Here is a 249,182-nt window from a genome sequence, read left to right as displayed (position 1 = left end):
AAAATAGAAAAGAATACATCGCAACTGAAGCTGTAAATGTCAATGTCCAGGAAAGCGATTATGTTTGATGCGTATGATAATGTAATAAAATCATTTAGTTTATGCAATAAAGTGTATCAGTTTTTGGTAAGATCATAACGAGAGTCTGTGCGGAAAGAGAAGAGTCGTGGAATGTAAGGAGCTCAAGACATCCCACGACACTTCTCTTTGCGCACAGACTCTACCTACAACTTCAAACTTCGTTAACTGTTAAAAATCTGTTCTCGTTTTTCAGTTTCAATCTCCATTGATGATATTTTTATTCGTCGCTTGGGATATAAAGTAATTTTTGTCAATAGTAGTTTTGTATGTATCGCCTGCGAATTTTTTTATAAATCTGTGAAAATTACTGAGCTCTTGTGCTCAAATTGTGAGTGACAGTCAAGCTGCAGGTTAGTATGAGACTGATGGAAGTATTCTCTTAAACTTGTAATTTCATGTTGCTCTTCCAACTTGCTTCCAACAACGGGTATATTAATGGATATCTGGCTTTTAACAAACTTTGTAACAAGAACATCACTTTTGTCGGCCATGCATTCAGCTATATGGCGGTTTTCTTAACTATATGCAGAAATGTAGTACACATAGCACACAGAACATATTTAGTAGTAGTAAATATTTCACAGGCACAGTTTTTATAGAAGTGCGTAATATCTGGACAGTATATCTTTTTAGGCATCCGCAAGACTTGCAAGAACGTTTTGCGGCTGAACCGCGCGTCGCTGCGCAAGATGTCGGCGTTTGGCGTGTTTGAACTCGACGCAGCGTTCCCGCTGCGGCTGCTCAGCGGACTCGTGGTTTACACCGTCGTACTGCTGCAGTTTGCCTTCTTCTCGTCTTAGAAACGGTGTCCAAAGATAAGAAGAAGTGTCTGTTTTATTATGGAAACAAAAACTTTGTATATTATTGCACTTCTGAATTTTGAACCACTCAAATTAAGGGTTTAACCTTAGAATGAGAAATAATAAGCTGAAAACTCGTTCATTATGTCGTTTTAAATGTGTCCTTAAAAGACGCAGAAAATCTTGTGTCCATGTATAAAATCGGTATTTCGCGAATATCAAAATTTCTATGGCTCCAATGACGTTTATATCTTTTTACAATTACTAGTAAAAAAACTAATTTCTGTGATCTTTTGACGCGCACACGAGATTTTCTAGGCATATGACGTCTGGACAAACTTGCACGAATGAATATAAACTATAAGTCTAATATTACTTTCGTAAAATTAAATAGGTAAGCATTATATGAAGAAAATTGTAAAAAAATTAGATCCATCAAATAAATATGTATGTAAAAAATGCAAATCTCTCAACGCCCAGTGTTCTACTGCAAAATGAATAAATAAATAAATAATAAGTTTACTGCCATATTGTTACATAATAATAATTAGTTAACTAACAAGACGTGCTACCGAATGATGTGCCACATGTTGATTTTTAATTATTTTTTAAATAAACTATACGAGTAGTAGTACAATTAAGTTAATAATTTTAATGAGGTGTTAGTCATATTTAGTTTTTTCATTTACATTTACTAGTGTAATTTTAATTTAATTTACTTGATAGGTATATATTATTACTTCTTTTTATTTTGTTTATTTTATATGTAAACGGCTAGTAATTTAAATATATGGGGCTTTGCTCGGAAAACATATAAAAACTCATAAATGCGCGTTTTTCCAGAGATAAAACCTAGCTAGATCGATTTATCGCCCCCGTAAACCCCCATATAGCAAACTTTACCGAAATCGTTAGACCCGTTTGGCGAGATTCCCCAAATATATATATAAATAAACAAGAATTGCTCGTTTAAAGGTATTAGGTTAGATAGATACTATGCGGCTAAATTATTAAAAACATGTATGGATACTCCTACAGCTTTAAAATAAATTAATTAACTTTTAGGTTCCTCTGAACAAATTATGCATAGCACAAATATCACAAGTATACATTTTCCACTTTACGTTATTGATTGACATTAAGCAAATGGCTTCACGGCAGTTGGCATACAATTATATTATGTATCAATGATGAGACATTTTCATTGAGGATTGCACCATAAAGTAAAAAAAAACACAAAAAGTGAAGTACAAGCTTTTTAAGCAAGCAAGTTTATAAGTAGGTACCAATATTAACCTAAAATTAGTAAAATCTTTAACAATTGTATGAAGGACCAAATAATCAATATTAAAAATTCTATCCTTATTAAACTCTATATTGCAGACAATTTCCTTTCAATATAATTTATTATTACCTAAAGGTCTATATTCATTAAGCCTCTAATACGTGAATTCTTAAAAAGGGGTCATAATTACTCGTAAGGTTAATTGAGTTCCATTTATGACATCTACGTACGTTTTCTTTTAATATGATTAGCAACTTAATATCACTTTGCCGCGTCCCACGTTCCACCTCTTCATAAGTAATAGGTAAGTATACGAGTAAAAAGCTTCAAGGAGATTACACGTCCAGCAAATTCAACTGAAATGATGAGTGATCAATTCGTCAAGTGCAAAATAAACATAAACAGAAGAGTGCAAACTGAGTACCTGATAAACAATATACTTGATCAAGATTTCCAAGCTATGTTGTTTCCTCTAAACTTTGTACAATCTTGCCTTTTGATGTCTAGTTTCAGTATCATTAACAATTTCATCACTCCTGACAACCATGTGTCGTTTTACATAAAGTCGATAATCGGCTGTAGTGCTATTACATCGAGCCACGTCTTTCGTTTTTTGTACTATCACGAGGCCACTAGGACTTTCGGCACTGAAGTGGTTACTGTATTGCTTTATTTCGATTTCATATATTTCACTTTAATCTCAATCTTTACCCATGCCGTCAATTCATTCCAGAGAAGCTATGTCGTTGAGCTTATTATCAAATTGCAACATGTGCTTGACTGTATTAAGGCTGACAAAAGAGATTTTTTTTATAAACTCAAGATCCAAAATTGGCTCACTGTATTGTTTGTTGTTAGTATGCACATTTTTCATTGGATTTCGGCTTGCTATGATATTAGTATTCTTGATTTGCTGGTCAGTTTTTCTTTGACAGTACCACTGATAATTTTTGACATGCAAGTAGTTCACGTTACTCGATACGTTGTAATGATAAAAAACGAGTTGATCGCTTGGATCCATAAAATGGAAGAATATAAGAGAATACACGATAAACATGAAGAAGAAGTAAATTATGAGGTTTCGGAAAGCGATATGTTTAATGCATATACTGATATACTTAATGCATTTCGTTTAAGCAACAAAGTGTATCAGTTTTCGGTAAGTTTTAGGTATTTTTTTTAATATCGTAAATGGATGTGTGATGCATATAATGCTGTAGTCTATAAAGTCTATCAGTTTTCAATAAGTAGAAGCATATTATGTTAGGTATGTGAAATTATATTTAAAGTAAGAATTAGAAATTAGAAAAATACATTGTTAATTTTACGTCCTCAGAAGTATAATCATTATTGCAGATTACGATCTTTGGGTTCCAAACATTTATGCATATTTTAATTAATTTGCAATATGTGCTAGAGCTTGAAAAAGTGAACCCTGGAGAAACCATTGTAAGTACCTACTTGAAAAAATCCGCACTGGCGTGGCGTGGCGTACATTATTTATATTTTGTATTATAAGTTGAAGTTAGTCTAAGATTCGTTTTCATTTTACAGTTTGAGAATAACTGGACCAGAAGTTCCATCGTGCTCTGGAATATCAAGAATTTTATATATTTGGTAACATTGAGCATTGCCTGTGAAAATTTCTATAGAAATATAAAACTCGCTGAAAGTTCCTGTGCACAGATTTTAAGCAATAATGTACCTACAGGTAAGTACATAGTGCGTATGAGCAAAAGATAATTCTGAAATTTTAATCTCTAAAAACTAAACTGGAATTTTAACTAGTAAATATACAAGTAGGTCGAAAACTTAATAACTTAATTAGAAAGCAGAATATATAAAACTAGGCAAAACGTTTGCGTCAATTTCTCAGAGATGCGTAAGACTTGCAAGAACGTGTTGCGGCTGAACCGCGCGTCGCTGCGCAAGATGTCGGCGTTCGGCGTGTTTGAACTCGACGCAGCGTTCCCGCTGCGGCTGCTCAGCGTGCTCGTGACCTATACCGTGGTGCTGCTGCAGTTCGCCTTCTTGACGTCCTAGAAACGCAACTATTTCGAGTTGACAATAGGTACCTCTAATAAATTTTACAGCTAATTCTTAAGTCACACGGCTCGATTCGGGAAATGAATTACTGCCCTATTCGAACTTTAATATACGTCAATAAACCCGTCGAATGCCTTGTCCCGGATACGTCACAGACAATTTGAACTTTAATTTACAATTTCAAGGTTATTAATTCAATACCAAATCTTTGACACGGGCGTTCGAGGGGTTAATAGATCTAGAAACGATATGGATTTGATGTGTCAGGGTCAAAAGTGACGTTTTTGTTTGAAGAAATGTCACATTTGACACTGACATATCTAATCCATATCTTTTCTAGATCTATTAACTGACGTATCATAAAGTTCGAATTGGGCCGCTAGAGACTCACTACATATCAAATAGTAAAGATATGTGACGTTCCATTGCAAAAGGTACCTTATGGCGGCTAGCGCCGCGATTCGGGAAATGAATTAGAGGTTCACTAGATATGAAATAGTGAAGATATGTGACGTTCCACGGAAAAAGGTACCTTATGGAGGCTGGCGCTTACGTCACATAGCGCCGCAATAATATTGGAGCGGCATTAATAATAGCATAAGCCCCAACCGCCATTAGGTACCTTTACCCGTGGGACGTCACATACCTTTACTATATCGTATCTAGTTAATCTCTATATCATTTCCCAAATCGCGCCGTTAGGTAACTCACCTTTACCCTTTGGGCTCATTCTTCATATGTTCTAACCTAAAAATTGTATCTAGTTATATGAACTACGTTCCAGTCAAATTTAATTAATATATAAGTAGTAATATATAAATTAACCATGAAACTTACAAACATGAAATTGAAGCCTTAGGTTTATCCAAAGACCTCATTTCGCTCGATTAGTTATTAGACTGATACTGTAAAAAAATGGTTGTAAAATATTCCAGAAAAGCGACAGATACGTGATGCTATTTTTTTAACACTTCTGATAAAGCTTAAGAAGCCTATATTTGGCATGATAACGTCTGATAACTACTTAAGGATGACTCACGCTAGACCGGACCGGGCCCGGGCCGAGGCGTCCGACATGTAATTTTCTATGACGGCTGATCGGTGATCACGCGGTGCGTTCCATAGAAAACGAAGCGCCGGAAGCTCCGGCCAGGCCCCGGCCCGGTCTAGCGTGAACTTTAAGCTTAGCATTAAATTTAACGGTATATAATATACAGATTTCTGCAGGTTATTGAAAAAGTTGTCATACGTTGTGTCACGTTACTCTCAATGTAGCTATTGGTGGTTTTATAAGGCCTAACAAATTACCGTGTTGGGTCATAAGTATAATCATCATTCTCTTGCCCTTGTCCCATTCACTTGGATCATAAGTGTAGTGTGAAATAAAAATACTTCTGTAACTGTCAAAGTATTTTATTACGCTTCTAAAGCTTCTATCTTCTTTAAATTGGCTGAGTCGTCCAAGGCCTTTTCTTTCTTCGTCCGGAGGTCCAAGTGAATTTCTTCTATGCTTCTCGATCTGGTTTCTGGGATGACCAGGAGCACATAAACTGAGCTGATGATGCAGACGAATCCGAAGAAATAGAAGGCTATGTGGATGCCCACAATACTGGCTAGAGGCTTGAAGAACAGCATTTGGAGGAAGTCGGCTACAGAAGCTGTGGCCATGGTTGTGGCCATAATTGTACCTCGATACTGGAAAAAAAAGTTAGGTGTAACGCTGATGGTACAGCTGGTACATATTGTGGCTTCAACTTTCAAACTCTCCAGCTTGAAAGTTGAAGTCCTTCGACTTAAGTGTAAATGAGTAAGGCACTTAAGTAAAAAATATCATCTGATATACCTAGACTTTTTTTTTTCGGTGATCAAAACAACCAGACACTTGCAGGCCTATGTAATTATAGGCCTATGTAAGTATATCATTTGTTGTACAATAATCATACCTATCCAGATAAGATCTGACAACCTGTGATGATATTTGTGATTTAAGGTAACGTTCTGATGGTTACAGCTACAATACTGTTGCGACATTACTGCTGTAGCAATGATGCCAGCGCTATCTCTGTCAATTCCCCTAATAAAATAAAAGTCAGTTCTATTCTATTCTATTCTAAAAAGAAAGTAAGAGCAGTTACCTTAAATGAGAATATTTCGCTAGTGAGTATAACAGACACGGGCTGCAAGCCAGCAGCGTCGCAGAAGATACACAGGCACAGCGTGAAGATTGGCAGCCAGTCGGGCGCGAAGAATCCCAACTGCTTCGCTAGGAAGTAGGTCGCGAGGCCGCACATGCTGAGACCGGATACGAGCGATGTGGAGAAGAGGAGAGGCTGTGAACAATAGTTTATTTTAGTTATTTGTTAACGGTCGAATCAAATTGAAGATTATTTAGGGATGTAATTTTATAAGTAATAAATAAGTCTTTAGGAACTTAAGCAGACTTCTTTAGGAACTTAGGAGATTAGAACTATGAGGGTGTCGCGTCGTGCCGCTCCTATGCTAGGCATACAGGAGAGGATCATCACAGGCCTTTGCGTCTATTGCAGACGATTTATGCATTGCTGTTTAGACAACGGGTTTGGTGACTTTGGAGGCCGATGCGTGAGCGGCACGACCTCCCACATTTTACACACAGTGGGTAAATATGTGAGTATACCTACTACCTACACAGAAGTTGTAAGATACTTATAAATAAATGGTCAAATCACAATAGAGACAGATAAAATTCGATCTAAGTATTGATAGGTCCATAACTTACCTTTCTTCCAGTCTTCTCCACAATGCTTGAAGCCAGGGCTGATCCAGCAACCTGCACAGCACCCAGCATCATCGCCTGCTGGTTGGGCGTCAGCTGCAGCCCGGAGCCCTGCGAGGCCATGTTGAAGATGTCTCCCGCGAAGTTCAGCACCGGTATTGCACCGCACACCTCGCGGGACAGGGTTGCTACCATCGCTATGCGGAATGCGCGGAAGAGGATCTTGTCTGATACTGTAAAAGAATATTGCCGTTTGAGGTATAAATCTCATGCTTTTTATGAATGAACACGCAGTAAGCTCAGAGAACGGAGTTTTTAAAATTTCGTAGCGCCTTTTTTTCTCACAATACGGTTGCCAAAAATTTATTAGCAATCTTGAGGCCATTCTCTAGGAAATTCAGCGATTCTAATTCTGAGTTTTTGACTTTCGCTCAATAGAAAAAAAAAAAACAAACATAGGTCTAAAATGCACTTTAAAAAATAATAATATTTTTTGCACTAAAACTAAAATTAAATTTCTAGAAATGAGCAATATTATGCTTGATCTCAGCAATTACTTTTTTATTATTAAAACACAAGAAATTAAAATTTAAAAACAATGTATCCGCGGTTCCGAACACGCATATCCATCTCGATCACGCTTACGCTCAGTGAAAGTGAGAGAAGAACACGAACCTACTGGCCCTTAAGATAATCGTCCTAGTGTTATACATAGTATGTAATAGTTCTAAAACCTACTGCTTGCAATTTAGATTGAAGATGCTAATAATATCTCCCGTTAACCACGAATGTTGTGCAGTCGCCATCAGAGATATCGGAGCGGCCGAGGTGTTCAAAAATATCCAAACACGCACTCTAACGCTTTGACAATAGAGGCGTGTTCAGATATTCGTGAGTGCCTTGGCTGCACCGATATATCTGATGGCCACTGTGAGTGAAGGGTTTGAAATATCGGTATGTATTTTAAGTTACGCGATATTATCTGTTTACATAGTTTTATTTATTGTCTTGATTCTATTATGTCTTCTTAGTTCATAATATTTGTTTTACAAAAAAAACCTGAATCAAGAAATATTTTATCATACACATTAGACATTACACAATTACGACTGTATCAACAATCATAAACTAGTAAAATCTTGTAACAATACTGTCTAGTTTGAATTCAGATAATAAACAGGATGTAATAACTTGTAACTAAGGTAAATATAGATAAAAATACGTTTTATTTGCACCACCTGCCAAGTGATGTATGTTTTTCAGTACATTTCAATATTTTGCAAAGTAGGTACATATGATTATTCCTTCGTAGGTATAACGTCACAGGCTCTGTTCTAATAAAGAATTCTAATAAATTTTAAATTAATATGTGTTTCATAGAGAATGCATTAAAAAGTATCATCAGCAAAAAATAAGCATTTACTAAAGCAATCAAATTGTTTCCTTATAATTTTATTATATGTATTATTCTGCATTCCAGAATGCCTAGCAAACTATGTATTAATATATTTCGTAATATTAAAACTATTTACAAAAAAAATAAAATACAATTTATGAAAGATCTACACAACTACGAGTAGGTAGGTACCTACGCAAATATAAAGGAAAATAGAGATACATAGCAAAGTAAGTAGATGTCCAAACGATTGACTAAATAAAAACAATAACAATAGGTGACAGATAATATTAAATTACGCTCTCAAATTGAGGAGGAATTAAAATGAGGTGTCCAGCACTTACTTTCTATAGAAAGTACCGTAAGCCTCGGCCCAAACTCGGCTGTTCTAGCGTGATAGTCGTCAAACTGTATCTGTACTAAATTGCAACCCCATTGCACCGCTTTAGGAATAAATTAAAGCGGACTTGAAAATAGAAAGCATAAGGCACTCACAGACTGCTTTAAGCACGAAGTTGCTGCTCTTCTCGTCCTTGGTCTGTTCGTCCTTGATCACCTGAAGCTCTCGACGAACTTCTGTGTCTTCTTCGCTTCTGCAGCGCAGCCATGCCAGCACCCTTTTTGCTTCCTGTTGATTCAGATAGGTAGGTATATCAATCAAATCAATTATTTTCAGACAACTAAGGCCCATAGATTACCTTACAAATTAACATGTATACAATACTAAAAACCTTAATAGTTCTTCTTCGTGGTCGTGACCTCATGTCTGACGTGTCATGTCTATGGGTTATTCTTCCTACCACTGCTCTCCAGGCCTCTCGATCTTCAGCCATCTGCATCGTTGCCCTGGGGCGAAGTCTGGTTAATATTTTGGAGCACATCTGACCATCTACTGGGTGCACGCCCTCTACTCCTTCGTCCGTCGACACCTTAATAGTACTAAAAAGTCATGTTCGTGACCCAGTTTTCTGTTGCGGCGTTACCTGCTCTGGTGTATTAAGAAGTGAGTGTGCTGACTTCTGGAGGTAAATAGGGTTCGAAGGTTCTGGGGCGAATTGCAGGAGACACCCTAACATTTTCCAGGTGAGGGTCGCTCCTGCTATCAAACCTGTGCTAAGAGCCGGTGGCACCAAACCGTCTCTTACCGTAAAACGATTCTTATTTTTTATTGTATTTTACTAGATAGTGGTTCAAATTTAAGTAACATGATTTACGCATACTTCATTGCGTATGAGTTAAGCGTATACGCAGTGAAGCTAAATGAAAGTGTATTAAAAGCAATACTATACCTCCTCCTTCCCACTTCGTACTAAGAATGAAGGGGATTCGGGCATCATCATGAAGAGCACCAAGTGTATGGTGGGCAGGGACAGACAGACCCACAGGATGGTGTGGTAGCTGAGGTAGTCTCCAATCACGTAGAGGAACAGGTTCCCTGTGGTGTGGAACAATATCACCTGGGGAAGATACATCATCGTTAGAAAGTATTCTGTTGGCGGTGTAGTAAAACATGACTTACGCTAGAACGCCTCGTGTCCGGGCCGAGGCAACCGACACTTCATTTTCTATGACAGGTGACTGGCGATTAAGTGTCGGATGCCTCGCCCGGACCCAGGTCGTTCTAACGTAAGTCATCCTTTACCCCTTACTGCATATAATAAAAAAATCTTCTTCTTCTTCTTCGGCGTGTGTTCGCCCACCGTTGGGCATACGCCTCTCCAATCTCTCTCCATTTTGAGCGGTTGTTGGTCTCGCTTATCCAGACTGGTCTTGCAGTTTCCTTAATAGCATCGGACCAACGGGCAATAATAAAAAATATTCATTTAAATTTGAACATTAACAGCTGTCAATAGAGTTGAATATCAAATCCGCCATATATGGCTTCGTATGCGGTAAACGGTTAATCCTATAAGGATTGACTCATCACATTATTAATTCTGAAAACGGGACTTTATCGCGTATATTAAATTTTAAAACTCGCGAGGTCTACGGCTCAAAGAGCCACTAGTACTCACTAAGTTATTGGGTGTTCAAATACTTGTTTATTGGCTGTTCAAATACTTGTGAAATTACCAAAGTTCCCAGCACTCCTCGGATGCTGTCTTCACTGATCTCCTTAGTATAGAGCGGGCAGGTGACGTAAGCCCCAGCCATTGTCACACCGACCGCCGCCCGCGCTAAGATGAAGGCCCATGTGCTCAGTGACGACAGTTTTATAATCCAACAGACCTGTAAGAAGAAAGGGATCGTTAGCAAAATATGAAGGGATTAGATAATTTATCATTGAGGGATTCTTAAATACCAAGCAAAAAACCAAGGGACTAGGCTGCCTTTCCACTGTGGCGGAGATGAGAGGAGACGTGTAGGAAATAACCAAAAAGCATTGGTTGTAATCCAGCGGAGCGAAGAAGAGAACTAATGCTACAAGTTGATTCCCGCAAGTATCCTTATTCCGTTCATCTCCACTTTAGTAGAAAAGGCAGCCTTGGAGAATTTAAAATTGAATTACTTCACAACGACCCTTTAACTTCTATGGGAATCTCTTGACATGTGTATGATGGAAGCGGTTATTGATGGATGCATTTAACCAGCGCTCGGGAAACGGGGATACTATCTCGCTATCACGTCAATAAGGGGAGAGAAGGTAACTGAATCTAGAAGGCTGTGAGTAGGCATGATCCAAAATTTTTAACATGATTCAATCCTAACGCAAGACCACTATTCCACGCATTAGAAGTCGTGGATGGGAAAGTTAGAACGAAAAGATGAATGGGTCATGTATGCTAAACTCGTTCCCGTCTTTCCTGTAGACATCACAAAGTTAAGTTAATTATACAGCCGTTAATAGGGAATATTACGCGAAACTCTGCGTAGGGGGCGCCACTATCACAATCCATCACAATCTGGGGGTCTACCGCGAAACAAGGAAATCTAAATTTAGTTATCTTACCTCTCTAGACTATCACTCTTGCGAATATGCAAGAGCGATAAAGAGGCAGATAACTAAATTTAAATTTTATTGTTAACAAACCGCCTTGATGCATAAATGTGTGTGTGATGTAAATGTGTGATGTTGATGTGTAAATGTGTGTTGACTGTGAAAACTTATCAAAAAACAAAAGTATATATGTAATACAAAAATAAGTACTTACAGCGCCCATAGCTGACATGAAGATGAGGGTCAGTTTCCTTCCGATACGATCACACAAAAACGCCATGACGAAGTCAAACACTACACACACTAAGTATGACACTGCTGCCATCCATGATACCTGTAACAACATAGTAATAACATACCTAGTCAGTAGGAAATCATTAAATGTAGAGTATGTGCGGAAAGAGAAGAGTCGTGGTATGTATGTAAGGGAGCCCATACATTTCACGACTCTTCTCTTTCCGCACAGACTCTATAAATAAAGCTTTTCAATAAACATAAATTAAAATACTTTTCAAAGTAATTTTACATTGACAAGAATGTTGCGCTGTGCTTTTTTTTTAATATTTGGCTTCCTGTTAACCTTTTCGACACCGTGTCAAACACAAAAGCTGTTACTCGGACGCCACGTCACCGAAGTATCAAAACTGTGTTGCTCTGTGGCCTGTGACGGATTAATCTGTCTTTGGCGTTCGACCTACGGTGCGGATATATCGGTCATTGGCGTCCAAAAGGTTAGTCATTTGTGAGCTCTAGTCAGACTTCTATAGTTATTCTAGTTCGATGGTGCCAACCTCAGTGTCCGTGAGTGGGGTTTCTGTAGGAGAGTCCTTCGACTGTAGCAGTAGAGTCATAGGTGACATCCAACCGATGGCGGCACCGTACACGAACACGGGCAGGTTTACTGTAAAAAAAAACAAAATATAATGAGACAATCTTTCACAAATTTAAACGACTTGGTCCAACAGTTAGCTCAATAAGGGTTGTGTTGTGGGTACATACTATACCTCCCGCATCGGCCGCATCGAATAATGGTGCATATTATGACAGTTTCTTCAAGTTTGCAAATATTGAACTCATATTACAAAAAATATTAATGTAGGGCCAAAATACTGAGAGGAACTTATCGAGAACGTTTGTGTGGAAAAATTACTAATGTTTCCTCTTAATGCTTACTTTACAATAACAGTATTGTTGGTTTTGTTTTTAACTAGTTCTACTTACGAAGATGATAATAAATTATTCTAGGTAGGTAGGTTACATTATTCTATTAAAAAAAAAAATTTTTTCTGACTTTCCTAATATAATAAGATTTACACTTCCTTTCGCAAGCTACCGTCTACTTCTATTATTAATGAACGTTCTATTATCTTTTTCAATAACTTAATTGGTCCAGTACTTTTGGAGAAAATGGGCTGTGACAGACGGACTGACAGACGCACGAGTGATCCTATAATGGTTCCGTTTTTTCCTTTTGAGGTACGGAACCCTAATAACAATAGGATATTTTTAAATTTTATATTTAGTGGTATTTTAGTTTTAGTCCCTTAAGTTTTAAGGTTTAGTTTTAATGTATTCATTTTATCTTCCTTCCTTATTGTTTGTGTGGATTATGAATTTCTATCTCGTATTTACACAAGTGTGAGTTGGGAAAAAGTATACATATTTGACGTATCCGTTTTATAATATCTGTCCGGCTGAGTCCTTCGATCTGTATTATATTATATCTGTTTGATAATAAAATTATACCTATAAACTGGATTCAGTTTTTGGAAATTTTTCCATGTGGGTTACGAGGTCTACGGCTCACAGAGACACTATTAAAATGTTTATGGCCACTTGCACCACTAACCTAGTGTCAAATTGTACTGGTAACCATGGTAACTCCAGGTTTAACCGGTTAACCCCGGGCTAGTGGGATGGTGCAAGTGGCGCTTAGAGGTATTGAGTTTACATACTCTTGTATTCGCGTACGCATATGACTACAATATTTTGCAGTTGGTTCAATAAAAACAACGGTTTGAACTGTTGATTTAATATGTATCAATAAAAACAGATGATTTTATTGATTGCAAATGTATGTTGGTCTTTTTAAGTGATGGCAATCAATTTTAATGAACGCGTGTATTTGATTTAAACCTGACATTATTCTATTTGGCCTTCGCCATATATGTTGCGTATTTTCACTTTTCAGTAGTACTAATTATTACTACAAGGAGTACCTACTCTTTGACAACAAACTTTAAAAGTCATCTAATACCACCGAAGTAAAAAAAGTTGAAAAAAAATATTTTGAATTCAATTAATTGAATATTTACACGGCGCTGTCATATTATATCACTAATATCTGGGAGACCGAGCTTTGCTTGGAAAACATATAAAAACTCAAAAATGCGCGTTTTTCCAGAGATAAGACCTAGCTAGATCGATTTATCGCCCCCGAAAACCTCCATATAGCAAATTTCATCGAAATCGTTAGAGCTGTTTCCGAGATCCCCGAGAATTGCTCGTTTAAAGGTATTAGATAGGATATGCCATAATTATCTAAGCTGTTTGTGGCGACAGTATCTCAGGGCCAAATAGAATCTTGCGAGGCTTTACAATCAGCTTCTATTGATATAAACAATGCACAAATAGTGTGCGCACTCTAATAAATGAAGACATATCTACCTATTGGAGTTACTTATGAAACTGAAAAATACGTTAAGGTAAACGTATCAGTGCTCGACATGCTAATGCCCAATAGATGGCACCCTGCTGTCACCTCTATTGACAATGACTTAAGTTTCAAGATGACTTGTACAGGGACCGCGTCGAGCACCAGTACCTTTACCTTATTATTTAGTAGAGCATTAATATCCAAGCATTAATTACTAAATTAAAATGTAAAAAAATCGATACTTACTTAATATAGCACATATTATTTGATTAACTTTACTTCCTTCACCAAAAAACATATAATACTTCTTCATTTTAAATGCCTTTTAACTAAAACTGCGTTTGCACAACAGTATATAACTTTAAAAAAAAAAACTATGTAAACGAGTTGACTTAAAATCTTTTATGTAAGAATATTGTTTAAGTCTCGTATTATGTGCACTCTATCGCCTGCCCCCGCCGGTGCCCATCTTATTACTGAACCTGAATCGTTTCGTACATTTATTGCTATATATAGCTAATAGTTGGCAAACAATATATTACACGGTAACATTCAGCGATAATTATTTGACAACAATATAAATAAAATTTAATATCCGCGTTGCGATATCACCTTTTATTTTAGAAACGAGTGAGCGGAGGCAAGCACGCGCTAATTTCAATGCGATTTTAGCGTATACGACTGATTGATGCTACCTACCTATATGTTTTGTACCTATAGGTACGTAGGTACTCGATTAGGGTATCGGAATCGGAACTGGCTATTTAACCAAATATCAATCCGATTCGTCAGTATTCGTCTCTTATTAAATTAAAAAAATAAAAATTATTAAAAGGGTAGATTATGAGTGACTGTTTGTTTTATTCTGAGATGTTATGCATTTTTGGTTTATGTATTAATGTAAAATAATTTATTTCAATTATAGTTTTATTGTTATTTCCCATCATACATAAAAGTTCTTCTGCGCAAATACGTACCTATGACCCTTACATAATATATATGTCACACCTGGGACATCTTAGCTCTGTCCCAATGATATAATATTTTTACCCCACTTCTTAAATGTGAAAGTGAATGGTTATTTTTATCTAATTTGCCTGCTAATTGTACTTGTTAGTCGCCTAGTTCCGCAATATCCGCAGACTTAGGTTCAATCCTAGAATCTCTTACAATCCTAATATAAGTTCCTGTGATTAGTAATATCGTAACGTTATAGGTTATTACTCTCAGTTTTTAAGTCTATAAAGATTTTGTGCTATATTGTCTCAAATTAGACTAGTGTATCTACTCAGCTACATACCCTACTGGTATCTACTCTTACTCTAATCCAGGTGCGTAAGTAAAAAAACCCCAAAATTGACAAATGTAATCAATCATTATACTATAGAATATTATATTGGACACGTTGATGTGGGCACTTTACGTATTGGATAGTCGATTAGTCAAGTAATGAGGTTGTCAATATTACTAATAGGTGTTCTCTGTCTAATACTCGCAATAAATATGTATGTAGCTATGTTTTCACCACACCAGCTCGTAAAGGCTCTCTTTATACTACAAAAACTGATGAGAAAGTTGCATGTTATCCACAAGAGAGACAAAGTGATTTTGTGCAAATTAAGCATGTCGTTTTAAAATAAGAGCGTACTTTCGATTGTATGGGAGCGATACGGAGGGTTATATCTTGGAATGTGGATGTTTTCTATGTATTTATTTATCTATATCTAACTATTATATATAAATATATACCGTCGCCTTGTACCCATAAAACAAGCTTTATTGAGCTTACTATGGGGTTAGATCGGTTTATGTAAGATTGTCTCATATGTAATACCTAGTTATTTATGTGTACGAAATATCACTTGAGATTTACCAATCGCTTATCGGTAAAGAAAACATCGCGAGGAAACCGGACTAGGGAAACTAGGCCTTATCCTTCCCTTCTGAGTTGGACGGTCAGATGGCAGTCGCTTTCGTAAAAACTTGTGCCCATGTCACGTACCCAAGGCTCCCTAAATGAGTCGTGGAAAATTCCGGGACAGCGCTAGAAGGATGATGATGAGTCTCAAACAACAATACATACAGCCTGCCGGCCACTACGTGGGCTTTAAACGCAGGGTTAGATTTTACTCACAAAACTGAGCTAGGTTCTTTTATTATTGCACTAAAGCAAAAAAGTCGATGTTTTCCCATAGAAAATCTGATCAGCCAAAATGTATGATATAGTCAATATTTTTTCCTTCATAAGTAGCTCAGTTTTGCGAGAAAAATTGAACCCTAAAAGCTCATAGTGGAAGGTACATTGCATATTGTGATACCTTTTACGTGGGCTTTAAAAACTTCTTTCTTGAAAAATAATGTAGGTTACAGGAAGGAATTAAAAACATTTCCATTCATCGTGACGCAAATGGTATTTCCCATTGTATGTCTACGGTTTGCATAGTTATTCCAATGTATTTGTTTTTGTCTCTAGTCTTGTGACAATTTCGGTAAGTCAATTAAAACTAAATCAAACAACGAGTGTCAAGGAAGATCAAAAGTTACATCATTTTCAGGGGATTATGAACTGTCACGATCGTGATTTTATCATGAGATTCACTGGTGTCGGAGAACGTGTAAAATTATACGTAATTATTTTTTTATGTATGAATAGTCTAAGATACGATAAGGTACATCTTCCCTCATATACCGGGTGTGGCCTGTAACATGAGCAAAAAATTTAACTGTAGGCTGTACTCCTCATACTGACCAACATTTGTTCAGCGACTTTTAAAAATAACTTGTGGTTTGATTTTTAATACACTTTAAAGTTTATTTTAAGACGCAATGTATTGCGTATTTTGTTATGTTTAAGGCGTGATAAGCAACGTCAATCACAATGATATAGCGTGGCGATGGCGTCCATTGAAGACAATATTTATTTTGTATGAAAAATAGGGAGTCTAAATACTTCATAATTTTTAAAAGTTGTTGAACAAAAGTGTCACCGTTTGAGGAGTACAATCTACGTTTTAATTATTTGCTCATGTTACAGGCCACACCCGGTATATGCTACTTGATTTAAGAGTTACACGAACCCTCCAAAAAGTCGCTTTCATACAATCAAAGTAATGCTCTCATTTTAAAACGACATTCGAAAATCACATGAAATTTGACATGAACATTCAAATAACATACTTGTTATAAATAAATAAATATTATAGGACAATTTTACACAGTACGACCTAGTCCCACAGTAAGCTCAATAAGGCTTGTGTTGTGGGTACCAGACGACGATATAAATAATATACACGTAGGTATATATAAATATTCATATATTGATATTGATATACATAGAAAACATCCATAACTCAGGAACAAATATTTGTGTTAAACACACAAATGAATGCCCTTACCAGGATTCGAACCCGGGACCTCCTGCTTCGTAGGCAGGGTCACTACCGACAAGTTAGGAGGCCGTTAAACATATTTATTATTTTATTTTGACGAAACCTGAGGTGGATGAGCTTTCTGTATTATGATTATATATGTCAGGTAGGTACTAGTTTTCGTTGCTAGAAATTATAGTAATACAAAGAAGTTAGAGCACTTGCTTGCTTGAAGTTTTACACTCAAAACAACTTCTACTAACTCTATTTTCTATGGGAGTGGCTTTTTGACTCTTAACGGTGGTCTGTTGGACCTTTTAGTGCATTAAGGCTTACTCATTTTGAGTAAACAGTGTGAGCAGTGGTCCCAATTAAGATCTAATAAAATGTTGATTTCACGTAGGTATATATCTCTCAGTCATGTTTAGGTCTGTCGTCAACTAGTCCTGACTCGCACGCTTCGTTCACCTACACCTTACACACACACAGACTCACACTCACCTATACTCACACACACACACACTGACATACACACCCTTGCAAGCACAACCTTGTCACCCACTCTCACACATTAAGTTTACACACAGTTTTTAAGTTAGGTCACAGAATAAAATTTATTTAATAACAGTACTAGGTACAGTCGCCATCAGATATATCGGAGCGGCCAAGGTGCTCACAAATATCGGAACACGCCTCTATTGTCAGGGCGTTAGAGCGCGTGTTCAGATATTGTGAACACCTTGGCCGCTCCGATATATCTGATGGCGACTGTACAGAAGACTCACTCTCTAACAAAACGCGTCTGTTACTATTAGCACAGATATGGCCGCTAGGTGGCGACAGTGCCACGCGCGGCTTATGGATTTCCCCAAAATTGGGCGGAACGGATGTACTTTTAGCTACCTGTAGCAAAGCGACGAAATCGCGGAGTGAGCCACGCCTGGTTAGGTTTAGATTTTCCATGTCCCAACACTGTTGCATACTCTTTTTGGTAAGTCCCAAGATGTATCTTGAGCCTGTAGGCTCAGCCTTAGTTTGGGGCTTACCGGACACCTTTTGTGCATACTACCTACTGTATTCTTAGTTATTCTCGATCTTATTCTTATTCATGTCCCATTATGGAAATGGCTCATAAATAACACTTAAAACATGTTTACTAAATTTAATTGTATAAGACCAGGGTTTTAGTTGATTCACCCAAAGAACAGATGAGGGTAAAAACTCAACGGATCTCCTACTGCAAGATAAGCTCAGTCATATTATATACCTAGGTTTATAAATAGGTAACGTAAATCATCCTGAATACGATTGTCACTTGTCTAGGCCTCAAGAAAGAGGAATATGGGCAATATTACAGGTAAGGGTGTAATTTCAATTGAAACACAATATATAATTGTTTTAATTTAATAATCGCTTGTTATTTAAACAGTAGGTAAAACTTGAGCGTATACAGAGTATTAATTAGATAAGCATTTTAGTAGAACCACTAATTGTTACAATTTTACAGTAAACAACATTAACTTCACGAACAAACACAGCTATGGCAGTGTTAATTATTATTATTTAAAGTCTTTGCACATTCAAAATATATTAGGCTGGTTCGAAAGTATTATTGTTCCAAAATAAAGAAATAATTTTCTTAAAATAGTAACAGATAATAGGGTCAACGATTTATTTACGATTTTAAAATTAGCAAACTCCTTTATCAAAGAAAAAAAAATTTTTTTCTTGCGGTCAACTGAACTATACATATGGTGGAGGTGCTGGGATGCCTTCATTTTTAGTTTACGGAATATTTTTTTCATTTGTTTCTTGATAAAACTGTTGTGGTAAGTTTGTAGTACGTATTATTCTTACAAATTAGGTATCTTATCTTGATATCCACTTCTGTCTTCAATGGTTTTCCATAAAATTAATAAAATGTGTGTAAAAGTAGTTTTTTTTTAAATGCAGCGATAAAGTAATTTATAAATAAAATAAATAATTGTTAAAGAATTCACTAAATATTTACAAAACCTTAAACTACGATTAGATAATAAATAGAAAAATAAATTAAACAGTCCAAACTCAGTTCTTAATATTACGTTCACTTAAAAGATAAAAACTGATAATTTGAAAATGTAAATCTTTTTTAAATATGTATACCTACGTCAAAATTACGCAGGCGTTAGTGGGGCATGCGCTGAATATTTTTGTACTTATTTATTTTATATTGAAATCTAAAGATATTAAACACGATAAAATGGAAGACGAATTTTATTGAGTTGGTCGTTATTAAGTTAAGCTTATTAAAAAGTCACATGTATAAATATAATTGAATCCTCTTTCCGAACAGAAGAATTGTTTTCACTACACCAGCTCGTAAAAGCTATCATTATTCTTGAAAAACTAATGAGACAATTGCGTTTTATCCATAAGAGTTGCAAAGAAAATTGACTGAGAATTGATGCTAATTTTGAGTTGATCAGTTTGATGGTTTTAAATAATATAAATATATAAGAGCGTTCATTTGGATTTGATTAGTAATGTTTAACAGTAATTATTTTCCTCTCGTTGGTGTGGTGAAAAAATTGTCTTTCACTCGGTAGCAAAGTTCTGTTCAACCGTCATGGTTTCAATTTAAAACCCTCGAAACGTTCAACTCTCCATTTTTCGAAAAAAATTGTTTAATCCTCGTACTTTGAAACCCTCGCAACGCTCAAGATTCCATTTTTCGAACCACTCGCTACGCTCGTAGTTAAATTTGGGAACCTTTCGCTTGCTCGAGTATCACTATTAGCACGAGAAGTTCAACAACAACTTTGCCCCCTTCTAAAAACAATCATAATTGCTTTATTCTAATTCTAATTAGGAATGAGTTTCGGTTTCAATCTAGAAACATGCAACTTTTAAGCTTAACCGAATAAACATTTTACACCCTTGGTTAGAAAAAATACTTCTTATACTGAACATAGTCTTCCACCAAAGGTATGATTTTACTTAAATAAGTTGGCACTAATGTAAAATGGATTCCAGTGACGATATGGATTGGAAGAAATGTCGATATGACTGGTGATTCGATTTCGATAGATTCTATCGATAAAGGTAGTTCTTCGGCTCCTCGGCGATAGGTTCGCTGCACGTGCCCAGGTATTTTAATGACACCAAACTCCTGAAATATATTTAAGATTGTGTTTAATTTTTTTTTGAAATTATATACCTATATATATTTTAAACGTCACTGATTATGTTGACCGTAGCCGTCGACGAATTTTTTTAATTTAACTAACATGGTCTAAGGAAATCGCCTTTAAGAGTCACAAGAATTACCTCTTATCTTAGCGCTCTTATCTTAAAACGACATGTTATGTCTGGCCACGTTTCACGTTATTTCTTTCTTCGATTGTATGACGGCGGTTACGTTCTTGTGATTCTTAAGTTTTAGATGGTTTCAGGAAAACAGGTCATTATTCGACATCTATCCGATTTTGGTCGCACTTTTAAAAATTGATAGGCATACTTCTACATTTACACCTATGTCATAAACACATTGGCGTAGAGGCGTTCATTTCGACATTGCTATAACTACCAGAATAGCATAAATTCAAAGCATACCTAGACCGGCAATTCTCCATCTCAAGGAAGCACTTGTTGGAGTAAGTCTTGTCATCAGTGCCGCACACGGGATCATACTCTGGCGGGCACACTCGCGCACAGCCGGAGTACTGGAAGCGGGCCAGGCAGCGTTTCAGCGGCACCACGAAGACGTGCTTGCTGTGGATAGAGGTTGCTGGTAAGTTATGTGGTCCTGGTATCACACTTGTTTACAACCAAGCCTAGCCAAAATGACAATCGTACATCGACAAATGCCAAATGAAAAGTAAAATTGTTTCGGGATGACGGATGCTTTAAAAAGTCAAGTGACTATTTCCATGCATTATTTCAATTGCTATTGGCGTTTTCTATCAATTGTCGTCTTGGCTAAGCCTCCTGGCACTTGTTTACAACCAGCACTCTTTGTGCCACACGCCCAAGCCACAAATTCCTTGGTCATATAGGAAAGCCCCACATGCAAATTGTCTTTGTAACCATTAAAGCACTCTAGTTAAACTTTTCCAATAGTACATTATTGTCGAGGTTCGGAAGTAGCTACTTGCAGGCTGAGGATTCGTTTTAAACGGACGACCTTGGGAGTCCGTTTAATTGAATCCGAAGCCAGCAAGTAGCCTTCCAGCCGAGTCATATATAGTGCTTTTCTCAAAAATGGTGCAAGAAATATAAATATCATAGAAATATTTTACAAAAGCAACGTTCTTACGTATATATTTTCACAGAAAAAAGTAGAAACAATTGAAAAAATTAGCTTTGCCGCCTTTTTATTTTTTTAATAAAAAAATAGAAGTGTATTTTTCTGCCTAAAATACGCCAACCTATTTGAGACAGCTAAATAGTCGCGGTACTAATCATCTGTTTGGCTGTTTAATGGGCCTGTGCCTTCATTTGATATGGCCATTTCAACTTTTAAAAAGTTTGGAACTCGACAAATAATGGAATTTGTATGCAACATTGCAGTCCCAAAATCGAGACTGCAATGTTTTTAACTTTTTAATTTTTGACTGACCATAAACTACGCGCTTCGCGACGTATTTTTTAAACGGCAAAGTCGACTTTGCCGTCCATTTTTGAGAAATAGTACATTATTGTCGAGGCTCGGAAGTAGCTACTTGCAGGCTGAGGATTCGTTTTAAACGGACGACCTTGGGAGTCCGTTTAATTGAATCCGAAGCCAGCAAGTAGCCTTCCAGCCGAGTCATATATAGTGCTTTTCTCAAAAATGGTGGAAGAAATATAAATATCATAGAAATATTTTACAAAAGCAACGTTGTTACGTATATATTTTCACAGAAGAAAGCCCTTGCCGCCTTTTTATTTTTTTAATAAAAAAATAGAAGTGTATTTTTCTGCCGAAAATACGCCAACCTATTTGAGACAACTAAATAGTCGCGGCACTAATCATCTGTTTGGCTGTTCAAAGGGCCTGTGCCTTCAATTGATATGGCCATTTCAACTTTTAAAAAGTTTGGAACTCGACAAATAATGGAATTTGTATGCGACATTGCAGTCCCAAAATCGAGACTGCAATGTTTTTAACTTTTTAATTTTTGACTGACCATAAACTAAGCGCTTCGCGACCTATTTTTTAGACGGCAAAGTCGGATTTGCCGTCCATTTTTGAGAAAAGTTTATTTACTGATCTTTTTATTCAAGTACCAGGACTTCATAAGTCATTAAGATACTGACCCGCAGTTCTCCTTCTTCATGATACACTCGTTCTTGTAGAAGCGGTTATCGGAGCCGCAGACGAACGCCGGTGTGTCGGGACAGGATTCGTGGCAGAGCGCGGTGGTGCGGCAGTGCGAGGCCGACACGGTTACCACATGCTGGCCGCAGGTGAGGCGGCGGAGCTCACATTCCGACCTGGAAAATTGTAAAGATATGGAGTTGGACTATGGAGTTCAAAGACACTAGTGTCGTCTATTAATTTAAGTGTTGCTCTGGAGGCTCTGGCCTCTCGTTCACGCCGCTGTTTTGCTTCAAGAATAGATTGCGTATTTTGATACACATATATAAAATGGATACGCGCTATTATAAATATGGCGGAGGTGCAGGGGAAGTAAATATCGGATATAACTAAATCCGCCAGCTAAAGCATATCTAGGTACAGTCAACTGTAAAAATATGGGTGTAGCCAACTTATTCAAAAATATGCCCAATAGTTCTTAATTCGCTGACATAAGAGCTATGGGACATATTTTTGAGATGATTTGTGCACCCATATTTTTACAGTTGTACATCAATTGCCCATCAAGTTTTACATCAAGTAGGTAGATAGATATTCATGGTCACTGCCCAAAGTGCCAAACTCATGCAAACTTAACGTAGACGGTCTTTAGTCTCTTGGTGAGTGGTACCTTTTAGTTTAGGCGATATGTGCTATTAAATGGGACCAAGAGCAACAAACCGGACAAGTGCGAGTAGGACTCGCCCACCGAGGGTTCCGTACTTTATAGTATTTGTTCAACAATCTTTGTTGTTATAGCGGCAACAGAAATATATCATCTGTGAAATTTCAACTATCACGGTTCATGAGATACAGCCTGGTGACAGACAGACAGACTGACAGTGGAGTGTTAGTAATAGGGTCCCGTTTTTACCCTTTGCGTACGGAACCCTAAAAACGAGTCTTACTTGTAAACGTTTCCGTCGGATCCACAGACAGGCTGCTCCACGGCGTTGTCACAGCTCTCCGGGCAGTCAATCTCGAGTCGCGGCAGCAACGTGCAGTTACCGAAGTGTGCCAGCTGAACTCCTTTGCTGCGGAAATATTTAAAAAATATGGTAACAATTTTGTAAAATCAATTACTGTGTTACTTAATTTTAGTCGGGGGCAACGTGTAAGCAAACGTTTGAACTTATTGTTAAACTGTAAGACCGGGCACTTGAATGTCCATTTTACTGTTGCTGCAGCGATAAAGTTCTCCCCCCTACAGGAGGGCACTTTATCTCTGCACGCGCGTGTATACGTCGCGAGCTTGATCAGTAAAGGCTGGACAGTCGTTACTCCTAGACGAAGATCCTCGAATTGGATCGAAATAATAATAATTTTAATAGATTTGGACAGTTAATTTAGTAATATTTTATGTGATCCCCGCGCTGTCAGGCGTGGCTCACTCCGCGATTTCGTCGCGTCGCAGCAAGTAGCTACAAGTACATCCATCCCACACCAATTTTGGTGGCTAGCCATAAGCCGCGCGTGGCGCTTGCGCCACCTAGGGGTCATATCTGTCCTAATCGTAACAGACGCGTTTTGTTAGAGAGTGAATCTTCTGTACCTAGTACTATTATTTATTCTGTGGCGCTGTGTAAAAGTAACACTTGTAAGCACTTACAGGCAAGTGGCGACCTTGAGGTGGCAAGGGTTGGCGTAGACGTTGGCGTCAGTACCGCATACGGGGTCAGACTCGCTGGGGCACTTGACCTTCAGGCATTTGTTCATCTTCGCTCGGCATTTATCCATGTCCACCTTCTTCACTATCTTCCTGTTGCTCACTCTGTGGAATTGGGATAAATGATTTTAATGTATACTAGCGACCCGCCCCGGCTTCGCACGGGGTAACAATACACCTAAATCTTTCTCAAAAATCACTCTATTGATAGGTGAAAACCGCATGAAAATCCGTTCAGTAGTTTTTGAGTTTATCGCGAACAAACACAAACAGACAGACGCGGCGGGGGATTTGTTTTATAAGGTGTAGTGAAGAATTATTGCTATGAAATGTGTGGAGGCCTTGCCGGCTTAGCCAAGGCGACAATCGCTATCGTTACAACGAAACGCTTTGTGACTCTTCTATATTAGTGCGACAGTGACAGTTGCGTATCGATCGCTATGGAGCGTAAGCGATTGGCATGTTGACTACGGGACCTGTCTCGCTTTAATTTCTCACCGGCACTTTTTTTTCACCCAACGCATTTTTTTCGTTGTCTATGCAGAATAATTACGTAATTAAGAACGTCACGCTGTTAATAAATAAATAACGTCTACATTTTGTGCGCTATATCTACTCATTTTGTTTTCTCTTGTCACATTATTTGTGTTAATTTATGAAGAGTAATAAAAGTGAGTAAATACATCTGTTCTCTGTTGACTTTTTATCTCATCTAAACTAGTCTAAACTACCTGTTTACAAAGCCCGCTGGGCTAGCACATGATTGGCGTGACAGTATCTCGCCGCGAGATAGACTACCCGTCCCTCTTTAATTAATATAGTCAGAAAAAGACGGGTAGGTAGTCTATCTCGCGGCGAGATACTGTCGCGCCAGTCATATGCTAGGCCTACTGCTCAGTCGCTCTCTGCTTGTATCTATTTATAAGTTTGATGTCAGTTAGGTCTAAAGTCAAAATAATTAGAGTCTGAGCGGAAAGAGAAGAGTCGTGAATCCGTGCGAGTCGTGAGTATGGGATCCAATACATTTTACGACTCTTCTCTTTCCGCACATAGGTACTCTAGATTATGCCAATATTTTCAGATGATGTAGGCTGTACAGTTTTCGAGTAAGTATGCTTTTTTGCACTGTTGTTATTATTACTAATCAACATCAAAAATATTTTAGCAAAAAACCGGGCAAGTGCGAGTCGGACTCGCGCACGAAGGGTTCCGTACCATAATGCAAAAAACGGCAAAAAAAAAACGGTCACCAATCCAAGTACTGACCCCGCCCGACGTTGCTTAACTTCGGTCAAAAATCACGTTTGTTGTATGGGAGCCCCACTTAAATCTTTATTTTATTCTGTTTTTAGTATTTGTTGTTATAGCGGCAACAGAAATACATCATCTGTGAAAATTTCAACTGTCTAGCTATCACGGTTCGTGAGATACAGCCTGGTGCCATACGGACGGACGGACGGACAGACGGACGGACGGACCGACAGCGGAGTCTTAGTAATAGGGTCCCGTTTTACCCTTTGGGTACGGAACCCTAAAAATCATTGCAAATCGTTGCAAATAAAGCTAAGAAGCCGATATTTGGCACGATAACATTTGAGTACATACAGATACATAGAACAGGGCATAGAATAGAGTTAGACCAAGAAAAGTCTGCACGATTTTGATGCAAGTGTTATTTTAAACGTCAAACTTCTATGAAATTATGAAAAAAATAACAGTTGCCCTGCGTGAGCTATCAAAATCGCTGCAGACTTCTCTTGGTCTAACTCTAGAATACAAAGATAGATTATTAAGGTCTACCATACGCGTCGCGTCCCCGTCAAAGTAGACCTTTTGTGGAATGCCCACAGCTACCAGTAGGCCAAGCACATGATTGGCGCGACAGTATCTCGCCGCGAGATAGACTACCCGTCATTTTCTACCTATGTTAATAAAAGAGGGACGGGTAGTCTATCTCGCCGCGAGATACTGTCGCGCCAATCATGTGCTAGCCCGGCAATGCCCACAGCTACCAGGCAACCAGAACTCACCCGCAGTTAAGCATCTTCATCTCGCACTCGTTCCTATACACGTTCTCGTCGGAGCCGCACACAAGCTTCTCCTTCTGACCCGAGCAGTCGGTGGCGCAGGCTTCGCCGCCCGACGTACGCTCCTGTGACACGCAGAACGCCATCGGCACTTCGAACACGTGCTTTCTGGAATAAGGCAATTAGAATATTTAGAATAGAGTATTTGACTGTTAGCGGATGGTGCTGGGCCTAAAATACGGCGTTGCGTGAATAAGAGATTTCCTTTGGCAGGATTGGTCCTTAGGACCCAAGGATGGATTTAAGAAGTGGAGCCACCGAGATTTTTGATGTAAATTTTTAGGGGGGGGGGGGGGGGCTCTCAACTTGATCTTGATATCTATATCTTTTAAGCTACTAGGCTAAGTTTGGTATCGTTTTCGTATAAATCGGGGATGCCGAATTCATTTCTGATATCATAATGACACCATTCCGAAGTAAAAACACATAAAATATGAAAATAATACTTTTTTTTTAATTCCTCTTCACGCTTAAACCGCTAAACCAATTTAGTTAAAATTTGGTACAGAGATAGTTTGAGTTCCAGGGAATAACATAGCCTACTTTAAATCTCAAAAATCATCCTTTAAGGGTGTGAAAAGGGAGGTGGAAATTTGTATGGGGATTCAATAACCGCTGAACCGATTTGGATACAATTTGGTATAGAGATATTTTGAGTCCCGGGGAAGAACATAGGATAGTTTTTATTCAAAAAAATCTCTTAAAAGTGAAAAGGAAGGTGTAAGATTGTATGGGGAATCAATAACGCCTGAACCGATTGAGATGAAATCTAAATAAAATGATACTAAACTTGACATAGAACCTAAACTCAAACAATTATTAACATCAGACGTCGCCGACGCTTAAAACCGCCCCACCCCCCACCTGCATCAAAAATACGGGCTCCACTTCTTAAATCCATCCTTGGGTCCTAAGGACCAATCCTGCCAAAGGAAATCTCTTGTTCATGCAACGCAGTGGTTGACCTTTTTATGCTCTGAGCACACTCAACTATGTATTTAAAATGAATTATTTTTCACCACACCAGCTCGGAAAGGCTTACTTTGCACTTCAAAAACAGATAGCAAATTTGCACTTTGCTATCAGTAATTCACATGTGAGGCAAAGTAATCAAATGCAAGAGTTGTTTTCTTATGTTTGCTGGTAGATTTGACTTTTAAATGATGACTTTGGATGATAAATATTTAATAACATTCATTTGAATTTGATTTGGTTTGATTTTGTTTGATATTTTACATTTAATATTTGCTTCGGGTTGGTGTGGTGAAAAATTTTGTGTTTCACACGGGGGCAAAATTTGTTTAACCCTCGTGCTTTAAAACCCTCGCAACGCTCAAGATTCCATTTTTCGAACCACTCGCTACGCTCATGGTTCAATTTTGGAATCTTTCGCTTGCTCGGGTATCAATATTAGCACGAGTGGTTAAACAACAACTTTGCCCCCTTGTGAAACAAATAACTACTACACCAACGTAGACAGCAGTTATTTTTACACACAATTTCTATTTTAAAACCCGTATAAAACTATAAAGAGTAGATAATTTGATAGTGACGTCACATGCTATAGTGTTTCATATAAATTCCATGGTAGCAAAATCGTTTTGATAGTTCGAAAAAAGAAACTGATTTGACTAGTAGTCAAATACCCAATTGCATTAAGTCGTCTTCATTCAGCAAGCGAAAGCCAAATCGAGTTTTTGTTATTAGATAAGTAGCATATCGGAAACAGATCTAATAACTAAAACTCGAATTGGCCTGTCTATATCAGGGATCGCCGCAGTATCACACAGTATAGTCGTTCGATTCGTAACTGGCCCCGAACGGCAAATCCTTTGTGTATTGTTAGGTAAAACGGCGCGTGCTTCTACCTCCTGCATCGGTCACTTTAACCGGTTATTGAATTACAACTACTATTGCAATAAGATTCGAAATGAACAAATGGAAAAATAATTTGCCTATTCTTGTGTGGTCCCTCTACCACAATTCTGTGGTAGAGGGACCAAGTAAAAAATTACTGAGTGCCGGCGAGTCGAGCGCTACAGAACCAGTCTAAAATGTGTCATCTAGATGTTAGCAAAGGCGCGTTATCGGAGAGCGCACCTACACCTACACTGCTTTTTTAGCGTTGGTCTAGCTCGCGCTCAGGTGCCAATTAGAATTTATACGACCCTTTTTTTGCAGATAATGGCACGTGCGGTTTTACTTAACAATAGACAAAGAATTAGCCGTTCTGGGCCAGTTACGAATCGAACGACTATATCAGGCTATCAGAAATAATGAGTTGGGTACTTACCCACAGTTAGTGGCCTTCATTCTGCAAGCGTTGGCGTATAGTTTGCCATCGGAGCCGCAGGTCGGTCGCGCGACGCGCCAGCACGACTCGCGGCAGTGTCGCGTCGTTTGACAGTGTTTCTTGCTCGTTCGCACAACTCCTTGTCTGTGGACATAATGAATTAAGATATGTAATGGTGTATTAAAATATTTGACTAACAAAAAGGAAAATTTTAAATCAATTTTAACTTCCTGGTCGAGCAACTTCTACCGTGAATCGGCCCCAAGGCAGTAATTTATCCACTTTTTTATGTGCTCTTACTTCTTATTGGAAGTAGCTTTTATATGTCCTGAAGTTATAAAAAAAAGGATAGAAAACTTAAATTAACCCTGATTATCAGTCCTTAACTAGGAATCGCTGAATGTTTCTCTCATTCATGCAATAGAATAAAGTAGGTACCTTCTCGTGCCGTCCATATTCAACTAATCTACTGGACAACAATTAATCACCAAACCATGTACGTATTTTAAGAAACTAAAGTTACTCGACAGTAACACTGCTCATTAAAAAAATCTTCACAACAATTTCCCGTGTTAACATCAGTATCACCTATAAAAGTCCAGAGAAAGCTTTAAAAATATCTGTTGTTAGTTAACACAACTTTGACGACCGGTCTGGCCTAGTGGGTAGTGACCCTGCCTATGAAGCCGATGGTCCCGGGTTCGAATCCTGGTAAGGGCATTTATTTGTATGATGATACAGATATTTGTTCCTGAGTCATGGTTGTTTTCTATGTATTTATATATTATATATATCGTTGTCTGAGTACCCACAACACAAGCCTTCTTGAGCTTACCGTGGGGCTTAGTCAATTTGTGTAAAAATGTCCTATAAAAAAAAAAAAAAAAGAATACTTTAAGTTAGCACATAAGAACGACTTAATGTACAAAAGGCGAACTCTACCACTCAACCTACCACGCAAAGCAAGAAAGATTGTAGGCGGTGCATTTACTTTCGCAATTATTTTCATCCATAATAATGATAATAAATTACTTGCACCTGACGTCATTAATTTCTTCATGGTAATTGTATCCGTCTCGCAAATCCCATAAACCAGCAATATTTCTAGACGCTTCCTTTCACGGTTAATCCTTTTCGCTTCAATAAACACCGACATTTTCAACCTTATTACACTAGTTTTAAGGACTTGTTGTGGTCGACGAGGCATGTACATTACATTAATTCGCACTCCATTAAATGTAAAAATTGTTTAAGTTACGCTGCCACTTACGGTTGTTAAATCATAACTCACAATGATTCGCTTGGGTAAGTTAGTCTGATACGGATAATGTGTTCTTTTAATGATCTGCAATCGTATGATTGTTATTATTACGGTGCTCAGTATGTATCTAGAAAAACGGAAATATCTCAGTCAAGCTAGCATAGGAATAAGGCGATAAATTGGCTTATTCCTATGCTAGCTAGGGTAAAATTTCACAAGCAATTTCGGTTCAATTTTGACCTAACAGTAAATAAATTTAACATTATCAAACTGCACAACGGGACTTAATCGCGTATTTAAGTTTTAAGATTTACCTCCGACGTTTCGAGGACGGCGTTGTCCCCGTGGTCTCGGAGAAGACGGGCTTAAGTTGACATCAACATCTTCTAGCCGCGCGAGTTTTTCGAACTACCCGCACTTGGTCTTGTTTATCAGTTTGAACGTTTTGCACACTAGGGATGTCACTCTGTCGACACACAACACTAACGATATTCGATTTATCGACTGTCGATATTCGTTTCCGCTTACATTTACTAATGACTGGATTCCATGTGGATGAGATCTTAAAACCATCGTCCCGATTAAAATTGCAATGTTTCCCCCTCCGTCCCGTTGTGCAGTTTGATAATGTTTAATAATCGTGAAAGTTTAAATCAGTGTTTAGTAAATAAATTTGATCTACTGTTTTGCGTGTCTATTAATTTTTCTAATGAAGTCCTCTTCAAAGTACGTTATTATGAATTTATTTAAATAATACCTTCTTATCTCTTTCAAGAATGTAAATTTGGCAATCCCTCAGCTAGATTATACGAGATTTAAGCGATCGAAATCCATTTAGTATCTATTTGTTTAACTATCAACAGTTACCTCTGTAGTACCTACCAAACTTGTCACACTTAGAAGTACACCTTCAGCTAGGCTAGGCAATCATATCCTGCTCTCAGATCAGCAGTTTCAACGAACAATTGTGTGTACTTGTACATTCCCAGCTACATATGGTTTCATCCAATGGCGTTCAGAAGAAGACAATGGAACAGTTCCATGATCTGAGCAGGCAATCAGAACTCACCCGCACGTCAGCAGTTTCATCTGACAAGTGCTCTTGTACACATTTCCGTCAGAGCCGCAGATGGGCCCGTCCAGTGGAGCTTGGGAGCAGTCAACGGGACAGTTCTCGCGATGCGCGCTGATGTTGTTGCAGGCGCCTAAATGAGACAGGCCGGTGCCAACCCTGGAAGATAGAGAGAGACGGATACAAAAATAATGTTCATTTGCATTTCTGGCTTCTTACTTCTACCGACTGTATATTAAAACAGCTTTTAAAAGATAAGAAACTTATATTGTTCGTTTCAACTAAAATTAAAATTACATGATGGTCAAATTGCTATGGGATGACAGACGTTTTCCAAGTGTTGTCACATTCAAATTAAATGAATAATGTGGCCAGCTTAAGACCTACTTTTCTATACAAACTGTGTGTTAAAAATGAACTTATGTTTAATATTATTGAACACCGACCATATTGTATTTTGATGTCAAGACCCATAGTTATCAGGGATCAAGAGTCAGTCTATCCTACTGTTAACTTAAAAATCAGCATTTAGCCCGCTCTGGGCTTTTTAAATGCTTTTTGTAATGTTACCGCAACTTTATTCCCAGGTGGACGTATCAATTAAAGGCCTAATCTTCCTCAAATTTCTATGGTACTGTAATCAACGCCATGGATAGAAGTTGACTGAGAAGTTATCAACGTTTAGGAAATAATCGAAGAGAAAGAGAGACCCGCCCACTACTATTCTAATGATCTGCCGTGTACTGATCAGTTACTGATAATTAGATCAGTAACTGATCTAATGATCGGAAAACGAAGTATGTAGATCGTCGTCGTATCTCCTGATCGATCATACCGCCAATGTTTCTCTTTTCTGGATTTACATTAAATTAGGGAAATTTAATCAAAAATGAACAAGTCCAGAAATAAGGAGCCCAAACACAGCCCCTTGCAAGTCCCTTGCCGACTAGGTACAATCGCTTGCGCTCGCGGTGTTCCAGTTAAGAAAACATTGCCTTAATCCTTACTACCTGCTACCTGCAAGGCGTTCAAACGAGTATCGCCCTAAGGGTGGTATCGCGAGTGCAGGCGATTGTACTTAAGGTGTTGTTAGAAGTGTAAGATGATGATAACTAGTACCTGCATATCTCCACCTGTAGCATGCACCGATTGAGGTAGGTTCTTCCATCAGTGCCGCACACCGGGTCCCGTTCGGACGTGCAGCGGTGGTCACACTTGGACCCTTGGGCGCGGGAGCAGGACCCTTGTTCCGGAGCTAGTCGGACACCTGAAAATGTTTTAGGTTAAGGTTATAATTATGTCTGATCAACATTGTGTTGGTATCGCTGGGGCGATGCTGTTGAAGCGAACTTGCGCGATCTCCATGCCAATAACTGGCGGGAGATGGAACAGGATCGCGACAACTGGCGTGTACATACTCGTGTCGGAGACCAAGACTCATTTTAGGTCGCTGCGCCATTAAGTAAGATAAGATAAGGTAACATCGTGTTGTCAAGTGCTTTTAATGGAGATCAAGACACACAATTCTCTACTAGTCTCTCGCGTCAAATAATGGTCTAGTCTAGACAGTTCATTTTTATATGGAGTAGCTGTCACATAAAATTTTTGTAGACATTTATTGGAAGTTAAGCACAGTCATTTATTTAGAGATTTTAATTTTTTTTATTACCTCACACAAAAGAGACTTGAAACTGTCATATGGATCATACTTCGATGCAACAGGTATAATTTTTCCCCTTGAATGTTCAGATGTTAGCTCATTTCGCTCAAGCCAGCTAGTGCTTCCACTAATTATAAATCAGTACTTAGCTTGGTTCCTTCAGAATATTAAAATAATAATGTAATAAATATTTTATTGTAAACTAGCGACCCTCGGCTTCACATGGGTTACACAAAACCTTAACAAATTGTACACCTAAACCTTCCCCAAAAATCACTCTATTGGTAAGTGAAAATCGCGTGAAAATCCATTCAGTACTTTTTGAGTTTATCCCGAATATACAATCACACCGTCAGACGCGGCGCGGAGGACATTCTTTTTTAAGTTGTGGTGATACGAGTATGAATAACAATGCCTCAGGCTAATTTAGGTTTAGACTTAGGCTCAGTTACACCAACCACATTTAACAGACTGATTAACAGCAGTGGAGTATGAAATTTCTCTTACAAATAAATTTTGCGAATGCTTTAACGGTGACAGACGGTTTGGTGCAACCGACCCATGATCAATTGTTTAATCGATTAAATGTTTTCACATACTGTGAGATATGATTACAGTACACAAGTTTGTATAGGTACCTAGGATCACAAATTAGCGAGAGTCCTTAAATTCTTCGGCCACACAGTCAGGAAGGCACGGACACGCTAGAAAGGCGCATTATTACCGGGAGTGTCAGATTTCGCTCCAGGCAACGATGCAGATGGCCGAAGATCGAGAGGCCTGGAAAGCAGTGGTAGGAAGAATAACCCATAGGAGTCACGTCCCTCAGACATGAGGTCACGACCAAGAAGAAGAAGAAGACATATGAAACACCGAGCTAACAAATTATAAATGAGCTGACCTTTCCCACAAGTCTTCTTCCGCATCTCGCAGAGCGAAGGGTAGATGTATCCATCGGTGGCACACACTGGCTCTCCTTGCAGCGCGGGCCCGCAGATCCGTGGGCATGACGCGTCGCGGGCGGCATCAATCCACGATGCCGCTGTAAACAAAAAAAAAGACAATTGTAAGTAGAGTGAATTAAGCTTGATTCCTGTAGTAAGAGTGGGGAGACACTCCTGACTTCGGGCAAACTCGGCTCCGTTCGGCTCAGCATTACTCCGAGAATATCCCTTTGCATGCACGACCACAGATAAGATAATGACTTGAATTTTGACAACCCTAAATAGCCGAAAGGCATAGTGCCATAAGGGATATCATGATTCGACCCTGAATCGCTGTCAAACTTCGGTTTTGTAGGAAGTGTCCTTTCTGTACGATAGTACTATTATGTATTTATTCTGTGGTAATAATTCCAACAAGTTCTAGTTTCCTATAACTGATTGAGGCTTGTAAAGTTTTAAGGACAATATGAAACTAAATAAAAAACCGGCGAAGTGCGAGTCTGACTCGCACACGAAGGGTTCCGTACCATTATCTATAAAAACGGTCACCCATCCAAGTACTGACCCCGCCCGACGTTGCTAAACTTCGGTCAAAAATCACGTTTGTTGTATGGGAGCCCCACTTAAATCTTTATTTTATTCTGTTTTTAGTATTTGTTGTTATAGCGGCAACAAAAATACATCATCTGTGAAAATTTCATCTATTCTATCACAGATCACGAGATACAGCCTGGTGACGGACGGACGGACAGCGGAGTCTTAGTAATAGGGCCCCGTTTTACCCTTTGGGTACGGAACCCTAAAAAAACCGTAGCTGTAGCCGGCTTAATGTTTTTCAAACGTTTGGCTTGTACAATCTCGACACTCGTTTAGATTTGGTTACTTTCAGTACCTATCACAAGTAACAAATATCTACCTATAAAACCCCTACCTATAGTTTATTGTCATGCAGGTGTGAACCGATCAAAAGCAGCGACAAGTAATAGTCACATTAGTGACCTATCAGCGAATGTGGGTCACATCCCAATTGCGCTTGATCTTGGTCGCATTGTTGCACCGCGGTGCAGTCGGGTCACAGGTCACGTGCCTATGAGTTATACGAGTAGCTGTCATTTAACACAAGCGGCTTATGGTGTACTGTAAATAAATAATAAATTGCCATATTTACGGTCTCCTGGGTAACCAAACATGCGTTTTTTGTGGTAGTTACCTACATAGATACAAGCTCTTTCCATAACGGACCTTTGTTAAGCATGTTAGTAGAACGTGGTACAACATTGCTTGTAACAAACTGTGCTCATATTATCCCTAGGCTGATGGGACTGAATACCAACAAGAAATAAAAATAAATAAAATAAAATAAATAAAGCGTTTATTCTCAAGCTTACTTACAACTAAATACGTATGCATTCTTCTGCCAAACCACAGAGCGGTTTGTTGGCAGACGAGGCTCCTATAAGTTTATGTAAGTATTAAGTAGGTTATATGTAACTTAAATAATGGTTGATCCATCCTTTTATTTAGCGACCCCCTGTTATTACCTCTGTGTCTCTGTTAAGATGGAGATGATAATTTAGAATATTGTGGAATTAGGACGATATGGTTTTATGTTTTATGACCTAACATGGTCAAATTGGTAAACAATTTCCCGATACATTCGTCACAAAACGATGATTGAAATTTATTTATTATTTTATTAAGGTTATCAATGTTATCACACAGGCACCAGTGTGCCGGCCGCCTAAGGATTGAAGTTTCTTACTGCCCTAGCCACTAATGGACTTCCCTCGTCGAGGTCGCGTGCGGTGGACCCGGACAATCTGAGCGGATAACGTCCTTAATCCTTATGAAGTTTTGAACACTGTACCCTATTGTCCATGTCCAGGCGCTAATGCATGCTTACTTTGTGCGTACGAGTAGATACCGTAAAACGGGGTGAGTAGGTTTCGCGGGGAGAGGTGGGTTATGAATGGGGAGAGAAGGTTGGAGAGGGGGGTGAGTAGGGATTTTATGGCTACTGCTACAAAAATTATGTATTCCAATTTAAAATGGAGCTATAGTAATACGCATAATAAAAAAAAACGATCCAACAATCTTCCAAAATCACCTTTGTATGAAAACCCCTCTCACCCCAAATACGAGGCACTACGGGGTGAGGTGGGTTTTCCTCTTTATCGTCAAAGTTATGAAATGGAACTCTTCTTCTTCTTCTTTATATTTAAGAGCTGTGCTCTTGTCGGTGGAGCAATCTCCAACTCGTCCGGTCCTCTGCCAACTCCTTAACCGAAATGGAACTACTCAAAATAAAATACAAACGTCCGGAACACTTATTATATATGTCACCGTTAAATTGTAAAAAGCGTTAGTTTATAATCTAACTAGGGAGATTGTAAACTGTCGAAATATTGTGTACCATAACATACTGCTTACAATTTAACGCTTTATTTTTTGGTAGATTATAATCTATCGAAGTGAAACCGTCATATTGTGAACTGGCGTACGAAGGAACGCGCCTCGAACGCTGATTGGTTGAACGTCGTGAGCCGCGCGCCGCCATATTTTAGTGTTAATAAATACATAGATCTGTTGTCGAATGTAAACAGTGTTTTGATTACTTTAAATTGATTTCGTGTTGGAAATTACTAAATACCAACTTTAAAATTAGTTACATGATATGTTGCAGAACTAAAATTAATCTCTGATTAACCAAAGAAGTGCAGTTTAAATGATAATAAAGAGGGGAAATATTGCTGCGTTTCTGATTTTTTATTTTACGTATTGTTACGTTTATGAGTCCATATAGTCTTGTTGTAGCGGTGGTGGCCAAGTGGAAATGACGTCCGACTTACAATCTGGAGGTCGGGGGTTCAAATCCTGGCTCGTACGAATGAGTTTTTCAGATTTTATGTACGAGTACTAAATATCATTTGATATTTACCACTAGCTTTTCGGTGAAGGAAAACATCGCGAGGAAATGGTAGGTATATGTTAAGTCACCAATCCGCATTGGGCTAGCGTGGGGACTATAGCCATAAGAGGAGGCCTGTGCCCCGCAGTGGGACGTTTATTCATCATCCTTCGTAGGCTAGGTGATTTATATTATGAATATAAGTAAAAGTAAAATATAAAAACACTTACAAAACAATAAAAAATACATATAATCACATTATAAAAACCTAAGCTAGGATGCCGCCAGCAGCGGGGCAAGGCCCAAACTGCCGGTGGTCAGGGCTGCAGAGAGAGGAACCGGCGGACTATCCGCGCCGTGTCCAAGATCACCGCCTTCTGAATCTGACCCTTGATCCAACCACCTAGTGAGGGTCTCTCAAGATTTTCGTCGAGACTCTTCGCTATTAGACCGTTCACTGAAATTATTATTTGTAGCTCGGTTTTAATACTCTCGGGTCTTTCGAGCTCGGTCATTTATAAGGTGTGCGTGGGGATATAGATCCAACACGTAGAGGCCATTTGGAGAGGTTTGATGTCATGTAGAACGCCTGCTGAAACCCATTCACGGGTACATCAATAGATACCCTTGAACCGGTTTCAGCAGGCATTTGAAGCTATTGTAGAGAATATGGACATAGTACTGGTCTATGGTTTAAGGTTGGGTGGAAAAAAGACTGGGCTATTGCAAAGGAGGCCGGACACCTGCCATAACATTGCTCGCACAAGTTATCGAGGCAGGGGATGACTCGCCACTCGTTAGATGGAAACCTGATGCGCCGTCGTAAAGACGGCCAGGCGCAACACCGGCGTGAGTGGCTCAGGGGTGTCGTGAGGTGTGCTGCGCTTTTCCGAAGTTACTCGGGGCGTTATGCCCTTTAGCACTTCCACCCCTGGAGCATATAGCTCTGACGACTCCCCTCTGGACGGCTAATGAAGGCAAGCCAGAGCTGAGAGTCCTGGTTCTGGGTCCCCTTGAGGTCCACTCCGACCGACGAAGACACGCCGGAGACGGAGACCCTGACCGACTCTCTTATTATTATTGTATAATTTTTTCGTTTCACGAGAAATTGACGTTTCTGATTTTATTATTTTGTTACTATTTTTTCTTACATAGTGTCAGAATTATAGATTCTCTACTTAATAATAAATACATACTTGATAACACAATATTTGAAGCGTATTTGATTTATATGACTGATACCCGTGTTTGATTCTTAACTCTATGGACACAGAACAGCCTACCGTAAGACCGACCAATCAGCGCACGAGGTGCGTTTCGTCGTGTGTCGGTTCACAATTTTACGGTTTCTCGTCGATAGATTATAATCTACCGAAAAACAATCCGTAAAATTGTAATCACTAAGTTACGGTACACAATCTTTCGACAGTTTACAATCTCGCTAGGTAGATTATAATCTAACGACTTTTACAATTTTACGGTGACATATACACCATTCAGTTTTCATATGTAAAAATAAAATGTTATCGAGGTTTGAATTTCAGTTTACGGTACGTTATTTTAGCGCACTTTATAATCTTTTCCTTGTATTTTGTGGAATATAAAGGTCCAATATATATAGATTAATTGTGATGGATAGAATATAACTACCATATGACCCCGAAGAGCATTTTGAGTTTTTTTGCCACCAATTATTCGTGTGTCCGTGTGTCCTACCGTCTACATCGCAAAAACCTGTGTCAGAAAGTTGAGTGTGTCTAATTAAACTAATTACTGACTTGGCAGCGACAAAGTGAGGCAACGCCACGCCATAAACGTCTCATTTTGAAAATAATTTGACGCATTACTCTGCTTTCCCGTGCGCCAAATCGGCTTAGTCTTGGCGTACAGTCGATGTCAAAGTTATTTTTAGGTAAAGGTCGATGCAAAAGTTTAAACATATCCTTAACTTCGACTGTACATAAACTATGTTTACACGTAGCTTGTCCTTTTTAGTGCCCCGTACAAAATCTTATTCACGGAGCACATATAGGATTACCTACTACGGTCTTGCTAATCGATTAAATGCGTTTTTACTCAGTAACCGCTTGACATTCCTAATATTTGGAAAAGTTATAGCAACACAGTGAATACGAGCAAGTCACTGAAACCGCTTATTTCTAAAAGTTTTGCATATCTGTCTCTCTCCCTAAGACCTTATGATAAGAAGTTTATTATTATTGTACCCTTCGGCTAGCAACAACGGACCAAAATAAATAGCCCGCCTCTTTCATAGACTAATGGAAGATCGTCGTCACAGCCGCGGCCAGCGAGATAAAATGTGCGCAGATAACAGTAGGCGGGGGGTCAACTGTATGGAACTGTAAATAGGATCATTTTATTTTATTTTATTAGGGTTCCGTACCCAAAGGGTAAAAACGGGACCCTATTATTAAGACTCCACTGTCCGGGGGGTCAACTGTATGGAACTGTAAATAGGATCATTTTATTTTATTTTATTAGGGTTCCGTACCCAAAGGGTAAAAACGGGACCCTATTATTAAGACTCCACTGTCCGTCTGTCTGTCACCAGGCTGTATCTCATGAACCGTGATAGCTGACAGTTGAAATTTTGTATTTCTGTTGCCGCTATAATAACAACAAATACTAAACAGTACGGAACCCTCGGTGGGCGAGTCCGACTCGCACTTGTCCGGTTTTTATCTATACGGTGTGTTATGGGTGACATTTTTTAGTTGATAGAAGTTAAATATTTTGCGACTGTACCATTTACTATTGAATTGAGTAACTTTTGTTATGGGAGCAACCCTGAAATCGTAATTTTAGGTGTCCTATGCGAAATTGCTATGCTAAATATTGTCATGTCGATATCAACTTTACACAAATACCTTCCTACGCTTTAGATTCACCTTTAAAATACACTTTAGAACTGTTTTGGAGACTTCATTGTTTAATCATAAAATTCCACTACAACTGGATAGTTTAAATAGTCATCTGCACGCATAATCTATGGATTATTCAGCTGTGTTCCACCATCCACTGGCTTGTCTTGTATCTAGATGTTATCTTAGGTCTCAGATTATCGTTGATACCCAACCCAGTGATAAAACAACCGCTAAATGAGGCCTATTCCGTTTTTAACAATGTGATATGGCTTTCGTCTCATTTTGATACGACCTTTGTTCAAGTCGTCAGCCATCTCACGCGCACCAAGTGCGAATGAAATGTCTTAAGTAGCAATGTGCTAAAGAGAATTTTCAATGTTTGCCCAATTCACATGAAGTGTTCTCGGTATTCTTTTCTTCACGATTATCGCCAAACCTTCTTGCAGTTAGTTTCGATATCTATGGTCTATGATTTAAGACGATCGTCAAGATCACATCAAAACCATATCAAGGTGTTAAATGTGAATTGGTCTCAATGCCTTTAAAAACCGAAGACACTTTTAGTTTCGCTGTAGCTCGAAGACAGGCTGTATATCTTGCGAGATAAAATTACTCTGTTGCGAGGCTCAAAATAGGTTGAGACGCTAAATAAATAGCACAGAACTATTCGGAGAAACTAAGCGCAGACGATTCACTTCGTACAATGGGAAGGTTTGGTCTAGTAATTTCGGACTGCGAAAAATAGAAATATAACAGTTTTCTTATTTATACGCTTTTAAAGGCATCTTGTGACAGTTTTTTGTAAAATATCTCTAAATAAGTGAAATTAGTTCTAATTTAATTCACAAGATTTGAAACACTTAACTATATTTATAAAATTAAGCGCAGTGAAGCTAAATAAAAGTGTGTTTTAACAAAATTTTATCGAAACAAACAGAGTAAGCTTATTTAAACCGTTTATAAAGTAAAGTGAACTCTCTGTTGTTATTTATTTTTCTGCCGGCAATTTATCGCCTAGTTCGCTGGGTTTGATGTGGAAGATATACTGTTTCTTAGAACCTATTGAATTTATATTAGGACTACAGCTCATCCTTTTATGTTTTATATAAGTTCTTTTTATACCACTTAATGGGCTAAACACACTTGTGCTTACATTTTTAATAACAATATGCTAATCGATCTAGTTCCATAGTAATCTCAATTAGGCTTGTGTTGTGGGTACTTACTTGATATAGGGTAATTCGTCAATAACTGGCCACTGTTTAGTAACTGGCCACCCTAAACTAAAAATGAATTCTCATCGCCTATACCTAAACAGAATTCATTTTAGTATAAGGTGGCTAGTTATTGAAGGGTGTGCAGTTATTGAAACCTTATACTAAAATGATTTCTGTTTATAGGTGAATAGAATTCATTATTAGTTTAGGGTGGCCATTTATTAGCCGGTGGCCAGTGATTGAGGATTTACCCTACTATATATAAATTATAAGTCAATACTCAAATCAAACTCAGATATATTGTAATTAAGTGTAACTCAGTACAAGTGTCCATGATAAACACACAAACAAAATTCCCTGACTTCGCTTTCGCTCGGCCAATTTGTCTGGTTGGTCTATGGGCCCGATTCGGATTTTGAAATAGACATCTATTAGACATCTTTTAGACATCACCAAGATACGATAACGATATGTTTAAGATCTAACCTGTCAAATTTGACATTTGCGCGATTCTGGAGATACTCTTGAACGATTTCCACAGGATATGACTTAGAGATCCAATTCACATCTAATAGATATCTTACTCTATCTAACGTAAAAGTGACATTGGTTGCCCGAATTGCGCTGCAAAAGAGAACTAGTTGATATCTAAACTGTAACGTATCTAGAATGGATCAAGTACGTGTCGTCTCTTGTGAATATCTTGAAGTTCGAATATGGCAGTATCTCTCGCAGTAATCACTAATCAAAATCTATACAGCCTTGAGTAAATATCTCGGGAAAACTGCAGTTATTACATAGATATAGGATTTTCTATAGAAGGGCCAAACGCGTGCGCCCGTACCAGATCATACGAAATGCGACGAAATTAAAAACACGTTTTAACATTCCTGACTACATACCAAACACAACCTACGTAATTTGGTCGGGTTCGTTGTTACCCACCAGGAACCGGTGAGCAAGAACAATACTACCGTTTTAACGTGGAACTTTTTAAAAGTACGCAGATATGAATGTGAGATTATGACACGGACAAATAATAATAGCCCTTTTTTAGGGTTCCGTACCCAAAGGGTAAAAACGGGACCCTATTACTAAGACTCCGCTGTCTGTCCGTCCGTCCGACCGTCTGTCACTAGGCTGTCTCTCTCATGAACCGTGATAGCTAGGCAGTTGAAATTTTCACAGATGATGTATTTCTGTTTCCGCTATAACAACAAATACTAAAAAGTACGGAACCCTCGGTGGGCGAGTCCGACTCGCACTTGTCTGGTTTTTTTCTGCTACTCTTGCTGAAAGTTCCATAAGACCATCCCGTGCTGTCATTTCCCCCCCCACGTCTTATCCAGCAGATCCTCTATTCATGAGCTTTAACGATTGCAAATTGCAACACGTAGTTAGACTTAATTGACATGTTGGCACATGTGACACGTCTAAAGAAAGCGAAAACGTCGAGTGCACTTGACTGCGATTTCTATACAAGGGAAAGCAACGATTGGTTAATGTAAACATGGTGATTTAAAAGGCTTCTGGACGTGAGTTTAATTTCACTCTTACTTTTTTAAATGAGTGAGGAAAAGATGGTATGGTTTTGTGGAAGAATGTATATAGGTATGTAGTCTTTAAATTAATCGCACTTTACAGCCGAAAAAACGATTTTTGACATTAAGATGTCGTGAGTTGCTCCTCGATGGTCAAATTAGTAACTACCTACATTTACTAACTCTTACATTACTTAATAGATTTGTTTATGTCTTAAGTTGACCGGTTACCTTTATATTATGTCCTGTTGTTCATAATATAATTATTAACACCTTCGCTGCGGCAATTAATTAGTTAACAACGCAATTAAGCATAACTACATGCATAGAGTTGATGCGCGATGCGAACATGTTTTCTTGCACACCTGCAAGTCCAGCAGCAGTGTTACATGCGCACCCCTTTTTTGAAGAAATACTGATTTCCTGTTTTCACCCTACAGCTTGCCTTATGGTTTTCTCTGCTTATAGTATTTAACACATAATAGCATATTATGCATCGGTTATATCGGATGCAGAACTATTTTGTACGTGCCGCACGCGCCGGGTCGGCGACCTGGTCATTGTCGGCGAAAATGGTAATTTACGCCATTGAGTCTGCAATTGTTTGCTTAGTGTTGGCATTAACATGGTACGGGGACGACACGGATACGGTTACACGCTTGTAGCACGTTCCCGGCTGCATAGAATAAAGGCTTGTGCATACCCGCTGCGTGTGCGTGACGTGCACGTGCGCGTGCGGCGTTATAGCATACAAATCCTTATGAGGGACGACACACCGCTTGCGTGACGTGTGCGTGTGCGGCTCCAACATTTTAGCGCACGCGCACGTGCACGTCACGCACACGCAAGCCGGTGTGCACAGGCCTTTAAGTAGAATAGAAATAATTTATTCATAAGCACAAACACAGAAGAAAAAATATACCAAACAGAAAAACATAGGCAGGAGAAAGTGCCACGAAATGGTCTTATATCAGTATGATGCTGGCTACTTCCAGCGCTGATCTTCCGATGTGACTGCGCTGATTTTCCGATGTGAAATCCAATGTGTATACACATAGGATCTCGTAGTCCTCTTTGGCAAATTAATCCACGACGCAGACAATTATCTTTTGAGCTTATCATTTTTTGTTACCAAATGTGTAAGGAAATCTGGTAACAAAAGAGGAATGTTTCTTAGAAACTTTTTGGGACATTTTGGGAAATATGGTGGAAGTAGTTCAGCTTCATGTACCACCATACCAATACCAGCATACCAATTATTAAAGAAATCTAATAAGATGTGATCGAAATGTACAAACTTTTTGAGAATTGCTCTTTTGCAAAACATGACAGTCATGAGAGTTTCCGACTCGGAGCAAAAATTAGGTATTATCTGGGCTTCCTCCTAAGATTATAGGTACATGATGATGATGGCAAAGCAGCATACGGCCTGACTACTTAATTAACACTGGGTAGAACGTCCTGATCGTAATATTGATTTTAGTAAATACTTGACACTTGAGGCGTGTTCTGAGACGCAATTGCAGGTTCAGAGAGCGAGCCGCATTTTGCCGACCCCTGGCCGAGCAGCAGTTTCGTATCGTTGTCGTCACGTCCCCGTACACTCTAAAACCCGCCCCATTTAATTCAAAGGATATTTGTTCATGTAACATGAGCCCTTATTGTCACACGTACAAAGGCTACAGTCCGGTGCAAGGGAATTGTTAGGATAGACAATCAGATTGTGCTGGACTGAAATGTTCCGGGTTGCTTTTGCGAACGCACCGGCCGTGTCCGTTGCTCATAGTGTAAGCGAATCGGACTCTCGATCGAACTAGTAAAACTGAGGGCCGACTATGAAACACTTCGTTCGCTCGTTTTTATGTTTGGGCCAATTTTTAAGTATTTTATTGTAGTATTTTCGATAAAATTTGGTGGATGGGTTATATAGAGTTCCCTATTCCGTAGAATATAAACGCCATTTCACCATACGTCCTAAAAAAACTTCCTCCGGGATACGAAAACGTATGGAAGTTTCGTTACCTACTTCGTGTATATTCTTTATATTGAAATTATACTTTAAAGATGGCATTGCTACACTGTCTGGCCACTTCGAACATCTAACATCAAAACGATATTTGAATCATATTAATCATATATCAGTTAGCTGTCATTCGCGCGGGAGTCTCGCTCGCGCTAATACATGTACGGATAAGTCCCAGAGAAATGAACGCGCAAACGACAGCTGATTGATATGATTCCAGTATAATTCAAATCAATCAATCAATCAATATAGTTCAAATTGGCCTGTGTGTAATTGCTAATGCCATGCAGCGTTAGCATGGTCCGATGCTACATACTTTCGTAAGGTAATATTTGCTACCGATTTGCTAATATGTCAGGTCATAAGTTTAAATAGGGTATTTGACTGTATTTAAAATAAATTATTTAACACCATGCATGAAATAAAGCACCAGAAGATTAATAGAAAAATATAGACAGCAGTTACTTTTACACAGAATTTATCTTTTAAAACCCATGTAAAACTATAAAGAGTTTGATTGTGACGTCACATGCTAGTGTTTCATATTATAAATTCCATAGTACTATGGAATTTCTATGAAACACTGGCTAAATCGTTTTGACAGTTAGAAAAAGAATCTGATTTGACTAGTAGTCAAATAGCCTATTTTTAACAAGCTTTTATTAGGTCGACCTGTATGTAACTAACATGTAATGGAATCTAAGGTAACTAATTTAAACATCTTCCAAGGATCGTAGCGTCATGAAAATTGGCAGCTGTATGTAGTTCTGATGACAATACAATAATATGGTACTGTCGAATTGATCTGATGATGGAGACAGGAGGTGGCCATAGGAACTCCGTGATGAAACAACGCAACCTCATTGTGTTTGGGGTTTTTAGAATTGTCTCGATGAGTATTAGTTGTCTGTCGAAAGAAAAGTACAGTCAGCGATAAAAGCTTGTACCAAAAATGAAATTCTTGCCAAAAACTTATTTATACTGGTTACCTTATAATTTGACTCAGTGACACTATTCTATTTACTGTTCTGTTATAGACAAAGGTAACATAATTCTATGCGTGTCTTTGATGAATTCGGTTTAGATTTGTGTTGCTATTGACTAAGATGGCGGTACTAGTGCTCGACATACTAATGCCCAATAGACACCCTGCTGTCACCTCTATTGACAATGACTTAAGTTTCAAGATGACATGTACTGGGACCGCGTCGAGCACCAGTACGACCACCTTAGTAGGTACAGGTAAAACCTGTCATTGTGTTCGATGTTCCTAAGGATAAAAATAATAAAGGATTAAGGAGGTATTAGTTTTCGTTGCTACAAATTTTAATACAAAAAAATTGGGATTTAAAATTTTACAAACAAAACTTATAGTAGCTTTATATTCTTTGCATAGCAACGAAAACTAACTTAGTAACAAGAATTTTCATCTTGCGCTGCCTCTCCAAGGTTAGCATTCAACTGGCCTTACGGGCAATAAGAATGGGGCATGAATGGGGCTAGTACAGCGGTGTGACTCCCCTACAACGCGATTGGTTGATGAGTTCGCATCACGCGCGCGATTGGTCGCAACTAGGTGCGTTAGACTGCACGATTGGCTCAAATTCGTGAGTGACACCGCTGAAGTAGTACCATTTTTAGTGCCCGTAGGCCCGTCCTGAGATATACGTCAATGGTTCCCTGTCGGTTACTGGTGCCACAACGTTACCATATATACATGGTGTGTCTGACCATGGGGCTTTAAATCCAGGGCTTGATTTTACTCGCTAAACTGAGCTACTTTTACTATGGGACCAACCCTAAAATCAGAAAAAAATTTTGGCTTTTCCATAGAAAACGTCGACATCTGATCAGCCAAAATGTATGAAAAAGTAAAAAAATTTCGGAGATTTCGGAGTTGGTGCCATAGTAAAAGTAGCTCAGTTTACCGAGTAGAATTGAGCCCTGGATTTAAAGCCCCATGGTCAGTAACACACAGTATAATTCCTTTGTTTTAAGCGTAAGGCTGCGAGTTGTTGATTTTCCTAAATTTAATTATTTCTATCGTGGTCACCGCGCTAAATATTCATAGGGTCGCGCCGGTCCGGCATACAAATGCGTTATCTCCCCATTATCTTAATTCGTTGTCCTGCCCATGTATCATTTGACGGTCCGGCATTACAAACAGTGGTTAAGGAAGCGTTACACTGAATGGGAAATGGGTTGAGTACGAAAATAATGCAAGAAAAGAGTTTCTAGAAAGATAGTTCCCGTTCAGCGATTATTATTATTACTCAATGTTCTTAACTGTTCTGTTGTCTTGTGTTGTGTCTGTTCTTGACGACTGTTTCATTTAACATGTACGTCTCTCATTGGCGTCTATTTTAAGTGTCATAAAAATCGAAAGTAACTGTAAAATCTTTTGGCAATAAACGTGCGGAAAAAAATACCGAGAACATTTTAATGGGAGCTTTGTAATATTTGAAAATTCTCTCCTCCTTTTATGATTATAAAAGGAGTACTAGATATATTCACGCTACAAAAATAATTACCGCGATTCAAACCCAGGGCTACCAGGTCCGCTGTCAGGATTTTTACCAAGTACAAAATATACTACACTATATAAAAATACTGCAAATATTTTTATAGTGAAATAAAGATATATTGAAAAGATATATTATATTCTTATATTACAGCATGCTGTAGGTTCATTTTTATCACATAATTTTGTAATATTTGTTTAATGAAGTAAACGTAATACTCAAAATAATAAATAAAGCCAATTTTTCAACAAACAAATACTTACCTATGCCGCCCTATGGCATTTGCTAGAGTTCTATCTGAGTTATGTTATATAACACACTTCGAGAGTCCCGCCTACTCCAAAGTGTGTTCACAGCCTAACGGCTCGGCCACGACTTTGCGCGGCCGGCGACGGCGGCGGCGGCAACCATAGGTTGGAGCGAGACACAGGGATCTTAATGTCTGTAGAAATAGGCCTGTTTACAATCTGTTTTATTTGAATGGCTGTTTAGATGTGGGCAGTGAAGCAGTGATAAAACAGTGACATAGACAATCTAGAACGTCTGGTAAAGTTATGCGAATTATGCTCGGGATTTCTGAGTATTTTGGAATACAGTCACGTAAGTACCGACGCTTGGAGTTGGCACTTTCTACTGCCTCCTTAGAGCATTTAGTAACTGGAGACGTCATGGCTGTCATTTTCTGTACAAAACAGTCTGCCGATTTTTGTGGGGGAGGGGACGTCCAATGTACTTATTGCTATTTCTACATGATTTGTACGTTAACGTACAAATAGCTATGTCAATCCATACAAAAGTTTGCACAATTGTGCAAGATTTTCGGCAGAGGGGTAAGCTCTTAAAGGCGACTCCAGTTATTAAGTGCTCTAAGACTGAGTCTTATGGGTTTAGATTCGTATACCCTGACAAGATTTTATTTGGTTTTCGTCATGTTGCGGATTTTAGTGGTAGGTACCTACGGTTGAAGATTTAAATTTGTGACCCATTTCGTACCTACCTTGTCACAGTGACAATCGATATGAAAGCCGCTAAAGACCTCATACTATTGTCATTGTGACAAGGTACAAAATGGGTTCGAAATTTAAAAAAAAAGTCATTGAAATTATTTGAGATCGAATGTCACCAAAGTAAACAAGAAAAAAAGATTCAGTAATTATATGTAGTAGTAGTAGTAGTAGTAAAACACTTTATTGTACATGTTATCAAAACAAAACAAGAAAAATAACATTCGTCATTGGTACAAAGGCGAACTTATCCCTTTAAGGGATCTCTTCCAGTTAACCTTATCGTTAATTATAAATGATTTTACCACAAAAATGCCAAAAAGAGCGTCAACCATGCTGTTAAATTTGACCCACATAACAGATAGGACAATATGTAGGTCGTAAGATCCCTACTTTTCTCATAATTTCACATAGCCAATTCACAACAACATTCTGACGACTCAAATATATTAAACATATACAAAGTAGAAAATCTACGGAATGTACCAGGGCATGATGAATTCGAAGGAGCATCATAACCAGATACTTGCGATTAACCTCGGGACCCACTTAGTGACAACAAAGCCATCTCATACACGCCCGCTGTACATATTTCTGCGTTTTATATCCTTCTCGTCGAGGGCCTAATTTGATCTGGCATATCTATCGTATAACCTCCAACGGAAGGAAGTAGGTACTCCGACGAGTATTATTGAGACGGCCGAGCTTGAGCGAGGACTGACGACATTCACAAGTATATTTTCGAAAAAAAGAAATATTGCAAAGGTGTACACACTGTTTCAATGATTCATTCAAATGCTCTTTGACTGAATCAATTTGCAAACAGTTACAAATTTTATAGATGCGACTCAATTCATTTGATTTTACGACAACCGAGGGAAAACAGATGAAACAATAAGTCTTTTCAAATTGACGGCTTTCTACTGTTTACATTTTCCAAGTGGCTTTGATAAGTAAGGCGGTGGAAAGCTGCAGATGCATTTAAGGTAAATTCACAACACTGTGTTAACAATTCTATTGCATATTGTTTGGTACTATCAAATTAAAACATTGAAGGTGCGAGGTTTTCGCCTGACCTTTAGATCATGCAAGACAGCTATAATAACACTACCACAATTTTCCAACACATTTGCCTTTTGCCTACCATAACATTGTCTCACATGACACATGACAAAACTTGTTTTCCTAATATACTAACTGTCTATATATAATTATAATAAGGATAATTCAGCCTATACATATAGTTCCCACGGTATGTACAGTCAAGTGTAAAAATATGGGTGCACTCATCAAACTTAAAAATATGTCTCATAGCTCTTATGCCAGCGAATTAAGAACTATGGGACATATTTTTGAGTAAGTTGTATGCACCCATATTTTTATACTAATTAGGGTTCCGTACCCAAAGGGTAAAACGGGACCCTATTACTAAGACTCCGCTGTCCGTCCGTCTGTCCGTCCGTCCGTCCGTCCGTCCGTCTGTCTGTCACCAGGCTCCAATTTCACCACGGTGACAGGTGCGACAATTGTAAAACATCACTGTTGCTGACGTCACAGGCATCCATGGGCTACGGTTACCGCTTACCATCGGGCGGGCCGTATACCTGTTTGCCACCATCATTGTTTTATTAAAAAAAAACTTTATTATATCGGAAAAAAAGAGATATTTCTCTTGCTAAGTTTATGACAATTGTCACAAGAAACACTACAATTGTCACGAAATTCCGACATATAACTCATTACCTGTCAAGAATTACCTACAATTCTTCTAAATCTTGACAATTGTCAGAAACTTCGCAAAAGAAATATCTGTTTTTTTCCGATATAATAAAGTTTTTTTAAATAATACAATGATGGTGGCGAACAGGAATACGGCCCGCCCGATGGTAAGTGGTAACCGTAGCCCATGGATGCCTGTGACGTCAGCAACAGTGATTTTACAATTGTCGCACCTGTCACCGTGGTGAAATTGGGGCCAGGCTGTATCTCACGAACCGTGATAGCTAGACAGTTGAAATTTTCACAGATGATGTATTTCTGTTGCCGCTATAACAACAAATACTAAAAAGTACGGAACCCTCGGTGGGCGAGTCCGACTCGCACTTGTCCGGTTTTTTTTACTTCATGGTCAATGAGCTAAGCTTTTTTCTTGACTACTGATTCAGCAGCAACAACTCCGTTAGCTCTAATATCCTATTTATCCTGTCACTTAGATTGTCAATTTACTTATTGACTCTTGGAAGGCGTAAAACTGCATAACGTTACCGAGTACCGTTCGACCCAGATTCGATTCCCGGTAGAGACAATTTTAAGTTAACACCGCCTGGAGCTAATGTATGTTGAACAGGGTTAAAACATAACTGTATTAATCTTCGAGGAAGGATTAAGCTGCTCGTATGATATTACTATACTCCACAATATCAGGTTGGGGAGATGAGCGAATGAACTGGTTAAAATTTGTATGAAAAAAAAAATAGTACAAGATAATAAATCGAATTAAAATTAATGATTTCCAACCGAAAAAAAACCAAGTGCGATTCGAAATCGCCCACTGAGGGTTCCGTACTTTTTAGTATTTGTTGTTAGCGGTAACAGAAATACATCATCTGTGAAAATTTCAACTGTCTAGCTATCACAGTTCTTGAGATACAGCCTGGTGATAGACAGACAGACGGACAGACGGATAGAGGAATCTTAGTAATAGGGTCTTGTTTTTACTCTTTGGGTACGGAACCCTAAAAAAGTAAATTAGGTACTTGGTATCAAAATTAAGATATTGGTAATCTATCGTCAACACGTATAATAAATTCAGAGACTTCAGAGTGAGTATCCATATCCGATTGCTCAAATAAATCAATGACTAATGGCCGTTATTAGCCGCCAAGTATCCGTTCTCATCGTTTTACAGAACCAATCAGCGGCTTCCAGGAAGTCCAGAATAGCCACCATTTTAATTTGCTGGGTCGTTATTGCATACTTAACGCTAGCGGTGTTTGATAAAGTGGTTTTGCGAAAAAAGAAATCCTATAAGACCTAATTATAAAGGCCTTATAAGTAGGTAAGTTCTTTTCGACGAGGGTGGCAACAAGTTACAAAAAACCGGCCAAGTGCGAGTCGGACTCGCGCACGAAGGGTTCCGTACCATTACGCAAAAAACGGCAAAAAAATCACGTTTGCTCCAGCTCCATTTAAATATTTGTTATATTCTGTTTTTAGTATTTGTTGTTATAGTGGCAACAGAAATACATCATCTGTGAAAATGTTAACTGCTTAGCTATCCGGTTCTCAATTTACAGCCTGGTGACAGGCAGAGAGACAGATAGACGGAAGAACGGACGGTCAGACGGACAGCGGAGTCTTAATAATAGGGTCCCATTTTACCCTTTGGGTACGGAACCCTAAAAATGGCTTCAGCGGTATGCAGGTCTTTAACTATTTGACCGCCGAAGACGTCTACTGACGCGCGCGGCTATACACCCCAATATCAACTTTCGCGCATTGCGACAAGCTTACGAGTATAAGGGTTAAAAGATTCAGAACGCCATATTTTTAGAGGAACAATTTTTATTTCGGTATCAGGGCAAGAAATTGGCCATACAGAATTTCCATTTGCCTATTAGTCATTCCTCTAAATGTAAGTATTTTAGATACCTGCAAATTAGTTAGCTACTGTACATTTTATTGCACAGTTAACAACAACTAATCAATTCTAACAAGCAGAAACTTAAGATCCAACGGGAGTGGTCATTTCTCCATACAAACGTACTCCTCGTTTTCCTCCGTGGTTTTTGAAGCTAGAGCAATGATTTTTTCAACACAGATTAATATTGTCAATATCTGTGTCGGACCGTTTTGCTTTTTTTGATATTTTTGTTTTTTAAGGCGCTAGAGCCCTTCAAAAATGGCCAAAATGGCCTAATTGACTATGCCGCAATGAGAGGCGTGGCATTAAAAACTGATATCAATTAGCCAAAAAAGCAAAACGGTCCGACACAGATAATTTCATAATCATTTAGATTTCCAAATTTGGTTACGATTGGTTAAGTTTTGGAGGAGGAAACAGAGGAGTACGAAACCTCGATTTTTGAGATTTTTACGCAGGATTTTCGCCTTGTCCTTATCGCACTACTTTTAGGTGCCGCTTCCGTTAGCGAGACGGGTATATTTACCTAAAATATTTAAAACTCAGCTCCTATTTCGTCTTAATGAGTTGTGTTAATTTATTACAGAGTTCCTATGACCAACTTCCGCCTTTGTAATCTGCCTAACGTTAATGCTATTAACTATATGTACAATTAGGTATACTTGAAAAATATTATCCAGACTGTTTTTTTCGTAGAAAACCTACTACTTTATACTTTTAAGACCGCCTGTTGTTGACCTCTGCTTGTATTTCTGTATCCTTTTGTATTGTCTTCTTTTATTGAGGTGTGCAATAATGAGCATTTGTATTGTATTGTATTGTATTGTACTTTTTCAAAATCGGTTACAAAATTTAGCATACTCGTATGTAACCCGCGACAAAAACGAATCGATTGACACCTTTTTCACGAAAATCCGCTCAGTATAGTATTGACGCTACGGTGGAACAGACTACTATACATTCATAAACTATTTACTCGAGGAAAATTGGTTGTCAATTTCTGCTTACTATATAATACGTATGTTGCTGCCCCTTATAATAAAAGCTTTCAACGAAAATAATTAAACTTTCACTTATATTACAAGTTTATGACACAAGAAAACCTCTGTACCTAACTCTTTACATAAATATGCGTCATATTATGGTTAAAAATACATTTGCTAACATAGCCTTTAACTCTTAAGGGCCACTTGAACCATCCCACTAACACGGGCTTAAGCGGTTAAACCGTTAACCCAGTGTCAAATTGTACTGGTAACCATAGTAACTCCAGGTTTAACCGGTTAACCCGGGTTAGTGGAATGGTGCAAGTGGCGCTAAGTGATATTAAAGCGCGAAGTGTGTAACCGACTATATTTCAAAATATGACACCCGGATCACATCGTTCGACGAATAAAATATTTATGGGAAACATAAAATATGATTTGAACTCGTTCTGTCATCGGCCACACATCGTATATAACACAACAGAGCAAATGTTCTCGTATTAGAAAGTTGTAATTTCAGCTTTCTAGCACGGATTCACGATTTATGGCGACGCCTAGGAGATTATCCTATGAGGTATGTCGTGAGCCGAAAAGATGAACAGAATGTTTACAGTAGGTATATACTACCAGTAGTATACTACTAGTAGTAGTAGTAGTAGTAGTATACTGGTAGTAGGTATACCGTGGACATTCGGTTCATCTTTCGGTTTATAAATAAAAAAATATTCCACAATCCATCCACAGTAAGCACAATGAAGCTAGTGTGGGGATAAAGATATAATTATATGATAGACAGTAGGGCTAATATGGTCGGCTCTTTATCATTTGTCACCATGCCTGTCGCGTTCTAACAAATATGTAAGTGCGACGGCCACGCATGGCATGACAGGTGATAAAAATGCGACCATGATACCGCTGCTGATGTAGATAAATACTTAGATACATTTACGAATAAATATTTGTGATGGATGCACAAATAAATGCCCTTACGAGGAAGTGTGCTTCGTCGCAGGGACTTAAATACCGACCAGCCTAGGAGCCCTAGGTCGTTAAATTTTTTATGAGAAATTTACTCGTATTAAAGCTCTGTTAAGGTGACTGAATCCACAGTAACGCTTAAGTTGCTGTCTTTACTAGAATGCAATAATTAGAACGTTCAATCAGGATGTAGTGCATAATTTATTTCCATCGTATTTTCTCGGAAACGTTCGTATTTGTCATGCTACTTCAGTTAACCTCAGTACTTTTTGGACCGAGACTGACTGAAATAGCAACGTTTGTACGTTTCCGTGAAGATACGATGGAAAATAATTAGGTATACACTAAATCTGTAAATTAATTTATCAAGAAAACTGACAGTGGTATTGCACATTTCCCGCAGCCTTCGGTCGCTAACTTTACATAACAGGTACAATCTCTCTCACTGTTCGAATGCCGCAAAAATATCTGACACGCTCTTGTGGCTCTACAAATAAGATTGTGTCAGATATTTCTGCGGCCTTTGTTGTATAACATATTATTGCAGGTGACTGTACTTCCAAAGAGTAAAAGTATGGGAACTTCCTATAAATATGAACTGTCATAGGAACCATCATTCGACGCGAGAGTTATAATTAAGACATTACGTTCTGATTGCCACACACACACTAGCGTGGTCTTAAATTAACATTAATTAAGCTTAAGATTAATCACCTAGACATTAATAAACTAGATCACCAATGTGCCCAATATATGCAAATCGATTTATTAGACTTATTTAGAGCATTCTAATAGGAAGAATAAATTATGCTTATTTAATAAGATAAGTTCAGTAATACTTTCACTGTTACAGATTAGAATAACCGTTCTTTAAGGCTTAAACGGTGTGAGAACTGAGAACACATTTTCAAGTGCCATAAGATCATTTTTATCTAAAATTTCAACAGAAATTCTTATAGAAAGGTCTTCATTACCCAAATGGAAAGCCACATATTGCCAATACAGAGTTGCAAAGCATTACCTATATAGGTACTTCCGTATACATATACATTTATAAAACTTAGCAAACTTTAGTAAAATTTCGCCCCTTTCTAACAAACATAAATGTCACCATCTCTCTGCTTTGCCTTAAGGTTGACTGGTAGAGAATGCCTTATGGGGTTTATGGCATTAAGTCCGCCTTTTGTACTGTAAGATTTTCCTTTCTACATTAAAGGTTAATAAAATGACGAATAAGCACTCCTACGAAAGATAGAAAGAAACCCAGTTATAATAAGTTTTCGACGTAAACTTATTTGCAGACATAGGATTCTATGGGCCAGAATTTATTAACAGCTAAGGAGTTCCTATATCGATAAACTGAATTATCGATACTTTTTCTAATACTAGTGACCGCCTCCAGTTTCGTTTGTAAATGTATATTATTTGTAGTATTATTTCGGGGTTGATGATAAAATTTACACAAAGCCTATTTTATATGACCGCTAGATTAAAAAAAATTACGATAAGTGAAGTTTCAAAAATCCCTTTAAAATAAAGAAAATGGAAATTTGGTTATTATTTTGTTCATGTTAATACTTTGAATAATAATTTATTTTTACAAACAAAACTTGGAGCGATCGATATATAGTACATAAGAGAAACCTCGATAATTGAGTTTATCGATATAGGAACTCCTTAGCTGTCAATAAATTCTGCCCCATAGAATCCTATGTCTGCTTATTTGTAACAAGATTCAAGTATTTATTAAGTTTTAGGCGAGTATTAATCTTATTAATATTACGTTTTACCATACATCCCATACAACTTATTATAATTTACTTAATTAAGTAAGTACTCATGTCTGGAGTGAGCTTAGAAATAAATAAGTTTAAAATAACCTTATTTATTTCTTATGGGAAGCGAAACTACATATACAACGTAAATAAACTCATTTACCTACTGTTAAGTGGATCAACGTTTTTTGTCCTCGTGTGGCATTAAACACCAATTTTCATATTACTTAGTCAATGACAGTAAACCGGTAGGCGAAAAAATACCTTCAAATGATGCAAAAAGCACTGCGCTATGTGTGGAGGAATCGTGTTAGTGGTTCCATATAGTCAGCTGAAGGGCATTTTGCGAAAAAGTATATAGAATAGAATATAATAGAATAGATTTATTCGTAAGCACAAACAAAAAAAAAAGAAAACATAAAATAAGATTAAAGTGCCACGAAATGGCCCCATCTCAGCATGTTGCTGGTGGCTTCCAGCGCTGATCTTCCGATGAGACCATCAAGTGAGAAGAATCACGGGAGGTAACAGACAAGAAGAAAATGACATAGAAATAACATACAGTAAACAAATTGTCAAATAAGAAAAAAAAAATAGAAAATAACAAAAGTTACACAGCAAGAAGTTACAACATAACGACTATTTACAACTAAGATTATTTAATATATAAAACAAACATCGTGCTCGCAATCGCTGTATCGATCCGGTCCGACCATATCTTGGCTGAGCATTACAGCTGCATATACTCCTAGCGCCAATGGTGGCTACACTAACTAAACCATCATATTTTTTTTAAAGTTGATAGACTTTTTGGGTTCTTTCTACTTAGAATCAAGGGGACTTTCGATTTAGAAAGGAAAAATGTGTTCGTAAACAAAAATACATTTGCGACGCGCTTTCACATACATTTTGTATGAACGGTTACAAAACTATTTTATATACTCGTACTTGCTTACCTAATTAAATAAGCATTTTCCGACTAATCGGCCAACCGAGCGCCGATTAGTCGGCTAGTCGGCCAAATCAATAGTTGGTACATCACTAGCATTGTGTGTTTCTTCGTTGACATGATCTTCTCGTCCCAGAGTGACACAAGCATACGTCACAATAACATTGCCACTTTATACAGGGTGAAATCGGGGTCGTGTAGCAAGAAAGAAAAATAAGACTTGCCACTTAATTAGGAACACAACACTGTAGATTAGAGTGCATTAATTATCTTCGGTTTTACACTTATCTAACTATCACTTAAATAACACTTATCTTCGGTTTTACATTCAGTGTAAAAGCAATTGAAAAGTTTAAAATTAATTTAAAGACTTTATTAAAATTATTTACAATCACTGGGACGGAAACTCCACAAAACTTTTAACAAATACGATCACAACTTAAACATACTTCAGGAGCTGCTCAAAGTATGATCCGTTTTGCTGTCGACACAATTCGGCTCGTCGTCTTATGTTATCTTTTAATCTGCCGAGAGCAAAGTGATTCATTTTCACACTTTCAAATGCTCGAATAACTCGCTGACAAAGCTCTTCAATGGTACAGAAATCTTTTGATTCCGCCCCAGAAAAAAAAATCCAAGGGCGTCAGGTCGGGACTACGAGGAGGCCATGCCACGGGTCCGCCGCCGCCGCGGCCAATCCAACTTCCCGGGAACTGTTCATCGAGGTAATTGCGCACTGTGTTTAAAATGAGCAGGAGCACCATCGTGTTGATAGTGTAAGCTATGGAGGTAATGTTCCGGCACTTCTCGCGGTAATTCAGGCACCACTTGTCTCAACATATCAATGGATAACGTTGGTGAAATAAATCCCGAGCAATGGTAGCACGACGTGCTTGGTAATAAAACATTACCATGTCAGACCGCTCAACATTTGAAAACGGATATGCCGCGGGCATTTTTCTGCTTAATTATCTTTAGAATTGCCAGAATTAATGAACTCAATGTACAATCTTGGAATGATTTTATTTATTTTAAAGTTTTGACTTTGTCATAACAGTGACGGTTGACATTTCTTACTCATCTAATCAGTTGTTTATTACATAGGTTTTAACATGAATTGTAAGGTGACCATAATTTGCGTTTTTAACTGGGATACTTAAATTGTTGATTAATTAATGAATGGCAGCAATTATTTAAAAAATAACTTTATACCTAACATCGCGTTAATTTACCGAGTTAAGTACAATAGGTTTGAATCACGACCCCGATTTCGCCCTGTATAGCGCTATTGCATATTATTCGCTGTCGCATGATGACGTAGGCTTGTGTCAGTCACGTGGTCGGAAGAGACTACCAGGCGGAGTATATTATTATACCATGGCTAAGCGTCTGATTGCCTTGTGTGGCCCGAAAAAAATGTGGGCCGACGGCGCTAAGCAGACAGGCTGATACATCGTGATAGTTTTATTATTACATTTATTTATACACACTTTTACTTAGTTTCACACTATGATTATGTAGTTTATGTGACTGCTACATAATATAATACAAGCCTTACATATTGAGCTTACTGTGGGACTAGGTCGATCTGTGTAAAATTATTCTATAATATTTATTTATTTATTTTATAATATAATACACTAATATACCTATGAGTGTGGGTTTACGAGTATGAAACGAGCTGAAAGCTAAAAACAACACACGAGTGTTTTTATGCTTAGTTTTGTACAACTGTATACATAACTACATACACTGCTTTATCTACACACATATTAAAAGCTCTATATGATGTATTCTGGGACTGGATGTTACAACCACTATGGCGGCATCGGCATTTGATCACACACTCAATAAAACGTCATCTCGACTGATAATAGAATTGGGGTCAAATCATTTTTTTTATTTTCGGAAATTTGTTTGAATGTAATTATTAAATAAATATCAACGTTATTATTACGAAATAGTTATATTTTCAGAGATAAATTTGTTCTAATAATTTATTTTCATGTTAGTTGTAATTCGCGGATTTTGAACGCATCATAGAAGCATTATGTGAGTAGATAAATAAAATAAGAGCATATAAAAACAAGCACTCTGTACCTTGATATGGGTACCGCTAAACGCGCAAAAAACCGAGTTTAGTGTAACACGGCGGACGTGCGGCGTATGGCTCACGAATTTGAATGGGTGCCAGTTTCCACACTGATGACTGACAAATAATATACCTTATTGTAAAGACATAAGATCTATCTGTGGTTAGTTGTATTGTTTGTACTGCCATATATAATAACAACAATAGAAAACTTTTCACCGCCTTTGCTTACTCATGTTTAGCTTGTTATATGTTTTTTTCTATGGTATGGGTAACTTTATTTAAAGTTGTATACTTAACTACTATACTTTTTTTTATTTGAACGCGTTTATGTTATTTTTAATCAGAATCACGAGTTCTTCCGATACTCGTAGAAGAGTAAAAAAGTAGAATGTGTCAGCCCCGACGCACTACACACGAAAGTCGATTCTAAATAGGAGGAAACCTCAAAAGCGCCCCCCTTTTTTGAAATTTATCACGCCTGTTTCAAATTTCATTTAAATTTAGCTTATAGATTTTGAATTAAAAGGACGAATTGTTAGTAATACACATAAGTCAACAGCTATATAATTTTTTACTATTGTTACTGTTTTACTAGGTACAGAACCCTAAAAATGGCCAAAAATAGGACGTTGGTGAAAAGTAAAAATGGTGAATTAAAAACAAAATACTGTTCTCCTATTTCTTAAGTCCAAAAGCGTATAGGAGTAAAAGCGCTAATAAGTGTCAATCAGTGCCATTTGTGCAGCGGGGATTACCCTGCACATGGCCGCCTTCTTAACTCGGCCAATTAGTTGCCCGACTACTGCCAATCCATTCATTAACCGTATCGTGTTAGGCCACGGACTGGATGCAGGCGACAGGCGGCGCGGTAAGCGGGGCGGCCGCTGCCTGTCATCTTACAGATTCATTTCAGTCTTAATATTTTGATTGAGTCGTTTGTACAGTTACATACACTACTCTACACACATAATTATTAAAACTCCATTTCATGTGACAGTCCCCACTCTGGCCCAATGCGGATTGGGGACTTTATATACACCTAGGAATTTCTTCGCGGATGTATGCAGGTTTGCTCACGATGTTTTCCTTCACCGAAAAGCTAGTGTTAAATATCAAATGATTTTCCGTACATAAGTTCCGAAAAACTCATTGGTACGAGCCAGCGTGGGGACTATAGCCTTAACCCTCTCGTGCTTGAGAGGAGGCCTGTGCCCAGCAGTGGGACGTAGGTATATAGGCTAAATTATTTACTTATTTTATTTATTTATTTATTATCATTGTCACAGATGAGAAATTAGCTGTAACTTACTGTTCAACACTTACACTCGGGAGCAAAAAAATCGACTCAAGTCGCATATTTTAGTTATTGTCGGGTTTTTCGAAAACGGTCAATATTTTAGTAAAACTGAGATTGCAATATTATTGTTTATTTATTAAGCTATCAAAAACATCCCACCCACCAACACAACACCCAAAAACATTACACCCGTAAAATCGGTTAGGTAATTTTCAGGTAATTGTTATTTTTGTAGAAAATGAGATTTTACCTGCTTTGATTACGCACGAGTTGAGCCCCTTTGAGAGCCATAAAAACCGATTTAACCGGTTATTTCTTATCAGTCGCTTATCAGAAGTTGACCTGTGCATATCTCACGCAATTATTCACTGGAATCACCTGGATAAAATGGACACCACAGAAACTGAAGCCAGCCAAGTCATCGTCTTGCTGAATCAAGGCCTTAAGCAGCCTGAAGTTGCTGAACAGCTGAATTTAAATCAGTCTGCTGTCTCCAGAGTCTACCAAAAGTTCACATGGACTGGAAGGCTTGCTAAGAAACCTGTATCTGGCCGTCCCAGGTGCACATCGAGGAGAGAGGACCACTTCATTGTTGCGGTCAGTCTGCGTGATCGACACTGTACCGGCGTTAACATTCAGCAGCAGCGAATGCAGGACCGAGAGCAACCAGTGAGCTCTTGGACAGTTCGGCGAAGGCAATAATTTGCGGTTTTAAACACATTATAGCGTATTTTTGATATGTGTAGATACAATCTTTTTATGTGTTTGCCAAAAATATTTCCGCCCTATTAAATTTTATGAGTTGGCTTACAAAAGAGGAGCCTACTATTCACTCTGTTTGAATTTATAGGTGTTTGTAACAGAAAGTTAAAGAAAATGTAAACCAATTATTTTGAGTAATAACCAGGCAAATACAACTAACACTATACAATTAAACTTGATTGCCTGTTGACATGAAGCTGTGAAAACATATTATTATCAGCACTTCTGGTGTACCGTGAATAAATTAGCATTTATTGTGGAGCCATTCATTAAAACACTATCACGGAATAAATATATGCGACATCCGACATGAATAAATGATGTGTTAATTTGTAAAGAATCGGTCAAGTGGGAAAATTGTCGTTTGTCAGGGTTCTGATACTAAAAAGAACAATACAATAGGGTATTTACTGTATCTAAAATAAATTATTTTACTCCATGCAAGAAATAAAGCACCAGAAGATTAATAGAGAAACATAGACAGCAGTTATTTTTAGACACAATATCTATCACTCTATCTATGTATATGAGTATGTATTTGTCTATATAAGTAGGTGTATCGTCGCCTGGCACCCATGGTGCAGGCTTTGCTTGGTTTGGGGCTGGGTTGATCTGTGTAAGATGTCCCCTAATATTTATTTTATTTATTTATTTATTTTAAAACCCGTATAAAACTATAAAGAGTAGGTAATTTGATCGTGACGTCACATGCTAGTGTTTCATATAAATTCCATAGTAGCAAATCGTTTTGACAGTTCGAAAATAGTAACTGATTTGACTAGTAGTGGAAAATCTTACACGGATCAACGTTGTCCCAAAATAAGCACAGCATGTACAATTGCCATCAGATATATCGGAGCGTCCAAAATGCTCACAATTCTCAGAAGTATCTGAACACGCCTCTATTGTTAAGGCATTAGAGTGCACGTTCAGATATTTTTGAGCACCTCGGCCGCTCCGATATATATATAAAAAAAAAAATATTCAGATGAAATAAACCCTATTATACAGATTGTTTTCTTCTGCCAAACTGCAGGACTCTCTATCTGATCGTGACTGTACCTAATATGGGCATAGTCTTTAGTTTTCAAACTGAGCTAGTTGGAGATCCTATTTAATTGATATTGTTTTAAAAACCACAAACCGGCGGAGGCGCCAAAAAAGGGTTCATAACGCTTTTTTGCTGTTTTTCTATTATCATCTCTATGGCCCTGGGCAGTAGATACATAATGAACTGTACTTTCTATTTTATGTAGGTAATTCCTTACTATTTTTTTATTTGGCACATTGTTAGGGAATTTACAAGCGAAGTCAGTATTTATTGCACGCATTAGTAGGATTCGTAAATTCATTTAAGTTATTACCAAGAATCCATAAAATCGGGAAATCTATAAGACCTAATAATAAACGCAATTACCTAGTTTTATTATCTAGTTAATCGCAGATATAAACAACAGCATACATAAAAGAACTAACGTATAGAAGGGTCACTATTTGACAAAAGCGATGCTTGATAGTTCACGGCCATAAATAAATGACATTTATTGCGTTTCCGGGGAAACTAAAAAAAAAAAAAGAAAAAATATTGATTACCACAATAAATATAACCTTAAACATAGTTTAAAATAATTACGCAAAATTAAGAGCTGCGCTAACTAGTCCTTACATAGCTTGGTGTCACGGTATGAACCACATGGAACACTCCGCGACGCTCGATAAAAAAATAACATGAAAACATGTCTAATTAAAATTAAACCCAAGTCGCAAGTTTCACGCGGCACGCCATTATCTTTTGTTTCTATTTGATTTCCTGGCTTTACGAGGGGGCGGCTTGAGGTTAAATATGGTTATCTATCTATCTATCTAATCTATCTAATACCTTTAAACGAGCAATTCTTGATATTGTCTTCGGTTACCGCGATAGTTACTCATGAAATAAAACTATTGAAACGTTTAGCTTTACTTGAAAATAGTTGTAGTGTAGAACTAGCCTTATGAACCAATTTTGCATGTATCTGGCCTTAAAATGTATAGTTCATGATGATTCATTATTTTGTAAGTGGGTAGTTTTTGCGCAGTACAGTTTTTCCTCAGTCACCCGTTGACCACGAACGCTGTAGAGGGTTCGAAACGTCGGGATGTAGTATGTATTCAATATACGCGATATAATCCGTTTCATTAGTTTTATTTCATGAGCAATTCTTGGTTATCTATCTATATATCTAATACTATCTAATACCTTTAAACGAGCAATTCTTGTTTATTTATATATATATTTCTGGGACCTCGGAAACAGCTCTAACGATTTCGATGAAATTTGCTATATTGTGGATTTTCGGGGGCGATAAATCCCAACAAACAATTAGGCGACACTTAGCACTTATTTTATCACCTAAAGACATATAACGGCTGTAGAATAGCTATATACTCTAAGCTTACAGGCTCTGGTGACATCAAGGTCTTTAAGAGGTCCATGTATAGCTTTAAGATCCACAGTAGCCGTTTTGGCCGCTATAATGGATCTTAAGCCGCCAGTGTTATAGCTCAAAGTGAATTCTACCACCTTAACATCTAAATGAGTAATAAGCAGCTGCAATTTTCACTTGAGGTTCTAAACTGGCGATAAAAACTCTTTTATAGCTCCGTTACTCGCAATCGCTTCTTAACTCTCTTGTCTCACTTACAGTCGAAAAGAGAAGTTATGAGTCACTTTTATAGATCATGTAGTCGCAGACGGGCGTTATTCAATACCTTAGTACATCTTATAGTGTTATTAGAGTCTTACTTACAACCTAAGCCTGTAGCGCCATGTTAATATGACCGATGAATCAATAAGCAAAACAAAAACTGTTAATTAGAACGTAAATACTTAATAAAAATCGATACTTTTACTCAATATAGACATAATGTTAGTATTGTTGTATTTAAAACCGGACTTCACGTATATTGTGTAATTTTGCGAAAATTAAATACGGTGGACCACAATTTAAAAAATATTATATTCAGATAAATATGCAAAGGATCAGAGGCCCTTTAAAATTTTGTTAGTAATACATATAGTTATTGACAGTGTAATTAATTTCGCCATCATAAATCCGCAGATAACACCGGCATCAGTGAACTAAAATAATTATTTGCTTTTATTTATCCGCCATTACATTTCACTTCAAGCTGTCACAGTGCAAGCTTACAAATAATAATACAAAATGGAAACATCTGCAACCAAAGCAGGCAGGGCTAAGGAAAAAATGTGCAATTACCTTCTTGAGTGTTACAAATATTGACTTTAAATGCTAATATACCATCTAAAGCTGAAAGTATCATCTATATAGCTCTACACTACTACTCAAACAGTTAGTAGTCGCTTATTTGGCACCCTTTTAAATCCTAAGTTGTTAATCAACGCTATTACAGCACTACTTTAGCGCTCTTCTACTACAACAGTTTGTAGTCACCTATATGCAACCCATATAGCTCCTAAAGAATTAATTAACACTATTGTAGCTCCACTATACCGCTCTTATGTCTCTTTTTTATCCGCTAACCCTACTGTAGCACTGTTATAAATCTTATGGTGATAAAATTTGTGCCCAATCCGGGGTTAAAACGGGGTTATAGCCGGCTATAACTCCTATTTTTAGAGCACTAACTACACCTAAAGAGTAAATAGGCGCTTATATAAATCTCTTCTAACCCTTAAATTTAGCGCCTAATGTTAGTTGGGATCGATCTAGCTAGGTCTTATCTCTGGGAAAATTCGCATTTTTGAGTTTTTATACGTTTTCCGAGCAAAGCTCGGTCTCCCAGATATTTCCTCACTATATGCCGCTTTAAGGCGACTTGTGATAAAACGTCACGGTACCCTACAGCAAATAGGTGTTAAATCAAACAGTGCATTACCATAATTAATCAACGTTGTCACGTTAACGGTTATTGACAGCGCGCGCGCCATCGATCATTGATCCATAGATCATTAGCGCGATAAAGATCGAGAGACGCTGCTTACTGTTATCGTCATTTGTTTTTGTCCGTTTTTAACAAATTGGATAAAAGTTACCAAAGTGACCTAAAAAGTTAAGTTCTTTTGTGTGAATATTTTTTTTTAATTCTGTTATTTTGTTAGAACGGGCAAAGCTTCTGCACAGAATTTAAAATAACAAAGTGTCAAAGTGTTAGCATAAACAGATTTCTATGAAAATGTGAATGTGAAACTGAATAATCAGTTTATTGTGGCACTGCTGCACTTTATCACACCAAAATCTGTGCAGAGCTAGTTTGAACAAAGTATATAAACAGTCTTATCATATTTTGGACTAAATATATACGTAGTCCACTGATGTCTGCCAGTCACTTGCAATAATATGTTACTCTTCGAATGCCGCAAAAATATGTGACACGCTGTTGTGGCTCTACAAATAAGATCGTGTCAGATATTTTTACGGCCTTCGTTGTGTAACATATTATTGCAGGTGACTGTACCTAGTGGTAAAGACTAGAGACTGGTTTGAATTGAAACGTGGGTCATTTGAATTTCTGGTTCAAGTTCAATCTGATATTTAGTTTAAAATTAAGGAATGACGTATAGAAGATAAGGTGCAAAAGCGCATTGTACTTCCATATACTCACGCGCACTAACACCTTAACCGAGTTACCATTGAGGCTGGCGCCCACTTCTCACTTAATTCACACAACTAACCGGTCCCGATTAATATTTTTAATGAGCGACAACCGGAGCGGGGAAAAAAAGTTGATAAGTGTGAGCATTCGCGCCTCGAGGGTTTCATACTGTAATGGCTACAGCTCTACTACAATTAAATTGAGTTTCGTGATAGTTTTGCCAGACTTTGATCAATAGAAAAAGATGAAATTTGGAAGGCGGAACACATTACTCGTAGCCAATGCTCGTAGCTCGTATGGCCAATGGAGCAGAAAAAAAATAAAATTTGCGCCTTTTTTACTGCCTAATTGAGTTCACATGCAGACTATGGTGGTTTATGAGGTGACTTTGTAGATAAACATAAAAACACTATCATTGAATATCAACTCCATCACAAACTCGAAGGCAAATTCAAAAACAAATGAAGTGGTGATTTGGTAGACTTCAAATATGCTTTAAGTATATATGATACATTAATCACCTTAATGATGTGAATGTGATAAAATAGAATCGAAAATACATTTTTTGTGATTTGTATAAATTGATAAAATAAATGTTATGACTTCAATTAATATCAAAAAAATATATGTCATCAGCTTGATTATTGAATCATTATTGCAACATTGAAATATTTAAGGAGAAAGTATGATTGTCACTGTCTCATTAAGAGATACATTTTTAACTACAGCTATCGAACTTTTTATTTGGAAGCAAAAAATGAATGGGTTATTGCTATTAATGAATCAGTTATTCTTTTAAGTAGATCGTTAAGTTAATAGGAGATAGTAAGGTGATATGATGCTAAAGTATGTACCTGCTATATTTTCTATTGCCGGTTAAATACATTTCTATAATTTTTAGATTTTAGCTCTTCTGGATTTATGGGTTTTACTTAAAGTTGTACACTACACTTTTTTTCAGATTTGGTAATATTAATCTTATCTCTATTTCTTTTTACAGTTTTTAACACTTACCAATGATAACGAAGCCTGCTGACACTATAAAATTTGCCGCGAAAGCCATATTGGGTGTCACTTGTCAATTAAATAAAGTATCACTGTATATTTCGTTCACTTATTCGATTCACTGTCGCTGCGGCGACTCAGTCGTCCATGTTGGAGTCTGGAACAAAGAAATGTTTTATTAGTCTACATCAGCTTTAATAAAAACTAAATATGGCACATAATAGATTGAGGAGGATTCCATGATTTTGTCTACCGTTTGTCCCGTACAAACGCAAATTTTCTGAAGATTTGCAGGTATAACAGTTTCTTTTTCTATGACAAATGGTCAAAAATATGCACAGAAAAATAATCGCCTGCTTTAAATGCCGAAAAAAAGTCGCTACACAGGAAATAAAATGCGTTTGTACGGGACAGCCCGTAGAATGCTCCTTGATCGTTATTGGTACAGCAGAAACGTCTGCAATTGATACCACAAAGCTTAGGAATAAATGAAAAGTGAAAAGAATTCACTGTCTCGGGCGATACTTGAACTCGCGACTCTGGATCTAGTCCATCGCTCTGCCAACTGAGCTCCCGAGACTTCACTTGATGACAGCGAATATTCCTCCAGCGTATCACTCATAGGCGCCTCCTTAAGGCGCATATGAGACATGTTGAACACACACAGACATAGCGGTAATACTTATAACACCCCTCTTTTAGCGTCGGGAAAAAACGATTTTTTATGCTCCTGCGCAACTAAAGTGAATAAGTTTAGTGATCCTAAAGGCTGACTTTCAAATAGCGATGCATTATTCTAACCGCGTGCTCCACCGATTATCGATTCCGGAGATGCGCAAAGTTTTTTTCAAAATGCACTAACGACTACGTGAATACGCATCTTTAACGGGCATAAAGGTGTCAGAAATTACGCAAAATTGAAACCTAGCACTTGGGATTAGACTTCGAAATCATTGTGGAAAATACATTCCCTGCGACTTAATAAAGGCTTAACGAGCCGATTTGGTGCCAATCGATTTTAATCTTTATTTTGAATGGATTAAAGGTTATAAAACTTCTGTCAACGCCAAGAAAACGCTTGAGTGATGCTAACCGTTTTAGATTTATTGTTTAAGTAGTTTTCTTTATGGTTTTATGTAAAGGGCTTTGTTTCGAATGGCCTCTGGTTATAAATATTACAATTGTCGTATTACTTACCTGTTTGAAGTATCACAACTTTTGTAAGTACTTATCAATAAAAAAAATACTTTTCATACAAGATTATTGTCAGCATGACACGGGTAAGTAATATAAGACATAAGAACGTATACTATAATATTCATATTATATACGCTCATATTGTATAAGTTTGTTTTGTATACCGTTCAAGGTGTATAACGAACGTTATATATAACATCAAAATATATATTTTTGTTAAGTATAACGCTATTTAAGTATAATATCATTGTATATAACGATCATTATGTATAAAGTTCATAATATCTCTGATTTATAATGTATATTACTCAATACATCTGACACCAAAATGCATAATGCTCATATTGTATAACCTAACCTACTTTTCTGGCAGCAGTTTGTTTTCTGTAGGGGTCGCAGTTCTAACCTAACCTAATCCTGCTTTTCTGGAAATAGAAATAGAAATTTATTTGCTAGAAATGCGGTAGGTACAGAAATTTGGTGTTAACATGCAATTTTGCGAGTTCAGCACATTTCTGGCAGCAGTTTGTTTTCTGTAGGGGTCGCAGTTCTAAACTAACCTAACCTATTTTTCTGGCAGCAGTTTGTTTTCTGTACAGGTTGCAGTTCTAACCTAACCTAACCTACTTTTCTGGCAGCAGTTTGTTTTCTGTAGAGGTCGCAGTTCTAACCTAACCTAACCTACTTTTCTGGCAGCAGTTTGTTTTCTGTAGAGGTCGCAGTTCTAACCTAACCTAACCTACTTTTCTGGTAGCAGTTTGTTTTCTGTAGGGGTCGCAGTTCTAACCTAACCTAACCTACTTTTCTGGCAGCAGTTTGTTTTCTGTAGGGCTCGCAGTTATAACCTAACCTACTTTTCTGCTAACAGCTCCTAACAGCTTGTGTTGTATAGGGGTAGGAGTTACCCATATAACCATTCCAGTCGCAGAATCACAAAGTGGTAACTAAATGTCAGATGTGTCGTAACAGAGTCCACACAATGTGTCTAGAATTGTTTCGAAACAAAGTGTCGTCGCCGTGTCTACACTTTTCCGTAACAAGGTGTCGACACATTTGTGTGCACTTTGCGTGCGGTTTGCGACTAAATCTGACAGCAAATTTGTGACAGCAAATGTCAATATAAAATACCTCTTGAAAACCAAGGTTTGTCAAACTACTATTGGTGTCTCGTGTGCTCGTAATTCTAGTAAGTCATCATGGGCAATGCAAATGATAATAATCGACCGAAACCATATAAACACCCAACACCCGTCAACCTTTTACAGAAAAGTTTTTAAAGAAATTCAATAAGCTACATAGGTCAGGCAACGAATGCTCCAAAAGTTGTAGAGGGAAATGCTCGGAACACAATTTTTGACTCCGTAACTCGGTTTGAAAAGTTAGGAGGTGAACATATCAAAAGTCCCCGGCCGTAGCCCTTGAGCGGGGGAGAGAGAGGGGGCTTTGAAGGTCCCATTTTCCCGTTTTTCGATTATATCTCGGAAACTATGCATCTCAGCGACATGGCCACTTATACAAAATGAAAGTTAATTTAATTTGTTACAAGTTTATTCAGTCAATTTTTTCGAAATGTTGAATAGTTTTTGAGATATCCGCTCTTGAAAGTTTATTTAGGGCTCTCAATTTTATCTTGATATATCTATATCAGTGAAGGTGCTAGGCCGTGTTTGGTATCGTTTTCGTATAAATCTGGGGTGCTGAATCCATTTAAGATATCACATTGACACCATTCCACAAAATAAAAATAAATCTTTTTAGGGTTCCGTACCTCAAAAGGAAAAAACGGAACCCTTATAGGATCACTCGTGCGTCTGTATGTATGTCCGTCTGAATACACAAAATAGTTCTTTACCTATAGATGACAGGAAAACCTATTAGAAATGTGCAGTCAAGCGCGAGTCGGACTTAATGTACGGAACCCTTAATACGCGAGTCCGACTCGCACTTGGCCGGTTTTTTTGAAACTCTTCTTAACGCTTAACCGCTGAACCGATTTCGTTGAAATTTGGTATAGAAATAGTTTGCGTCCCGGAACAGGACATAGGATATAGATCTTATAACCAAAATCATCTTTTGAAGGTGTGAAAAGTGGCGTGGAAATTTGTACGGGAAATCAATAACCGCTGAACCGATTTATATGAAATTTGGGATGGTCTACATCTTTGATTTAGTTAAAAATGATGAAAAAACATGACTTCAAACCTAAACTTAAACAGTATTAACTTCAAGAAGTCAATTCTGAATTCCCCCCTACACCTCATTTCACACCTTTAAAGGATGATTTTTGAGATAACTTATTATATCCTGTCTCGGGACTCAAAATATATGTGTACCAAATTTAAATTAAAACTGTTCAGCAGTTTAAGCGTGAAGAGGAGTTTAAAAGAAAGTATTTTAATAAGTTTATATGTTTTTACTTCGGAATGGTGTCAATGTGATACCTTAACTAAATTTGGTACTGCGAATTTATACGAAAACGATACCAAACATGGCCTCGTAGCTTTACTGTTGTAGAAGTCAAAATAAAATTGAGAGCCCTAAATTCTTATTACTTGGTCAAACTTGTGTAGAAGGAAAAGGTAAAATAAAAGTCTTCGGCAGGAATATAAGACACAAATATATATTTTTTTGCGTTACTATTTCATTCATCAAATATAAACATACCTTGATTATACTATTCTAGTGAGATCCTCATAGATAAACAAAAACATTTACTTAAAAAATTACAAGGTCGAAATGTCACGGAACTTATGAGAGTAATATGTGAAAAATATAAACTTTTATGACAAAAAAAATCTGGACACAATTTAAGAATCACCCAATTGCGTCGAGGAATCATCTGTATTTTTGCTTGTTTCATTACCTCCTCGCTTCTTTTTTGTCCTTTGTATTCTGTAGCAATTTGTTAGATCTGAAAATAAAGATAACTTGCGTCGTCACGGATGTCGATTTATAGGTTTTAGGGAGTGCAGAATTCGAAAACGATGATCGTATTATAATCCAAGATGGCGGCTACGTATTTTGTCATAAAAGTGGAATCCAAAATAGTCATCATTTTCGAAATCTGCGCCCCCTAAAACCTATAAAACGACATCCATGACGACTTTTATAACATAGTGCATGGCCGCCATCTTGGAATCCAAAATAGTCATCATTTTCGAAATCTGCGCCCCCTAAAACCTATAAAACGATATTCATGACGACTTTTATGACATAGTGCATTGCCGCCATTTTTAAATTGAAAATGTTATCATTTTCGAAATCTGCGCCCACCAAAACCTATAAAACGACACCCATGACGACTTTTATGACATAGTGCATGGCCGCCATTTTGGATTTCAAAATGGTCATCATTTTCTAAATCGGGGCCCCCTAAAACCTATAAAACGACATCCATGACGACTTTTATGACATAGTGCATGGCCGCCATCTTGGAATCCAAAATGGTTATCATTTTCGAAATCTGCGCCCCCTAAAACCTATAAAACGACACCCATGACGACTTTTATGGCATAGTGCATGGCCGCCATTTTGGATTCCAAAATGGTCATCATTTTAAAAATTGAGGCCCCCTAAAACGTATAAAACGACATCCATGACGACTTTTATGACACAGTGCATGGCCGCCATTTCGGATTCCAAAATGGTCATTATTTTCGAAATCGGCACTCCCTAAAACCTATATATCGACACCCATCTCGACTTTTATGACAAAGTGTTTTGCTACCAAGACATTTCTATTATTTTTACGTACAAAAATGGCCCCCTGTCAACTTTCAATCGAGATTTAATCGATAATTTATTCGATTAATATTCAGATTAATTCAATTTCAATCTATGTTAGGTCGACTAAACTAATCGCGATTAAAATTTGAGAATTAACTTTTTTTATTCCATTAATTAGTCGAATAAACAGTTAATCGATTAATGCCCATCTCTGACCACGGCATTTTTACACTTTGAGAATATCTGAAAACAAATCAACACAAGGAGCCATTTTGCAAATCCAGTAACATACCAGTAACTTTGTTATTACTTTTGACAGCGCGTGTCATGTGTCAACACAGAGTCGACACAAAGTCGAAACATTGCAACTACTTTGTGACTGCAATATTTCTCAGCCTTAAACCATATTTATACATCATAATTAACAAGTTTCGTAGTATGTAAAGCGTTATTTCTGTTATTTAAGTATAGTATACGCATCGAAGTACTAAAAATGCTTCAAATAATATAGTTATGAACACAGGCACTGAGAAGTAAACAATTTCATTTCCGGCTAAACTAAAACAATGTGGTGGCGCGTTGATTATATTACACTTAGTTTATCAAATCACTCGAGCAGTTTAATTCCCCATAATAATTTAAGTCATATTGTAATATAAATGCAAACAATATATAATTACGTCTTGTAATCCGTTTTAGAGATGGCGTATTAATGTCACTTATTTTTATTTAAGTATTTTTCCATCTGACAGTTTCCATTTGACAGGAACAAAATGAACGAATGAACGAATGATTTTGGCATAAAGTAGTCGCAAACCCGAAACAATGTGTGCACACGGCGACCACACTTTATGTCACTTTGTGTCATGTGTTGACCCTTCCCCATTTCTGGTAACTGTGTCGACACGGCGACGACTCTGCGACTGGAATTGTGACCGAAACAGACGGTGTCGACACAAGATGTGTCAACACCGCGTCGTAACGGCGACTGGAAATGGTTGTATGGGCACACAATGTGTCTAGAATTGTTTCGAAACAAAGTGTCGTCGCCGTGTCTACACTTTTCCGTAACAAGGTGTCGACACATTTGTGTGCACTTTGCGTGCGGTTTGCGACTAAATCTGACAGCAAATTTGTGACAGCAAATGTCAATATAAAATACCTCTTGAAAACCAAGGTTTGTCAAACTACTATTAGTGTCTAGTGTGCTCGTAATTCTAGTAAGTCATCATGGGCAATGCAAATGATAATAATCGACCGAAACCATATACAGGGTGAAATTTAATTCACTGGCCAAATTGAAACACCCGAAAAAACTCGAAAAAATATTAAACACGTGTTTTTTCTTTTAATACCGCTCAGTACATTTTTTTCGAAATAACTCATCATCAAGTTGTCCTAAAAACCTCGTACGTTATGGTGAACCGACAACTACCCACTACACCCGCTTCTCTCTTATCAGTTAAGGTCATTGACACCCCGCCCCTCCCGCTGTTTGCAATCGCGTCACCAATTATGAACCCTATTGCAGCGAGATAAGACGCTTACCTACATAAGTTGCTAATTTTTCCTTCATACTTTAACGGGCTTAGAGCCGTCAAAATGCAAAGGCAACCCATTTTTAATCTAAAATATTATTTCTGACTAATGATTATTAACAAAACGTCCGTGGCTTAAAAACAATGAGTAAAAACTAGGTCAGGAATCTTTGCATTCAGGCGTATTTAAAAAATTGAATCATCTTATGTACTTACATTTGATTAAAAGTCGACGCAATTAACGAAAGTCCCACGAGATGGTACTCTTGGATTCAATCCTTGTCTGCGAAGGCGTGGAACTGATTCCATTTCGTATAATCTTTGTGCACCACGTAAACACTCACCACTTAATAAATAACACCGTACCATTTCCTAATATTCCCGGTTCGAAAACATTTTTTTAAACCTTAGTACGCGCGCGATTATTATTTTAAGGTTGGCGAGTGACGAGTGACTAATCATTTATGCTTACCGTTATGTTTACCGCTAGCGCGGAATGGTTTAGACTACCCTCGAAATTGATAAACCTGCCTACCATCGCCAACACTAACTAGGTGGACCCTATTGCAACGATTATAAGGTTTAGTGAAGGTCAGATAAGGGTTTTGCTGATGTTGTTGTTAAAACCTACTATTAGGTTTGTTTACATTTGTGGTAATAGGGTGACCACGACTCGTGGAAAGTATTTAAAAATTGAAAAATGAAAATGAAAAAAAATGTACTCTTTTTTTTTCGCTAAATAGATTCCTTAAGTGTAACCTAGTGCCTGGAATGAATATGGCCAGTGATTTAAATTTCACCCTGTATAAACACCCAACACCCGTCAACCTTTTACAGAAAAGTTTTTAAAGAAATTCAATAAGCTACTTAGGTCAGGCAACGAATGCTCCAAAAGTTGTAGAGGGAAATGCTCGGAACACAATTTTTGACTCTGTAACTCGGTTTGAAAAGTTAGGAGGTGAACATATCAAAAGTCCCCGGCCGTAGCTCTTGAGCGGGGGAGAGAGAGGGGGCTTTGAAGGTCCCATTTTCCCGTTTTTCGATTATATTTCGGAAACTATGCATCTCAGCGACATGGCCACTTATACAAAATGAAAGTTAATTTAATTGGTTACAAGTTTATTCAGTCAATTTTTTCGATATGTTAAATAGTTTTTGAGATATCCGCTCTTGAAAGTTTATTTAGGGCTCTCAATTTTATCTTGATATATCTATATCAGTGAAGGTGCTAGGCCGTGTTTGGTATCGTTTTCGTATAAATCTGGGGTGCTGAATCCATTTAAGATATCACATTGACACCATTCCACAAAATAAAAATAAATCTTTTTAGGGTTATTCTGAATACACAAAATAGTTCTTTACCTATAGATGACAGGAAAACCTATTAGAAATGTGCAGTCAAGCGCGAGTCGGACTTAATGTACGGAACCCTTAATACGCGAGTCCGACTCGCACTTGGCCGGTTTTTTTGAAACTCTTCTTGACGCTTAACCGCTGAACCGATTTCGTTGAAATTTGGTATAGAAATAGTTTGCGTCCCGGAACAGAACATAGGATAGATCTTATAACCAAAATCATCTTTTGAAGGTGTGAAAAGTGGCGTGGAAATTTGTACGGGAAATCAATAACCGCTGAACCGATTTATATGAAATTTGGGATGGTCTACATCTTTGATTTAGTTAAAAATGATGAAAAAACATGACTTCAAACCTAAACTTAAACAGTATTAACTTCAAGAAGTCAATTCTGAATTCCCCCCTACACCTCATTTCACACCTTTAAAGGATGATTTTTGAGATAACTTATTATATCCTGTTTCGGGACTCAAAATATATGTGTACCAAATTTAAATTAAAACTGTTCAGCAGTTTAAGCGTGAAGAGGAGTTTAAAAGAAAGTATTTTAATAAGTTTATATGTTTTTACTTCGGAATGGTGTCAATGTGATACCTTAACTAAATTTGGTACTGCGAATTTATACGAAAACGATACCAAACATGGCCTCGTAGCTTTACTGTTGTAGAAGTCAAAATAAAATTGAGAGCCCTAAATTCTTATTACTTGGCCAAACTTGTGTAGAAGGAAAAGGTAAAATAAAAGTCTTCGGCAGGAATATAAGACACAAATATTTTTTTTTTTTGCGTTATTATTTCATTCATCAAATATAAACATACCTTGATTATACTATTCTAGTGAGATACTCATAGATAAACAAAAACATTTACTTAAAAAATTACAAGGCCGAAATGTCACGGAACTTGTGAGAGTAATATGTGAAAAATAAAAACTTTTATGACAAAAAAAATCTGGACACAATTTAAGAATCACCCAATTGCGTCGAGGAATCATCTGTATTTTTGCTTGTTTCATTACCTCCTCGCTTCTTTTTTGTCCTTTGTATTCTGTAGCAATTTGTTAGATCTGAAAATAAAGATAACTTGCGTCGTCACGGATGTCGATTTCTAGGTTTTAGGGAGTGCAGAATTCGAAAACGATGATCATTTTATAATCCAAGATGGCGGCTACGTATTTTGTCATAAAAGTGGAATCCAAAATAGTCATCATTTTCGAAATCTGCGCCCCCTAAAACCTATAAAACGATATCCATGACGACTTTTATGACATAGTGCATTGCCGCCATTTTGAAATTGAAAATGTTATCATTTTCGAAATCTGCGCCCCCTAAAACCTATAAAACGACATCCATGACGACTTTTATGACATAGTGCATGGCCGCCATCTTGGAATCCAAAATAGTCATCATTTTCGAAATCTGCGCCCCCTAAAACCTATAAAACGATATCCATGACGACTTTTATGACATAGTGCATTGCCGCCATTTTTAAATTGAAAATCTTATCATTTTCGAAATCTGCGCCCCCCAAAACCTATAAAACGACACCCATGACGACTTTTATGACATAGTGCATGGCCGCCATTTTGGATTCCAAAATGGTCATCATTTTCGAAAGCGGGGCCCCCTAAAACCTATAAAACGACATACATGACGAATTTTATGACATAGTGCATGGCCGCCATCTTGGAATCCAAAATGGTCATCATTTTCGAAATCTGCGCCCCCTAAAACCTATAAAACGACACCCATGACGACTTTTATGACATAGTGCATGGCCGCCATTTTGGAATCCAAAATGGTTATCATTTTCTAAATCTGCGCCCCCAAAACCTATAAAACGACACCCATGACGACTTTTATGACATAGTGCATGGCCGCCATTTTGGATTTCAAAATGGTCATCATTTTCTAAATCGGGGCCCCCTAAAACCTATAAAACGACATCCATGACGACTTTTATGACATAGTGCATGGCCGCCATCTTGGAATCCAAAATGGTCATCATTTTCGAAATCTGCGCCCCCTAAAACCTATAAAACGACACCCATGACGACTTTTATGGCATAGTGCATGGCCGCCATTTTGGATTCCAAAATGGTCATCATTTTCAAAATTGGGGCCCCCTAAAACGTATAAAACGACATCCATGACGAGTTTTATGACACAGTGCATGGCCGCCATTTCGGATTCCAAAATGGTCATTATTTTCGAAATCGGCACTCCCTAAAACCTATATATCGACACCCATCTCGACTTTTATGACAAAGTGTTTTGCTACCATCTGCATGCAAGACATTTCTATTATTTTTACGTACAAAAATGGCCCCCTGTCAACTTTCAATCGAGATTTAATCGATAATTTATTCGATTAATATTCAGATTAATTCAATTTCAATCTATGTTAGGTCGACTAAACTAATCGCGATTAAAATTTGAGAATCAACTTTTTTTATTCCATTAATTAGTCGAATAAACAGTTAATCGATTAATGCCCATCTCTGACCACGGCATTTTTACACTTTGAGAATATCTGAAAACAAATCAACACAAGGAGCCATTTTGCAAATCCAGTAACATACCAGTAACTTTGTTATTACTTTTGACAGCGCGTGTCATGTGTCAACACAGAGTCGACACAAAGTCGAAACATTGCAACTACTTTGTGACTGCAATATTTCTCAGCCTTAAACCATATTTATACATCATAATTAACAAGTTTCGTAGTATGTAAAGCGTTATTTCTGTTATTTAAGTATAGTATACGCATCGAAGTACTAAAAATGCTTCAAATAATATAGTTATGAACACAGGCACTGAGAAGTAAACAATTTCATTTCCGGCTAAACTAAAACAATGTGGTGGCGCGTTGATTATATTACACTTAGTTTATCAAATCACTCGAGCAGTTTAATTCCCCATAATAATTTAAGTCCTATTGTAATATAAATGCAAACAATATATAATTACGTCTTGTAATCCGTTTTAGAGATGGCGTATTAATGTCACTTATTTTTATTTAAGTATTTTTCCATCTGACAGTTTCCATTTGACAGGAACAAAATGAACGAATGAACGAATGATTTTGGCATAAAGTAGTCGCAAACCCGAAACAATGTGTGCACACGGCGACCACACTTTATGTCACTTTGTGTCATGTGTCGACCCTTCCCCATTTCTGGTAACTGTGTCGACACGGCGACGACTCTGCGACTGGAATTGTGACCGAAACAGACGGTGTCGACACAAGATGTGTCAACACCGCGTCGTAACGGCGACTGGAAATGGTTGTATGGGTATAACCTATACAGTATATCATACGCTATTATATTTTATAATCATTATACTAAAAGATAGTATATAGTATGATCGATATACGTTATGTATGTTATATAAACTGAATTTAGAGTATTTGAGTGTTATATAAAAAATCATTATACAAAATGAGTATTATGTTAATTGACCGTTATTCCTAATAAAAATATTGTTTTTGATGTTATAGCAAACGTTCATTATATCTTGTGAATGTTATTAATATGAAATTATATATTATGTAGTTATATCTCGTGGGACGCACCCGCATGACACAAGGGCCAACTTTAACTTTTATAAGATTTTTATAGTTTGTCAAAGGATCGTCTCATTTCCAACATAGACAGAGAGAATTACACTCTCTTTGTTTTACACTAGTACTAGCACCCAAAAGAAAAGTATGAGTATAGTTTTTTTTTGTTCTTATTTACTGACAATTTGGTTTGACCAGGTACAATTACTTTATTATTAATTTATTTACCTACATACTTTCGTTATTAACTTTAGCTTTTATGAAAACTAGTCATGACTTTCAGTTATGTAGGTACATGTTTTCCCCCTTTTCTTGTAATTTAACTATGTACAAACTTAAAATATAGGTGTAGCAATTCACAAAATACACAAATCCAAATAATATAGTAAGACCGCCAAACAGATTATATGTCGTGACAAAACTTCAGATAATGACATTTTAAAAACTAGTAGTCTACGGTACTAAAAAGTTTATAATTACAAACTCAGACTCAGAAAAATATGTATCAATAAAAAATCTAGTCTAATCTAATATCACAACATTCCCACGCTTCTCCGTTTACGCGCGATAAGCTGATTTGATTGAATGATTTTACCCGTTGATTGATTTTTTATCCTACAAGTAATAAATAGGTGTAAAACTTTCTAGCAATTTGCAATATAAAATGCCCATTAAACTTTCGCCCGTTTGAAGCTTTTATTCATCTACTTTTTGTACTAATTTTAATGAACGCCTGTCTATGATCTGCCAAAATTTTTTATTTTAATCCAAATAATAACAATGCTTCATAACAATGAATTTAGTCAGAATGCTCTTTAAGGTGGCAAATTATAACTCAGCTTTAAAGTTATTGTACATTAGCGACAAACAGATAACATTTGACATTGAAAAAATGCGAATTTATCATTTTTATTTGCTCTAAACAAAACTTTCGGAAACCGACTCCACTGTAAAATAAATAAGTATGGGCCTGACATTAGAACGACATTAGAAAATGTTAATACAGTGTGTGTCTTTCATAACGACATTGGTTTTAAGTAACGATAGTTTAAAGTGCTGTTAACAGTTTTATCAAAAAAATATAGCGATTACCTTTTATTATTAAGAGTAATTAATTTTTAAAAAATTCTCGAGCAGCAATGTAATGCAAATATTTATTTGACGTTTCAGAGAGGAAGAGCTAGTTTCGTTTCCATTTAAATTCGATCAAAACATTAAAGTAACTCGGAACTGTTGCCGACGTTAACTTATTTACTGAATTATCCACTAGAAAACACTGCAATTTAAAACATACGCGGTTTTGACCACACTAGCACAACAAATTTACATCAACAAATCTTTCTGTGTCTTAGCCACCACATTTATGAATCGCAATATTCACTAAACTGATATCAAAAATCACTGCACATATATTTATTATCACTTCTTATAAATCACATTACCTAGTTCAAACATGCTTATTAAATTTATTAGGAATGTCTGTGTTGATCAACAAACTCGATGTTAACTTGACACTTCAACCCAATCAATCTGAAGTTGTCAATCGGGACTTAAACGAAAGGATTATCTGATTCCGCCTTCTTAGTTAACACAAAGTTACCTACTTACATCAATCTTTGACTGCACTGGCTGGTATGACAGGATGCAGGTTGGTTGACGTAAATTTAGGTGACTTTTTTCATGAAATTGTCATGTCATAATTTTCTTGCCAAAATGCCACGACCATCGTCTTATACCTCGCAAGAATTAGCGGATATGATTCTAATGTATGGCGAAGCTATGCAAGATGCTAGACTAGCGTTAATCGAACTTTGACCAAGAAACACTTGCGAAGTTTCTCCTCAAGCAACTTTTGTGAGTGAGAAAGAGAGGAGAAACTTCGCAAAGTGTTTCGCGATAACAGGGCGGTTAAGTCCTTTTCTTACGAACAAGGTCACTTGTCATGATTTTTGACGGTCTTGTCAATTAAAAGTGTCACCGACATGTACGATGTAGGTAATTGTAATAGGTGTCAGGATGTCACTAAGAGCGAAATTTCAATGAAATCACATGTCAATTGTTAAGTTTAATAAAATTTATTACTGATTCATTGCGTGCCCAATTAATTTGTATGAACATTTTTATTTTTTATTTTTTAACTAAATATGCTAATTTCAGTTCATTAGGACTTATACTTTCAGCCCTTAAAATTAGTGTCGTTATGAAAGACACACACTGTATATGTCTAAAACTAGATATCGATACGTATGGTCGGATCGGTCAGTGTCGTTTCTGTTTGAAGAAACGTCACTTTTGACACTACATATCCCATTCATATCGTATCGAGATCTATAGTCTGAATCTTTAGGTATTTAAAAAAGAGTAAACAAATGTAATGTAATGTTTTCATCTACCCTCAACTGGCTTAAGAAGCCATTTGAGGGTAGATGAAAACATTACATGATCAAATAACGTAGGTTAAAGTCAGGTCGTTCAGTGACAGATCCAGGTGGTTTTGTATTTGGTTGGTTAATCAATAAATGTTATAACTACCCGAAATTATTTGTTTACTTTTATTTAAGTACCTAAATATACAGCGTATAATTTTAGAAGTTTATGAAAATTAGAATCAGGTCGTGTATTATGTCTCATAGAACTTGGCCTATTTCTCACATTTACTCGTATGTCTAGAGAGGGAACGGTGAGATAGGTAACAACTATCACAAGTATTCCCTGACTAAAGCTAGCATAGTTAGCCAAAGTCTAGACAAGACGGTGTGTGTGAAAGGCAGGTAAAAGGGAAACCGGGGGAAAGCTGAGATTGTTGTCTTAATTCCGCGCGAATACCTGCGAATTTATGCGCGCCGGGTAGCGGTATTTTGTTTTAAGGAGTATAAGTTAAGTGTTTTGGCGTGGCTTGATGATTTAGTCGTTCAAAGTACAGAGTTTCGAATTAACGAGAGTCGATCGTTAATTCGAAACTCAAGGGACTTTTAAAATATTACATTTATTTGTGTGATGAACACTAATATTTGTTCCTGAGTCATGGTTGTTTTCTATGTATATAAGTATGTATTTATCTATACAAGTATGTATATCGTCGCCTAGTACCCATAGTACAAGCCTTGCTTAGTTTGGGGCTAGGTTTGATCTGTGTAAGATGTCCCCAATATTTATTTATTTAATTTTATTTATTTATTACGAATTATCGAGAGTTTGAAATATCAAATGGTTCGAAATTTTTGAGATAAAAATTATGAAAGTTCGAATTATTGAGTAATAATCAATTATGATTTATTAACTGCTTTTTTTTAACTATATCAAAAGGTTAGATTAGAGTTACAGATACCTACATATTTACATGCACATAGGTAGGTACATAATGTGAATTAATTATTAGTCTTTCGGAAGAAGTCATATTAGTTTGCTTTAAAACACATTGCCGAGACTGATTAATAACTTAACTTTTTATCAGAAATACCTATTGCTTGAAATGCTTTGACAATAACAAACGCTCGTGCAAAGATGAACTTGAACTTGTCTCAGAATGCAGGGTACGTACCTCTGCAATCCGATAACTTTGAATTGTCGAGTGACTCGAGTGTTTGACGCCTATGAGTTCGAATTAACGCGTCGTTTTGTTACTTGGCGATAATTATTTTGTTCGAATTACCAAGTGCCTAAAAATGTATTGATTTTTTTTCGAAATATAAAGAGATTTTCTAGGGAACACGTGATAACTTCGAATTATCGCGGGTTTGAATTAACGAGAGCCGAATGTATTCAGAAATGATCTTAGACATTACTGCAGGCACATTACTGTTGCGGTGTCATTGTTACTGCCGATTTATCTGTCAATTTCCTTGATAAAATGAGTGACGGAATGAACGTCATAATCCCGGCAGTAATGCGGCGGCGAACGTCATTTAATAGTTTACGACGTGTACAGTAATGCAGGGGGCCTACCGCGAAAACCAAAATTCTCAAATTGCGGGGACCTTTCTCTTTTACTCCAATGAAGGTTTAATTAGAGTGACAGATAAGGATGCCCGAAATTTGTGAACTTCGATTTTCGCGGTTACAGCCCAGATGCAGTTGACAACTGTAAATTTCCTTGATAAAATAAGTGACGGATTGTACGAGTACGTTTAATCGTGACAGTAATGCATCAACAACATAGTTGTGTCAAGGAAATTGACAGTGGAATCCGACGTGACAGTCATTTAAAAATATGTTGCGGTCGTGTCTAATTGCCACAACCCATTACTTTACATTAGCTAGATAATCGTACATCGTATATGGAGTAGCGGTATAGACTGTATTCTTACCTAGGTACTTTTATTTAGCTTCACTGCGTATATTTGTATATACCGGGTGTGGCCTGTAATAAGAGCAAAAAATTAAACTGTAGGCTGTACTCCTCATACTGACCAACATTTGTTCAGCTTACCAGTTCAACTTTTAAAAATAATTTGTGGTTTGATTTTTAATACATTTCAAAGTTTATTCTAAGACGCAATGTATTGCGAATTTTGTTATGTTTAAGGCGTGACAAGCAACGTCAATCACAACGATATGGCGTGGCGATGGCGTCCATTGAAGATAATATTTATTTTGTATGAAAAATAGGGACTCTAAATACTTCATAATTTTTAAAAGTTGTTGAACAAAAGTGTCACCGTTTGAGGAGTACAATCTATGTTTTAATTATTTGCTCGTGTTATAGGCCACACCCGGTATACCAATAGGATGTGTGCTTCAAATCTTGTAAATTAAATATGAACTACTTCATGGTATCATTTAGCGTGCTGCTGTAATCCCTATCACAATGCAATAATATGCTAACATGGAGCTGATCTGATGCAGTTTAAAGGCACAGAAGTACTTTTAATTATACCTCGATGGAAAAACACGAAAACATCGAGTTTAGGCTCGTTAGAAGTACTTAATTGACATGCGAATGAGAAGAAGTACAGTTAGCAATAAAAGTGTGTGTCAGAAAAACTTTTTTAGACAGTAACTTTTTCGATTTAAATGTAATACTTAGTTTCATTTTGGACGCGAAAATTAAATCAGGCTATATGAAATATTCACGTTTTAAGTTCTCGCTGATGTTGCATAAATATGGTATGAAACTAAAAAACCGGACAAGTGCGAGTCGGACTCGCCCACCGAGGGTTCCGTACTTTTTAGTATTTGTTGTTATAGCGGCAACAGAAATACATCATCTGTGAAAATTTCAACTGTCTAGCTATCACGGTTCGTGAGATACAGCCTGGTGACAGACGGACGGACGAACGGACGGACGGACAGCGGAGTCTTAGTAATAGGTGTCCCGTTTTACCCTTTGGGTACGGAACCCTAAAAACGTATATACCAACATAATACTAGTCAAAGCACAGGGTAAACGTGCAAATAAAGTGACCGCAGCGCAGAACGCAACGGGTAAACCGTTTATTGCGCCGCAGTTACTCCACCGCAGACCGCTTCGAGCGGTAAAGGATTAGAATGGGTACAGTTACCCTAGTCGGGTCAGTAGAGGCTTGCCCGACTGCGGAAGAGGGGTTATGTTTTTTAAGCGTATGTATAGTATAATTCATTGGCACGCCCTACAGTGTATATGTATCGGCAGGAAAATTGAAGTGAATGATTACACACACAGCTACATAGAGTACTAATAGCAAAAACAGTATTTAATGATAATATTGATAATGAATGAGTGAATGTGACTCAAGCACACGCGGACGAGATAAAGCTAAAAAAACGGGTAAGTGCGAGTCTGATCCGCCAACCGAGGTTTCCGTACAAATTGAACTCTTTTTATTTTTAGTATTTGTTGTTATAACGGCAACAGAAATACATCATCTGTGAAAATTTCAACTGTCTGGCTATTACGGTTCATGAGATACAGCCTGGTGACAGACAGACGGACAATGGAGTCTTAGTAATATGGTCCCGTTTTCATACGTTTCATATTATTTCAGCTTGTAGTTTTAAAATGAGCGCGTAACTTAACCTCGTAAGACCCACCATATAAAGTTTCCGAATTTATAATTTGAACCTTATTCAATAAGTAAATTAGAACGAATTTCATTTGTTTTAAAACTCAATGAAACAAAAGAAATGCTACCTACTTTACTTGGTTCATGAAAGGTTCAAATTACATTGCACGAATAAATAAATATGTACATTGTAATGTACATATATCTTTATTTCGCTTTAAAATGTGGTACAAAAGATGTTATAAAAAGTTTGAGGCATTATCAATGAAAAGGGACCTTATTGTCGATGGCGCTTACGCCGCACAGCTTCGCGTGGCATTGTATTTAAAGTTGGTCAAGCAGATCTTGTCAGTAGAAAAAGCCGGCAAATTTGAAAAATGTAGGCGCGAAGGGATATCGTCATAGAAAATTTGAATTTGTCTACTGACAAGATTTGCTTGACCATCTATAATCGGAGCTTCATTAATAATGGCGTAAGCGCCATCGACAATAAGGTCCCTTTTCATAGATAACGTCACATATATCGTTATAATTATTTCTTCTTATCTCAGGAGGTTAAATTGCATGGCGGCGGCTAAGTTCGTGGGACCCTTAACATACGCTAGTAGAATTCTTCGAAACTTAGTCGAAAGTTGGAATGTTGGACCAGTAATGTCAAAACTTGACGAGACATTTGGCCTGACATTCAAAGTAACGGGACCATACAAAACTCAGACGGTTATCTGGATGAGATCGCTCTTTTGTGATAAGCCGGCATGTTGTTTACCTAGTTTATAAGCTTTATGTAACTTGTTATTTTTAATATTCGAACGTGCACTAACATCAAACCGATATTTGGGCGTCTCGCTCGCACTAATACTTGTGCGGATAAGTCTGAGGGAAATGAACGCGCACAATATGGCTAAAGCTTGAAACCTCGCAAAATATGGCTAAAGCTTGAAAATATTCCCTTCAAACTTTTTATATCCATGTCACAGAAAAAAACAAATATAAAAATACACCGTGTCCCGTTTATCATTCTCATACATCGCCAAAACCAAATTTAGTTCTTCTGACCGTGAGAAATCTTAATATAAATCTTATTAAGCCTTAGATGTGTGTGCTTTTTTGCTAGTTTTGCCGTTCGAAAGACCAAAATACCGAGACCTCCAGATCCATAAAAATAATGCAACATATGAGACAACATACTGGTTGTCTAGCCTTCGAATAACTGGTAGGTAGGTAGCCAAAGCTCAGCATTGTCTATGCGTCCCATAGACCAGACTATGGTAATTGTTTTGTTTTCACTGACCTTCTTGGAAACTTTCATCTAAAGCCTGTTGCTTTATGCTTGCCTGGTAGTTTGTTTTACGGGGTGATAAATCAGCGGAATAAATGTGAGGCTTCAAGTGCCTTTATTGATAAATCTTCAGAGGCATATTCTGATATTTCTGATTGTAACAATAACAACAGGTTATGAATTTGATTTCTTCAGCCAGAAACGTCACTTTAGACACTGACAGATCATATTCATAATAAATCCAAATCGAGTTCATAACCTGTGTTTACAATCAGAATACGGCCCCAGGTTGCTTTCAGATGGTTAGGAGGAGAATGGGAGATCTCGGTGGGAGAGTTGAGCCATTGTTCAAAATAAAATAAATAGATCGACCTAGCTCCAAACTAAGCAAGGGTTTTAAAAATTAATATATTAATATATATAAATTTGAATAATATATTTATTTACATACAATATATATACAGTGGTACTACTAAACGAAATTAATAACTAGCTTAAATCTAAAATAGGCCCTTGAGGCATTGTACCAAGGATGCTGGCGGCATTTCCTCGCTGTATCGCAATGCTGATACGGTGTGCGAGGTAGCCGCCAGCTCTTCGGTCACCAGTTACGTTAACCAGACGCTTCGCGATTTCTGCGAACAACTTATGCGCGCTGGGACCCCATGGACCTAGAGTTTCAACACCAAATGGTACAAAATGGTACTCTCTACCGAGGCTCTTATATTAATAAATAAATTATAAATTTTATATTAATATATATTAATTTTATGATGTATATATGTACAGGAAAGTCGCATTTTAACCTAAATTTATCATACTAAAAAAGTTTTTGACCCGTATTTACTCCGTATAAACAAATTAATAAGCCTTGAATAACAGTTGAAAATTAACCTTTAAAACTCCATTAATTGTATGGTGTATAAGTTAAGTACAGGATAGTCGCATAACCTTAAAATACTAAAAAAGTTTTTGACCCGCGTTTACTCCGTATAAACAAATTAATAAGCCTTGAATAACAGTTGGAATCTTCCTCATGCTTTTAAAGTAGGTCACATAACTCTGTCTTGCAGATAATTCATTCAAAATCCCTTTGACGATTCGAGCGAAAGCACAACCGTTACATATATGTAACCCTCCATCTGGCGCACCGTTATTCTTGAGTCATCCTTGGCAGATCAGCTGTCAAAACTAAGCATAACCACTTATTATCATGATTGCAGAAAAAAGTCAATTGTGACCGTGATGGTTGACTTTCTGTGACCTATTTAGAGACCAATTGTGCTGATTTGGTTCTGCATTTAAGCGGTGTGGCCATGGCGGGGCAAATAAAAATGTAGACAAAAACAAAAGTAGGTATTCAAGTAGTTATAATTATACACTCATGGGCAAATTAATTACCTAAGCCGTATATTTACAATTTTTATTTATATGGGGACTTTTATGTTATCTCTACTCATAAACACGAGCTCTTTCGATCCTAATAGGAGAAAACAGGTGTTTAAATTTCCATTGTTTTTCCTTCCATTTCGTTACCGTTATACAGTCTATGAAAAATGGTACCGGAACGGAAAAAATCTTGGGACACTTATCTTGGGCCACGTTTTCTCTCCTAGTACGAGTATTTAGGATCGAAATAACTCAAAAATTATTAAATAAATATGCTCCATTTGCTCTTCTGTTTTTCGAGTTGAGACTGCTCAAGGTTCAAAATTATAGTTTATTTCGGTTGCTCGCATTCAAAGTCAACTTCGCAGCATTGCTCAAAAAAACTATTATTAAAAAATACTAAATACATTTTGATAAGCGCGGAATACAACCCAAACAGATTTAACTTTGTATTCAGCATCTTCAATCGGTGATTGTCCATCTTCGTTGACCTTTGACCTCACGACGTGTCACCAGGGCACCAGACAAAAGAGGTCACGTCGAGACCTTGAGATGGGCGTGACCTGCGACCCGGACAGTAAAGCACGAGGAAAGTAGACTTTCTCGCGGCCTCTGTGCGCCTGGTACATTGGATGCCGTGTGCATGTTTTGGATTTCACGGGCCTATAAATCCCGGTCTTTTGATAGGCTTGCGTGGGGATATAAATATATAATCTTATTACCTCTTTATTTATTTTTCATCTTAAGTTAGGTTGATTATAACATGAATATAAAAGTAAAATACAAAAGCACATAAAAAACAATAAAAGATACATATAAACACATTATAAAAAACCTAACCTAGGGTGCCGCCGGCAGCGGGGCAGGTCCCAAGCTGCCGGTGGTCAGGGCCGCAGAGTGAGGAATCGACGTACTATACGCGCCGTGTCCAAAATTACCGCCTTCTGCATCTGACCCTTGATCCAACCACCCAGCGAGAGTCTCTCTAGGTGTTGGTGGAGACTCTTCGCTATGAAACCGTTCGCTGATCTTATTATTATTACAATAGATTGTAATAATAATAAGAATAATGATGTGACTTAGATAGAAGTCACATCATTATCAAAATATAATCTACATGAGAAATTAAATCCTTTTACAAATGAATTAACCTAATTAGGGTAAAAGATGCCATTTCCTGTAATAATTTTAAAACAATTTCGGTCTAACAATCATATGGTCATTAAGCTAGGTGTAGACTGGCAATGGTCAAAAGTTTTTTTAATGGTCAAAATAAAGCATGATTATATCCGTTATTTTCAGTAATTGATTTATAACCGAATTCAAAATTCCAAAAGGACCTCCTTCTATTCATTTACAAAAAAAAGTCACATTTGATGAAAACCAGAATGGAACACCTCAACCGCACGTATTTCTTTTCATGTTTGGTGAGATGTCATCTTCGTTAGGTTTAGTCAGTAAGTTAGGTTTTTAAGTAACATTCTTATCAAGGTCGAGTTCTGATGATGAATTCCTTAAGGAATAGAACTCCTCAAAACTTAACTGCATACTTTATAGACATGTTTTTTTTTTAAATCAAAAACTACGCATTTGATGTCAAGTTTTTTCTATTAAAGAGTATCTATCACTCACCACTTCACCAGTTATCATTAAACACAGAATCGCACTATATATTAGTCTTTACCATAATCATACCTCATTTTTCTCTGAGCCCCGTTTTTGCCGCATCGCAAAAACGGTTCATTGTCGACCAATTTGTCAGATTTCCGAAACATATTAAATAAGCGACGCTTAGTGGGTAACGGTGAAGTTTTTGCGATAAGTTTTTGAGAAAGAACTTGTTTCAGTGCGAGATAGTGAATGGGTGATCGACGGGAAGATTAGTGCTACTATTGTGGTTAAAACTGCAGTTCAAGATTAGTTGTGAGGTAATGAAGCCTAATTTAGATTAATTATAAGTAGTATAGTAATACCAAACCAACCAAGTATAGACTAATTCTAAAACTATGGTCCACACCTAAGCCAATATATTCTAGTTCGTTTTGGTCCATAGTTGACAGATTTTAGAGTATAGTTGGGTGGTGTTACGGTATGCCACGTAATGCAACTATACTTATCTAGCTGAACTGATCCACTAATTTGACCGTACTCCTGCTCAGCTGTACCGTACGTAAGTTAGCCGCGACAAATTTTAAGCGTATTATTTAAAACGGAATTTAGGTATATTTTTGACGTTGTTTATGCCGTTTTAAACAGAAAAACTATCAAGGAAAGAATTAACTAATTAAAACCTATAATGACAAAGTTTAACTTAATATCTAATACTTAGCAAGTTTTACGGTATCAACTAACACACCACGTGTCATGTTTTATGCAAACACTCGTATCACTAACGTGAAGAAAGTCCCATCGTTCTATTAACTAGATCCTTAAGGCTCTTTAGTCTCGCGACACTCAATGAATTTGCATAGCAAGTGCATTATGTGCAAGCGCACTGTTTGCCAACATGCGGGTCATGTGGGTATTCCCGATAATGTGTCATTCGATACTCTTTGTAAGCTTTGGTCTCTGTGCGACTTGTTCCTCATCATGAGGGTCATGACCTATTAGTTCGTAAGTTATCCGTAGTTTTTCCCTTGATAGTGTTTGAAAGTTTCTTGAATATTTTTGTGGGTGTCGTGAATCTAGTATTCTGTCTAGAACATACGACTCATTTATCTTTACTTTCCCACTGTTCCTGTATATTCCTAACAACAGGAGGTTAGATGGTCGTCGTTGTCATTTGTCGATATAAGACTTTTACATACAATACACAGTTCCCAAATGTCTATCACTTTTGTTTCTTTTTGTGTTTAAATACTTTAAATGATAAACATTTTATGGTTATTATTATTTGTAATCCAAAAATTCACCATCATTTCGTCTCTTAATTTCCTCTATTTTGTTAAATCATTTGTTGTTTGTATCAATTTATTAAATATTTCTCGATAACAACAGGTATTTTATCACCGTAAATATGTGGGTGTACTTTTATAAATTTCTTCACATAAAGAACATATTAGCAGCTTCTGCGGCCGTCACAAATACCTACTCGCAATACGTCCGCTTGTCATAAGCTGTAAAATGTAAGCAATTAATAATTATCCTTATCATTAGTCTACCGTTAGCTAACGGTCGCCGTTAAGTAGGTTTCCTTCAAACTGTAAAAAAATATTAACTGACAATATATTTAAGTACTTTGTTATACTATAGCCGCGTTTTCACTTAGAGCTTAGTGCTCTGAACAGTTCTGAGCGAGTAATCGTTCGTTCGTTCGGTAAATGGAAACATTTGATGAAAACGCGGATTTACATGGTAAGTAGTTGTTACGAGTACAACTATAGTATCACGAGTTATTTGATGGAGATCGAGTCAGTTCTGTGAATATGATTCTAGCAATAGTCCTATAATATCGACAACTAAGTTTAACTAGTCGTGGTAATTTTCTCTCTAGATGTACCTAAATAGGTAAAATAAATCTAGGTAAATCTAGGTAGGTAGGTAGGTAGGTAGGTAGGTAGGTAGGTAAATCTCTAAATAGAGATTTTTCATTAGGCCCAAAACATTATGCGCGTCTTAGCATGGCTCCAGCTTAGTACACACACGCACACGCGATGCATCAGCTGTTTGTAATATAAAAAAAACACATGTGACATATACGTTGCGTCCCCGTAATAGTGGAGTAAACGAAGCAAGATGTTGTATGGAGACCCATGCATTAATTCCTCAGTCGATGAAATTTTGCTTGGTTATTGTATAGTATGAGCCGAAACTAACATATGAAATATCCAAAAAAAAAAACACTCCTAAGTTAGGTTTTTATACGTAAAAATACAAATCTGTTTATATATTGAACCGAGTAATTCCTCCGTCCAAAATTATTTTACCAAATAAGTTATTTGTATCAGCATGTGATACTAGAAAAAAATCAAAAACTTTTGTCAAACATGAGAATATTTTTTTATGATAATTCCTTTTTTTGGTGCTCATTTTCATCGGAAAATTGCTCTGTCAATTTTTTCTTCTTATATGATCTTAGAATATAATTTAGCGTAGAGGGTAAGAAAATCCAAAAAAAATGCATACCCAAATTTATGTATTTTAGAACTATTAAAAACTGAGAGTGGAAAATTTCTCAGCCTGATTTCTTTTTAAATATATACTGAGTGGTCACGTATACACTTAAATCCAAAATATCCAAAAGAAATATCATCCAGGACACCGAAATTTTGGAAGCGAAGATAAATCCATCCCGCGGTTACGCAATAATGTACCGTCTTCCTTTAGCAGTTTAGTGCAGATTAGCGTCCTTGTGCTTCTAGTACGACCCGACCGCGTGACCCGCAGCCTGCACTTAATGGCTCCTCTACACGATGGGCCAGCGCCGGCCACTCCAAGGGACGCAGCCATGCGGTAGAATGAGATAGCAATATCACTTGCTCCCTCTAACGCTTAAATGCGTCCCTTGGAGTGGCCGGCGCTGGCCCATCGTGTAGAGCTGTAGAGGAGCCATAAGAAGGGAGTTGTCGTTGTCACTAGTGTGTGATTCTTTACACTACATTTAGTGATTTTTTGCGTTTTCTTTGTACCGAATAATATAATTATATTAACGTAGTTTCATATAACTTTGATTAGAATAATATCACGCTAAAGACGTTAATACAACCGACATCAAATACACTACTAAACCACTACGACCAGTTTTGACATTGACAATGTCAAAACTGGTCGTAGCCGTACTAGAATTTTACAAAAAAAATATTGCAGCAGTGGCAACATTGTAGTAAGTATTTTTGGTCTTGAATTACGTTTTTTAGTATAGAAAAGCAGCAAGCCGCCACCGCCGGGTAGTATAGGGCGAGGCGCGGCGCGCGCGCGGGCGGCGGCCGGTACCGCTCACGCACCCCGCTTGTACTCCGCTCCCTACACACTGTTCCCGTTATGTTTCGTTTTTAATGCGCTCGTTATTTTTTTGGATGTTTTTATAGATGAATGGAAAGAAAACTGTGAACTTAATTCAATAAATAAAATGGATAGAGAAATTTTCCACAGCGAGTAAAAAGGCAATTTCTGAAAATAGTATAGTTACATGGTAATTTTTTTGGATTTTCATTTTGTAGGTATAAAACGGCAATAAGCTGGCATTCCAGTGAAAAAATTAGACTGAGCAATTTTCCGGTCCAAGACACACCAAAAAATTATATTTTATTAATATTGGTATTTCTGCTGGGATATTTTTTTGGATATTTCATATATTGTTGCAATACGTTACATGAATATGTCCGGTGAAGAAAGTTTGAACGGAGCATTTTTCTGTAAAAAGATATTAACGATTTGAGACTTTAGGTATTTACTTTAATTCTATTATTATTATTCTTTGGATATTTATACAATACTTATTATTTATTGATACTTTATCATACTGTAAAGTTTTTTCTGGCTGAGGAATTACTGCGGGGTCCACTACCTTTATTTACTACATTATAACGTCATGTAGGATCTTTGTGATATGCAGACCACGTTATCAGTGGTGAAATTTTATTGAAATGCAAAGGGTTGTCACTCACTCCCCCACCGTGCGGGTAAAATTCCGCAAGGTATTGGGTAAAAGTACGCATGTGGGGTAATTGTTGGCATCAAGTAAATTTTAATAGAATTGACAATAAAATAAATTTTGACGAATATTTATGAAATTGTCCGATTCCTAGAGATATACCTAGTGATCTACGTGAGTTTGGGTAGAGTTTAATCCGTAAGTGGCGTATTCAGATTACAAAAATGTGATAACAACATAAATTAAGCGCAGCGCAGCTTATGCTGCTACCTACCATTACCTATTCTATCTTAATATGCCTCTCTCTGTAATCTTACCAAGAGATGAAATGTGCTGTCAGACACTTACCTGAAACATTCATACAAATATTATTAGTAATTGTCAATTTTAGGTACTTGTAACTTAGGTACGGCCTGATTCGAATTTTAAGATACCTACATCAAATATTACGAATACATAATATCTAATCCATATCGTATCTAGTCGTAATATTTGACGTATCTTAAAGTTCGAATCGGGCCGTTAGTATGAGCACTGTATTGGTGAAATGTGACGATAATGTACTGTATGTGCGGGACACGCTCATTAAGCAACTGTGCTCGCAGGGTGGCCAGTAATGCGTATTTGATGAGACACGGATAATAGTTTTAAAATTGGTTAAAATTGCTTTTGCTACTTTATTGCTTTCTTTGAAATTTTGACAAATGAATGAAGAAATTTAATAAAATATGGAAGAATAATTTATAATAAGACTTTGTATTTTGTATCCAGATGTATAATGGACACAAACAACATTTTACACGTAAAAAAATCATATCCAAGTTTATTTAAGTACGTGGATTCCGAGCCTAAAACCATCAGTAAAACTTACAGCTTATGCGTCTACAATATTCGAAAGGAAGCTGGAGCTAATTTATTTTGGCGGTCTTTATCTTTTTGAACTTCAGTAAATCTATTGAACTGGCTGAAAATCGGGCAAGCCGGTGGGAATCGAACTCTATGCACGCTCCGACACTGATGTTAAATGTTCCAAAAAAACCCTTATTATATTTTAATATGGCCAGGGACTGTCTCATTTCAAACAGAGGCAGAGATATTCATACTGTCTTTGGCTTACGCTAGTACTATAGCATCCAACAGAACGTATCCCTTTGTTTTGGGTGCTAGTACTAGCGTAAAGCTCTGTTTTCCTAGGATAGCGGTGCCGTCATATAGCGGCCGTCTCCATACTAAATAATACGGCTAAATATGGATGTTGTAGTATTTGTATGGAGACGGCCGCTATATGACGGCACCGCTATCCTAGGAAACCAGAGCATAAGACAACGAAGCTCGATTATAGATTTTTTTGTTCTTATTTACTGACAAATTGGGTTTGCCAGACTATATATGTATATCAAAATGCCATGTTGCGTATCTGTCACTGCACCAAGCAAGCATGACGCACTAACAAACAAGATTTGTATCATAACCGTTGAATACGGCCACACAAGTCATCGTATTTAAATACCCGCCTCATAATAGCAGCGTAATTGCGGCGGCAAGCTCAACGAAGCTCACCGGCTGATGGCAGCCATGAATGGGGTACTTGTGGCGAAAAAAAGCACAAAAGCAACGAGTCAGCAGTGGCTTTCATTTTGTTTGAGACAAACGGGCGGCGAGAATGGAGAGCAAGTCGGTCAAACACTTTTTGTTGAGGTTATGCGATTTTCTAGTGGACTTCACAAAATAAATAGAGTTTAATGGCTAATTTTCTTACCGGACCCTTACAGGTACTTATGTTTCAAGCTCTTCCTTTTAAATGCTGTATGATTAAAGCCGTATTGTAATGTACCCAAAATGGTTAACTTTCGTATTGTCGACAGCAAACACGCCAGTTTTCCCGAACGTATTTGACACAAATATATTTCATGCGGTCAAACTCTATTCAAAAATACTGGCATTCATTCGTTCCACATTTTATTCAACTCGAATTTCCCGGATTACCCTTCCTAATGCTCCTCCGCCACAGCCACACTATGCTTCTCGCGCTGCCGCGATGTTGCCCTCTCTGGCCACACACTGCTCTACTCGCGCATTTAATAGCGATACTCCGCACTAGGTGTCCTAAGACTAGTGCCAAAAAACCGACAAAGTAGGGAGCGGTGGGCATGACAAGGAGCATGGCGTGTAACGGTTCCTACACTACGTCTCTGCCTACTTTCTTCGCTATTTCCCATGCCGCTCGACGAGTGTCTGGCAGGCGTATAGGTATTATTTTCTTCGATTAAGGATTGCTCGCCACCCGACCAGCCCGTGTGTCTCCGTGCATAGACACGTGTTATTAAAGCAAATCAGACGTCCGTCAGGCGCTAACGATTGTTTTGACAGCTCATTGTTAAATGACGGGTGAAAGTGACGGCTGGTTAACTTTCGATTTCGATTGCTAAGATATGAGGCCCGTTTGACGCGCGTGAGGTTGTTGGCTTTTTGACAGATCGGTTAAATGTCAATGCCCGAATGATAATCAGAGTCCATCTAAGTTAACTTTTCATAGTTTGACATTATTGTTGACATTGTCACACTACATCATTGTAAATTCTACGCAGAGTTAGCTTGACCCGACTCTAAACAATTAAAACGATATTATTCCTTAAAAGAGATTATATTAGAGCTAATTTGCAATGGCTTACTAACACTAAGAAGTTATCTAAATGTGTATAATCTAAAAATATAAAATAATTTAATAATTTTAAAATATGCAAACCACTTTACAATCACTTGGGTATTTGAGTGCCTGATTAGACGGACGATACTTTGTAATAAAATAACGTAGGTTGATAAGTTTGAGCTCGTTACAAACGCAGCGTTGATTATTCGAAAAAAGTTGAATAAGTACAGTCAATATTAAAAATCAATTACGAAAATGTTATATACCTATTTATATTTTTATTAAATCGACGAACGAGGATTTATGGAATCGTATTTTTTTAACAAACGAGTTTGTTAAAGATGGATGAAAAACCAAGGTGAATAATAAATGAACTACGATTAAGATAAAACCTAGTCATCTTAAAATAAACAAAACATCTGAACATAACCCGTAATCAAGCTGCTCAATGAAGCCATTTAAGAAATTGCTAGATAGTTTATTTTTAAAAAGCATCAGAGCTACCGTAACATTAAGGTGGCATTAACGGCATTTAATGCCTGCGCCAAATTACATGTGTTTAAGGGCTATCACTGGTCGTACGAGACGAAAAATTTAGGGTTACGTGGGACCAACGGGCGTGAACCTTAACCACCGTAACTCAACTTATACACCGTGAATTTATTGAATTCCGTTAACTTCGGGGTATGGTTAAGTACGTTTAAGAGAACTAAATGGCATAGTTAATTTTAAAAAGATTTTTTTTTCTTTTTTTTTAAGAAAAAAATTTAGTTTAAAAAGTAATTAAATGTAGCATATAGCGTTGTTGTAACACGGGCATTACATTTAACTCAACCAAACAATTGAAATTTGTGACATATCAAAGTCATTTCGAACATCGATCGACCGAGATTGTACTTAAGTTTAGTAGCAAATGTATGAACTCATTCTAAACACTAATCAATATGTAAACCGGCCCTAAGGCAAGTGTACACGCTTGTAGAGGCCTTATAGGAAAAAAATAAATTGTGATTATCTCAGAAATGGAGTTAATTAGAATATCGGTGTCTTTGAGAAAGTTACTTGATTTAAGCTCAGGAATGCACCCTTGAAATTAACGGAAATCAAAAAAAACACGGTGTATAACTACTGTAACTCCGAGAATGACGGTAGATCAAAAGCGGATCTAAATTATGGTGAAAATTAAAACAACCATCAGTTCTACAGAACTTTTTCGTCTATATGTATCCTTTAAATACATTTACTAAATAAATTTTTGGCTTTACGATGTAGTAGCGACTTTTTCTTTGTTTCGGAGTTGAAATGAAAGATTGTTTAAATTAGGTATGAGTCTCTGAGGTCATGAGTTCAAATGATTATAAGCTTAAGTCGAGTTATTTTTTGGTGATTTACGCGGTACAGTCAACGGTACAACTTACTCAAAAATATGTCCCATAGTTCTTAATTCACTGACATAAGAGTTATGGGACATTTTTTTGAAATGATTTGTACACCCATATTTTTACCGTTGACTGTACCTACCCAAAAACACGTTGACTATTTTTTTTACTGCGGCGTACTGTTGATAATTTTAACAAACGTTTGCGTTTGCGTATCAAACCTAAATGAAAGAAAATATTTTAAAGATATATTTTGTGTTAGTTAAATGATAGCAGTTTTAATTTTAATTACATTTCGGAAAATACGTAAAAGAGGAAAATTTTGTGAACGCAAAGGGCAGACCGGCGGTGTAGAGTCTATTAGCCATAATTTAAAGTTTGTATTAATACTTTTGTGTGTCTTGCACGGAACCCCGCCACAGTCCCCATCATTATCGGGCCCAGACAACGGTTATGCAATTATTATCGAAGAACAGTCCCGATGCGCGGCGACATGCGATGTGCGCTTCGGTGCGTGCGCGCAGAAATATTCACAATGCCTACAGAGGGCTAGCTATTAATGAGTGATTCGTATAAAATTATAGTTATTATGACTTAAATAATACATACGATTGAATCTATTTTTTAAAGGATTGCAAATGGCCAATGGGCTATTTTATTTAAAGTTGTCCCCTACACTTTTTTTTTCAAATTTGGGATTTTTTACGTTATTTCTACCCAGAATCATGAGCTCTTTTGATCCTAATAGGAGAAAAAAAGTGTCCCAAAATTTCCATACATTTTTCGATCTTTCCATTCCGTGACCGCCTACAAAGTCTATGAAAAATGGTAACGGAATGGAAATAAAAACCTTGGGACACTTTTTTTCTCCTATTAGGATAGAAAGAGCTCGTGATTCTGAGTAGAAATAACATAAAATTTCACAAATTAAATAAAAGTGTAGGTGACAACTTTAAATAAAATGGCCCCAATACTTGACAGATGGCGCTAGCATAGGATAGCCTGGCAGTCCTAAGAAAAGTGTCAAATTCTTGTTTTTCTTTTTGGCGAATTTTATAGCCGGGATAATACAGACACCATAAATTAAGTAACAATAAAACACATAAACAAAAACTGGCAAATTAAAAGAAAAAAAAAAGATTCCTCTTTTTCAAAGGCTATGAGCAACATAAAACTTAACTAGCTAAATAATTTCGCATTCATAACAAACAACTAAATAGTACATATAAAGCAAAGTCGTTCATATGCATTTTCTCATTCAGACAAAGTCATACCCGAAAGTTACCACATTTTTAAAGTAAAATAAACGCAAGCGGTTTTTCCACACCACATTCCTTTGGCCAAAAATGGCGGCTGCGGAAAAAAGTAGTTTAATGACAGGGCAGCATAAAAAATTAAAAAAGTAAAACCACAGACAATGAGAGGAAGGAAGGACAATGATAGAGGCAGACCGTAGAACATTTTTGTACTTTTTTTCAACCAAGTAATGAGAACTGAGAATTGTTTTAAAGTTGCTGTAGAGGCAACGTAGGCCAGTGGTAAACGGTTGAGTAGATATTTTATTTTGTATTTTAATTAAGGTAAAGTTCATTTACACTGTCCCATTAAGGGGCCCACTGATTAACAGTCCGCCGGACGGTATCGGCCTGTCAGTTGTTCGGAACTGTCAAAATTTTGTTCTAACTGACAGGCCGATACCGTCCGGCGGACTGTTAATCAGTGGGCTCCTTTAGTCGGCACCTTCACAGTTCACAGCTCTGTTACCTGCAACTATGTACAGTCGCTATCAGATATATCGGAGCGGCCAAGGTGTTCACAATATCTGAACACGCGCTCTAATGCCCTGACAATAGAGGCGTGTTCCGATATTTGTGAGCACCTTGGCCGCTCCGATATATCTGATGGCGACTGTACTTTCGTTATCTTTGATACACATTTAAATAAGTTATCGGTCAGTCAAAAATGTTCCCCAAAATTCGCTTAATAATGTGGTATTGTGGATATTAATTATTACATCGTGGATTATTAGTGTGTGGTATGTGGTATGTTGATAAATAAGTCTATTTACAGTACATCTGGTGCTACTTTATCGCACTAGTGCGATAATTAGCACATTGCGTAACTATGTCAGTTAAAACACCTGTCAGTTAAAAACACTCCCTTCGGTCGTGTTTTACTGTATCGCCACTCGTTGCGAATTTCCTATTTTACGCACTTGTATCGTAATGTACTATTAAAGTAGACTATCACTACTGTCATATAACACTGAAATGAGGTTGTGATACAGTTTTAATGTGTTATATAAAAATACTCATGGGTCACAATTTTCTTTGGCTCTATGAGGTAAAAGCGATTGAATTAACTTTTTTTTATTTGTCAAGAAATATCTAGGTCTACATATACAAGTACTGCAGTGCCACAATTAAGTTTTATCGCCAGAATAAGAATTAAGCATAAGCACCAGGTTTACGGCCGCACAATTACGCGAGCAGTAAATAAGCTGACCGAAATAGCCTAGACTAGTCTCAGGTCTCGTGGCACAACGTATAAGCGTAAGCGAGCGAGCGAGCAAACTTCTATGGAATTATAAATAAATAAAATAAATAAATAAATATTATAGGACATTCTTACACAGATTGACCAAGTCCCACGGTAAGCTCAAGAAGGCTTGTGTTGTGGGTACTCAGACAACGATATATATAATAAATATAAATACTTAAATGCATAGAAAACAACCATGACTCAGGAACAAATATCGGTGTCATCACACAAATAAATGCCCTTACTGGGATTCGAACCCAGGACCATCGGCTTCACAGGCAGGGTCACTGCCCACTAGGCCAGACCGGTCTTCATATTATGACGTTTGAAATAACACTTGCACTGCGTGGGCTATCTAAATCGCTGCAGACTGTTCTTGGTGTAACTCTAGCCGCGTAAGCGAAGACTTGATCTCTTTTCCTTTAGTATATGACAGAAGAGGGTTGGTCTTTTTTCTTTTAGTATATGACATCTATTTCAGTTTGTAACCATACTTTCTTAGAGTCGAACCAAGAAAAGTCTGCAGCGGATTTGATAGCCCACGCAGTGTAAGTGTTATTTATACGTCATAATTTCATAGAAGTTTGACGTTTAAAATGACACTTGCACTGCGTGGGCTATCAAAATCGTTGCAGACTTTTCACGGTCTGACTCTAAAAGCTATCCCATAGTTAGATAGATAGAATACTCTTTAATGGCACATCTCAGTAAAAAGATACAAAAGAAAAAAAACCGGGCAAGTGCGAGTCGGACTCGCGCACGAAGGGTTCCGTACCATAATGCAAAAAAAAAAAAAACGAAAAAAAAGCAAAAAAAAAACGGTCACCCATCCAAGTACTGACCACTCCCGACGTTGCTTAACTTTGGTCAAAAATCACGTTTGTTGTATGGGAGCCCCATTTAAATCTTTATTTTATTCTGTTTTTAGTATTTGTTGTTATAGCGGCAACAGAAATACATCATCTGTGAAAATTTCAACTGTCTAGCTATCACGGTTCGTGAGATACAGCCTGGTGACAGACGGACGGACGGACGGACGGACGGACGGACGGACGGACAGCGAAGTCTTAGTAATAGGGTCCCGTTTTACCCTTTGGGTACGGAACCCTAAAAACAATTGATTAAATGTAGAGGCAGACAACAGGCGGTCTTATCGCTAAAGAGCATAGTTCTAATGATTTAAAAAAGTAATTCATGAAAATTATCTTCTTATTTGGTGTACCTAAATAAACCAGCCGCCACCGCTCCTACTTTAGACCGATTGTTACGGTGTTGGTCTTAAACTCAAGCGCATCAATCAAACAATAAAAATAGAGGAATCAGTGTAAATTGCGATCGATCTGCTGCGCGTGATCAGCGATCAAGTGTAGGCGACGCGCGAATTTCACAGACCTGTTTTATTTACCTTTCTTCAAGCCCATTGCATTAACAATATGATATTTTTTTACCAATTAAATTTGAGATTTTTGAGGACCGTAAAACTAGCCAACTTTGCCATATTTTTTGATAAATAACTACCTACTTTCTTGCCTCCTCTTCTGGATTTGACTATGAATATAAATAGTCAAATCCAATTTTACTTTTTGAAATTATAAATAGCCCGTAAGGTGACAGTTTTTATTACTTTTTATAAGCAAATACCTAACTAAAATGAAGAAAAAAAAAATGATAGCATTTACGACATTTTTTATTGAGGTTTTATGGGACATATTTAGAGATTGCCTTTATCTTATCAACGGCTTGACGCCGGGATGTCCCGAAGGCTTACATCGCCTTCGTGCAATAACACCTTTTACGAGCAAATTTTATGAATTTTAAACTACTTACCTAGGATCTATATCTGAATCCCTAATGTCTTTTCTGCTATCTTTGCATTCCCTAATATTGTTTGTCATAATGATCAGTTGTCCAAACACTAAAAAGTCTAAAAACCCTAATTTTGTTTTCCCTATTATTGATTACTTATCCTAATGTTATTAAGCAAATTTTCTTTTTTGCGAGGGTCCCAGTTCTAAACCTAACCTAACCCACTTTTGTGGCAGCAAGTTCTAAAACCTAACCATTTTTCAGAACCTTACATTATGGAAAATAATCGTTAGGGCATGTGCCCATTAGGACAAACCAGTTAGGGCAAGTGACTTTAGGACAAACGTTGTTAGGGATTCAGAATGACACCCCTTACCTACAAGTTACCTACTGTATTTCCTATTCTTTCAAACTTTTGCTAAGTTTAAAATTGGAATAGCTCATCCGACATTCTCCCTAGTTGTGACGTCACGTTCGCCTCAAAACGCAGACAATGCGACAACTATTTCATTACGAGTAGTTCCAATAACTCTGCATTTTACCCTCCATTATATCCTGAACCATGACAAGTCTTTTCTAATATTACGTCGGTATAAGTCGGGGGATCTATTTATGGTGGTTGTGGGTAAATGCCTTCGGGATATTGAAAAACGTTTTGAAGTGACGGCATTCTTATGGGGGTATATTACGTCGGTTAATATTGCTTGCGTTTGTGCGTTTAAATATGTGTGATATATGAGTTCATTCTAATACAAGATCCTGTGAAAATATAATTTTATTACCGCTTTTGCACATTTGGATATAAATAAAATATTCTTCGAGACTTCGGATCAGCAAAAGATGATATCTAGGTATAGTTACGATTTATGTCGATAAGTTATTTTAGCTACATTATGATTGTATGGAAACTTCAGTTTAGCATAATTATTTTTCTTTTGAATTACCGAAAATGAGACATTGGAAATTGGCTTTAGTGGAAAGTTATTTAAATTTATTTATTTCATAATATGAAATTGCAATATAAATTATTTTACACTAATCTATACGAATTTGCATTATGATGTGATGTTATTTTTTTTTAACTTAACTTTTATGAAGTATATAGGTACTTATACCTTATAAGGAGTGGAGGCTTAGTAAAAGTGAGTAAACACCTCGGCGTTTGTGTGCCATACCTCGGTATTGATGCAAATAATATTCAATAAACTGGTGGGCCTGGAGACATCAAGTTATGAATACAGGGTGAAATCTGAATCGTGATTATAAATAACAAGGTATGATGAAAAATTGAAAGAGAAAGTAATCAAGTATTTGCTATTATTATTATAAAACCTGGAATAAGACCGCCTACCTGTACCTAGTTTCTCAAAAGGCCAGTTTCTGAAAAACGGACGTAAAATTTCAGTAAATTACAAGTTCTAAAATTGTCTCTAAAGGTGCGTCCAAATCTAGCCAATGGGCCAAATGGACCAAAAACAAGCGCGAGAGTTAATATCGACGGTGGAAAGGAAAAACCCTTGAAGCGACACTTGGTCAAAGTCGTTCTGTTTTTAAGTTTGCGAACATTTCGGGTGATCCACGGACCAGATTAGATTAGAAGCGCTTTAAGGTGACAAGATTGTAAGTAATGATCTCATCAAAGCGATCACTGAATTCATTTCCAGAAGCGTCCAAGACCGTACTAATATGTGCCCGCACAATGCAGTTGCAAATCTGTCTATTAACCCACAATGGAGTGCAGCTAAGCGGCAATAAGGACACAATTCAATGGTAATTCAGCAAAAATGGCGGATGGTCTTTATCCGATCCGATTCAAAACCAGATGGAGTCGGAGAAAGTACGAGCTTTTTTACAGGACGTCGGGCGACTTGCCAGATTGAAGTAGCAACGTTCTTAGACAGATTTAGATACTAATATATTTCTTCTACATTTATTCAGTTTAAGGGTCAAACAGATCACTGTGTTATGTCTTTCCTGTAGACATACACAAGAGTTAAGGGCTATAAAGGTTAATTTTCTTATTTAACCCTTATCCACGTGAAAAGGTCCTCCTTTTATTTAGAGAACTATGATAAAATCATTGCTTACATGCCCACAAGCTGTTAACTATTGCCCACAGGAGAGAAAAATGTACTGTTCGCGATAACACACTAGTTTTCTCTCCTGTGGGCAATAGTTAACAGCTTGTGGGCATGTAAGTAATGATTTTATCATAGTTCTTTAAATAAAAGAAGGACCTTTTCACGTGGATAAGGGTTAAATAAGAAAATTAACTTTTATAGCCCTTAACTCTAGTGTATGTCTACAGGAAAGACATAACACAGTGATCTGTTTGACCCTTAAAGCTATCCTCGTGAGGTGTACAGCTCACAGAGCAACTACATAGTTTATTAAGATTTTTAAGAGTTTTAACAAATAAATAATTTGGAATTTGGAATTCTGGTTCTGCTGAATAAGGGCATATTACTTATGGATTTTTAACCGACTTCCAAATCCCAAAGGAGGAGGTTATCAATTCGGTTGTATGTTTTTATTTTTATTTTTTATATTTGTTCTCTCCATATCTCCGTTATTACTAAACCGATTTTCAAAAAACTTTTTTTGATTGTATGTATATGCATACAGCTTGGTCCCGTTTTTGTCAAAATCCAGTTCTGATGATGGGATCCATGAGGAATCGACGGAACTCCTCAAATCTTAAAGGCACACATATAGTGATTTTTGTGTTTTTTTCAACAAATCAAGCATATACATTCAAAAACGTGACATTTGATGAAGTGGAACTGCTGATGATGATCAGAACGGAACTCTTCAACGACGCATAGTTCACGTTTGGCGATTTGTCCTCTTCGTTATGTTTGTTAAGCAAGATAAGTTTTTAAGCCACATTTTTGTCAAGCTCGAGTTCTGATGTAGGGATCCATGAGGAATCGAGGGAACTCCTCAAATCTTAAAGGCATGCGTATAGAGATTTTTGTATTTTCATCAGAAAATCAAGCATTTTCATTAAAAACTGTCGCATTTGATGAAGTGGAACTGCAGATGATGACCAGAACAGAACTCTTCAACGACGCATAGTACACGTTTGGTGGTTTCGAATTTCGATTTTGACTTGGACTGCGACCCGGACTCGGACCCAGAACCGGACTCATACCCGGATCCGGTTCGGACCCGGACCCGCACCTGGACTCGGACACGGATTCGGACCCGGATCCGGACTCGGTCCCGGACTCGGACCCGGACTCGGACCCGGACTCGGAACCGGACTCGGACCCGGAATGGGACCCGGACTCGGACCCGGATTTGAACCCGGACTCGGAATCGGAACCGAACTCGGACCCGGACTCGGACCCGGACTAGACACGGCCTCGGACCCGGACTCGGAACCGGAACCGGACTCGGACCCGGACTGGGACCCGGGGTCTCGGACCCGGACTCGGACCCGGATTTGGGCCTGACTAGGAACCGAACTCGGACCCGGACCCGGACTCGGACACGGACTCGGACTCGGACCCGGACTCGGACTAGGACCCGGACTCGGACTCGGACCCGGACTCAGACCCGGACCTTGAGCCGGAAAACCACTATGATACCTTAACTAAATAAACCACTATGATTACCTACCATAAAATGTAGGTATAAAGTATGATGATGTCAATCTTACTAGCCCCACCCCCTCAAACCCCCGTACACCGCATGCGCCGTTAAGTGAGTTAGGTTAGGTTTGAATTGCGATCCTTACAGAACCGAACAAGGGTTAGGTTAGGTTAGAACTGCGAGCCTTACAGAAACGAAATGCTACTTGAAAAGTGGGTTTGATTAGGTTCGAACTGCGATCCTCACAGAACCGAACTGCTATCAGAGGAGTGGATTGGGTTAGGCTAGAACTACGACCCTTACAGAAGCGAAATGCTAGTAGAAAAGTGGGTGGTTTTACCTCCTTTTCTACATAGTGCACCATCTACAATAATCTTTCACCGGCCCCCATCATAGAAGTCAGTTTTTTTTTCTTAAAATTTATGTTGTTTTACACAGATTGACCTAGTTCCACGGTAAAAGGTTAGTAAGGTTTGTATTGTGAATACTAGACGACTAAATACTAAGACACAGAAAACTTCCATAACTCAGGAACAAATATCTGTGATAAACAAACAAATAAGCCCTTGTCAGGATTCGAACCTGTCTCCTTCTTCGTAGGCAAGGTTACTACCGACCAATGCTGTCAAAATAACAAAAGTTACTAGAAAGTGCATGTTCTAGGCCAATGTATGTAAGTATAGTGGGTTTGTTTTAAATTCAGTTTCCATCCATGTTTGAACTAGATCTAGTATCCTTGCTAAAACTACTGTTTTTTCCGCATACTTGTATGTACGAGTAGTTACCTATGTAGTGTGTAGGTATAAAGGAAAATAAAGACTAAAACTAAAACCACTATGTGTATGCCTATAACATTTGAGGAGTTCTCTCAATTCCTCGTGGATACCATCATTAAAACTGGATTTATATAAAAATGGGACCAATCTGTAAATATGTAGTTATATACTTACTTTCAAACAAAAAAAATATTTTTATAATCGGTTGAGAAATGACGGAGTTCAGAGATAGAAAACAAAAAAAAAACTAAAAACTATAACCTCCTCCTTTTGGAATTTTGAAGTCGTTAAAAAAATCTTAGGCTAGTCAAAGTAACGTGCAAAGAACAAATGCGTGCAATTTTTCAACTCCAAAAGGGACTGGCCGTGGGCGCGCGCGCACTGGAGTGCGATTTAGCGCTCCGATAGGTTCGTACTTGAATTCAATTGCCCGGGGTCAATGACCGCGGTGCACCCAGCTAGTTGCGTTTAATTGGTGCAATGTTTTGTGACAGTGACACTTTTTGGAATCTTGTGCGGTAATAGTACCTCTATTGTATGGAAAATAATTGGTATTCAAAGTTTTTTTTGAGATATTTTATTTTTATTTTGGACAGGTTTAGAAAAATATTTATTTATTTATCGTATGGCGTACTTTACATGTCACTGCAGTATAAAATTTAAATTTAAAACTAGAAAATAAAATGTTTTTAATTAAAAAATATAATGTGGTTACATTAATCGGACGTCTCACGAGAAGAGCTTTTTTCATTGAGTGCTGTGCTGGAAATTATTCAAATGTTTCTTTTTTTACCTTTATTAATATGAAAAAAAAAACAACGGGTTGCACTCCGGGAGTGCCGACAGAAGTGAAAACTCAATGACTAGTCCAAAATGTCTGCAGCACTATGTACCTATAATTGACCCATCCTCCTTTCTATTGAAAAACTTTAGTTCCGAAATTGCTGGCCAGTGAGCTTAAATTTGTAGCGTTAATTGTTTAAAATTCGAATAGAAATTGTAAAGTTACCTTGCAGACCTCGCATCTAAATATATTTGGTCATGATATTTTGAGTTTTATTCACCAGTACTAGAGTTCACTTATATTAGCGATTTTATCAAGATGTAGTTTTATTGAATTATATTGGAGTGATATAAAGTTACAATGTAACTGTGAGATCCTCGTATTTCAGCCCGTACAAGATTAGAACATTGAGCTTTATTGCTTAATATAAAAGTCTAGTTTTAAATAATTGACCTGGTTATGATACGTTATGACCTTATGACTAAAGTTCTTTGGTGAATAACATTGTCCGTCACACATAACATAAAGTCACGCAAGCGCCCTGCGCCGCCTACATGAAACAGCAGGCTCAGGCATACATTTTCGCCGTGCGGTAGAAAGAGAGGAGAGACGCCTTACGCGTTACGCCTTACACTGTCTCGAGTTTATCATTTTTTCCCCACCTCAAAAAGTGCTCAGCGCCGCTAAAGAAGTTTTCACTTCAAAAAATACAGTAGCTGACGTTCATTGATCCGATCCTATTAAGACATAATGGAAAAGAAAAACTAAAATCATTATTCTAATCTTTAGGACCGTTAATTACAATGAATTTATGAATGTCAAAGGTTCGCGATTTCGGGGTTGGTATCATAGTAAAAGTTGCTCAGTATAATCCCAAAATCTCCCTGGCAACGGGAATGCAGTTATTTTTAGCCACTGTGTATATTTCACCTCCAAGTTTATGGTACGTAACTAATAGGTACACGTCTTGGCGCCAGCATTAGCGCGTATTAATCTCATCTATAAAGTTTAGATTATCTTCGGGAAATGTACATTTTAATGCACGCCTTTATACGTCTCGTAAAAATTACGATAACTTTAATGTTGTACAGGTTAAGATGGTGTCGGTAATGCTATGAGAGTCGTTCATACTTGCAAAAACTGTGCGAACATAGGGGAGGTACATCAAATATAAGTTATTTGTTTTACAAGGGGTTGTTTAGTTTTTGTGCTTATATTGATAAATGAGTAAACGAAAAATTCCAAAATTGAAGTCGATTCTCAAGAAAACTGGAATCTTGAGTGTTTAGAGGTAAATATCATACCTTGTGTCATAAGGGTCAAATAATTCATGAGATTACAATATATTTAAGATTACTTAGCATAAAAAAAATTCAAAAAATTGATAGACCCTATATGGCCCCGATATGAGCCCTACTGGATTACAGCACTTTAAGTAATTTCAAAATTATTAATTAAACTTTTTTTTGCATCCGGATGAGTGTATAATATTATACGGCCCTATTAGGTATGACATCAATACAATTTTTAATCTAAGCCAACTCGCACTTGGCCAATATTTAAATAAACCTATTCTATTACATCTAATAGATTAGTAAACACTACTGACAAAGGGCCCTACCGAACTGGGTCAAGACTGTGTGCTTTTGGGCCACGTGTGGGGTCACAATACGTTAAAAACGTGATCACTCCATTAAAAAAACCATTGTACTTTAAATCTTTTGCCTACACACATAAGGTTGAATTTTAAATGAGTTTTCGTATGTAGTTATGGTAGATGTGTAGGGTGACAATGTTTGACGATCAATTTGTACATGTGTTTTAGTAGAGAGCGAAATTGTAAATATGGAGGATCGAGGTGCAGAATAGCAATTTTATTGCAGTAGAAATCTTAGTTTGTGTTTTGTGAAAAATTTCAAACTTGTAAGAATCATATACATATAGGTAAGTAGTAGAGTTGAACCAAGAGAAGTCTGCAACGATTTTGATAGCACACGCAGTGCAAGTGTTATTTTAAACGTTCAATTTCTATGAAATTATGACGTAAATAACACTTGCACTTCGTGTTCTATCAAAATCGTTGCAGACATCTCTTGGTCTAACTCTATAAAACTACTTACAGATTTATAAAAATCGGATGTCACTTTGAAGGGGCCAAATTTTATTTACATTTATACTTATGTAATATATGTATACAACACAAATTTATCAATTGATGCATGATCAATTTATAATATGATAAATTGATCATGCACTTCCTAAGCTATTTAGTAAAAGGAAAAAATAAAACTAATCACATTGAGATCGTCCACGATTTTTCGAATCCGATCCGGATGTAACCTACCCTCTGTCCTCCCTTGTTCTGTTTACGCCTAAAGGTTGACTGGTAGAGAATGCCTTATGGCATTAAGTTCGCCTTTTTACGTTTGTATTTCTTATGTGAAATAAAGATTTAAAAAATAAAAAACCTTAACCTAACTATGGAGGTTAAAAACCTAATAAGTCACGTAAACGTTTGCAGACACATAAAAGCATAAAACAACAGTTACCTGTTAAATCACGTATTTAGTTTAAACTGGCGATGTTAAATCAATAAGGCTGTAAAAGTACAGGTAACATCAAAATTAGCATAGTTTCGTGGAGACTAAGGTCACTTTTCACAATATAACTCACGCTAGACCGGGCCGAGGCGTCCGACATGACTGTCATTTTTTATGACGGCTGATCGGTGATCACGTAGTGCTTTCCGTAGAAAAAGAAGCGCCGGAAGCTCCGGCCACACCCCGGCCCGGTCTAGCGTGAGTCACCCTTAAAGATAGTGGCTAGTTTCTGCTGAGGTGTTCTATAGATAAATCAACTTTAAAACCATGATAAACTAGCGGACGTGTGAGCTGTACAGCTCGCGAATTCCGTTCCGCCATTTCGAAAAAATTCCAACAACAGATTCGACAAAATTTGACGCGGCGATGTGATTGGTTCTTTGTTTCGTACTTTGTCTTTTTTACAATTATGATAATAAGTCTACCATATTTTTGCAAGAGGCATTTTCTCATAAATAATATCAGGTTTAACATACTGACGGTTAGAATCCGATGCCGACTGTACGAAAGTCAATATGTTTCTTAGTTTAAGAGTTGCAACGGAATATGAAACGTGTGCCCCATAATAGTCTTTGTCTAATTTGATTTTATTGTTTAGAAGTATTATTTACGGTTTACTGTTTGATGGCGGATGACTGACTGTTCGAAAAATATCAAGTATTTTTTAAAGTGTATAATATAATCAAACTCACGATCGGTTGATATCGTTCTGAAGCGGCGAACTTGAATATTGCCAAATCTATAGACATTTTTCAAAGTCCATCGCATGGTCGTATCATTCTGTTTAGTACGAGTTATCACAGATACATAACACCTATACATAAAACAAAGCTAGCAAAGACAAGGTACATGTAGATTATTACAAACCCATTTTGAGCTTTTTGAAATATGGAAGGGAATTTCAATGGATATGTCCATCTCTCTCGTTCTTGTTATGGCAAAGACACAGAAAAACTGTATTCGACATGAAGCCACTACGGTGAAGATGGATCTTAATGAGTAATGAATGAACAGAGACAATAACCAGTCTTCTTGATATATTCACAATGCAAGCTCTGCTCCAATCCGACCAATGTTTTTGTAATCTCCTGTAACGCATAGTTAATATGGATCTGAAGATCAAGTTATACTAGACGAGCAACCAGCTGTTACGGAACGTCTTCTCAAGTAGCAGTACTATCGTTAACACTAACTGAACTTAAACTTTATTGCAACGATATAAAACCTACCAATGATCAGCCAATTGTGTTGCTGTTATTAACAGTAGCATTAATTTACCATCGATGAACCGTAAGTCTTAGCAATAAGGTTCAAGTACGAACTATCAGTTAACAGTAAGGATGGCTTTGTTTTACTTCGGGCAGTGACCTCGCGCAAAAAGTGGTCGGTTTTTACTGCAATTAATCGGTGAAATTGATCGATGAAAAACTGTCAAATTGAAGATGATACTTAAAGTTCAATTGTCGGGTTGGGTACTTGGTAGGTTGCAGTATATAGAGTAGGGCATGTCGATAGAGGTAGTATTTCGATAATTTATATCTCAGGATTTCAAAATTTCGGTACATGGATCAAAAACTTATGTAGTCTGAGGTTGAGGTTATGCGACTTTCCTGTAGACGTCATAAAATAAATGGAGTTTAAAGGCAAATGTTCTTGCCTGACCCTTACAGGCATGTTCCAACCTCCTACTTCTTAAAAGCTGTATATTTAAAGCTTCAGTAAAATGTACCTAAAAAGTTAACTTATGTATTGTCGACAGGAAAGACGCCAGGTACTTACCCCTACAGCTGTTTATCGGCACGTTTCTCGCGATAAGTGGGTTTGATTGGTTCTGGATAAAACCGACTATAGAGAGTACTGGAATGCACATGAATAAACTAACTTGTGAAACCAACGAACTAGATAACTATATTTAATAAATCGGACTAGAGCTCAAAAATCACCCCAACTCTACCTGTGCCGCGACTTAATTGTGTCAAATATTGTAATGCCGCGCAAGATTTTGACATATATAATTTGATTTTAGTCAATCAAAACTTTTAGTTACCAATCACAACTTTTTTATAATAGCGGGAATTGTGTATTATTATTTAAAGTTTCGGGTGTATGGAGAAGGGATTACGATTAGGGAATGCGAATATTAACCGATTTTTCCATACAATTAAAAACCGGTTTGTATACCCTAATAAGACTAATAACGATCAGTGATGCATGTCAGATTAAGTCATAGATGTCAGTAAATTGAGGTAGTTATGGTACCAGGCGCACGATCGTGAGCCATTAAATATAGGTTCCGGAACCTATATTTAGTTAGTCGTATGGGTGACGCCAACCTGTCAAGTTGTCAAAATCGTTGGATCAAATTTTAGTTTTGTCAAGTATGAACGTCACACGTCTACATAAATAAAAGGTCATTGGATTAAGTGTCAAACATGAGGACCATTTTGAAGTTTGAATACAAAAATCTAAGTGCTGCGTCTATATAAATTTCATCGGTGTGTAAAACCATTTCGTAAATAACACAGCACCTCAGGAAAATATAATCGCCTAGATCAGGCAATAAAACTTTTAATTCAAAGCAATATCCAATAAGCATGATTACATTAGATCGCATATAAAAAGTCAATCCATTCGTGCATTCGCTCCGTCTACACCAAAAAAAGTTCCCAAATACACACGCCCAAAAAACGCGTGAAAGTGTCAATACTCACTGCTAATAACTGTCACTTTCGATCAGTCCGATTGGGACCAATAACCATTTAAATTAAATCTTAACGAGCCAATGTGAGCAATTACGGGTCATTTGACCCCAATAGTGGGATTAGGGTCATTGTATACCCAGTGCCCGTGTATCTAAGGTGGCTGGTGCTTACACCAATGAATGATGAATGAATGAATAGCGATTTTTATACAATCAGTATCTGAAAGTGAATTTGAAAGTTTCTAAAATAATTTAACTTTGAATAGGTTTTGTTGCCAACTTACTTTAAGACGATTTTAACAATAAAAGCTCATATAAAAGCGATAATACTTATTTAATTTTATCCTTTGAGAAGTCGGATTTGTTAGGGTTCCATACCCAAAGGGTAAAAACGGGACCCTATTACTTAAGACTCCGCTGTCCGTCTGTCTGTCTGTCTATCTATCTGTCACCAGGCCGTATCTCATGAACCGTGATGTTGAACTTCTTTTTAAGTTAAAAATTTTAGTTATGTTATAGAGATTGGAAGTAGGTAACATACTTATATATATTTTTTTCATTATAGGTACAGTAAGAAGAAGACGGCGGAGATTTGTGTGATTTATACTAAAGAATAGGTTAGGTTAGTAACTAACTTGCTTTCTAACTGTTAGAAAGCAGCAGTTACTACAAAAAGAAATCTTTCATTACCTATAACAGAATACAAGGACTTAAAAAATACGATTAAAAAGTATAAAAAATCTAGGACTGTACAAGCTACAAGTCTGTCCAACTGATCTATAATTTCCGCAACGCCCTGTTTATGTTATTGCAGACGGTACAGTTAATAGGAAAGTGTAATCGCATAAATAACAATTTACAATATTAATAACAACTTGTAAATCATATCGAGATGGAATTAATAATGGAGTAAAGTCGCTGCCACACTGATTTGCGACGCGATCATTAAGGTGCCGTTTGGATTCAGAACACCAGCATTGCTGCAGCATTACTGCAGCGCGACATTACTCCCGACTACATTACTGTCGTAATTGTCAAAATCGACGTCGATACCCGATACGCGTTTGCGCAGGAAAGGAGTCGGCAGTAATGTCGCCCATGTAGGAGTCTGAACGTGTGGGGAACGTTCGTTTTTGAGCGATCTCCAGATTTTTATAAAAATAAATTTTGTTATTAGGTATATAGAAATTTAGATTCCGGTGCATCACGCAAATATAAATCAACACGTGACGTTCCGAAAAATATAGGTACTACCTACTTAAATTAGATTTTTTTGCAATCACAAATGTAGCAATCCTAATCAAGCAAACCCCAAATTTTTTTTAATGTATACTTAAATCATTTAAAATGGAGCGATTCCATCGTGGTTGTGTGGCATGGCGGTCGCTTCGCTATGTGATCGCTTGTAACTCGGTATTATCGTCAATGTGTTAACGCCCTAATATAACAACAGTTGTGATTATGTTACTATCACTGGTATCGGTCGCGCACCGTTACGTGGATCATGGATCATGTTACTAAGCTAAACAGCTTTGTGCTCTTACAAAATACTGCCTTCTTCTCGCGCTAGCGAAGATTAAGAAGATTAAGACTAAAACATGTTTAAACTTCAGATAAAAAAAAAGCTCACTGTCCATATCATTAAATTGAATTAGTTTACCTATAGCTCATCCATTACCAAATGACTAGTCATCCGTTTGATTCTCTGACACAGTTCGGATTGAATCCAGCCATGATATCTATTGTGGCTCTGTCTCATAACCTTATTCTGGCGAAAGGTGATCTAAGCATATTATACTCGTCTCTCTGACAGGTCTGATTGGTGCTAACCAAAATTGATAAAAGGGGAGTTTCCATGTTTGACCCGACGAACTAGAAAAACTATACCGGGTGTGGCCTGTAATATGAGCAAAAACTTTAACCTGTAGGCTGTACTCCTCATACTGACCAACATTTGTTCAGCGACTTTTAAAAATATCTTGTGGTTTGATTTTTAATACACTTTAAAGTTTATTCTAAGACGCAATGTATTGCGAATTTTGTTATGATTAAGGCGTGACAAGCAACGTCAATTACAATGATATGGCGTGGCGATGGCGTCCATTGAAGATAATATTTATTTTGTATGAAAAATACTTCTAGGGAGTCTAAATACTTCATAATTTTTTAAAGTTGTTGATCAAAAGTGTCACCGTTTGAGGAGTACAATCTATGTTTTAATTATTTTCTCGTGTTACAGGCCACACCCGGTAGAAGCCTGACTAGGTCGTAAAAATGACCCCACATGTATTGTGCCGCGAGCGACTCGAGTACGTACGTACTGAGTGCAAATTGACAACATCATATATTGTAATGCCGCGCAAGATGTTTGACAAATCAAATAAGTAATTTTATATTAGAATATCAAAACTTTTAGTGACCAATCACATTTTTTTAATAGCGGAAAATTGTGCAGAAGGTATAATTGTCGGATATCAGACATGTAGACCGTTTTATCAAGTTAAAAATATAGGTACTATTTAATAATAGTTTTTAATCAACTTTAGCCAGTAAATATTCGAGACCACTGGGACAATGTTGTTGGAATAATATTAAAACTAAATTATACACGATTAAGTCCCGTTTTCGTTAATAATAATCTGTTATCACATCACTAAAGCCCATAATTTATTGTGTGTAATCTAAACCACGTTAAAGCATGTAAAAAAAAAAAATCCTCCCTTATTTTCGCATGCAAGAAATTAGTTTTCGCTGCACGTCATATTGTGCCCCGCTGCGCTGTTAGCACAGAGCAATAACATCGTATTAGCATAATTGAAATAACATTATGGAAATTAGGAGTGACTTGATTCATTAATTTGCTGCACAGTCGCCATCAAATATATCGGAGCGTCCAAGGTGCTCATAAATATCGGGACACGCCTCTATCATCAAGGCGTTAGTGCGTGTCCAGATATTACTGGTCATCTCGGCCGCTCTTAAATACCTAATGGCGACTGCACCTACGATTTCTGTTAGATATCTTAATCCCATCTGTACAGGAAGTTAAAATTCACCGCCTCTGCCAAGACTTGAACTTGCGACCTACCGGAACACCGGTCCGACGCTGCTACCAACTGAGCTACGGAGGATTACCAGTAGCGTGCGAATCTATCCTGCACGCCATTTTTCCTTTAAAAAAAAACCGGACAAGTACAAATTGGACTCGTCCACTGAGGGTTCCGTGCTTTTTAGTATTTGTTGTTATAGCGGTAACGGAAATACATCATCTGTGAAAATTTCAAGTGTCTATCACGGTTCATGAGATACAGCCTGGTGACATACAGACGGACGGACAGACGGACAGACGGACAGCGGAGTCTTAGTAATAGTATGAAATGGTACGGAACCCTAAAAAGATCCTTTGGCCAAATCTTTCGGTCACAATAATAAAATGTGTGTGCTGTAGACAAAATTTATGGCCCAAAACCCAAAAGCGACTTAATTATGACATAACTTAAAATATTAAATTAATTTGCTATTTTTGCCATTTCTTCGGATCGTTTAGATGGAAGCGATTATCTTCTACAAGTTTATTCATTAGTTATAAATAAGTAGTTATCTTGAGCCGGCAGTCGACTCATGAATTAAACAAGAATATCAGACGCACAATCACAATCATGCTCGTGAAATTTTCGCTTAGAATATTCTAGCATTCATGTGTAAAAAAAATACTAGACCATATGCACATACTGCGAATCAGATAAAACAGGAAAATTATGAAACAGTGTAAGCAATAGCAAACAGAACAGAGGCTTTAATTTGCTACTAGTTGGATGGCCAAAACTTATTGCTATCCAATTGTGTAGAGCAAGAATCTTATGGCAAATTAGGTATCACTTTGCAAATATGTTATCTTATATTCTGATGTTTTGTTAGGCGAATGACTTAATTTAATATTAATGTGTTTGATTAAAAAAATATATATATATTGGCCTACTTTGGTGTCCCACTGCTGGGCAAAGGCCTCTCCTCGTTTTGAATGGAGTGATGACAGGGTCGAGTGGAGATTTCAAAAATTATTGTAAAAAAAAAAATTTGTCAAGACAAAATTTAGGCAAAAAAAAAAATACTTTTTTGCGGAGTTTCGGGGCGTCAAAAACATAGGTACTAAAAAGAAATACTTAGAACAAATCGATAATTATGGAAAAAAAAATCATGATTGAGAACGATAGATGATACTATGAGTAAGAAAATCCAAAAAGAAAGTTCTGATATAAATGTTTTTGTACAATAAAACATAGAAATAACCCCATCACATGTCACTCGTCAAGTTCCTGAATTATGATTTGTTTTTAAATGTAAAGACAAATTAATCTAATTAAATTCCATAGTCGTTAATCACAGTGGCCATAAAAGTTCCATGCAATTTGTTAGGTTATTAGCCGGATGTTTTAAATGAGATTTGTATTAATACTTAACTGTAACTATAATAAACGCAGTAACTGACAGTACTGATGTATGTATTGAGGTCGTTTTGGTATTAACTTAACTAGTTTCCAACTTACTTTTAATCCATATAAACTTTCTTGCACAGGTATTCAAGACTGAAATAACTAGATTGCTGTTAATCTTGATCTTGTATCTATAACTCGTTAAAAAATGGTCATGCAGTTGATGCAGATAAAATGTAACATAACCTAGATTATCTTGAAGACCTAGGTTTAATCCCAATTCTAAATCTCCTAATAACCTAAAAAAATATATACATAAAAATTTAACCAAAAACTTACTCAAAACTGTTCCAAAAACACAGGCCTCCGAAAAACCACAGCACACGAAAAAAAATTTCGAAGTTCGAAATTCGAACGCAAGATCGACCGCGCGTTGTACGGGCGTGCGATTTCAACGGCGGTTTTAGAGCCACTGGCCGCGCACCCACCAGCCCGGCTAATATATCTCTCATACAAGTTTCTTTCGTCTTTCACTGGTGCAGCCGCGGTACCAATGTCTCCTCGATGAGCCATTTCACCTAATCGTAAATCTTTGCGGGCATTCGGCACCTGTCGGCTACCATTTTCTGGGTTAATGAGGAGCCCGAGTGCCCGCTGTTTTCTAAGCGTTTTCGAATTGACGCTTTGACGCGCTATGGGTGCCGAGTGCCGACCAAGATGTTTGACACCTTGCTGGTAGGATCTTTAGAGTGTGTGCGAGGTTAGGTTGCTGGTGGGTTTGCAGAGTTTCTGCGTTTTATGTGATCCTAGTACTAGTATGTGCTTTTCGCGTTTTTTTAATATGCGCTTCGAACAGAATTATGACATCAACTTAATGTAGGTAATAGGTATGTAACTTTATTCTAAGAAAAAAACCGAAATTGTGGTGGTAAACCACAAGTAAATAAATAATGCAGATTTCGTAATTTGACAAAAATGGAACACCAATTAATTAATAAACAATTTAACGTTACATTGTTTGTGGTAAAAGCAATAAGATACTCACAAAGGCCTTTTTCTAGACTATTCTAGAGCATCAAAATGTGCTATGTATTGCTAATAAAACGAAGTATATAATAGCATACTTGACAGACCCCATATCCCGGTCATCGTACTATTTCTAATATACGAGTATATTCCTAAGGCGTGTCCTCCTCCAAGTCTAAACACATATATATGAGTTTGGTTAACTTTAATTGAATGAAAGTTAACCAAACAGTTGAACCGCCCGCCGCGAAATTGGATGAAGTTTCCACTGAATAGTTCGCAAAGCTCGATTAGTTTCTGTTGCCCCGGCCCGTTGTTTTGATTTCGGTGTACGTAGTAGCTTTGTGTTTCTATTGAGTTACATGAAAGCTGTGAATTGTTGGAGAGAAGAGAAACCTACTGAGGACCATAGAGAATAGATGAGGCAAAATGATAGGTAAGGAGAGGAAAACTACGAGCAAGCGGACCTAAAGAACCTGGCCGAGTACCACGACAACTGGCGCATTCTCCACCGACAAGAGTGCTCTTGTCATGATACCTATGAAACGATTACAGGTAAATTACCTATTAATTATTGGGCCGATTTATATTTTGTGGTCGATATTTTTTTTATAAAATTCACTGTATCGGGCGAGGCTCGCAGCCGCGACTCTGATGGATCAATCACTCTGACTGAACATCTGAGGTTGTACATTATTATGTAATTTATTTGAAAGTAAACATTAAATGCCGTATTAGCAAACATAGCGGAAAGGATACCTACAACAAGTCCACTTTCGCTCTTCTCTTAATTTTAATGGTTTTACGAATACTCGTCAATGTAAAAGTGGTAAGACCACAACAAAGTTGTTTTGTGAAGACATAGAGTTTGAAGCATGTACACGGCAGTTTATAGACGGTAAATATTACATTGTATTGATAATTGTCTGCGAACGAGCTCGCTGTCACCGCGCCCTCGGAGTCGCCGGTGTCGCCGGCGCAACTGACGAGCGCAGCAGCACCTCGCAAACTTGGTACGTCTCATGGTATAATAATATACTCCGCCTGGTACTCCATTCCCGTCTTTTCTAAGTCACCTAACTGACACGGGCCTACGTCATCATGCGACAGCGCTATATGATAATATGCGATAGCGCTATATATAGCGGCCATGTTGTTGTGACGTAGGCCCGTGTCACTCTGGGAATGGAAGACCATGTTTTATTAGACTATGGTACGTCTGTCTTATACGAGTGCCCAATGCGACATAATTTGCGCCCCAGAAAAAAGATTATATTATAAGCTTTACTTAGTTAAAATATTATGTACCTAGACTTAAGACTACGAGTACCTACTTAGATTTAATTTATCAAATATCAAATATCAACATTTATTCAGCAAATAGGCTACAAGGGCACTTTTACACGTCAACATTGAATTTACATACAAGCAAAAATAATAACAAGACATTAACAATTTTATAAAATACAACTAACAATTCAAACTAACGTATTACAATACTTAGAGATGTATATGGTCTCTTAATGTCGAATTACATAAAAAATACAGATACAAAAGACAAAAAAAAATCTATAATATTTAGAGGTGTAAATGTCTCTAGGTGTCAAAACTATAAGATTATATAGTTTATCAAATTATCCTTAGAGATGTATAGGGTCTCCAAGAGTCAATATCCTGTATAATTAACACATTCATTAAGAGAAAAGAAGCATACGAGAGCAGAATGAGGCGTCTCACTGTAATTAATTAATAAAAATAAAGTTACTAAGTATAATAGCTCGTGTAAGCTTAAACAGACCAGTCTCCACAAACAGCACCCGTTCACGAGTATGACGCGTATCTCAGCCATCGCTCATTTAAAATATACAATTTCAAACTAACATGGTCACTTAAATTATGATATTTATGGTCATCTGTGTGTGACCCTGCTAAGGATCCTGACCGACTAACGAGATGAACCGAGGTTTGATCACCACACACATATTTAAAGGTTAAAATCGGGATATTTATGAGAATAGTCACCTTGCATGGTGTGCGAATCCCATCGTTGCATTTTGGAGATGGTAGACGCTAACGGACATCACGAGTCGTGGTCCACGACTCAATCTGCTTGCGATGTGCGGGGCGAATACCAAGGCATCACGCCACTTGCGTTAGTAATACCACCCACACACCCACACCACAAAAGTAGAAGACTGCGCTGCTGCAAAAACGCTGGTAAATTGAAAAATAACAAATATGCGAACTTGGTAGCGTACCATTTTGTTCCGGTCGCTATTGAAACGGCCAAGCCTTGGGTGTGCGGAGGCCAAAATACTCATAGGAACTTTGAGGCGGCGTTTGAGGGATAGGGGCTGCAACTACCGTTATAGCTCTTCTCCATACAAACATAGTCCCCATTTTCGTTCCTGGATATGGACATTATGGAAAATATTCAATTTAATGCTTATTTAATCATCTCTGGTTAGTACTTAGGCAATGCAAGACGATGTTTATTGCTGATCAATATACGTTCTACAAGTGACATGTTGTTATTGTGAAAGTCAATAAGAATTTAATTTATTGCAGTTTAATTTATAAATTGAAAAGCCAGTTCTGTCGATAATCCATCGTTTCAAACTACTTTTCAGTCGTGTGTTCATAATGTTACCGATTGCAAAAGAAGTATTTGTAGAAAATATGGAGACTCGAAAGATATCCAGATCCTTAATCCTATTTTTTACCATAGCCCAAATTTTTACCGGTTTCAATTTTGGCTTTGTAAAACAAATGAATAATTATAAAATGGCCGCCTTTTACTTTTCAATAATAACAGGAATAATCATGTCCGGGTTTTTAGCATGTTCTGTGCTTGTTCAAAAATTATGGGTCATTTATGCTGTTCAATATTTTGTGACTTTCCTCATTTTGGTGGCGAGTAGATACACGGTGTACGAATTTATGTTAGATTCGAAGTTGGTGAAGATAGAGTTGCATCAGATATTTTTCGTGGAAAACTTAGGCAAGATTATATGGATATGCAGTTTTTTAACGTTCTTCTTCAAGTTTATAATCGGCGCTATATATCAGTGGATTACTACAGGTGCAAACCAAGGCCTGGACATATTTCAGCTATTATTACTGATACCGACATTGGCTTTAGATATTATACCGATAGTCATGTTTTTGGTTTTTTATCACATTTACGTGAAACTGAAGCATCTAGGTCTGAGGTTCAGAGACAACCATATTGATCTACTTGAAGTACAAGCGATATATAAGGCAGTTCTGGATTTACTGGACAAAATTAGATCAACAACTGATAGTCTGGTACGTCACACATCAACGTAGGTATATTCCGAACTTTCCAACATTAATGCTGAAGGTACCCTCGCCCACTGTTATTTGACAGTTCGTAAACCTTATTACAAAAGACATAAGGTCCACCGATGGACAGTTAAGAGTCTTGCTGTTTGTACTGCAATGTACGATTATATACCTACCACAGACAAGACATTCTCCAGACTAAGCATAGTAGCTCTACCCCCTCTGCCACAAATACGGTAGTTTTACTCCATTTTCGAGTCGAAAGTGTCTTTGTGTGACGTCCGTGTCGGACCAATCACGGCACGGGACCTCGCTCACCTCGTCCCCCGCACTCTCGTATTTTTGGCAGCATCGGTTTCATGAAATAATTGCTATAAACTCCGTCTAGGGGATTCCTAGTCTATGATATCTACACACATAACCTAGCGATTTTATTTTCAGATAGTATTGGGATTTGTTACCGACTGTCAAAAATGGGTTGCTACTACCTGGCTCGTTCTGAAAAGACTAAAAGAAGAGGAGGTTTGTCAGTAAAATCATTTTTATTTTTAACAAGCTTTTATTAGGTCGACCTGTATGTAACTAACTATGTAATGGAATCTAAGGTAACTAATTTAACCATCTTCCAAGGATCGTAGCGTCATGAAAATTGGCAGCTGTATGTAGTTCTGATGACAATACAATAATATGGTACTGTCGAACTGATCTGATGATGGAGACAGGAGGTGGCCATAGGAACTCCGTGATGAAACAACGCAACCTAATTGTGTTAGGGGTTTTTAGAATTGTCTCGTCTGTCTCGATGAGTATTAGTTGTCTGTCGTAAGAAAAGTACAGTCAGCGATAAAAGCTTGTACCAAAAATTATTTTTTTGCCAAAAAACAAATATATTTATAAGGACGTCCCAAGCATTTTGCCACGGCTCATAGCCTGGGGTCCGCTTGACAACTAACCCCAAGAATTGGCGTAGGCACATTCGTTTTTACGAAAGTGACTACCATCTGACCTTCCAACCCAGAGGGTAAACTAGGTCTTGTTGGGATTAGTCCGATTTCCTCACGATGTTTTCCTTTACCGAAAAGCGACTGGTAAATATCAAATGATATTTCGTAGGTACATAAGTTCCGAAAAACTCATTGGTCCGAGCTGGGGTTTGAATCCGCGACCTCCGGATTGAACGTTGCACTCTCTTATTACCACTAGGCCACCAGCGCCTTTTGTAAATTTATAAACCGATCATTATAAATAAATAAATAAATAAATAAATAAATATTATAGGGACATTCTTACACAAATTGACTAAGTCCCACGGTAAGCTCAAGAAAGCTTGTGTTGTGGGTACTCAGACAACGATATATATAATATAATTATAAATACTTAAATACATAGAAAATAACCATGACTCAGGAACAAATATCTGTATCATCATACAAATAAATGCCCTTACCAGGATTCGAACCCGGGACCATCGGCTTCATAGGCAGGGTCACTACCCACTAGGCCAGACCGGTCGTCAAACGACAATTTATTATCATTGAATAGTTATTTGTTTTACAAGGGGACAAGTTATTTACTTTTTACCTCCTCGTTTTAAGATTCGGAAAATGGAAACTTTAGCATTGCGAAGGTTCCAAGGCTCGATGGTTAAAGAAACTTTGCTACCTACCGAGTGAAACACAAAATTTTAGTTAAGTGATGGAAGAAGGAGTATTAATTTTTAGGTGACTCGAAGAGCCGAAATTAGGTACACCTTTAAAGAGCTTCGGCTTTATAGTCGTGGTTTTCGCGGCCCTTGCTATAGGTACGATTTTTTTTATTAGCCTATGTGTGTGTTCACTGCTGGGCAAAGGCCTCCCCTCTCCCTTTCCAGTCCTCCCTGTGCTGAGCAAGATCCCGCCAATCCCGCTGGAATGCATCCAAGTCATCCCGCTATATCTTTCTCTGCCACTGCCACGACTACTCCAGGGATGCCAGCTAGTGGCTAGCTGCCACGAAATTTTTACAGTAGGTAATTTATTTTGTGTAGTCATGGACGGCCCTCTGCTGCAGCTATGCGTACGCGCTGCACCTCACGGTCCAAATGTGCGTGCCGGCCGTGTGTGCGGAGCTGATGCAAGCACAAGCGGACGCGGTCAGCATGCTTGTCCATGAACGGCTTCTGGTTGAACAGGGTTAGTATCATCCTTGCAACTTCCAACCAATGGGCTGTGTTTTCACTCGTTGGTAGAGTTAGACCAGAAAAAGTCTGCAGCGATTTTGATAACCCATGCAGTGCAACTGTTATTTACTGCTAAGTATTTCGCGGTAGACCCGTTTGTGTAATTAAGCTTCTGGACGCCAATGACCGATATATCCGCACCGCAGGTTCAACGCCAAAGACTGATTAATCGGTCACAGACTACAGAGCAACATAGACCTACGTGCATATGCATAAAGTTCAATTTCAGTTTTGACACTTCGGTGACGTGGCGTCCGCGTGACAGTTTTTGTGTTTGACACGGCGTCGAAAAGGTTAAATATATGTTATACGTCATAATTTCATAGAAGTTTGACGTTTAAAATAACACTTGCACTGCGTGGGCTATCAAAACCGCTGCAGACTTTTCTTGGTCTAACTCTAAGTTCAGTGGGTCTCCGGTGGATTCCCTTTTTGGGCATTCGTGGTAAATTTGTAGTGCGACGTGCGACCAAGATTTATAATAATCCCGTACGAATAATTTAAATCATCCTTTCAGTACTGTCCGTGCGGTGCCATTACCTGTTCAAAAATTCCCGTGACCAGGTGGTTTTTTAATAGGAATTATTATTTAGTTGAATCCCTATGATTGTTTTATTATTATTTTATTTATTTATTATTATTAACACACAGTACAGAACATTTAATTGAACAGGTCCCTGCAAAACTGTATTTACAGTTTGCCTGCAGGTAAGAGTCTCTACATACACATGTATTTAAGTGAGTACTAATTTTAAATTATTATTAAATCAAGCGAGTTGTTTAGCGAGTTGTCAACAAAATTACTTTGTTAAGTATGCCTAAATATCCACTTTATTTTTTGCATAGCACGATAAGTCGGTAACTAACATTGTCATCATCTTCCTCGCGTTGTCCCGGCATTTATTTTCGCCACTGCTCATGGGAGTGGGTAAGTAAAATTATACTTATATTAATTATTTCATATTGATTCAGATGGGAACACACACTTCAATCTAACACGGTTGGTGCGCTACATACGCGCGCGTCCTCCACTCCGTAAAGCCTGGCGATTGCTGTCGCCTGGTCTGAAGCTACCCCTCGCCATGATGTCCATGTGCACCACCACGCTGATCGTCGTCATACAATCCACCCATCTTTACGACTAGCTAGTCAATAGGCCTGATGACAAATTATGAAATCCTTTTTATTATTGTCGGTATACTTGTATTGGTTCCGAAAAACACAATATTTCAGCTATACTCATAAAATTTAACATAAATAATTGCATTTTATTATAGCTAGTTTAAACCTCGCGCGAAAACGCTTGCACGCCATTTGTGACGTAATCAATTAGTTGGTGGTAGGGTGATAGAGTTTGTTTACATACTTACAGTTACGAATTTCCCTTGAATCCGAATGATATTGTTAATTCAGCACCATATATTACAATTAGGGATGATAAATACATTACAAAAATGTATCACAATAACTCATTTTACACAAAAACTCTCACACGGTTGCAATTTAAGATGAATTATTTAGATACATGTAAATTTTGAGTGAAAATTACCGAGCGCCGGTTTCACTTTTTAATTTTTCATTTTTTCTAGTTACGACAGCCAACGTGGCATTGATAGTTCCATTCAGCCAAATAATTAAAAAAGATTGTTGGTGAAATATCGTATTATTTAGCATTTTATTTAGATAATAACAAATAGATATCTACTTTATGTCGTGTAATAATATTTTTTGGACGTAATAAATGTTTAGTGGCGATATAATACTTTTTTTGCACCTTTGAACTCTTTGGTGAGGACGTATGGATTTCGGTTAACGAGGTTGTCTATGTTGCTCTAAGAAATATGTTATGGATTGATGACGTCACTGCTTAGAACGCTTCTGATTGGCGTTTCAGTAAAAATGGCCGATTGGAGAATTGTGCACTTTTATTTTATTGAATATATTAAATAATCCTTCAGTTTATACTGAGATTGGGCCATTTTTTAGAATCATTATATTAACATATAGAATAGAATAGAATAGAATATCGTTTATTGCACCATGGTAAAAACAAGTTGTTACAAAATAATGGTATCTCATGGACTCGGAGTAAATATCTATGGAGCGGCCATTAACAGGCGTTCCCCTCTGCAAAAAGATCGCGGCCGCCGGTCAAGGAGGTTATATAAAACTAGTTGCCACACGTCATACGCCATTCAGCAAACGTCAGTCTAAGCGGAATGATAGGAGCCGAAAATGCCGAATTGCAGCGTTTTCTCGTGCAAAATGAGATCGGAAACGTCTAGTCTACAAAAAGAACACGTTTCTTATCATATGTAAGTACTATTACATCTAAATATTATCAAATAGTGCATTAACTTTGCAAATAACTAAAAAACATTGTCAATCTGACAGTGATACCAGTGATATGATATTAGATCTATTTTAGGGTAATTCTAAAGAAGACTTTCTAAATATTAATTAGGTACGAGTAGAATTTCTAATAGGAAATATTATGCGAAACTCTGCGTAGGGGGCGCGACTACCACAATCCATCACAATCTGGGGGTCCGCCGCGGAACATGAAAATTTAAATTTCGTTATCTAACCTCTCTATCACTATTGCATATTTGAGCGATAAAGAGAAAAGAGAAAATTTGCTAGCTAGCTTAGTGCTACACTCTGGCGGCTGAACATTGCAGTAATATGCCCTATTTGCGTTGCTTTTTGTTATAATTATAATTTATGTAACACATTATTTTTATATAACACCTTAGTTTCATATCAACCTAATCTATTTAATCAAATAAATAGATCTATAAGAATAAAGAAAAGGGGGACGGGGGATCAAAAAGTAGTCGAAAACATCTCGCGTGATTTGTGCACAACCCCTAAATAACGTAAAATTACCGATAGACTCTTTTTTTTTATTTAATTAATTTTTCCTTTAGTTTCTACATATAGCTGGTCAAGCAGATCTTGTCAGTAGAAAAAGGCGGCAAATTTGAAAAATGTAGGCGGGAAGGGATATCGTCCCATAGAAAATTTGAATTTCGCGCCTTTTTTACTGACAAGATTTGCTTGACCAGCTATATATTTTTATTTAACATGTCAAATATTTTATTAATTTAAGGTATTTACGGCTGTCACTTTCCATAAATAGGCACTTTTAATTTATTACTCTGGTATCACCGTACCAATATTCGTGATGGGACACCATAAAAACCAATATCGGTAAAATCGATATAAACAATGAATAATATACAGATGGTCATGATGCCTAGCGAACACCAGCCATATCGTACAAACCTCAAGGAGTGATATTCCTAGGCAGATGATGATCTGCCTAGTCACCACCAGCCATATCGTGCTAACTTCAAGGTGTGATATTCCTAAGCAGATCGTGAAACGATTCGATGTCATGATCTGACTAGTGACCACCAGCCATACCGTTCAAACCTCAACATTTAGGCATATGGAATAAGTAGGATGTCCTAATTTTAGCAAATGATAACCATTGAAATGGCTTGACAGCCTACTTATAGTACGTGTTTGGGTAGCGTATGATTTTAGTACCTACCTAGTACCTACGCATTCTGCTCCAAATGCCACATAGAATGCAGCACTAGCCGTGGCAAAAAATGCAAAAGGCAGATTATTAAATGGCGGCGTTTCATGATATGCCTAGGAATATCTCGATATGCCCGATTCTACGATCTACCGCCGATATATATACTAATTATCCCCTACTCAATATCCCTTAAATGACATCCTATGGCCGCGTTCCATCTCTGTCATCAGATCTGCATGCTCGATAGTATATTGCATTGCTTTCAGAAGTAAACCAACATGTAAAATATTAACTAATGAACTGATAATAAAAAATCATTCTATATCAGCTTGCAAGATTCGCCCTAAACAAATTGACAAACTATTAGAAATAACATCTAAATCATCATAAGTTAGTAAAATGCTGGTACAAAGACTTGATATTGTATTATTATTATAATTGATAAAATCAGAAATTAAAATTCATTGTCAATTTTATCGACAATATTATCGGCGCGTCCCTCGCACTATCTAGGTTTACTTAGAACTGACGCCATCTCGTTCACGGACAGGGTTGTCTGTGTTTGTTCTTGTACTTGTGTGAATATAGTTTTTGCTAGTGTTTGATAATTTTGTCGTGTGCGTGTGTAGCGACGCCTGCTAAAAATGCATTAGTGTTAACATTATTTGTGTGCGTTACCTCGTCCCCCGCGCCAAAAACGACAGAATTTTTCAGATAGAAATTAGTGCGCGTCTCTACTCCATAGATATTTACTCCGAGCTCATGGACCCTAATAGGGTATGGCAAACATTTCCTTAATATAAGTAGGTACATATTAAGAACAAATAAAAACTACAAACTAGCTTTATAATTTTAGGAGATCAAAACTTACTTATTTACTATTAACTAACTTATTTAACAAAACTGTCAGTGAGAAAATCGGTTACTGAATAATATGCTTTTTCAGCAAGGAACGATTTCAACTTCTTTGTATACGAAGTGTCACTTTCTTCTGATTTTAAATAATTTGGGAGGTGATTATAATATTTTACTGCCGCATAATGAGGGCTTTTGCGGCATATTTCTAATTTTGGCTGGGGTAATTCAAGTTTGTATTTTTGTCTTTTATTCTGTATCTCTTTGAACAAATGTATGTTTTTTCTTACATATATGCATAACTCCAAGATGTAAAGGCACGGAAGAGTGAGTATGCCGTGTTTGATGAAATAAGGTTTGCAGCTATCCCAATTTCGGATTCCGACTAGCACACGAACGCATTTTTTTTGCATGACAAACAAGTCATGCACATGTTGAACACTATAGCTCTCTCAATCGAGATTTAGGCAAATAAGTAGTAAACGTACTTACAATTTACTTGAAATACTGTTCTGTTCGATTGATAGTGCCACTATTACCGTCTTAATCATGGGAGAGGAGCCTTAATTATGAAATACTGTAAATTTTATTGTAACTATGCTTTTAGACATTAGGCTCCCTCACATTAATTAAGTTGGAGAAGGAAGGTAATGGTATAGTAATTTGAATAAAAGAAATGGAATTAACACTTACTCTTATATTTGGCAAACCTTTTTACAACACCTTTAATTCAAGACAATTTCACTTTAACTCGATTATCACATAGATTATCACTCTTCGACCACTAGTGATGAACTGCCCTGGTTGGCGCAATGGCGGGTTTTTATATTGACAATCAACTGTCAGAAAGGGCGCCAACCGGAAGTTCATCACTAGTCGCAACATTTTAATCATGAACAATTTTCAACAGATATTGCAAGAAGTATATTATTTGACAATTTGATTTATAAATGGTCGCTTAATAATATTACAGACTGTTAAAAGTGAACTTCCATTATTGGCGCCAATAAGAACTGTCAACAATCAGAAATGGCGCCAGCCGGAAGTTCGGCTTTAAGTGAGATATCAACCAGTGGTTTCCAAATAAACATTTTAATCTAAACTGGTACACAGCAAAGTCACATTAAATAATCATGTAATTATACAGTTGTTAACACACATCTGTGCTGTTCCCCCATGTTAAAATTCCATATCTGAACCATGAATTAGCGAAGGCATAGTAGGCGGCTAGTGCAGTACTGAAGTTAGTGGTTTTGCGAAGCGTAAAGAGTCCATACAAAAACTGTGATATCTTGGTTTTAGTGTTTGATATATGTGTTTTCCAGTTCATATGGTTATCGAGAGTAATACCTAAGAGTTTGAAATTATCTACTTCTTAAATTTCTGTGTTATTAAGCGATAATTTTAATTGTAATGGAGTTCTTTGGTAAGGATAAAATTGAATCAATTTGGTTTTGTTTGAATTTATTGCTAGATGTTTCAATACCTATGTTTGCTATATGTTTCTTTGAAACCATTATTTCCATGATTCTTTGTTACTTGCAACAGGCCTATTATTTCACTCTAAATAAAGATTATCCAGTGATGGTCACGATCCACAGTAATTACATAACGACCGGAGAAAGAAAGAAGGAGGCAACCGTTTTTCACGCCGCAAAGCCTGGCAATTTCTACCGCCTGGTCTGAAGCTACCCCTCGCCATTGGGCATCTAAAGCTACCTAACGAATCTAACCTACCTATTGACTAAGAGTGACTACCGTGAAAACATTACACTTTTGGGAAAAAAAGCGGTCAGGACTTACACGTGTAAAGGGGCCCACTGATTAACAGTCCGCCGGACGGTATCGGCCTGTCAGTTAGAACAAAATTTTGACAGTTCCGAACAACTGACAGGCCGATACCGTCCGGCGGACTGTTAATCAGTGGGCCCCTTAATAAAATTTAGTAGTATGAAAATAAATGAAAGGGTAAAACATAGAGTTATGGGGAAAAATATAAATTGGGGAAAAATGCGACTGGAACTTTCGCCACGCGAAACAAACTATTTTGGGGAGTAAATCGAACTTAATCCTTTTAAGTTTGTTTCATTTGTGAAGTTTAATGTTTATCTTTATATATAAAGTTTATTACTCCCTTATATTGTAATGCTTAGATAGGTATTACATTTGTTTGTTGTGTTGATGTTTTCTCTGTAGCTGGTGTGATATGGTGTTAATATTTGTGACACTAGTTTTGGATCTCGTGCTAGTTCTTAAGCCATAATATACATATGTTATGTACCTATGTTTCTCATGATATTGTACGATATAATGTGTTAATAATTATCAAATTGTGTAAAAATATTTTCTATAATGTTAATGCAGAAAATATGAATGGAAAAGCGTTTACTCGCGGTCGTCCACTTTCGTCCTTAGCATGAAGAGATAACAGACAGACATACAACTAGACTAGTGTTACTTTCGCATTCATAATATTAAAATATTAGTAGGGATAATAAAAAGTCAAGTCTGTTTGGAAAGAGAAGAGTCATGGAATGTATGGGACCCAATACCTACATTCCACGACTCTTCTCTTTCCGAACAGACTCAGATTATTGATATGTGGCTAAAGAAAGAAAATTCAAGCTTGTAAGTCTTAATATAAGCTTCTATCTACCTACCTAAAGCAATACGTGTACCTCGGGTGTCCCCAGACACACACTTATATCGGTAAAAATACAGTCAGCGACAATACCCAGTGTCTAAAATGAAATTTTAGACTATAAATTATTCTAGAATTCTCATTTCTATCCCATCATTGACGTAATATAAAGTTTTATTAATATTGTAAATATGTAGGTACATTAATACACGTTTAATTACCTAATATGAAAGACATGAACATTTAAGTACAATATAACAAAACTTATACAAACTATTATTAAAATTATGTATAAACTAAATAAATTAAAACTAAAACTAATAAAATAAATAAATAAAACTTACCCACCTACCTTAGGTCCCCCAGATCTGTCCCTTGTGGAAGGGTGCCCATAAGGCTGGCTACATTCCCACGCTGAATAGCTATGCCTATTCTTTGGCCTAGGAATGAGCCAGCCCTAGGGTCACCCGTGGTTTCCAATAGTCTTTTTTTTAGGCCCTTAAAAAGATTGTGAGCGTCACGACACCACGGCCCCAGGGTCTCTACCGCGAACGCCGCAAATATGTGGTTGTTTGTAAGACCAGCATATTTGCGGCGTTTTAGGGTTTCAGCCGCTGCCGCCGCGTCCCCAGCTCTCTGAGACGTGGCGACTAGATGGGACGGCGCTAGGGTGTCTACACATGTGGCATCCCATCATTTATAATCATCAATTATAATCTGTATAGATTTAGATTGATAGCGACATCTAGTGGCAGGTAATGGTAACTCCAAGCACACAACAGTTCCACACCGTGTACTAAATTCATTCTATACCCTAGCAGAGCGTTTCGCCTCGCAAACAACTTGGTACTATTGGTAGTGTCATTATTACTTGATAGATGGCGTGGCTCCTAGATTTTTTTAAATTCATACAAACACTACAGTGGAGTACAAACCATCAGCATATACTTTTCCTAAAATACACTCTCTACTTACTGTTGTGGCAACTACAACATAATTTATCAATTATGTAGGAGTGCAAAATATAATATATCTGTTTTGCGCTTACGGCCTGATTTTAATATTAATACACGTCAAAAATTAGTCCTGTTTACGATGTGGATCGGATCCATATCGTATCTAGATCTACTTTTTGATGTACCTATATTAAAATTAGAATCAGGCCGTTAAGCGTCAGCTTCACGAAATAGTAATCACTAATTGATTAGTTGTGGCTTTCCGTCAGAGAAGGATCCTTATGCTTCATCTGCAATATTTTATTATTTTACTATTGCACTTGTAGCATAATGACCCTTCTGTGCTAGAAAGCCGCAGTTGTTTTAATTGAGTTTTTGGTTAATAAGAATTATAAAAACATGTCTTCTATGTAATTAACTGGTTTGGTTTGACATAAATAATAGTACATTGTGCAACGTGGGGGGTAAGTGAAATATTCTTACCCCCGGAGTTACACACAATGTTTTTCATCACACTTGCGAAGAAAAAACTAAATATTAAGCGAAATCATTCTTAAATACGGTGACATTTCAATCATTCGTCCGCTATATTGTCTTGTTTTGGCAGATTAGGATTCGAAGCCATAGACCCATATGTGTAAAAACTGGCTATTAAATTAATCAAATTAAGTAAATATTTTAAAACATAAGTGAATTAAAACATAATTTACAAACGTCAGTATTTTCAAAGTGAAACTCATTTAAACCTACTTGGTTTGTATGAATTAGTGACATAATAAAAAAAACTATAATTCTGGTAATATTTAGATTTTTTAAAGCAAAATTAGAAAGAAAATAAGTTTTAAACGATTCTAATACTACGCACTACGCCGCCAAACCCGAAGTAAGTAACTACAAGTCATAAAATGTAACAATTCACATAAAACTGCGCGTATCATCAAGTTTCATTAATTTCCAATCAAATCTACGTACGTACGTTCTCCACACACACTGATAATGTTAATGATGTCTTTACAACCATGGTCACTAACTTAGTAGTAGCATTTCTTTTATTTTTCGGAAAAACTGCACTCAGTGATGTTGAAAGGAGGAAAGGGGTGTATTTTGAGTATATTCCGCCCAAGTCGGTACCAGGAGATGAGAAACGGGGGAAACCTGCGTTGAGAATGGGAAGTCAAGAGAGCAATGAAGATGATAATATAAAGTCGATGCTGGAAGAGAACTATAGGTTTAAGAGCGATCATATAGCCACAAGATTTAAAATTGCTACGGAGAAGATAGAGGAAGGTAAGAAACGCTTTTAATACAGTTGCTCAAAAAGTGATACTTTACATGGCTGTTTAGCGCTCGCAATATTTGTTTTTGACTGTCAGTGACTCATGGTACAGCTACAGATGTTCATAATCTTTAATAGAAAAAAATCGACTTCACAAAACAGTTTGTAATGATATTTACCTAAACTATGTACAAGCATAGGCATATTGCATCTCATAACAATCACAATAATTAGCTTTAAAAAGCCTCGTTTCAGTTCCATTTTGGTCTTCATGAGCAGTTCCATTTCACAAAATAACATTGTCTAAGGGCAATGTTTTTATGAGTTGAGCGGTCTACTTTGCTTTCGGTAATAATACCCTTCAACGCTACCACGAATTGGCATTTGATATACCGATATGTTAGCGATTGCGTGAACTCTATCGCATTCCCTGTCTATCGCACCACGTAGCACGGTCGCGTTTTTATCCCTTGTCACCATGCCTGTCACGTTCTAACAAGTATGTAAGTGCGAAAGGGACGCGCATAGTGATAGACGATAAAAATGGAACCGTGCTGCGCCCACAGTACACTAACGTAAACCTCAAGTGTCAACTAGTCATGTTTTCAGAGACCCTAACCAACAACGATGGTGACATGTCGTGGGTGTTCCGCACGTTCGCCGTGCGGCGCATCGTCGGCGGCATGGAAACCAGTATTAGCATGTACCCGTACAACGTGGCCATATCCCGCACCGGACGTCATTGGTGTGGCGGGTCTATCATCGACGAGCAGTGGGTGCTTACGGCCGGACACTGCTTTGAATCGTGAGTATATCTGTCTCGTTCCAACTATATGCGGCATGGAGCCCAGCATCAGGACATGCCCGTACAACGTGGCCATATCCCGCACCGGACGTCATTGGTGTGGCGGGTCTATAATCGACGAGCAGTGGGTGCTTACGGCCGGACACTGCTTTGAGTCGTGAGTATATCTGTCTCGTTCCAACGATATGCGGCATGGAGCCCAGCATCAGGACATGCCCGTACAACGTGGCCATATCCCGTGGCCGTCATTGGTGTGGTCGTGAGTACAGACCAGACCCCCCTGGGGGCCATTGCGACGCGCCATATCATTTGTTTCCTTCTAATATCCTGGATTTACGCCCTCTTTAAAACACGTAATGTTTTTTACTTACAGAGCACACGACAATGACAAGAAGAAACTGGCCGTGTTCATAGTACGCGCAGGGAGCTCTTTTCATAATAGGGGAGGATACCAGGCTAGAGTCAACAGAGTGAGTGCTTTGAGAAATTTTGAACTTCAATTAAATCCAGCGTTAAAATGAAATCGATCGGCAAAAAGGACTAAGGGATCATCCATTAATTACGTCACACGAATTTCTAGGTTTTTTTACCCCTCCCCCCCTCCTTGTCACACTTGGTCACATTTTGCAAATCCCTCCCCACCTGGTGTGACGTCACATTTTAGGCAATTTTGTTTTCAACGAAATCGGCAATAGAAATTCGGCATAATTTTTTTAATGAATAAATTTTTTTGGTAAAAGAAATATTAGTAATTCTAATTTTATAACACAGAACCAATTAGGAACGAAAGTTACTTCGAAAAACTCATTATTTAACTGTACAGCGAATAAAAAAATATAAATTAATTTTCGGTTACTGATGAAGTTAAAGTGATGTCACAATGTTTGTGACTCCCCCCTCCCCCATGTCACAACATGTCACATTTTCTTGACCCCTCCCTCCCCCTAAACGTGTGACGTATTTAATGGATGACCCCTAACGACTTGTCGCAAAAATTCTATAGGTAGGTAATTATTAAAAAACCGGCCAAATGCGAGTTGGACTCGCGTTCCTAGGGTTCCGTACATTACCCAATTTTAAAAACAATGTATTTTTGACATGTGAATCGCGAGTGCCTTCAAAAAACCCGTAGGGGTCGGATCAAAAACTAAGTAATTAGTCCGACTCACGCTTGATTGCATATTTCGAATAGGTTTTCCTGTCATTTATAGGTAAAGAACTATTATGTATATTTTTTTCAAAATTTTAGTCCCAGTAGTTTCGGAAATAAAGGCGGGGGGGGGGGGGTGGTCATGTTTTGGCTATTTTCTTAAATAACGTCTAAACTATTTACTTTAAACATTATCAAACTGCACTCGGGACTTAATCGCGTATTTAAGTTTTAAAATTTTACCTCCGACGTTTCGAGGACGGCGTTGTCCCCGTGGTCTCGGAGAAGACTGGCTCAAGTTGACATCAACATCTTCTAGCCGCGCGAGTTTTTCGAACTACCCGTACTTGGTCTTGTTTATCAGTTTGAACGTTTTGCGCACTAGGGATGTTACTCTGTCGACACACAACACTAACGATATTCGATTTATCGACTGTCAATATTCGTTTCCGCTTACATCGAAAAACTCGCGCGGCTAGAAGATGTTGATGTCAACTTGAGCCAGTCTTCTCCGAGACCACGGGGACAACGCCGTCCTCGAAACGTCGGAGGTAAAATTTTAAAACTTTAATACGCGATTAAGTCCCGAGTGCAGTTTGATAATGTTTAATAATCGTGAATGTTTAAATCAGTGTATTTACTTTAAAATTACAAAAAAAAATATTTTTGAGAATTTCAAAATGAGTTCATTCATTTGATTTGTAACACGATATAGTTAAAAAAGCATTATTTTTTTAATTTCTCATTTACCCCCCCAAAAGTGGCCTCATGTTTAAAATTCATTTGTTTACGTAAGATGCTTTGGATCACGAATTTACATATGTGTAGCAAATTTCAACTTAATAGGTCCAGTACTTTTGGAGAAAATGGGCTGTGACAGACCGACAGACAGACAGACAGACGCACGAGTGATCCTATAAGGGTTCTGTTTTTTTCTTTTGAGCTACGGAACCCTAAAAATAAGTTACAGAACGTTTGTATTTTTTTTTTTATTTCAGGCGTTCTTCCCCTCTAAATACGTTCCCGGCAACGCAGACTACGACTTCGCTCTGGTCCGCCTGGACCGGCCCATGCCCATCGGCCGCAACATCGCGGTCCTGAACCTACCCTCTCAGGAGTACCTGATCAAACCGGGAGACATCCTGATTGTCTCTGGCTGGGGCAGTACTCATGTAAGCTTTGGTTGTTTATTATGAAATAACAATAGTGTGCACATATCTGTTCTCTTCTTCCTCGCGTTATCCCGGCTTTTTGCCACGGCTCATGGGAGCCTGCAAACACATATATACAGGGTGGTACTTTACTATGATCTTTGCTGAAAGTATATTGTTATCTAATTAATTTTCAATCAGTTTATTATCATTATAAAGCTAGGTTAAGTAAAACAAAAAGAAATTAAAAATTAATCATTTTATTATAGGTGACAACCCTAACTGCCGCTATAAAGTTACTGTTTACATTTGCACAGTATGACAGATGTCACTCACTTCACTTACTATTTACATGCGATGTTCAAAAGTATAGTTGAATCATCGAGAGCGTGGAATTGCATATGTAGTAGTATTGTTTGTTTACAGGCATTCTATATTTGAATTTTCTATTTTCTTGTACTATCAGCATACAACCAATACAAATGCAATTCCATCTTCTCGATAATTCAACTATACCGCCATGTCTGATTATGCACGCTGCTGCCCGTGCTCGCGTATGTCGGTGTACCTGCGACAACATTTGGGTGCGGATGTTTCTCCTACGGAGAGTTTCAAAGGCAACCGTAAGCCTATGTCTCATCTCTACTGCGGTGTTACACTCTTTTTCTTCTTTGTACACCATATCTTTTAATGTACCCCACAGAAAGAAATCGAGCGGCGTTAGGTCTGGAGACCTAGGTGGCCAACGGCGTGGTCCAAATCGTCCAATCCACTGACGTCCGAAAAGCTCAGTCAGTTTACGTCGCACTTCATGTGTGGAATGGGCTGGTGCTCCATCTTGTTGGTACCAGATAAGTGGTCTTTCGGCCAATGGCAAATCTTCGAGGTACTCGTAAAGCTCCGTATCTAAAAGGTTCATGTATCCCACTCTGTTGAGAGTTGGTGGTAAAAACACAGGCCCTATAATGGTGTCTCCGTGAATTGCCGCCCAAACGTTCACTGACCACCGATATTGGTGTCCTGCATAACGATATGCGAATGGGTTTTCTTCAGCATAGATATGCTCATTACGGCGGTTCCACATACCGTTTCGTGTGAACAAAGTCTCGTCGGTCCAAATTACGTATTTGAGAAATTGTAATTGCACTTTGCGTACAAAAAAAGCAAATTTAAATAACCTCTAGCATTCAATTGATGCATTTTGAAATATTAGGTCCTTACCTATGAAATTGGCGTTTTTGTTCATAGATATAAGTCTGATCCTAGTTTTTTTTTTTTTTACAAAAGTACATACACAATTACAATAAAACTACAATATGATTTCGCCAAACTGCTTGACAGCAATTAATTGTTATTTTTTATTGTTAAGTGTTCAGAATTAAGCCTTGAAAATAGGTCTTTTCATGTGCTGTCGGTTCGAGTATTAAAATTACTTATATTTTTCTAATGGTACCAATTTTCAAGAAATGGAGATATTGAAAACATACCTTAAAGGTGTCAAAAATTACTGGAAAAATTTTGTTTGGTTTGAATTAGCCATCAAAAAAATATCCGCAAAATTAATTGTATGGAAATTCCTGTTTCGTTGAAATTCTCCGAACAAAACGCCAATTTCATAGGTAATGACCTAATATTTGTAACACGATATGAGATTTTTGCCAATGACAACGTCAAATTGTATTCAATCAATCGTCAAGCACAAAACTGGCCAGTATGATTATTGATTAAGTCTTAAAGAGTTTAGTCGCTACATGATAGCTTTGTTACTCTCTTAATTAATATTCTTAGCGAAGATATTGCACTATTAAAACATTAGATTAACTTACCGATGGACAGTTAACAGTGTTACTAGAAAATAAAGAGACAGTATGATTTTCTTTGTCTGTAGTTTTTGCTGTAGTTGAAATGAGTAACTTCTTTGCTAAACTTTGGTTGGTTTGACCTTCTTGTTTATTATTTATGATCGGCAATCTAGAACTGTCAATTCCTACATTTATTTAGCAGTGACATGTACTTGTCTTTTTTTTTTGCTACAAAAGGTCATTAAACTTATTTTCATGACGTCATCGCCCGATCAACTTGCTAGGGTTGAAACAACTGGATTTTTGCACTAAAGTTTAACCGGCTTTATATCGTAACTAGTAAAGAATGTGAACATAGTTCATTGTATGAGAAATAGGGTGGCCAAAAGTATAACACCAGAAATTCAGTCACTTGGTTTTTATTATGTTAAAATAATTCACTACAAAATTATATTAATTATTATTTTAATAAGTTGCTGTTTACACTAGAACACTTATTTTAAATACTTAGATAGGTGTGAACGGTTTCACAGCTCAACCGAAAAAGACCCCGATCATCAGTTGGTCAGGTATTTTATACCTGGCGAAATGGCGCCACCTCGATCGGACGTGACGTCACAATCAGCCGACTTTAACCTGGCGAAAATGGCGCCACCTCGTTCGGACGTGACGTCACGATCAGGCGTTTTAATAAACCACGTGATCACGTATTTTGTTCGTCAATACACTTACTATTTACGAGACCAAGTGTTTTATATTTGAAATTAACAATTAATAAAAATATTTCTTACATTCGGCCTTTCCTGACATCAAGTTTGTCCCAAACTTAGGTACTTAAAGATTAACATGGTCATCAATACATATCCTATTTAAGATTACAAACTGGACTACATAATATTTGAAATGATATCGTACACAGGTTTTTTTTTTTTTTTTTTTTACATAACTGACTTTTAATCACACTCAATCATGACTACATATTATCACACATCAACCATATTATTAATTCCGTCGTTCCACTCTTGCTATACTGCCATACTAACCATACTACCATACTAACCATACTAGCCATACTAACCATACTAGCCATACTAACCATACTACCCTTACTATCCTTGCTAACCATACTACCAATACTAATCATCAAAACATTTTAAAATCAGTTTAGCATTACTATATTTACTATGAATAATTATAGGTGAACCAGGATCTATTGAGGGTGCGCCATGTTACGGAAATTTGTTGGTACTAATTTCTAGCAATGGCAACAATTTTAATAATAGACAACATCTACCCTCTATGATAGTTGTCAATATTGACAATGTAAACATTGCTTTGTCTAGTTTCGTGTGAATTATTATTAGACTGCAATAATCATGCCGAAAGTTTTAGATTTTACAGAGAAAAAGTTGTAAATAGTGTATATAGTTATTTATTGGAAAAAAAACGTGCGGGAGAGAAATTTCTTCCATTAGAAAACATAACGAAATTACCACCTGAATTGACGGGTAAGTTTCAAACTTATGGACAAATGTCACTATAGTCAGGTCGTCACGATTTGGTTGATGTCTTGTAATAATTTGATTTGTGTATTAGGTGTATCGCATGCATCGGTATCACACATTGCTAGCGAAGGGCGTAAGGGCGGAACTAACGACCAAACCTAAAAAAAAGAAAACAAAAAAAGAAAATAGATTTGGATGATTTTGATTTATGTGTCATACGTCGTAAAATTCACGAATTTTATAGCGTAAAAACCGAAGACATATCCAAACATCAAACTTCGCACTTATTAAAGTTGTCGGAATAAAACAAAAATCATCTGCCAATTTCCATTGTCCCCACTATACAAATTGTTGCTATATAAAATTCAAAACGAGCGCCCTCTTGACAATACTCCCAAAGTTCTGGTTTACCTATACTGACAAAGAACATAAATAACTCTAATAATCCAATCATCATTAAATGCTGTCATATAGCTAATGAATTATGAGTTTGAGATGACTTCGATAGTTAACTACCAATTCAAATCAATTCAATCTCACTCACGAATGATTATCTCTTCTCACTTAGCCACTGCTAACTACTCGGATCAACAACTTCGTATATACAATATCTTTGATACAATTACTATTTCCAGCTCTTATCCATTTCACACATACATATAAAACGATATACTTAATCATAACTCTACACACACGAATAAGTTTTATATTCAAATCACTATGAAATCTTTTTCGATCGTGCACCAAGAACTCATTAATGGTCGTTACTTTCGGATTCAGAGCTACTTGTAAAGTCATCACCATTATCATCAGTGTGCGTATTTATCCAGGGTTTAATACGATCAGCTGCCCATACATTACAATAGTTTCTCTGTGTAATGTTAGACCCTATAATACTAGCTATTTCATACCTATCATTTTCGAGAACTTTTGTAATCCTAAATGGTCCTGTAAATTTGGGCAATAATTTCTTGCTTTGACCTTCATTACTTGGGGTTGGTTTCAGTATCTTTACGAGATCTCCTACTTTATAAGTTCTGGCCTTTATCTTATGACTGTCATACCGTATCTTTTGGGATGCTTGATCTTTCCCAATGTGTGAACTTATTTCTGCCCTAATATCCTCTATAGTACCGACTTGTCGTGTCTCGTGCAAAATTTCTGAAAAAGCATTATCGCCTTTACTGACCATTCTAACTCCGAACATTGCTTCTGAAGGCGTTTTGCCTATCCCCTTATTCATGGTATTATTTAACCCCCACTGTACCTTCCCTAAAATAGTATCCCAATAGCGTTCACCTAACTTATTTGCGTACGCAGTCAGTGAATCAAGTATCGTCCGATTATATCGTTCTACTTGTCCATTAGCTCGAGGTGTACATACCGCATTAAGGATGTGTTTAATTTTAGATCGTTCACAGTAATTTTTAAATTCTTTTGAAGTAAAAGAAGTTCCTCGATCAGAAATTAATCTATTGGGATAGCCAAATGTCGTGAAAATATCTTCTAAAGCTCGAATCGTTAAGTTAGATTTAAGATTTCGAAGTGGTTTCAGCAAGCAGAATTTGGTAAACGCGTCCACACATACCAGGAGATACGACTGACTCTTTGCACTTTTTACAAAAGGCCCTAAATGATCAATATGTATAGTGTCAAAGGGTCTGTCAACCTTATGGATCGGATGCAAAAAACCCTCTTTAGGTCCCGTCGGCTCTTTACTATATGCGCATTCAATACACGCACGGACATACTTGGTTATAAAGCGTCTCATCTTAGGGAACCAAAAATCTTGCTTTATTTTCTCCAAAGTTTTCTCAACGCTAAAATGACCAATGTCGTCATGATTAAACTTACACAATTGAAACCTTGCACTTTTAGGAACAACCCATTTTAACTCACTACCTACTTTTCTAAATAGTCTATTATCTTTAACCAAATAATTATCTTTTATTTCGGAATATTCTTTATCTTCTAAAATTTTACGTATCCGCTGGATTTCGCCGTCATTTAACTGTAGACTAAGTAGCCAATCTTCCTGTGTGATTCTTAATATTGAAGGTATAGGGTCTTGAATTGGTTCCGGTCCACAAGGCTGAGGGTTCCTACTGAGTGCATCGACATGAGACATAGTATGACCTGGTTTGTATTGAATCTCGAAATCGAACTCCTGCATTGCAATCCACCACCGTGCTACGCGAGGAACGAGATCTCTCTTAGCAAAAGTTGCTCGTAACGCGCTACAATCAGTAACAAGAGTGAACTTTAAGCCTACCAAATACACTCTGAATCTTTGTAATGAACAGATAGCAGCCAAGGTTTCAAGTTCATACGCATGGTAATTTTGTTCTTCTAAGCTAGTTTTGCGACTGAAATAAGCTATCGGACGGAAACTGCCTGTCGTATAGTCTCTTTGCATTAAAATTCCTCCTAAGCCGTATTTGCTAGCGTCAGTATGTACCTGCGTTTCGCTTTGTGGATTATAAATTCCTAACAAGGGTCGTTGTGTAAGTGACTCTTTCAGTTGGTGAAATGCTTGTTCTTGTTCTGGTGTCCAGCACCAAGAACAGTCCTTTCTAGTCAAATCAGTAAGTGGTCTAGCTATGAGCGCAAACCCCTGAATAAACTTCCGAAAATAACTTGCTAGGCCAATGAACTGTCTCACTTCATGTACGTTTCGTGGTGTTGGAAAACTTGCAACGGCAGCAATCTTATCTTTTCCCGGTTTAATTCCTTTCGCACTTATTTCATAACCTAAATATTCTAGTTCTTCTTGAAGAAAATTGCATTTTTGTAAATTTAGAGTTAGTCCCGCGTCTAGTAACAGTTTAAATGTATTTTCTAATCTTACTATTTGTTCAGCAAAATCTTTTCCAGGTATAAGTATGTCATCCATATAAGCGAGTGTGGAATTAAATCGGGAATTGCCTAATATTTTATTAATGGTTCGCTGAAATACAGCCGGTGAATTTGCAAGACCAAAAGGCATTTTCTTGAATTGGTATAACCCATCAGGAGTGATAAAAGAGGTATATGGTCTACAGTCTTCACGTATAGGTATCTGGTAATAACCACTAGCAAGATCTAAGCTTGAATAATATTTATTCCCATTTAACATGTCTAACTGGTCCTCGATCCTAGGCATTGGGTAATGATCCTTGACAGTTTTTTGGTTTAGTGCCCTAAAATCTACACAAAGTCTTCGCCCACCGTTTTTTTTTGAAACTAATAAAATAGGACTCGCGTATGGAGAGTTAGATTCTTCGGCTATATCATTCTCAATAAGTTCTGTCACCATATCCCTAACTATCTGCCGCTCTGTATAACTCAATCTATATGGTCGGTAGACAACTGGTGTTTGGTCTTTAAGCTCAATAACCATTTCTGACGCATCTGTACACCCTAATTCTGATAAATTTTGTGCAAAACATGGCCTGTACTTATTGATTAAATCAGTTACAATCTTTGATTGGTCATCAGATAAATTTGGATTCATTTTAATATCATCTTTAGTGAATGGTGTAAGAGTAGTCTGATCAGTTATTCTATTGCAAGAGACTTTTGATTCGTCTAAAGATTCAACAACAGAGACTTCATCCGCGCGTACAAACAAGGATCCAGCCTTCAATGTTATTGGTTTCGTGGATTGATTACATACCGCAATTTTACAGTCTCCGTTATGTAAACTATAGACTCCTCCTACAACACTATAATCCATGTTTTTCTGAGACCGTAAGCTATCGTTAATCAAGATGTCGCAATTCCTTTGTTCACTACTTTTACAGTCCACAAATTCAAACGCGCCTACCTTAGTGTCAGTTACGATTCTAAGAACTACCTTTTCACTAGTAGATTCAACATTATTTGCCAGGGTAGCCCAATCTATGTTCGTATTGTTTGTATCACATTTTAGAATGTCTAGTCGCTCATGTGTTTTTACTGCTAAAACTTCGGGTCTTTCTGTAAAGTCCTGCCCTACTAAAATTTCGTCAGTTAATACAGTAGAGTCTACTATGTAAGCGTCTACATCGGCTGTGACTTCCCCTAATGTCAAACTGAACTTTACACGTCCTAATGGTGTATATGCAGTGGGCCCAAATCTAATGTTAGATATGTCACTCTCTGATTTTGGTAATGAGTGTTTATCAACAACATCTTGTCTGATCAAAGTACAATCGCTTCCAAAGTCAACAAAACTTTGCAACTCAATATTTTTGTTTATAAACACAGGCTTATAATATTTTGAATCAGGTTTTCGGCTTTGCGCAAACATTGTTTTCTTATCAGTATTTTTAGTATTCAATTTGTTCCGAAAACAATCATTAGACTTATGGCCCATCAAGTTACAATTATCACACTTAGCAATTGGTTTAGGACATTTAGTTGATATGTGTCCTTTTTCTTTGCAGTTATAGCACGTAACCTCTGTTTTGTTAGAATTCCGGCAATTAATCGCGCGATGACCTGATTTGTTGCATTTAAAACAGATAACATCATTGGAAGCGCTTGCATTTGGTCGCTTAGACGTTCTCAGGCTAGTTTCTTTACAAAAATCCTTTAAAAATTTTAACAAATCTTCTGGGTCCGTTAAGCGGGCTGCCATAGCACTCGAACGCATGATTTTATCGTCTATTGCATAAACTAAACAATCGACAGCTTGTTTACCTTTAATGCCGCATGCATTAAGCAAAATCATTTTGTCATAATAGTATTCGTCAACTGATTCTCCGTGTTTTAACGACCTATCTAACATCTCCATTAATAAAGCCGCGTAATTTGTTTCTGAAGGAAACGCTCTAGTCAATCGTTCCTGCCATTCTGACCACGTCATAAGAATAGACTGCAACCCCTCGTACCACTTCTTAGCATAACCGGCTAACTTAGGTAAGGCGAAATGAGAAGTTTGTTCATCCGTCCAACTATAAATTTTAGCACACTCATTTACTTTGGCTATCCAATTTTCTATCTTTTGGTTCTTTTGTGCAGGATCGAAATTTGGAATGATGTTTTTATCATATGACATTTTATGTGTATTAGACTTTAACAATTTTTGAAAAAACATTGCAACATCAGTCAAACTAGAAGTTAACATCGGTACCTCGACATTATCTCGCGAAGCTGCTGAGGTCGTCTCCTGTCCCTCGCCTGGCTCCAACACCGGCTGGTCCGCCACTCTCTCGTCTCGTTGTCGCTGTGCAGGCACCGCATCCGTTTCATCTGCCAGCTCAGCACCTCTTAACCTTTTCATTGGTTCTGTGATAGACTCTTGCTGGAATTCAGAGATTAAGGTCTTACTATTTTGTAGTCATAAACATAATACTACTCAAATATGTTTGCAATTCTTCAGTTTTCCTAATATACTGTGAATGTTAAATCGTCTAAAAGAAACTCACAAAACACACAAAACAAGAAACTAGAAGTCTATACTTATGATAAAAAAAAACTATTAACCAACTGCTGTATCAACTAATTATTATAAAACCTACACATTCTATTTATTTCATGCTTTTCTTACTGATAAAAAATAATTAAAAAAAAGAACCTTAGATTTATTTGTGAATGTATAATTATCTAACACTATTATTATTAACCAATAATCGTGTTATCAATCACCACGAATTAAAATTTCTACATATTTTATCCCTTGAGGAAAAAAAAATATAGTCATTTGCTCAGGAAAAAAAAACATCAAAACATGTTACTCGCCTGTTGTATTTCTCGTGCCGGTGTGTAACTCTGTCGCTTAGAATTCGAAGCACGTGGAGACCGTTCTCGTACCAAGCTCTCATGATGACGTTCTACCCGCCGTCGTTTCGATGGCGACCTGCGCTGCGTTGATCTCGACTTCCGCTTCCCACCATGGTGGCTCGCCGTGGACTCCGTGGATCGCTCTCTGCTACTCGTACTACGGTCTCGCCGACTCGTTCTTCGTCTGGATGTACCATGCACTGCATCCTTATAGCGTGAACGTCGGTCCCTTGAACGAGACGTTCGACTTGGCTTGTTTCTTTTGCTCCGTCCCGTCATGCTTCATGTATGTATGTACTTCATGTATGCCCACTTCTGATATGAGAAATAGGGTGGCCAAAAGTATAACACCAGAAATTCAGTCACTTGGTTTTTATTATGTTAAAATAATTCACTACAAAATTATATTAATTATTATTTTAATAAGTTGCTGTTTACACTAGAACACTTATTTTAAATACTTAGATAGGTGTGAACGGTTTCACAGCTCAACCGAAAAAGACCCCGATCATCAGTTGGTCAGGTATTTTATACCTGGCGAAATGGCGCCACCTCGATCGGACGTGACGTCACAATCAGCCGACTTTAACCTGGCGAAAATGGCGCCACCTCGTTCGGACGTGACGTCACGATCAGGCGTTTTAATAAACCACGTGATCACGTATTTTGTTCGTCAATACACTTACTATTTACGAGACCAAGTGTTTTATATTTGAAATTAACAATTAATAAAAATATTTCTTACAATTGGGAAAATATAAAGCTTTTAGGTCGAACAATTCCCCGTTTTTGTAAAAGTTCTTCGTCCTGTTCCACCCTGTATACGAGAATCATGTTACCTATGCTTCATACTGGTTATGAGTTGGAAAAACAAAGGTGGGCGGTCCAAATCGCCCTGCTGAACCTAGTTCCAAGGAGTAGGTACCTGATAGAGACATATGTACTGATTTTCACTGGATGGGGCAGTACCCATAGAATGGATGGTTATTTACGTACTATAAATCGATGTCGGCCAGTTCCACTTCTGTTTTAGTGGCAGTTTCACTCACCAGTGCGACATGTTTCTGCCTTGGTCTCTTGTCTTGTCAAGTCTTGAAACCGAAACTCGTGCGTTAATTGACATAGGTAGCTCAGCTTGCAGTCCGCTCGACTCGTGATAAAATCATTTGAGTTGGAGACCCATGACTAAAATCATAAAACTATATAATGTTAATATGTCTCAATAAGTTTAAATTCAACTTGATAAATTTATACATCCTTGATTCCAGGAAACGGGGGCAGGACACATACCTGAACGTCTCCGCTTCGTCCCCGTGCCGGCGATGAGGCTTTCCCAGTGCCAGAGCGCGTACCGCTTCTACATAACTCCTCGGATGATGTGCGCCGGGTACGCTACTGGCGGAAAAGATGCTTGTAACGTACGTTTGTCTCTTTGACTTATGAGTATGAGATCTAGCATTGTGAAAAGGACGCATAGCATTATGAGGATATTTGGCTGAACACGACGTGTTCTACATAACTCCTCACATGATGTGCGCCGGGTACGACGCTGGAGGAAAAGATGCTTGCAATGGATGTTTCAGATGTTGCCTCTTACTGACTTATGGGATCTCTAATATTTCGGTAAAAATGCGAGTATATTTGGCTAGAGCACGTACCGCTTTACATAATGCCTAGCAAGATGTACGCGGTGTGTGCCGAATACTCTTTTGGTGGAAAAAATCCTTTTAACATACGTTAAGCCGTAACATACGTGGTTCAAGCTATGTAGTTCGGCAAAACGCGTAACGCTTTTATATTCTTATATCCATCGAAAGACTATTGGTTACTTTGGTTATATCTGAACTTTAGAAAATGTGTGAAAAATAATACAACACAAAATGTACAATATTTAATTGTTTTGATACATAATTATTTGACAAGCATTCCAGTATTGCCAGGTATAAAATTTTTTGTCGGATGTAGATTATGACATAGAAACCTCTTAGCCCTAAATACTAACATCCACAGCACGATTCTGGTGGTCCCGCTGTTCGTGACGGCGTCCTCCTCGGGATCGTGTCGTTCGGCGGCAAGCAGTGCGGGGACCCTCACTCCCCGGGCGTCTACAGCAGGGTGTCAGAGATGACGTCGTGGGTGGAGAAGACCATCGCAGACAACGAGTGCGCCGATGTGCCGGAGCTGCAGGAGAAGATTATGAAAGCTAGGGAGAGAGAGCAGGACTTACAAAGGTATACTCACGTCCTTACTCCGTTGGCTCATTGACCCAAAATGGCCTCCGACACAATACAGCGCCACTTTTCTCGGTCCTGCGCTACTTCTCGCCAATTTTTGATTCAGAGTTCGCGCAGAGCCGCCTCCACCTTGTCACTCCAGCGATACCAGGAGCGTCCAACAGGACGTCCTCCTGCTAGGCGATCCAGGCACATTCACATTCCGATCTTCATCCATTCTCTCAAGGTAGCCTAGCCAACGGAGTCTGAGTTTCAGTCTCCCCTGTGATGTTAGGTACAAAATTATTACTTGATTAATCGTCTGCCATCATAACTGTTATTTTCTAACAAGTATGTAAGTGAGACAGTGACGTAAATGATATGTGATAACTGATAGACGAAAAAATACGACGTACTTACAGGTTAGGGTCGCCTCAAAAATAAATCTCAAAATTCTCCTATAGCTACACAATCTTATATTACCTTCTTTCTGGTCTATGTATCGATAGAGTCTGGCTAGCCAAAAATTGTTGACAGATATTTCGTTGTTGTATCACCAATTGTCTATGATTTAAAAAAAAGCTAAAAGTCAGTTGTCAATTTATGTCATTCATTCAAATTGTTTGCGGTTTATAAGGAGTTTATTTTATAAAATTAATAATGTCTATAGTGAGTGAGGTTCGCAAACTATTATTTAAGCTCTTGAATAATTACGACAATGTGCGAAGTCGACGTGTAGCGTTGTATAACAAAAAAACTGCAATGTTTACAACTCCTACACAAATGTAAACAAATTAGGAGATTGGTGCTCTATAAATATTTTGATACTTAGCATTTAGATATTTGACGTAGTACTTATGTATTGTTTTTGGTGATGGATTAATATTACGGTATTATCGAGCTAGGTCTTATTTACACTACATTTCATTTTTCGCCTTGTAACAATGGTATATGGTAAGAAAGTGTTAACATATGTGTTTATCGTTGACTGTACTTTACATAGTGGTAGAAATTATGTGAGTTGACTTTGAGTGCACGTCAACGTATATTTAACTTATATCCTTAGGTACCTTACGTGTGCACAGAAAATCAAAAATATGTTCTAGTATCAAAACTATAACTCCTACTATACAAAGTGTGACCAGCCCAAGATTTTTTGAATTTCCCGCCAAACATTTGTGTAATATTTCAGTAGCTAGACTCTAGCTTCACTCATCTAAATTATCAATAATAATTAATTTTAATAGATAACGCAGATTTCAGGAGTGATTTACAGATGTGGCGTGGCATGGTAAATAGAGTTAGACACACTGCGTATGCTGTCAAAATGCAGACTTTACTTGGTTTAACTCTATTTTATAGGCATCGGTGAAAATCAGTGCTTATTTAGCTTACATTCTTAATTACCGTTCCAGATTTAAAGCCCGCGTAGAAGACAAGAAGAACCGAATCAAGAATTGGTTACGGGAAACCTTACAATCGCCGAGTTTCATAGAACTAGCTAAAAGGAAGCTGAGCGAGGCACAAGCTATGCGCAGAAGCTTCACAGAAACACTCTATGAACCCCAAAATGTAACCGACTTAGATGATTCTGAGATGGACGACATCAATCTGTCAAATCTAATACACGACAGGATCTTACAAAGCAATGATGGGAATGAAGATGAGAATATGCTAAGTACCTTGGCGCTTAGGGATATCATGTTGAATGAGGGTAAAGGGAAAACGGCTAAGGATGGATTTGAGGAGTTGATGGCGTTCGTTTCGAGGGATGATCCAAGCCCACCTTTAAAAGAAAAAGAAAATTTTACACAAGAAGATGTTACACGAGAAAACGTTACACAAGAAAATGTTACACGAGAAAATGTTACACAATCTTAAGTAAGCGTTCGTGGAATTGCTAATAAAACGTAATGTCTTATTGAAATTATTTACTTTTGTTCATTGCTCCGATATTTTAAGCAAATGTCGCTAATAAAAACTATTTGTATAATTGACCGAAGCGAAGCGAAGGTCTACGTTTTGACTCGGGCATTTTGCTTTCGTATGTCCGGATGTTCTCCTCTACAGGTCGCAATTCTTAACCGATTCTCGTGAAATTTTGTGACCGAATTTTATGACTAAATAAAATTTTTTTGTCAATCCGGTTTTTGGAAATTTTTAAAAATGGCGGAGTCGTGATACCTGGCGCCTAAACAAATAGTCGTATCGATATCATAAGAGTTTTTTCTTTTTGAGACATGTTTACAGAGTTAATAGCAAAAAATGCAGAAAAAAAATATCGCTGGTTTAGGCGGTATTTAGATATTTAGTTTTGTATTTCCGGATGTTCTCCTCTACAGGTCGCAATTCTTAACTGATTCTCATGAAATTTTGTGACCAGATTCTATGACTAAATAAAAATTTTTTGTCAATCCGGTTTTTGGAAATTTTTAAAAATGGCGGAGTCGTGATACCTGGCGCCTAAACAAATAGTCGTATCGATATCATAAGAGTTTTTTTCTTTTTGAGACATGTTTACAGAGTTAATAGCAAAAAATGCAGAAAAAAATTATCGCTCGTTTAGGCGGTATTTAGATATTTAGTTTTGTATTTCCGGATGTTCTCCTCTACAGGTCGCAATTCTTAACCGATTCTCATGAAATTTTGTGACCAGATTCTATGACTAAATAAAATTTTTTTGTCAATCCGATTTTTGGAAATTTTCAAAAATGGCGGAGTCGTGATACCTGTCGCCTAAACAAATAGTCGTATCGATATCATAAGAGTTTTTTCTTTTTGATATATGTTTATAGATTAAATGGCCAAAAATTCAGAAAATTTGTATCTCTGGTTTCGGCGGTATTTAGATATTTAGTTTAGACTTGAGAATGAGTAGGTAAATTTCGTCAGCTTTAGTAAGAACTATCATGGCGCATTTTGCAAACGTTCGCTTTTTTGTTTGCATAGGGAGGTCCCTGGTTCCATCCCCAGTAATTGTATGCTGCTACATAACTTTTTGTATTTTTTTATACTTAAATTTCGTATCAATTGTTGTTTTTATTTTATTTTTTTATTTTGATAAAATGAAAAAAAATCGTATTTTTTATTTATCAAGCGCGGGCTAAGCGCATTCGTTTATTTTTTGCAAGAGATGATGGCTTTTTGCGCTTTAAAGAAAATTTGATTCTTGAATATACGGCGCCATACCTTTGGCCTATGCTCGTCTAGGTGGCGACACCATTTTATATTTACTCATATCAGTAAAAGAACATGGGTCAAAATCATATGGCGTTCTAAAAATAAAAAATATCATTTATCCATACATATATACATTTATTGATTTTTTTTTTCATTTTCATTTTAATCCTGTATCGAAAGATGGCAGTAAATTTACTGTGACTACAAAATTTAGTATGACATTAACCCTCTACTACACATAGGGACCGTGCGCGTTGGAGGGTCTGCCATCTTGTGGCCTGAATCGGAAACATGTACATTGCCAAAACAAGTTCTACCATCTACCGTTCTTGTAGGTACGTTTCCTTATGCATAGTAGGTTCTGTCATCTTGTGGGCTACATCGGAAGCATAAACGTCACATTTACGCCTCACGCCAAAAATCTGACGGCTCCTATGCTACCCCCTATAGTTCACGCACGCCCACTATAGGGACCGTGCGCGTTGGAGGGCCTGCCATCTTGTGGCCTGAATCGGAAACATATGTGCACATGTACATTGCCAAAGCAAGTGCTACCATCTACCGTTCTCGTAAGTACGTTTCCTTGTGCATAGTAGGTTCTGCCATCTCGTGGGCTACATCGGAATCATAAACTACTCATCTACGCTTCGCGCCAAAGATCTGACGGCTCCTGTGCTGCCCCCTATAGTTCATGCACGTCCCCTATACACTTTATTCTCTTTATATTAGATATTTAAATTCTTACTCGAGAATAAGTAACCAAATTTCGTCAGCTCATCTAAATGCTATCATAGCGCAGTTGGAAAGACGCTTACAAGCAAGGATATGGGATAGGTACCCGGTTCGATCCCTAGTAAATGCAAATTTTTTTTATTTATTTTCTGCACTTAAACATCGTATTGCTGATTGATCAAGCGAGCGCGAAGCGCGAGGTAAGCGTATTCGTTTGAGTTTTTGTTTGAACATTTTTTTAGCGGTTTTAGTTCAAGGGCATGGCTGTTCCAGGAGTCAATTTCCACTTACGTTTATAGCATGGGCGGTCACCATCCATAAATCGCAGGGGTTAACATTGCCTAGGGTAGTGGTCGACCTTGGGCTCAGGGAACTAGCTGTAGGTTGCTCGTACGTTGCGCTTTCCCGGGCTCAAAGTCTAACTAACAATAATGTTAGTTAGACTTTGAGCCTTTTAATTTGGATCGCCTCGCTAAAATGGCCCATAATTTCCGCAAATCATTTTTTCTTCGAGGCAATTACTCCGTTCTCATTTTTTCCCAGTGGAATTTCTTCGCTTTATTTAATTTTTCGTGTACATTTTTTCATAAACTAAATTTTCCTTTTCTCAATTTATTCCCTTTTCTTTTTAATCCTAGTAGTTAAAATAACCAGTAGGTTTTTTTTTCACTAACTAAATATTCTCTATCTCCATATTTTCTCTTTTTTTTAATGCTAGTGGTAAAAATAACCAGGTTTTTTTCAAATAGGTAGGTTAGGGTTTTTTTTTTGATGACCCTAAAAACGAAACTGCTCCCAGAGATAGGTAGGTTAGGGTTATTTTTTTTTTGATGACCCTAAAAACGAAACTGCTCCCAGAGATAGGTAGGTTAGGGTTATTTTTTTTTTGATGACCCTGTTAGCCAAAAATTGTTTCGTATGTCCATATGTTCTACTCTACAGGTCGCATATTAAACCAATTCCCGAATTTTGTAAGCAATTGATAGTTAAGTTTTTATGGTCAAATTAGATTCTCTAAATTCTTCAAAACAACGGAACCATACATTTATTCAGTTTTAAACTCTGCTCGCGAGGTCTACAGCTCACAGAGCCACTAGTCTATTTTCAATGATCTTCATAAAAGATAAAATATCTATTATATCTATGCCTAAAGTTTCAAGTCGCCTGGTGAAGAGTTAGCAATAACAGTCTTGTTGCAAACTGTCAAGGTGCAATTTCAGAAAACCACGTGTTTCATATATTTGTAAAGTTGCAGTAAATTATCAATAGATGGCGCTGCATCCGAAAACCTTGACTGATAACTCTATACCTTAATATTCAATATACTCTATGATTCGAAACTTCTCATTCATACGTCATTTTCATCTTTCAAGAAATGACACTTCTTTGGAATTTTTTGCTACTTTGGAGGAGTATAAAGATAATATAAATATCCTGGAGTAAGTACACATCGATTGCTTAAGTGCCATGACGAGCACTGTATCCCTGGTTATTAGCGTAGCACTTATGATAAACGAGTTATCTATACGATCAGAATCTGAGGGTGAGTGCGTACACTTACATTAGTTTGTTTAGGCTGCTTCCACCACACACGTGAGTAGCTATGTAACTTATACTTGCTTAGAATTTAGATAGCTTATTCATCTCTATGCTATCGAAAGCTTAGATTTAATAGCAAGTAATATAAACAAAAAATTATAAACTAAAATTAAATACTAAAACTAACTACAGAAACTAAAAAAAAAAAACTGGCTCCAGATCGGTGCCTTGGGGCAGAGTGCCAAGAAGGCTGGCGGCATTGCAGCGCTGGACGGCAATTGCAATGCGTTGCGCGAGGCAGGAGTCGGCCCTCTTGTCACCCGTCGCCTCCACGAGGCGCTTCGCCAGCTCTGAAAATATAGGACTCTTGGTCCATATTTTTCAATTATGATCCTTAGATATGTGGATAATTCAAGACCAAAGGCAAAATCCGCGTAGCTAGAAAATATGGATACAATTCCTCACAAGTCTGCCTTTGACTAAGAGAATATCGTCAAAAATAATAAAAATAAGTTAATGCGATAAAATTAAAATATTGAGGAGAAGTAGTTAGGCAGTAGTCAGTTAGGTTTAAAACATTAAAAATCACTTATCACTGTTAAACACGTACGGAAAAGTAATTATTTATTTTCTTTTATCTGTTGTTAGTTGTTAACCTAAAATTTACCTACGGTTTCAGTGGGTGCCCTATTGTCTACTAAATATTGGGCGCCAAATCTTGTTTATATGTTGAGCAATTGCTTATTACTCAAACAACTCAGTTTTTGTCCTCCCAAGAAAAGGTTTAATCCGACTGATTGCTTTTATGAGGTAATTAGATTTATTCTACGCTTCCCTATTGATATTTTACTATTTTTAAGTGTTCCCAAACCTGTAAACCTGCTCGTACATCTGCGAAGATATTTTAAGATAGGTATTTGTTAAGTAGCTTATCCTCGGCCTTCCCCTTCCTCTCTTGCCTGCAATCTTTCCTTCTATTATGTTATTTATAAAAGCGTCATGTCGTATAAGATGACCAATAATTTTCCTTCTCCTACTCTCTATTGTCCTCAACAGTTGCCTTTTCTCTCCTACTCTTTTTAACACTTCTTCATTTGTGATTCTTTCTGTCCATTTGATAAGTCCGAGGATAAGCTACATAACACAAATAAAAGAAAAGTTAGCTGTAATGTCGTATAAGGAAATCAAGGAGGCGGCCCTGGATAGAGTCAAATGGAGAGAGCTACACCGACAAGAGTCAACTCTTAAATTTACGACGACGATTTGTTAAGTCCCCAATCTGTAAGGTCATTGTACAAGATGGTCACATGCCCAACAGTTGTTTGCTGTGAAAAATCAATGCGTGTAAACAATATTTAGAACTCCATGCTCACATAATTACTTTCGCTTCTGATACAGAGCGAACCAAAATATTTTCTGTATGTTATTATCTTAAATTGGTTTCAGATATCAGTCACGCTATTCCTTCTTGAATATTCTACAAATATCTGGAAGGGAATACAAAGATACACTTTCGAAAACGCCAATGATTGCATGGAACTTGTAACTAAAGCATACGGTCTTCCTTGGCTTGAATGTGAGGTCAGTGATAAAGACCTATGCGCTGAAATGGTTACCAGTGTAGTATTAAGATTCTTGAGTTTTCTCAGTTTGGTATTGGTTGTTAATGTGGATACTAACAAACTTTGTAGAGATCGCTAAGGTGACTTCTGCCAATACTTTCTCATAACTATTTCGACCTTTTATAATATATTTTAAAAACTTTTGCAAGTGTTTTTTTTTGGTACTATAGAAGGCAAATGAGCAGGCGAATAGTCTGATGGTATGTGATTATCGTCGCCCATGGATACTCGCAACATCAGAGTTGTAAGTGAGTTACCGGCCTGTAAGATGGGGGTACGTTCTTTTCTTATAAATTTGAAGGTCGTATCGGTCAGGAAATACCGCTGGCGACAGTTCATTCCACAGTGTAGCTGTGCGAGGCAGGAAGAGAAACGCACAGTTGAGGAGTGCCAGCCATCTAAGTGGTGAATTAGAACCAAATAAATATGTCGTCGATGTCCACTTGTGATGAAATAGTTGGTAAGTCTGTAATTCAGCAGCATCCTATGTAATGCTACCAAATATGAAGGGTGGTGCGAATTTGGAATATTTTTGACGCGTCGATCTTTTTTATTTGGTCGGATAGTAATCGTGTCTGGGAAATGTGTTGCTACATTTAAATTATTTGCTATATTTTAGAAGTTTTTAGTGTTATTTAACGGACTAAGACAAAACTAAAACGAAGATTCAAAATTGTAGCACTCTTTTTGTATGTTTATTTATTTTCCATCTTCTGACCGATCCTTGGTATGCGTTGGATGATGATGATTGTTAAAAAATTATCCTATGTCCTTCCTCGGGCTTTACAATATCTTCATACCAATTTTCATCTAAATCGGTTCAGCGGTTTAAGCGTGAAGGGCTAACAGGCAGACAGACAGAGTTATCGCATTTATATTAGTAGAGATTGTAAGATTGTTATTATGTTATTACGTAACTACGGTGATAATTCACAAATAGTTCTGGTACCACCTTTTGAACGCCATCTGTGAGACCCAAGAACGCCAATATCTCTATAAGCTAGCAAATGTCTGTCTCCATCATCAGATCAGCTCGATGGTACCATAATATTGCATTGTCATCTGATTTATACATGCATGCAAAATTTCAGCTCAATCGGAAACCGGGAAGTGGATCAAATTTAACTTGCACTTAACAACGGTCAGGTGAAACTAAATAAAAGCTTGTAATAAAAAGGTAGCCTTTAAGATGTAGTAGAAGTAGCTTTTTAATGAACAACGTATCTTTGAGTTTTGACTTATTAAAACCCCCAAAATGAAAAGGATCCCGAAATAAAAGACATAATTTTGTTTTAAATGTTGAAATTCCTATTAGTTGAGACGTTTTTAAGTTTAAAACAAACTCATTAACTCTTGAGCAGTACTAGGTATTCTATTTAACTTGCAATGGGTTCTCGAAGGTTCATTAATAACGTCTGGAAACATTTACAAATTGCCCTTCGAACGTGGCCGTTTCTCGTAATGACTTCATGGAATAAAGGTTAATAGGTAAAAAGTTAGCTGAAAACACGTTAAATTATATGACTAGACATTGATAACCTATTACTGGTCTTAATAATCGTAATCTTTAAAAAATGTTCTAGTTTAATCAATTACACTCTTAGCAAAGTTAATGTGACTGCATTAATTTATTTATTACAAGGACACACTTCACACACACACATAAACAAGCACACAGGCAAACGATTCACTACTACACACAGAAGTGGATCCAGCCAAGTTTTTACCTTTAATATTATTAAATTTGGTGACCGTAAGGAGTCCCTTGTGGTCAGTCGGCCGGCCTGTTTAATTGACGCTTTTAACTTTATGATGCCGTGGTATGTACCGGCAGCCCATTTCTGTAAATAGATTTATGACAATTTCACACACATAATCTTGATTACTTTCATTTCATTTAGTGTGAGAAGCCCAAAATAACTGTTTATTTACATGAGTTAAATTAACTTTGAATATTAAAAAAATATATTCAAAGTTAAACTTGATAAGTCGATTTTCACGAAAATATGAAATTTGTCTATAAGGGGATCTTCTTCGCAGAGACTGTGTGTCATAATTTCATAAATCATCATCATCATTTGACGTTTAAAATAACACCTGCACTGCGTGTACTATCAAAATCGTTGCAGACTTGTCTTGGTCTAACTCTAATACTAATGGTCCCTCATTTGGACTTTGTTGTTGATTTTTGTCTGACTACCTAGGTTTGTGGGCTTGCTTGAGGCTCTAGTGATAGTGCCACCCACGACAAGCCATGACTGTCGTCTATAACATATTTTTAGAAGTAATTTACTCAAGTTACTCTATTACAAATATCTGGGAGACCGAGCTTTGCTCGGAAAACATATAAAAACTCATAAATGCGCGTTTTCACAGAGATCGATCGATTTTTCGCCCCCGAAAACCCCCATATAGCATATTTCATCGAAATCGTTAGAGCCGTTTCCGAGATCCCCGAAATATATATATAAATAAATAAACAACAATTGCTCGGTTAAAGGTATTAGATAGATAAATAAATTGCTATTTCCACACTACTGTACAAATTCACCTTTGAGTATGGCTATAGGTACTTTTAAAAGACACGCCCGCAGCCGTACAACTTGGCTATAACTCTACGATACGATCTGTGACGTCAATCAAAGTGATAGAAACGCATTCAATATCATGTAGGTCAATCAAACACAGTTAAACATACCACCTCTATCATCCTTATTACCCGCACTCTAAGGTCGAAATTCTTGTAAGCTAATTTAATTGGTAAGTCTTTAATTCGGCAGCATCCTAATGTAAAGCTACCAAATATGAAGTGTGGTACGGATTTGGAATATTTTTGACGCGCCGATCTTTTTTATTTGGTCGGATTGTAATCGTGTCTGGGAAATGTGTTGCTACATTTAAATTATTTGCTATGTTTTAGAAGTTTTTAGTGTTGTTTAACGGACTAAGACAAAACTAAAAGGAAGATTCAAAATTGTAGCAGTCTATTTTTATGTGTATTTATTTTCCATCTTCTGACCGATCCTTGGTCTGCGTGGGATGATGATGATTGTTAAAAATTATCCTATGTCCTTCCTCGGGCTTTAAAATATCTCCATACCTACCAATTTTCATCTAAATCGGTTCAGCGGTCGTGAAGGGCTAACATGCAGAGTTAATTTCGCATTTGTATTAGTAGAGATTGTAAGATTATTCCAAGAATTATTGCAGGAGGTTTTATATGAACACAATAAATACATAGTTGTTGGGTAGTATTTAGAAGAGATGTGAGATATAAATGGAATAATACGACTAGGTACAACAATAAAGTAAACTGGCCAGCAACTTGTAATTTCCCTAACCCACTTAGGGAGTAATTAGTATTTTTCCTCTGGCAACACAGTTAGCAACTGTTGCTGGGTTGCCGCTGAGCTGTCATTAATATAGAGCTCGTAACACCACCTTTGTGCACCCCGGGCCAGAGGGCTTACCGCGAACCACGTTCGACGTGTTGCCTCCCTGTAACACTTATGTACGACTTTACAAGTGCGACAGAGAGGCAACACGTCGAACGTGGGTCACGGTAGGCCCTTAGGTACGGTCAAGGAGTTTGATTACTAAGCCACTTCGTACGGTCAGCATCAAAAATAGTAAAACTTGAGCAAATATTTCCGAAAATATATACTTTATCAAAATTTTTTTGTTGAAGACCCCTATTCGTTTTGAAATACCTATTCATCGACACCCCACACCATAGGGTTGAAGCGAAAAAGACATTTCATTTAGGCTTTACCTACATGTAAGGGAGGTACAGTCGACGTCAAAGATACCTATGTTTACATATGTGACGTTCCATGGCAAAAGGTACCTTATGGCGGCTGGCGCTTACGTCACATAGCGCCGCAATAATATTGGAGCGGCGTTAATAATAGCGTAAGCGCCAACCGCCATGAGGTATTACCCGTGGGACGTCACATATTTCCCCTTATTACAAAGAAGTAAGGTGCCAAAGAGTAAATATATTTTTAACGACGTCTGTACCCTAAAAAAATATTTTTTTTCTATATTTTATTTTACCACTTTGTCGATATGATTGATTTATTTGTCCATGCCAAATTGCAACTTTCTAGCACAAACGATCACGGTGAAAAGCCTCGGACCGACAGACGGACAGACGAACATGGCGAAACTATAAGGGTTCCTAGATGACAATGGAACACTGAAAACGGTAGCTAATAGTTAAATACGTAGAAAAAACTAACTATGATAGTGGTAGATTGAGCACCACCAAACATTTTTATCTACGCCTGCGGGCTCAGCACGGTTCAATTTTTATCGACTATCACTATGCGCGTCCCTTTCGCACTTACATACTTGTTAGAACGTGACAGGCATGGTGACAAGGGATAAAAACGCGACCGTGCTAAGCCGCCTGATGATTTTTTTGGCGCAATGTTTGAACATTGTATTGTAAGCCAAAGTTATATTTAATACATGGTATAATAATATACTCCGCCTGGTACTCCATTCCCGTCTTTTCTAGGTCACCTAACTGACACAAGCCTACGTCATCATGCGACAGCGCTATATGATAATATGCGATAGCGCTATATATAGCGGCCATGTTATTGTGACGTAGGCCTGTGTCACTCTGGGAATAGAAGACCATGTTTTATTAGACTATGTATTTAATACAGGCTTACCGTTACAGCAGGCATTATTTAAATAACGTTGTAATTACATTTGCCATTTAGAAAAGTTAAAACCTAACGATTTTATTTTTTGGAATAGAAAATAAAATATAACTCATCTGACTCGAGTAGAACCGTGACAAACAACAAGTTTTCATACATAATTATATTATTCCAAGCTGCCGGCTGTATTTTTCTTGAAAAAGCCTTCAACACATCCCAGGGCGAATAAACTTTTAGACCTATATAAATCTGTCCACGACATTTAATCTTCAACCGGACTTTTGATTATAAATAATATATTACTTTTATATCATTTTACGCTAAATGTTAAAACAGGCGATTTGCTCTTATCAAATATTAAATGAAAACGTGATATCTTGGGAACGCCGGAGATGTGAAAAGTGTCGATCTATAACTTGACTTCCCTTCAACCATTTAAACCAACCCAATCTCAAGGCTACGTTGTTTTATTACAGTCCCCATTTGAGTCCATCTTGTTTTACAACTCTATGTATCTCCCATAACCGCCCTGAGACCAACAGGCTTCAGTTCTCCCCCGACCGGCCCGGCGACGTGACGCGTCGCCCTCGCACGCACGCGCCGATGCAAAGGTAGGATAAAGACAAAAAATACAATTATAACATACAAAAACATCCATTTTCATTGTGCAGCGCATCAAGCAGGATCGAGTACCAGGGTCCCAGGACGTTTAAGGAGGTTTTTAATTGACGCCTGAAAGTATTGACTTGTGTTAAATGCTTCATCTCGCTTAGCTCATCTGTGTCCTTTGGCACAATATTAGTGTCCTGTTACTCCTGTTCATGAAATCTTGGTATGTAGATATTTAAAATTTCACTATTTTTACACATTATGAGTTACTTGATGGAGTCAATCGCGTGAAAATGTGATTTTCAAACATATTTACGCAATTAAGTTTCAGAGAATAACTTACCTATTTAACTACATGTTTTTTTATGTAACACTATTTGGTAAGTTGTTTAATAAGTGTTAAGTATAATTTTGCAGTTAAACTAAACCATAGTCTAATTCAAATTTGCGCGATTTACATTTTTGTAGCAGCTATTTGATATGGTAATTTGATTGCAGCTATTTATTAGCTGCATAATTCGCTTGCAAGTTTAATATAGGTTTTTCTTTTATAAAGTCAAGATCTGGATAAAAATAAACGTTAATGTTCTTTATCATATAATGAAGTCTCATAAAGACGGTGAATGCCGTTTTACTATTTTTGTAACAATCATAATTTAGTGAATAGAATCAGGCGTTACTTTGCGGAAATCCATATTAATTAAAACGAAAATATTACTTTGCTAATCCGCGAAAAGATAACGTGCTAGTCAATCAGTGCTAACCCAAGTAAAGTATAACGGGTTAGGACTGATTGACTAGCACGTTATCTTTTCGCGGATTAGCAAAGTAATATTTTCGTTTTAATTAATCATAATTTAGGTATAAACGTTAAATAGTTAGTTTGTAAGTAGGTACCTATATTTCATTTTTAAATAGGCAAGTGCCATGAATAAAATCACACGGAAATTAGACTACAAGATCAGACTCCAACCAAATCTAGATTAAAGCTGACTCGATAGAGAAAAACTTGAAAACTAGTCTCATTTTCATTTATTTTCAGCTGTATATCGGGTTAAAGATATTTATTTTGTCTCAAAAGAAATATTACATTTCACTTATTGAGATAAGTCGATACATGCAGGAATTTTATAACTTTTATAAGCTACTGAGCGTTAACACTAATGCAAAATACATATTATTCTTATTAGAGGGACAGTAATAACAAAATGAGCACAAAAATAAAACTGTTGACATAAACTATCGTTCGTTACCCTGCATACCATAGTTCTATACTATACTATACCCATACATTTAGTATATTACAACAATGGGCATAAAATATAGGTCTGTTCAAAAATAGAAAACATAAAGTCAGATCTGATAAATTATGCATGGGTCTCTATTGTTTCCTATAAAGTTATAAGTCATAATGTATTTTTTGTCCGCATTTTCGTTAGTCATAATTTGGTTTTTCTCAGAAACGCGTAACTTTTCAGAATTGCCATAAAACAGACCTAACCTAACCTATCTATAGGATAACCTTACGAAAATCCTGAAAAGTTAACGGTTTCAGAATTATGATAATGATAATCTGACAATCATTACATTATATTATGACTTTCAATAATTGTGTCAAACAAAGGGATTCGATTATGCATACATATTGTCTTTCTATAAAGCTAGTAGATATACCTAAATTTTTTAAATCGTTTTATAAAATATTAACGGCGCGATTCGGAAAATGATATATTATCTTTACTATTTCATATCTAGTGAATCTCTAATTCATTTCCCGAATCGCGGCGCCAGCTGCCATAAGGTACCTTTTGCCATGGAACGACACATATCTTTACTATTTCATATCTAGTGAATCTCTAATTCATTTCCCGAATCGAGCCGCAAGACATTGTTCAACTTCGGCCTTATACTAGTCAAACTTAAGAGTAATAATCGTCGGCCGACAGGCCCTAAAAAGCAAACGATAAAATTGGGGTTTGACCGGAAAGTTTATACATTACATAAACTTCACGAAGCCCGGCTTCGGACACAAGGTAAGATACAATTTAAAATTTAAATACTTTCGATAAAACTTAGCTTCAATAATTATTTTTATCTTGTCACTAACAATTGAACCACAACTACTATAGAACCACAATTTGTGGTTCTATAGTAGTCGATAGAACGTTTCCCAAATACCACCTAAGGTCCTATAAAAGACCTAAGAAGATTGTATAAAGCCGAAATGGCGCATCTTATGTGCCATTCAGTGCTATAGTAGACCTGTAGCAGTGTCAGTCGTGACGTTTTAGGTCTATAAAAGTGATGTGATGATCACTTTTGTGCTAATTTGTTGTCAGTAACGCCATTATAGTATTAATTTATACTATAGTAGCATTTGAGATTCCATTATAGTGCTTGTTTTATACTATAGTAGTATTTGAAATTCTATTATAGTGCTTTTTTATACTATTGTAGAATTCATAGTTCCTTTACTACGAAATTTGCTATCAAGTTTTCCATCAACTGTTGTGAGTGGTTTTGTTGTGTGTTTACTTCACAAAAACGGTACTAAGTAAAATGGTGATAAGTAAAGACGTTATATTAATATGCGCCATTTAGATGTCGAATAATTCGGTCCTTAGTGCAAAAAGTATATGGGACGGAAGTTTTACCGTTAGAATAGTATTAGGTTAATGAGGAATTTTAAATGCCCCCTCGATTTATTTATGTTTTTAATAAAATAATTTAATAAAATATTATGATATTCACCATAGTTACTACTATACAGCCAAGAAGTAAATCCGACGCTTTTATAGGCTAACTATAGAACTTACGACGAAATATTCACCGCCATCATGATTAAAATTAGGGTTCCAAAAGAATTTTGCTGTGACCCAGTTGCACCTACGAACTCTTTAGAAAGATATAGGATTTTTTTTTTATTTAGATGTAGTAATTACTGTTGTTTCCTTTTTCAATGTGATTGGTAAAAAAATGTGCTAATAATGGATGTCGATAAATATCTAAACCGTCACGATTTTATGCTTGTATTAAATCATTGATGATACATCTCACCTACAATCACTAATATCACTGGGGTCTTTTTTATCAATTCATTAAAATATAAAAATATTTTGTACGGAACCACATTATGTGGCTTAGGCCTGAACTTATATAAGAAAGATATAAGTAGCCATTACAGATCAAATTTATCATTTACAAGTAGTCGTTTTCTACCTTTATGTATCTAACTCGGTTTATGAAAGACATAAAAACTCAGCTATAACGCTGTTGTCTTTTAAAAGAAAAAACAAAACCACTATACAACAGTTTTGTGATATAAAAGAGTCATTTTGACGTTTACAGCGATGAGATATAATAGGGATTTAAAAACTACTAAAGCGCTTTTTAACGCTATAAATATGTCCCAAAAACGCTACTATAGAGCAAAACAGTTCTATAATAGTGTTCATATGACTACTAAAGTACTATGTACTATAGCAGTGATCTCTAAAGCCACTATATCCTATAATCGTTGTATAGTTGGGTTTTTGTCACTGTTTAAACACAAAACTTTAGCGGCTTGCAGGGAACCTTAATAGCGCAAACTACTAAAGTATTATGTACTATAGCAGTCATCTCTAAAGCCACTATATCCTAAAATCGTTGTATAGTTGGGTTTTTCTCACTGTTAAAACACAAAACTATAGCGGCTTGCAGGGAACCTTAATAGCGCAAACTACTAAAGTATTATGTACTATAGCAGTCATCTCTAAAGCCACTATATCCTAAAATCGTTGTATAGTTGGGTTTTTGTCACTGTTAAAACACAAAACTATAGCGGCTTGGCAGGGAACCTTAATAGCGCAAATTAGTTGCATAAAAGTGATTCCAAATCTATTATACAGTAATATTGCTCTATAGTGATTATATGTATTTGAACCTGTTATAGTACACGCCTATAACGGCTCTATAAAATGATGAAGTAAACCTTTACATCAATTGCTTATAGAATATATTAGCTGTATAAGCCTATAGAGCAAAAAGGTGTTGCCAAGCGCTTTTATACGACAGGTGGTCATCTCTGAAACCTTAATACGACGTCTACACAAGCTTTTAGCGATAAAAACTAAAATTATAGGACTAAAATGTTACTTGAGTTACGGTTCAAAACGAGCTACATTGCTATAGACAGATTAAATATTATGTGTAGATACATACTCTTATTTTCATCCTTCTGCACCTCTACCTTCATTAATATTTTCAAACTGCTCACAATTTAAATAGCCATTCAACGTAACGTAGTAACGCGGCTAGTGTGATGGCTACCTTTGCGCCAGGGACAACTCGCGGGGGACTTTTTGACCATAGTCTAATAAAACATGGTCTTCCATTCCCAGAGTGACACGGGCCTACGTCACAACAACATGGCCGCTATATATAGCGCTATCGCATATTATCATATAGCGCTGTCGCATGATGACGTAGGCCCGTGTCAGTTAGGTGACCTAGAAAAGACGGGAATGGAGTACCAGGCGGAGTATATTATTATACCATGTTTTTGACTAGGCTTGAGCTAGTCTTAAGTTGTTATAGTCTTTTGTATTTTTATTCTTGTATTGACTTTTATTGAATAAAATTAAACTTATTTAAATAGTATTAAGGTTTAGACTCACTTGCTTGTAGTCACTCGCACGACATGTTTCGAAGAGCCTAGGTCTAGGAGGTAGGTCTAGGAGCAGCGTTCACGACGGCCTCGCACTGTTGGTGCTGGAGAAAGGAGACCTAGGCTCTCCGAAACATGTCGCGCGAGTGACTAAAAGCGAGTCTAAACCGTAATAGTTATTTACGATACAAGTGCGGAAAAGAGGAAATTCGAAACGAGTTGCTATAAATTAAAACACGACCGAAGGGAGTGTTTTAAATCGACACGAGTTGAAAATTACCTGTTCGCACGTGTATCGTAAAACGTTTTACAGTACATATGGCCCTTTAAACTTTTGACATACGCACGGAAAGTAGCACCATATGTACTGTAAAATTATTTAATGCTAGTATGATTAGTTATGTCTCACAACAGTTTAAATTGCTATTTCTTCTCCTGCACACCACTATGCACAATGCACACATATCCGCTGTATATGCTTCAGAACCTCCAAATTTGATTTGTCTGCTCGTATGGCACAACGGAAATTGGAATGCAAATCGACTTTCATTGCAATCTGTACAGTAACGAGTAAGTACGAATTGATCGCTGCATGTGATTATTTATTTAACCGTATGGCATATTGTCAATCGTTTATAGTATTATGCTTAAACCCTGCATCCATTGGATAACGTCAAAGCTGCATGTGATCAAAATTCATGACGGAATTTGAGTTTTAATACAAATTTATTGTTGCCTGAATATGGAATTGATATTGGTCCCCGATGTTCAAAAATTGTCATAATTACCTACCATGTACTATGTTAGTTTCTTTCTTTATAATATAACTTACACACCTACCTTCCTCAAAAAATGGAGATTCTCGTGTTTAATTTTTTAAAAGTCGGCCAATTTATAGTTAAAATCAAACACAATAAAAAATATTTCCAAAAAAAATTTGAGGTATTCAGTAAAGATTCTCTACATAAAAATGTTTGCCGGAAAATTTAAAACTATGTTCTAAAGCGTACAGTCAGCAGCAGAAGTTGCTAAGCGGGCCAGGTATTCAAAATGATCTCGACGCGACTTTATTGTTAAGAAAATAAGAGCGTGTCAAGGTAATTTTGAACACCTCGCCCGCTTAGCAACTTCTGCTGCTGACTGTACACGATCTTATTTCATAAACAACCGAAAAACGATTTAAAAATTATTAAATTTTCTCTGTCTCTGTTGTTTGCAAGAGATCGCTCTTTAACGATAAGACCGCCTGTTGTCTGCTTCTATCTTTAATCAATCGTTTTATATTTATATATTTACTGATTTGTGCCAATAAAGATTGTTCTATTTATCTAAATCAGTCTAAATGTTACTTAATTTTTTACTGTAGCCAGAGCCAGACATAACCACTTGCGTCCTCTGTACGATAAATTGGAGACGTCTGAGGGGCAGAAGTTCATTTATAAGTTGGCACGATCGAGGGTCAAAGCGGCGCAGGACATCTCCAAGTGCCGCTGCGTAAATGACCCTCACGGTAACCTGCTATGCGAGGATCGCGCGGTAAAGGAGAGATGGCGCTCTTACTTCCACAACCTGCTGAATAACCAGCACAAAGAGGTGCAACCTCCGGATCTCCCTCCGAATCAAGGACTAGTGCCACCGATAACGCCGGAGGAAGTCGAGGCGGCTCTTCGCCGCATGAAGAATGGGAAAGCTGTCGGAGCCGACGGAATCGCTATAGAGGCGTGGAAGTCGATGGGCTCTCAGGGTGTGAGCATACTCACTGATATTTATAACCGCATACTCCTCACCGGGAAGATACCCAACCAGTGGAGGCTGAGTATCATTACTCCAGTATTCAAAGGTAAGGGCTCGGTGCGGGAGTGTAGCAAGTATCGCGGTATAAAGGTTATGTCTCACACCATGAAGCTCTTTGAGCGCATAATCGATGCTCGGCTCCGACAGGAGTGTACAGTCTCGGAGTGTCAATATGGGTTTCGGCCAGGGTGCGGAACGATGGACCCTGTATTTGCCCTGAGGACCCTCATGGAGGGATACAGAGCAAAGAACACGCCTCTACATTTCCTGTTTCTGGACATGGAAAAGGCCTTTGACTGTGTCCCTCGTGAGATGATCTGGTGGGCGCTGCGGTCCAAGGCTGTACCTGAGGCCTATATTGACACTATCCGGGACATGTACCACGATTCTGATTCAATGGTCAGGACCGCTGTTGGTGACACCAACCCCTTCTCTGTCACTGTTGGAGTACATCAGGGCTCTGTGCTCAGCCCGTTTCTGTTTAGCGTGATATTAGACGCCCTGTCAGCCAGCATCCGAGACTACCATGAGCAGCCACCGTGGCTATTCATGTATGCTGATGATATCGCGCTGACAGACTCTGATAAGGGCCGACTTGTCCAGCGTGTGAACAGATGGAGGGGGTCGCTGGAGAACGGCGGTCTTAAACTAAATGTGGCGAAGACAGAGTACATGGCCTGCAATAGTACAGATCCTCTACCCGTCCGCATAGGCGTGGACATGGTCGAGCGCACGGATCAAGTTAAGTACCTAGGATCTGTACTTAGCACTACCGGGGACATCGACAGCGACGTCAAAGCCCGAATTTCCGCTGCTTGGGTCAAATGGCGGGAGATGACTGGGGTTATTTGTGACCCCAAAATGCCGATTAAGTTGAAGGGACAGGTCTATAAGACCATCATTAGACCTGCCCTTCTGTACGGCAGCGAGACTTGGCCTTTACTAGAGCGGCACAAGCAGGAACTGCGTGTCACGGAAATGAAGATGCTACGGTGGATGTGCGGAGTTTCACGCAAGGATCGCGTCCGAAACGCCCACATTCGGGGTAGTCTTGGCGTCCGTGACATTGCAGACAAACTGCAAGAGTGTCGCCTTCGTTGGTATGGCCACGTCTCGCGCAGACCGGCAAGTTACGTGGGTAACAAATGCCTGGCCATGCCGCCTCCTCCCGGTACGGGAAGAAGAGGCCGGCCCAAGAAGCGATGGCTTGATGTCGTCAAGGAGGACATGCGTGCCAACGGACTCACTACCAGGGATGCCGAAGATCGGGCAAAGTGGTCACGAAGCGCGGGGGCACAGCCGGGATTGACGCCAGGATGATGATGATGATGAGTCTAAATGTTACTTAAACACAACACGTAACAAAAAAGTACCTTTTTAATTTTTTACCTAAAACAGTACAAAACGAGTTAGCCCCGTCCCTAATTGATGTATGAACAAGCTCAATTAAGAAGAGTTGTTTACAGAGCTATTTTATTACGAGAATTACGGTTAATGGAGTTTTCAGGGGAAAAATACACACCGCTCCTGTCAAGGATTAATGGCGGGAAAATAGATGGAAACAAACTCCGTTTTTCATTTGAGTTATTTATTACTTTTAGGGTTAGATACTTTAGTATTTTTGCCCGGTGTACTCGCTATTTTTACTGCGTTGTGCCTTTTCTTTTTTTTATTTAAAAAAGTAAAACACGATCATGGGTCATCATATTCGAAGACGAGCAATTATTTGCACCCTTGAGGATAAAACGCAATTTGGCTCACTGTTTCTAAATAAAGGAGCCTTTTAAGGGTCAAACAGATCACTGTGTTATGTCTTTCCTGTAGACATACAAAAGAGTTAAGGGCTATAAAGGTTAATTTTCTTATTTAACCCTTATCCACGTGAAAAGGTCCTCCTTTTATTTAGAGAACTATGATAAAATCATTGCTTACATGCCCACAAGCTGTTAACTATTGCCCACAGGAGAGAAAACTAGTGTGTTATCGCGAACAGCACGTTTTTCTCTCCTGTGGGCTATAGTTAACAGCTTGTGGGCGTGTAAGCAATGATGTTATCATAGTTCTCTAAATAAAAGGAGGACCTTTTCACGTGGATAAGGGTTAAATAAGAAAATTAACCTTTATAGCCCTTAACTCTTGTGTATGTCTACAAGAAAGACATAACACAGTGATCTGTTTGACCCTTAAAATTGTTTTGGTGAAAACTCATTGATACATATTTATATTATAAAGTAAAAAAATATCTTGTACAAAAATTGCTGAATCAACACAATGTAAAACAATTTTTTCATTTTTTTTTCATTTAATGAGGGTTTCCACGATCGAGTTTTTCCCTGACAGCACCGTGGCGAGAGGTCTAGCTGTCATAATCCGCCAATCATGTTTAACCATGTTTTTTTTATTGGTGGATTTTGACAGCAGCTGTCAAAAACCTCTCGTCACGGTGCTGCCATCTAGTGAAAATCTCGATCGCGGAAACCCTCATTCTTGTTGGCTAGTGTCCTGAAGGGATAACATGAACTATAATTAACCGAGCGTTAGCAAAGCTCTCCGTTTTGAATGGGCAAAAACGCTTTCGTAAGTCCGAATTTTCTCTGCATTTCTCAACCGATTCTAAATAAATTTTGTGAACAGGAGGTCTACAGCTCACAGAGCCACTAGTTAGTTAGTTTTACTATTTGTTATTATTCGGGTCTTTGTTAATAAGATCGGCTACGCAAGCCACACCCGGGCACACGAACGTCTTCAGCAGCGGAGTTGAAACAGTCGCCGTGGTCGAAATCGGCCGGAAGAGAGTAGTAGTAGTATTGTTTACAATATATAAGAAACGACCTTCACTTCGTCCCACATTACCCTGACACGTGACTCCCTCGGGACGTGACGACACGGTCTACACTTACACGCAATTAATGCGATGTGACAACCCTACCTTTTTACTGTCACAAGTTTTTCTTTTTAAAGAGGAAAGTAACGCTTTTTGTGTGAGCGTATAAGTAAGCGCCACTTGCACCATCCCACCCCGGGGCTAACCGGTTAAATCTGCAGTTATCATGGTTAGTACAACATGACACTGGGTTAACGGTTTAACCGCTTAACGTCGGGTTAGTGGGATGGTGCAAGTGGCTCTGAGAGTTATAACTTTAAAAAATCTGTGAAGTTAAATATTATATATCTATATCTACCACTCGATAAAATTGTAAGGATGTACCTACATATAAAAAATCTTTAACTAATCGAAAACCAATACTGAAATAATTTAAGAGCCATTTCAATGCTCTCTTGACGATCTTGTTTCAGGACAACTTGTTTCAAAAGATCTAATTTCAGTGCTGAAGATGTTAAGAGCCAATTAATAGTTATTTTTCCCTACCTAGTTATTTCCAGTTGGTTCTATAAATTTTCTTGTATTCAACCGTTTATATATATCAGGAATTCAGGGCTGATTCTAAACTATACATTTTCAGTTCCAATTTCATCTTGTAATGGAATCAAGCGAAAACGAAATCAAAAATGTATGGCTTAGTTCGCCATACATTCTCGAGCCAGACTGCCCGTATCATATACTTGGCGTCTATCGGCCTTACATTTATTACTTTATTTTATATATTTTCACCTATCCGTTGTTATATGTTGTATATTTGTAATCAAGTCTGACAAGAAAATTGGACCTATTTTACAAGCTTTTATTTACTTTGACCTGACCCGTTGTCCCTCGGGGGTGCGTATCATAATGAATACGAACTTTTGGTATAATTTCAGTTAACAAACGTTCAAAACGTATACTAATCTTATGTATAATGCACTAAATCTATATTTTCAATAAGTATAACATAAAAATAATATAACATACAATATACATACCGCTGTTTGGTATAACATACAAATAAACTAATTACATTTAATATAACATTCATTATGCATATAAATTAAAATACTTAATGAATAACATCTCATATAAGTATCTGAACAAAACACCAGTAAAATTATTTGGATAGCTCAGTATTTCATAGGTCATCGAAACTAATTACTGTCAGAAATGTAGGTTAGGTTAGAACTGTGACTCCCCAGGAAAAAAAACTGCTACCAGAAAAGTTGGTTAGGTTAGGTTAGAACTGTGACTCCCCAGAAAAAGAAACTGCTACCAGAAAAGTAGGTTAGGTTAGGTTAGAACTGTTACCCCTCAGAGAAAGAAACTACTACCAGAAAAGTAGGTTAGGTTAGGTTAGAACTGCTACCCCTCAGAGAAAGAAACTACTACCAGAAAAGTAGGTTAGGTTAGATTAGAACTGTGACTCCCCAGAAAAAGAAACTGCTTCCAGAAAAGTAGGTTAGGTTAGTTTAGAACTGTGACCCCTCAGAGAAAGAAACTGGTACCAGAAAAGTAGGTTAGGTTAGGTTAGAACTGTGACCCCTCAGAGAAAGAAACTGCTACCATAAAAAAAAGGTTAGGTTAGGTTAGAAGTGTGACCCCCCATAGAAAAAACTGCTACCAGAAAAGTAGGTTAGGTTAGGTTATTAGAACTGTGACCCCTCAGAGAAAGAAACTGCAGAAAAGTATTAGGTTTGGTTTGGTTAGAACTGTTACCCCCCAGAAAAATAAAAGGTTAGGTTTATTGCGTGGTATTTGTTTTGTATATTATATTATTTCAACGTTATACCTTTTTATACTTATCATAAACGATATTATATGTAAAGTTCATTATACATAATAAAATTATAGAATTAATTGTTATACGTATAGCACGTTATACTTATTACACGGTATGCCATTCAAAATTATACTTATTGAATTTATATATTCTGAGCAATATATTATAGGTTTGTATACGTTCTATTACTTACCCATCCCTCGGTATGTCTGTATCTGTAATTAAATCTTGCAAGTTAAATTTGACCCACTTTCCGGTTTCCAATGAAGCTGAAAATTTTCATAGAGTTAGACCAAGAAAACTCTGCAACGATTTTAATATAAGACGCAGTGCAAGTGTTATTTATACGTCATAATTTAATAGAAGTTTGACGTTTAAAATAACACTTGCACTGCGTGTGTTATCTAAATCATTGCAGTGTTTTCTTGGTCTAACTCTACATGACATGTGTAAATTAGGTGACAATGCAAGAAACTTTTTGAGCTGGAAATGACTTTTACAAAAATGTTATGTTAAGCTCCCGAAAATGTTCCTTGTGGAAATATCAATATTTTAAATTTTCAGTAACAAAACGCCTTACTTAATCACAGCAGCTAATTCCATTTTTATATTTCCACGAAATTTTAACAACAAAAGACAAATTCAATGTTATATACATGGTGTAACATGAGGAAACCGAATAATTTAAATGTAATACGAGTTTAGGTAAATTTCGCCAAAAAAAATTTTTTTTTTTTTGTTTTTTTCAATTTTTTGAATGTATTTGTACATAAAAAATAAATGTTATTGGTAAACTTGTCACTTAAAATTTATTTTTACATTTTATTCGTAAAACCTACTTATTGCAAAGTATTACTTGTCACTTTTTGACATCTATCAATAAGGATATTTAGACTACGTCCCATAGCAGCAACATCACCATCTAAAAGACCTTTTACACTATGTAACAATAAAAACTTGTTTTTATTTAAATTAATCTCTCTCTGAAACTAGGCGAATTTCAATAAAGTTTATAGGACATTTTTGTCTCTAAATATGATCAGGAATACGCTGTTAAAATTATTCGGTTTCCTCATGTTACACCGTGTATACTTATTATACCAGTATACCTACTCGTAATTCATTGTCAAATTCAATAATCATTTTTAAACCCTTTGACTTAGCAAATGTTGTGTAAAAATAGCTTGCAATTTCTGAAAATGAAACCGGAGAGACGGAAACGGAATAAGTATTATAAAGTTAGATGTGTATTTACAAAATACGGCCAAGGAAAATGAGCGGACTAATGAACAGCCCACACTATGGTGTCTCCGTTCCATTGCAAACTCTCAGCTTTTGTTCAAATCGTTGAATAGCTTGCTCGCAGATAACTCACTAGCCAGATGGGACATATATGTAAATACTATATCATTCGCGAATGGCAGTCCCTTCAAGTCTCATTTGATTAGGCTTATTAAAAAAAAAAAACTGAAGATATATGTTAATCAAAATGTTACTGTTACAGATGTGCAAGTGGTGGAAAGTGTAAAAAAAATTGGAAAAGCTGTTGATAATTTCATAGGTATTTGCAACTTTCATTTTAAAAACAAGAAATTTTGCCACATACAAAATAAATAAGTTTTTGGCAAAAATTTCATTTTTGGTACAAGCTTTTATCGCTGACTGTACTTTTCTTACGACAGACAACTAATACTCATCGAGACAATTCTAAAAACCCCTAACACAATAGGGAATATTAGGCAAAGCTCTGCGTAGGTGGCACCTTTGTGGCACATACAGTAAACAAACCACATTGACACATGGCCTACCGCGAAACAAGAAGATCGAAATTTCGTTATCTAATCTCTCTATCACTCTTGCATATTCGAGCGATAAAGAGGCAGATAACTAAATTTCGATTTTCGCGTTTACCGGTAGGCCCTTGTTAACAAACCGCCTTGATGCATCAATGTCATATTTTATTGTTTGTGAAAACTTGTCAAAAAAACAGTTTAAGCTACAGTATGTATAAGTTTATGAATTTACTGAGTCGGTAGTGCTGCACTCTGGCGGCAGAACATTGCAGTAATATCCCCTATTAGGTTGCGTTGTTTCATCACAGAGTTCCTATGATCCTGTCTCCATCATCAGATCAGCTTGATGGTACCATAATATTGCATTGTCATCCGATTTATACATGCATGCAAAATTTCAGCTCAATAGGAAACCGGGAAGTGGATCAAATTTAACTTGCAAGATTTGATTACAGACCGACAGACAGACAACGGTCAGGTGAAACTAAATAAAAGCTTGTAAAATAGACATTTTCGAACGTTTTCAATGTGGAAATTTCGCAATTTTATTAACTTTTTGACGGCACATCAGTAGCTAGGGGCTAGTAGCTAGGCGGGGTAATTACGAACACCTAAGGGAGTTTTGAAATAGATCAAAAGATAGTATTTGTAGGTTTCTGTTAAAATATAACGAAAGGAATCATATTTTCCAGTATATTCGAGATAGAACATATGTAGTACCTTTATTACGGCACGGGCCAAGAGAAAGCAAATTGGTACAAATTGACATTTCCGCTGCGAGGAAATGAAGCCACAATTTTATTTCAATATCCATTTAGTACAAAATTTTCGTGTGAACAATATTACATTAATTTATTTAATTGAAATAATTTTTTTACATACAATACATATATACAGTGGTACTACTAAACGAAATTAGTAACTAGCTTAAATCTAAAATAGGCCCCTGAGGCATTGTACCAAGGATGCTGGCGGCATTTCCTTGCTGTATCGCAATGCTGATACGTTGTGCGAGGTAGCCGCCAGCTCTTCGGTCACCAGTATGTCCGGATGTTCTCCTCTACAGGTCACAATTCTCAACCGATTCTTGTGAAATTTTGTGACCAGATTTTATGATTAATATAATTTCATTATCGATCCGGATTTTTAAATTTTTTAAACTCACAGAGCCACTAGTATTATAAATATGAAAGTAACTTTGTGTGTGTGTCTGACAGATATACTAGACTGATATATGGACTCGTATCTTCGAGAGCCTCCCCTCGTCGCCCCTCAACCAACTTCTTCATCTATTGGTCACTTTCTAGCCTCTTCAACGTATTCTATTTATAACATAGCCAATATCCCTATTGTCTCTTAAACTGGCAATAATACCAGGCCCCAATTTCACCACGGTGACAGGTGCGACAATTGTAAAACATCACTGTTGCTGACGTCACAGGCATCCATGGGCTACAATTACAGTTTACCATCGGGCGGGCCGTATTCCTGTTTGCCACCATCATAGTATTATTAAAAAAAACTTTATTACTTATATCGGAAAAAAAAACAGATATTTCTCTTGCTAAGTTTATGACAATTGTCACAAGAAACACTACAATTGTCACGAAATTCCGACATATAACTCATTTCCTGTCAAGATTCACCGACAATTCTACAAATATGTCAACTAGAAAAAATAATTCTTGTTTCACAACATAATTGTAATACATACAATTGTAGCAAAATGCCTGTCATGTTTGTAAGTATTTCTATAGAAAATATTTTATAAAATTGTAATATGTCACCTGTCGCTTGACAATTGTCGCTCGACATATGTCACTGACAATTGTAGCCGTGGTGAAATTGGGGCCTGGAGTACTAGGAGTACTCATAAAAGCGGGAAGCAATATCGCGTGCTATATACCTGCCTCGCTCAAGAGATCCGCTTCGCTAAGAGGTTTTATTGCGTCACTTTAGAACTCTAGGTTATTGGGGTCATTAATATAAACTTGGAAATTAAACATCGGCGGGAGAAACTTACGGAGACAAATCCGAAAGATTTTCTCGCATTTCTGAGGCCAAAAGAAGGAAAAAATGTTTTGAGTTTTAAGTAAGTTTCCACAACATTTTTTTTAAAGATTTTTTTGTGTAACTATTTGTATATAAAATGTAAATGTTATGGGTAAAACTGGTACTTTCTTTTTCATAAAACCCAGTTTTTAAAAAAAGTGCTACTTGTCCCAGTTTCATATCTGTCAATAAAGATATTTAGACTAGGCCTAGGTCTTTCAGATAAGTTTATGGGAAATTTTAGTCTTTAAATATAGTCAGGAGTACATTGTTAAAATCTTTCGGGAAACTCGCAAGCACGCTGTTTAACTTTAGATGGGATGGAAAAGCGGATCAAGAGAAAATCGTATGAAAATGTGTATTGAATTTTATCATAATAGAGGTTTAATGGGTTTAAGCCACAGAGTTTCTTATTTGAAGCAAAACGTTTGAAAAACTTTAATCGACTACGGTTTTTCTCGTAAATTCCTCTCTCTGATTAAAAGTACGAGTAAACGCTGCAATTTTAATGAACTTTATTAAAGTCACCCGCTTCATAAGAACTAATTCATTCTCAATCATTGACAGAGCTTAAGCGAAGTTCTCTGTTTCAGCTTGGGCTTCGTGTTTCGTGTAACATGTCCGGATGCTCTCCTTTATGGTCGCATTTTTTACCGATTTTCGTGAAACTTTGTAAGCAGGCCGCGTAGCCAACATGCCAATCGCTTACGCTTCGTAGCGATCGAAACGCAACTGTCACTGTCGCACTAATATAAAAGAGCGATAGAGAGACACAAAGCGTTTCGTTGTCGAAGCGATAGCGATTGTCACCTTGGCTAGGCCGGCAGCCCCGGCAGGTTCGACAGCTTTTTTGTTGTTTTCTTTTTTTGCAAAGTGTTCAAAATAGCGAATAGGGATAGGATAGGTCTATGGCGCTTAAGACTATCGTGAGTTCACTTTGGTTTTAGTTTTTATTAGTATATCGCGAGGCCTGCAACTCACAGAGCCATTAGTTATAATCGGTTTTATAGTTTTGATACTACAGTAAATACACACTACCATACCCGCATGTACAGTCACGTTCGGTGATTGTTGAGCAATTCAGAGTTCTAGCTAAATTGGATATTCCATAACGTAAGCATTGAATCACCAATTTAGCTAGGACTCAAAATGACATAACAATCGTGGAGCGTGATGGTACGTGGCCCAGAAATACGATGACAACAATTTTTACTGCGGTGTATTATTGATCATTTTCACAAACCTTTGTGCTTATGTATCACAGCTAAAGGAGAATATTTAGAAAGATAATACGTTTTGTTTTAGTTAAATGTTATTATAATTTTTAATGAAATTTTGTAAAAGACGTATAAACATGAAAAATTATTCCTTTACATAAATTATACCTACAAGTTCCAAAAACCATAACGTATACGGAAGACTTAGATGGTTACTTAGCTTAACTTAAAAAGCAATACCCTTCCGTCAAATTAAAGACGTAATTTTCTCCCCAGTACGGTTACCATCAGTTTGTCACTGACATAAACGCCGTCGAGAACGTAATTTACTTTCTATACATCCCGTTTGCACTAATATGCGAGTGCGAGCGAGATGTATAGAAAGTAAATTACGTTCTCGACGGCGTTTATGTCAGTGACAAACTGATGGTAACCGTACTGTTAACCCCGATCCACACTTAATGTTAACTCGTCTTTAAGACGAATTAGATTGAATCGCAAGGGCCACATCATTCGGAAATCTCATTAACATACGCCTCTTGCCATTTGTAAAGAAAGCGTATTATTATCATCATCATCATCATTCTAGCCTTCAGTCGCCCACTGCTGAGCATAGGCCTCTTTTCGTGTACGCCACTTATCCCGGTCCTAGGCTAGTCTCATCCAAAAGTGCCCCCCGATTTTCCGAATGACATCCACCCAACGAGCCAACGGACGCCAGGCGCTTCTTTCATCCGAAAGCGGTCACCAATCCGTCAACATTTACAAGCGTATTATATATTTCTAAAAGGGCACAGTCACCAGCAAGAGCCGAGGCCAGTGGAAACGGGTATCTTTATTCATACAAAATGACATTAGAATTTTTATTTGATTAGGTAGATCAATTATTGGTTGAATGAAAACGAGTTTCCGGTTTGAGCAGAATTTTGGTGGAAATACAATCTTATGATACCCATTTTTAAGCTGCTCTAATAATTGAGACCGAAGGCCATAGGAACTCGGCTAACGCTAAATACATACCTATAGACATGCGTAAAATGTATCACTGAAAAGAAAAGATTGATATGCATCTTTCGTACACCGTGAAGTACTTCACTCTTTTAGTTCACTAGTTCAGTTTAGTTCAGTAGCTCAACAGATCCATCTATATCAAAAGTATTGGTTTAATTTCTCTCATTCGCGGATATATTGAGTTGAATTAAGAATTTGACAGATAATTTCATTCAATATGAATCAGTCAAGTAAATTAATTTATGAATCGAAGGTTTAACATGGCGTCCTTGTCACTCTTTAAGCGAATGAGCAAGTAAATGAACAGGTTTTTAAACTGAACTGCTGAAGTAAAGAACTAAGTGAATCCGCGCTGAACTAGTGAATGAAAGAGTGACATCAAGTGAAGTACTTCATTTGAATCTTTCATTCGCGAACTACTCATGTCTACATACCTACTTAATTAGGTATACTTATAATTTGGGCTTGCTGAATTCGTCTGCATGATGGACTGTCTAACTGGACTGTGTTCCAGCTCTTAAGAATTAGTAAAAGACATTGGTGTTGAAGGCTTATTACAGAGTCGAGGACTACATGACAGACAAACATGCATGGTCCAAACCAGAAACTGTAATAAGAACAAGTAACAATTTCAAAAGCATTGTATTATGTGTAGAGTTATAGGTGACTCAGCTCAGGTAAGAAAGCACATCAAATTTTATGCAGGCATCTCATAACAATCAGTCAGACTCATATAATATGTATTCTCATTTCTTTTATTGACTTTATTTTCTTTTCCTTTTGTAAGAATTTGATATGTTTTCTGAAAAAGCTACGTGTTTGTATGATGCCATGTACATATGTTTTTTTTAAATCAAATTTCTATAAAGTAATATACCTACTGTGTATAATTGCATGAATTCTATAATAATTTAAATTGTATTTTTCTTATTTACTCGTAATGCATGTTAATTATAAGATGTAATAATGTTTTGAAAAGATGTGTCCCGCCGAGTTTGTTGCCGGTCCCATATTGGGATACCCTCCTCCAATTAAGGGGGATTTAAATCTTCTCGAGGCAGAGGCGTGAGTTGGAGCCGGTATAGCTTTATTTGAGGTTCATAAGCGCATTGTAATATGCCTACTTCAATAAACTATTTTTTATCTTTTTATCTTTATCTTTTAAGAACATATAATTTTCAATAAGAAATAGTGTAATATTTTTATTTCCATTTTGTATTCCAATAACTTTAACTGTAGATAACGTCTCATAAACAATAAATTGCTGGCAGATTGAATAACGGTGTTATGTAACCACTTATTTAAATAACGTTATTCTATAAAAACTTTTACAAAAAAAAAGAAAACCGACTTCAAAAAGGATAAAATAAAATATAATCCGTTTTTAAGTATATGCTTTACTAACTGATATGTTTGAAGTCCTCCTCCTCCTCCTTTTATGAAATGGAAGTCGGTTAAAAATTGCTAGACAGCCAAAGGTACACTGAAGGTACAACATACATACAATAAGGTTATAAATATTTCGTTAAAATTCGCTGAGGTCCACCCGCCATCATGCAGCACAGCCTTAGGCGCTCCTTTAGACTTAGGTCTTTATTCCATTTGCGAAAACGTTCTCAATTTAAAATTTAATCGGAAGGAACCGGATTAAGGCTTAATCTTTGAAAGTGTAAATGCAAATAATTTACGACTTTATGTATGAGCGAATCGAGTCCAAATTTCATCAAATCGGAGATGTGAAGATTACTGGTGACACGGAATAAAGCTGTTTTGTTAGAACTGTACTTAGCTTTTTGGGTCAGCTGTAGGGCTTCCAATACCGGGATCCCGGGATCCCGAAATACCGGGATCCCGTCTGTTTAAACAGATTTTTCAATACCGGTATTTTTTAATGAAATACCGGGATCCCGGTATTTTCAAAAACAAGGAAAATGTGCCTATTATGACGTTTAAAATCTATTAAAATGGTCAAATTCGGCTGTATCAAGAAGATAACTTGCCAATTTAATTAAAGAAGATCATTTAATTGAAACAAGATCTGTGCATATGCGTTAGATAAATATTTGGTGATGAATTCTGATGTTCAGGATATATTAAGGGGCTACCCCACGCGAATGACCTTCGATTTGAATCCCTTAGTTTTCTAATGTTTTTTGTAGCTTATTATATTAACAACAACAGCTTGAAGCAATATATCCCTTCGGGTGGCAGCACCTCCGGTTGAACGGTAGGACAAATGGCGCGGCCAATTTTTTAAATATGCCTCGGCGTGGCAGAGGCCGCGAGAAGGTTCGGTCATAACAAGCCCGTAATTGGCAGAGACCGTCTCGCGGCCTCTGTGCGACGCTGCATTTCGCGCCTAAAATAAAACCGTGAAAACTATGCCTTGCTTGCTCACTCTTGCAAGATGCATTCGTCAATAAACAAGGATAGTATTCCCTAACGTTCGAATTCCCGCGTAAAACAAAGTTTGTTAGAAATGACGTGATGTTCCTGCCCCACCTCGCCCACTACGCGCCGACCGTCGTCGAGCCGCGAACATTCAAACGTAATACGCACTGATAAAAAGTGAAATAAACTGTGTGAATCGTGTTAAATGTACTGTTTTGTCATAAAGACTGCTTTTTCTACAATCAATTGTTTTATTTCGTAACTATACGTATTTTTACATGAAAGTAGAAAAAAATTGGTAATATGAGATTAGAACAAGTCTAGCATAATTCACATAAATAGAATAGAATTCATTGGTATACAATCAAATAACCCATTTTATGCTGAATTCAGTGATATATAGTTTGTATATCTCATTTATAGATTTTTTTTGGGAAACGGTCATATTTCTAACACGCGCCAAATTCGCGATGATCACCCGTTGAGGCCCCGCCACTTGACGTATATTTTTCCAAAATGGCTGCGCCATTCAACCGGCTTGTTATGTCTGTCCGTCTCGCGGCCACCGCCACTTACCGTAGAGACCTCGAGGAGGACAATGCCACTCGAAGGGATATACTGCAAAACGTAATTCAAGACCAAAAAAAGTAAGAAAATGTTGCCACTTTTTACTAGCGCGTCTTGTATTTATGCAAAAATAAGTATATAAAAGTACTTTTTTAAATCGCAGGAGTAAAATTACTAATAAATAAATTATCTTAGCGTGATTATTTATCAAAAGGAATTTACTATTTTACAAACAAATTATTGCAGTGGCAACATTGTCTTACTTTTTTTGGTCTTGAATTACGTTTTGCAGTTTAGTATCCTATATTTACTTCAAACTTTTGTGTTAATTAGTTTAAAAAGAAAACCCTGGACACGTTTCTCGAGACGTCAAATACGAACCCAAATATTTAGATTTCGTACATGTAATTGTAAGATTCTTCACTGCAAACTAGATACGAAAAAAGTGTTTTTTTTTTTAGAAAAAATAGGAGATTCGATTCAAAACTTGTCAAAAATGTCGGGTAGCCCCTTAATATAATTAGTTCTTAAAATTTTATCAAAAAGTAGAAAGAAATTAATTGTAATGGGTAATGGCATACGAATTATTGGTGCCAAAGAATATTTATTGGCTGATTATTAGGTTGAACTAAAAATGTGACTTGTGAAGTCAACAAGGCGGATAAAATGATTGCCAACCTGGAGGGTTCACATAATTATTGCAGATGGCGATTACTGTTTAATATCCTAAGCTAAGGACATACATATCTAGCATACATATCTAAAAGTGAGCCTTTACAAATACCGGGATCCCGGGATCCCGGTATTGATTAAGACAGTTTCGGTATTAATACCGGTATTGAAAGAAGTCCGGTATTTGGAAGCCCTAGTCAGCTGTGATTTTCCGGATTAAGGACTGATTTAGACGATGCGAGAATTCGTATGCGAGTTTCATACCATTGCGGGTTTTGATTGGTCGGTTGAATTGGACGTAATCCACAGTCCGCAATGTAACTAAAATCGCATGCGAGTTCGCGCGTCGTCTAAATCTGCATTAAGTTTTGTAATACAAAAGCAAGCGAAACTGGTTATTACTCGTAGGTATTCGAGCATTTGAGCTGTATATTTTTCGAGCAGCAGGTAAGCACGAGGTCCCGGGTTCGAATCCTGGTAAGTGCATTTATTTGTGTGTTAATCACAAATATTTGTTTCCGAGTTGTCTAGTACCTACCCCAGGGCTCGGAACCGGTATTTTACTAAAACCCCGAAATAGCCCAATATTTTGCATTATTTCATGCTCTTTAGGTAGGACTGAATCATGTATTTAGATAACAACTTTGTATTATTAGATTGTCCCATTAAAAATGAAATAATAAACCAAAGAACGCAAAAGAACGTAATAATACCGGTAATTTAGTATGGACCAAATACCGGTTTCCGACCCCTGACCTACCCACAACACAGGACGTATTGAGCTTACTGTGGGACTAAGTCGTTCTGTGTAAGAATGTCCTATAATGTATATTTATTAAGTAAGTACTAGCTTTTGCCCGCGACTTCATCTGCGTTGAATTAGTGATAGCAGCTAAAGTAGGTATAGCGCCTGGATAATGCTAATAGCAATCATTTAATTCGCGCATTAAATTGCTTACTTCAATTATTTACTCTTTCAATTCCACCCCCCTTTGCACTCTCTTCAGGGATGATTTCCGACATAAAAACTATGCTATGTCCTTCCCCGGGACTCAAACTATCACTATACCAAATTTCAACTAAATCGGTTCAGCGGCTTAAACGTGAAGAGGTAACAGACAGACAGACAGACACACTTTCGCCTTTATAATATTAATAATAATATATAGTATGGATTTATTTATTTAACTTCCGTAGACATTGCTTTTGTACAATATGTGTTTCAATCATGATAAACAAGTTATTTACCTACTTGTAGTACGTCATCTCTAAAGAAAGTTAATTTGTCAAAATATTACCTACCTTAAAATTTTGGTGCAAACGCTAGAATAATAACCTTTTATTTACATTCAAACGTTGATGTTCACTTTTTTTTTTCTTAGCCTATTTGAGTGTCCCACTGCTGGGCAAAGGCCTCTCCCCTTAATTTCCACGACTCCCGATTTGGCGCTTCCTCCGGCCAGTTATTCAGGAAGCTGTCCAGGTCATCCCGCCATCTCCGTTTGGGCCTGCCGCGACCACGTCCCTCTACCGGCATCCACTTGGTGGCTAAGCTAGCCCACCTCTCCGGATGCATGCGGTAGACGTGACCGGCCCAGTCCCATTTGAGCTAATGTTCACTAACAAAATTAAAAGATCTAAAATTTATTCGCCAATGTGATAAGTTTGTGATATTATATGCAGTAAAAAAATGCAAAATCGCGTCCCTGAAAATAAGCATACAATGTCCCATGAGCCATTTCAAAGATGCTTTTGTGGCGCCAGTCTTTTGTTTCCCACATTCGAGTGGCGAACGAAAATGTACTGTGTTTTTAGGGCCCAGATAAGCTGGGTATACGATTATGAACTATTTTGCATTGATATAAGGTTTTAATTAAATTGTACGCCCTCTACGCGTATTTGTAAGTTGGTCGGAAAGTAAATCTCAATGAGAAAAGATGGATTTAAGTTTCGTCAGAGTCCAATCTAGCGACATTTCAATTATACCCTCGGCAGCCTACAAACCTTATTCAGAAATGTCTGTTAATTCTAAGACGCCTCTGATAATTATTTGTCCCTCTCCGTTAAGTAGATATTTGTGTTTGTAAGAAAGAGAGATAGGTTTAACAGTTTTATGAATAAGGGAGTTAATTGCGATCGATCGAAGAGTTTGCTTGTTGGTTGGAAGGTACCTATAGTATGTATGCCTATATTATGCTGTACCTATTCCATAATTCAGGTTGACTGGTAGATAATATCATGTGGCATTAAGTCCGCCTTTTGTGTATAATATTTTTACCGTGCACAAAAGTTTAAATAAATACATTCTGACTTTGTAAACGTTATGACTTGTAGTTGTTTTGAATGAAAATTTCCAATAATTACAACATAATACTTTCGCTATTTAAAGCTTCTTACACGTAATAACACGTAATACTTAGATGTTTTCAAACTTGGCCTGCGCTCTACCATGCACTGAAGCCCCATGTGGCCAAAATATCGAGTTACTTAAGACGCTTAAGTAGAGCTTGTTAAATTTAAGTGGATTCTGTTTTATAATTAAGGAATCTAATCTGCGGTATATTTTAGATGTTTTGCAAACATTTTGTGACAATGCCTCAGGGGCCTATTTTAGATTTAAGTTAGTTATTAATTTCGTTTAGTAGTACCACTGTATATATCTTGTATGTAAATAAATTATATTTTCTTTTAGACATGAGTAGCTATTGTTGTGTATTAGGTACTGTTAAAGAAATTGGAATAAGATCAGAGTAATAATTGACAAAATTACCCACAAAAATATATCTATATATATATCCCACAAAAATTAAATAAATTTACTTGATAACATTTATGACATACACAACATTTATTCAAATATGACACGTCCCGAGTAATTGCCTACGTCAGTGGTGGCGTGCAAATAGACAATAAAACAAATGTACTGTTTTAAAACAATAAAAACCAATCAAGCCTGATTCGGTGTGGAAACACACACATTTATATTGCTGAATGAATGATGATTAGCCTATATCTGGGATACCGAGATTTCCATCCGTCTCGGTTTTGAGCAATCTCCGGCCAGCCGTTGAGATATCCAGGTCATCCCGCCATCTCCGCCTGGGCCTGCCAGATCCTCGCCCATCTTGTGGTACCTACACCGTGGCTATTTTTGCCCACCTATGTGGGTGCATGCGGCAGACATGGCTGGCCCAGTCCCATTTCAGCTTGGCGGTCTTAGCTCCAAACTCAGTAATGCGAGTTTTTGAGCGCCGTGTCGAGTTACGGACTTGTCCCTAAATATGTTTTTCTATCAAGAAGTTCATTTGATTACTATTCGACTCAGCTTCGCTCAGCTTGCTTTTAGCATAGTATGGCATTGTCATCGGAATTACGAAAGTAGGACTCCAAATTTAAAGTAACCACCTTCGTTAGACGAGACCTAAATTATGATTTGAGAGGTTTCCGTACATAATTATCAATATTATCATACTTAGCAATGATTTCAATTATTTCCAATAATTCTAATGTACCTAAAACACTGATTTAAACTTTTACAATTTTTACTTGGACTTGTGCAATTGTAAACGTCCGAGGTTATTCTTAGTATTTAAATACCCGATTAAGTCCCGTTGTACAATTAATAATTGTAATGTAGGTTTTGACCGTGAAAACATTCATTGCCAATCGCGTTTCCCGCTAAGTATAAACCGTATAAACACATGCAATAAACTTTACTCCCATAATGACGTTTCTCTCCGTTTCGCGAACTAAAAGTCGTAAACGTAGTCGTAAAACGGAGTTTTCTACTCGTCTTATTCCACACTAGCGACGGAATATAATATATATTGCATAATCTAAACCTTAGCACATTTTTTACTTCGAAAAACGATTTACAGAACGTACACTTATCTAACACGTCTCACTAACAGTTCTCCTTATTCCATAAACTCATGAAACTTGGCATGAACATTTATGTTTTAAAACATATATTTATGTCTGGTTTATATTGCTAAAAATTGTAATACAATAATATAATAAAATTTGCTCTATTTTCTTTGTATTACTATAGAGAAATATAAGAAAAGAAAGAGTGGTAACCCCATACATCAGCTTTATTACCAAACCGCGAGTATGGAGACGATATACTTACATATATTTGTCTTTGGTATTACAATTCCTAGCTACAAAAACTAGTACATATTGGTATAGGTACTTACGTCTGGTATAATCGATATGTTACTAAAATGTCCATGCCGAACGGACCTCAAGGCCATGATACATCAGTTTTTCTTAGTGCTCGACTTAGTATCGTTTAGCAATGGTAACATATCAGCAAAATATCAGTAAGGACGAACGTAGTTACGACATCTTTTATAGGGGCCATTCAGGATACATCAAATAAGTATGCAATCCTTGTAGAATTTTAATACGTCAATGGTTAGTGATTGTATCAACAACAAGTAGGTACTCGTAACGTAGTAGGTGTGTTTATTATCTCCTTTATTATGTTTCCTTTACTACCAGGAGGTCCCGGACCCTTCAGAAGCCTTGGGGCCGAAGCCACAGCGCAGAGAACCTTCAAGACAAATTAATACAAAATCAAAAGAATACACGTGCCGGATATCATCCCCGAGCGCACAATGATACATTCGGATATGGTCCCCGCCAGGTACAAAGATTATTGCAGAGCAGCACTATTATACGGCTGCGATGGGAACTAAGGTCATTATATGCTATAGATTTTTATGTTGGATGGAGTATAGTACCGGCTATATGAGGAGACTAGCGGACACCTTCCGTGACAATCGGTCTCAGAATCCTTAGCACGCATCCATGTACAAACAGCAACACTTTTAACCTTCCATCGCTGGAACTTATGCCTTTTGTAATAAGGTTTACCGATGGACAGGTAACAGTGTAGGCGACGCTAGTAACCGTGTCATGTAATATGTTTTGAGTCTCATGAAGATTTCCAGTTAAATCCCTGTATGGTTAAAATACAGTGGAATGTTACCTCTCTTATTACCTATTATCACTTTAGATTTGGCAGCAGTCCAGTTTGGAGGTGCAACTTACATAATATCACAGCCATAGCACTACGATATTTCAAAAAACTTGCGCGGGAATGAAAAATTGTTGTCTGTATTTAAACGTTTATTTTGAAGTTAATTCCATATCGGTTCTTCAAGTAACAAAATAAATATATGTAGACTGACTTTTTCCTACAATTTACCAGCAGGCAAATTCAAACTTACATTTTGACATCAAAAATCATATCTATCTCGCGCAAATACATCTACAGACAAGTACCTACGAGCGAAATGCACGCGCGACTGACATCATTTAGATTAGAGATGCCACGAATATTCGGCAACTATTCGGTATTCGGCCTATTCGGCCACTTTGCCGAATATTCGGTATTCGGCCGAATGTAGCCTACTATTCGGCCAAATACCGAATATCTGTTGCACCTACCTAAAATGAAAAATTACACAAAAAAATAACCGAAAACTAGGTATATTTAATATTTAAAATGTATTCTTGGAAAGTAGTTAAATACGAAGGCACGTTTTTGAGCATTTGTTAATTACAAACAGTTTATTTTTATCATGGGTCTGATTTTATTGACTCTAACTAAATTCATTAAATCTGTTCAACATAGTAATATATCTTAGAAAACGTTGTGCTTTGTTGGCGAACAGTTTTCATAATAATTATGACTCAAAATGTTCGCATGTCATGCCGAATATTCGGTATTCGGCCGAAAGAGGGGCCGAATATTCGGTATTCGGTCGAAAGAGGGGCCGAATATTCGGTATTCGGCCGAAAGAGGGGCCGAATATTCGGTATTCGGTATTCGGCCAAATTCACTATTCGGGGCAACTCTAATTTAGATGTCATTTTGATGAATTGGACAAGTTTCAGAGAACAATAACCTTCTTAAAATTCTATAAGTACCCCTAAACTGCTAACTGAAAGGACCAGAGACGCAAAAGTTAAGCGTTATAACTTTCTACCGTAAAGCCCCAGCATAGCCGTATTAAGAAACTTTATTTTTCCTCCAACCAGCTTGAAAAGATTTTCTTTAAATGTGACGTGACGGTTGGATGTCAACTGCAGCCTGCATTACAGATGTGCAAAATAGTTTTCCATCGCATTTTCTCGGAAACGTTCGTATTTATCATGCTAGGTACTTAGTCAACTTCAGTACTTTTTCTATGGAGACTGACTGAAATAGCAAGACACATTCGTACGTTTCTCTAAAAATAATTATGCACTAGATCTGTAGATCTACATGTCGGAGATACTGTGTTCAAAGGAGTGGCCAAATTCAAATACGTGACCTTACGTGACAGCAAGGTGTCAACTATTGGGCATTAGCATTTTGAGCACTAATATGTAATTACATTACAGATTTCTTGACACGGGTGTTGTATTATTGGTGCTGTACCTGTCTGTTAAATTGGGCATTAGCATTTTGAGCACTAATATGTAATTACATTACAGATTTCTTGACACGGGTGTTGTAGGTATTATTGGTGCTGTACCTGTCTGTTAAATTGGGCATTAGCATTTTGAGCACTAATATGTAATTACATTACAGATTTCTTGACACGGGTGTTGTATTATTGGTGCTGTACCTGTCTGTTAAATTCCTTGATAAAATGAGTGATGAGTGGCGGATTGAACGTCATAATCGCGGCGGTAATGTGGCGGCGAACGATATCGGCTCGATCAAATGACTCGAATGTTAAAATATTAATTGTAAACATTGACGGAAAGAAATACAAACATTACAAGAAAGTTATAAGCTTCCTCATAAATAATCCGACTTCATAAAATAATATGACATAGTTTAATGGTCTTCATCAACAGTTCCTCTTCACCAGATATCGGTTTCCGAGTGCACGATTGCCCTATTATTATACTTAACTGTCTTATATACGTACAATTGAAGAGTTCATTTGATTTCATCAGGATCCCATTGTCAGATCCTGACACAATTTAAATGGGTCCAACTGATGAACCTTTCAAACAAATCCATTTCAAATTAATCCGAATTGGCTAAGCCGTCTTCGAGAAATCGGAGAACATACCAAAAAAACATAAAGAAAAACAAAGAAAACGACGAATTGAGAACCTCATCCTTCAAAACCTTAAAAACCTTGAAGTCAATTAAAAATAGAAAACGTAAAGATACGTACATTAAGTATCAATGCGACCGCTTTGTATCGACTTGTACAAATATAGTGATGGGCAGCGTTACTTCAATAATTCACGTACCTACCGTTCGGTCGATATCGTATTCATACCATCCCTAGTTACGAATCTCTCTTTAATGTTAAATATTTACTAGAGGTTCTGTAAGCTGTATTCAAAATTTCTTAAAAAACGAATCCATATTGAACATTTGTATTATTTTATTATCGAATTGGTTAAAAATTTCACGAGGATCTGTTGAGAATTGCGTCCTGTAAATAGAAAACAGCGGCACTTAAATAAAACAAGCGGAAATGTTCACTCGCTCTTCGGCTAAAAGGAGTCGATCATTTTTACTAAACTTCTAAAAAATCTCACTCAAAGAAGAAATCCGAGTAAAAGCTCCAAAATTTATTTAACAAATTTACTTGAATAATTTGAATAATGTTATATTCGGTCCGGGTAGCTACGAATTTAAAACAAATCTTGGTTATAATAATGAAAGGTTTACAGTTTGCAATCATTAGGGTTTGTATACTTAGCTTTTATTAACATACTACCTCGTCTTTGGTCTTAAACTTTTTTGCCATCTAGTGGTACGGCCGTGCCCCCGCCAAGAGGGCAAAGGGCAAAAGGCAGTGCGTATATTTTCTCGGCACGTCTCGTCGTATTCGAACCCTCGTAGTTTCGGCTTGGATTTAAAATTTACCGACGACAAATAAAATAAAGCGATTTTTCACGAGCCACGGATGAATTTTCATGCTCATATGCATAAAGTTATCTCTAGCTTTTTAGCATATGACTGGCCACATGTGTGGTTTTGACTTTTAAGTAGGGTAGTATTTAACGATATCCGGTATGCTGTTCTATTGATCTGGTTAGTACAAAAAGATTTTAGTTCAAGCAGGTTTTATATAACTAGCTTTTGCCCGCGACTTCGTAAGAGTACAATTAGTAATTTAATTACATACTTCCATATCCAACTTTCATAGTAGATTGCAACCCAAGAGGTTTGCGTATAGATCGTGTCATTCACGAAGACGCGTGTCTTGACTCGTATTGTCATGTAATTAAACGTTAGATTTGACAAATCTGCGCCTCATCGTGAATGACACGAACTATACCAATCCTTCATGCCCATTCAGACTCGCTCTTGTCCAGTTTAATGCCCATCGTAACTTAAGCTTCGGCCCTACTATAAACCACACAATGACCCAGGCTCCTAAATCACGGCCGTACCATTAGAGGGGGTGAATCGGGGATGCCATTCATCTAGTAACAACTCTGTTACCAAGTCACGTAGCGGTAGCGGGGTTAGTAAAAGCACAAGATGTTCATAGTTCTCAACTTTCTAGCACTTTTTATGACTAGGACCTAGTTTAGTTGAATTAGAAGATTTGTTCTTCACAACGCCGTCATAAAAAATAATGAGTAGTAGGTATAATACAAAGAAATACTTACGTAAAACTCAACTTTAATACAATAAGTTAGTATATTATATATTGTTTGTTATCGAAAGTTATAGATTATATGAGCATAATAGCTGTAACTAACTTTCTTACGTACCTATCTATCGCTTTAAAACCTGTCTTATTTCATTTTGGGCTGCAAGTATATAAGGGAAAAAACTAGTTTTAAGTACATACCAAATTTTTACTTAACGTAATAATGGTTAAACGTCTCATGTATCCTACAACTTTTCCGTTGCTGACCATAATAATGTCTACACATCGGTAACTCGTGGCATTTAGGTAACACTTAAAAGATTAGTGATGAGCACACATCGGTAACTCGTGGCACTTGACAGTTTCTAACAGACTAGTGATGTGACAATGTTCTTCCTATACGAGTCGAGGAAAAGAAACCACTAAAAAATAAAAAACCCGACTGCAAAAAAGCTATCTTTAGAAAAAAATAAAAAAAAAACTGAAAAGAAAAAAACAAGTTCAGTAGTCGAGAACATTGAATCAGTTTCATGATTAACATTTCGTATGTCAATTTGGACCTTGGAGTTTAAAAATAATGTCCAAATCGCTTGTGACGGATCCGGAACGAGGCATACGAATCGTTATGACACAGATAAAACAAACTATACATTCTTATACGAAACAGCAACTTCAACAGTCGGGACCCATTAAAAGTCTAGGCTGCGGCACTAATGTTGACGACAATAATGGGTCCCGACTGTTGAAGTTGCTGTTTCGTATAAGAATGTATAGTTTGTTTTATCTGTGTCATAACGATTCGTATGCCTCGTTCCGGATCCGTCACAAGCGATTTGGACATTATTTTTAAACTCCAAGGTCCAAATTGACATACGAAATGTTAATCAAGAAACTGATTCAATGTTCTCGACTACTGAACTTGTTTTTTTCTTTTCAGTTTTTTTTTTATTTTTTTCTAAAGATAGCTTTTTTGCAGTCGGGTTTTTTTATTTTCTAAATTATCTTTTTTTTATTTAACACTTTTTAGTTAGTATTATAAGACGGCAAATTTCGCAATCTTGTCATTTCATTGAGGGAGTTAATATCGTGAGGATTATTAAGTAGCTTGCGGTGGTCTAAACTACTGATAATTAATCCATTTAGAGACCTAACGCGGCTCAAAGCTACATATGCTTGACCTTTTGCAAAAAATGCGAGAACTTAAATCAACCACAGCTCGGTCTAAAGTCGTTCCTTGTAGCTTATGTACAGTAACACCCCAGCACAATATCAATGGCAACATTTTTCTCTCTATTTTGCCCTGTCCACGAAGTGCATGGAATTCTGTCGTCGATGGTTCGATTCTTACGCCTACTCCAGGGACATTGTTTTTAATAGCTTTGTCGTCGGACAATACAGTAAGGTAGATACACGCGCGCGAGCGAAAATTTTTCGATATAAAAATCGCATTTTGATAGACAGTTGTAAATTTTTACTTTTAGTATAGAAATCAGTCACATCATTTTATCACGAAAATTGACAGTGCCGCAGCAGCAACGTTGCATCAGAGTACCTAATGCTGATGCAGTCGCCACCCGAATGTCACCTTTATCATACCTTAGAAAGTTATCAAAAACGCGAGCGAAGCGAGCGCGATAATTTTTCGATATAAAAAAACGCAATTTGATAGACAGTTGTACATTTTTACTTTTAGTGTGGAAATCAGTCACATCAGTTTATCACGAAAATTGACAGTGCCGCAGCAGTAACGTTGCAACAGAGTACCTAATGCTACTGCAGTCGCGACCTGAATGTCACCTTTATCATAACTTAGAAAGTTATTGAAAACGCGAGCGAAGCGAGCGCGACAATTTTTCGATATAAAAAAACGCAATTCGATAGACAGTTGGACATTTTTACTTTTAGTATGGAAATCAGTCACATCATTATATCACGAAAATTGAATGTCACCTTTATCATGTGTTAGAAAGTTAATGAAAACGCAAGCGAAGCGAGCGCGAAAATTTATCGATATAAAAAAAAACAACGGGTTGCACTCTGGGAGTGCCGACAGAAGTGAAAACTCAATGACTAGTCCAAAATGTCTACAGCACTCAAATCAAAATCAAAAATATTTATTTGCATAAATAAGGGTACAAACAATTATCAAAAATGGAAAATACACCATCTTACCCCACATATGGGATAAGACGGAATATTAAAAATGGGGCAAGATAAGGACTAATTCTCTTCATAGATAAAATAATATCAAAACATCCTCCATATCTTCGTCGTCGACTTCAGTACAAGCTGTGTGGGCCCATCGTCCACACTACTGACACCCTACCCAGTTTTCCGAAGTTTTAGGTAAGAATTGTTTTCATTATTGAAATGTGAACAAATTATATCTTCTTGTGGTTTTTTCCTGTTCCATTCCCTTTTCCTTCACCTTTCAACTTCTTAGTCGTGTTATTATCAACAGCTGGTTTCGTAGGTCGTTTTCTTTCCTCTATTTCGATGACCTGAAATAATAGGATATAATTAGCATAATTGGCATGTTCCTAATATTGTAGTATAGTACAATATCCAAACAATGGTGACAAGCGGGTAGAAAGTACCCACTGGGTGCTAAGCTTCCTTTAGCAATGGACGCTTGTAACGATTTTATGAATCTAATCTTCTTACAAATCGAATCAGTTAAAATATATATGATGTAGGTAACTTACATTTGTATTTTTGCTCCCCTGATTTCAGGCAAGTTATGGTTGGAGTTGGATGCTATATGGATACATACTACAATAAAACTAAGTTATATTATATAACTTAGGCAGATTTCTGGAATCAGCTTTCACAAATTTATAGCGTAGGTATTTTGAAATTAATGATTTAGGGATTCAAAATAAACGAATTTTCCATTCCAGACGATATTATTTATAGAAACACGTGACACTGACATTGTCGACAGGTGACATTAGAATCAATTTTATTGACAATGACAACTATTTTTGAAGTGAAAATTAATTGTTTAAAATTCGAATAGAAATTGTAAAGTTACCTTGCAGACCTCGCATCTAAATATATTTGGTCATGATATTTTGAGTTTTATTCACCAGTACTAGAGTTCACTTTTATTAGCGATTTCATCAAGATGTAGCTTTATTGAATTATATTTGAGGTCTATAAAATTAGAATGTAACTGTGAGATCCTCGTATTTCAACCCGTTCAAGATTAGAACATAGAGCTTTATTGCTTAATATAAAAGTCCAGTTTTAAATAATTGGCCTGATTATGATACGTTATGACTAAAGTTCTTTGGTGAATAACATTGTCAGTGACACATGACGTCAGCGTTACGTTACGTTACGTTACGGTACGAGTTAATCATTTTTACCCCACCTCAAAAAGTGCTCAGCGCCGCCAAAGAAGTTTTCACTTCAAAAACGCAATTTGATAGACAGTTGTACATTTTTACTTTTAGTAAGGAAATCAGTCACATCATTTTATCACGAAAATCGACAGTGCTGCAGCAGTAACGTTGCAGCAGAGTAATGCTGCTGCAGTCGCCAACCGAATGTTACATTTATCATATTTTAGAAAGTTATTGAAAACGCGAGCGAAGCGAACGCGTAAATTTTTCGATAATTTTTGGTGCCCCCTAGACATGGTGCCCTAAGCAAGTGCTTATTTTGCTTAAAAGGGTTAATCCGGCATAGACGTGTGCGCCGCGCCGGCGCGCCGCCGCCGCCGGGCTTTTTTGCCACGCCGCCGCCGCCGATAAATGATCGGCGTGAAATCAGCGTGACCTTGAGTGTTTTTAATCAGCTATTTTAAATTGATATTTGGATTATAATTTGGATTTTTTTGTATTATATATGTTACAGTTGTCAAATATATAACAATTATTTTTTAAATGAAACAGAATAAGCCAGTTGCACAAAGTATTTGACACACCGATTAAAGTAACTCAGTAATCCTTAGTGTTTAGCGTCAAAAAAGATGAGGGAGCATTATTTGCAGTATTTTTTCCTGTAAATGGTTTATTCACATTCAACTTTAGAATTTTATTTGTATGCCTTCACCTCACATACGAAGTCAGAATGCTATGTCATGACTTGAAAAATTGAAAATACTTGCATTGCAGTTAAGTAGGCAACGAAAACACAAGGCTCACATTTGGTTCCTTGAGGTTCCATGGTACATACCATGGAACCTCAAGGAGCAACAGAAAAGGAAAACTAACTAGCTAATGTTGCATTGCGATCATCATCCTTGCTTGTACTATTGAAGAAATGCTTTTTAGCGATAAGACCGCCTGTTGTATTTCTGTTTTCTTTTATTGAGGTGTGCAATAAAGAGTATTTGTATTGTATTATATTGTACATCGAAATGGCGGCTCTTCTGAAGAAAATTGAAGTTGAAAGTACTATAGTGGTCTTAAGAGGGTCCATATTGGGTTGCATACAAGTTTAGGTCATATCTTTGATGCGCATAACAACTTGTGTCATAATCATCATTGCGCATACAAATGTAAAGTCATATTATATTTTGTCATACATTTTTAGCCATAATATTTGATGACACACTCAGCAGTTGTCATAAATTTTTTGTGCATATAGGTTTTGATTATAATGAATCAAATGTAATACCAGCTAAAAGCATATTTATCGATATTTATAAGGTTTTTACGTATAACGTTTTGTAGCATAATAATTTTCAACCATAATGGTTTACATAAATAATTTAAGAAACTAATTTTAGCCTCTCAACAACTCCTCGAAAAAAATCTTTTCCCTAATCTCCGTCCAAACACTTAATTCGACGGAGCCCCGCTCACGCGGGGCTCCTATTTCTGCGTAGTTTGCCCTTCGGGCATCTAAAGCAACCTAACGAACCTAACCTACCTATTACGATTAGTTTCTTTTATGACCACTAAATATATGCTTAAATTTTTTATGTCTCTATTAATACTATGCACTGCAATACTTCGAGCGAAAAACGATTATGGATATCAAGCAAATGACTTAAAATTTTATGCGAATTAAATTAATGACTACAAAAATTATGACAACTAATTTATGACAAAAACCCAGTTATGCTCAGGAATAATTCTGACTAAAGGTTTTTATGACTTACAATTTTATACATAAAGTGTTATGACAATTAAAAATATGACAAAAGTTGTTATGCGACCAGAGGGAGTCCCGTCTTAAGATCAACCATTCCGAGACCAAAGTAATGGTTGTAGACAGGGCAAACGTACCTACTGCGAGTTACCGACGCACTCGGCGATTACGAAAAACCGAGCAAGTTTATATATCTTGGTGGTAGGAGTTCTCGTCTTTCCTATATTCCAGTATGGTGCCGAAACGCTGAGCTTCAAAAAGGGTGACGTGCAAAGGTTGGCGCTTTAGAGATGTAGTGTTGGCGAAGACCGCTGCTTATACCTAGAACAGCTAGAAGAACAAACCCCTTAATTTTCAAATACTTAGCTCAATATCGCCACTCGGGCTTCCACAACATCTTTCTTCGGACATATTATACGGTTTCCAACGCATGATATGGCGAAACATAATATGAATTTAGGCCCAATGAATGGCAAACGTGCTCAGAGTGGAGCATATGTGAGATGGTCGATGGTTGGCGGCAGTCTACATGGCTGATGACCGCACGAAATTGAGACAAATTACATGTGGTCGTAATCCTCAGCAATGAGAAAACGAGAAAGAAGAAGATACTTCTCAGTGAGCCTGGTGCTTGTACGACAAGAAAACCATTAAAGGGAAGCCATAGCAGTCCACTATGTCTAGGATATTTGAAGATAAGCCATGGACAGCATGACAAAACGGAGTTACAGAGAGATACAGATCAGTTCGAAAGTCATTGGGACCAGATGCCCCCTAAATACAAGCCAGTTACTAGAAAAATCAAGTTATATACCTATCCTGTATTCATTTACAAACCCTATTTTACTCAAAACCAATTCAAAACTATACGTAGATTACGTAGTTCACTTACTAGCAACCTGGATTATTCAATATTTTCAATAAAAACGACAAATTAATGATTTTTCTTTAGAAACTTGAAAGTCAAGGTCACGCCGATTTCACGCCGAAAACACGCCGCTGCCGCCGATTTTTTGGCAAACGCCGCCGCCGATCATTTTTTAATCGGCGCACACGTCTAATCCGGCACTGCAAATGACAGAGGTCAATGATTTTTTTTTTCAAAGTACCCACCTTCGTGGCCATTATTAAGTGCTTAAGGAGGCGATACGTATGAACATGGATTTGATGCGATATAATTACGATTAGGTATAATTCATGACGGAGAAAATAAATAATTTTAAATAATTTTATGCAATTATACGCGTGTTGACACATATCAACACGCGTATAATTGCATAAAATTATTTTTTTACCACAACGTAACTAGGTAAACTCATTTTTAGTTGTCTTGGTTACTTAATGTTTACTCAGCTCCCCAAAAGATGGCACTGTGCAATGAGGGGGCAATTAATTTACTGTCGTTTAATTTTGTTGTATTATTAAATCAACACAATTATCAATTCAATTGTTTTATCCGTACGATTGATTGAATTTTTAGAAGAGGGGTCTTCTAAATATAGAGTTAATTTAGCAAAATCCTTCCTCGGTGGCTTATTTATGCCACATCGTATTAAATTCAGCGCCATCTGTTAGTTTACCAGGGTACTCTATAGTGTTAGCACATATTTGAAAAAAGTTTGCCCCTCCTTCCTAAGTAGCGCCATACGATTCAGGAGCAAACTTAAGTCAATCGAGTGTTGCCCCTTTTAGGGGTTGAAATTTTATAGCCTATAACCTGGCCGGGGATTTTCTCGGCAGATTAGTAAAGTTTTCATCAAAATCCGTTCAGCCGTTTTCACGTGATGCGCGTTCAATTAAACAGACAAACAGATAAACAGACAAACAGACAAAAATTCTAAAAACTGTTGGAACGTGTTCTGTTATCAATTCTAAGTATTCCCAGCCAACTTTTTTTCAAATATCTTCCATGTACAGACTTTCGACCCTCTTCAGCTTTATTATATGTATAGAAGATTTATTCCAAATGAAGTAATATCTCACCGTAAGCTGTAGCCTGTAAGTGACGCTTTAGGTCGTTAAAACTATCTTTCGAAGCAGAAGCACTCTGGGTTTGTCAATAGTATTTTATACAATCGTGATCTAATGACAGCTTTTTCAACCGAGTACCGCGTTTAGGTCACGAAGCTTATTTAATTTTTCTTAGGTACCTATTCTAATCAAATTTAATGATAAGGGAAACGTAAAAAATATAATTTAAATAGGTAATACATAACGATATGACACCACTTGACATATAGTATGTCAACTTTTTATACTTGCATACATACATACATACTTAAATAAATACGTACGTACAGTCGCCATCAGATATATCGGAGCGGCCAAGGTGTTCATAATATCTGAACACGCGCCCTAACGCCTTGACAATAGAGGCGTGTTCAGATATTTGTGAGCGCCTTGGCCGTTCTGATATATCTGATGGCGACTGTACATATAGGCTTCATTATCATATTTTTATTTATATTATAGGATAGTCATTAGTCACATAGTCACATTGGCCTCCTTTGCGTCGCGCAGTGCAGTATTAATACTGAACAGAATTACTATAACTTTATAACGTTATAGATTTTAAATGGTCACTCTAAATGAAAAACTGTAAAAGAAACCTATAACTAATTTTTAAATACCTATTCAGTGATACCCCACTCGACATATTTCGTTAACTTTTTTTTTTTTTTCTATTTTGGCGTCTGGTTGTCGCCATATTGAATTTTGATTACTGTCATGTCTTTAGTGACACACGCAAAAGTATGACGGTTCGATTGACGTAAGAATTATCAAAATCGGTTCACGCGTTTGGTCTCTGGAGTGCCACATAGGAACAAACATACATACATACATACATACATATATAGGCTGATAATAAACACATTACCATTACCATTACCACACATTATTAGTGTTGACACATATCAACACGCGTATAATTGCATAAAATTATTTTTTTACCACAACGTAACTATGTAAACTCATTTTGAGTTGTCTTGGTTACTTAATGTTTACTCAGCTCCCCAAAAGATGGCACTGTGCAATGAGGGGGCAATTAGTTCTGATATATCTGATGGCGACTGTACATATAGGCTTCATTATCATATTTTAATTTATATTATAGGATAGTCATTAGTCACATAGTCACATTGGCCTCCTTTGCGTCGCGCAGTGCAGTATTAATACTGAACAGAATTACTATAACTTTATAACGTTATAGATTTTAAATGGTCACTCTAAATGAAAAACTGTAAAAGAAACCTATAACTAATTTTTATTAAATACCTATTCAGTGATACCCCACTCGACATATTTCGTTAGCTTTTTTTTTTTTTTCTATTTTGGCGTCTGGTTGTCGCCATATTGAATTTTGATTACTGTCATGTCTTTAGTGACACACGCAAAAGTAAGACGGTTCGATTGACGTAAGAATTATCAAAATCGGTTCACGCGTTTGGTCTCTGGAGTGCCACATAGGAACAAACATACATACATACATACATACATATATAGGCTGATAATAAACACATTACCCTCCTTTGCGTCGCGCAGTCGGGTAAAAAAGGCATTCATTAAACTAATCTTTTAAGTGCTACCTAAATGCCACGAGTTACCGATGTGTTAATGTCTTACCAACTGCTTAAGTTAAACAAAGATGTAGGTGTATGTAGATGTATAGACAAATTGGAATCGAATTCTGTGTTAGACCACGCAAGTACTAAATCATAGACGTGACTACACAGCGATGACGTCATCACGTAAGTGGAGAGTAACGCGCCGACTCTGTAATTTGTGGTCTTGATAACATCGTACTCGTACAAAGCTGAATTACGGCTGAAATCATGACAGGAATCAGAATGACTGAGTGTTAGTCAATGTAGGCTGTAGACTACCTCCTCAAAATACCTATTCAGTCGCTGCAATTATCATTTGTAAAATGCTGTAGCCAATGATGATGAGTACCAAACGTTATCAATGTTGCAGTTGATTAAAAATAAGGGTCTAAACTAACCATTTTTAAACAAATACTATTTATAAAATGATAGCATGCATGGAGTCTCAAGAACTGATCTCCATGACTGAGTCGAAGTATAAAAGAAATACAAATAAGAGCTCCGTGAACAGTTTTGTGCGGATATCTAAAAAATAAGCGCTTTCTTATAATGATTTTACCCTCAGTAAATACTGAAGGATCCCACACGATTGTGTAAATAAAAAAAAAGTAATTCTATAAATATTATTCAAATAGCATGATAGACCGGGATCAGCTAACAACTTTCGTATATATTTGAAGGTAAAAGTATATAAATCTTGTTAATGCGTGTAATAAGCAGACATCGTAAATTGTATAGCATTTGCAGCGGAGTGGTGTTAACGGAATTGGTGTAAACAATTTCAACCCTAATGATTAATTAGCGTTAATTACGTTAATATTAACCTTAATTTACCATTTCAGTTGGAATTATCTATACCAATTCCGTTAACACCACTCCGCTGCACCAAAAATGCTATAAAATGTACGATGTCTGGTAATAAGTACTCGTACTACAAGTATAGGTACAGGGCAATGCGAGCTCAGAAAAAGGTCGGTGGATTAGGATAATAACAATTTATTACACTTTCCTATGGCGGTGCCCGATATAGCTTTCCACATGTGTTTCCTTTCGAAAGGGCACATAGGAACCTTTTATTACTATGTATTAGTAACCAATGTTGCCCTTTTTAGGGTTTCGTAGTCGACTAGAAACCCTTATAGTTTCGCCATGTCTGTCTGTCTGTCTGTCTGTCTGTATGTTTGTCCGAGGCTTTGGTCCGTGATCGTTAGTGCTAGAAAGCTGCAATTTGGCATCGATACATAAATAGAACGGTAAAATAAAAAGTATACCGTAAAATGGGGTGAGTAGGGTCAAAACTGAAATTCAAACCTCGATAACATTTTATTTTTACATATGAAAACTGATTGGTGTATATAATAAGTGTTCCGGACGTTTGTATTTACGTTTTTATTTTATTTTGGGTAGTTCCATTTCATAACTTTGACGATAAAGAGGAAAACCCACCTCACCCCGTAGTGCCTCGTATTTGGGATGAGAGGGGTTTTCATACAAAGGTGATTTTGGAAGATTGTTGGATCGATTTTTTTTTATTATGCGTATTACTCTCTTTTACTTTTTTTTTTATTAGCTCCATTTTAAATTGGAATACATTATTTTTGTAGCAGTAGCCTTAAAATCCCTTCTTACCCCCCTCTCAAACCTTCTCTCCCCATTCATAACCCACCTCTCCCCGCGAAACCTACTCACCCCGTTTTACGGTAACAAGATTTTTTTTAGGGTACCTCCCATACAAAAAGTCTATTTATATTTTTTATTTTGTTTTATCCCAATAGTGTAGACTGTAGGGTATCGTTGGATAAGTCTTTCAAAACGAGTAAGGGTCTCCTAAAACCATTTTTTTGATATAGTTAATATTTTCGGAAATATGCGCTCCGAATGAAAAAAATTGTGCCCCCCCCCCTCTGACTTTTGCCACGGGTCCAAAAAATATGAAATTATCGTGAAATAAGAGCTTAATAAATACAGTCTAGTCGTGTTTGAGTTATTACAAAAAATCATCTTTTCTTAGTAAAAAGACGTAAGTACAAAGCGCTGCAAAGGTACTACTTATTATGATACTTAGTAATAGCCCCCGTTTGGCCTATTTTGACAGAATGGTAACTACGAAACCCTACAGTGAGCATGGCCCGACATGCTCTTGGCCGATTATGTTTCTACTATCATTTTCCCATGGACACCTGCAATGCCAAGTGCGTTGCCAGCCTTCAAAACTTGCATTTTGAGTGGTATCATTTAAATTTTAAAGTAAAGAGTTTTACCTTCGATGAAACTATAACTGTCTGTTTAAAATATTTATAAGCATAAGGAATATCGCATATGTTTTATTAGCGCAAATCAATAGAATTACAAATGGTTCATTTAGACGGTTCAAAAACCTGCATGCGATTTTCGTTCAATTGAGGTATTTGGTCAAACTTCTTCTGACTGACTGCATTGTACTCTGTAGTTAGCAATATATTGAATATTGCATGCAAGTTCTTGAACCGTCGTGAGCTTTTTAGTTCACCTTTCCCAACTGCCGGCTTATTATGGATGGCTTTATCCATCTTTATCCACGTGATAAAATAACTGTCACTTTTTAACACCGTAGGATAGAAAGTGACGGACACCGTTTTATCACGCTGTCACGTAGACAAGAACGACCATCATATCCGTACTGGACAAGTCTCCCTGACTCCCCCTTATATCGTAGAGACAACAATAGATTGACAGCCAAGAGATACCTTATCGATTGTATCTAATAGTGGCGCGCTTAACTTAGCCGATGCATTTCTAACTTGCACCACTAGATGGGTATATTTACACTCAGGTCACCTAGGAGTGCTATTCTCACTTCAAATCAAACCTAATCTAACCCAACTCGTAATTAATAAGTACATTCCAGACTCGCGATGTTGAGTCTTGCCCAGAACAATGAATTTTTCCACCATTCATTTATTTCTAAGCTTTGTTTAATGGGTAGAGTTATGCAGGTGCGTAGTTTGAACATCATTTTTAAAATGATGTTAGAGAAAAGCAATTAAATTAATAGGAGATACAATTGCAACTTGAGTTTGCTGAATAGCGTACAGAATATGAAAATAATCTCCATAGTATGAATACGAAATTTGCGACCATAACCCACTTGGAATTGATATTCAACAATTTCCACTGGCATCGTTGCTACGAGTAGATTACTACTTACTGTTTTGCTATTGAGTGAATTTCGGATAAGTGACTACCGTGAAGCGGAATTTAAAGAAATATTTTGTAAAGGAAGATGACTCGCTTTCATATAGTTTTCCTCAGTTTATACGCACTTTGAAAAAGCAAAAAAACGGCAAAATGCGTATCGGGCCACGTATATTAATGGAGGGTTCGTTCAGGCGATAAAAAAACCCATACAAGCAAAAGGGCGTATCTTTCCGGCATTTACGATCTTTTTACAAGAGCAGATTTTGTTTGGATAAATATAATATAACTCATTGGTCATTGATGGGCCAAATGATAATGTCAAAAAAAATTCGTGGAAAGTATTTATTAAGTTTTTTTTCATATTTTTGTAGAGGGTGGTTGGATAAAATAATTATGTGACCTCCCCCATGTGTCTTCTATCTTGGATTGAATGGGAATGGCTTTTGGCGGTGGGTTAGTGTAACTCTTAATTAGCAAAATTTGTATCCAATGTGAACACACAAACATTAATCAAGCAAATCAAATACCAAAAATATTAGCAATGTCACAGTGTGTGCCTAAAAATACAGAACAATGCTTCCTTTCATTCTTTTGATGACCACTAAATCCCATTGACGAGATATCCAGCCTCGTGCCTTGGAAAGCTACCAAGCTCTCATAACGGCTATAGAGCTCAGTGGCTTCGCATTGCTTGACGACCGTGGGTTAATCCAACTAACTATATAACAAATATTGCAGAAAGTGACTGTGATAACCAACATAAAAGTCAAAGGCAAACAAAACATACTCTACAAGCTTGATACAAGATGCTAAACTGCTGGAAGGAACTTGGTGTAAGCACCCAAAGCCACATTCTGTGTGAATGCAAATAATTTACGACTTTATGTATGAGCGAATTGAGTCTAAGTTTCATCAAATCGGAGATGTGAAGATTACTGGTGACACGGAATAAAGCTGTTTTGTTAGAACTGTACTTAGCTTTTTGGGTCAGCTGTGATTTTCCGGATTAAGGGCTGATTTAGACGACGCGAGAATTCGTATGCGAGTTTCATACCATTGCGGGTTTTGATTGGTCGGTTGAATTGTACGTAATCCACAGTCCGCAATGTAACTAAAATCGCATGCGAGTTCGCGCGTCGTCTAAATCTGCATTAAGTTTTGTAATACAAAAGCAAGCGAAACTGGTTATTACTCGTAGGTATTCGAGCATTTGAGCTGTATATTTTTCAAGCAGCAGGTAAGCACGAGGTCCCGGGTTCGAATCCTGGTAAGTGCAATTAATTTGTGTGTTAAATTGTTAATCACAAATATTTTTTTCCGAGTTGTCTAGTACCTACCCACAACACAGGACGTATTGAGCTTACTGTGGGACTAAGTCGTTCTGTGTAAGAATGTCCTATAATGTATATTTATTAAGTAAGTACTAGCTTTTGCCCGCGACTTCATCTGCGTTGAATTAGTGATAGCAGCTAAAGTAGGTGTAGCGCCTGGATAATGCTAATAGCAATCATTTAATTCGCGCATTAAATTGCTTACTTCAATTATTTACTCTTTCAATTCCACCCCCCTTTGCACTCTCTTCAGGGATGATTTCCGACATAAAAACTATCCTATGTCCTTCCCCGGGACTCAAACTATCACTATACCAAATTTCAAATAAATCGGTTCAGCGGCTTAAACGTGAAGAGGTAACAGACAGACAGACAGACACACTTTCGCCTTTATAATATTAATAATAATATATAGTATATCGGAAATATATCCTGAAGGACGGTACGGTCGACATTTGTCGGGCATGCCGCCGTCCCGGAGAGTCACTCAGGCATATCATTTCCGGTTGTTCTCATCTTGCTAACGGTGAGTACTTGCACAGACATAATCTCGTAGCCAGGATTATTCACCAGCAACTTGCTCTTCTATACGGCCTTGTGGACCGCGAAGTACCGTACTACAAGTACTTACCTGCGCCTGTTCTCGAGAATGGTCGTGCCACGCTCTATTGGGATCGATCTATCATCACTGACAGGACTATTGTCGCCAATAAGCCTGACATCGTGCTGATAGACCGATCGCAGCGCCGGGCCGTGCTCGCCGACGTCACCATCCCCCATGATGAGAATCTCGTGAAGGCCGAGAAGGACAAGTCCAGCAAATACCTAGACTTAGCTCACGAGATTACCGCCATGTGGGATGTTGACTCGACGATCATTGTTCCGATAGTTGTGTCAGCGAACGGTCTCATAGCGAAGAGTCTCGACCAACACCTAGAGAGACTCTCGCTGGGTGGTTGGATCAAGGGTCAGATGCAGAAGGCGGTAATATTGGACACGGCGCGTATAGTACGTCGGTTCCTCACTCTGCGGCCCTGACCACCGGCAGCTTGGGCCAAGCCCCGCTGCCGGCGGCACCCTAGGTTAGGTTTTTTATAATGTGTTTATATGTATTTTTTATTGTTTTGTAAGTGTTTTTATATTTTACTTTTATATTCATATTATAACAAACCTAACTTAAGACGAAAAATAAATAAAGAGAATATATAGTATGGATTTATTTATTTAACTTCCGTAGACATTGCTTTTGTACAATATGTGTTTCAATCATGATGTTTAAGTTATTTACCTACTTGTAGTACGTCATCTCTAAAGAAAGTTAATTTGTCAAAATATTACCTACCTTAAAATTTAGGTGCAAACGCTAGAATAATAACCTTTTATTTACATTCAAACGTTGATGTTTACTTTTTTTTTTCTTAGCCTATTTGAGTGTCCCACTGCTGGGCAAAGGCCTCTCCCCTTAATTTCCACGACTCCCGATTTGGCGCTTCCTCCGGCCAGTTATTCAGGAAGCTGTCCAGGTCATCCCGCCATCTCCGTTTGGGCCTACCGCGGCCACGTCCCTCTACCGGCATCCACTTGGTGGCTAAGCTAGCCCACCTCTCCGGATGCATGCGGTAGACGTGACCGGCCCAGTCTCATTTGAGCTAATGTTCACTAACAAAATTAAAAGATCTAAAATGTATTCGCCAATGTGATAAGTTTGTGATATTATATGCAGTAAAAAAATGCAAAATCGCGTCCCTGAAAATAAGCATACAATGTCACATGAGCCATTTCAAAGATGCCTTTGTGGCGCCAGTCTTTTGTTTCCCACATTCGAGTGGCGAACGAAAATGTACTGTGTTTTTAGGGCCCAGATAAGCTGGGTATACGATTATGAACTATTTTGCATTGATATAAGGTTTTAATTAAATTGTACGCTCTCTACGCGTATTTGTAAGTTGGTCGGAAAGTAAATCTCAATGAGAAAAGATGGATTTAAGTTTCGTCAGAGTCCAATCTAGCGACATTTCAATTATACCCTCGGCAGCCTACAAACCTTATTCAGAAATGTCTGTTAATTCTAAGACGCCTCTGATAATTATTTGTCCCTCTCCGTTAAGTAGATATTTCTGTTTGTAAGAAAGAGAGATAGTTTTAACAGTTTTATGAATAAGGGAGTTAATTGCGATCGATCGAAGAGTTTGCTTGTTGGTTGGAAGGTACCTATAGTATGTATGCCTATATTATGCTGTACCTATTCCATAATTCAGGTTGACTGGTAGATAATATCATGTGGCATTAAGTCCGCCTTTTGTGTATAATATTTTTACCGTGCACTCAAGTTTAAATAAATACATTCTGACTTTGTAAACGTTATGACTTGTAGTTGTTTTGAATGAAAATTTCCAATAATTACAACATAATACTTTCGCTATTTAAAGCTTCTTACACGTAATAACACGTAATACTTAGATGTTTTCAAACTTGGCCTGCGCTCTACCGTGCACTGAAGCCCCATGTGGCCAAAATATCGAGTTACTTAAGACGCTTAAGTAGAGCTTGTTAAATTTAAGTGGATTCTGTTTTATAATTAAGGAATCTAATCTGCGGTATATTTTAGATGTTTTGCAAACATTTTGTGACAATGCCTCAGGGGCCTATTTTAGATTTAAGTTAGTTATTAATTTCGTTTAGTAGTGCCACTGTATATATCTTGTATGTAAATAAATTATATTTTCTTTTAGACATGAGTAGCTATTGTTGTGTATTAGGTACTGTTAAAGAAATTGGAATAAGATCAGAGTAATAATTGACAAAATTACCCACAAAAATATATCTATATATCCCACAAAAATTAAATAAATTTACTTGATAACATTTATGACATACACAACATTTATTCAAATATGACACGTCCCGAGTAATTGCCTACGTCAGTGGTGGCGTGCAAATAGACAATAAAACAAATGTACTGTTTTAAAACAATAAAAACCAATCAAGCCTGATTCGGTGTGGAAACACACACATTTATATTGCTGAATGAATGATGATTAGCCTATATCTGGGATACCGAGATTTCCATCCGTCTCGGTTTTGAGCAATCTCCGGCCAGCCGTTGAGATATCCAGGTCATCCCGCCATCTCCGCCTGGGCCTGCCAGATCCTCGCCCATCTTGTGGTACCTACACCGTGGCTATTTTTGCCCCCCTATGTGGGTGCATGCGGCAGACATGGCTGGCCCAGTCCCATTTCAGCTTGGCGGTCTTAGCTCCAAACTCAGTAATGCGAGTTTTTGAGCGCCGTGTCGAGTTACGGACTTGTCCCTAAATATGTTTTTCTATCAAGAAGTACTTTTGATTACTATTCGACTCAGCTTCGCTCAGCTTGCTTTTAGCATAGTATGGCATTGTCATCGGAATTACGAAAGTAGGACTCCAAATTTAAAGTAACAACCCTCGTTAGACGAGACCTAAATTATGATTTGAGAGGTTTCCGTACATAATTATCAATATTATCATACTTAGCAATGATTTCAATTATTTCCAATAATTCTAATGTACCTAAAACACTGATTTAAACTTTCACAATTTTTACTTGGACTTAGACTTGTGTGTGTGTGCAATTGTAAACGTCCGAGGTTATTCTTAGTATTTAAATACACGATTAAGTTCCGTTGTACAATTAATAATTGTAATGTAGGTTTTGACCGTGAAAACATTCATTGCCAATCGCGTTTCCCGCTAAGTATAAACACATGCAATAAACTTTACTCCCATAATGACGTTTCTCTCCGTTTCGCGAACTAAAAGTCGTAAACGTAGTCGTAAAACGGAGTTTTCTACTCGTCTTATTCCACACTAGCGACGGAATATAATATATATTGCATAATCTAAACCTTAGCACATTTTTTACTTCGAAAAACGATTTACAGAACGTACACTTATCTAACACGTCTCACTAACAGTTCTCCTTATTCCATAAACTCATGAAACTTGGCATGAACATTTATGTTTTAAAACATATATTTATGTCTGGTTTATGTTGCTAAAAATGTTAATACAATAATATAATAAAATTCGCTCTATTTTCTTTGTATTACTATAGAGAAATATAAGAAAAGAAAGAGTGGTAACCCCATACATCAGCTTTATTACCAAACCGCGAGTATGGAGACGATATACTTACATATATTTGTCTTTGGTATTACAATTCCTAGCTACAAAAACTAGTACATATTGGTATAGGTACTTACGTCTGGTATAATCGATATGTTACTAAAATGTCCATGCCGAACGGACCTCAAGGCCATGATACATCAGTTTTTCTTAGTGCTCGACTCAGTCTCGTTTAGCAATGGTAACATATCAGATATCAGTAAGGACGAACGTAGTTACGACATCTTTTATAGGGGCCATTCAGGATACATCAAATAAGTATGCAATCCTTGTAGAATTTTAATACGTCAATGGTTAGTGATTGTATCAACAACAAGTAGGTACTCGTAACGTAGTAGGTGTGTTTATTATCTCCTTTATTATGTTTCCTTTACTACCAGGAGGTCCCGGACCCTTCAGAAGCCTTGGGGCCGAAGCCACAGCGCAGAGGCCCTTCAAGACAAATTAATTAATACAAAATCAAAAGAATACACGTGCCGGATATCATCCCCGAGCGCACAATGATACATTCGGATATGGTCCCCGCCAGGTACAAAGATTATTGCACAGCAGCACTATACGGCTGCGATGGGAACTAAGGTCATCATGTGCTATAGATTTTTATGTTGGATGGAGTATAGTACCGGCTATATGAGGAGACTAGCGGACACCTTCCGTGACAATCGGTCTCAGAATCCTTAGCACGCATCCATGTACAAACAGCAACACTTTTAACCTTCCATCGCTGGAACTTATGCCTTTTGTAATAAGGTTTACCGATGGACAGGTAACAGTCTAGGCGACGCTAGTAACCGTGTCATGTAATATGTTTTGAGTCTCATGAAGATTTCCAGTTAAATCCCTGTATGGTTAAAATACAGTGGAATGTTACCTCTCTTATTACCTATTATCACTTTAGATTTGGCAGCAGTCCAGTTTGGAGGTGCAACTTACATAATATCACAGCCATAGCACTACGATATTTCAAAAAACTTGCGCGGTAATGAAAAATTGTTGTCTGTAAACGTTTATTTTGAAGTTAATTCCATATCGGTTCTTCAAGAAACAAAATAAATATATGTAGACTGACTTTTTCCTACAATTTACCAGCAGGCAAATTCAAACTTACATTTTGACATCAAAAATCATATCTATCTCGCGCAAATACATCTACAGACAAGTACCTACGAGCGAAATGCACGCGCGACTGACATCATTTAGATTAGAGATGCCACGAATATTCGGCAACTATTCGGTATTCGGCCTATTCGGCCACTATGCCGAATATTCGGTATTCGGCCGAATGTTGCCTACTATTCGGCCAAATACCGAATATCTGTTGCACCTACCTAAAATGAAAAATTACACAAAAAAATAACCGAAAACTAGTATATTTAATATTTAAAATGTATTCTTGGAAAGTAGTTAAATACGAAGGCACGTTTTTGAGCATTTGTTAATTACAAACAGTTTATTTTTATCATGGGTCTGATTTTATTGACTCTAACTAAATTCATTAATTCTGTTCAACATAGAAATATATCTTAGAAAACGTTGTGCTTTGTTGGCGAACAGTTTTCATAATAATTATGACTCAAAATGTTCGCATGTCATGCCGAATATTCGGTATTCGGCCGAAAGAGGGGCCGAATATTCGGTATTCGGCCGAAAGAGGGGCCGAATATTCGGTATTCGGTATTCGGCCAAATTCACTATTCGGGGCAACTCTAATTTAGATGTCATTTTGATGAATTGGACAAGTTTCAGAGAACAATAACCTTCTTAAAATTCTATAAGTACCCCTAAACTGCTAACTGAAAGGACCAGAGACGCAAAAGTTAAGCGTTATAACTTTCTACCGTAAAGCCCCAGCATAGCCGTATTAAGAAACTTTATTTTTCCTCCAACCAGCTTGAAAAGATTTTCTTTAAATGTGACGTGACGGTTGGATGTCAACTGCAGGCTGCATAACAGATGTGCAAAATAGTTTTCCATCGTATTTTCTCGGAAACGTTCGTATTTATCATGCTAGGTACTTAGTCAACTTCAGTACTTTTTCTATGGAGACTGACTAAAATAGCAAGACACATTCGTACGTTTCTCTAAAAATAATTATGCACTAGATCTGTAGATCTACATGTCGGAGATACTGTGTTCAAAGGAGTGGCCAAATTCAAATACGTGACCTTACGTGACAGCAAGGTGTCAACTATTGGGCATTAGCATTTTGAGCACTAATAAGTAATTACATTACAGATTTCTTGACACGGGTGTTGTATTATTGGTGCTGTACCTGTCTGTTAAATTCCTTGATAAAATGAGTGATGAGTGGCGGATTGAACGTCATAATCGCGGCGGTAATGTGGCGGCGAACGATATCGGCTCGATCAAATGACTCGAATGTTAAAATATTAATTGTAAACATTGACGGAAAGAAATACAAACATTACAAGAAAGTTATAAGCTTCCTCATAAAAATAATCCGACTTCATAAAATAATATGACATAGTTTAATGGTCTTCATCAATAGTTCCTCTTCACCAAATATCGGTTTCCGAGTGCACGATTGCCCTATTATTATACTTAACTGTCTTATATTCGTACAATTGAAGAGTTCATTTGATTTCATCAGGATCCCATTGTCAGATCCTGACACAATTTAAATGGGTCCAACTGATGAACCTTTCAAACAAATCCATTTCAAATTAATCCGAATTGGCTAAGCCGTCTTCGAGAAATCGGAGAACATACCAAAAAAACATAAAGAAAAACAAAGAAAACGACGAATTGAGAACCTCATCCTTCAAAACCTTAAAAACCTTGAAGTCAATTAAAAATAGAAAACGTAAAGATACGTACATTAAGTATCAATGCGACCGCTTTGTATCGACTTGTACAAATATAGTGATGGGCAGCGTTACTTCAATAATTCACGTACCTACCGTTCGGTCGATATCGTATTCATACCATCCCTAGTTACGAATCTCTCTTTAATGTTAAATATTTACTAGAGGTTCTGTAAGCTGTATTCAAAATTTCTTAAAAAACGAATCCATATTGAACATTTGTATTATTTTATTATCGAATTGGTTAAAAATTTCACGAGGAGCTGTTGAGAATTGCGTCCTGTAAATAGAAAACAGCGGCACTTAAATAAAACAAGCGGAAATGTTCACTCGCTCTTCGGCTAAAAGGAGTCGATCATTTTTACTAAACTTCTAAAAAATCTCACTCAAAGAAGAAATCCGAGTAAAAGCTCCAGAATTTATTTAACAAATTTACTTGAATAATTTGAATAATGTTATATTCGGTCCGGGTAGCTACGAATTTAAAACAAAACTTGGTTATAATAATGAAAGGTTTACAGTTTGCAATCATTAGGGTTTGTATACTTAGCTTTTATTAACATACTACCTCGTCTTTGGTCTTAAACTTTTTTGCCATCTGGTGGTACGGCCGTGCCCCCGCCAAGAGGGCAAAGGGCAAAAGGCAGTGCGTATATTTTCTCGGCACGTCTCGTCGTATTCGAACCCTCGTAGTTTCGGCTTGGATTTAAAATTTACCGACGACAAATAAAATAAAGCGATTTTTCACGAGCCACGGATGAATTTTCATGCTCATATGCATAAAGTTATCTCTAGCTTTTTAGCATATGACTGGCCACATGTGTGGTTTTGACTTTTAAGTAGGGTAGTATTTAACGATATCCGGTATGCTGTTCTATTGATCTGGTTAGTACAAAAAGATTTTAGTTCAAGCAGGTTTTATATAACTAGCTTTTGCCCGCGACTTCGTAAGAGTACAATTAGTAATTTAATTACATACTTCCATATCCAACTTTCATAGTAGATTGCAACCCAAGAGGTTTGCGTTTAGATCGTGTCATTCACGAAGACGCGTGTCTTGACTCGTATTGTCATGTAATTAAACGTTAGATTTGACAAATCTGCGCCTCATCGTGAATGACACGAACTATACCAATCCTTCATGCCCATTCAGACTCGCTCTTGTCCAGTTTAATGCCCCATCGTAACTTAAGCTTCGGCCCTACTATAAAGCACACAATGACCCAGGCTCCTAAATCACGGCCGTACCATTAGAGGGGATGAATCGGGGATGCCATTCATCTAGTAACAAATCTGTTACCAAGTCACGTAGCGGTAGCGGGGTTAGTAAAAGCACTAGATGTACATAGTTCTCAAGTTTCTAGCACTTTTTATGACTAGGTACCTACTTTAGTTGAATTAGAAGTTTTGTTCTTCACAACGCCGTCATAAAAATTAATGAGTAGTAGGTATAATACAAAGAAATACTTACGTAAAACTCAACTTAAATATAGTTGAATCATCGAGAGCGTGGAATTGCATATGTAGTAGTATTGTTTGTTTACAGGCATTCTATATTTGAATTTTCTATTTTCTTGTACTATCAGCATACAACCACTACAAATGCAATTCCATCTTCTCGATAATTCAACTATAGAATAAGTTAGTATATTATATATTGTTTGTTATCGAAAGTTATAGATTATATGAGCATAATAGCTGTAACTAACTTTCTTACGTACCTATCTATCGCTTTAAAACCTGTCTTATTTCATTTTGGGCTGCAAGTATATAGTGGAAAAAACTAGTTTAAGTACATACCAAATTTTTACTTACTTAACGTAATAATGGTTAAACGTCTCATGTATCCTACAACTTTTCCGCTGCTGACCATAATAAAGTCTACACATCGGTAACTCGTGGCATTTAGGTAACACTTAAAAGATTAGTGATGAGCGCACATCGGTAACTCGTGGCACTTGACAGTTTCTAACAGACTAGTGATGTGACAATGTTCTTCTTATACGAGTCGAGAAAAAGAAACCACTCAAAAAAGGCATTAATTAAACTAATCTTTTAAGTGCTACCTAAATGCCACGAGTTACCGATGTGTTAATGTCTTACCAACTGCTTAAGTTAAACAAAGATGTAGGTGTATGTAGATGTATAGACAAATTGGAATCGAATTCTGTGTTAGACCACGTAACGCAAGTACTAAATCATAGACGTGACTACACCGCGATGACGTCATCACGTAAGTAGAGAATAACGCGCCGACTCTGTAATTTGTGGTCTTGATAACATCGTACCCTTACAAAGCTGAATTACGGCTGAAATCATGACAGGAATCAGAATGACTGAGTGTTAGTCAATGTAGGCTGTAGACTACCGCCTCAAAATACCTCTTTAGTCGCTGCAACTATCATCTGTAAAAATGCTGTAGCCAATGATGATGAGTACCAAACGTTATCAACGTTGCAGTTGATTAAAAATAAGGGTCTTAACTAACCATTTTTAGGGTTCCGTACCCAAAAGGTAAAACGGGACCTATTACTAAGACTTCGCTGTCCGTCCGTCCGTCCGTCCGTCCATCCGTCCATCCGTCCGTCCGTCCGTCCGTCTGTCTGTCACCAGGCTGTATCTCACGAACCGTGATAGCTAGACAGTTGAAATTTTCACAGATGATGTATTTCTGTTGCCGCTATAACAACAAATACTAAAAACAGAATAAAATAAAGATTTAAATGGGGCTCCCATACAACAAACGTGATTTTGATCAAAGTTAAGCAACGTCGGGCGTGGTCAGTACTTGGATGGGTGACCGTTTTTTTTGCATTTTTTTTCGTTTTTTTTTCATTATGGTACAGAACCCTTCGTGCGCGAGTCCGACTCGCACTTGCCCGGTTTTTAAACAAATACTATTTATAAAATGATAGCATGCATGGAGTCTCAAGAACTGATCTCCATGACTGAGTCGAAGTATAAAAGAAATACTTACAAATAAGAGCTCCGTGAACAGTTTTGTGCGGATATCTAAAAAATAAGCGCTTTCTTAAAATGATATTACCCTCAATAAATACTGAAGGATCCCACACGATTGTGTAAATAAAAAAAATAAATAATTCTATAAATATTATTCAAATAGCATGATAGACCGGGATCAGCTAACAACTTCCGTATATATTTGAAGGTAAAAGTATATAAATCTTGTTAATGCGTGTAATAAGCAGACATCGTAAATTGTATAGCATTTGCAGCGGAGTGGTGTTAACGGAATTGGTGTAAACAATTTCAACCCTAATGATTAATTAGCGTTAATTACGTTAATATTAACCTTAATTTACCATTTCAGTTGGAATTATCTATACCAATTCCGTTAACACCACTCCGCTGCACCAAAAATGCTATAAAATGTACGATGTCTGGTAATAAGTACTCGTACTACAAGTATAGGTACAGGGCAATGCGAGCTCAGAAAAAGGTCGGTGGATTAGGATAATAACAATTTATTACACTTTCCTATGGCGGTGCCCGATATAGCTTTCCACATGTGTTTCCTTTCGAAAGGGCACATAGGAACCTTTTATTACTATGTATTAGTAACCAATGTTGCCCTTTTTAGGGTTTCGTAGTCGACTAGAAACCCTTATAGTTTCGCCATGTCTGTCTGTCTGTCTGTCTGTCTGTATGTTTGTCCGAGGCTTTGGTCCGTGATCGTTAGTGCTAGAAAGCTGCAATTTGGCATCGATACATAAATAGAACGGTAAAATAAAAAGTATACCGTAAAATGGGGTGAGTAGGGTCAAAACTGAAATTCAAACCTCGATAACATTTTATTTTTACATATGAAAACTGATTGGTGTATATAATAAGTGTTCCGGACGTTTGTATTTACGTTTTTATTTTATTTTGGGTAGTTCCATTTCATAACTTTGACGATAAAGAGGAAAACCCACCTCACCCCGTAGTGCCTCGTATTTGGGATGAGAGGGGTTTTCATACAAAGGTGATTTTGGAAGATTGTTGGATCGATTTTTTTTTATTATGCGTATTACTCTCTTTTACTTTTTTTTTTATTAGCTCCATTTTAAATTGGAATACATTATTTTTGTAGCAGTAGCCTTAAAATCCCTTCTTACCCCCCTCTCAAACCTTCTCTCCCCATTCATAACCCACCTCTCCCCGCGAAACCTACTCACCCCGTTTTACGGTAACAAGATTTTTTTTAGGGTACCTCCCATACAAAAAGTCTATTTAGATTTTTTATTTTGTTTTATCCCAATAGTGTAGACTGTAGGGTATCGTTGGATAAGTCTTTCAAAACGAGTAAGGGTCTCCTAAAACCATTTTTTTGATATAGTTAATATTTTCGGAAATATGCGCTCCGAATGAAAAAAATTGTGCCCCCCCCCCTCTGACTTTTGCCACGGGTCCAAAAAATATGAAATTATCGTGAAATAAGAGCTTAATAAATACAGTCTAGTCGTGTTTGAGTTATTACAAAAAATCATCTTTTCTTAGTAAAAAGACGTAAGTACAAAGCGCTGCAAAGGTACTACTTATTATGATACTTAGTAATAGCCCCCGTTTGGCCTATTTTGACAGAATGGTAACTACGAAACCCTACAGTGAGCATGGCCCGACATGCTCTTGGCCGATTATGTTTCTACTATCATTTTCCCATGGACACCTGCAATGCCAAGTGCGTTGCCAGCCTTCAAAACTTGCATTTTGAGTGGTATCATTTAAATTTTAAAGTAAAGAGTTTTACCTTCGATGAAACTATAACTGTCTGTTTTAAATATTTATAAGCATAATAAGGCATATCGCATATGTTTTATTAGCGCAAATCAATAGAATTACAAATGGTTCATTTAGACGGTTCAAAAACCTGCATGCGATTTTCGTTCAATTGAGGTATTTGGTCAAACTTCTTCTGACTGACTGCATTGTACTCTGTAGTTAGCAATATATTGAATATTGCATGCAAGTTCTTGAATCGTCGTGAGCTTTTTAGTTCACCTTTCCCAACTGCCGGCTTATTATGGATGGCTTTATCCATCTTTATCCACGTGATAAAATAACTGTCACTTTTTAACACCGTAGGATAGAAAGTGACGGACACCGTTTTATCACGCTGTCACGTAGACAAGAACGACCATCATATCCGTACTAGACAAGTCTCCCTGACTCCCCCTTATATCGTAGAGACAACAATAGATTGACAGCCAAGAGATACCTTATCGATTGTATCTAATAGTGGTGCGCCTAACTTAGCCGATGCATTTCTAACTTGCACCACTAGATGGGTATATTTACACTCAGGTCACCTAGGAGTGCTATTCTCACTTCAAATCAAACCTAATCTAACCCAACTCGTAATTAATAAGTACATTCCAGACTCGCGATTTTGAGTCTTGCCCAAAACAATGAATTTTTCCACCATTCATTTATTTCTAAGCTTTGTTTAATGGGTAGAGTTATGCAGGTGCGTAGTTTGAACATCATTTTTAAAATGATGTTAGAGAAAAGCAATTAAATTAATAGGAAATACAATTGAAACTTGAGTTTGCTGAATAGCGTACAGAATATGAAAATAATCTCCATAGTATGAATACGAAATTTGCGACCAGAACTCACTTGGAATTGATATTCAACAATTTCCACTGGCATCGTTGCTACGAGTAGATTCCTACTTACTGTTTTGCTATTGTGTGAATTTCGGATAAGTGACTACCGTGAAGCGGAATTTAAAGAAATATTTTGTAAAGGAAGATGACTCGCTTTCATATAGTTTTCCTCAGTTTATACGCACTTTGAAAAAGCAAAAAAACGGCAAAATGCGTATCGGGCCACGTATATTAATGGAGGGTTGGTTCAGGCGATAAAAAAAGCCATACAAGCAAAAGGGCGTATCTTTCCGGCATTTACGATCTTTTTACAAGAGCAGAATTTTTTTGGATAAATATAATATAACTCATTGGTCATTGATGGGCCAAATGATAATGTCAAAAAAAAATTCGTGGAAAGTATTTATTAAGTTTTTATTTCATATTTTTGTAGAGGGTGGTTGGATAAAACAATTATGTGACCTCCCCCATGTGTCTTCTATCTTGGATTGAATGGGAATGGCTTTTGGCGGTGGGTTAGTGTAACTCTTAATTAGCAAAATTTGTATCCAATGTGAACACACAAACTTTAATCAAGCAAATCAAATACCAAAAATATTAGCAATGTCACAGTGTGTGCCTAAAAATACAGAACAATGCTTCCTTTCATTCTTTTGATGACCACTAAATCCCATTGACGAGATATCCAGCCTCGTGCCTTGGAAAGCTACCAAGCTCTCATAACGGCTATAGAGCTCAGTGGCTTCTTATTGCTTGACGACCGTGGGTTAATCCAACTGACTATATAACAAATATTGCAGAAAGTGGCCGACGAAATGTAACAACTACGAGTAGCAATGTGCTAGTTGCAGAACATTTGCAAAATTTACTTTTCTGGAAAGTTCCAAATTCAAATTAGGAATCCATATTCAATGTTCTTGACTGTTGACGATTGTTTAATTTATTTAACATTTGCGTCACTCATTGTCATTGGCGTCTATTACATAATTATGTCATATAAATCGAAACTAACTATAAGAACATTTGGCAATTAACGTGTAGAAGAAAATACAGATCCCAACATAAACATAAGAACATGTGTCGTGGTTGACTCAACTATAAAAGAATTGAGATCTATATGGGTGCCAAGTTCTGTGCTGTGTAGAAAATCCTGAAAGTATAAAGGATTTGTCTTGGCTTGGATATATGGAAGAGGCTTGAAAAAATGTGCCAAATTTCATGTGTGTAGGTTTAATAGATTTTGAGATGTGAAGTGGTCAAAAGTAGCTCGATATGGTTGGTGTAATATTACACACGGTTGCTGCGTCACCAGTTCCTTTTTCTTTGAACTTGGCTGCCGCGTATCTATACATATAACATTTCATAGGAACATTGCAATTTATGAAAATTCTCTATAACACATTGCTAGTTGACCCATTACTTCTAACTGGTTATTCTCAATTTTCGAGTCGCGCTTCGCTAGCCTTCAATAATCATCTAGATGCCGTCAAAGGGTGCCTATTCAGTTCGATCTTGACTTACGAGGGTTGCTTGTATAGGATCGGCTCAGAGTTATGATGTTCTGGCGGGATTTAGTAGAGCTTTTTTAATTGGTTTGATTGAAAAAGGCCATTGATACGTAGACCTTTAAGAAATATAAGTACCGACCTACTTTTCAATTGACAGTGTAGTGATTAGAATGATGTGAAATAAAATCAATAAAAGCATAGTCAGAATGAATTGAAATTTACATTTTTTCTTATCAAAAAATAATCATGAATAATATTTACAACACAAGACTTTTTGAGCTTAGGGACTGCAGGATTTAGGAGAGGTTCGTATCCCACCGACTGCGCCATGTTATATTGGAATTTAATATAAACAACAACCATCATAGTTAACTAGTTTGGTCTAAGAACAATTTCATTTATTTATTTGTTCAATCATGGCCTGTAATAACAATAAGATGATGATTTTTAACAAGCAGAAACGTCTGCGAACGATGCTATTAAGCTTAGAATAAATTTAAAAGTGGAAAAATTACTGTCTTGGGTGAGACTTGAACTCACGGCCACTGGATCGATACTCCAGCGCACTGCCATCTGAGCCACCAACACCTCATCCATAGCCAGCAAATCTAATAATAATAATTTAATAGCATCGTTCGCAGACGTTTCTGCTTGTTAAAAATTAAAATTAGTATGGGTAGCACACCGTAACTGGTGAATTTCCAATATGACTTGGAACTCCGGTAGCCGTTTAAGAAGTGTAACACTCTTGCGGTAAATGTCGCTAAGGTCCCCTTGACCTATAATATGGTGGAAAGATTTGCTGGCTGTGGATGAGGTCTTGGTGGCTCAGATGGCAGTGCGCTGGAGTATTGATCCAGAGGCCGTGAGTTCAAGTCTCACCCAAGACAGTAATTTTTCCACTTTTAAATTTATTCTAAGCTTAATAAGATGATGGTTTAAATAGCGTCCATAAGAGTGCAGCACTTCCATAAATGACTATTAAGTCCAATGCGGGAGCGGCAGCCGCGACCGTATAACTGGCAGGAGAATGCCGTGCCCGGTGACGAAGGTGGGAGAACGGCGTGCTGGTATCTCAGTTCTCGCCTAGTGTGTGTGTTCATGGACAGCCAACATAAAAGTCTAAGGCAAACTAAACATACTCTACAAGCTTTATACAAGCTGCTAGCTAAACTGCTGGAAGGAACTGGCTGCAAGCACCCAAAGCATTTAAATGGAAATTGATGGCGCCGACGCTTTGATCGGCGACAGAGTAGAACAGCGGGTTTTACTCATACTTATTTTATTGTATTTATTGGAGAAACATCAGAAGTAGTACAATAATAGTATAGAGTTAGACCAAGAAAAGTCTGCAGCAATTTTGATAGCCCACGCAGTGCAAGTGTTATTTATACGTCATAATTTCATAGAAGTTTGTAGTTTAAAATAACACTTGCACTGCGTGGGCTATCAAAATCTCTGCAGACTTTTCTTGGTCTAACTCTACTCGTAAATGATAAGTTTTTACATTTCAATAGATGTGTGTATTTTAGTGATTTAAATGGGTCAACGCGATTTTATTCCATTATATTTATCAGACCTTACCTACCTTATCTGGGTTGCCCCAGCTGCGGTCACGGATGACTCGTCCCAGCAAAATGTCAACGGTGATATGGGTAAACAATATGAAACTACCCGAAAATAGTTTATGTAAGTAAGACTAAAATTATATACAAAACGCGAGAATTTAGAGTGTTATACCGGGAATCACTCTTTGATTTATTTTCTATTTGATTCTGAAATGAAAATATTTATTGAGTAAAAATCACTACAAGCCTAGGTACCTATTTCCTCTGATGCTGTGTACTCTGCGGCCCCGGCGTCCTTTCCAAACTTTGCAATTGAAACTTTGAGCAGCGTGTTCCGGTTGTTCCTACAACGGTTTTAACTTCGTCCGTTAGATTGGCCCACTAAAGGCTTACTAATGAAACATTTGGTCATGCGCTGCCCTTGTCCAACAACAAACTAAGCCTGATTCAGACATTTTAAAGACCCTTTCTTGCACGCAAAACATTCTAGCCCCGCTCCTATCAGTTAAGAGCGCTATTACATTTCGGCGTTGAGCGAGTTTAGGTATTTTACGCGCTGCGGCAGGCCGTGCGAGCTCAGTACGCCGATCCCTTCTACCACACTCGCACTACAATTATGGATTAAACATTCTTGATCCTTCGCGAACTATCTTAAGTCAAAGATCTTGTTGAGCCGAATCAAACGAGCCCAAACACGAAGTGGTTTAGTTGCATGGTTGATTGGTACCGGTGACCACCTTCCGGCTCCATCATCAGACCCTGAGTACTATCTTGTGTCAAAGATCTTGTTGAGATGAATAAAACGAGCCTAAACACGAAGTGGTTTAGTTGCATGGTTGATTGATACCGGTGACCACCTTCCGGCTCCATCATCAGACCCTGAGTCAAACTATCTTGAGTCAAATAAATACATATAGAATGTCAGGTCGTTTCAAATATTTTTAATCCTGTCCGGTAGTTTATTAAACTGTACCATTATAAATTATAATACTATAAAAACGGTGCTAGGATCAAAGTCTCTCGTTGCGGTTTACACGCACACAGTATAGCATTTTACACGGCGCCCGCCGCACACAATGATAAAAAACCTCGTCGTCGCCGTTGAAAATGTGCGGAGCCGACCGACACACGTCCTGCCTCTACAAGCACTGCCGCGGCACTGAGCTGGCGCAGCGCGCGTCATCGGTAATATAGAGTAGTTTTCAAAAAATTGCCAAAAAATTATAGTAGAATTTCATAAACACTAATGTATACCAACAGTATAAGCAAACGTTGCAGATTGCTTGAGTATGAAAATGACTTCGATATTAAGTAGATTTTCGTAGGAATTGACACTTGTTTCGGAGAGAAAATCGAGTTCGTTTTACTTTGATTTTCTCTTTCTCAAAGGTATGTAGGAAAAATATAGTTTGATATGCCTAAAGTACAGGGTATTAGTAATACAAAATAACCAGGTTTAGCAGAGTAAAATTCTCAACATTTCCAAATAAGAGCTCGCCATTCAGTGCTTCACGGGGTTTTTCGGAAACGACCATCAGAAAAAAAATCATTACTAATTTAATAAGTCCTTTTTCTAATATTTACAACGATATTTATAAAGATAAGAAGACGCTTTTACTGGAACACGTACTCATTGTTTCTAATAATGAGCGCAAAGTCCTGAATTTCGTCGACTAGTATCATCAATTTTGCATTATTTCGACTTTTCTTGTAAGAGCGCTCTTAAACTATCTCTTATTTTGTATTTTCTTTTATATTATGTATTGTCTCGTTTGTTTGTGCTTTCGAATAAATTCTATTCTACATATATTCTATTCTATTCTAAAGTTAGCTGCGACGTCACCTTGGTATCACTTAAAGTGCCATTCTATGGAACTTGCTAACTATGTAAACAAACTGCCATACTGAAATCATCATTCAGTGACAGTTTCAATATGACGGTTTGTTTACATAGTTAGCAAGTTCTATAGAATGACACTTTAAGTTTGACCGTTATAAGAAATATAGACCAACAAAGTGATAAGATAATCTTTTAAGTCGACAAAAAGACTGTCAAGCTACCACGCAAGTAGGTATCCTTTTTTATTAAGTTAGGAGTTTCTTGAAACAGGCTTACCTCCGCTCTTAGACCATTAATATTCGCGCCACGTGCGAACCGTGCCTTAATAAAGCACCCAATATACTTGTAGGTACGCATGTTAATTTAATAACGTATGATTCGCGCAAAACCTAATATATAAAAAACAACGGGTTGCACTCCGGGAGTGCCGGCAGAAGTGAAAACTCAACGACATTGTAACTCAAAATATTAATAACAGCGCCATATAGTGCAAAATGTCTGCAGCACTATGTTTAATTGAGGTTAACGCCATCTAGCGTTGTATCCTCGCATTACTTGAAACCCCTAAGCACATCACTGTGACTACTACTGGTACTACAGTTATATTAATACCAGTTTGAGGGAAACTCAGATGGCATTTAAATCAAAAAACAATGACATTGTCCGTCAGTCCGTCACACATAACATAACGTCACGCAAGCGCCCTGCGTCGCCTACATGAAACAGCAGGCTCAGGCATACATTTTCGCCGTGCGGTAGAAAGAGAGGAGAGACGCCTTACGCGGTACGCCTTACGCTGTCTCGAGTTTATCATTTTTTCCCCACCTCAAAAAGTGCACAGCGCCGCTAAAGAAGTTTTCACTTCAATAATGTATATGAAACATAGATACCTAATATATATGCTACATCTAAATATCTTGAAACTAGCTCTTAAGAATTACTAACAAACACATTCACTGCCAGCGAGAGCTACGTGTTACGAGCGTAGCCGAAAAACGTTTTTTTCGTTTGTAGCGAAAAGCGACGAACAGGGAACTCGCCTAGCGGGTCGCTGGCAGAGAATGTGCTAACGTGCTAAATGCACGGTTATACATATTGTGGCGAGCGACCAGCGACGCATTTGATGGGGCGTGTAGTAACGCTTTGAGCGTCCAAGGGATTTGGAGATGATAGAAGACCGATACCATATACCAATCAACCGATAGCATTGGTTGTAATCACGGTAATCTGTATTTTTTCTTCTTCCAAGTCTAAGTAATTCAAAATAATTTTAATTTCACTGTCAAATAAATTAAACTAGGTACATATAAACTTTTAGACCATGATTGTACCTACTCCTTAAACACGGAAGCTTGATTAGAATGAAACTGCAAAACTACTATCTTGAAAGCGGGTATACAAAATTTACAAAACGTCCTATGTTCTTACTGCAAACTAGGTATTTCAGCTAGTTTGAATTTTAGGTTTCTAGAGATCGTTTTGGCCTCAAGGCTAGCAATAACGCCCTAGGTCAGAACAGTAGGAAATGCGAACATGCAATTTTAGCATGCAACATGTTACATGCGGTCACGCAATACACACAGCTTGGTAAATACTAGTTTTGCAAGGCAATTTATAACACTCATAAACTCGTATCTCGCTGAAACAGAACAGTGAGAATTGGACTCTATTGTTTGGAAATAGAATCATAATTGCGTGTGATATAGGGAATGAGATAGAACAAAGTTCTCTCTGATTTCGCACTGCGGTCGACAACTTTCACAGACTCATATCTTGCTTAAATGTTGCGCTGGAAATTGGACTCTATGATTTGGAGATAAAAGTTGAAATTGCAACTGATATATTAGGATAAAGTTTTATTTGTTTGTGGTTTTGTTTGTTTTCTGTGACATGGGACGAATTAATCTGCACGTTGTGCACAATAGGGTTATCTCAGCGACTGTTTTTGTATAGGTATATATGTACTTCTATAAGTATTTTCAGAATTGAAACCAAGCAAAAGAATAACTAGTGGTGCTGTGAGCTGTAGACTTTCCGGATCACAATAGCTTCTTCGCCATTTTGAAAAAAAAAAATCAAGAGTTAATTATAGAAGTTACTCACGAAATTCGACCTGTACGTATAGGAGAACAGACGGATGAACACCTTTTTGCCCAAGCCGAAACGTAGGTAGATTTTTTTTAATACTACGTCGGCAAACAGGCATAAAGTCCGCCTGATGGTAAGCAGTTACAGTAGGCTATGGACGCCTGCAACTCCAGAGGTGTTATATGCGCGTTATCGACCCTAAAACTTCGCACCCTCGTTGAGCTTCGGCAGCCATACTCACCGGCAGAAACATAACACTATGAGCTTCACTCAGTCAATATCACTGATAATTTCAGAATTTTTATGGAGAAAAAAACTACCAAAACTGATATCAAAGTAAACAAGCTATAAATAAACATCGAACACGCGTGAAAAGTCTTTATTTATAAGACTAAAGGTGCCATCACACTATCGATCGCCGCGCGATATTACTAATTCAGCGGCACCTGACGCGCCAGAACAGCGGTACTTAGCGGCAAATTACCATTATTACGACGATAACGCTAAGCTACATGGTTTTTGCGGCTAGGGTTGAAAGGCAATGGGGGCAATTTTACTTCCTGATAGGACAATTGAGGTAAGGTTAATACTCCGATTCTCCCTCAATTGCTCAAAGGTTAATTGGAAGAGATCCCTTAAAGGGATAAGTTCGCCTTTGTACTAATGACGGATGTTATTTTTAACCGACTTCAATTTCATAGAAGGAGGAGGTTCTGTATTCGGTTGTGGCTAATTTTTTTTTTTTTTTTTCTATGTACGTTCACCGATTACTCCGACATCCGTAGTCCGATTTGAGTAATTCTTTTTTTATTTGAAAGGAGCTACCCCCGAGTTAGTCCCATTTTAATTTGGTTCTGTTCTGATGATGGGATCCATGAGGAATTGAGGGAACTCCTCAATTTTTAAAGGCACATGCATGGTGTTTTGGGCGTTTTCTTAAGCAACTCGAGCATTTTCTCCCGAAAACCACCAATTTGATGAAGTAGACCTGATGATGATGATTATTTAGATGATAATGATGATGATTTCTTTAAATGTAAGTATGTTCAGCGATTACTCCGGCACCTGTGATCCGATTTGAGTAATTCTTTTTTTGTTTGGAAGAAGTTACCTCCAAGGTGTTTCCGTATTATTTTTGGTTCTGGTCTGATGATGGAATCCATGAGGAATTGAGGGAACTCCTCAATTTTTAAAGGCACGTGTTAAGTGATTTCGGGGTTTTCTAAGGTAACTCGAGCATTTGCTTCCGAATACCACCAATTTGATGTACTGCAACTGTAGCCTTACCACGAGTTTGACATTGACATATTCGCTAACGTCTTATGCATCTTTTTTCTAATCGCTCCCCCATTGCTGAGGATCGTGACTCCACTTGCGCTTTATAAATTGCCTCCAACTGTTTCGGTCTGTGGCTTGATGGAGGGCGGTGGTAACAGGTAGCTCCAGCTGTTCGGAGATCTTATGCATCTAAATGTAACTTTTTATGCATCTCGCTCACACTAAGGTTAGTACGAGCGAGATGCATAGGAAGTAAGTTACACACATGCTAGCGAATATATCAATGTCAAACTCGTGGTAAGCTGGTAAGGCTACTGATCGGGGGTTAGGGTTAGGAGTTAAGGGGTCAGGGATTAAGGGGTCGGGGAATGGCGGTTGAAGGGTTGCTGGTTCAGGATCGAGGGGTTCCTGGATCAGGGGTTGATGTGCTGTGAGGTTGAGTGATCGGGGGGCTGAGGGATTGGGTCAGTGGCGGGGCGGGCGGATGGATTTCGTTGACAGGATTTATAATTTCCCAGACGGACTCGAGAAAATTCCTGATTACATATTTACTAAAGTAATAGGTACACGAATTTAGTGTTAAACATGATCTTGTTTTTTATTCATGCGTCGCGCTCTTAACAATGCGTTAAAACTAAAAATGGTAAAATAAAAACTTTTTACAAAAAAAAATAAACCGACTTCAAAAAGGATGAAATAAGATATTATCCTTTTTGATGTCTATGCGTTACCAACTGATAAGTTTGAAGTCGGTGCCAAGCCAAGTAGTAACAATACCAGTCAAAAATAATCAGCTTTATGGCTATAAATCCTATTAGAACTGTACTATTACAAATGTTATAAATGTGTAAAGAATTCTGTCTGCCTCTTTGTCGCCTTTTCATGGCTAAACAACTGAACCGCTTTAGGTGAAATTTGTCAAGAAGGTAAATTCCTTGAATTGTTTTATATTTTGAAATGTAGTCCTCTGGATAAGGGAAATAACTCAGTCCCAATCCCACACTTGCGTGATATAGACTGTTCGAGCATTAGTAAGAAATGCTCTTTAAAAAATACGACGGCAAAAAAATGCATTTATATTTACACTAATGTGCCGACAAACATGGTACGGACTGCGCCAAGAAGGTTTGATCGTGTGTTCTGAGGTGTGTTCTTAGGTCCAGTCGACGTCAATGATATGTTTACACTTTTGCACCTTACTCCTTTGTAATAAGGCGAAAAGTGTAAACGTATTTTTAACGTCGACTGTACCTACAGAAAGTACGTTCATTGTCGTCGTGTAAGGCAATCCAACGTAGGTAAATCCTTATCGAATCGCACCAATGTCATGGTATGCTTCAAAATTTGGCTTGGCACCGACTTCAAACTTATCAGTTGGTAACGCATAGACATCAAAAAGGATAATATCTTATTTCATCCTTTTTGAAGTCGGTTTATTTTTTTTTGTAAAAAGTTTTTATTCTTGTTTTGTTTTGATTTTTGTACAATAAAGTGTTTTACTACTACTACTACCTAGGGGATAACCCCAATACTAAAGCGGATTACTTCTATGTACCAATTTTTATGCAAAGTATAGACCTTGATTGATTGATTTGATTGAATACGGATACGTGTGACTGCGGAATAAGTGTGTGACTGTGACTGGCCTTCAAAAGTAAGCTAAAATCAGAAGTATACCATCTTTGAACTAAAACATGGAATCGCGTCTGCTTTTTACGTGGTTTATAAGTGCTTGTACATAAATCGGATTTTACCTGGATGTTCAATAGCAAAAACCAGGGTATGTTTACCTTTACCTAACTAATATAGTTATTTATCTTAAGTAATAGCAACAGCGAACAAACCGGGACATCAATCCATAGCTCAAACGATCTAATATGGACATGTACCTAGTCAAGTCGTCTGGACGTCAATGGGACATCCATAGGACTTGTCAGTTTTCGTTCAATAAGGCCCCTGAAATCTGAAGCTAAAGCCGAAAGAATAATTCTACTTTCTCAAAAGAAAACCCATTATAGGGTATAACTTCTCCGCTATTTGCTCAAATAAAACTCTACGCTTAATGTAAATGGCATTCCATTTATATAAAGTACGACTTTGCGTAAACTCAAATTTTTGATAAACGGGATCGCGAAAAAGTTCGAATTTCACACAATTGAAAAATAACTAAACGCCAAATCAGGTTTTGCAAATCTCGATCTAAATGTAATACGTTAAGGCTTTAATTTGAATGGAGAGATTTAGTCTTATTGCGTTACAGTTTTGAAATTGCTGTGTATTTTATAACTGTCCCTTGTGTCCTCGCCGCTTGCCGAGCAATCGTTATATCTATAACCAGTTAGAAATGTGAAAAAGAAGTCGGTATTATACATATAACAAATATAAATAAATAGATCATATTCAATTAAATTTACTATTACGACTAACGTGCTTGGAAGACTAGTGCTTCAGAAGGCCACTGTCCCACCTGTTGAGGGTCCCACTGATTAACAGACCGCCGGACGATATCGGCCGGTCAGTTGTTCGGAACTGTCAAATTTTTGTTCTAACTGACAGGCCGATATCGTCCGGTGGCCTGTTAGTCAGTGGTCGGCTCTGACAGGCCGATACCCTCCGGCGGACTGTTAATCAGTGGGCCCCTTTAGCCACGACGGCTAGGAGGCTAAATGCCCTTACCGGGATCCGATTTCGAATTCGGTCCAGACCGGTTGATATTTTTTTTAAGAACAATCATTTTTTTTTTCATTTTACGACCGTTACAGTTATACAAAATGTATGAAGTAAAAATCTTGTAACTTTTTTTCTTATAAGATCCAAATTAAAAAGAAAGTGGGGTGGAAAACTGCAACTGTGGCCCAAAGGGAATTGGTTTGCCAGCCCCTCTCAACTCGGCAAGCATACCCCTGGTGTAGGCGATCTGTTTCAGTTCCAATCGGTTTGATCCGGCCCTCGGCGCCCTAAGGGTTATCGTAAAAAAGGCTCCTGTAATTTATGAGGTCCTAGTACGTGTTTAATAAGGTCATTTGTCAGCGGCTGAAGTGATAGGCTTTATGAGGCAACGCAGCGGGCTTAATAGGCACCTTTGTGACCATAGGTGTTTTTTTTTTCGGTTGGATAATTTATTTCTATGGCTTTTGTATTTTTATGTCGTTTGAGTTTTTGGAAGTTTTATAAAAGGGCTGAGGGGGCCCCTCAGCCCTTTAGAGTAAGTACCTATTATACCTAATTAAATCATTAAATCTATCATGTGTCTTAAATATGGGTCATGGTTAATTAGTAGAGAATCCATTAGGGCATTAACTCCTCCAATAGCAAATTTCAGTAACGTGCATTACAGTTTATAAATATTTAAAAACATAACCCATTAAATGCTGAAAAAACGTGTAAAAAGCGTATACGTGCAGATAAAATACAACTCCAAAAGCAGTCAAAGCTGAATTTTATCTTATCCTTTCTTTTGTGCTCTTTACCCGTTGGAACTTAGCTTAGCGGATACTCTCTGGTTAGTTATGTGCTCCTGGTGGCGTGCCCAGTAAAGACAAGTATGGAATATAGACTTCATCTCGATTTCTATACCTAATATCGTCGTGATTCATAATAACATTAAGCTATTTTTACGGTTGAACTCACGTATTTTTTAGTCACTAGCGTGACATGTTTCGTAGAGACTAGATCAATTTTAGAGTGATTCTCAAGAAAGTGGCATCGACAGGTTAAAGTTAATGAAAAAATTTTTTTTGTATTTTTTTTTACTTTTAAGAATCCAAAATATGTTTTCCTACTTCAAATACCCCAAAAGGGAACGGAAAATGAAGAAGTTATTTTCAAGACTTACAATAACGGTTGAATAACCTATACATTGAACACAGGTTAAAGTTAAGCAGGTTACAGTGAAAAATACATTCCTTTTTATTTTTTCCCTTGAACGGATAATAATACGAATGTCTCACTTTCAGCATAGATGAATATACCCTCATACAATATTCAAATTATATTACTCGTATTACATTAGGCCCGATACCAAATTCTTAAAATAATCGAGACAAGTTAAAGTTAATATTCCGTTACAAAACCCCAGATGTCTGCCTTTAACCACTTGTCTCTACGAAACTACGACACTTGGGTCATGATGGTACACTACGGTGGTTAGCTTGATACTTACCTAATATTTTTCCATAGTTATGATCTAAATATTGTTTTCTGTGTATGAGTCAGATGCAATACCGCGCATGTATAGGTTGGTACAGGTTAACAGTGAAAATATCCTTGGACAAACTTCGTGCGTGAATATTGTTGTAAAAAAAATAATTATATATAAGGCCTGTGCAAAGTACATTTTAAAAGGTATTGTTTATGTTGTGTGTGTGTGGTATGTGTAAAGGTATTGTTGAAGCCTTTGAGGGGGTTGATGTGGGCATTAAATGTAATGGAAAGTATATTAATAATTTAAGATATGCCGACGATACCGTCCTGCTAGCAAATAGGGCTGAAGAATTACAACACCTATTAAATCGTTTAGACTCCAAAATAAATTATTACAAGTTGAAAATTAACATTAGCAAAACTAAATTTATGGTAGTAAGCAAATCTAGTACAACTCCACACATTTTAAAATTAAATAATACACCATTAGAAAAGGTACAAAAGTACAGGTATCTGGGCTGCTGGCTGAACGAGAACCGGGACATGGAGCAGGAAATACGTGTCAGGATAGAGATTGCGTGAAATGCCTTTATAAAAATGCAGTCTATTTACTCCAACAAGGATATCAACCTTAAGCTTCGTTGGAGACTTGTGTAGTGCTATGTACTATCAGTACTTTTCTATGGCTGCGAAACGTGGACTCTTAATAAAGCTATGGAAAAGAAAATAGAAGCATTTGAAATGTGGCTATATAGGCGTATGTTAAAAATCTCCTGGACCGATAGAGTTACAAATGTGGAAGTACTTAAAAGAATGAACAAAAAGTTAGAGGTTTTGATCACAGTAAAAAGAAGGAAAATATCATATTTTGGACACATATACAGAAATGACAAATATAATATACTACAACTAATATTGGAAGGAAAAATTGATGGCAAGAGAGGAAGGGGAAGAAGGAGGGTCACCTGGCTTGACAACATAAAAAAATGGACGAATATGGATAACGCAGCCACGCTGGCAAGAATGGCTAAGAGCAGGAGAGAGATGGCAAAGGTGGTCGCCGACGTCCGTTAGGGCATGGCAAATGAAGAAGAAGAAGAAGAAGTTTATGTTATTATATAGCATGATACTTTATTTACATAAATTGATGCTTATAAAGTCTAAAGAACTAAAACTGGAAGAGCGATGCTTTTGGACAAGACAGGTTACAGTGAAAAGTGCTACTCTTTATTTTTTATAAACATAAGTATTCAATTTAAATAAAAATAATGACTTGGCCTCGATAAACATTGTTTTAGTTTATCTAGAGACATTTTTGTTTCATATGAAAAAGAGCAAATAAAGATATATTCAATTCAAGAACTCGATGACAGGTGATGATGAAGGTGATGATGATGATGGTGATGATGAAGGTGAAGATGCCACTATTTTGAGAATCACTCTTTAATTGTCATCAACGACAGTGCAAGACCACCCACAACTCATCGCGCACCTAACGCGCTGCGCGGCGAGCGACAGTACGCAGCTCGCAGCTATCACGAACTCTACTTACTCATACAGTGTTCGAAAACGGAGACCTAGGCTCTCCGAAACATGTCACGCGAGTGACTAAAAATGAAAAAAAAAAAACAACGGGTTGCACTCCGGGAGTGCCAACGGAAGTGAAAACTCAATGACTAGTCCAAAATGTCTGCAACACTATGTATAATTGACCCATCCTCCTTTCTATTGAAAAACTTTAGTTCCGAAATTGCTGGTCAGTGAGCTTGTTTTGATATTTTGAGTTTTATTCACCAGTACTAGAGTTCACTTTTATTAGCGATTTCGTCAAGATGTAGCTTTATTGAATTATATTAGAGTGATATAAAGTTAGAATGTAACGGTGAGATCCTCGTATTTCAACCCGTACAAGATTAGAACCTTTTTCATGTAATGTCATTGATTTTTTCTTTATTGATTTAAATGCCATCTAAATGAGTGGCCATCTAAACCTTACGGTCACGTGATCGCGTTACGCTGTCTCGAGTTTATCATTTTTTCCCCACCTCAAAAAGTGCCTAGCGCCGCTAAAGAAGTTTTCACTTCAAAAAAGTGAGAAACCGTAATATTAGCTTAAGTAAGTAAGTAAGTAAGTAAGTGTTTTATTTGTAAATATAGGTAGAATTACAGTGGTGGTCAGTTTATATAACTTAACATTCTATGTGTATAGTTTGTCTATGTTGTGCGCTTTTAAGTACCTAGCGTGCCGAGTTAAGTGAGTGTTGGGAACTTATCACGCAACTAGTATTTCTCAACCCCACAGTGTTTTTGCACTGAATAATTAAGGAACAAGGTTTCAGTAATTTCAGTGCACTTTACATGAAATGTTTTGAAACACAAAACATATCATTTGTATCGTAACTGTATAGGTACCTAGTAGAACAGACGAACTACGATGTGAAGGTTCTTTAATGGATCCTAATACCGCTCTTAAATCTTTTCAATCCGCGGCGGATCTGGGACGCCTAAAAATACTTAAAACGTATCCTTATTTTTACGATGCGCGAGGCAAGGGACAACACAAAGTTTGGAAGGTTTTGTATCTGGTTCAAAGAATGTTAAAAACTTTATGATTTTGTTTGAAATATTATTTCATTGGACTGGACCTGATACTGGACCCGGGTATGTCCATAAACTACGTCCAAGTCCGGTGGACGGGCAGCAGCATCCCTCAAATTCGGTGTACTCGACTGCGATCGCGCCAACCCGCCTGCCAAGCGTGGCGATTATGGCATTCACCCAAAGGGGGAGGCCTATGTTCAGCAGTGGACGTCTTATGGATGAGATGATGATGATTATTATTTCATTGGACGAATTCTATTTGTTTCAATGGCAGCTCGTACCATGCCCATAAGGGGATTTATGAGGATTTTGGCATTTCATTACAAAACTGCCAAATTATCCTTTTCAAAATGAGTATTCATAGAAAAATTAAGTAGATATTTAATCGATTTGGGTGGTTATGGCTTATGGCGTCGGCAAAACTCTGCTGCCTGCACCAACTGCACGTTAAGCGTATCGTAAGTGCACAACCTAGATCTCAAGCTAAAGTTAATACGAGTCAAAACAGAGCAAATGTATTCCATGGAAATGAGCAAAGCGGGGAAAATGCAGCGCATCCTGTATTTTCAACTACCTACGCTCCCAAAAATCCCTCTCGAATATGAACTCTCTCCTGGTATACGTTGACCTCCCAGTTCATATTTTCTTCTGTAAAATGATTTACTCCTGGAAATTGTCTTAATTGTGTTTTTAAGTAGTCACACTACCATTTTTTAGATTACAAACTAAGAATATCACCTAAACTTTATGTAATCATAGTTCACACTTAGTCTGGTTCCGTCTGAATTTCGCTGTATTTTAAGCGCTGCCGGATTTCCCTCATTGAATATGACCTCAGGTTTTGTGCACCCAAAAACTGCAACTGATTTAGATACCTAGTTAAGTTTTAAAGGTAAAAAAGTGGTTTTACAATGCAGAAATGTTTTTATAGCGAAATGTAAGTATTATGATTAGGGACAAAGCGTATATATAGGTACTGGTCAGTGGCATTTCGGGCCATGCTAATTTTTTCATTTATAAGTAGTTATTATTGGATATCTAAAAAACTCGATTTAAGATTTCATTTGTTCTATTTAAGATTCTAAGCAATTCGCGTATTTTGAAGTGAAAACTTCGTTAGCGGCGCTGGGCACTTTTTGAGGTGGGGAAAAAATGATAAACTCGAGACAGCGTAAGGCGATCACGTGACCGTAAGGTTTAGATGGCCACTCATTTAGATGGCATTTAAATCAATAAAGAAAAACTCAATGACATTACATGAAAAAGGTTCTAATCTTGTACGGGTTGAAATACGAGGATCTCACAGTTACATTCTAACTTTATATCACTCAAATATAATTCAATAAAGCTACATCTTGATGAAATCGCTAATAAAAGTGAACTCTAGAACTGGTGAATAAAAGTCAAAATATCATGACCAAATATATTTAGATGCGAGGTCTGCAAGGTAACTTTACTATTTATATTCGAATTTTAAACAATCAACGCTACAAATTTGAATTTCGAATTTTAAACAAGCTCACTGACCAGCAATTTCGGAACTAAAGTTTTTCAATAGAAAGGAAGGATGGGTCAATTTTATTATACATAGTGCTGCAGACATTTTGGACTAGTCATTGAGTTTTCACTTCTGTCGGCACTCCCGGAGTGCAACCCGTTGCTTATTATTTGCACTTAACCGGGTTATTTATTTGTCTGTTTGACCATTATAACATTTATAACATTATTAGGGATTCTCAAACTTAGAACAAAGTTTTTTAAATTTCACATTCATAGCACCTTTTTAAGATTGAACTGAAAGAAAAGTATGCATTTTTTACCTTAATACAACGAAATAAGACTCAAAATTGACTGTTCAAAGTAAGCTAGGGTTGTGCCTCTCGTAAATTGAATAAAATGATCGGAAAATATTTCTTCGAAACAATGTCGCTTCGCGCCGTCTCTAGGGATTACCGAAAAACATCTGAAGATCTGCGGTCCTTCAATAAATATCAACTTTATGTCATAGATGGCAAAGTTTACTTTCCAATGACGAAGGTTCGGAAAATTGTAGGTGAAACTTACTAAGTGAAATTGGTGTGGGGTTACGTACAAGTTTGGTCTCTCGTGGGTTTATGTCGCCTTTTCTTGACGTAATACTAAAATAACGAATGGTATTGAAAAGGATACTTACGTGGTGGCCAGATCGTAGAATTGGCTTTTTCATGATTTTTTGACGACCGGTCTGGTCTAGTGGATAGTGACCCTGTCTGCTAAGCCGATGGTCCTGGGTTCGAATCCCAGTAAGGGCATTTATTTGTGTGATGAACACTAATATTTGTTCCTGAGTCATGGTTGTTTTCTATGTATATATAAGTATGTATTTATCTATACAAGTATGTATATCGTCGCCTAGTACCCATAGTACAAGCTTTGCTTAGTTTGGGGCTAGGTTTGATCTGTGTAAGATGTCCCCTAATATTTATTTATTTATTTATTTATTTATTTGTCGAGGAAATGTATAAATTGGCGGCTGTAGTTGATATGAGAGAATAAACTGTCCATAGATATATTATCCTATTAGATCTCAATAAAATTATTTGGTTAGACTAAAATACATAAATAAAAACTTATCATTTATTTCAGGTCTTAAAACCCATACAATATCACTTTACAAAATAAAATGAAAAAATATAATAATAACATTGACACACCTTACTCGAAATTTAGAAAAAAATGTGTTCGTAATTATTAATCGTTAAAAAAATTAATCATCAAACAAAACATGTTTAAACTTCCGATAGTTAACCGGTTATTATCGTTTAAAGGTTTATTGATGTTTGATTGTTGGTGGCTTGTTTGCACATTTGGCGGAAAACAAATTAAAAAATCTCTGTAGTATGAAGTCAATGGTAAATTTAGTGCAAGTGACAACCCTGCGATCCCAACTTGAGTGGCTGTCACCGCCGCAAGTCTCTTACAGTAGCTTGTCATAGAAACTGCGGATAAGAAAAACCGCGGGAACGGTCACAGTAAATTTAGCTGATTGGCCACTTGTGTTCTATTCTTAAATAAATTTGCTTTTTATAGACATAGAATACAGGTGCGGATCCATTCTTAATTTTCGAGCATCTCAAAACTTATCGAGTGACGTACGTACACTGCGATTCCCGTCGGAAGCGATTCAGAAGTAATATGAGATTGCGTAAATTATTTGCTTATGTAACAGTATATTCCAAGATAATAATCACCCACCGTATATCCTGAATACAGCTTTCGTTGTCACGTTATTTTAATTTTTTGGTTAAGGTGACGTTCGGATGCTAACTGCAGCTGCGAATACAACGACGTTGGAACATTAATGCAGCTGCAGTTGATATCCGAACGTCACCTTTAGGTATTAAAGTAAGCAAAAAATACTGTACATATATAACGACGTTAAGGCGAACCGAATAGTTTCTGTTTTGTAGCGTTAAAAACTGGAGATACACTAGGTGACAAATATTCCGCGAGACGTGTCACTCTCACCACGAAGTCGCGTGATTTCGCTACATATCTGACGACAGCGCTCGAGTTATGTCGCTAGCGACGTCAGGCCTGACATATCTGGCGACGTCGCACAGTCTCACGACTTATGACACACACTGGTGACACGTGTCGCGCGCTGTTGCCAGACATGTCGAGTGAAGTCCGGCAACATTGCGCTACTTCGACGTCGTTGGTGACACTTGTCACAGTCGGGACATTTGTCCCCTATGTGTATCCCTGGTTTAAGCTAGAAAGCCGTAATACTGCCGTTGGACTTTGCGGTTTGAGGTTTCCAACGGACCTTAGTTCTGGACGAGTTTTTTCAGTTTCACCGAAGTTCTCGCCTCGAAGCGACGCTGTTTATTTCGAAACTGTCGCTACAAAACACAGTTTAATACGGATTTAACCGAAATTAATGAATGTCAACACAATGGGCGTTATTACGTTCGTTTTCCTTGTTTATTTAATCACGGCACGGCACGAGTATTCCGGACGTAAATATTCCGCCATTCAAATTCGAACCATTTTCAGTGTACCGTTTGTAATGTATTTCTCGTCACGTACCTTTAATGAGATAAAATTATTCAAAAAGCGCATTTTTTACGCCTTGGCATACGATAGGTACAGAGCAAGAAAGTGTACATCACAATGTACATATAGGAATCCGGACTGAGCACTTCGCCAAAACGGTATGACTGAAAGAGAAGACTGACTGAGAGATCGCATCTTGTTTCGATTAAGGGAGCAATGACGTCATTCTTTAGAGTCTTTAGACAATAATGCCCACATTAAAAAAAGTCAATTTATGACGATACTAGAAATATTACTAGTGCGAGTGAGACGCAGTCCTCTATTTTGATCCTCGTTTTCGAATTGTTTTCTCTAGTCTCCCATGATCAACTGTCTTACTTGACGGTAAGGGTTAATTTTGATTGGCAAAAAAAGAGCAGCGGTTCTATTTTTTTTTATGTACGGATACAGACCTTAACACGATGTTATCGTATTTTGACAGTATTGCGTATTTTTTGATTACCACTGTAGATGTTATGAGTGAGGAATGACACGAACGAAACGAATCGGTAGGCAAATGTTATTTTGTAGATAACTAAGATAATTCTACAATGTTTTATGAAAACTGGAGAATTCTATGTTAATTTCACCCTCAAACTCATTTCAATATTTTAATATGTAGGTACCTACCTAACTTGTCAAATTAAACTTTAGGAACAAATCAAATTCAATGTTTTATTGAATTTTTTAAGTTTTGCCTTTAATTTTTTAACTAGACACAATGAAATATCATAATTTAAAGAAAAGTGGCCAAGCCCTCCAGTGGTAGAGGCCGGATATAAACCGCGGAAAAAAGCTAACAGATGTAGTGCGTACCACATGCTATTTCAGTCAGTCTCGGTACAAAAAGTAGTGAGGTGGACTGAAGTAGCATGACAAATACGAATGTTTCCGAGCAAATACGATGGAAAACAATTATGCACAACAACCTACGTGGTGATCCTTATCCTTATCATTGAAATTGAGGCTCAGCACAACTGCCTTAAAGAAATGAGGCTAATTCAGAAATTTTGTTTCAGGAATCGCATCGAGAGGACCGCGTCGAAGCGATGGCGGGGGTCGGTGCGGCGGATTATATCGGCGGCTATTTGTAAGAACACCTTTACCCTACTAGTCACTGACAGTGTTAAAACTGACATATACGCTAGCGTCTACGTAATTTACTTTCTATACATCTCGTTCGCACTAATATGCGAGTACGAGCGAGATGCGTAGAAAGTAAGGTACGTTCTCGATAGCGTTTGTGCCAGTGCCAAACTGGTGGTAGCCACACTTCAAACTAGTTCATAGGTAGTAGAGTAAGACCAAGAAAAGTCTGCAGCGATTTTGATAGCCCACGCAGTGCAAGTGTTATTTTATACGTCATAATTTTATAGATGTATGATATTTAAAATATCAGTCGCACTGCGTGGGCTATCAAAATCTCTGCAGACTTTTCTTGGCTAACTCTAGCATTTTAAATGCACGGGCTAATTGACGTCGCTTACGCTTTGGGGTTACTTACGGCGCATAGTTTTGACTTACTACTTCATACGAAGTTTATACTAGCGTTTTACCGCGCAGTATTATAACATAACGCACGGTATTATGGCGCATAATAACTTGACATAGACAATTTAACAATTAAAAAAAAACGAGTACGTCGCGATTCAGGTCCTACGAATAAACCGCTCGTAAAAAATGCCGGCGTGCACAGGCGCTAAACTCATTACCTTCGATTATTATTACTTCCTTCTGATTTATACTTCCCTGGTACTCGGATATGAGAGTTTTCATGACTTTGGTGTTTATTTTCTTAAAGACTTTCATTAATGAAATACAGCTTGGCTTAATTATTATCGACTTGTCTGATAAATTTCTCCAATTTTAATTGCCTCTTGGATCTCGGCCAGAGGTCCACAAACAAAGTTTGTCGCATTCTGCATTTTCCACTTCTATTATTGCCTTGTGAGTTATGTCCGTCGCAGCTTATTTTTTGGTTATAGTCATAACGGGTCAAAAATGTTCGGGTAAACTGGCGTTTTCTGTGGACAACACGAAAGTTAACGTTTAGGGTCAAGTTGAATAACTGGCGACATGAAGGATAACATTAGACAAAGGAAATATTCCCCAATTAGGTATATATGAACGCAGTTGACAGCATTTTAAAATTTTGAATTAGGATTTACCAGAGTAATTTTTTAACTAGCTAGATTAGAAATTAGTCAAAATTATCGCTGACTGTACTTTTCTTATCACAGGCACGTAATTTCTACTCATCGAGACAATTCTTAAAACCTAAAACACAATTAGGTTGCGTTGTTTCACCACAGACTTCCTATGGCCACCTCCTGTCTCCATCGTCAGATCAACTCGATGGTACCGTAATATTGCATTGTCACCCGATTTACAAATGTAGGCAAATTTTCAGCTCAATCAGAAATCGGGAAGTGGGTCAAACTTAGCTTTGAATCAGCAAAGCAAGTTTGTGACCTTCTTACACAAAAAGTTGTTGACCCTTACTTATTAGATAAATTTTCCTTTGCAGAAGTTCTATTCAGTGCACGATCCTTTAGTAAATCATCCATATCGCTTTTAGTCCCATGCACACAACGACGTTCCGTTCGTATCTTTCCGTTTTAGCAAAACTTCTCATAATAGTCGGGACGTTTTGTTAAAGAGCCATGTGGAGAACAGACGGGGAAAAATTATAGAAAAATGTACGGCATATATATGTAAGAAGCATTCTGTTAAAGTCTTTATTCTGTAGTAAGTACAGATTATACTATTTTAGTAGCCAGACGCAACACCACTTAATGTGCCCGAATGATCAACACAATATACATATGTAAATCTAAAATAATCATGTCTTGTACCCCAAAGTTAAGAGACCTCATTTCTTGTAATTAATAAAAACTTTTTACAAAAAAAAGCAAACCGACTTCAAAAAGGATGAAATAAAATATTATCCTTTTTGAAGTCTATGCGTTACCAACTGATATGTTAGAAGTCGGTGCCAAGCCAAATTTTGAAGCATACCATGATTTTGGTGCGATTCGATAAGGATGTACCTACGTTGGATTGCCTTACACGACGACAATGAACGTACTTTCTGTAGGTACGGTCGACGTTAAAAATATGTTTACACTTTTCGCCTTATTACAAAGGAGTAAGGTGCAAAAGTGTAAATATATCTTTGACGTCAATTGTATCTAAGAACACACCTCAGAACACACGATCAAACCTTCTTGGCGCAGTCTGTACCATGTTTGTCGGCACATTAGTGGAAATCCTTTTCTTATCACAGGCACGTAATTTCTACTCATCGAGACAATTCTAAAAACCTAAAACACAATTAGTTTGTGTTGTGTCACCACAGAGTTCCTATGGCCCCCTCCTGTCTCCATCGTCTGATCAACTCGATGGTACCGTAATATTGCATTGTCACCCGATTTACAAATGTAGGCAAATTTTTAGCTCAATCAGAAATCGGGAAGTGGGTCAAACTTAGCTTTGAATCAGCAAAGCAAGTTTGTGACCTTCTTACACAAAAAGTTTTTGACCCTTACTTATTAGATAAATGTTCCTTTGCAGAAGTTCTATTCAGTGCACGATCCTTTAGTAAATCATCCATATCGCTTTTAGTCCCATGCACACAACGACGTTCCGTTCGTATCTTTCCGTTTTAGCAAAACTTCTCATAATAGTCGGGACGTTTTGTTAAAGAGCCATGTAGACAACAAACGGGGAAAAATTATAGAAAAATTTACGGCATATATATGTAAGAGGCATTCTGTTAAAGTTTTTATTCTGTAGTAAGTACAGATTATACTATTTTAGTAGCCAGACGCAACACCACTTTATGTGCCCGAATGATCAACACAATATACATATGTAAATCTAAAATAATCATGTCTTGTACCCCAAAGTTAAGAGACCTCATTTCTTGTAATTAATAAAAACTTTTTACAAAAAAAAGCAAACCGACTTCAAAAAGGATGAAATAAAATATTATCCTTTTTGAAGTCTATGCGTTACCAACTGATATGTTTGAAGTCGGTGCCAAGCCAAATTTTGAAGCATACCATGATTTTGGTGCGATTCGATAAGGATGTACCTACGTTGGATTGCCTTACACGACGACAATGAACGTACTTTCTGTAGGTACAGTCGATGTTAAAAATATGTTTACACTTTTCGCCTTATTACAAAGGAGTAAGGTGCAAAAGTGTAAATATATCTTTGACGTCGATTGTATCTAAGAACACACCTCAGAACACACGATCAAACCTTCTTGGCGCAGTCTGTACCATGTTTGTCGGCACATTAGTGGAAATCCAATGCATTTTTTTTTCGTCGTATTATTTAAAGAGCATTTCTTACTAATGCTCGAACAGTCTATAACACGCAAGTGTGAGATTGGGACTGAGTAATTTCCCGTCCCTTATCCAGAGGACTACATTTCAAAATATAAAACAATTTAAGAAATTTACCTTCTTGCCAAATTTCACCTAAAGCGGTTCAGTTGTTTAGCCATGAAAAGGCGACAAAGAGGCAGACAAAATTACTTACACATTTGTAATATTATTAGTGCAGTTCTAATGGGATTTATAGCTATAAAGCTGATTATTTTGACTGGTATTGTTACTACTTGGCTTGGCACCGACTTCAAACATATCAGTTGGTAACGCATAGACTTCAAAAAGGATAATATTTTATTTCATCCTTTTTGAAGTCGGTTTGCTTTTTTTTGTAAAAAGTTTTTATTTTTCCATTTTTAGTTTTAACGCATTGTTAAGAGCGCGACGCATGAATGAAAAACAAGATCATGTTTAACACTAAATTCGTGTACCTATTACTTTAATAAATATGTATGTAATCAGGAATTTTCTCGAGTCCGTCTGGGAAATTATAATTCCTGTCACTACTACACTAAATCCATCCTCCGCCCCGCCACTGGCCCAATCCCTCAACGCCCCGATCACTAAACCTCACAGCGCATCAACCCCTGATCCAGGAACCCCTCGACCCTGAACCAGGAATTGTCTCGAGTCCGTCTGGGAAATTATAATTCCTGTCAACTAAATCCATCCGCCCGCCCCGCCACTGACCCAATCCCTCAGCCCCCCGATCACTCAACCTCACAGCACATCAACCCCTGATCCAGGAACCCCTCGATCCTGAACCAGCAACCCTTCAACCGCCATTCCCCGACCCGTTAATCTCTGACCCCTTAACTCCTAACCCTAACCCCCGATCAGTAGCCTTACCAGCTTACCACGAGTTTGACATTGATATATTCGCTAGCATGTGTGTAACTTTCTTCCCATGCATCTCGCTCGTACTAACCTTAGTGTGAGCGAGATGCATAAAAAGTTACATTTAGATGCATAAGACGTTAGCGAATATGTCAATGTCAAACTCGTGGTAAGGCTACAGTTGCAGTACATCAAATTGGTGGTTTTCGGAAGCAAATGCTCGAGTTACTTTAGAAAACCCCGAAATCACTTAACACGTGCCTTTAAAAATTGAGGAGTTCCTCAATTCCTCATGGATTCCATCATCAGACCAGAACCAAAAATAATACGGAAACACCTTGGAGGTAACTTCTTCCAAACAAAAAAAGAATTACTCAAATCGGATCACAGGTGCCAGAGTAATCGCTAAACATACTTACATTTAAAGAAATCATCATCATTATCATCAAAATAATCATCATCATCAGGTCTATTTCATCAAATTAGTGGTTTTCGAGAGAAAATGCTCGAGTTGCTTAAGAAAACGCCCAAAACACCATGCATGTGCCTTTAAAAATTGAGGAGTTCCCTCAATTCCTCATGGATCCCATCATCAGAACAGAACCAAATTAAAATGGGACCAACTCGGAGGTAGCTCCTTTCAAACAAAAAAAGAATTACTCAAATCGGACTACGGATGTCGGAGTAATCGGTGAACGTACATAGAAAAAAAAAAAAAAAAAAATAGCCACAACCGAATGCAGAACCTCCTCCTTCTATGAAATTGAAGTCGGTTAAAAATAAAAATCTCCTAATTTATTGTGTCTCCTAAGTCTTACCTTGTGGGCACTCTACCGAGGGAGTGACTACGACTTAGATCAAAATTTTTATTTATAAGGTTTTAGTGTTTTTATTATGTTATCTTATTAAACAAAGAAAGGTCTCCTAAGTTGAAGTCACACACACAACAACATGTCATGACGGGAGATTTCGGATTGAGAGTTCTTATTTTGCACTTTATAAGAGCTAGCGAAGCGCGCACCAAACGTTGGGTTTCGCCCGACATTTTATCATGAGGGGCGCCTAATAGTATTTAAGAATGCGGTTTTTGTCCCGACTGCCTGCTGTTAGGGGTGCTGCAGGCGCCCAAAATGTACGAGCGAGGATTTTTTAAATACAACCTGTATTTTTTTCAGACAATCTATCCTGCTTCACGCACGGCTGCAGCACGGGCTGGGTGTCGGGCGTGCTGGGGCGCGAAGCCCTGGCGGGCGGCGCGTGGCTGGCCGCGCTGCCGTGCCTCGTCGCGCTGCCCACCGCGCCCTTCTTCGCCTTCCTGGCCGACGCCCGCGGCAGGCGGGTGGGGGCGGGGGGCGTCGCCGCTACTTTTATTGTGAGTAATCCAGCACAGGATGAGTGTCAGGCGGGCTGGCTGTCGGCGCGTGGCTAATCGTGGTATGAGGACGGGCGCGGCCGCGGCTACTATTGTTGTATGCTTAGACTTCCTTATAAACTTCAGCCTTATTTATAAATATCAGCAAACCTCTGTTAAATTTTGTCCCTTCGTCGCTCTAATTCGTCCGGTTCCGTAGAACACGCGTCGGCGTTTATCTTACTCTATTACGTGGTATATATGTACAAATATCCTGTTTTTAATTAGGGCGTCGCTAAGTACAATTTTATTAATTCCAGTTAAGTTGGTCGCTGGCGGCGTGGTGCGGTCCCCGTGGCGTCTGGGCAGCCAGAGTAGCGGCGGGCGCAGGAGGTGCGGGGGCTTTAGCACTAGCCCCATTATACTGTGCTGAAATATCGCCGAGGACTAAAGGGTTGGCTGCTATGCCTGCTCTGTCTATCAGGTAAACTTCCAATACGATTGCTAGCGGTATACAATCCTTGCTATCTGTTGTAAAGGGTGATGGCGGGTGAATAGGGTGTATAATGGAACTAGCCCCATTATACTGTGCTGAACTATCACCGAGGACTAAAAGGTTTGCGGCAATGCCGGCTCTGGCTATTACGTCGATACTTGCGTAGCATATTAGCCCTCCTAATACTAACAAGCTCACGCTCAGAGCATGTGTTCGAATTACTTTAAAAATTACCCAAATAATTGCAGGTGTGTTTATAATATGTGAAGAGTAACCAGGATTTTTGGAGGATAAATTCTGACCCGATGACAATGGCACCATTTGGGAAGTATTAGGACCTTTTCTAACAAAAAATCCCAATTTTTCCAACCTGAAGACTTCAAGAATTCTACTTTTAATTTCAGCTGCGGTATCCTCTTCGCTTTCGTGGCAGGCGGTATACTGTCAGCGCATGCTCTCTCTCTGTCTATGGCTGCGCCTCCAACGGTACTCCTACTGTCACTGGTGTGGCTACCAGAGACGCCTTCTTTTCTCATCAGCGTCGGACGGATGCAGGTATTTATCTTCCTACATTTTGTATTCAGCGTTATAAACAGTTTCAAACTTATATGGATATTTCTGCCCATGATTTCGCCCGCGTACTACCTTATTAACTTTGAGCTTTGTATTTAACCATAAAAGCAAAAGTTTTATTTCATACAGATACTGCGAATAAAAGCCTGTAGTTTACATATACAATTATACATGTAAAGAAGACGCATCAATCAATTCAATTCTAATTTTATTTCAGCAGGTCAATTACCATCTTCTTGAGTAGAGCAGAACGTGTGTTCTATCAGAATAAATTTGGATGTGGATATTTCAAATTCCTATAAATTTTATATCGTATCTCACCGTCGTAAGGTGATTTTAATACACTTGTTAGTGTTATCACCGTAGTTTTTCTAACGCTAACCATGTCCACGGGTCCCTAACTCCCTTTCCAAGTTCGTGCCAGCCAACACGTTATCCACGTGGTGATCTGAATGATCGGTTTACGGCAACGACTCATAAAATGAGCGTTTTAAGCGCCGACATTGATCGGTTTGATCGTAAACGAGAATGCAATGTCAACGCTCTGTAGTTTAGGGCACAAAAAACTAAAACAGACAATACGTGGAGTTTTGTGAAGGCTAAACGTGACTACTTGTAATATAAGGCTACATAATCGACTTTACTTCTGCTGTTGTATAAGTTGAACCTACATGATTTCAGAAAACGCATTGGTATTTGACTTTGCTGCAAAAAAATAGCTACTTGGTCCGTTAAAAGATTCGTCTAAATGTGATAAAGTTTGGGTTTATATTTTAGATAAAATACAGTCGGTAAAAAATTAATGGACTAAATCTGGATTGTTGCCATAAACTAAATATAAAAAGATGAGACCATTTACATTCGATTCATTCATTCAGAGTATGTTTTCGAAACATATCTACACGTTTTCCTAAGGATCACATAATATGTGTTCTACGCGTTAGAGTTAGTTACTAATCGCTTCAACTAGTCTTTGTGATCTAAAACACAAGTCGGATCACACTCAATAGCAGAACTAACAAAGCTAAATAAAGGATGACTCACGTTAGACTGGGCCGTGTCCGGGCCGGAGCTTCCGGCGCTTTCTTTTCTATGACATGGCAGGCGATCACGTACGCCATAGGAAACGACACGCCGGAAGCTCCGGCCCGGACACGGCCCAGTCTAACGTGAGTCATCCTTAATGTAAAGACACCTTTAGTGTTGAGGGCACACCTAGCACTTAGGAACATCCTATTGGCGACTACGCCTGTATGCTCAAGACAACGGTTTCTGAATAAGATTAACGTCTTGTTCCATACTTCCAGGACGCAGCCAGAGTAATCTGCTGGCTAGACGGCTCCGACTTCCGCGAAGACCTAACGGATGCCATCGAGCAGCAGGAAGTCATGATCAGAACGGAGCCAAGCCGTCGAGAGTCCGAGGCACTACAGCCCATGCTCAGACGCAGCCGGAGCGAGGGCACTAGCGAGGGCAAGGAGCAGTCCGTGTGTCGGGATCTATGTGAGTGTGTGTCTGTACTTCTGTGAGAAACTGACGGAAGAGCAAGAAGTCATGGTGGAAACGAATTTCCATCTGACCTTCCAACCCAGAAGGGAAACTAGGCCTTATTGATGTTAATCTGGTTTTCTCACGATGTTTTCCTGCACTGATAAGCGACTGATAAGTATCAAATGATATATAGTAGGTACACGAGTTCCGAAAAACTCATTGGTAAGACCAAATGTTTCAACCTGCGACCTCCGGATTGAAAATCTCATCATGCTCTTCCCGACAGGCCACAAGCGCTTTTTATCCATGAAATTGCGTCAAAATATTTTCTATAATGTTAACATCCAGAGAAAAATAGGAACTACGTACGTTTGTATGTAAAAGCGACCACATGTCGTCATCCCCTTACCTCTTAACTTTGATAATTTCCAGTCCGCCATCGCCGCTCCCGACGCGCGCTGATCTCCTGCTGTCTCCTACTGGCAGCCGCGGCTGGCAGCGGCGCGGGCGCAGTCAACAGCTTTGCAGCAGCCGTGCTCACTCACTCCGGGCACTCGCTGCCAGCGCTGAACCTTACTGCTTATAACTTTACTGTGTATAACGGGTAAGAGAATGTCTAGGATCACTATCTATGTTTGCTAACCTTTGCTAAGAACCATCTACTACCAGCGGCTTCGTAACCTCAAAATCCTTCTAAATAAAGCCACTTAAAAAACTGTGCACCTAAGTGGCACGAGAGCGACGTCCGAGAAAGGCGAACCTTTAACATAGAATTTCCTGTTAAAGTAAAATAATAATGTCTGCTGTTTGCCGTGGAAGCATATGGTATCTCACGGATACCACGTCGCTAAGATGGGACTTTATCACAAGACCCCAAATTTGCCCCATTTCAACAAAATCATTTTGATGGCACTGGTTTTTGGAGGTTTTTTTTGTAGTGTTGTATGAGACATATAATCTAACTCAATTAAACTTTGCAAGCAAAGTATAAATCTGTAAAACACGAAGTTGAAAACGGGATTTAAATTTTCCAGGACAGTGTCCCGTGGATGGAGACAGACGTCAGAAACGGGGTCCGTGCTCTGTGGCACGGCGCTTGTCCTTGGAGCCGCAGTCGCCACGGTGACCGTTGATAAGGTTGGACGGAAGGTACAGTGCGCAATGCTATCAGAAACTACTAGAAGCAGTGCGTGAGATATCTGGATGCATAACAGCCGGAACACCCATTGTAAAACTCATTTAGTTGACTCAGAGTTAGTTGGCTAACACTGGGATGCGCAAGTGGCCCTTAGTTGTTTACCATATTCTAGCGCTATAAATTCCATATTCAAGTTGGTTTTCTACTAAGTTTGCGTTAGTCAGTAATATCGTTATTATGTTCATAATCAATCATAATCATTTCTTCGCCGCAAGCCATGGTATTACAGATGTTTTAAGTTTAATTGAGAACAAGAATGAAAAACTTCTACGTATATATCTGAAGAATGTTAATAATTTAAAACTATTGGCTTTTGATATAAACTCTAATATTTCAGGTGCTACTTCTAATATCCTGCGTCGGCATAGCATTTTGCCTCGCCATCCTCGGCCTCTACTGCGACCCTCGCGCTCACATGTACTCCTGGTACCCGCACCGACTGTGGCCTTATCGAAAACCTATAGTCAAAGAAAAAACACACAGCAACTATACAAACGAATATATGGCTAAAGATGCCTTAAGAAATATAACTGATTCAATGCCATTTCATTATTTAGGAAATGAAAGTATAGCAGAAATAAGTCTACAAACAGCAGAAAATGAAGTTAATAATAGCGTAGAAGAAACATCATCGGTGAAAATAGACCCAAACCCAATGGAGAAGATTGTTGAAGATTCTATATGGCCACCAGTGATACTCCTGTCAATGGTTTTGTTCCTGTACAACATTGGTTTGGGATCCGTGCCTTACGTTTTGATCTCGGAATTATTTTCAATCAATGTAAGTATGACGTCTATATTCCTATAGCAGTCTTCGTTTTGCCCGCCATCGATTTTTATGTCTTCATTACCACCTACATTAAGAACTTTCCAGTTGTTTGTTTTTTATTCAATAATTATACAAATCTCATTATCAATGCAGACTTCGTCAATATTAATCAAGGAAAAAAAAGTCGAGAAAATGCATAGTACAGTCAACAACAGAGCTATGAATACAGGCAAAGTGCCAAAAATATGTATACACGACCTTAATGTACAGGCAATAAAGTACTGTATACATATTTTTGACACTTTGCCTGTATTCATAGCTCTGTTGTTGACTGTACAAAACAAACTATAAATCCACAAGTTTCGCCAACTACTTACACTAATAAGTTCCTGTTTAATTTGGATTACAATCTTAAGTTAAGCATTTGTTTTTCTTTGTCCGTCCCTGCTTCTATTATCTGGGATCGGGTCTCCACACACTTCGGCGCCAGGCCTGTTGATCCCCGGCTAAGCAATTTTTTTAACAAAAATATCAAAGACTTTAATACTCTTTTGTTTTACTTTACCAGGTACGCAGCGTCGCATCAAGCTTGCTCATATCCTGGATGTGGCTCAGCAGCTTCTTCACTCTTCGCTACTTCGGTTCTCTCGCCCTTACCCTCGGTCTCCACGGCACCTACTACATCGGTGCTTTTATCACACTCCTTGTCTCTTGGTTCATCTACTTCATGTTGCCTGAAACAAAAGGGATGAATCAAAAGCAAATTGATGATCTGTTGAATGGACCACTCCTGGTTCATAAAAAAAGGAAACGCAAGGCGAATGAGACTTGATCTTCGGATTTGACCGAGAGTCGAGTTTCGGTGTTTTAAAAGCAGAAGATATCATTGAATATTAAATCTAAACGTCAAGTGTGTTGGATACATTTGGATAAATATGGCTAAAGAGGAATTTCAGTCAGACATCACACCAAACAAGCTATTGTATTTCGCATATCAGAATTGGACAATTAAGTATTTCCTAAGAAAATCGTTTCTGTATCTATCACTATACCTATAAATAGGTTCTGTAAGATATTAATGTTTAAGAGTAACAATAATCCGCACAATTCAAATGATTTAGGTATCAAGATAAAAGGCAAAATTAGAAATAGTTTAATATGTAATAAATACACTGAGAATCCCTTTTGATGAACTTGAAAAAATTACCGGATAAATAGGGAATTTGGAAGGCATGGAAAATATTTTAAAAGGAAAATATTTTGATCAGATAATGAACTAGAAAATTATGTTTTAGATGACGGAAGAAAGAGACATCTGAATAAGTTTCTCCGAAAGGATTCCTGGTCCAAAGTCTTAACTAATCTTAGCAACGTCACACATTATACTGATAGAAATATTAGAAAATTCATTTTCTCTATATTTTATTGTATTTGGGGTTCCTGAAGTTCCAAGGGTTTAGGAGTTTTGTTCGTAATTTAATTAATCATTTACATTAATACAATTATAAATATTCTCCGTCTAGTCTTTGAAATTGACACGATTTTTTCTTCATAACTGATAACGAATGGATAATCCTCAGGATGTTGACATCTTTAAAAAGGTCATTGTACACAATTAAAACTAGTATACGCGTATTGAGTACCTATTAAGTATTAAAAATGAAAATATTTGTCTATGTGATTGCTTTGCTGAGACTAGTTAAGATAAACTTTAGTCAATAATAAACTGAAACAGATTTCATATACTCTACTAAAGAAAAGGTGACCAAAATAGCACTTTAAACTTTCGCGTTTTGTACACATAATTAATGTCATTACCGGGTCTGAAATAACGAAATTTAATCACGTTAGACCCGTTAATGACATTAATTATGTAAAAAGTGACAAAGCCCTGCATTGGCCGCGGCCAGTATATTTTCTTTAGTATAAAATGACATCTATTTCAGTGTGTAATTGAAGTAGTGTGACTACTTAAAAACACAAATCAAAATATTTAATAAAAATTATTTTGTTTGTTGCCTAGTTTTTTAATAAAGATGTTTACTATTTAGGATACTATACCAAATTAGTAGATACCGAAGGATAGATAATCGGGAGCCAAATTTTAATAATATTAATTTAGATGTGATCGTTGTATATTTTTTAATGGAAATAACGCTTTCGGTGTTTAATATTGTTAAGTAGATAGACATTTAAAATGTACAGAATAATGAATGTGTTTAAATTTACAGATGCACGGCTGAAGATTAAGCAAATAAAATGACAATAATAATTAAGTGCATTCTCTCAGTTTGAGAAGCCTCCACCTCACTGTCATGTCATACCTACTATCGTATTTTCTATAGTATAGAAAATCGCTTATTTACTTTTACTAATGCTTACTAGTCTACATACCGGGTGTGGCCTGTAACATGAGCAAATAATTAAAACATAGATTGTACCCCTCAAACGGTGACACTTTTGTTCAACAACTTTTAAAAATTATGAAGTATTTAGACTCCTTATTTTTCATACAAAATAAATATTATCTTCAATGGACGCCATCGCCACGCCATATCATTGTGATTGACGTTGCTTGTCACGCCTTAAACATAACAAAATTCGCGATACATTGCGTCTTAGAATAAACTTTAAACTGTATTAAAAATCAAACCACAAGTTATTTTTAAAAGTCGCTGAACAAATGTTGGTCAGTATGAGGAGTACAGCCTACAGTTTAATTTTTTGCTCATGTTACAGGCCACACCCGGTATATTGAACTTACATTTACACCGTTATTTATACTTTCGAAATAAAATAAAACACTGCCTTGACAAAGGTACGTTTCTTTTTTGATACGTATTTACCATTCAAGATCATCTTTAACCATTTTGAGTCTAGCTAGACCATTTGTATATCAGTAGTTTTTTATTATTATTTCGGTTTTATAACACAAAATTCATCTTACCTAACCTTTTGAGAAACCCTGTCAATATATTATTCAAAGTTGAAAATAGGTTCAGTATATTTCACCTTTTGTCGATTTTAGAACATCGTCATGCATATATCATTGTAACATTTCATTATTCGTCAATTACTTTGTGCTGTTCTAACTATTTATATATCAAATCATACTAGTTTATGTTTGTAGTCATATCTTACTAGCTTAGTATTATTAGGGTTAACATCTGTGTTAATATTATCACGTCTTTTTAGTGCATCTGTAATTTAATTAAGTAGTTAGAATATATTTTAATATTGCTCAGTGTTATAGTATATAAAATGGGTGTGATATGAATGGTATAACATTATTAACATCTTCGGTTATCCGTGCCTCGGCAAAGGTTTGGTATTGTTTAGAAACACCAAAAAGCATGCATATTTTAATAAAAGTTCGGCGTAGGTTTTGTTAATTAGGTAATTTGACTGTACCGAAAAAAGTTAGATTAACAATAGGTTAAAACATTATATCAAACGATCACAATATTACAGAGTCAATTTATTGGGTGTTGTTGATTATTTACTGCGAAAAAGGTATCGGAAAATAACATTGTACAAATTCACCTAGAATGCGGATAAACCAGGGAAAAACGAGTGCGCTTAGATTACACGATGATTGCTATGAGGATGATGGAACCAAGACAGACTTGTAGATGTAGACTAACTGTTACCTTTTGACATAGAGATAAAGTAAGCTTAGAGTGGTCACTTCATACGTAGGGTAAAAACCTGTTTATAATAAATTTAAGAGAGCTTTGCGAAAACATTCTTGTAGTAAGAGTTTAGCTTTATAAGTATTACTTTTTAAGCGAGTTATTAATAATACGTTTTACCATACCTGCCGTATAACTAATTATTATTTATGAAGTAAAGGAAACTGATGTATGGAGTGAGCTCTAAGCTTACTTAACTACATATTTCTCTATTGTTTTGACCATTAATCAAGAACGTGATTGTACATTTATATCGACCTTGACCTGATCGGTCTGGTCTAGTGGGTACCCTGCCTGTGAAGCCGATGGTCCTGGGTTCAAATCCTGGTAAGGGCATTTTTTTGTGATGAGCGCAAATATTTGTTCCTGAGTCATGGATGTTTTCTATGTGTTTAAGTATTTGTATATTACATGTATCGTTCTTTGGGTACCCACAACACAAGCCTTCTTGAGCTTACCGTGGGACTAAGTCAATTTGTGTAAGAATGTCCCTATAATATTTATTTAATATTTATTTATATTTATATCGACTTGCTTACTTACATCAGAATGACCTTCAAAATCTTAGTACGAAATGATTGCCTAGAAGGTGTAAAAAAGGTATGCTGTATACTAAATGTTTATCCAGTCAGGCTTTTTTATTAAATACCATCATTATTTGATCGCACCTTTAACATAACAGTCGGCAATCCATCTGTGTCGAAGTTGGAAGTATTGTGTTTGTAGGTAAATCTATAAATTACAAGTTTACAAGTCTAGCCCGGCAATAAATATTCATGCTATATTAATGCCATTTATAGTATTAATATGTTGGCATCATAAATGTAACTGTCAATATAAATTCTGTTGTAAAATTGGCAATATTCGCTTAACAAATAACAAAAATCCTTCTGATCATCACGGTTTGGGCTTGTAAGATTTGTTATAGTTTGAATAATCTCAGGTGAATTTTTCGGGCTCGGACCCTAATCTGTTAACCAAAAGATATTGTTTCCTTTATGCAGTGGTTACAGTGCTTACTGCTAATAAACCCGACGTAAGTAACGGGAACAAACCCATTTAAAAAGCAAATTTACCATTCTAATTATATGGTTCAAATTCTTGAATCAGCTCATTCGGAGATAACACGTTTTTGCTATCTCTAAAAACAAGACCACCCTAATTGTTCTCTGAACAAGCTGTCATATGAATTTGAACCTTAATACTATCACGATAGTTGCTTTTTAAACGACATGGTTGCTTTGGCACGTGACTGTAGACCGCTCTTAAAAGAAACAAAGGGTTTTGTTTAACGGATTAGCACCCGAACTCGAAAAATTCACCTGAGATTATTCAAACTATACTTGCAGAATGGATGAATAAAACAAGAAGGCAGATAATGTTGTATAAAAAAGGCCCCTAATCGTGGTTATAGGTATAGATAGAGCACGGCGAACATAGGAATGTGTGTATTTTTTGCATGTTTGTATGTCATGGATTGTTGTAACAAACATATTACAAAGTGTTCAAATAAATATTGTAATTTTTATTACCCTTTTAACTGAAACTCACGTATTTGAGAAGACAAAGTAATTTTACAGATATGTGACACGATATTTACCCGATCATAGCAATTTCAGAAATAATAAATAAATAAAACTTACTTTCATTCCTTACCTTCCACAAGGATTGATAATCTTAAACTATTATCAATATATTGCCTGCTATAATGTTTATTACCGATTCATTAAACCCCTACGTAGCTTATCTTCTAAGCCTATAGCTGCGTATGTAAACAACTGTTTGTACACGTGATATTTTGATGATACGCATATGCATTTAGCAGCAAGTTGACAAGTCATCACGCGACTTGAAAAATTTAACTTACTACGCACAGACTACACAGACACCGTAAAGCTTTAAGCCATAAAGCTTTTAAAAAGCAATGTAAATGCTAGATTTATTGATGAAAATACAAAAATCACTTTACACGTAGGTATGCCTATAAAATTTGAGGAGTTCCCTCCCAGAACTGGATTTTGACAAAAAATTTACTATTAGTCTATCTATATTGATAAAAAAAAAACATAATCGGGTAAGAAATGACGGATCTCTGAAAAAAAAATTCAAAAAAGTAAAAAAAAAGTTCACCCGAACCTCCTCATTTTGAAAGCGTCGGTTAAAAATTAATTGAGTCCCTCACACAAGAAAAGTTACTTTTTTCCGTATTTAGCTAAAGTTCCCCCATTTTGCGTAGTCACATGGCAAGTTTTATTTTACCCAGCCGTCGCGTTTTAGCATAACATAACTAGGTACCTATTTTATTGCATTTCCTTATTTACCTCATTATCTCAAGTGTGCGTAACGTTTATCAAAAGGTCTCAGTGGATTATACAGGTTTTATTGGTCATATCGGACCTATAAAACATGTACAGTTATCGAATTATAATCTTAAGCCAGCCATATAAAGATAGGTTTCCAATATTTGATTAATTACTTACACTTTCCACTCAAGTAAATTTCAATTTAAAAAAAAACAGCGATTAAAATATATAGGTTATACTCGTATGAAATAATGCGTCGTATGAGGAAATTAAAAGACTGGCACGGGCACAAGAAAGAAATGATAGGCGATTACTCACCGACAAGAGCAAAGCTCTTAAGTTGTGATGATGATGATGATGATAATGAATCGTACAGACGTACATTTTTGACTTCAAAAATGGTCCAAATGATTGACACTAATTCTAACACATACTTTATCATTGATAGTTAACTATAG

At 37.3% G+C, this 249,182-nt stretch overlaps 5 protein-coding genes, 1 non-coding gene and 1 pseudogene across 6 annotated transcripts; 5 read left to right on the top strand and 2 right to left on the bottom strand.

Moving 5' to 3' along the window:
- The window catches only part of LOC134800643 (uncharacterized), a 1,862-nt pseudogene extending 979 nt beyond the window's left edge, over positions 1-883 (top strand).
- A 1,647-nt stretch (positions 884-2,530) lies between these two features.
- On the top strand, positions 2,531-4,215 carry LOC134800642 (uncharacterized). The gene is made up of 2 exons (XM_063773127.1): positions 2,531-3,342; positions 4,017-4,215. The coding sequence occupies exons 1-2, from the start codon at positions 2,531-2,533 to the stop codon at positions 4,207-4,209; spliced, it is 1,005 nt and encodes a 334-aa protein (XP_063629197.1). The 3' UTR covers positions 4,210-4,215.
- Positions 4,216-5,604: 1,389 nt separating this feature from the next.
- LOC134800500 (facilitated trehalose transporter Tret1-like) lies at positions 5,605-14,429 on the bottom strand. Its single transcript, XM_063772970.1, has 9 exons — positions 14,204-14,429; positions 12,093-12,202; positions 11,516-11,635; positions 10,437-10,592; positions 9,653-9,820; positions 8,859-8,991; positions 6,971-7,200; positions 6,348-6,542; positions 5,605-5,907 (listed from the first exon to the last, which is right to left on the bottom strand). Exons 1-9 carry the CDS (start codon positions 14,268-14,270, stop codon positions 5,629-5,631), a joined length of 1,458 nt encoding a protein of 485 aa, XP_063629040.1. The 5' UTR covers positions 14,271-14,429; the 3' UTR covers positions 5,605-5,628.
- A 4,288-nt stretch (positions 14,430-18,717) lies between these two features.
- On the bottom strand, positions 18,718-115,549 carry LOC134800558 (agrin). Its single transcript, XM_063773046.1, has 12 exons — positions 115,063-115,549; positions 65,845-65,992; positions 33,586-33,726; positions 32,144-32,291; positions 31,022-31,183; positions 28,692-28,835; positions 26,342-26,506; positions 24,255-24,416; positions 23,554-23,679; positions 22,606-22,782; positions 20,920-21,078; positions 18,718-20,476 (listed from the first exon to the last, which is right to left on the bottom strand). The coding sequence occupies exons 2-12, from the start codon at positions 65,891-65,893 to the stop codon at positions 20,398-20,400; spliced, it is 1,512 nt and encodes a 503-aa protein (XP_063629116.1). The 5' UTR covers positions 65,894-65,992; positions 115,063-115,549; the 3' UTR covers positions 18,718-20,397.
- A 14,710-nt stretch (positions 115,550-130,259) lies between these two features.
- Positions 130,260-146,842, top strand: LOC134800940 (transmembrane protease serine 11B-like protein). Its single transcript, XM_063773470.1, has 7 exons — positions 130,260-130,562; positions 131,161-131,356; positions 131,730-131,826; positions 133,505-133,678; positions 143,978-144,127; positions 144,720-144,940; positions 146,338-146,842. The coding sequence occupies exons 1-7, from the start codon at positions 130,295-130,297 to the stop codon at positions 146,801-146,803; spliced, it is 1,572 nt and encodes a 523-aa protein (XP_063629540.1). The 5' UTR covers positions 130,260-130,294; the 3' UTR covers positions 146,804-146,842.
- Positions 146,843-214,836: 67,994 nt separating this feature from the next.
- On the top strand, positions 214,837-214,909 carry Trnan-auu (transfer RNA asparagine (anticodon AUU)). The gene has a single exon. It is a non-coding gene; the product is annotated as a tRNA-Asn (tRNA).
- Positions 214,910-232,567: 17,658 nt separating this feature from the next.
- Positions 232,568-244,307, top strand: LOC134800588 (facilitated trehalose transporter Tret1-like). The gene is made up of 9 exons (XM_063773078.1): positions 232,568-232,704; positions 238,027-238,223; positions 238,523-238,686; positions 239,103-239,253; positions 240,579-240,774; positions 241,195-241,366; positions 241,797-241,911; positions 242,298-242,741; positions 243,298-244,307. The coding sequence occupies exons 1-9, from the start codon at positions 232,605-232,607 to the stop codon at positions 243,559-243,561; spliced, it is 1,803 nt and encodes a 600-aa protein (XP_063629148.1). The 5' UTR covers positions 232,568-232,604; the 3' UTR covers positions 243,562-244,307.
- The last annotated feature ends 4,875 nt before the right edge of the window (positions 244,308-249,182 follow it).

This window comes from Cydia splendana, chromosome 20 (genome assembly GCF_910591565.1).
Source record: "Cydia splendana chromosome 20, ilCydSple1.2, whole genome shotgun sequence".
NCBI classification, from domain to species: domain Eukaryota; kingdom Metazoa; phylum Arthropoda; class Insecta; order Lepidoptera; family Tortricidae; genus Cydia; species Cydia splendana.
This window is presented reverse-complemented; position numbering and strand designations above follow the sequence as displayed.

Bases quoted from the DNA above. Each gene is read 5' to 3' on its own strand.
- LOC134800558 (XM_063773046.1), bottom strand. From the start codon at position 65,893: ATGGCTTTCGCGGCAAATTTTATAGTGTCAGCAGGCTTCGTTATCATT. The intron at 33,727-65,844 runs GTAAGTGTTAAA...TTTTGTTTACAG, and splicing joins AGCAGGCTTCGTTATCATTG to CGGCATCGTGGATTGATGCC. The intron at 21,079-22,605 runs GTCAGTATCTTA...CTCTATCCACAG, and splicing joins ATGAAGAAGGAGAACTGCGG to CAAGCACGTCTTCGTGGTGC.
- LOC134800588 (XM_063773078.1), top strand. From the start codon at position 232,605: ATGAGGCTAATTCAGAAATTTTGTTTCAGGAATCGCATCGAGAGGACC. The intron at 238,687-239,102 runs GTAAACTTCCAA...TTTTAATTTCAG, and splicing joins ATGCCTGCTCTGTCTATCAG to CTGCGGTATCCTCTTCGCTT. The intron at 239,254-240,578 runs GTATTTATCTTC...CCATACTTCCAG, and splicing joins TCAGCGTCGGACGGATGCAG to GACGCAGCCAGAGTAATCTG.
- LOC134800940 (XM_063773470.1), top strand. From the start codon at position 130,295: ATGGTCACTAACTTAGTAGTAGCATTTCTTTTATTTTTCGGAAAAACT. The intron at 131,357-131,729 runs GTGAGTATATCT...TTTTACTTACAG, and splicing joins GCCGGACACTGCTTTGAATC to AGCACACGACAATGACAAGA. The intron at 131,827-133,504 runs GTGAGTGCTTTG...TTTTTATTTCAG, and splicing joins ACCAGGCTAGAGTCAACAGA to GCGTTCTTCCCCTCTAAATA.
- LOC134800500 (XM_063772970.1), bottom strand. From the start codon at position 14,270: ATGAAGAAGTATTATATGTTTTTTGGTGAAGGAAGTAAAGTTAATCAA. The intron at 8,992-9,652 runs GTATAGTATTGC...CTGAATCAACAG, and splicing joins TACGAAGTGGGAAGGAGGAG to GAAGCAAAAAGGGTGCTGGC. The intron at 5,908-6,347 runs GTAACTGCTCTT...TTTTTTTTCCAG, and splicing joins GCGAAATATTCTCATTTAAG to TATCGAGGTACAATTATGGC.
- LOC134800642 (XM_063773127.1), top strand. From the start codon at position 2,531: ATGAGTGATCAATTCGTCAAGTGCAAAATAAACATAAACAGAAGAGTG. The intron at 3,343-4,016 runs TTTTTAATATCG...ATATAAAACTAG, and splicing joins TCGGTAAGTTTTAGGTATTT to GCAAAACGTTTGCGTCAATT.